The 211,703-nt window shown below is 40.8% G+C and overlaps 5 protein-coding genes across 11 annotated transcripts; 1 reads left to right on the forward strand and 4 right to left on the reverse strand.

The window, feature by feature from the left end:
* Positions 1 to 5,051: 5,051 nt before the first annotated feature.
* LOC115907634 (neuronal acetylcholine receptor subunit alpha-7) lies at positions 5,052 to 43,805 on the reverse strand. Its single transcript, XM_030955630.1, has 10 exons — positions 43,578 to 43,805; positions 42,350 to 42,489; positions 23,809 to 23,853; positions 19,857 to 19,966; positions 15,132 to 15,211; positions 13,819 to 13,986; positions 13,243 to 13,437; positions 11,925 to 12,011; positions 11,159 to 11,268; positions 5,052 to 9,136 (listed from the first exon to the last, which is right to left on the reverse strand). The coding sequence occupies exons 1-10, from the start codon at positions 43,630 to 43,632 to the stop codon at positions 8,618 to 8,620; spliced, it is 1,509 nt and encodes a 502-aa protein (XP_030811490.1). The 5' UTR covers positions 43,633 to 43,805; the 3' UTR covers positions 5,052 to 8,617.
* Positions 43,806 to 59,630: 15,825 nt separating this feature from the next.
* Positions 59,631 to 76,885, reverse strand: FAM81A (family with sequence similarity 81 member A). Its single transcript, XM_030955250.1, has 10 exons — positions 76,515 to 76,885; positions 74,170 to 74,541; positions 72,780 to 72,847; positions 71,127 to 71,400; positions 70,234 to 70,352; positions 65,028 to 65,157; positions 63,792 to 63,898; positions 62,559 to 62,694; positions 61,993 to 62,188; positions 59,631 to 61,594 (listed from the first exon to the last, which is right to left on the reverse strand). The coding sequence occupies exons 3-10, from the start codon at positions 72,824 to 72,826 to the stop codon at positions 61,455 to 61,457; spliced, it is 1,149 nt and encodes a 382-aa protein (XP_030811110.1). The 5' UTR covers positions 72,827 to 72,847; positions 74,170 to 74,541; positions 76,515 to 76,885; the 3' UTR covers positions 59,631 to 61,454.
* A 6,556-nt stretch (positions 76,886 to 83,441) lies between these two features.
* Positions 83,442 to 159,369, forward strand: MYO1E (myosin IE). The gene is made up of 28 exons (XM_030955010.1): positions 83,442 to 83,526; positions 112,540 to 112,683; positions 115,300 to 115,389; positions 116,264 to 116,358; positions 122,774 to 122,861; positions 123,351 to 123,440; positions 124,237 to 124,368; positions 125,614 to 125,748; positions 126,871 to 127,003; positions 130,475 to 130,671; positions 131,562 to 131,642; positions 132,027 to 132,113; positions 133,390 to 133,476; positions 134,555 to 134,722; positions 135,467 to 135,552; positions 136,138 to 136,219; positions 137,004 to 137,110; positions 140,906 to 141,004; positions 144,738 to 144,882; positions 148,076 to 148,190; positions 148,871 to 149,040; positions 149,683 to 149,828; positions 150,279 to 150,425; positions 151,753 to 151,910; positions 152,323 to 152,415; positions 154,732 to 154,936; positions 157,476 to 157,645; positions 158,158 to 159,369. The coding sequence occupies exons 1-28, from the start codon at positions 83,524 to 83,526 to the stop codon at positions 158,232 to 158,234; spliced, it is 3,330 nt and encodes a 1,109-aa protein (XP_030810870.1). The 5' UTR covers positions 83,442 to 83,523; the 3' UTR covers positions 158,235 to 159,369.
* On the reverse strand, positions 159,218 to 165,492 carry CCNB2 (cyclin B2). Of its 2 annotated transcripts, XR_004061033.1 has the most exons (10): positions 165,354 to 165,492; positions 164,366 to 164,494; positions 164,161 to 164,286; positions 163,605 to 163,775; positions 163,370 to 163,528; positions 162,825 to 163,061; positions 161,896 to 162,036; positions 161,230 to 161,340; positions 160,721 to 160,920; positions 159,218 to 159,805 (listed from the first exon to the last, which is right to left on the reverse strand). XR_004061033.1 is itself a non-coding variant. In XM_030955011.1 (9 exons), the coding sequence occupies exons 1-9, from the start codon at positions 165,381 to 165,383 to the stop codon at positions 160,819 to 160,821; spliced, it is 1,206 nt and encodes a 401-aa protein (XP_030810871.1). In that variant the 5' UTR covers positions 165,384 to 165,492; the 3' UTR covers positions 160,656 to 160,818. The 2 variants fall into 2 exon arrangements, 1 of the variants encoding a protein (XP_030810871.1); XM_030955011.1 differs by lacking the exon at positions 159,218 to 159,805 and having other exon boundaries at positions 160,656 to 160,920.
* Positions 165,493 to 166,032: 540 nt separating this feature from the next.
* Positions 166,033 to 209,417, reverse strand: RNF111 (ring finger protein 111). 6 transcript variants are annotated; one of them, XM_030955240.1, is made up of 15 exons: positions 209,170 to 209,240; positions 208,752 to 208,816; positions 198,253 to 199,148; positions 190,119 to 190,245; positions 188,248 to 188,411; positions 185,394 to 185,591; positions 184,215 to 184,534; positions 183,177 to 183,432; positions 181,382 to 181,733; positions 179,644 to 179,769; positions 178,865 to 178,991; positions 171,490 to 171,582; positions 170,469 to 170,564; positions 169,503 to 169,630; positions 166,033 to 168,978 (listed from the first exon to the last, which is right to left on the reverse strand). In XM_030955240.1, the coding sequence occupies exons 3-15, from the start codon at positions 199,127 to 199,129 to the stop codon at positions 168,861 to 168,863; spliced, it is 2,982 nt and encodes a 993-aa protein (XP_030811100.1). In that variant the 5' UTR covers positions 199,130 to 199,148; positions 208,752 to 208,816; positions 209,170 to 209,240; the 3' UTR covers positions 166,033 to 168,860. The 6 variants fall into 6 exon arrangements, with proteins under 6 accessions (XP_030811100.1, XP_030811105.1, XP_030811103.1 ...); XM_030955245.1 differs by lacking the exon at positions 208,752 to 208,816 and having other exon boundaries at positions 209,170 to 209,417; XM_030955243.1 differs by lacking the exon at positions 208,752 to 208,816 and having other exon boundaries at positions 169,503 to 169,606; positions 183,177 to 183,429; positions 209,170 to 209,293.
* Between the last annotated feature and the right edge of the window lie 2,286 nt (positions 209,418 to 211,703).

The following is a 211,703-nucleotide window of genomic DNA, read 5'->3' on the forward strand; positions in this document are numbered from 1 at the left end:
TCAGCTGATGTCCCCAACATTTTCATAAACAAGTAAATTTCTGTTCATGCATACACTAGTTTAGCTTACAGTAATAAATTAGTATCATAAAGTCAGCTATTTATAATGCAGTAGTATCTGGAAGTCAGTCAGTAATTGGTCTCTGCTAAATTTATTATACTATAGCTCTTCTCTGGGAGCAGGAGCACTCCTACTCACTTGCTCTGCCTGTAAACAACGTGCTGAGAGTCAGGAGAGCTTTATATGAAGTCAGACTCCATTCCTTTCTTTTGTGTGATGGTGTAGACACTGTTTTTATCAGTGCACCTACTATACTTTATTAGGATACTCTCATCAGAAATTAAAAGTGTTTCCCCAGAGATAAAGTAGGAGGTTTGATAGCCCAGCAGCTGCCCTTTTAAATATAGATGCCACTGACTCACTGACAGGAAGTATGAGCAGCTAATAAACACCACCAGGAGCCATTTGCAGGTTTTCTATGAATCTGTGTGTAATTGCGAGTCATGTTAGGCCATATTAGTCCATCAATTGCAGTGAAGCCAAAGGAGGAAGAGCAGGTACACCAGGTTGGATGATGAATTACTGTCATCAAAAAGAGCTTGTCTGTGCTCTCTGCAGGACTACAAAGAGGGACAGGATGAATTTCTTCCCCAAACACAAGCACTGAAAAGAACTGTTTACCAAGTGATAGCCAGTGTTTCTCAGGCTTGTAGTGCTCTTAGTCCCTGAGCACTTCCTCCAGGAGTGACATCTTCCTTGCTACTGGCTTGTTACCTCTGCAGAGTCAGAGGCCTGTCAGTTTGCCTTGCAACTTACACAAGTTTTTCAGTAAAATGAAAAGAAATTATTTAATCAGCATTAGACACAGTCATATGGGCAATATTTTAAAGAAATATTGCAAATAAAGTTCTAAAAGACCTCCTGATAGTTCGAGGGATATTTTTCCCCAAAATGTTTTGCTGGTTTTCATAGGGCAAGGCTGTCATCCTACTCACAAGCTCAGTTGTAACTCTTCAGCAATCTGTGATGATCGAGGTTGTTGGCTGAATGTTTTTGCAGATGCACATTTTCAGGAGGTTGCATATCTCTTTCTGAAAGCTAATATTTGGGTCCTTACCATATTCCACTATCTTTCTTCTTTTCTTTTTCCTACTTGGACAAACTTATGGCAAAGTATTGTGATCTAGAAAGTGATTTAAATAAGGTTTATATATGAAAGATGAAAAATACTGGTTTCATGCAAAAAGTTCTGGTATTGTTTATCTTGAAGAAAGCATTTTTCTGTTGCTGTTATTACTCTGTCTGCTTTGCAGAAACATGATGCCACTATTCTTTGGGTCTTGGGAGCTAGGGACAGGTTTTGAACTTGCAGAAGTTTCAAAATGAAGATGTGTTTTGTATATAATACTGGGCTAAATCTCTTGTCATTTACACTGATATAGAATTACTGTTAACATGATAAAGCCAATGTATGGAGACACAAATCTGAGAATTCGCACTGTGCCAGTTTTATTGCTCCAAGTACACGGGATATTTTCTTGTGCATGAGAAAATAAATGGGCACAGATCCAGCCTCTCAGAACTGTGGCTGGACGCTTCAGATGTCTGCAGTGCCATTCATTATGGGTTGGCTTCTGTTAGGTGCAGGGAGCAATCCATTAAAGGATTGCAAAGAATAGTGAGCTTTTTTAAAAGACAGGCTGCAATGTGCTCAGTGAAAGCTGTGCTGGCCGTAGGAGTTTTCACTTATGCCTCATTCGACCCACACAGATTGCTTGGAAATTTCAGCAAGAAGGTTGCTACCCCCATTCCATTGTCAGCTGGCGTAATAAAAGTTCTGGCATATTACTGCAACTGAAACCTACTAGAGAACTAGGAATTTCAATGTATTTTTAGCAACAGAAACCATACTGGTTTTGAGCTAACCGAAGCCTGGCCCTCTGTGACTGCTCTGTCCCCAGTCATTGTGGACCTGTCCCTTCTCAGCCCCCCTGGCACAAACAGCACAGGCTGTGCTCAGCTGCTGGTGGTCAGAGACTCTGCTGCTCTCTGGGCTTTGGGGTGCAGGTGTGGTACTGATGGCATGTCACTTCTCTCTGCTGATGGTAATATCAAACCTGCCTTCACTCATCCTCTGCCAGTCCTTCATGTGCCCTTTTTATCTTTCACAGTTTATTTTAATAGGTACAATACTTTGGCTTCTTGTCCTTGTTTCTAATCTCTTCACTGCAAGATCCTTTCAATTTTAAACAATATTGACAGTGTAAAATGTAAAGTATCATTAAGCAATGTTACCACTTTGCTAACTGCAAACAGGAACATGAATGTTAACCTCGACTGCAGAGAAAGATGCAGCAGACTAACTTCTATACATTTTAAAAGTGTCCAGCAAAGAGAGAACTACAATCACTGTCCTTATTGTTAACCTGGTTTCAGCTTAGTCCAGTTTAAGACAGTTTCTGATGGTCTTAAGGAAAGATCAATTGAGCTGTGTATTGTAACCTGTAATTCCCAAGTATTTTACGTTGTTACCTCATCAAAATAAATAAAATCTTGCTAGCTGATAGGTAAGGGCAGCATATACTCACTGTATCCTTGTAGAGAGCATAGTCTGGAGAACCAGGAGAATTTAACTTTCCATGCCCCATGGAGGGATGGGGAGGCTGCTTTGCCCTGCTGTGCCCAGCACTGCTCTGCTGCCATCTGGGAAGGCCCCCTCGCTGCCCAGGCACTGGCACTGCAGGGCAGGCATGAGCTTCCCATTGAAGCATCTTCCTTCTGGCACAACTTGGCACTATAACATCAGATTTTGTGATGACAAGTCAGAAAACTTAAGTGTTAAACTTACATAGGATTTCTGAGTGTCAGTCCTGTAACATTTCTTCTGATCAAAGTAGTCTGCTGATTGGGTTTCATGTGGCCAGAATTCAGAAGAAGGACAGGGAGCAGTGAATGTGCTCCACTAGCAAAAGCAATCTCAAACCAGAATTCTTTTATAGGAACAAAAGTTATTGAAATATTTCACAGCTGTATGTAATACGTGTACACGGAAAGATAAGATAATATTGTCTCAGGATGTTGTCCATATATCCTGCTCTGGAATGCAGGGGGTTTTTTTAACCTAAAATCACTTTATACAAATATTTAATATTTGGCTTATTCTTATTCTTTCACATACCTACCATGAACCAGACTAATACATAAATGATAACTGTGAGGTTTGTTGGATTGAATGTGGTCTTGGTCCCAGAATTTCAGACTCAGTAGAAAGATTTCTCTGCCTTGCATAGGCACTGAGGCATTGGGTCATATCATTAATTGTTTAGCTAAGAGGAAAGCTTCTATAGATGTTATTCTAATGTACACATTTTCCAGAGTAGCATTATATCATGTTAATTGTTAAATTCCTGCTGGCTTTGGTTTTGGTTGGGGATTTTTAAAGGTAAAAATAATTAGATAGCTCAAATTATTTTGAAGTTTAAGCTGCAATTCCTGTATAGCATCATTACATGGAGAAGTCACTACAGCTCTAAAAGCCCAGTGATTTACTTGTTATATCTTTAGACTGATGCTTCAGACTACTTCAGAATACTTTCATTTTCTGTGAATATTGCAGTTTTGAATGTGTTCACTGGGACATGAGAAATTGTTGTTTATTCTCTGTCTATGCCATCATCTGCAAATTGCTCAAATTGCTTCATAGCATAAATCAATGTTGCATAAATGCTAGGGTTTTCTCTTAAGCAGCAGGAGCAATGTAATAATAATAATAATTTAAAAAAAACAGTAGAAGGCTTTCATTTGTGGTTGTAGTGCTATTGAGATCCTGCTGGATTCCCAGGTTAATGTGGAGATTCTGTTCATAGCCTTTTAAGATTTACTGATTTTTTACGATGAGATTAGGCTAACAAACCAGTATCTTTGAAGTAAAATACACCCTGATGCACTGAGGATTAAAACTGGGTGGCTGCTCCTGTTCATCTCTATGGCCGCAAGACCCAGTGCTGTGTTGGGCATTGCCACCCCGAGGGCAGTGACATTGGCTCTGCTCATGAGAAAGCTCCTAAACCCCAGCAGCTCTGCAGCTGAAGCACCCAGATGCCCAAGAGCAGGAGCACACAATGCTCTGGTTTTAATCCCCACTCAGAGGCTTCTGAGGTGGAGTGTGAGTGATGGGGGGTTCATGGACAGTGCCAGGAGCCTGCCTGCTGTGTGCTAGGCTGAACCTGGTGGCCTCATTGAAGTCTGACCCTGCTGTGTGCTAAGCTGAGCCTGTTGGGCTCATTGAAGTCCGACAGTAAATGTGACCCAGGTTGTCCTGCTCCTGAGCACTGGCAGAGTGAGCAGCATGAGCCTCACTTGAGTATCTGACATTGTGACCCTGGCAGCTCTTCCCCAGGGACAGCCTGGGGTCAGTGACAACTGCAGGTTTGAATGACTTGCGGTGGTGCCCTGGACCAAGCTGGTCTTCTTCAGCTGTTCCTCACTTAGCGAAGCATGAAGAGAAGTCTTAGGTTCAGCAACCCTTGATCTTTCACTTCTGGCACATGCTCAGCAGGGTGTTGTAAAGAAAGGAAGTTGTTTCAGCACATGGGCAGGAGAACTCATCTCTTTGCAAGAAACTACACTGACATATCATTTTGCATCTGAGGGATATTCTGCTGATTAGATATTTTTTCAGTAGTAGCCAACAAACAAACTTTGCAGCTGGCAAAACCAACAATTTATTCAGCTGGTATGGATTTGTTTTTTCTCTCTTCTGTGTTAAACTTCAAAAAATAAATTAGTACTGGCATTGAGGCCAGTCCAAAATTTACATGGTATATCAGTCCTTCTCAGTTAACTTTGATTGCTTACATAAGATTGAAGTAATATATGTTTGGTGTGGGACTGGTTGGCAGGAGGATATGAATTTCTATTTAATTATCAAAGAACACTGTCATCCCAGACTGATATAACCACAGACATCTTTCTTCCTTTTATGGCTATTCATGTTTTCTACCACTTGAGTTTTTTCCATGTTATCAAAATGAAAAAGAATCAAAAGTCTCTTGATCTAAGTCTTTTATTTGTACTGGACTGAAAAGGCATTGAGTTGCTTATATGACAATCAGTACCTGACAGATGTAACATCTTTTTCTAATGCCCTTTATGCAATGTTTCTTAATGTAAAAAATAGGAAAACAAAGGAAAGAAAATCTGGGGCTTTGGTTTACCTTCTTGACTTGTTGGAGAAGGTGAAGAATTGAATTGTCACAGGTGAACTGAGACTACATCCTGCAGCTAGAGAATGTAAAGAGAATTTAAAGAAATCTTTAAAAAAAGTCTTACATAGTATTATCAATTCCTATATAAAATAATTTAATATTTTAAATACTTTTTAAATAATTTATCTGTATTTAAAACTAAGTTTTTAAAATTTTATGTTTGGAACCTTTTTGGCATTAACACCTAAATAATTTTTTTAATATTAAAAAATCTTTGAAATATTCAATATGTTTCCATATAAAAACAGAAAAAATAATATACATTGTTCACACATAGTATTGTACATGACACCTGAGCTCTAGAGTGAGCTTCTGAATTTGTCAGGCAAGTCATAGCTTAGTTGTGGTGAACCACTTCTTATTCTCTATCTGGACTCTTTAAGGTTATAACAGATCTTTACCATCAATATGTAGGCTTAAATATTATATACACATACTCTATACAGTATTTAATTTCCATCTCTATGCCCAGAATTGTAAATAAATATTTTTTTCACAGCATTTAGATCAAAATATTGTTTAGCACATACACAAATATATTTAAGACACACACAAGTTGACAAGAACCATACCAATTTTGCTCAGCTCAGTTACAGGAAAATTTAACTTAGAGGTGCCAAGTAACATAATGGAGGAGTCACTCTTACATTTAAAATGTATAATTAACTTGGTAGCAAATGTTTACAGGTTGTGTCAACAGTCGGAAAATGAGGGTTCCCTTGTCCCCTTGGTGCATTTGCATGGACCCTGCCATTGATAAAGGCAGTGTGGGCAGAATGCTGGTGTCTCACAGCCCCCTCATCAGCACCCCCAGCTCTCTGACAGTTTTACCAACTCACTGGGACAGACTCATGGCAGGACTTCATGTAAGGCCAAACTCTCCAGTTTTTAAGGGTAGGCATGTCTGTCACTGAAAATGAAGTTTACTGTCAAATTGTAGCTTGCTTTCTCCATCCTCCTGTATTTAGAAAGATGATTTCCACAGATACTGTAAAGGGATTTGGGTGGTAAGAGGGGGATTCTCATGCTTCCTATACCACATGCATCAGGTACTATGAGTGCAGTAGTTGTGTTCCATTGTGCAAGGTAATCCTCAAAGGTCTTCATTTGTCTTTGAAAAGCTGTTCTCCAAGAGGACCTCAAAAATTTACAAAGACTAAATGGAACACTCTATATAGCTATTTAGGGATACTTGCAGCAGGAAAAAATACCAATGCAAATCAACATTCTCATCAGGAAGCCTAGCCTAGAAAGACTACCCAGAAGAGGAGCACATGCCACATGATATGTGCAGTTATTCACAAATGAACAAAACTCACATTTCAGAGTTTGCACTCATAGTTTCCCATTCATATGCAATCTATAAACTAGAAACTATTTGCAGGAATTATTACATGGCTTATTCTTAATAGTTGTTCCTGAAAGCATAACTTCTTCACGAGTAATTCTGACACATGGTTTCAGGATCAACTTACAAGAAGGCTTTGAATGTTTTGCTTGTATCTTTAAAGTGTGAGATTTGGAATGCACCTTCAGGAAAACAGAATTCTCAATTTGTATATTTCTCAATTTGTAATTGAAAAATATCCTGCCTGCCTTTCACTCCTCCTGTCCTATCTCAGGCACAAAGGTGCTTGTACAAGGTGTTTGATCAGGTGAAGAGTGGTACCTGGGGTGACTTTGGGCTTGTATTCCATGAAATTTGATTCTCCTGCTTTCAAGGGAGCAGACTCTGAGAAGGAAATTGTTACTTAGGGAGGATAAGCATTACAACTTTATTTTAATCCATCTTAAGAGATAAACTGAGGCCTTGAGTTTATTTCACAGCAAAAACATGGTACAACAACAGGCTTCTGTTTGTGTCTCTGAAGACCTCAGCCAAAAAATTTGTACTCTGTAGGACAGAGGATGCAACCAATGCTAAACTGATCTTCACCGACATCTTTTACCACTTATAGCACTGGTTAGGAATACTGGTGTGCCAGTGAGAGACTAATTCTCAGCTCTTTTGAACACACAAAGTTTCAGCTCCTGGTATTCTCAGCTCAGCCCTTTCCATTAAGACATCAAAGTAACACAAAACTAAGCATATATTGACAAGATAATTTCAAATCCAAAAATAACGAAGTGCTGAACTACTAGTTTTGCTTTTGCAAAAGTCTGTCTAGACTTAGGAAAATTTGTATTTACATTTTTACCTTTCCTTGGATGTATCTTCAGTGTGTGTATATAAATATCTATTTATATAGTTAATTGTTTATATCAGAAGCAAGAAGCTTTATTATTCATTAGTACTCATCTGATGTTAGAGTGAGCAGAAAAGGTGCAGTTTTCTTGTAAAGACAATGTTATGGTGACTCAACAGAAGGAGTTATATAAAAGGCTAAGCATACAACAAATCAAACATCTAATTTTTAAATGAAAACCTTGATCTCGGGATTTAATGGCTTTTTTTGCTTTAGATTCTTCTCCATTTATGCTTAAGCCTGTACAAGAAATTGAGTTACTTTTTCCACACTGGAATCCAGTTAACAGTAAAGAGACAAGCATGGGGATTGGGGTTTTTTTAAAAGTGATGAAGATATCTTTAATCAATCATTTTTCTTTTTGATAGCTAAAATGGTTATTAGTTGAAAGAATGCCTTTCTGGGGAGAAGGAAGAAGTAGTAAACTGCAACAATTACTGTGAAACCTGTTTTAGAATTCAAGCCAAATTTCTAGGTAAAATCCAGAAGATATGAAGGGAAAGTTATGTGGTGTGTCCTCTCAGCTTTCAGGTTTCTGGTGTCTCAGACAAATTCAAAATCCTGAAAGTCAAATATGTTGTATGCAAAGTGCATGGAGGGAGCTACAGGGTGCGAGTGAGGGGCCGAAGAGCTGCATAAGACATTTCTCCCTTTTCTCTGCTTGAGCAGCCACTTGGATTTAATCTTAAACGTGTTTATGATCACTCATTGAAATAGATAAGATGGACTGTGCTATCCTTTATAACAAAGTCTGGAAGAAGTGCCATTTCTGACATTGCCTACCTCTTATTTTGGAACAGCCAGTTTGAACATGTGTAAGAGGTGGTGGTTCAATACCCCATCATTCTGAAGGGACTTGCAGCCACTTGGCATTTTCCACAAAAGAGTGCTCAGAGGAGCTACATAGACACAGCCCAGAGAGAAACTCTTGGCTTCACTTCTGAAATGGTGCCATTCTTCTAAAAGGAACTCGGGACCAGAGGGTGGTGGGGGCAAAAGAAAGCAGACCGTGAGAAGCATTATACTCATTAAAAACAAGCAATCAAAAGACCCCACATTCTTATTTGCTACATACCAATCAGAGAAGCAGGTTCTAGTTAGGAGTTAAGCAAAATCTTTAGACACAGCCTCTACAAAGTTTGGTGCTGACATTAAAATACCAATTGTACAAATGATTGTGAATACTGAGAAGGCCATCAAACAGAGCCGATCCACTACAGAGGCTGCGAATTTCCATTCATTGCAAATGGCTTCCTCTTCATCCTGGTCTCTGAATCTGTTTGCAATGTACCTGACCTCTTCCAAAATCTTAGCCAAGTCTGGGTCACCTTCAGAGGGGTGCCCACTGTGCAGCAGGTTTTCTTCATCTGTCGGTGAGCAGGTCATCCTCCCACAGATGACACCAGAATCAGTGGTGGGTGTGCAGTGAACCCCTTCCAGCCCCCTGAAGCCAATGTACAGCATGTTGCCATTGCTGGACTGCTGGCCACTCACAGTGTTCATCTCCACGCTGGACAGGCTGCAGCGCCGCTGTTTGTGCTGGCAGGCAGGACGCACTTTATCTTCCCCTGGTCTTTTCATCCTCAGAAACCAAGCACACCAGTTCAGAAGGATGATTCTTGTCTGAAAGAAAATTTTTGAGAATAAGCATCTCTTCAGTCAGCCAGTCTCTGGTGCTGCTGGTATCTAGGCAGCTGGGGTGTCTGCTCCCTGGTGTCTGCTAAGCCTGCACTGCATTCTAGAAAATGCTGCTGGAGTTTTCCAGCTGGTTAATTTACCAGTCACTGGGGTTCTTTTCTTATTCTAGCAGCGATATTGACTGCCTCAGGCTGAATATCAGTACTGGGACTTACTTCTTCTCTGGTGGGGGTGTCCAGAGTGTTGATTCTTCCTGACACTTGAACAGTGACATGGCAGCCTTTTCCACCTTTACTAAAAACCATGAGTTAGACAAAACCAAACCAAACTCTTCCTGAATAAGAATTACTTTTTAATAGTCTTAATAACACTGCTTTGGATGGTAGTCAATAAAGTTACAATTCTTTTTCTCTTATTTGTGCTCTAATATTAAGTTCATATCTATTACTGCTTGGGTAATAGATATGAAACAGATCTTGGACTGGACCACCAAGCCTTAAAGTGTTACGGCTCTGTTCTCATATTGTGTTCACAACAGTTGGTTGCAGATTTTAGAAGAGAGATCTGGATATAACATAAAGAAAATATGGAAAAATTACTTTGATTTAAAAAAAAAATACTTTGCAGATTTAATCTGCATGTATCATTTTACTGTTTTCCACATTGCCTTAATCCAAGCCTTACAGAAAATGCAGGGAAGCCAGAGACTGTTCCACTTCAAATGAAAGCTTCTGTAATTTATTTAAATCAGATTTTAAGAGCTCATTCCAGCATTTCTTTTTCAGAGTTCTAATGAAATATTATTGTATCATATAATATGCAAACTTTTTCCTGTAATTAATATTAGATTTGATCCATTTATTCTGACAGTGGATTCTTACTCAGAGTAGATGCATGCAAATATCCCAACCAGAGGCAGATCTTGCCCTATTACTTTTTTAACACCATCAAGCTCTACCAAGAAGGATAATATTCTGTTAAATGAGGGCCTTATCCAAAATTCACCAGTGTCCAAATTTCAGCTTCTCAACAGTACAGCTCACTCCTCAACCTCAAGTACTCTGTTTTCTGAGGATGTTTGGCTCAGTACTAAACATTGTCCCCTTTAGGTCATCAAACACACGTCTAAAGAGATCTACCTTTAATTCTCTTCACTGAAATTTATTTTAAAGTCAACTCCCCAGGACAAGCCAGGGAATACCTCATTATCTCTTGTCCTCAGGGTGCTGCTGTATGCACATTTTTCCAGCTAGTAAGGATAATATCTCACTGTTCTAGAGAGAAAAAAGAAGAAAGGTCTTTGCATCTTCAGAAAGGCCTGATGCTGCCATGAGTTGGCTGAAGTCAAAGGAGGGGACATTTAGCTGATGACAGCAGTGTATAGTAATCTAATATCAGCACAATGTTCTCTGTAAAACCCACCCCTCCTAGAAGGACATTATTTAAAAAGTCTTATGTGCTTAGAAAAAATACTTTAATTCTTTGGACTTTACAGATGTTCTTGAAAAGAGATATAAATATCAGGATTTTCAGAGAAAATTCTACTTTAACAGCCATCTTTAACAGATGCTTTTTAGGCTATGCATGTTTCTGTTTGGGCAGCAGCTAAGGATGGAGTAGCTGCACAGCTGCACCTCAAGAGTAGAGTATTTCATGCATTTCTCATCTCCATCAACACTCTGTTCTTCTACCTGGTTCACTTCTAACCTGGAGGTTAATTGAAGATCACCTTCATTTATATATTTAGATTTTAGCAACATCCTGAGTTGCATGTAGCTGTTTTGAAAGACATGAGAAGTTAGTGGAGGTCTATTCATTCTCTCTTGCACACAAATGTTTTCTAAGAAACCAGCCACATGGAACATATCTGGATACCTCATTTCTGGTGAAACTGCTTTTCCAAACAAAATGTCTGTGAGGGATTTATATGTTTTAACAGTAGGAGGTAATCATGGACCACTGGCTGGACATTTATGCAATGGATAGTAAAGGAAAATCAAACCTTACCCATTTAGGCATTTTTCCTCCATCTGGATCATGATGGTGGTATTGTAGAACAATAACAGTGACAACAACAGAAAGACCAACAATAATCATAGTGCTGGCAAAATACTGAGCTGCAAAATAAAGAAATAATTACAGGAACATACTTTGGCTGTATATAATATCCTTTAATAAGGAGTGTTTATATATGCATTCATAGCGTTTAGTTCTTTTTCCAGTTTAGTTCTGCTCTAGGTACTTTTGAAAGATTTCTCAACAGCAGACATATTGGACATTACTTTGAGAGGATAGCCAGTGTTTAGCTGTTGTTTTTGTGGAACTGAGCACCTGCCTTTTTTAAGAAACCTGGACACAGGCTGCCTTCTAGTTTTAATTCAGCATTATTATATAAACTGACTGGTACTTGTTTTGAATAGTTTCTCTTTTTGTTTGAACAATTACAGTGGGAAGGTTTAATTACATTTAGCTCATGTGTTCCAGTTTCCTAACTGGAATTAGGAATACAGAACACAATCAGGCCAATTGTGTCAAAACTGCAACAAATTCTTCCATGGAAAATTGATTCTCTTATTCTTTCCCCAAATACACATAGATTTGTTTATTTCATTCAGAGCAGAGAGCACCCATCAGAGCTCTTACCAATTGCCAATATTTTTCTAATTCAGTTGCAGTCATCCATTTTACAGCTGGTGATTTGCCTTAAGGCTGGCCTTTGTGCACAGTCACTGTACCTTGTTTGCTAAAAAAATCCAAGTGACTTAAAGCTTACCAATTAAGGGCACAGAGTCAGAGGTTGCTGGCATAATTTCAGCCACAAGCAGCATGAACACAGTGAGAGACAATAAAACTGTTATACCTGAAAGATAAATATGAAGCATGAAATCATATCAGTAGCTTGTAATTACAACAGGGAGAGAAACAAAATGAATCTGAAGGAATGTTCTCTGCAAGATGCAATCCCCCTGTAACCATGATCCAGCACATTCGTGGCACTCCTGTCCTTCCTTGTGCTGCCTCATTTTCAGGGTAGCAGTGCTGCCAAACCCGTACCAATGCTTGCACAGACATGGATATTTTTACATCCTTGTAACGGTTCAACTTTTATCATCATTTGCTAATTAGTTGAGGCAAATCAAAGCAATTCTTGCACTGTATTAGCTTTAGAAACATGGTGTGAATCTGAGTATTTGAACATGTGGCACTTGGTTAATTGTCATGGAAGCTACAGGTGGTGTGATACATAAATTTCCTCAAAAGCAGATTTGCTGCCTTGGACAGACTTTGGTATCCTTTGATATTAGTGTTGGGTTCTGCAGGGGATTATGCCCAAGCAGTCTGGACTGTTGATTTTTGGAGTTTGACTTCTATTGCTCAGTGATGAGTTCCCATCTTTCTGGAAAAAGGTTTAACTCTTGTCTCAGAACTAGACTTAAACAATAACGAGTCATTGTCAGGCAGGAAAGGATTAAGGAACAAAGAATTCATATTAAAATATGGTGAAGGACAACTTAATGAAGGAGGCTATTACCCCTCAAACCATATTCTGGAGAGATGTCAATTTTTCTACATTTAAACAGCAATGTTTACTTAGTAGAAGTCAGTTAATTTGAATTTTGTATGGGACAAAAGGTTTCTTTACATAGTTAAACACCATCTTAAAGATCAAGTACTCAAAATCAGATTTGTTTCACAAACCATTGCTTAAGTTAAAATTCACTATAAAAAGTAAAATAGGAGTAATTAGAATCAATCTTTCTGAGAAGACACCATAGGTTGTTAATGCAATTCAATATTAAAAGAAGAATTCAGTGTTAAAGTGTTCAAATGTGTATATGTAAACTTAAGCTTTACCTAATGAATGTGATGTTCAGCAAATAAATGTAAAAAAAATGAAAGCCTGCTTCTTAAGGAAGGTACTCAGGAATTGTTTATGCCTCTGCTGGTTCAGCATCAAACACTAAAAATAGCTCATGAGCCAGGACACACAAACTACTCCTCCTGCCTAAGACTGTTTAAAAAGAAACTTTAAAAGGACAACCTCTTTTGTCTTAGTCATATTTACAATATCTGTTCTCTTCATACTTTACCTAGTGAGATTTTTTCTCCTGAGTCTGCTGGAAGCAGGAAAACCAGCAAGGCAAGTGCAGATATCAGGACACAAGGAATGAGGAGATTGAGTCCATAATACAGAGTCCTACGTCTCATGGTAACTGTGAAGGTTACATCTGGGTAGGGTTCTTTACAACATTCATAAAAGCTCTCAGTTCTCTTCCCAGGAACTCCTGTGTAGGAGAAAAGAGGGAAAAAAAACCAGATATGAATGTGAATAAACTGTACATTATATACTGTTTATTTTTGAAAAGAATAAATTTAGTTTTCCAAGTTTTGCTACAAGTAAAACTACTTAAGCTTAATTCCCACTTTTTCTCAGCTGATAAAGGAAAATCAGATAAAAGATACTTACAGAACTCAAGCAGCAAATTTATCTTTTTTTTTTAATGTTGATTTGCATCTGAGATCTGTTCTGAAGAGTTTCAAATGCCACTGGCTAGGTCATTTATTAATTTAATTTCTGTTTTCATTTCCCAATTCTTACTCCATCCATTTCAGCAGTGGAGACAAGGCTGCAAGTTCACAGTGTAACTAGGGAATGGAGAGCTTACCTACTAAATCCCATTCTCCATTTGAAATATAGCCAGATATATCTGCTTCTTGCATTTGTAAGTCCAAGGACCAGCCTCCATAAGTCCAGGATCCAAACTTCAGGTTACATTTCTGAACATCAAATGGAAACCAGCGTACATCTATGTAGCATGAGCTCTTAAATATGCCTGGGTGAGATTTGAAACAAAAGCACTACATTTAAATGCTTGTTCCACAGAATTTCATGTACATTTTGTAACCAGAACTTGTTCTACATTGTGCCTTCTGCTTTTTGTTTATGAAGCATCTTTAATCTCAGTGCTGTCTTGACATGTAAAGAGCAAAAGTCAGTCATAGAGAAGGGAAAGAACTGTACCATTAATGTATTGATGTTATTTACTGCTTTTAAAGATACTCTTCCATTTTGGCACATAGTGGAAGAATATTCAGAGAAGAATTCAGATTTCTAGATAAAGTATTTCAGGAAGAAATGAAGCAGAATATGTAATCTGTTTGTTTCTTTTACTGACTTAAGTAAGAAATCCTGAAATATTTATTTGCTGTTTTATTAGATTTATATGATATTGATTTACTGAGGAAAGTGAGCTGCTTCTTTTTCACTTGTTGAGTCAGACCCTGTCCTTCAGCAGCTTTCTGAGCTGAACTGAAAAATCCCCACCAGATATCTTAAGAATATGAATATCTTAAGAATGGAATATCTTAAGAGAGCATCTTAAATCAAGAAGCAAACCCCTGAAACCCTCTGGACATCTTAGGCAGAAAGCCTAATTTGTCTGGAAAGCATTGGCTCTAGTGCTGTAGTTTGCAAAATTCAGATGCTAGGAGGAGTTAATTCTAATGATTATGCTAATTGAGTTGGGGAAGAGAAACAGCTTTCCACTGCTGTACATCCAGACCAAAAATTGTTTTGATGAAGCATTCATTGAATCATTTCAAGTAGAAATACATCCAAGATGTTACTAAGCATCTTACTGCAAAGTTAACATATTAATAAAAAAAACACTAAAACAATGAAATAAAAAATTATTGAGGCATTACTATTACTTTAATAAACAACATCTTTTTATAGTAAAGATTTCCAAACTTCTGAAGATGTGCCTTGACAGAAGAATTTCCATAAAGGTAATAAAGCATCTATCTTGTATGACAGTTTTCATGCAAAGGTGTTAACCATATAACCATAATGCACGTAGGCTTACATCTATCAGATGATGCTAGCTAAACAAATAAAATGTAAGAGAATTTATGGCAAATTTGAAATCACAGCATACACAAATAATCTACCAAAATTTATGACATACAAACAGCCTACCTGGTGGCAGGTATTGGCAATGTCCTGAAGAATTGACTAAAACATTAGTATGAAAAGTAGCATCAAATCTTTCATCAGCACTAGAACAGGAGAAAAACAAAATGGGTTATTTGCTCTTTGACTGGCTGAAGAATGTCTGAAACAAATCTCTTCTTATAAAAGGACTATGTCACCTCCAAAACTTGACAGCTTTTTTCCTGCCATCAGTTTTCTGTGGCCTCAGAGTAACTGGCCTGATCCTTCTGGGTTTGCTCTGATTAAGAGCTGTAAAGCAAGGTCAGCCACCTCATTCTTGCCATTCACCTGCCTGTTAGATTCATTATAGTGCCTTGGCTCTATCGATTTCCTTTTGGAACGTAAGCACTTTTTAAAAACTTCTCAAGCAACTGTACAGGGAAATCTGTTCTCTTGGTGTCTATGTTAACAGCATCTAATGAATACTGAGGAGATGGATACTCCAGTGTCTGTGTCTTCCTACCTCCTTGTGTGGGTGAACATTATTACTACATTTCATACATGAGACCCTTTAATGCAGCTCCAGCCTTCATTGTCTACCTCAGACCCCACAAACTGCATTCAGACAGGAAAAAAAAGCGGCTCTATTCCAGGTGTCAGTGTAGTGGTGTGGCCAGCACTGCCCTCTGTGCTGTCTCTACACAGCAAGTCTCTAGAAAAAGAATCATAATGTCATTTGAAGAGTGCTCCAAATGATGAATTTGCGTCTACTGCCAAGGAATATCTCAGTTCTGTCTGGCAGGAATTTACCAGACATTAACATTTTAAGGACTTCTAAATGGGAAACACAATGAAACACAGGCTACAGTTCTTGTATTGCTGTAGTCTCCAAGCTGTCACCTGCTGGGGGCGGGGGGTTGGCACCTGAGGCTAGTGCAGAGCCAGCTGTGCTGGGCAGGGCAGGGGAGCCACACAAACCTCAGGCTCTGGATGCTTGCAGCAATCTGGACTTTTCAAAACCTGTGCATCTCCAGATTGACTGGAACACTACAAGTCTCTAATGTCTCTTTGCCTATTAGTGGTTTAGTATCTCATCACCTTTTCTAATCACCTTTTAAGATATCATCAGAAAAACAGAGCAAAAATCTGAGATGGTCATAAAGTGAAATATTCATAACTCTAGCAGAAAATAAAGTATATTAAAAGGTGTTTCTTAGCAGGAAAACCCTTATTGAAATACTCTTTTTTTGAAAAGAGGAATTTAATATTTGATCTATTCTGATGCAAATGTTGTGTCTCAGAAGCAAAAATAATGCAACTGTTATTTTAGACTTTTTAAATTTGCATTTTATTTTCCCCTTATGTACTTGAAGACCTTAGATTTTAAAAAATATCTGGGCTGGTTTGTGAAATTTGCAGACAAGAAAAGCTAAATCCAAATAATTACTTGCTCATCTGGAGTTGCACTTTTTTCCTTTGAGCAGAAGGCTCACAAGTGTTGAAAATACTTGCAAGTATTTAATGTGAACTTTGAAGAGAAGCAGAAAGTCTCAGCGTTGAGTATGTTTGATGCCTGATTCTAGCACACTGAGGGGCAAAGGCAGCTCAGTTCTGAGGCCATTGAGCAGTGTAAGCCACCCCTTCAGCTTCATGGCTGCATTCTCCCAGTTTGTGTTGCAGCTCCTCTTCCAGCTGGAGCTTTAATTCTTCTCCTTCCACATCTTGGCTGCCTGTTTTTGTGATATTTGTAAAAAAGTGGTGCTGCAAGAATCTCTACTGATTGCATTGCCAAATTTGGTAGAGGATACTGGGGAGAGGGGCAGCAAGATCACACACGCATTCATCCAGTTGTGCAGGCACACTCGTGCATGGGTCTCATTTCCTTAGAAAACCAGACCTAAAGTCCTCCAACAAGGTTCTGTATTAGACAAATAATTGCTTTGACTTGAAATTAATAAGGGTTAGATGATGGAATTCAAATAAGTAGTCAAATTTAGGATGTAAAATTATCCATGCCACACAAATCACTTGTTAAGTGGGAATTAATGACTCCTGGGCTGGGTTCTGTTCTCTTCCTCTGGAGTGGAGAGTAGTTAAACACCAGGGAGCTGATTCTAAGACCTTGCTGCTGTTTCTGGTAATTGGCAAAAATGGAATTTTCACAAGAACACAAATGATCAAGGAACCTTGATTTCATTGTCACGTGACTTTGCCTTTCATAGGCACATTCTTAAAAGAATATCCAGTGATAGAATCAAATATGAAGTTCTTTTTTTCTGAAAAAGGAGTGTGTGTTTTTCCATGCTGTGCTTCTAATCATTTCTGAAATGCACTGCTTCTATTGGGAATGCAGTAAGTAGCTTGAAGAGACTGGACTGAAATGGAATGTAATGATAGAAAATAATTTCTGTTATGTTTCCTGTTCAGGGTATAACCACTTGTAAGCAGATATTGATTACAGGACATTGAGGTGACAAAGCTGGACCTAGCAGATAGAATCTCACTGGGACCTAACCTCATGTTTATAAAACTGGAAAAATGAAACTCTTAAAATGAGACATACTTCTAGAATTTTTGTAATTCCATGAAATACTGAATAATATATGGCCATTTGGAAAATAATTCCACCAGAAATGAACACTTTTAATAAGTGTAGTTAAAAGTGGAAGATAGTCCACATGACATTAACACAGTCAGTCCTGGAATTTGTACAAAAGCCTAGATTTTCTTTTCTCAGAAAAACTACAGATGAACTGGCCCTGCTCTCCCCACAATAGATTGGATGTAAAATTTAATACAGCTGCCACAGTTTCTCTGTACTAGGCTGTAGCAAGATGTGTAAGAACTCAAGGCATAGTGAAACATGCATTCATTAAAGTGGAAAGTGAATTTATAGTTCATTAATTTCTCTGTAACTGCAGATGCATGTCCCTAGTGAAGCATAGAAATTGAAAGCATCTATCTCAAAATGGCATGTCACTAGAAGGGAACATCATAATATTCCCAATGTAATTTCAAACAGGAATAAGAATTTATTTTAAATAGCTTTGCTCTCTGACTAAACTCTGCATAAGATTTTTGGATTAAATATGTGTTTGTAACAGAGAAACTGCAGAATAATTATTTCATGACTGAGTCATAGTTAACAATCTGAAGAGTTGAAAACGTGTATTAACAGAAAAATTGTGGTTTCAGTTTTCCAGGTTATTGTGACCCTTCTCATTCTATAAACCACCCCAGCTACAGTTAGCATGCATATATTAATATGACTAATTCCTAAACTATTACCCTTTCATTTTGGATATACTTAAATAGTGAAGCCTAAATTATCAGGCACATTGCAAGTCTCTCCCAGGTATGTGATTTATATGAGGAAGAATATTGTCATAACTAATTTTTTTGGAAATCACTAAATTGCTGTTGTAGAGTACCAATTTCATGGTATACACAGCATGTTGTTCATCAGGACAATGGAGAGGAAGGTGTCATTTGTCAGATTTTCCCAAGAACACTGTCAGTTATGGAATCAGGGTAGCTAGAGATCACTCAGTGTTAGCTGTACCTCTGGGACAGCAGTGCCACAATGCAGCCCCTAGAGAAGTACCCAGGGCCTGGCAAAGGCTGCCCCTGGTGCTGTCATTCCGCTATTACACTGCAACAGCACCTGGGACTGCAGCACTGAACATAAAGGTGCTCACCAAAAGGCAAATGGGAGAAAACTGCAGCTGCCATTGGAAACAGCCATTCTCTAGGTCTTGTTGCAACAAAAGCAGCTCCTGTAGTGGGAAGGGGGATGAGAGGTTGATAAACACAGCAGGGTGTGTTCTTAGGAGACACAGGGCAGAGAAACAAAGGAAAGAATGCCATCAGGGAGACAAAAGGTTCATGTCATCTGCACAGGCAGCAAAACAATGTACCCTGGCTACACTGGCAGAGCCAGTGCTCCATGTGCAGAGCAGATGGAAGTTCTTTCCAGTACCTGGGCAACAGCACACAAGCCCACAACAACTTGCTATAGAACAGGCAGCTCTCAGTGTTTTATTTTTTGAACTAAATAAATTTCACAATGGGAACTACCATGGAACAGTACAGCCAAAGAATCTCTCAATGTCAGCCAAAGGTTCTGCAGTGGATTGATGGCAATCTGTCTGTCTCTGAAATATGCCCAACTCTGAACAGTTTGACAAGGAGAGCAGCAAATATCTCAGCTATTTTTGTAGCAGGAGGAAAGAATAACACCAAAACTGGACATGGAAAAATGCAAAGATCTTTCCTGGCAATTACCTCTCCTGTCTATAGTGAAAGCCAAACCAAACAAGCAGGCAAGCATCAGATTTGAATTCCCCAGTAACTATTTAGACCAAAAAATTTCAGTGAAAATTATCATTATCCATACCATTAAACACCATCTCATAAAAGCTACTCAATTAGAATGGTGGTAGGGACAATATTGTTATCACAAAGTGTTTGCAAATATGTCCTTCTCTTCTGTGAACAGGAGACTGGTAATTTTCCAGACTGGTAATATTCCAAACACCTAGAAAGTTTTGGAAAATTATTTTAAAATCTAGGCATTTTGATGGGATGATATTGTCATTTACCTTGCCTTATCATTGTGTTTGAACAGGGTGCTAGAAAACTTCATGTAGACTCCCTTTCCCAGGAAAGGCTGGAGCAGTTGAGCTTTCAAGGAATATTTTGCAATTCTATAATTCTATGATCTTCCCTCCATCCCCATATACACACACACACAAAGAAAATTGTGTCTACCTGTTATAGAGGAGAATATCAGGCTTCCAAATTAGTCCATCAGGAAAACGAACATTCTTCACTCCTGGGTATTCAGACACATTCCACTGGAGATAATGATCTGTCCAGTACTAAGCCATACACACAAAAAGTAAGTTAGGTCATCTCATCCACTGCTTTACTGTAGTTCTCTAGGGACTGGGTGGGCTGAAACAATAGGTGTTCTCTTGTTTAGCTTCAAGGACTGAAATGTTTGGAAAGAGTGAATTAGGCCACCTAGAGCACAATGGAACTCATAAACCCCTCATTTTAAATTCACACTGCAGTGCACATAACAGCCTGGAAGAGATTTGGGGTGCTTGAGGTTTGTTGTTCACATTGTCTCAGGTGAATTTTGGGATTGAGCTGCTTTTATAATTCATACAATAACTTCCATTATCTTTGTCTTCATAGACAACTTTGTTTGCTGTGGTTGGAAATTCTCAGGTTGTAGTACCTTGCTCATAGGCACGGGGTAGAGCAGCCAGCATTCACTGCTGACAGAAGATGACTGTGATGGCACAAGGGTAATGCCAGCAGAAGCTCTTGGCAGCTCCTGGGCCTGGCTTTGCCCAAACTCTGAGGCAGCTGCTCCATGGCCCTGCTCAGTGCCACAAGTTTCCTCCCTGGCTGGCACTTCTGCACTGAGGCAGCTGCCCTGGGGCTGCCTGTGTCCTTCCAGCCCAGGCCTGGCTGCTGGCACAGGCAGGCTGGCACAGTTGCACCAGCAGGGCTTTGATCTGAGCTCAGCACTGCTAAATCCCACACTCTGTCATTGAAACATATGGTGATGCACAGCCATGAACAGGAGCAGAGCCCCAGCCCGCAGCCAGCTGAGCACTGTGGCAGCCCCAGCAAGCCTCCTGCTCTCCAAGAGTATTTTCCTGCTGTGTTTTCCTGAAATTGAGGTTGTACATCACCCCTTCCTGTGCAAATGGCTTGTCATGATACTAGGGTGGTTTCTGTTGAGCACCAAGGGTATAAGGACTAAAGTTCAATTAATTTTACAAAATTCACCAAATTTTCTCTGTCTATGCTTCATTATGTGCTTCTCTGTATCTCCATTATGTTTTTTACGTTAATTTCACTTGGCTGTAGGTGTCATGTAACTTACAGTGAGGGCTTGTCCAGATTTACCAAGCTGTTGCAATGCCAAATGTTAATTTCTTAAATGTAAACTTTTAAATGGGTGAGTAAACATACAACACTTAGCCCTTGTGTCTAGTGGTCCTTGTCAAAATGTTTGATAGACATTAAGGTCAGGAAAAATTGCCAGTGGGTACTGTGGAGGCAAATGTTATTGGTCATTCTCATGGGGTGTTCACATCAAACTGGTCTATGGAATTCCTTGCATTACTGTCACAGGCAAGTTTTGATTTGATACACCAAGTTCCCAGTTAGCCTCATGCTGCAGGTATTCAAATACATTCTTGTACCTTTCCCACAGCAAAAATGACCATTTTGATGCATTCAACACAACTAATAGCATTCACCATGCAGCTTCTGTGAAGTGTTTACTATATTTATTTTTTGCCTGCGCTTCTATATTTATCTCATTCATTTTTCACAATGAGTTTGTAGCAAAACCAGACAAAAGATCTGAGTTGAGTACTGTTTTTTCCTTTAGCTTTACAGATAATAGTTTTTTATGGAAATCTTCAATTACTTGGCTTTGTTCATAGTTCTTGGTTTCACAGTTCTCTAGTTAAGATACATGTGTTGCTCACAGCCATTTATACATGGCTTCTGTAAGCTGATCAACTGCTTCTCATATCTTTTTTCAGAAGTTTTACATGCATTTTCCCAGTAAACTGTTTTACATTAACTTATTGGTTGACAAATGTCACTGTAATTTTTTTACCACTTCATCTCTGTGTAATGTAGAAGTCCTGAGATGCCAGGATACATTGTTTTTTCCAAAGGCCAGCAATGTAAGCAAATCAGCTGTGTGGGTTTAAGGCACTGAAAGCTGTGGCTCTGTGGCTTTGGGTGACTCATCCTCAGGAGCTGCCAGAGCAGGTCACACTCGTGGTGGCAGGGCCAGGTCTGGCAGGATGCACTCACTGCCAGCTGAAGTGGGTATCAACATATCCAATCATTTCCTAGCCCAGCTTACGTTAGGAGTTCCCATGGCCACGGCTCTGTAGCACAGGGTGATGCTGAGTGACGTAAATCCAAGGGCAGCAGAAAACTTAATAGTCAAGGCTGCATTAGAGATCATGTTAAACAGATTTCTGGTTGCTCTGTTAGCAAAGTGCTCTGTCCAAAGTGCTCACCCATCCAGCAGGGCATGATCTGCTTCATTTTGCTTTAACTTTAGAGCTCCCGTTAAGGAGCTGAAGCACCTTTAATTTGGATTAAAATGGCAAAGAGCTCAGTGTGTTTTGGTTAGTACCAATCTGTGTGATTAAGCAAGGCTCCTGCTATAACTTAGATCAAGTTTTAGATTTTTGATGCTGAAAAGTATTGCCATGGAGATAGTGGTCAGATGAAATAATCTGCCTGTATAAATGCTAGATTTATATTCCCCTTTCTCTCTAGTTATTTTTTGTATTTAAGTATTTTGGGGATAATTACATATTTACATACATATTTAAGATAATTACATATTTACATACAATATTTAAGATATATTGCTGATTATACACACATATATATCAAGGAATGCAATGGAGAGGGATTTCAGGGAAAAACTTATTTCAGATCATTTAGAATAATAGAATGACGTGTTTACCTTAAGCTTTTCTTTTGACTCTGTCTAGAACACCATTAATAGACAGTTAATATGCAAACACTTTTATTTTTATGTGTACACAAGCCATGAGGAGTGGCTACATTTTTTGGCAGTAACCAAGTGATCTGTTCATTGCAGTCTTAAGGTGCTTCATATCCAGTATGTGCTAAGGTGAATAAATCAAAAGAAATACAGAATGTATAATATAATAAAAAATTTCCTAAGGGGAAAAAAGAAAACAAACTCAAAAAGGATAAGGATGCTGTGAGATCAAAGAGAAGGAAAATAAATTACAGCCTCTTGAGTATGAAGTGTTGTATCATTTACTGGTAAGAAATCATAGGAACTATGGTCTTTGTAGCTAAAAGCCAAAAACATATTATATTGCCAGTTTTAATCTTGCTGTACAACAGGCCTGTAAAAAAACATGAGTTGAGTGCTTCTTCCATGGAGATTTTCTTTGTGAATATATGGAATAGCCTTGCTATTCTTACAGGTCATCAGAATAGTCTTTCCTTAGTGTCCCAAGGCCTACCCCAGGGCAAGTGAGGTGCTCTATTTAAAATGTTACAATAAAAGAAAAAATAATGCCTTTGAACAGAATGAGTTGGTAAAAGAAACTGAAAGGTATAAAGTTTCTGCAAAAGCCTTGTGATTGTCTGGAATAATAGAAATCTTCTGACTTCCTTTACCTAACCCAAACAGTTTGGTTTCTGTAGTACTGATGGGAATTCAACTAATGGCAAATTCTCATCCATGCTGCTGTGGGTGCAGAAAACTCCACATCACCATCTTTGCAGAGTTTAAGAGAAACTTATGGTGGAAATGTTTGTGGATGCATTAGGACTCCACAGGAGTCAGCATGCTAAGAAGCACCTTGTTAATTCTGAGTCATAATGTAACCTTTCAGAGAAAACAATTTCAAAATACTCTCACAAAGTTCTTGAATTATCTATTATCTCTTCTATTATTAAAAAGTGGGTAAAAATTGACTTCTGCCCAACAATACTGGCCATGAGTTAATAAGGACAAAGTTCTCTGCTGTGGTATCCAGTGGTAGCAAAGAAAATCTGACATGGAATTAGGAGTCAACTCATATTTTCTCTACAGACCTGAAAGTTTTCTAAAATTCAAACCCCTCACCAGATTAAACTCTAAAACTGAAGGGGAAAAACAAACATACTTTGTTTCAAAACTTACCATTTGTAGCCAAATATTTGTTGTTAATACTTGATTCTTTTCATCCTGGAGGGAAGAAGGAGAGGAAGAAGAAAAAAACAAACCACAGTTTAGTATTATTTAGATAAAATAATACCATTAAATACATTTGACTATTATAAAATAACCAGTTGTGCTAAAGTACCTTTCAAAGCAACGGGAATCATTGCCATTCACTCATTGGAATGAAAGTTTTCACAGGAACTTTTGAATTTCAATTTAATATTACCACAATCAGTCAAACTGTCTCCTGGGGGTATCCTTCTGCCAGACTCTTCCCTGGGGCTCCATCTTTAATAAAGAGTCTCCAAAGACAAGGCAGATTACAGCAGGGGCTGCCTGTACCACCTTTCTTAGCAGCAGCCCTCTCACTAATTAACCTTACCCAGCAGACATAGGCAGGCAGTGGAAAAATAAGGAGCAAAGTGTGGCTAAGCTCAGCTGAGGGGTGTTGGGGCCATTCTGAGGAGCTTCTTAACGGGCAAGGGGCACCACTGGGGTCAGTGGAACTGTACAAAAAGTGCTGCACCAGCTTTACCAGAAAACTTGTCAGGGCAGGATATTATTATTATTCTTTGAAGGCCTTTTTTCCCCTGCACTCCTGTGACTGATGTAAGTTCAGGTGACACAGCAGGTGTCTGAATGCTGAAGTTGTAGACTTTAATTCTTCACTGCTCAGACACAGGGAAATATCAGTGACCTTTTTCTGTGGAGATACCATATCAGCATGCACCTGGGTTGTGTGAAGCTAATGGAGTATACGATATATGCAGTCAGTATTCCACATTTTCCACTCTGAGCACACAATCCCTGTCCCAACACCAGTCAAAGCTCCATTTACAGTCTGAGAAAGTGTCATAGGAAATTCAGTCACCTGTACAGCCTCAACTGCAAAAGGTGTTCATATGTCTAGACCTCTGAACTTAAATCTGTCCCTCTTGAACTTAAATGTCATTCCTAAATGCCAAAAAAATGGCCAAAAATGTTAAATCACATTTCATACAATTAAAAAACCCTTTTTAATAATACACTTTACTAAAAGTAAATTTTCCTCTTCTGTTCTTGTTTTGTGAAGTACTAACCAAAAAGAACTCCTGAGAAACCTTTCATTGCAACCATTTTAGATCAGCACATTAGTAGGAAGTTACACAGCATGTAAAATCAAATACCCTGCAAGGGACAATGGCATTTTTAAAGCAAGAGAAACCTTTTGAGGAGCAGCATCAGTAAATGCATGGAAGTGTAACTAGGCTGTGTATGATCACAACTAAATGTACAACATAGAAAGATTTTAAATAAAGATGGCAATGTGCATGAATAAAGTCTGCCATCATGCACACTCCTACCTTGCTTAAAAAAAAAAGTAGCATAGAAAATATAAATAGTCACAGACCACAGCTAGTCATTCAGCACTTTTCCTCTCTATTTTCTGCTTCATCACTTCCATGAACCTTTTTCAAAACTATCTCAAGTGGGCAACTCATTTAAATGGCATCCTGGGGAAACAGGTCTCTAACCATTTGCTTTCAGAAATCCATTATTAAGCTCCACTGAATCGGCATGGTGAAGGCATTGCTGAAGATGTCAGCCAGGCAAAGCAGTAATTAACTTGCACTAGTAGCTGTTATTCTCTAGCCCCACAAACATTAATTTGGAGCCTCTCTCAGCCTGCTTACAGTGTTAGAGCACTACAAAACTAGTTTGTATGGGATCTTTAATTCATGAATGAAGAAACAATCTTTAAGAGATCATTCATCTCACCAAAACTGAAGTCTATTGAATGGGGTTGCCAGCTCAGGGCATGTAAAATCTTCATGTTTCTATTCATCATAGGCAATCTTACATGAGACGGAAATACTGCCAATGATAACCTGTACTCCAAAGTTCAGGAACATTTTCTGAAAGCTCTGTGTGCTGTCCCAGGTGAACATGAGAAGTTCCTATAATGCAATGTCCTGGCTCAGCACCTGAGCAAAGCTGAGAGCACCACTGCTGGGGGGTTTCTCTGCACAGCTATAACTGCCTACTCAGAGGTGCAGAGCAATTCAGAATCCATTATGTTGCAAGAAGCCTGTTTCAGGACTATTAGCTGAATGGCATGGTTAAATCCTGAGTTAAATTCCCAGTGTGATCTCTTTCTACACATGAATGGCCCCAGCTTTAATTTAGTGATGTTTCAAAAAGTCCTTTGCAGCAGCCAGAAAGGGATTGTACTGAAGCTGGGTGCTTGAGCTGATGCTGTGCTGTGGGGATCTGCTGGGAGGGCCTGAGCCCACAGCACAGGCATGGGAACTATTTTAGGAGTGGCAGGAAGGAACTCTACCATCAGTGCACATCACAGAGCCAGGCCAGAGAGCTGCCACTGAGCACTCAAAGCAGCAGAGCTGAGGGGGACAGCAGACTGTCAAAGCAGCTGTGCTGCTGGCAGCATGATTCAGCTGCCTGCCACTGCCAGGCACAGGGCAGAGCCATCACAGGTTGGCATGCAGGACACTCTGCAAGTGTATTCTGAAACCCAGGAGTTATTCTGAAGTGTGATCTTTCACTCAAACCTAGCTCAAAGAGCCTATTCTGAGAGCACTGACTCAAATGTGACTTGTACTGTGAAGACAAGCCCTGAGTGAAGATGAGCCATGCTGTTTTCATGGTATTTCTTTCTGTTATTTGAAGCATTTAGAGCCTGAAAGAGAGTTACATATGACCTAAGTAATTTCCACTTGGATCACTATATTTAAGGTTCCATCAGTGTTTGAATCATAAATCATTGCTCCTCAGATATAAAAAACTTTACTGCCTGCTGAGGCTTGGTTTATAGCAGTGTTTGGAGTTTTTAATACTGTTGGTTGGAGCAAACAATTTCCAATATTCTAGTCATTATTGGATTGACTCATCCATCACTAGAGGTAAGGTTCTGATTTTAGAGGGTTTGTCACTCTCTGTGGCCCCAAGTGAAGCTGGTAAAAGATGGGGCAGGAGACGTCCTGCAGGGTTTCTCTCTGCTTAGGAGAGTTTTTTGGACACTGTTTTAAATGCTTCACAGCAAACTACATTAACACTCTTTTCAACAGAGTCGTGCACTACCTCCCTGTAAAATGATGGGTGGGCTTGAAATGCTTCAAAGAACTTCACCAGTTTTTGTCACTTCATTTTGTAAACGCTTACAGAACACTTCATGTGTTTTGACACAAAAACAAGGAAGCTCCTGTTACAAACACTTTCTGCTATAAAGGAGGAAAGAAAAATGGCTTCAGATGTTGGAGAATCTTCCCAACAGAGAAAGAGATCAGGCACTGTATCAGGTTGTTGGGATTAGTGTGGTTTTTCCTCCATACCAGCTGCTCTAAGTTACTTGCTGTTCAGGCAGTAGCCAAGTAGCCCTGCTAATGGAGGTTTAGGTTTCCTTGGCACAGTGGGAGGTGGGTGGAGGCTGCTTTGGCCATCTCCATCCATAACTGCTGAGAGGACAGATGGTGAATTGCTACTGGACTGCTTGTCATGTTCTTTTGTGGCAGTGCAGTTAATGAAAGTAGCTGACATCAGGAGACTTGACTAGTTCTTGATTCATTTTTGAAGGTAGAGATAATAACTTCTGCAAGTCTTTGAAGGAAATCGCACTGTCTCCATTCTTCCAGTTCCCACTCCTGGTTTTGTCTGTTTTTTCAATTTCTACAATCCATTGGACTGATCACCTTTGGAAACACAGTTACCAGTGTCTCAAATTGTCCTTCCCTTACCCTGTGTTCCTCAGAATATATAAAAGAAGAGAGAAACTCGATAATGCTTTGTGAAAGGTGTTAGCCTGGACATTATAAGTTCTGTAATGATATCTGTAGACTTTCAAATGGATTTCAGCACATGTAGCATCCACACTAGAAAAGCTACATGGCAACTGCAAGGGGAAAAAGAACTAAAATAAAGCTGCATGCCTAGAGAGTGGCATGCAATGACGTGCAGCCCCTAGAAGAAACACACACTTCCCAGGGACTAGCCTAAGGTGATATTCTAACTAAAATCTATGAGCTGTAATTTCTGCACTTCAGATTTAGATTCTTTATTTTTATGTGGTTGAATCTCACCTAAATTATAGAAAAAGTTATGGCTCTTTGAACTGGGCTTCAATTACTTCCAACCTTAATGAAGACTTTGTAAGAACATTTTAAGACATCACTTGTTACACCATAATACTATGTTCCTGATTGGAACCCTCTAGCAAAACTGAAACTAATAACTGTAGTCTGAAGTTAACAACACTCTGACAGCCAGCGACAGACATGCAAGACACTTGCTTTACTTTATGTGATTTTCACTTTTGTGTGCTTGAATGTCATCCTACTGAAACCAGCAGGTTAGGCAGTTCATTAGCTCTTATTGTCTCAGCACTTGATCATTAAACATTCTCAACATCTTCTGATCCACAGTGTCAAATTACCTGTGCCTACTGACATTCCCCCCACCTCATTTAAAATCCTGTTATGTTCAATTTTTGTTTCACGCAGCTTGGGGTTTCCTTCCTGCTCCTTTTTAGGGTCATGCACTGAGCTTACTAAACTGTATCAGCTGAAAAAGCCTGAATTCCTACAGGCTTAGTACTGAGAGGATAGGCTGGAGGGTGAGTTAGGCACTCATAAACTTGCCATGCGACAAAAGATTGGTGCAATGTCCATACTTCAGGCAGCCATAGTGGCAGGATGAATCCAAGATCCTCAGAAGTCATGGAGAGTAGTGAGAGGGCTGCATTCCCATCCCTGCCCTGGTGCTGGTGCACAGCAGCTCCCTGTGTGGCAGGAGAGGCCAGAGCAGGGTCTGCTCCAGCTCAACTCATCTGCAGCCCTGAGAGCAACATGGTAACCTCTCAGTCTTCCCACAGTAAGTTAGTGTGGGGGTCTATTGAAAATATCCTCTCCATGTGCCAAGGTTAAAGCTATATTCTTCTATTAAAGGTGGCTCAGGGCTTCTTAGTCATGCAGACAAAATTGAATTTTGCTATCTCAGGGTGAGGATAAAAATCAGTTACTTTAAAAAGCCATCCTGGTGCTTCTGCAGGGATACTAAAATGAAGACTGCAGCTGCTGGCCAAGGAGTACCCCTAATCACCCATGGGTGTGGGCTGGAGCTGCAGCCAGTGTTGATCTTGAAGAATGTAGTAGAGGGAATTAAGAAGTTTGGGGAGGTTTGTATAGGAGTAAAAAGCCAAACAAAGTTGTTAATGTGAAAAAGTGAAAGTTGTCAAACTGAAAATGGTTGTTCAAGCAAAAGAAAGATGAAGAAAAAGTCAGTGTACATGATTTGTGACATAAAAGACTGGAATTCCTGATGCATCTTTCCCACCCGACTTCCTTTTCACCATGAAAGGAATAGGCCAGTGCAATTACCCTTCGCTTCTCCAGTGGTCAGCAATGGACCTTTTTATACAGCAAAAGGGTTTTTACTCAGCTTACAGCACATATTCCCAATTAAGCAGAAAATGCTGTGTAAACAGTTATTGCCACTGCATAAATAATATTAATAATATTCCATGATCCAGCATGTGAGATTCAAGATGACAGAATGTTTCTGATGTCTTAAAAATAGGTGCAAAAGACAAAAAAAAATATTCAATAACATGTCAGAAGTGGAAAATACAAATTTTCACTGTTGCACCACGTTTTTGAGACCTTTCCAAACTTAAATACACACTTTTATTTGGTGTTTTGTCTTCTGCCATACCAGTGACATTTTTGTATAAAAGCAGAGCTCTGGTGCTTATGACTTAACCTTGTAGAGGTACAGCCTCCTGCTGGGAGAGCCAGGCTCCTCCAAAACTGCAGCAACTTCTGCAAACTGTTGTCCAGCCAGGGTTGAACTGCACAGCCAGGATGCTTTGCCAGTTCTGCATGGCCTGCCCTTGGGGTGTTAATGTAAAATGAGGACCACTCCCTTTACATCAGCTGCTGATTTGCCCTCATTCTGTTGGTGCAGAGAGTCCCCTGGAAACTGGTCTTTGTAATTTTGTACTCAGCCCCTAACTAGTGATGCTGCTGAAAGGTGAAGGTGTTTAGGACATCACCACCTTTCCCACATTCCACTGCAAAGCAAATTTAGCCCAAGGCACCTTCACAGCTAGGATGGTACCTGCCTGACTCTTGCTACCTGCTAACTCAGACTCTGGATCCTTCAGACCTTTAGGGATAATTGCAGCTGTGCTCAGGATTTAGTTAAGTATCTCCTGTAGCATTAAGGTTTTATAGTGAAATCTCCAAAACCCAGCATGAAAATATCTTCATTACTTGGTGTGCTTCTTGATATTTGATTTAATTTTTTCTATATTTTTTTAATCAAAGAATTAAACCATAAAGTCCAATCAAAATGGGAGTAGTTAATTAAAATGAAATTTGAAAACTTCTCTTCCACTGAGCTCTTAGGTTTATTAGATTTGTGATGGATGGCATACAAATGGCTCTTCATGCAGTCTGCATGCTGGAGGTCTTTGAAATAAAGAATGGCTCAGGAGAATTGCTCCTGGCTAGGAAAAGTGGAGTTTTGTTGATAGAGATAGCAGAGACTGGCACAGATTGCTGCCATTATCCTTTTTGATTTTTTAGGAAAGGTGACTTTGGACTATAAATTTAATGAGGAATAAGGCAATAAGTGGCTATTCTGGGGCTGAGATACTTAATTGTTATATATGGGAAACAGGTAGAGTTTCCCTCTGTGAACACCTCCTCCTCCCATTAATTTGTGATACAGTGATTAAAGTTCTTGAAGTGCCCTAATCTTTAGCATTTTCCTGGTTTGGGCTGGTTTCACTTATTCAGTTGTTCTTATTTCAACCCATGTGTTTTACCTTTTCTTTCTGATTCTCCTCCCCACCAGGGGAGGGGCCTGAGTGAGCAACTGCATGGAGTGTTTTAATTTCTGGTTGGGGTTAAACCATGCCAGGCATATTCTGAACTCAGCCTGCTGTCCTGAGCATGTTCCATAACCCTGCAGGGCAGAGTGGCAGTCCAGATGCAGTGACAGCTCCTCTGTTTCCTGTCTGAATCCTGTGAGTGGTGTGGCAGATCTGAACCAGGACCAAGGCTAGAATGTACAGCAGGAAAAGAGAATGCAGTGGAAGACTGTGAAAAAGCTGAAAGCAGTGTTAGGGCTAATGACTGTTGTGTGTAGGCTCAATTTTATAAACAAATTTAAAATATTTGTAGAACAGGGCCATTGTTAATCCAGCAAAGTTTCCTGCATGGGACAGGTGGGATTAAGGTCTGATTCTGCACTCTCATTCTATTTATTTTTTGTTTTGGAACCATGTCCTACATTCAGTAATTCATCTGCCTGGCCATATTTACTAGAACTATTTCTTCTATAAATCAAGGAGTGAGCTCCACTATAAATAATGCTGATAAACCAGACATTCCAGCTCAAGTTACCCCTCCTTAGCAAAGTGCTCTGTTGGTGTTGTTACTTCAATTTTGTGCAGTTTCTCACCTTCAAAATATGTCCTGTCTTCATAAACGTTTCCTTAACTAGCCTGTAATGTTTAAAGTTCAATATATGGAAGCTTTATTTCAAAGCAATGCCTGCTTATACCATTTTCCTTTGAAATGCACTCCTCCAGGCTGGTCTATGTATATACATGAAATGCCATTTTTAAAATTTCTTTATAGAATATGCTGCTTAGTGTTTATTGAGCATTTTCCTATCTTGATAGTTTGTCAACATGTCCCATCCAGAACATGTGAAATTGTTCAGACTATTTATTCCCTTGTGGGCTTTTTGTTAATTAAATTATTAAAAATGTGAATATATGAGTAGAAAATCAATAAATGGATTTTTTAAAAATTGCTCTGTAAATCTTCCCTCTAACCTACAAGCACATTATTTTCAGCAAATTAAACACAAGGAAAATTGGGCCTCTCTAGCAAGAGAAGGGCCAGGCTGGGCAGAGCAGTGTGAGCTCAGTGTGAATGGAAATTGGCCCCTGGTGCTGGTGCAGGGGGTCCTGGGACAGGGGGTGCAGAGGCTGGGCTTGAGCCACAGAGGGCTCCAGGTTCTGTGGGATGGAAATTCTGCAAGTCACTCAGGCACACTCCTGAGGAAAAGCATCCAGCAGCTGGGAGGGAGGGAATGGGAGAGGAGGAAAGGAAAGCTCCAGGTGTGAGTGGTGGACAGGTGCCCTAGTTTACAGTTCTGGTCTGTATTTAACACTTGAGCCAGTGCATATTTAATGCAAGGTTTACTATGAGCTTACACATAGTTACAGTTCAGGCTTTAGTAATTGTAGAGTTTGACCTATGTGGAAGTCTGAAAAAATTGGGGATTTTCAGATATGTTCTGTTTAGGTGTTGAAGCCTGGAGTTCCTCTGTCCTGTGCACTGTTCAGGTGTACATGGAGCAAAACAAAGCAGTGAGGAAGTAAACCTGAATACAGCAAACAAGCATGCTTCTACTTAGAGCTGAAGTTCTTAGAAAGTTGAAAAGTTTCTGAAGTTAAAATGCTAAAATATTACTAGAGCGTTCTGTGCTGCTGGGATAGGAGTAGATGTTCATTTTTGGATTTTTGAATATCTCTTTTTTTTCTTAAAAATTAGAAAATACAGTTGGAATTTTACCTGGGTTAAGGTTGAGTTTGGACTATGAGATAAGGAGTCTGATTACTTTGCTTAACCTAATTCAGGTGAACTCTGAGGGGGGGTGTTTGTTTTGCTTTTTTTTTAAACTTGCACTGTTTGTGTCTGGAAAAGGCCAGCATTTTCTCCACACCAACTTGTCTGACATACTTTTGCAAAAAGCATTTGCTTTCTCCCCAGTTTCTTGATATAGCTTTAAAAGAAAGGCAGTTTGCTCAGACCACACACAGGTCTCCCCAAATAGATGCAAATCCATCACAGCAAAAAGCTGCTGCAGAAAGAGCATAAAAGAGTGACCTTAACTCAGAGTATCTGTGTGAGGAGCCTTCTCAGGATGGAAGAAGGTCTTTGTGTTCTGTGAGGTCTGAGAGCTGGGCTGCCATTGGCTGCACCAGGGCTTTGTCCTGGCAGAGGCTGGAGAAGTGGCTTTCACTGAGTTCCAGGAAAAAGAAGTTGAGAGATTATAAATATGTGTGAGAGGCTCATGATGTACCATTTTTGTTACCATGGGGATGTAATTGTAACAGCAGTCTGTCTTTTTTTTTTTTCAGTACATCATTGTTAGCAAGAGATTGTATTTAGATATGAACGCATTCATCTTTGCAAAGACAAGCAGGGATAAGGCATATGAAATGAGCAGAGTACAGCATGACTAATCACATACATCAGCACATCTTGCATGAAAAAATATATTTTGAAGAGCAAGTTACATTTTTCAAGTTACCTTATGAATTTCTGTGATTAATTGTAGGTGTTTCACTCAGTTCAATTTTTGAATATAGCATAGAGCTTAAAGTACACTTAAATTTCTCACAAACATGCAAAGTAATAACTGTCTTCTGTTGCTTTATTTACGAACAATTCTTGATTCTAGTGTATTTTGTAGCAGACTCCTGTTGAGAGGACTGAACCCTGAATTAGTGTTAAGTACTGGCTCTAGGTGCTGATTACCATTGCCAGTGTAAGAGAGAGAGGCATCCCAGCTCTGAACACATGCTGGAACCTGGGAACTACCAACAGTACCACAAGATAAGATCAAAGAATGGAGCTCCATAGCCCCACTCATTACATGGTGTTAAAACCAGAGGGAATCAAAGCCTTTGAACTTGATTTATCTTCCTAGAGGTTAGCTGCAAAACACTGAAATTGAAAGGTCAGGTTGTTACACTTCAATGTACCAGCAGACTGAAGTGGAAGGAAAGTGTGTGTGTTATTTCATCAAGGAGAGAAAAGAAAGTTATGGGAGAACAGGGAGCTGAACCCAGAGCTGTCTCTCCCTCTCTCCCTGTGTGTGATCAGAACATACAGCTCCAGCACTACTGCTGCTGGTGTTCACCTATCCTATTTTTGTGACTAACAGCATCAAAAATTTCCACACCTGACCAGAGCATATTTTCCATGATTTAGCAGCAGCTGAAACTTTTGAGGAGCCCACAGCCACAGAGGCATGGCTTACACAGCCACAAGGAATGGCTCTGTGCACTACGAATGGACATAGGTAAAGCCAGCTTCAGAGGGTCAGATAGCAAAATGCTATTACTCATCCCAGACAGTGTCCCTAACTATACTACATCCTACCTCCATCTTCAGTGTAGGAAAATTAGGCAAGGAGGAGTTGCTCCAAAATTTCTGTGATATGTAACATTACCCATTAACTTGGATGTCTTGGGCTCTCTGGTCAATCTAGGATACAGCACAGCATCACCATGGCAATTAAAAAACTTCCTGGGGAAGGGCAGAGTACAAAATGCATTGTTTATCCTGTTGAATGTCTCTGTAACTCTTGACACAGAAGTATTGCTAAGACACCTCAATAACTCAAGAAGATGAGTCACATTGCAGAGGTTCCAGTTATTCCTTTCCCATCCTCTGATGGACACATTTGAGAGTCCTCTTAAGGGTCTTCCTTTCCTGCTTTCCATGAAAATCCATACTGTCCCCACTTCTCTGGTATGCCTGTAGAGAATCACTTACAGAGGCACTGAGAACTGAGCTTAGCTGAGAGGAATACTTTGATGGAAATCAGCTGTAGCTCTGTTTCTTCACAAATGCAACAAGCGTCATGACTGAAATGTCAGAACACCTACATGGTCCTTCAGGCTGCTTTTTCCACAGCACAAAAGAGCAAATTCTCCTCTGTGAAAAGATTATTTCTGTCTGTGGGGACAGAGATGGAGTGAGCACTCCAAAATCCATAAAAATGCTCATCTGAATTTCTTGAGCTCTGTCAGCGCTCATTACTTTTTCTGTCCTCATTGTTGCATTTAGTAGTTTTGGAGATGGTGGGTAAGAGGCTTCATTCCTTCCTTCCTGCCTTCCTCTCAAACCCTAAACCAGCACACCTGTGTAGTTACAGAGAGTAATTAAGGGGATGCTGAGCACAGAAATGTGCAAACACTTCTGACTGAACACAGAAAACAAGCCAATAAAAGTGCAAAGTAGCAGTGCTGTGTGATTAAACGTGTGCCTGGGTCCCCCACGTCTGCACAGGGTCATTGATCATCTTCCCTTCAGGGGAGTTTTTTATGAGGACCACACAGGGAATGCGGAGACAGGATTATAAACCATGCAAATGTGGCCTCACATCACTACCAGAAGATTTGGGAGAGATGAACTGGATGAATATCATATTCTTATCTTGCTGCCAATGAGCAGCACATGGCTTCATGCCATGCTCTTAGTGCTTCACAGTTAGCTGTTGTTGAAGCCAGGGTTACTAGCCTTTCCTTTTTACAAATCAAATTCTAGTTGCAGTAACAGGCATAAAAATACAAGCACAAGTGAAGGTTAAATCTGAATAGACATTTACTTCAGGCTACTTCTGGTTATTCTTGGAAAATAAATCTTTTAATTTTGAATAAATTAAAAATAAATTGGTTAACAGATTAAAGTAAATTATTTAAGTAATTAAAATTCTAAGTGTATTTTAAAAGATTTATTTTTCTACATGAGTGCTTGTATAAATAGGTTCCCCGCTGCCTACCCATTGTGAGATCTTTCTTTCTTTCTTCCTTTCTTTCTTTTCCATTTTTGTAACTCACATATATATTTAGATTAGGAACAGTTGGATTGTTTAGTAGTCTATTTAGGCTACTGAATATGGTGAAGAGTTCAGGACAAACTGAAGACTTCACATCTGTATCATCTAAATTTGAAGTAATTAACATTTGAAGTAATTAACATTTGAATGTATTTATGTTAATATGCTGCTCAGAGATACAGAATTGTTTGCTTCCAGTCCATTGACAATACTTTGTTCAACTGCTGTCAGCAATATTAGATTTGTAAATGACTGGAAACTTTTGATAGGGTGTGCTTTGCTGAGAGAAAAGCAGGCACTGTATCTACAGGGCACTGAGAATGCAGCCCTGAGCAGAGACAGGACAGGAACAGAAATACCACATAGCTTTAGCAGCATTTCCTGCCTTCCCTTGCCATCATCCCCAAACTTGCTGCAGCACATTCCTGCCAACTTACAGACCCACACAGATCACACCACAGCAGTGGGGCTGGGGCCATGATGGTTACTTGGGAGTTGCTTTTCCCCACATAATTCACCCAGCCCACAGCATCCTCCCACAGCACTTCCAGAAGCCTTCCCAGAAAAGAAATGTGTTCAGCAGGGGCAGCCACCTGCATTTGAACTCCCTTCTCGTGCATGGTGACACTGCAGTCAGAGGCAAACCAAACCCAGGAGCAACCAAGGCAGCTCCCCTGGTTCTGTGCAGAGCAGAAGGGGCTTTCCCAAGGAGCAGCAGGTTTGTGGAGCAGGTAACTGCTCTGTGGGAGCAGAGACCAAACTGTGCACCCAGGGCTGCTCCTGGGCTGGGACAGCCCGTGGTTCTCCCAGCAAAGCAGCAGCAGGGAAAGCACCCAGCAGCCCCAGGGCTGGGAATGCTCAGCTAGCACTGGTACTGCAGGGAGCCAGATCCTCCACTAGTCAAGGATTAACTAGCACTGGTACTGCAGGGAGCCAGATCCTCCACTAGCCAAGGACAAGAACATTTCTGAAGAAATACGGGTCTTTCTATCTTTCCAAGCAAATTGCCACAGATCATAACAAGCTGATCCATATTGGTGAAAATGAAACATGTGAACTTGTGTATCAAATAGCGACATCCTCTGTCATCTTGTACTTCAACATGACAGTCTTTTTGCAAAAAGGAACAACTTTTTTATTACAAGGGGTATATTAACAACCAATATTACAAGGAGTATATTCATTTCAGTCCCAAACTTCTGTAAATGAAAAGCTTTTTATAAGACCAAGTATTATCCAGATCTGACTCCCAGGAATTGCATCTTGCACTGTAATTTTGTTTCATTAGCTGATTACTGAGGACTACTAATTACAAGATGATGTGACTTTGCAGGTTCTGTTGTTCTAGTAAGAGGCCCTGTGTAAAATGTGAAGGCTTTATGTGGTGGTCCCTGTGCTCTACAGCAGTGTCACAGAGGAATCTGTTTCCTAGCACCTTAGCCATGCTTTTCACAGGAAGGTTACAAGCCCTTTTCATCACAACTGACACATAAGTAGATGTTTAGTCACTTTTTAAGTTAATGGGGCATCCATACCAATGCAGTTAGAAAACAAAATATGAGGTACTGAATTTTTATTATTCAAACTGATTATTTATCTCACAAAGAATAAGAAAAATGTCTGAGAAACTGCTTCACTTTACTCATACTAGAAAGAAAACCCTCACAAACAGAAAAACCCCAGCTGATTTGTATTACAAAAAAGTTCCAAACATCTCTCCTGTGGAACCAGAAAGCAGAATATAAGTTCTACTTTTCACATACAATGGACATCTCTAATGTCCTCAAGTGAACTATTATCAGGAGGGTTTTTAATAGCCTTTAGTCAGTCCTTTTTTCCTTCCTGCAAACTGCCTTTAATTAGTGTACATTCATTGCTTCCCATTCCATCCTACACATCCTCCTGTGTTTAAAATATCTTTCCAGACCTAAACACTGTTTGAGAAGACTAAGTAAAATGCTGACAGAAGAATCCAGGAGATCTTTAAAATCACAGGAAAGATGGACAAATATCACAGAAATAAGGTTGCAGTTTCTCTTAGCATATTAATATATCTCACCACAATAGGGTAAGGAGAGGTGTTGTGTGCTTGTTAAAGTAGAGCAATTATAAGAATATTTTAGACTCTTGTCTGATCTGTTCTTCCGATTTCCAGGAAAAGCAGAATACTTTGTTTTCTGTTATAATCCAGTAACTTTCATGCTATTAAATTAACTAAAAATATCAGAAGGCATATCCCAGCACATTTCCAGTTTTCTAAACTCTCAAGAATAAATTATGGTGGAATGGAAATGGTTGCGAGAGGAAAGTGCAAACAGTTTCTCCCTTTAACATGGTGGGAAAAAAGTTCAAGCAGCATACTGAGAAGAAAATGAAGCTCAGAGAGATATTTTCTAATGAATGCTAAAATTAAAAGAATAATGCAGATCTGATGAGCTTCTGCCACAGCCATTGTTTGCAAAGAGGCTGCTGAGGTCTGATAAACAGTTTAAGAACTTCATTAGCACCATTTTTCAATGAGCCTCTTGATTTGGTTGTTTTTATTAGTTTTCCAGATTTAAATTTCTCTTTTTTCTTCTTTATTTCCCCTTTTTTGGCCGACAAGATGTTTGTTTTATAGTCTGTTTCTTTACAGAAGCTGTTATGCTTCTTTGAATGACAGCATAATTTTCTTTTCAAAATTTAAAGATATTTGACATTACTGTCTTGCCCAGTGGGTCTGGGGTATTGGATTGCAAATACTGAATTGCAGGTCCTTATTCAGAGGCTTTGCAAAGCCTTGTATGTAAGTCATTGTAGTCAGCTGGATCACTTCACTGGGTAACACAAAACAAGGACAAAAGCCCTTGAATATATAAAACTAAGTCATGCAAGTAACCAAGGGCAATGTAGGATAAGCAAACTTTGACTAAGTTCAGATAAATGTAAAAAAGTTTGCATGCTTTCATTTATCCTTTGGTCTGCACAAGTGAGTTGAACAGCCTAAAGGAACAGGATCTCCCTTGAGGTTCTGCTGCTGCTTACTACATACAAACAACTATTCAGTGCTTCTCTTTCCCTTAACTAGAAATTTTTTGAAAAGTGAACAGGAGAAACTGGAAAATAAGCAAAAACTGTTGTGTTGTAAATTATTTCATTAGCCAGCAAGCATCTTCAAGAACCATGAAAGATTCCTAAGTAGTGTTATGCAACATAAGCAAGAATTTGAATATTCATGTAGATAAGTAGCTTAATTCAGCTTTCTTAAATAAATTATTAAATGTTGATTCTAAAAAATAAACTAATTTATGATCAAAGTAGACCAAAATGGTCACACTCATACCCACCAAAATGTTTGTCACCATGAGTCTTGTTGAAGAAGTCACAAGTTAAGGTGGTATTGATCCAGTATTCTCCCAAGTTTTGCAATTTGAATCACAGATAGAGCTCACTTTTGTTTTTTGAAACATATGACATGTTAAGTGAAGAACCACCACAGGCAGTTTTGTGAGCAGTTTAAACTAATCTAAACCCAAAGGTTCTCTACAGGTCATGTAGAGAACTAATCCCTCAAAAAAGGATAAGGTAACTCTCACTCAGAGAGGCAGTGGTGAAAGCCAAAGCTGTGGGAGCATGAGCCCAGAACTCAGATTTCTTCAGCAGCAAAGGCTGAGATCAGCTCAGGACACTGCCAGATTGCTGCCCCAAGTTCCATATGGAAAGCTGGTAAAAATTCTAAATTCCAGCCAGAAAGCTGAAAACCTTATATATTGAGAGTGAACCATTGACAGCCACTCAAAGAAAGAGTTCTGACATGTGGGTTTACCAAGATTTCATTCTCTAGCTTTCTGCTATGTTATTCAGAAATATACACACCTTGCTGCAAATGGTCAAGAAATCTGGGATACTTTACCAAAAGTATCTTTTATTATTATTTTCCTGAAAGAAAGATGTCTAATTTTTTCTAGAATTGTTTTGTACTGTTCCCAAGTTGAAAAATAGGAAGTTATGCTTAGATGTTAGGAAAAATCTACCATGATGGTAGTGGAATACTGACTGCCCAGGAAGGTTGTGGAAACTCCTGGACAGGAGCCAGGAAGGCGGTCAAAGTGGTCAGCATTTGACTGGACACAGTCCTGAGTAACATGATCCATTTAAGACATCTTTGCAGTAGGGAAGTGGACAAGATGACCTCTAGAGGCCCTATCCAAACTAAAATAAGATTGTGATTTTTCTACTCATTTAGATAGCAGTAAAAATTGTGTTTGAACTATCACTCTATACCTCGGTGTATTCCCATTCTTCATGCTTGTGTCTCAGAGCAGTCATTTGCAATATAAATGTGTGACCACTTAATTTCTAAGGTTTCATCTTCAGACTTTTGGGGATGAAATACCCTCTGATACTTTCTCTGAATTGTATTAACTTACAGTTGATATAGATAAATGTAAAATGTCAAAATGCTAGGCTAGGCACAAACCTCACACCCTCATGCTCACTGCATTTGTTTTTCTATGCCATTCACTGTTCTGTATGAGATATAGCAGAGTAGGAAAAGCACTGCTGCTGTGTCTATTCCTAGTGTTCCCTAGGCAGTGGCTGAATGTTCTCCTCTGATACTATTATTGAGATGGATGTTACAAGAGAAAACAACACTATTAGAAGGTATTTACCTCCATACAGTGTTTCAAAATGTGGTGGCTGTAATTTTTTTCTCTGTGGAAATTATATCGTATCAGTATATTTCAATAATCTCTTTTTCAAAACTGTATATGCTGGAAATTTTCCTAAGCCTAAATTAGGTTAAGATTCCATGCCAGCACTGAAAAAAATACCAGACAAACAGAAGCCAAAGACCAGTTTTATGTGCAGATTGAGGGATTTCCATGAGGTGAGAAGCAGAGAAAAATTAATAGCTTATCTACATCCTATTCTTTATTTTTACTGCCATTGTGCTGAAGCTATGACCATCCATTAGCCCCTCTTCCTCTCTTTCCTCTAAGGTATGCTGTAGTCTTTGTCTCTTTAAGATTTTTCCTTTTGAAGTCCACTTTTTCAAACCTCTTACTTTCCATTTTGGATTCCATCCTCTTCCATCTAAATTCCACCTCTCTTCTGAATTCTTTTGCTGTATCTCAGGCCTACCATGTACTCCCACTTCTTCCCTAAACACTCCCTTAGTGTCTTAGTTCTCCTCTTCAGTAATACATCCACAAACTGCATTTTTCTCATGCTGCCCCTGCTTTTCTTCCCCACTTACAAACATTTTGTGTAATTTACTATGCCAGCTTGCATTCTCATTAGACAATTAATTTATTCTATTTTCTAGTGAACTCCACTAAGCTGGGGCAATTGGCACTTACAGATCCCTCATTATGTACTGCTGATACTAACATGCATATTAATGTGCAATACCATCAAAAGAAAAACATATCTAAAACCATGGGGTAGAAAATTTCTATTTTTAATAGGGCAGGTTAAAACTAGAAATACAAGGTAGGAGACATCCATTGTATTTAGAAAATATTTCATACACCATCTCCCTTTTCCTGTCAGCAAAGTCAGAGTGGAATGGAAGAGACTTCACCTAAGGAATAGCAGCAACCAGGATCCAGCCTGGCTCAATCTGTTCTGGCAGGGATTTGATGGATTGGCTCTGGAGAGGTCTAACTCCCAATTACACTCAGTGGCTATCAGCTGAGAAGTCATTAAAGTGAATATATAAACTACAGGAAAGTGTGATGGTGACATGTTTTGTTTCTAGCTTGTTAAACCAGTAATTGTTATTGCAAGTAGCTGTCATTCCCACCAGCATTTGCTTCTTGTTGACAATGAAGAAAACTCATTTGTTTTATAGCATGAAGCTTAATTTACTTCATGGTTGATTTCTTTCTTTGGTTGTCAATCCCAGATCTCAGAGAAAGAAATGCAGTGAGTTTTATGGCAAGCAGAATGAGCTGTAACTAAACAGCCAGTTAAAATACCTAAGGTTTCTGACTGACTGTGAAGGGTGGTTCTTGACAGGCACATAGGGTCAAAAGCTCCCTTTTGAATCATATTAGTCAAGACTGCCAGCCACACTCAGACTGGCTAGTGATCTGTGGATATTTTCATTTTGTATGGGTTTTAATTAAATTTGACAGCTCCAGAAGAAATTAACTCTGTGTCTTGAACTTTAGGCATCTGATGGGAAGATAATGGAATTTTGACGTTAAGTACATTTTAAAGACTTTAACTTCCTTATTAGTTGTCATAGCTAGTTGAATTCAGTAAAGATAAATACTGTAAACCCACTTATATGCTGAGTTGCATCTCTGTGCCACTGTGACAGAGTGAAGCTTAAATTAGTCATATTTGAACTCCTGCAGTGCATTGTACAAGTACAGCACAGGAATACCTATTGATATACCAGTCAAGTGTGGTTGTAAATACAGTAGCTATTTAAGCATATAGAATGTAGCAATCTTGTATAGATACCAAAGGAAATAGCACAACTTGGATTTTGGCTGGGATTTCCTCTCCCCTCCATCTTCCAAAATAGGCAGCTCTTAAGTGACCACCAGAAATCAAGAACTTTGGTTTTGCAAATCCCTCCCAGACTATACTGCTTGTTGGTTCTAAGGACAGTTAAATATTTTAAAGGCAAAGTGTGCATTTTGAGCTCCCCTTGAAATATTTTCTACTGCTAAAAATATTGGGAATTTCTGACAAGAGATCTAAGAAATAGGTAAATTGTACTACTTAGTTTAATTCTTTAAAGATGCAGACAAAATTTTGCATTGTGTCTTGAATTACTTGTGCTTTCCAATTTCTTGTAATCTTCCTTTACTATCTCAAATGTCCCTTCTAGGAAGGGAAAATCCACCCTTTAAAACAGTTTCCTAGAAGGTTACAGACTTACCACGTCCATGATCTGCATGAGGCTGAGAGTGAAATAGACAGTGAGTGGCTGGGAATCATTTGCGACCGGTCGCTCCAATGGATTGTAATTTTTCAGCAGCTCCTTGTAAAGCTTCCTTTGGAACTCTCCTTGCAGAGATTCTTTGGGCACAGGAATAAAAAGATAAATAATAAGGATTTTACATCAGAAAAAAGCTCAGGCATGCTTTTTCACTCCTATCAGATATTATGTATCTAATATTACACCTGCTGCATTTCCAGAAAAAATGCCACTGTGTTTAAAATAGTTCATTAGCTACTACAACAAAATTGTAATCACAAATGTTCATCCCAGCCTATAAGGGGGAATTACCTCTTTCATCATTTCTTGGCTGGCCAGGAGTGATACATTCTAAATGCTCGTGGTGCTTTCTCAATGTATACACCCTTTGGTCCAGCAGCAAGAAGTGATGAAGAGGAAATACAGTAGCTGTGATTTGACACCTGTCCTGGCATAGCTATAACCAGAAAAGCAGAACAGAAATACAGTAGAAGGCATCAGCAAGACAATGGGAGAAAAATGGCCACAGGTTAGACTGAGCACTGCTCTGGGGCTGCTTCAGACAGAGAACTCTTTGGGGCAAGTACACTCTGCTTTGTTGTCTGTTCATGCAATTATAAATGAAGTGGGGTACGGTGTTCCTGGCAGAGATGATAGACAACACATTAATATACATGCTAATATTTGGGGATTTCTGTCCTTTTTACACTTCAAATCCAGGGAGGATGCTTATTCTGCCGTCTTTCTGTGGAGAGAAGGAGCAGGAGTAGACCAGGGACAGAGGCAGTTTTCGAGTGAAAGGGAATGTGCGACAGGGTAGAACAGGTTCTCTGGACGTGAGACCTCCCTGTCCCGCTCCAGACCGCCCTCCTTCTTCTCGATTTTCTCGTCCTCAACTCGCCCCGCAAAAAGCCGCAGCCCCTGCCCTGGGACATGCACCATTTAAGTCCCTTGACAGAGTTCGGTCCCCCATCCCCACCGCCCTTCTCCCGCGTCCCTTCCCGGCAGGTCCCAGCGCTGGTCAGCCCTCAGTGCGGCCCGGGACGGGGACGAGCCCCCGAGGCTGGCAGAGGGCAGAAGGGGCCGGCCGGGGCCGGAGAGCCGCCGTGCCGGGAGCACCTGGGGCTGCCCCGACCCACCCGCCCCGCCGCGGCTCCCGGCACTGCCCGCGGGGCCGGCGCCCACTCACCGCGCACGAGCCCCGCCGCCGCCAGCAGCCACACCGCCAGCTCCTGGAGGCCCATCCCGGGAGAGCCGGCGCTGCGAGCGACCGACACACCGACAGCAGCGGCGGCTTCTCCCGCCGCCGAGCCCCGCCAGCCTCCAGCCGCGGATCCGGGCCGCTGGGAGCCGCCGGCGCCCCGGGCACCTCCGGCAGCTCGGCCCCTTCCTGCGCCCGCACCGGAGCTCGCCCTACGGCGCCGCCGGCCCGGGCGGAGCGGAGGGATGCTGACGGCCCGCCTCCCCGACCTGCCTCTCGCCTGATGGATTTCCCTCCCTTCCCTAATCCTCGAGCGTCTCCGGGCCGGAGGGGAGGGAGCGGAGCCGCTCTCAGGCTGCTGCGGCAGCCGGAGCGATGCGGCGCGGCTGGGCGAGGGGGCCCCGGCATTATAGAGCCGAGAGCGGGGGCGGCCCCCTCCCCTGGCGGGCAGCCGCGCCCGCCCGCGCCCGCTGCCCTCCCCGAGCCCGCAGCGGCACCGCGGGGAGCCACGGCTGCTCGGGGACGGGAGAGCAGGGGAGGGGAGCCGGCCCGACTGCCCCGGGGAGCGCGCACTGCCTGCACTGCCCCAAAAGCCAAAGGCCATCAGCCACTGCCGAGCCCCACACCGCTCCCCGGCCCTCCTCGGCACAGGTCATCCTCCTTCACCATCGGCAGTGGCTGCTGCTGTTCTGGGAGAGGTGAATTAGTTCAAAGGGCAGCAGAGTGCCCTGAGCAGGATAACCCCTGCTGGGGGTGAGGAGGGCAGCGGAAGGAGAAGGCAGCCAGGGCATGGACCAGGGCAGGGCCAGTCCTTGCCGGCCTCAGCAGCTTGGCTTAGGTCACATCTAGGGATGAAGAGCAATGGCCACAATGATGTTGCACACATGGCTGTTAAATCCCCAGCAGAGGTGCAGGGCTGGGGGTTCAGGTGCTGGATGTTTTGTCTAGATATGGGGAAAAAGCCTTGGCCAAGGGACATTGCATTTAGTGCTTGACAAACACATGACAGTAAAATGGTGGCTCAGCTCCTGCCTGATACAGGTATAATGCACCACAGTTGGAAAGAGGCCTAGAAAATTCAGTGCATTTTGTTGATTGTCTGGTTCCCATCTGCAGCTCTAAGTGCGATTTTGACATCAAGGATGGGTTATTTCTTTCAGCCCAAATCCCTGCCCTTCAAATCCAGTTGCTACATTAAATGAATGTCCTAGGCAGCTGCACTTAAAAAAGAATGATATTGAAGAAAGTTGTCATTTGCAAGGGCTAACTAAGTGCTTGGTTTTCAAATGACCATCAAACAGCAGTTTATTTAGCCCATGTTAATTTTCAGCTTTAAAAATCCAGGTTATCTGTTTCAGCTTAAGCACTGACCTAATTTATGTAGCTACTGTTTAAGTATTTTTAAATGTTGAGCACAAAAGCAGATGCGTCTTGGGGCAACCTGAATAGTTCAGCAATCGGCACATCATGTGTTCCAGCTGTCACATACAGCAGGACTGAAACTTCCCCTTTTCAAAGGAGCCAACATGCCAGGCAACTTTACCAAGGGGTAGTAGAAACCAGCAAGTGGTAAAGCTAACTCTCCAAAAGCCAAGTAATAGCTGGTGGTTTCTTGGGTTTTGGTTGGGTTTTTTTTCCATAAGATATTGACTTTTTGGACCAGCCAGCAGACAAGAGCAAGCTGCTAGGGGAGCTCTGTGTCATTCGCAGAAAAAACAAGTGTTATTATTCATTCAGCCTTCCTGTGGCAGTGCTCTTAGTATCTGGATTTTTGCCTTGTCTCATTTTGGAAAGGACTCGTTTTCTTTTCCTCTTCAACTGTTATTCACTGCTGTTTTGGCACAGGTGCCCCAGATATTTTTGGGTGTTCAGTAAACAGCATGAATTGTTCAGGCAAGAAATTTGGAGAGGAAATCTATAGTTCATGGCTGACCTCTACTGTTGGCTCATTTTTTTGCTTTACACTTGGCTTTGTTGACAGCTGCTTCACCTCTCCATGATAAACACAGGGTTAACACCATGCACAGCCCAAGGTCTCAAAAGGTAAAATCTTCAGGGGATGAAGATGCTGAAACCCCAAATTTCTGTAGTATAAGTGAGGAAATAATTTTTAACTACTTCTTTTGTAAATCTTGATTTATATGGTTTGCGGCAGTCTTGTTTTCATCTGATGTTAGCAGATTGAAATTTACAGGCACTTCAGGAATTCTTTTGATATTCTTTAATAGCAATCAGCACCTCAATTCCTTGGTTAAACTCTGTTCAATCAGGTACATTCTTACTAAAGGTTTTACCTTTTAAGTCAGAGATTCTGCTGTGAATGCACACAAATGGCAGGAAAAAGTCTTATCTGCTTTCTGTAGACATCCTGGCTAATAAAAGTTAATTTCACAAACATTTATAGATATAGTGCAGATACTAGCAAAGAAAGGTTTAAAAAAATTTACTGAAGTCCTCTAAAAGCCTTTATTTATGGCACTGATTATCTCTGTAGAATTTGATGCCCAGAACTTAAAAGCAAGCGGTGCAGTCTGTGGCCAGCAGAGGCTTTCTTTGCCTGCGGGGCCCACTGGAGGCAATACCCACTCTTCTCTCAGCTTTGATTCTTTTCTCTCTGCTGGACAGCCAGGTGATTTGGAGACAGCTATTTCCTCTCCCTACACCATAACTTCTTAGACACAATGATGAATGTGAGTTCACTCTACAGTTACAGGCCCTAGAAACCATTGTGGGTCTCCCAGCACACCTTCCCAACACAGCTGGGTGTTTGCCAGAAAATAAACAAGCCCTTAATGTCTGTTTGTTTCTCACCTACATGGGGCATGATTAGAAACAGCCAATTGTGTGTCTGTCTGTTTGTGAATAACCAATTGCTCAAGGACACAACATTATGCACAGATCAGGTCACATATATCAAGGTCAGGCATAGAAAATGTGTGTGCTAATAGTGTGGATCTAGTACCAGTGTGCTGTCTATTGCTTCTTTATCTGATAAGCAAAGAAGGAAATAAGTCAATGTGCAAAAGACTTCATTCAAGTGCTATTTCAGGTCTATTTTGAGTCTGAGAGAGGCACAGAGCTGCTAGAGAAACAGCTAGAGAAATTACCAGATGTTCAGTTGCCCAAGGTTTATAATATCCCAGAACTGAAAAAGAGAAATATCCTTTTTTTCTCTTTGAATAGATTTGCAGATGAACAAAATCGGGCCTCTTCCTGCTGTGGCAGAAGATGATAAAATAGCCCTGAGAAGAGGCTGATAGTGAAGAAGTGACCATCTTGTACTGTATCCATCTACAGTGCCTGCAGCACTTTCTGACTTTGATCTAACTATTGTGCAATTGCAATGACCTGGGGCTCCATATCAGAAAATAATCTTCTTTTCCTTCTTTTTAGAGGAATAGGTAAAGCAGGCTAGGATTTTAAATGGTAGTTTACAGTATATGTTAGATGCCCACATTTTCTTGAATGTTATTTGAATTAAAGTACCTCTTTATTTGTTAGCAGCTTTTTTTTCTTTAAGATAGTCTAGTAATTGCATCCCGTGTTATTAGTTATTCTCTGTTGTTTACTTTGCCCAGTGAGTAGTCTCAGGGATTGAGAATGTACATGTGACGAGCTTGATTTTTTTTTCTGTAAAATGTCCTGAAACATTATATGGTTCTTCCTTGCAGGAGTTAGCAAGTAGTTTTCATGTTGAGTTTTCTATTGAAGGATGAATTACTGATCTGAAATATGGTTAATTTTCTGATTGAACTTTATATTCTCTACATGCTAATTTGAACAGAGGTTCACAAAGGCAATGTCTTTCCCAAATTCTTAGTCCCTACACCTGTATGTGATTTCCAGAAAATGTTCCATTCCCCAAATTGTCATCTGTTGGGAAGGATAAAGAAGAGCACAACTATTCTATTGTTTGAAAACAACAAAGCTGCTGCCCTGCCACTTTGTAAAAAGTAATTACAGAGAGTATTTCTGAACAGTGCTCAGATGTGAGGAATAAATATTTGTCAAATTTGCCTAATGACTGCATAACTCATGAGTAAGACTTGTGGTCATTTCTGTAATGCAAACGTTTTTCAAAATTCATATTTGTCTTTTATTACTGTTATCATACACTCACATTAAAGTGTGAGCATATTAAACAACAGTGGCAGCACCACTGTGCTCCTGTGAATGGAACATCTCAAATGCTGTAACTACAGAGATTTCTCAGCATATCTACCCTACAGGTGCTTTTCTCTGTCCAAAGAAATCCACATTTTCACTGACATCATGCTCAGCACATTTGCATTTTGATTTCTGTATAAGGAATTATTGTTCCTCTCATTTCAGCCTCTGTCAGGTCCTTCTGATGCATTTTCAGGGCTTGGCATTCATTTCTCACTGAAATACAAGTCATATTACAGAGCTGCTTTGCCATCTTTTTGGATCAGTGTGAATAACAGAAAGTTGACAAAACTGCTTTTCTTCACCCCGGTTAGTTTTAAATAACTACATAATTTAGGGTTTACAGAAGCTAATTAAAGTTGATAGGGAATCTGCATTTTAGGCCTACAGCTTTAACAGATCCTCATCTATAAGCATCTGAAGATTTTTCTTGTCCTAAAGCAACACACTAGAAATTTTCCTTTCCCGAAAAAATTACCATCTGCTGCAATTTAAATAACTAACACGAATTCCACAAAAATGGTCACTTGGTCTGTAAAGACCATTCTAATAAGGCTTTTGACCATAAAGCTAAGCTCAAACCTCTCAAAGACAGTGTTGTAGCAAAACTGAGCAAATTCATTTAAACTTTGGACTTATATTTGAGGCAGGGGACATGGGACAGTTAATTCCTCCAAAGCCAAACTTCTACAGCCAAGATTTCTAAAAGGAAAACCAGTCAGGATGCTCTCATCTGCTAGAGAATACTGAATTTTGGTCTTTACAATCCTAATGATTAAGTTTAAGTTCATCAAACACATTTTTAATATGGCTTTGGGGAGAAAGATTTTTTTTTTTTGTCTTTTTGTCTTGTAATGCATGGATTACAAATTTACAAGTGTATTTCTTACCTTGCATAAAACCAGCACTCCCTAATATTCCTTCCTAACTTCTCCTGCAAAGTCTCATATTGCTGCTAAGGACATCAGTCCAGTCCTTGTGTGATTTATTTTAAGCAGTCACTGGTGAAGCTGATGTTTTTCAAGCCTGTGCAGCAGCAAACATCACCTATCATCTTCTGTTTGAAATGAGACCTTGTGCTTTCTCTAATTGCCCCTCTGTACCGGCACAGCACACTGAGAGAAGCAGCAGGACTACAGAGGGCAAATGCCCTGGTGAATCACTGGAGACAGGGAGAAATTCAGAGAGGAATCCAGAGAGGAATTCAGAGTGGAATTCATTGCCCTCAGCACCAGAGAGTGGCAGCCAGTCATGGCTCAGTGCAAAATGCTTCTCCAGCCAGCTGGTGACAGTCCTGCATGGAAACTGTTGCAAATGGGAGCATTCAGAGAATGGAAACAAAAATGAATAATTTTTGTTGTCAGAGCACAGCATATTTGGAGGCTGTGGATCCTTTAGAGACAGGCAGGTTTTCAAAATGAGATTCCTCGTTGGACTCAAAGGAATTCTCAAAGCAGCTACTAGATTGTTCCACTGATGAAAAGCTGTGGACCTCCGGAGGAGGAACTAAAACTACTTTAAATATAGGATTTGATCGAAAATTCACAACAAACGACTCAAAACACTAGAAATTATCCATTTTATCTGAATCCCTTGTAGAAATGCAGACTTCATAGGAGTTCTGGAGCACTGGAGATGGGCTGTGGGTTTGCCATGCTCAGGAATGGAGGCTGTGCTTTTCCACATGGGCAGCACAGCATGGAGCAGCCTGCTCTGATTTCCCAAACACAGCAAATGAGCAGCAGAAAGTGCCTGCTGGCTCCCAGGTTTGCCGGGATGGCCAGGTGTGTGGGAGTAGTGGATCCCTCTTCCAGCTGGGCTTCTGCTGTTATTGTTTGTGACACCATCGGTGGGACTTCTCCCTCTCTTTGCTGGTTTCAAAGCCCAGCTGCTCTCCCCATTACAGCAGCTGCAAAGCCGGTGTGGGTGGGTGTACCGAGTGCCAGGAGCATGGCTCAGGAGCAGGGCTGCCAGGGCAGTGACAAAGCACAGCTCAAGCCCCCAGTGCCAGCACTCCCCTAGCACGAGCCCCTGCTGACCAGCCAGAGAAGGGGCTGCTGCCTTGTGAATGAATGTCCTGTAATCACAGATTCAGGAGCACACAGGAAATACAGCTCTTGGTCATCTGTGACTCCTCTCCTCAGTGCTGGAGAACCTGACAGAGTAAAAACCGAGTCACAGATGTCTAAGGAACCATTCCATGAGCCAGCTGGGGGTGAGCAATCACAACAGACACAGGCACACAGGGAGGACTTTTCCAGTAGTAGACCTGCCTTTGATTTTGGTGATAGTTAGCTCTCAAAATAAAATGTCTCTCTTTCCCAGTAACATCAAAAGAGTTTTTGTTCATCATGAGTGAATCCAAACTGCTTTCAGTGTATTTTTCTTGAACTAAATTTAAAAGATCACAGATAGTTCATACATTTATTATGGACAATTTTTTTCTAAAATGTCTTTTTATTATGACAGGATGAAAAATGGGAGAATTGGGACAGAGAGGGAGGAAGCAACTGTCTGTTTTTTTCAATGCTTTTAATTAGGTAGGAGGATTTTTCAAGCTTGGATAAGCTTTCAGGAATTTGCTTAAGCATTTGTTTTGCAGGAGAAATTTTGGACTACTGATTATTTTAATGGCTAATTAGAAGTTTAAAAATATGAAAAAACCAAAATTAAAATCTGACTTTAAATTTGCATACCAATTAGACCAACATATTTGGAATGTCTTCTTCTGTTCAGAGAGAATTTTGCCTCACATAGCTCTAGGAGTATCTTTTTCTGCACATCTTGCTAGGGCAGATATAAGAAGCGAAATCCTTAATTTTATAACTCTATTGGTCTAGAGTTTGATCTGTTTGCTATGCTATGAGAGCATGAGAAAAATTATCATGGTTACCTGAGCCAGACAAATAAAAAAAGAAGCTTACACCAGCTTTCTGTTTTCTCATTTCAAGTTCGTTTTTAATCAGAGATGTTTGGATACCCAGATGCCTTTTAATGAAACCAAACTTTCAGAGATTTGTCTGGTTTTGCTCTCTGCATAGAGCATCTACCTGAAACTGTGTTTCTGCTTTCACTACTTTGCATAAGTAAACCTTAATTTTTAATTGAAGCTATTACTCCTATTAAATCTTTTGGGATGCCTAAATAAAAATTCCATGGGTCTCTTTAATGGCTGTAATTCAAGGCTATCTTTTTATCATGGTCAAATTGTTCTTCTGGATTCCCAGTTAATTGTGAAGATAATGCAATGTGGCAGGTCAGAGGCAACACTGACATTGCTAATGCCAGCCTGCAAGGATAGCCTCTAAGTAGCTGAGATGGCTCAAATATTTTGAGTAATAATTTAATTTATCTGTTTGTTGATGGATTGTCTGTGGTACTGATTTTTATAATGCAAAAATGTCAATGTTTTCATGATGATGATCATAAGAAAATGTTAGTAATAGTACATTTTTTAAAAGCCTTGCAGTGATTTAGAGCCTATGTCATACCTTCTGAAGAAATTCTGATTGCCTGGCTTCAGTTTGCCTAAGCTTCAGTCTTAGGGGGACCCAATAAATTTGAATGCCTAAAAGTGATTTTTCTATGCAGGTCACTGCATTTTATTCTTTGCAATAAAATAAATAATAAATTGCCAAACTGTATTTGAAAACTTTACCCTACCTTTGGTATTAATTGTTAAAGTTCAAATACTGTGTAACGAACACATTGACGCTGTTGATTTTGAAGTTGTGAACATCCAAGTGCAGAAATGCCCAGCTGGATGTGTCACAAGGACAGTTTCCCCAGCTCACCCTGACAGAGGGAGCCCAGCTGAGCAGGCTGTGTGGAAGCCAGGCCCAGGTGCTGCAGCCTGCTTGGGGCTCTCTGATGGCACAGGCCTGGTCCCTGCCCTGTCAGCAGTGTGACCCTGCCTCACAGCCCTGCAGGGACATGCTGCTGCTGCTCCTGCATCACTGCCCTGCAGCCTGGCAGGGACGTGCTGATCACTGCATCACTGCCCTGCAGCCTGGCAGGGACATGCTGCTGCTCACTGCTCACCTCCTGCTATCTCCTGACCAGCCCAGCAAATCCTTCTGTGCCTCAGACTCATCCTGAGCAGCTCTAGGGTTGCTCCTGCCTGTTTATCCTGGTGTACAGTTTGTGTGGTTGTGCGTTGTATTGCTAGATTCGGCCCCAAATTCCAGTTTCGTTGTAACATTTTCCATTGAAGAGGAAGTGACAGGATTCCTTTGGGAGGAGGAGAAAATAGAGTTGTTCTGTGAAGGTGGAAGTACCCACATGATAAAGGGCAGGATGCTGTCAGGTTTCCCATCTGAGGGTCCTGACTGGGTTTTAGGATTAAGGACAGGAACAGAAGAGATAGAGGTGCTATCTTGAGAGCATTGACTTTATTAGAGTGTTGGCACTCTTTATATATATATTCAACTTCTTTCCCCTTTTTGAGTTGAACTGGTTATCTGCTTAGCTAATATGATTTATCTTTAGTGAAAGGATTTATTGAATTTTGGATTAAACTTTAGTGATGTTTGTTTTGTTAGGAAAGTAAGCAATTGCAGAACTGCTGATTTGGGAGTTCTTTTCTCTTTTTTTGTCTTAATCATATCTGGGAATTCATATAGCATCTTATTGTTGGTGTTAGCACATATTCAGGTTAATAATTTAGGAAATGTTCTCCTGTAATTCATAAACCAGTGAGAATTATTGAGATATTTTCATTGCATCCAATTTCTTCCACAGGGACTGCATAGACCATGAAGAAAATTAGAATCTCCTTGTCAAAAATGGGGCTGAGACACAGAGCAAGTTGGAAGAAGATGACAGCCAGGTAGGATTTGAACTTTCTCTTTGAACATCTTGCTGGAACCACATGATTCTAGAGTCTTCCTTTAGGAAAATTCCATTAAATTGAAGCAAAATAGGATTGAAATGAAGTTTGGTAAAATATTTAGCAGAATTCTGCTTCTCAATCTCCTCTACATTACTTTAATGATCAGGAACTAACAAAAGGAACCCAGATTCATTCCAAGCTGTTGCTCTAACCTGTGAGCTCCCCAGTTTCATTAAGGTGCCTGGTAGGTACATGTGGGAAACTTGGAATAGGCTCTGAGAAGAGCAATACACTGATGGAGAGCTACCCAAGGCAGACTGGTGACTAAATACTGGGAATACTTGTAGGACTTCAGTGTGCTCCTCTCTCTCCATTTGTGCTAAAGGCATCCCTGTCTGTCTGTGCCCTATAGAAATGGATTCAAAATTCACTATGAAAAATGAGTATGATTGTTTCAATTGATGCTTGTATTACTGGAATTGAGTCTTAATAACAAGGCATATTTATGTGTATGGCATAAACTACCACTAGTTAAAGTATATGATCAGGGAATATCCTGAGCTGGAGGGACCCACAAGGATCATCAAGTCCAGCTCCTGGCTCTGCACAGAACTGCCCCAGGAGTCCCCATGGGTCTGAGAGCATTGTCCAAATGCCTCTGGAACTTTGGCAGGCTTGGTGCTGTGAGCACTGCCCTGGGGAGCCTCTTCCAGTGCCCAACCACCCTCTGGGTGAATGATGACATTGCAAAGGCATTGTTGATTCTAACTGCAGGTTATCCTATGTACAATCAATGGATGAATTCTGTAAGGTGAAGCATCTGGGACAGAAGTATTCCCCTTCCTGAATGCTTTTTTAAGACAGACCAAAAAATCTGGTTTTTCTATGAGTAAAAAAATTATTGCTGTCTTTAAAAAACATTCTTTTCTCCTGGGAGAAAGTTTTATCCATCATAAGTTGGTTTTATTTTTTTTCCTTTATAATAGGATGTTATTTATAAAAGTTCTTGAAATGAATCACAGAATTCCCAACTTTGAAATTCTCTGCAAATAGCAATGAAACTTGCCTTAAGTGTAAATGAGCAGTGATTTAAATATTAACTATCAGTTGATATTTCACATTGCTTCCCACATACTCATTTGTAAAACAGTCAAGCTGCAAGCTTTGTATAAATAGCATTTACTTACTGCATGGTTTAATTGAAAGTTTGGTGTTTGAGGATGGTTAATGCTGGTATGCGGGAGCTGGCAGTGACTGTTACACTGAGCTCCACTGTGTAGTCTTGAGACATGACTAAAATTAATGGTGTGCCATTCCTCTAACCTGAGTTGTTATAATCCCTATCCAACAGGGATATTATAAAACTGATAATTGTTTCACCATTTTTTATTATGACAATTGTTTATCAGCAAAATTGTATTGGTTTGCTTACACATAACTAGAGTGCAGCAGGAGCATGTTTACAGAGCTCTTCATCTTCTGGGAATTTGAAACCATCAGATTTCACAGTGGGTGAATTAAAGATAGTGGCTAACCAGACTCCATTAATATACAAATTAAATTGCCTTGAGTAAAGGAAAAAAAATAGTCTGGAACACTATTTTGCAGTATTTTCTTATCAGTAGTATACTGGGCCATTAATATCTCTCATACCTTTTTTTTTTTTTAACCTTGTGCAGAGATAGGGATTTGACTGATAGTTACAAGAAACCTTAGGGGGAATAAAACATGTTCTGGGACTGAGGGTTGCTGGCCAATAGTATAATTAAAACCAGAGTTACAGAAAGGTATCTGACAGCCCAGGTGAGCAAAGCATTTAAAATATGTTCTGTGCTCCTGGAAACCAGGTTCATCATGCACAAAGTGGAAAATTTGTTTAGATGCAAAATATAAGATGTATTTTAGATGCCACATGTAAGTATGTGTAGACATTTCAGTGTTAACCACTATATGCTTCTGTGAGCCAGAATATACATGAGTTGAAGTTGTTAATCATTTGCAATTAGTCACAGTCATACCACATGGCCAGAGACCCTCTGCCAATGTTCCTCCAGGCCTCCCTTGTGCTGCTGCCTGCTCATGAAGCAAAAGGCTCTCAAGTGAGCATTGCTGGGCACTTTACTTATTTATCCTCCTACTTCTGAATGACAATTACAATATCCTCTCACTGCAAATCTTGCTTTTCTGTTCCTAATGCCATAATATTCCCTTGAGCTTTCCAGATGCAGACACAGACCATTATCTCAGTGTGCAGGTGACTCCATTCCTGTCCCTGGTGCTTGAATTGCCTCAAATGCTCAGTTGTTCCTCTGTAGCTCGGTGAAGACTCTCTGGAGCCTGTGATAGGCAGGAGGAGCTTCACAGCCAACATTAAATGTATGAGGCTTTCAGGTCTCTGCCTGGGCTTTGCTCTTGTGTGTCAGACAGATGCCTTATTTGTGGAGTTTCTCCTACTTCAGTGTGCTTTACTGGGAACCAAGCTGCAGTAATGTAAGGGCAGGAGGCCTTTTTGCCCTGCTGTGGTGTTTGCCATGTGGAGTTCCTGCCCATTTGTGTCAGGCAGTGCCAGCCAGTCCCCAGAAGAGCTCAAGGAGACTCACCTTTAACTGAATCTCTGTGTTTGCCCTGGTTAATGGATTTGTCTTAGCAAGTGCTGTCCATAAGGCATACTCTTTTGACTTAGTGAAATAATTTGTATGACTTTCCCTGGGGCTTCCTACCTGCTGAAATCCTTTCCAGAGCTGTCAGTTCTTGCAGACATGCAGCTCGCCTGCCTGCCTTTGCCTGACAAGAACAGTGACCTTAGGTGGCAGTGGGGCCTCAGGGTCAGAATAATACTCAATTCCTTTGTTGCTTTTTACTCTTTTTTTTGTTTTTTTGTTAATTTAACATGGTGTGGAAGTTATTACAGTCTGGGTAGCCTGATAAATGTAAATAATTAATTTACCACTAGGTAGTTTACTGAAAATAAAGGGTGCAGAGCTATAGATAATGGGCCCAAACTAGCCCAAAATCTATCAGGAAATTCAGTATCCCACCACTCTACTCTGTCTCATGATATCAGTATTAGGTTTTCCTCATCTCCCCTCCCTCTGAAAAATGGAGATATGTTACTAAAATAAACTCTGATAATATCATACTGTTCATTTTTGGTCTTGTTAGTCCACAATAACTAGAAACCCAAAATGTTAAGATTTTGCTATTAATGAAAGATCTTTTCCAAACGAAATGATTCTGTAATTCTAAGATATCAGGAGACCTTACTAGAGACCAGCAGTCCCTTTTGTTTTGAAACATAAGACATTATACATGCAACATGGTAAGCAAGCAGTTTACACTGGGAGCTGCCACATTCATTTTAGGAAGATTAATCTCAGAAAGGAAAGCATATGTGGAATTGGGTCACAGCACTTCACATATTCAAGCTTGTGTAAGATACAAAGTGATCAATCCCTGTAAGATCTTTGTAAAGTGAACAAGGTTTATTATTTATAGTAGTAAACAGGCTGGCATTTATCTTTTCAAAGCATGGCAGTGGCATAAAGTATGTTTTAACTTTTGTTGTTTCCAGTTATTTGCATTTTAAAAGCTCTGCTTTGAATCATTATACTTTTCTTGGATTGAATGATTTATATAAGACAAGATACTTGGAATGTACTGAAATTACAATTTTCAAAGCTAGTGAGGAATGAAAGAGCATGGACAACATGGAAATTCCGTGTTATTTATGCAGCTGTATATATTGTCTAATATGCAATTATTGAACCTCTGAGTTATTCTTGGCAGAGATGGCAAGATCAGAAAGGCCCCCTGGCAGGATGGGTGCCTGCCTCGCTGTCCTGATACCATCAGGAAGTGGCAGCACAACGATGAGACAGCACAAGCACTGAAATGTGTCTTCATTGACAGTCTGCTTCAACTTCACTCACATGGAATGGAAGCCTGTTTACTGCACTGGTGTTAGAACATGAACCTTAGCAGAAGCTGAGGGGTCAGGTTGAATGAGAGTAACTCTTCACAGTATGTGCAGCAGTGCATGATGTGTTTTATTGTAACTACTTCTTCTAGAAGCAAATCTTTCTACTCTCTCACCAGCAATTCCTGCTCACCCTCTCATACAGTTCAGGGTTTTTGTATTATGACAATTTCTACTCAGTTTTCTTCTCAAACTTTATCCTGGTTCTCTGTACATCACTGAGCTCAAAGCATTTTTTCACTGCTCTGTATCAGAAAAGTCATGGCTCTCTCACATATTTTGTGATGTTTGAGGCTATTCCACTGTATTATTTGTTGAGATGACCCTTGCATGGATTGAGAGCAGCTCTTTGTGCTCAGAGCTACACCTGGTAGTAAGTGTTGAGGTTGTCCCATGCTCTTTCAGCCCAAGGCAGTCTCAGAGCAGGAGGCAGTGCTGAAGGAGCCTCTTCTGCTCATCTGCAGCATTGTGAAAGGCATGTTGCTCTTTGAGCTGTACATGATTTGAGATCTAGTGCTTTAGAACTATCCCCGATTTTTTTTCTGGGTTTGGGAGTTTGGTTGGGGTTTTTAATGGTTTGTGTTGACCAGAGTTCTGCTGACAGAACAGGCAGCAGAGAGATTTGGTCCCCACTCAGCATTCTTGTCTAAAGGAGCATCACAATCACTCTCAGAATATTTTACTTAATTATCATCTGCCTTTATTGTGATTTTACAGAGTGACGTCTTTAGAATATTCTTTTATTTTCTTTTTGTCAAAGTACACGGTGATACTTCCAGCCCCGTGCCAGTGGGATTGCAGCATCTATGGATCACACAGGTGCACTGAGCCCCGTCCTTCCCTTGCCAAGAGTAACAGTGACACCCTGTGGCAAATTGGGTAGAGATCGTGTGCTCAATTTCCTTGGTTTCTTTCAAATTTGCCTCCGAATTTCTTACACGGCAGGGAGTGTGACAGGAGGAATTCCTCCCCTGCTCATAAAAGGGCTGCATCAGATTGTCATCCGTCTCTTATTAGACGTTTCCATTATTGGAAGACATGTCTAATGAGCACTTTTAATTCTTAGATACAGAGAACACTCTGCCCCAGATGGCCAGATGCTCGTGGAGGTGGAATACAAAACAGAAATTGAGAAAATTTTGCATTTCAGTTTAAATTGATGTTACAGGAATATACTGTTCTTCATTATCATTCATACTGCTTTTCTCTAACATGGCAACAGTCTATTGAGCTATACCAGATTGTAATGACAAAGATATCCACAATATAAAGGTATCCACAACACAAAACTTACTACATAAACAACTGCAGGTGGAAGTTAGGGTCATCCTTTGAACTTCTTAGTTACACCATTCCTTTGGTTTGTTTAATGAGTATAAACAGCACAATTGCTCTGTAATTACTGACATCATTCTGATTCCAGCCAAGGCCTTACTGCACAGTACCATGGTTCTACTGTGTTATCACATGCTAATATAAAAGCCATGTACCCCAGTTAAACATTTTCCAATGAGCTGAACTTATGACACTCAGTAAGTGCTACATGGCTGACTGAACAGTATGGGCTGCACACTGCAAGTGATTTAAGCCTCATGCACATGAAATAGCTGACAAAAGAGATTTAAAACTTCATAAGAGCAAGTGCTCTGCTTTTGGCTGTGTTGGGGGTGTGGTGGTGGTGGTTTCTTTGGGTTAGGTGTTGTTGGTTTGGTTGGTTTTATGTGGATGTAGGAAGGAGAAAAAAAATTAAGAAATATTGGGCAAATATCCCTTTGAAGCTTGATTTGAATCATCTGTTATACATAGATTACCTTAAAAAACTAATGAACATGCAGGAAAGAATGTAATAAATTAGGTTTTGTGTCCTCTGTGCTTGAAATTTAAGGCTATTATGTCTTGTCCTAGTTTAGGTATTTGGGTGGCAAGACAGTCTTCTTTAAGCACTGAAATAGACCACACTAATCAATGTTTTATTCTTAAAATACTCTAATGAGCAGGTTGCAGAAGTGTTTATGGCAAATATTTTAGGTAGAGTTGGATCTATTTCAAAGTGGAGAGGTGGAGCAGATGACTTCCTAAGGCTTCTCCCAGTCCTCCTTTCAGTGAGTTTCTGGTTGTGTCAGTGAACTTTGTGATTTAAATAGTATTTGTGCACATCTACTATACTTTCCCAAGTCTCATTCTGTTGCTCAGGTGCCATCCACACAAACACTGCCTCACTACCTTGTTCCTTTTGTGGGCTTGGCAGGCTTGCACTTGGTGCACAAACCCAGACTCACAGCATGAGCACTTGTGCTGAACAAAGAAAGGACATTATTTCCACTATCACAAGTGGACCTTGGTGTCCCTGAAGGACTGGAACACAGGAATCCCATTGGACATCAGCATGGAAGGGGAAAAAGGGGCAGCTGCGCTTCCAAGCACTGCTCTTTCCTTCTATTTGGCTTTACAGGATCCCTGGAGGTCAGTTTTCAGAATTGGTTTTCATTTGGCAAAACCAGGCTCCCACAGCTCAGTGTGGGTGGCACTGCCCCGTGGCTGCACAGCGGTGTCTGGAGAGGAGTTTGCTCTGACACGTTCAGGTGACCAGAGAACACTCCAATCTCAGAAGCACTCTGAATTCTCCCCTGAAGGACTGGCTTATCACATGTGAGCACTCCCTGGCAGACAGTGCCAACAAGACAGGGTTGACCTGGCCCTCCCTCCACTTGGCACTTCAGAGTTTGAAGACACTGCTTGGCAGTAGGTTGAGTATTATTTTATTTTATTTGGGCTTTTATTTATTTGCTCTAGCTGATATTTAGGAAAAAAAAAACATTTTTAAGGCAGAAAAAAGTAAAATTGGATAGGATTTCCTGTGTTGTTTTATATCTGGATCAATCACACAAGGTTTTTACAAGAGAAACAATTTAATTAAGTCCTATATAAATGTTTCTGATTCCTTGTATGCTCCTCATATCATATCTGATTTTCTCAGGCACAGACTTCCAGTTACAGAAGTAAAAAATTATTCTGGTTTTGGTCTGTCTCTTTTTGTTTCTTTCTTCGTTATTGTCTTTTTTTTTTTTTTTTTAATAAAACACCAGTGATCGCTTTTCTACTGCACATGGTTAAATATTTAATATTTAAGGATAGGAATACATACAGGAAGTAAGATTGAATTTTAAAGACAATTCCTGAGAAATATCTACAAGCATATAATTGTCTCTCTTTAGGGAGCTGGGCTTTCCCCTTAGCTGCCATTGTAAATATATTTCACAGGACATGGATGATAACAAAACCGCTTCTGGTATTCCTGGTTTGTATCAGAGAGCATTGGGAGCCAGAGCTGCAAATGCTTCATGTGCCTTTGAGACCTCAGTGACTTTCAGCTGTAGAGGAAGTGAATATAAACTCAGGTGTTAATCCTCTAAAGATGTATGCATTGACATGGTTTTTACACTCTACACTGACTTACTGAAGTTAATGACTGTAAGTTCTTGAAGCAGTTTTTTAAATTCTTTGTTTTATGTATGGTGACTCTGTGGACCAAAATGTCTTTTATGTAAGTGATATTTGCCACTGATTTTCCAACTAAAAATATATTTTTCCAATACTAGCTGAATGAGAGGTCGATTAAGGGCAGTGTAGAGACATCCTATTAATTTATTTAGATTAACAAAACTGTAAAGTCTGTCAATATTATTTTTGTGTATTAATTACTGTTAATAGTATAAATTAATAGGATGCTAGATGAAGTATTTTATTTTTTCATGAGAGTTTAATCCTGCATGGCTTACAAACATGAGGAACAATATATCATGCCATGAATGAAGAAGTAAAAACAACATATTTTTTTTATTGGCTAGATAATATGCCACGTGTGCTGATTTTCATATGTAATCTCTTCTGGGAATGGAAATTATTATCTGGAAATAATGTGAATGCAATTAGAAATTTGAGTGTGCTGAATTATTAGTCTACTTCAATACGATGAATCAATTTTTTTACTTCCATGAAAATTTCTAAGGAGATCATAAACTGCATTTTATTTTACATTAGTCTCCAGACTAGGTTAGATTATCACCTTCTCTTTAGTTTTCAAGCCATTCTAAGTTTTTATCAATATATTGAAGCAAGTCATAGGAACACATGCCTAGTAAAAATACCCTATATACATCTTTTATCTTGTGTCAACTCCCATTGGTTATTAATTTTAAAAGGTTACAATACTTAAGACCATGTAAGTTGTTTCTTGTGTTGTTTATATGAATCATCTAAGTCTACAACTACATTATATAACACTACCTAGTTTTCACACACAGAATATTTGCAAAACGAAACAAAAATTTTCAGATGTTGTCTTGATTTTGAAGATTGGTCTGTTTAGTGCCAATTCTGTCTTCCCGGGAAGTCAATAGTAGAGAAAGTCACTGTAAAAATGCCCGTTGATTTCAACTAAGTAATTTGTATCAAAGTGGAGAACCTTGCCAAATTCATATGATGCAAATGATAGCAACTTGCCTTTTTTTTCTTTTTTAAGGTGGAGGGGTGCAGGTGCATATAAAAGCATATATAGCTGCCTGATCAAGCCTGCAAAACTGGAATGCCTTTAGCAAACTAGGTGCCAGCTTCACCAGTGTATTACTCCAGTTTTACACAGTGCTAAATTTCCCTACAGCAACTGGAGTAGTGCAGTGGCAAAGCAGCACCTCAGCTCCACAGGCTCATTGCCAGATATCCAAGAACAGCTTGTATTTACTGCTGTGAGCAAGCACCTGTGCAGCAGCAGCAGCAGCAGCAGCAGCATGTTATTTGGTACATGCAGGTAATTGGCATTACAGACTGGAACAACACTAGAGTCTGCCTAGCTAGCCAGGTAAACACTAATCTCTCAGACAAAACCTTGCAGTCATGGTCCAGCTTCTCCCCATCTTAGAACCTCCTGCTTCATTTGGTGGATCTCCTTCTGGAGTTCATCTCTGTCCAGCTTCATTTTTGCTTCTAGAACTTGCCGTAGAGACCCAATGCTCTCGTAGATAGCTGCAAACCCTATTGCAGGTGAGAATGACATTAGTTCATCATGAGGAGAAAATATCACATCACTGCCAGCAGAATGCACTTGCATAATGTTCTGCTTTGCACTAGGAACTCAGCAAAAGTTCTGAAGGAAATGGAGTGTAGCTGTACTGAAGGCAGAAATGCCCTGATGGCAGCCCAGCTATGGCTGTGCCTGCTCTGGGGAGAGCATTTCTAAGCTGGGTGTCACCCCTTATTGCTCTGCTTTTCACACTTAGTGAAAGTCCCTCTTAATGCCACAGGTGGAGCCATTACATCTGCCCCAAAAGTATTTAAGCTACTTTGATACAACAAAGACATTTTGCATATTACTATGAGTGGATCACTGTCACCACAATTCAGAATGAAGAACTGGATAAATATGGTCCTACCAGCATTGACTTCAGCTTTCATTTCTTTTATATCTTCATTTATCTCATTTTGAAGTTTGACAATGCGAATATTTATCTTTTCTTCGGTCTGTTTTGCTTCGTGTGCCTCCATGGTTATCTTCTGCATTTCTTCTATTCTCTCAATTTTCTCTGCCATTTGGTTGAATTTCATCTCAATACCTCTCTCACTCATTTCCTAGAGCCAGGAAACATAATTTTAATTATTTATTCTGCATGTGGAATAACAGTGGCCTTTTAAAAATATGAAATAGATACTGATTTATCATCTTTTATGTGGAATTCAAAATGTAAGGCATTACAGTTTTTCATAAAATCATTTCAAATTACTTGATTAGTGTAGGTTAAAATACTGATCTATTTAGGACAGATCAGATTCATTTAAAGGTTCTCAAGTTGTAGGTTGATGTTAATGAAGAGACTTTGGCATATTCTGAGGCTATCTGAAAATCTCACTCAAGTAATATCTCAGTTATATCATCTGAGTTATTTATAATGCTTTTGAATGCTTCCTGAGAAGTATTACAGGACATTTGAATGAAACTTACAGTGCTTTCCTTAAAAGTCAGTGAGAGTTGGTCGATTTTTTGCACAAGCTCTTTTTCAGTCCTGCCATGTTCCTGTTCCAACCAGCTCCGTGCAGACAAAATCTGATTGCTGAGCTCCTCAACAGCATCTTTTAATCTAGGAGCACAACAGAAATTAGCAGATACAAAGGAGAACTGGTCATTGTACAGTGACTTTTTTATGAATGTGTTCAGAAAAACACAAAATGGCAATTTAATACATTCTTCACACCAGATTAAGGTGAGCCTTTGAATTTTGAGGCTATTAAACTGCATGTGGTAACATTGGTTTCGAAAATAAAGGTAGAAGTTCACGGCAAATTTATATGAAACACGTTACAAAATTTGAATCATAGTAGATGAAAATTCTTTGTGACATTGAAAACAGAATCTGGTTATCAATTCAGATTATAAATTTTATGTCCATATGTATCAAATCTGAGCAAAGATTTGGTAGCCACTTATTCTGGTGACAATACTGGTTCCTGTAGCTCCACTTACATTGCCTATACACACCTCAACTTTACTCCAACCAATTGTGCCAGTGAAACTGTTTCTTTTCTCCAGTGAATACATGAAACCTGTATTGCATGAGGATGGTGATAAGCAGTAAGAAATGGGGATGTGGATGGCTTACACCAGTACTGCTACTGAGTGAAATGCCTGGAGAGGAGTTAACATCTGAACTGAATATAATGACCCCATGAAATGTCTGGTAGTACAGAGTATCTAATCACAAATCATTTAGGTATTTCAGTTATATTCATGTTTGAAGCCAGTTTAAAGCAATAGCACTCTGTGAGTGCTGTGACTTCCTGCTTGCTTCAGTTGAACTTTTTCCTCTGCTCTGGACAGCCATCTCCAGCATTTATTGCTTCAGACAGCTCTTACAGAAGGGCACCAGGCCACTCTGACAAAAACCCTTAGTTGTGTCCTTTAATAGAAGTTCTGCCTGATAACTAGGAACTTAATCAACTTTTTGGAATTGCCTAACCCCATTAGGGGCAGAATTCTTGGTGAAAGCAAGTCCCTCTTGACCTCTTGACAGTCAGCTTTTGTAATATCTGTGGAGCAAACACACATATTCATAGCGGTTCCTGCTTTTATAGGCCTGAAGATTATACCAGTCAGACTGGGAAAACTGAGGCCAGACTGGGAAAACAGAAGCCCTGCTCTCAAGGTGCATGGCAGCAGCAAGGCTTCCCAGGCACTTACTTTGTGTCCAGGACTTGCAGCTGTTGGTTGCTCTCTTTGTAGGCAATCTTCAGCTTTGCTTCTTGTTGCATTATTGATTGCTCTACTCTGCTCAGCAGATGAGAAATCTGAAACAAAATTCAGAATTTTCAACAGCATTTCATCACAGTTTCATTTGGGACATTTTCATAACAGTAGAGGTCTAACAGAGAGCTCACTTTTGCTAACATTTCAAAAATTATTGAATTTGCATATTTTACTTTATCATGAAAATATACTATCTCTCAATATGAAAGTATCAGCATTTTGAAAACTGTAAATTTTTTTTCCTTAAATAATGTGAATAGTTTCTCCTTGAAAATCTCTGCCTGGCCCTGCCTTTATACAGCTGAATTTGCATGATCCGTACATCTCCAAGTTGCCACATAATCAGAATAAACAAGTGCCCAAGCACTCCAGCAATACTGAGGGATGTGCTCCATCACTTTGTCTGTAAGGGCCACTGCAGTGAGAGAAGTGCTGGGTTTAACTGGGGAGAAGTCATAACTACAAGAGAATATTTGTCACCAAAACAACTATCCCACTTTCTCAAAGCATACTGCTCTAGTTCCCTACAAGATGCATGACAACATGCTCCTGGCATGCTAATATGCTGCACTGAGGCTTCTGAGAAAGGCAAAGTGCATTTTAGCCTTTTTTAACCCACCACAAAAGGAAGATGTAAAATATTTTTGTTGACTAAGGCAATTAGAAGGCCTTGAGATGTGATATTAAGGAAAAGGATTCTTCATATCTCCAAGTATCTCTGCTTGTATCTGGTGCTCACTTCTATTCTCAAACCCAATGGAAGAGAAACCTGAGAGACAGATTAATGAATTCACAGAACCCAAAGCCAGTTGTGTTTTGCAGAACTTCAAAAATTGTGTTCAAATACATATAGGATCATCCCGGGAAGGCCAAAACATACAGCAAAAGCCACAGAGGCTTGCATTGTTGTAGTATTGTTGAGCATGCACCTTCACATACTAATCCCTTCTACACAGATGCTGCAGGAAGAAATGAAGGACCTTTTCCAGCTAGAGCAGTACAGTAATGAACCTAGGTACAATGTTCAATGTAATAAGGACTGTGAGCTGATACACCTCTCCATTTGGAAATCTGTGACCTCCCAGGATAATAATTAACAGTCATGGAGTCTGTGTGAATTAGACTAGAACTCTTACCTGTACAGGGATTGCCTTGGTCTAAATACCATACCTGTATTTCTGCCTCTTTGATTTTAGATTCTAAGATCAGCTTGGAGGTGTGTTGGTCTTTGCTTAGGCTCTGAAGTCTTTCATATGTAATTTTATGCTCTGCAGACAGCCTGGCTAACCCAGCATCACACCTGTTTGAATAGATAAAAAAAACCAAAGCACCAGCCAAATAGAATATAAGGTTCCAGGCTTTTAAAATTACCCATTTCATACTGGCCATTTCTGTGGAGTTCCTGGCTGGCTAGGGAAGCAATGTCTTTGGGACTGTAAAAGGGTTATACATCTCCTAGTGTTCAGAGAAGTGCTCCCAAATAGGTCTGAAGGTCAAACAGTCTGATAAACAAATTCCATTGTTCTTGGCACTGACATGATATGGGTGGGCTGTGTTATCACTCAGGGAAATCACACCAGAAATGCAAAGATGCAGAATTTCATTTCCATGTCTTTTTGTAATGCTCCAGAAGATATCTGATAAGGTGTGTGTGTGTCCCCCTACATGATTAGTAGCCTAAATAACTGAGGATTATTTCTTCATTATTGTAGCTTTGCATTTTTATTTGTGAAATAGTAGTACACAGCTAATATGTGTGGTTAACAATATGGGGCAAATTTTATGGTTCTTAGTCTTTATTTAGGTGAATAAATAAATAGTCATTGAAAGCAATGGCAATTTTGTCTCAGAAAAGGCTGTAAAATGAAGTCTTGGAACATAATAATTATTGTTTCCTTTTGTCACATTGGAACACTTCTTGATGTTGTAGCATTTTCAGGATAATTATGCTATTGAACGTGTGTTTTCTACCAGATTTTAAAAATAATTTGATCAGGTGGATTTCATCTACAGTAATGCAGCAAGAGAATTAACTGAGCTGTAAAAATATGAGTACTGTGATTTCAGGAGTAAGACCTCTGTGAAATATGACTCACATATATTTTTTTTTTTTTTGCTAAGAGAAATATGTAATCATCAGTGTTACCAAATTTGATATAGGAAAGTGATGAGGAGCAGACAGCAGTTACAATTTGAGGGAGAAAAAGGCAGTAAAATAGAACAAGCTGAAGCATGTTAAGTCATTATCTAAACCAATGACATACTTTGTCATTTTTTAGTCACATTTCAGTTTGAAAGCTTTCATTTCAACATGCATTTTCATCACCTCAGTTAGAGGAATTGCCATTATCATTAAACATGAAGGGAAAGTCACAGCTAAAATGACAAAAGGAGCATCTGCTTATTATTATGGTACAGTTTCAATATGAAAATAATCAGTAATGTAAAATAGCACATAGGCATTATAAAACTTGAGGAAATTAATTTCTAGTGTATTAGTTCAGCATTGTGAGACCTGTTGGTAATATCTGCAGGAAGCCTGGCTAGGGTTTACATAGCAGTGAAAAGCTTGCAGGGCTCACAATCAGGCAGTTTCTAAAGAAAGACAAAAGAAGCCAAATCTCTCCATGTTGTTACAATCAGAGAGAATCAGACAAATGGAATCATCTTGCATCAAGTCACCAAAAGGTCATGGGCTCTAAAAAATGGTTAGTTTTTTTTCTCTGAGGCATGGCAGAAAATGGCAACAGCCTTGAAACTACTGAAGCAAATTTAATCAGCAAGCACCTGTGAATGTTTTTAAAGTAAATTAGTGGTTTGGGTTTAATCACAGAGCATCTCTCTTCTTCATGGAATTCAGTTATGTGGTCAAAGGGTTCATGTAGTTCCATGGTAACTGAAACATTAATATTCTGACAAGGTGAATTTAATGTCTGCCTGGTATGCACAGATCAGATTATTTTTGGTTTATCTTCTATATCTGTTGTACACACTCATGAACATGATTGGGTTTGACCTGGAAGAAAATATTACCATTCAGCCTCAAAGAAATCAAAAGACAAGGAGTTGCTCCATTCAATATCACTGGGGCATAGAGAAAGTGCCAGTACTCTGCAGCTGCTGCTATATGCAAATGCTGTCATGGTATGGAGAGAGCTTTTCATGTTCCTGGTCTATTATAACAGAGATGTTTCAATTAAAATGCCAGTGTTTCAGTGAAAAACGAGTAGCTGGAGAACAGGGAGTGAAAAGCAAGTTGAAATGCTCAGTGGGGCACTGGGCAAGAGCAGCAGAGCTGGTGGATTGTGCTGGCCTGGGGCAGGGAGCCCAGAGCTGCCCTCATGGTGCCACCTCCCACTCAGCAAGGGCCAGAGAGCAGCACATTTACTGCTCCTGGGGAGATTGTCAGTGAGGTGCAGCCCAGATGCATCAGGCTCAATCTGTGCAGCAGGAAAATCTGCCTACGTGTAATGAGCCCAGGTTGTCTGAAATGAATCAGTTCTATAATGTAGATAAAAAGTCATCTATATATGCAAAGTAGGTTCAATCTGAACACATAGTTGTCATTTCTCTGGATGTTTCAGCTCTCAGGAAGCTTTTATGAAGCTGCTGTTATCATTCCAACCAGGCTGCTGGATTTAGACTTTCCAGACAAATGTTCATTATCCACAAGTAATTCTCTAAATAAATGATAAGGTACCAATGAATTTTATGATCTGTTATCACTAGAAAAAGAATTGGTAAATCTGTATAATATAAAATTGATAACATAAGAGACAAGAGGCTGGAGAATATGATCTACTGGCATCAATCTAGTTTTCTGCTAATGCATTGCTGAATTTTATAGACGTATTTTTTTCTTAAAGTTAATAATAATGTTGATTTTTAGCAATAATTCAGGACTGTGATAACACTTTACAAATTCATCAGTAAACTGTGCTTATTGAGAAAACATCCAGAGACGTGCGCTGTAACGTGTAGTCTGTCACCTTCTGATAGCAATATTGGTTGATTCTGTGATGTGAGCAAGGTATGTTGGAATCTCACTCCTGCAGAGCAGTGGGGAGTGTGGTTTGGGGCTGTGCTCCAGAAGTGCATGTGCATGTAGGGATCCCTTGTTCCCATCATTAACAGCACCAGCCCTCAAGAAATAATGAAACAGTTGTTTGATGATACATTGACATGTTACAGAACAGTTGGTGTTAGGAAATAAACTCCCCTCTCTCCAATATGGAACTTGGATAGGATGTTTAGTATGCATGAAATTACTGGAACTGAAATTTGGCCAGAATCCTAAGATGGACACTAAAGTTATTACATGACAAGGGGCCCATGCTTTGGGATTTACTGTCTAAACAGTAAATTTACTGTTTACTGTCTAAACACTAAATAAACAGTGATTCCCACTGTCCTTCTGCATGCTGCCAGCCTGGAGCAAGCACAGCACTCAGAGCTACTGCAGCCTGAGCCTCTCAATGGACCTTTGCTGTGGCTGAAAGTTGATGCACAGGAAGTTGGTAACCCACAGTAACTTGATCATGTTTCTATTGTTTCACTCTGAACTCATCTGGAAACCAGCAGAACTAGAGTAAAGTGTATTTCATATAAGGAACATTGGCTAAAGTCATCAGAAGGGGTTTATCTCAGGGGAAGTCTCTGTGTTGTGCCAAAGGCACAACAAACCACTGTCTTGGCATAATCTCCAGCTAGTGCTATAATCATTATTCACTGGAACACTAATTTCAAAGTAGAATATATCTGCAAATAAAGGCAAATGGCTTTCTCTCATGGACCACTGCTTTAAATTGCTTCCTCATAAAGCGAAGATTTTTTTTCCCTCATTCAGGGATTTAAAAAAAATTTTTTCAGAGAACATGCTGAATAGAAGCATAGAATGCAGTATGGAAGGTAGCAGTTAAAGGGCAATAAACTGATTATCTTATGGGAACAAATACAAATAACCTGCATTCGTCACACAGTCTGACATAAGGCACATGGGTATAATCTCATTCCATTTGCAGATAAATTGCAACCTGGGCACAGCACAAGTGTGGTGCCCTAAGGAAATAAAGGAAGAAGCCCTGGCACAGCCTGTGCCCATCCCCACCCCCCGACACCAAGGTCACTGTCCTGGCCCTGCAGTGACACCCATGCCAGCACAAATTTCTTCTCTTGACTTCCCTGGCTGAGGGCAGGAGCACCACATTTTGCCCCCCAAGGTGTCAGTAACAGTGCTGCTCCACACAGAACCCCTCTCAGGATGTAGCATGATCTCAAAGTATTTTTATAGAAAGAAGCAGGAAGATCTAAGCATGTACATTTTGGGGGACTTCTCAGCAGGATGAATATGTGCTTGTGTATCTCTCTATAGGTTTTTCCGTCAATTTCCTGATTTGAAAAAAATAAACTAGTTCATTTGTGTTTGCTAAAGGATAGTGCATAACTTACTAACTGTTTAATTCTTTTTGAGACCTCTGAAGTATTTTCTATAAAATGGGTTATGAAAGTTACAGTGGAAGCTTCAGACAATTGAGTAATTTATAAGAAAACCTTAGTTCAATGAAAATCCCTCTCTGATTATTTCTATATGCTGTTGAAGGTTATCACTAAATCAAGTGACATGCAGAAAAGGAAGCAAAATTATCTGCACAATATAGACAACAGGTCAAATTCAGGACAAGTATAACTCCACCAAAGTTATTACCCAAGCAGCTGTAGGCCAGGTTATGTCATTTCCCTGGAGCTGTACACATCCTCTGTCTTTCGTGTTCAACTTTCCAGGCACTAAGCAAATGTTGTTGTGCTGGGGTTTGTAAATTTGTCATTGATGGCACAACTGAAGCTTGTGTGGCCACAGAATTGTAACCAGGAGCTTCAGGCAGCCTGAAAACCTCTGTTACTGTACAGTCTTCTCTTCCTTATGTGTCATGTAGCCCATGTGGGATTTAATATGGCTAACCACTAACTGAATGTGCAGATTTCTACTTCTAAAATATATGCAAAAATGTGCAACTGTTTTGTTCTTCACAAGTGCAGATTGTTCCGTGCTGCCTTTATAATTGTGCTAATTAACGGGTTTCAAAGACACGAGTCTAACCACAGCACTTTTTAAGAGCTGAACCAAATCCAGTTTCCCTGGGAATTTGAAATAATTTATTTAGAACTAATTTCAGGAATTTTAGGAATTAAGGGTGATACTGTCAAATTTAATATGTAATACTGGAATGCAAAGTATTATTATTCATTTTCTTGAAAATGCAGAGCAAAATTATCCTTGGACTTTTGCCAAAGTTGAATTCAACCTATTATCATTAAAACTTCCAGATTAAAACAAGATTAGCTAGCCCCCAAAACACAGTTCCATGGGGACTTTTACCTTGCAACTCTTCCCCGAAGATCTCCTAGGCCAGAAAGCTGCCGCATTTCAAGACTCTTCAGGGTAGAATTTGTTCCATAGCTGAGATTGTCTCTGACACGTATCTGTTCCTGCAGCATCTACAGAACATTCATATGCAAATAAAAACTCAGTATGGCACATTTAATGTACACTTTAAATGTCACTCATTATTTTTCAGTAATTCAGTATCCTCAGGTGCCATTTTATTATTACTTTATTCAAACCTTTGTCTTGTAATGTACTAAACCAGACACCTCTAGGTATTCTATTATTTCTTATTATTAGTGCCCAATCTGCACACAACTACCATAATATATATAAAGTATAATTTGACAGTGAAATGGAGACTTAATTTTTTTTTCTCCTTTCATTTTCCTCACCACACCCCTGTTGTTCACTGCAGCAGAGGTCAGACATGAAGTCATGTGTCTGCCTAGGATTAGGTCATAAAAATGAGCACTTGGGTTTGGTTACTTCGTGTCGTCAGTGAGTCGGAAGGGAAAGAAAGTTTATTATAGAGTGAAGGCATTTCCTACTGTTTATACAGCACAGCCTTTGGACTGAAGTTGAGCTGGGTATTAGTGTCACATTAATTCATTTTTTCAAGATTTTCCAGTGCAGCTTTTGAAAGCAAGCTTATTAGAACCACAAAGGCTCCTGTGTTTATATGCTAATATCCTGTGCTATTTTCATAGGCACCGAAAGAATTATGTAATTTGCAAACACTTTTCAAGTTGTAAAAACAATTTATAAGCTTACAGGGTCTTCAGACCTTGTCTGACCTTCACTTATCCCGTGGTAAACTTGGTTAGGAAATGAGAAGCAGTAAGTAGCTGAGATGGCGTTAGTGCTGCGTAACATTCTTGCCATACCTCGATGTCCCGGTTGAGCTGCCTTACTATCGCAGTAATGTTTCGGATGTGCTCCTCCAGGAGTTGCCTTGCCAACCGGTCACCCCCCCCTTTGTTCTGCATTCTGTGCAGCGTGGAAACAATGTCCTCCTTAATGCGAAAAGCGTGTTCCACAAGAGCTGCTGTTGTTTTCTCATGGCTCAGGATTCTGTCCTCCAGCTGATCCACCAGGCTGGCGGATGCCAGCGGCACCGCTGTCAGCGCCTGGCTGTGCAGCGGGATGTTCCGGACCCGTCTGGGGGAACAATATCCACACCTTGTTAACTTCTCACACAAAACTCGGCAGTGCCTTTGCACTGGAGACAGTGCAACACTGTCTGAGTACTGGCAGTGCTGGGGAGAAGCCCCAAAATACACCCAGAATTCCCACTGCTACAAATAAGTGGGTGTTGTGTTGGCTACCGTGTGTCTTGTGCAAAGGCAGGTCAGGTTTTTTTCATAGTCTTTAAGGAAGCTTACAAAAGTGTGGGGTCTTAAGGAAAGGACATTAGCATAATAAAAGTAGTTACAAATCAGAACTATAATTTGATATCCAAAAGTAGTTACAAATCAGAAGTATAATTTGATTAAGAATCCAAATTCAAACCCTTCTACTGAGTTTCAAAAGTAATGTTATTTGTTTTTATAGTTTTCAGGCGTAATCAAAACTGTAACAGTTGAAGGTAGGTATTGTAAATTAAATGAAACCAGATCAGAATTGAAAAGGAATAGCTTGTGTCAATCCCTTTTCTGTCTCTATAGCTAGCCTGTAATACCATACAGAAGCTTGTTCCCCTGCAAACTGGACAGGAGCATATGTGGGCATAGAAACTGAGGTGAGACCAAATTTATAACAAGCTTCTCCTAGTCTTAGAAGTTAAATTTCCTCCCAAAATAGCTTACATTCAGGCACCTTGAATAATTATTTGAATTTTTGCATTGCATAGCTCCCATGGAAAGCAGTGGAGCTCATGGGTGCTGAAAGTCATAAAATGAAGCTGTTAATGCATGCAACCTTTTCCTGCCACTATGTTCTGTAAAGAGTAACAACATTTTCAGAAGCATAAGTAGACGATACAAGTTCAATCCCACTTTAGAAAAGGAGATATTTTTTCTAGGAACTCTTATTTACTGTGTATTCTCATGTTGTTTCCTGTTAATGAGCCAAATTAGCAGTTCAGTTTGACCATGGTTGTGGAATCCTTTGAACCCTTCAAGGAAATCCCCAGGGCTTTGCCCTGGAAGAATGTACCATAGAGTTTTCTCCACCTAGGCTGAAAGAGAGGACTTATTGATAGAGATATATGAGGATTCCAACAAAGGTCACTTTTGGCTCTGTGTTTCCACAACTCATTCCATGCTATTTGAACACTGGCTAAAGTGTTCTTGGACTTCTAGTCAGTGAGATTTAAGCTATTGAATTTCTTTGGGAAATGGCTAAGTAAAAGCTGAGTAAGGCCTTGTGATTTGGGCTATGATTTGAATGTCTATGATATTTCACTTTGCATTGCACACTAATGCCAAAGTCCCAGGTCACAGCATTACTCTATACAATTTATGATACAGTTTATGATACTATACAGTTTATGATACTTTGCATCATAAAGATTTTTGGTTTTATATTCCAGACTGTACCTTTCAGAAGGGGCAAGAGTTGGGAAGATCGGGCTTCGGTGGGCCATTCTCTGGTCAATAATTTATGTCTGTTGAAAAAGTACAAATTGAATTACTGAATAGCTTATATCTGGTACTGAAATTACTTAAAGCTTTTGCTTTCAGTGCACCTTTAAGTTAAGTGTAATATTATGCTGACACTGGTGATCTTGGCATCCAAATATTGCTAATGCAATAAATGCAAATAAAAATTAATACAAAAGAATGAAGACTAAAAACTGCTAAAAAGCTTTTTACAGTGAAAACTATACTCTTGAAAAGACAAGGTTGACAGCCTTGAAACTGAAATCTGCTGTTGACCCACATAACTGGTTTGGCAGGGCAGAGGTTAACAAAGTCTTGTCCCCAATTTTCTCCTGGTCTCTGACATCATTAATCAATTAATAATAAAATAAGGTCTACAGGATGATCATAAAACTTAAGAAAATATTGACTGGAGAATCAAATGCAAGTGTTTCAATTCAGCAGATTATTAGGGGTAAGATGTTTTTCTCATAAAAGCATTGGCAATCAGAAACCTAAATAAAATGTGTGACATCAGCATAGTTTACCAAAATTGAGTCTTGTATTAATTTGTCTTCAAATCTAAATGACCACGCTTTATGTTGTAAATAAATTCTTCTGTAGTAAGAATATAAATTCTGGTTTTAATATTTAGACACAGCCAAACAGACTGTGACAGACATTGCAGCAGACTAGGTCTATTAAATAGCTTCAGAAAGATATTTTAGTGTCTTACTGTGAGACCAGTACCTGACTCAACAGCTTTGTCCACTGACAGAAATTAATTAAAAATATATTAGCCTCAATCAAATCCAACTAATCTCCCCTCCATAAAACAAAAAAACATTTCTAAGTAAAAAGAGAAGTAGTATGGCCTGAGCCTGATCTCCTTGGGAACCTAAAATCCTCACTGCAAAATAAGGCTGGTATTATATGAAAAGAAGCTTACAACTGCTGATGAAATCCTGTGCAATCTGGGAAAGATGGGGCTATGGAAATACAAAAGTCAAATATCGATAATGAAGGAGCAATAGGGCTACCCTCTGAGATCTCAAAATGCAAAGCATGTTTGTGCTTTAGAAATGTATGAAAGCACTGCCTGAAAGCAGAGAGCAAACATTGTCACAGTGTGTGTGTTCTATTTATAGCGTGGCTTCAGAAACTACAAATTAGAAAAAAAACAGTTTTAAGAGAAGCTGGGTTGCTGAGCAGCAGTGACACCAGACAGGAATTCAGAAGGTCTGAATTGAATTCCTTGCTCAGTCTCTGATCCTGTTGACTCTGGACAAGTTATTCCCATGAGTAATGACTCAGTTTCCCTATATGTAAGAGAGATAACCATACCTACCTCCTTGTTTAGGTTCTTACATGGCTATAAGTAAAAAGCACAGTATAGGAGCTGGGGGTCATTGTAGGGACTTCTGCATTCAAAGTCCTGCACAGCCACTGAATGTCCAGTTCTGCAGTCTGCTCCTCACACTCATCATTTCCCACTTGTTGGATTTTTAAGGAATTCCAGCACAGCACTCTGCGAGGGTCCCTCCTGGTCACAGCACCAGGCACCCAGTTCTCAGTGGGCCTGAGACCTCTGGGCCTTAACACATCTTAACCATCTTGAAGCATTGAAGCTTTTAAGCACAATTTAGCTGTAAACACAGGAATTATCCCACTGATTTGGGAAGAGCTATGTGCACCGCAGCAGCAAAGCACTGGATCCTACCTGGAAAAACAAAGAACAAATATTAAAGTCCATACATCTAGCAGCATCTTAGTGAAATATAGTGAAATATACCTTACAAAAACCAGCCAAACAGGGCTTTAGTCTCACAGCTTTCAGTACCCATTTATTATCAATTAGAAAATAATGTTTGCAGCAAGGTTTGCATGAAGTCTTAACTCTTTCTGCCAGTCTACCATAAGAAATGCAACTTAATGCAAATATCTGGAGTAAATGTGGATATGGAACAAAAGTTACACAAATGAACTTCTCATTCATTTCTCTTTGCTCAGTACAAGGTGAAGCATCTCATCATCAGATATCAGATTTCTTGATCTGGTCAACAGCCAGAAAGGGTCTAAGACTTTGATTGTACAAAACTATGCTGCAGTTTGGAGATATTTGCAATTAACAAATAGGTGTTAGAACTATTGGCAAATTCCTTCTCTATGAGTGTAATACCAACTTACACTAGTAAAAAGAAATCATAAGTTGTTCTATAGGAGGAGTATAATTTCATGAGGCTCTTTCAATGGCAGTAAACTGGGGCCAAGTAAGATACCAGTTGAAATACTGGTTACAGGTACTTAATTAATTTTTTAAATAATGTTGTTTCCTGGTTGATACTGCTATAAGCAATTTAAGTCATGATGTATTAACCCAGTAAATTTGGGTTAACTGATTTAAGTTACTGAGTATTCCAAATATACTTGTCACGTGAAAAAGATACAAGTTTTTTCCTATTTGGAAACGATATGCCTGATTACTAAAAATAACAGTACACTTGATACTTAGGGCAGGTTTTCCATACAAATGTGCAGTGCTTCCTTAGTGTTTCTTTAAATCACTGGCATAAGATATGTAAAAGCTTGAAAAACAAAATCATCCATGGGATATGATGAAGAGATACTTCTAGCAATGTGCAGTTCACTCCTTGCTATTTGTGCTGTGGCATCCCTTCTCCACTTCTCAGACTGCCTCGCATGTTTATTTTCTGTGGGATTTCCATTTCTCCTGCTCTGATGGATAATCATACCTGTAGTGTTCAGTTTCTCATCTTCCATGATAATCTACAACTAATGCTGTAATGTCTGCGCACCTCGGAGTGTTTTTCACGTTCATTCTCACAATATGCCTGTGAGGTAGGAAGCATTATTATCCCTGAAAACACAATTTCCTTCTGTTGCTGGTAGGGAAGTGAAGCACGGGGCGGGCTATGTGACTTGCCACAAGTCACACGGGAATCAATGCAGACTGAAATACCTGCCTCGGCAAACACTTTAATCACTCTTTCCTTCTCAAAATAGAAACCCTTTGGTTGCTGCACAGGGAGCGTGTGACGGCACCACCCCGGCAGCCGCCAGATGCTTCCCAGTGTTACTCTCGAGTGCGTTGGGGCAACGCTTCGGAGTAAGCGGAAAAGTCCCCGTGCTGCAGCTCGGCAAAGGGATGGGTCAGAGCCAGGGAGAGCCAGACCCGTGCCGAGCCCTGGGCGCGCCTGTGGCACTCGGGAACACGCGCTGTGTGTGCGACGGGAGCCGGAGCGGCTTCCCCGGCAGCGCGGGGACCGAGCCCGGGGCTCCGAGCCGGGCCGGGGGGTTCCGAGCCGGGCCGGGGGGTTCCGAGCCGGACCGGGGGGCTCCGAGCCGGACCGGGGGGCTCCGACCCGGGCCGGGGCCCCTCTGGAGAAATAGGTGCGATCAGCCCCGGTGCTGGCCCGTGCCGAGCCGCCGTAAGCGGGGGAATCGCGGCGGAGCGACCTGCCCTGCCCTGCCCTGCCCTGCCCTGCCCTGCCCTGCCCGCGGTTCGGCCCCGCCGGGGGTCCAGGCCCCGCGGTGCGGGGGGCACCGGTGGGCGCGGCGAAGGTTGCGGGGACACAGGTGTACGACAGCCGACAGGACACCGCGGGCCAGACACCACTCTATGGCCATGCAACACGGGGGGACAGAGCCGGGACAGCCTCTGCGCTCACTCACCGGTGCTGGCTCAGGACAGGGCAGGGCTGCCCGCCGCTCCCGCGCATCCCCGCCGCCAGCCGAGCCCCGCTCCGCTCCGGGCGCGCTGCCGCCGCGGGAGCGGCCGTTCCCGAGCGCCGTGACCGCCGGTGCGCGGCCGGGGCTCCGTCCGCCCGCCCTCCCGGCCGGCTACGCGGAGCGGATGGGATGGGATGGGATGGGAGCGGCTGGGAGCGGGGCGGCCGCCGCAGGCCGGGCTGCGGGAGCGGGAGCGGTTGCCAGGACGCCGTCACCATGGGAACGCTGCCGCCCTGGCGGGGGGAGCCCTTCGCATCGCCCCCTCCTCGCAGCGATTGCACGGCAGTGCCCGATCCTGGCGAAGCGGGGAGGGACGGGCAGGGCCCGCGAACAGCGGCGCTCCCTGCGGCACGGGGGGCGAGCGGCGGGGACCGAGCGGGGGCCGTGCCCGCGCCTCCCGCGCCAGCAAATGCCGGCCTCCAGACAAAGTTCTGTGGTGACGAACAGCCGTGACTCTGAGTTTCTGGTGGTGCAGAGGAGCCGAGAGTATGACTGAAAGCATGGGTTTTGCCAGAGCATATATCAAATCCTGTCAGAACACATTTTTAAAATCAATGACAAATATTATTCTTGTTTATAAAGTTTCCATTTTACATTTTCAAACAAGAACTAACATGCAGCTTCAGTAAAACTTCATATATCACAGCAAATAAGATCCATCTGCTTGCACAGCAGAGGCGTGTCAGCTCAGAGAAAGTATTACTGGAAAAACAAAGTCCACAGAGGGTGTGTCTGCCTTCACTTTTGTTTCCTGCTTGTGTCATTCCTTGGACTTTGATACGACCACCTTGGGTAAACAAAGTGTAAGTGCAATCTGAGAAGAACTTACTGCACCAGCTCACTCTGAAATGGCAGATTGTGTCTGATTTTAGCTAAAATCTATGCAACATCCCATACTGTTGTATAGGAAAACCATTGCAGGACTAAGGATTTAGTAGCTGTGAAGGATAAAAGGATTACACCATGCACACTCTATTGTAAAAAGCAAGGTGAGGTCTGAATCCACACTCTGATTTATTTTAAAGTAGTTCCCACATCAAAGGATCAGGCCAGAGAGAAAACATGCCATAGGTGCTTTGAAAACTATGAACTGGGAGTCAAAAGACTTAGAATGAACCTCAGGAGAATCCTTGTCCAACCTTCTGCTCCAACTGAGGTGATTGATGGGGCCAAATGCAGTTGTTCAGGGTTTTACCCAGCCTACTCTTGAAAACCTCCAAGGATGGAGAGTGTCCAGCTTTGGTGGATAGCCTGTTGTCATGTTTGTTGGCTGCTGAGGAAAGAACATTTTCTTTATACCTACTCTGAACCTCTCCTATTTACATTAATATCGTTGTCTTCCCATCATGTGCCACTGTGAAGAGTCTGATTTTGCCATCTTGATGACTTCATCACAGATACTGGAGGGTCCTGCCAGGTCCCCCAAAATCTGCTCTCATCAGGCTGAGCAAGCCCTGCATCCTCAGGGATCCAGCTCCCAACCATCTCACTGGCCTCTGCTGACCTTGCTCTAGTTTCCTGATGTACACAGCTGTAGTCCCTGACCTGGCAAATATTTAGACTAACTTTATGTCCCTGTGCAGTTTTTGTGCACCTGTCTAGAGGTTTTTCCTTGCTAAAGGACTGCCCAGTGTTTTCTTGAGTATGTATGTCTGCAGAATAGGGCTTGAAAGCAAATTGTTAGTTAAAGCAAATCAATTGTAGTTATTTTAAGTTAAAAACATAACATTTGTCCCTCCTACTGCAATCTTGAAAATAACATTAAAATGTAGCTCATGCCTGCTTTCTCCCTCTGGCCATTCTCTGGCAACAGTGGAGGCCAAGAGATAGGGACAGGGCATGTAAATTCTTGTCTGTTCTTACACTCTTTCCAAGGCATCCACACCACCAGGATTTGAGGTGAATGGGCTTTGGTCTGACCCATGCTGATGCTGTTTTCATCTTGTGTTATCAGAGACAAAGATTTTTTGTACTTGTATCACTTTCTTATGTTTCTAACTAAAGCAGTACTAAACTATTGTATTTTATATCATTACATCTTCAGTGTAATTCATACAGAACATAGAGATTTATTTTCTTAAAGGAAAGTTCGTATCACAATCTTTTTATCAAGGCACAACATCAAGAATATTAATTTATTCTGGAGTCTTCAACTGTCTCACTCATTAATTGACCCCCACTTATCCAATCACAGAAGTACAGAACAGAGCAATTTAGGCTGGAAGGGATCTCAGAGGGAATGTGGTCCAACTCCCTGCTCAGAGCAAGGCTGATTTTGATGCTGGATCAGGTTGCCCATCATAGCATAAAGTTTTCATCTTAAAAGCTTGTGTAATATTTCAAAAAATCTCCCTCTAAGGGAAAAAAAATCCTTATAATTTTGTTGTTGTGAAGGTACATGGCTCAGCTGCATTCAGTGGCAGGAACACAGGAGGCAGAACTCCTCGGTTCCCACGTCTTTGTGGATTTCTTCCAGGTTTATACCAGCCCTGCAAATAACAGCATTATTCATACGTTTTGGTTTGCAGTCGGAGAAAAATTCAACTCCCTGAATTCTAAGCATCTCTTACATCTGAGGCTTCTCTTAATCAGATCCAGAGTGAAAGAGCCACGTGCTGTTTTTCCTCAAAAAGCCTCAAACCAAGCAGTGGATGTAAAAGGGCTGCTGACTTTGCTGCTGTGCTTTTTATTCCAGTGGTACTTCAGATGGACACGTTGAACACATTAAGGGCATGTTTTCTGAACAGGAATGCTGCTCTCATTTGAGACCAACAACACAGAGGAAAGAAGAAATTTTATGAGGCACAGAGAGTTAAAGAAAGCTACAATGATTATACTGTTTTCCAACCTGTCCTAATCACTGATTTCATCACATTTTAAGTCATAAAATTCTGCCTTTGTTTTATACATGCTATTTTGTTTCTCCCTCCCTATATTTCACAAGAAGAAATTGCTGAATCCATTTTTTATTTCCTGTAAGTAGAATTCTACATGCTCCAAGTGTAACTGAAGGCAGAGTGTAACCATGTACATTTTAGAAGAAAATGTTGCAATTCAGAAGTGTCTTTATTCTTTGGAAGGCAAATTCATGATAAAAGACTACACTAAATTTTCAAAGTTTTCTTAATCTAATATAATTTGTTTTTCTATTACACAAATCCTTCATCTTTGTAAGGAATACCAGATTATGTGGTTTTCTAACCAAAAGAACGATGTGTTGCTAAGGGTATTAAGCCTTGTTTTAATAGCTTTCAAGTATTAATTAAATTATCAATTAAATTGTTGTGGTCAACAGAAGACAAATATGTGACTTACAAAACTAATTTCAAATATAGTCTGTAAGTAAGAGAAAAGCACTGATGCCTTTTTTTCCCCTTTGCTGTCATTTTTAGCCAGTTAGAAGGCAGTGAGAGCAGTGCTTATTTCATTACAATTTCTAATCTTTTCCAGATTCACTGACTTGTCATAAGAGTTATTTCTTTCTGAAGCCACAATAATGTTTTTAGAATAGAGAGCAAGGGAAAGCTTTATTCTGTGGCTTTTCCAGAGAAAGACCTTGCTCTTTTTTCAGTCAGTTTAGTCTCTGCACAGTTTAGCACCAGGCTGATCCCTGTTTGGTGCTGGCATGCAGTGTTGCTCAGGCAGTGGGTAGGTGGAAAGGCACGTGTGAGTTCCCAGCTGCACCATGTAGTCACTTCAGTGAGTGCTGAGCCCGGACCAACCCCTGCAAGTCCCAAATGCTAAGCTGATAAACCTCCTAAGACACTGAAGTGAAGCTTGTCTTTAAATATTTCCCCAAAGCTTAGCACTAGTGATCAATATCAGGAGAATCAAGCAGTACAACTGTTTGCAGCTAGAAAATATCCTCAAAATAATTCTTGATGTTAGCACTTCTGTGCATGAGCTGTAGGTGTTACTAACCAGACAGACTGTCAGACAATACACGCACTGAAAAAACTGATGGGGCTTCTTGATACAGGGAATTTTTCTTAATCTTTTCAAGTTAGGTCTTTGAAAGGTATCCTATCCATACTAATGTTTTGATAGAAATGTCACCACTTCTAAGTTTTGTCTATCATTTAAAAGTACAGGGGTTCCTCTGTAGGTGCACAGTTTGTGGTCATTGGGAATGGGGCTGCAGCTCATCCCCACTGGGCAGAGCTGTGTAGGTCGGGTGAGCAGCACTGACAGCAATGAGCAGTGGAGTGCCCAGGGGCACTGACCAACACCAAAGGGAACAGAGGGCACACAGGTGCAGTGCATGAACAATAAGGGTATAAAAGGTTGGGCTAAAGAACAAGAGGAGTAGATATTTGCAGCCTCCTGAAGTGGTGTCACTCTGTATGGGCAGAGGCTGAAGCCTTCTGATGTGGTATGGTGTTACTGTGTATGGGTGAATGCTTTAAGCCTGCTGAAATTGCATGGGGATGCTCTCTGTATTGTGGCTATCTCAACTGTGGCATGTGCTGTGACATTCCTCTTTACTCTGCTAGAACTCCTCAATATGAAAATGTGGGTTCTGCCTTTCTCAGGGGTGAATTGTACATTCTGGGCTGGAGGAGCCCAGGCATGCAGACCATTCAGGCACACCACCACTGACATTCAAGGGGAAATGCTTTCCCCTGCTTCTGAGCAAGGATGTTGAATAAGTATCATTCAGTTAATACAGGCAGCTTGGGAATTTGATGTTTATCATTAAAATAAGCAGAATGTTTAAAAGCATGAAAAGAGTTTATTGTGAATTAGACTGTGCTTGGTCCACCCAGTGCTTAGCAAAGGATCATGCAGATGCACAGCACTGGTTCTTTCAGCTCCAGAAATTTTGTTTAAAGTCATCTTGTAGTCCATGTAAAGTAGATGGACCCAGTAGCACACATTAATTTCAGTGAACCCAGGACCAGTTTCTTGGTTAGCTGGACAGTGTGGATGCACTTTTTAATTATTCTTCCACAACCTTGGTTCTTATTATTCATGACTTGTTATAAAGATGTTTCTATGTATGTAAACACACAGAAATATAAATATACATGTCTTGAGAAAATTGGCCTGTACATTAAACAGACCCACATCCAAAGCAAATAGAAAAACCTACAAAACCCGTATTGATTTTCTATCTTCTGTTGGCCCAATATACATAGCCTCTCTGGACTCTTGTAGGACTGTTTTAACTGCTTTTTATCAGCCTCAATTTTATGTAACATTTCTATGTTCAAATGAAATACTAGGCAAATTATTTTTGTTCTATTTCCATAAAACTGCTGTACTCACCTTCTGTAGATAATCAAAGTGTGAAACCTATCCCCTGTGAAGTTCTATTAGGACTACCAGATATATTTTTGCTTTAATAGCTGTTGCAGGTCATATTTGCCATCCAGCTATTTTCTCAATGAAAATATTACCTACCTCTCCTATCAATGTCAGCCAACATCCAAGCAATCCACTATGGAAATCCTAAGCTTCACGTGGTCAGTAATTATACAGTACAAGCTCAGCTGAGCTGAGAAATGTTTTGTTTATTCTTCAAAACCAAGGATGAAACATGCCCAAAGGACTGTTGTGTTTCATCCAAACCACCAAAGACCGTGGGACATGAGAGGGGACAGGTAGTTGAAGTTTTTGTCCCATTTCTGTGTTGTGCACATCAGGGTGGTTTGAGTTTGTAACACTTGATCCGCCATGTGTTTCATGTCGGCACCCCGTCACACCTGTCCTGCAGGCACATCTGTGAGGCTGAAGTCACCTGCTGAACAGCACTGTCCTTCCCCTGCACTGGCAGATCTGGCTGCACAACCAACACCTGGCTCCGAGCAGCCAGAGCAATGTTCTCCTCCAGAAAACCAGAAGTGAATCTGCTCATGCCTAATCTCTAAATTAGTGTGGACATGAGTCTTTCTCTTGTTCATAAAAACAATGAAAATCGAATATGTATATTGTGTATAAACTACTCCCTATTTTTTCCAATAATTGCCCTTCTTTTTAATCAGAAATAAACTAAATCCCAGTGCAATCTGTTGATGAAACCCAGGATCTTTACCCATTATGAGTGGTTTTCAAAGTGGTTTGGAAGCAGTATCAACATCTGACTTGGGGTCTGGCTGTTGTTATGATTGTTACATTATGTTGTTTCTATTTTATTTATATTCTGGCTTAGAAGTGGCATTAGAAACCCATTAAAGCAAACAGCAGGGCTTCAAGCCTGAGGTGAAACGTTTGTTAACAGGACTACAGTAGCCAGCTTCGGGCTGGTTTATTGGTTTGATCACTTAGAAAGCGCAGCCCCTGAAGTTGTCCTGGCTGTGTTCTGGTCAGAACGAGCTGAGTGAGCATCGTGCAGCAGATGCCGGCTGCCTGCAGGCGCCTGGGCTGTTTAGCGTCTGTGAGATGCCTGTAGGAATGCTTTCAGCATCCCCCCGGTGACAAGATGCATCGTGCTTCACAGTGTTTCCAGGGACGAGCAGCACCTTAGCTCTGTGGGTACACGGGAGGAGGGCAGCGCACGCAGCACGCTTGCGGGGGTCCGGCCGCCCCCGGCGGCTGAAGGCGTGTCAGGGCTCTGAGGGGGAGCTTCTCCCGGTGCTCATCCCGGGGCGCTCCAGGAGCAGCGGCCGTCCGGGCCCTGGGCCGGAGCGCGCGAGCCCCGCGCGCCGGGATTCCCTCAGGGAATGACGTCCCGGCGCGCGGCCATTGGCTACGCCGCGGCGAGTTCTCCATTTATGGACACATCGGCGGCGCGGGGCAGCCCCGGTGCCGGCCCCTCGCCCCCTCCGGCCCTCGCACCGCGCCGCTCGCCCGGCCCCAGCCCCGCGCCGCTGCCCGCCCCGGCCCCGCCCCGCCGGGAGCTGCGCGCGCGGGGAGGGCGGAGCCGCTGCCCCTCTCCTCCGCCCGTCCCTCCGTCCCGGGGCGCCGGCGTGTCTGGGCAGAGCGGCGGGCAGCGCAGCGCCGAGGAGCAGCGATGGTGAGCGGAGAGCTCGGCAGGGGGCCGAGCGGGGCGGGGGCAGCTGTGGCGGGGCCGGGGCCCGCGGGGCAGGGGCGGCGGGAGGGCGGCTGTCGCGTCCCCCTGCGTCCCCCTGCGTCCCCTCACGTCCCCTCGCGCGGTGCCGGGAAGGGGCCGCGGCAGCGCTCCGTGTCCCGCTCCTGGCCGGGGAGAGGTTGTGTAACAGCGCCGGCCTGTGGGAAGCCGGGCCATGCCAGGCACTTGGCGAGGGCCGGCGGCTGCCGGCCCTGCGGACCCGGGTCCGTGCCTTCAGTCTCGGACCGAGCCCGCCCGTCCCATCGCGGGGCGCGGGCAGGGCCGGCACCGCCTGTGGAGCGCGAGCCGCGGGTGCCGCCCTCTGCCGCCGCTTGGGTTCTGAAGGTTTTGGATGTTGGTGTTCTCGGTAGGAGCAATCCCCTGGCAGGGGGACGGGAGTAGTATAACAACAGGTGACGCCTCTGGTTCAGAGGCCGCTTGTCGAGGGCTCTCGGCGGGCAGAGCCGCAGCCCGGCCCCGCGGTGCCCGCGCTGCCGCCGTGCCAGGGTCGCTCCGGTGCCCGGCCCGGCGGCGGGAGCGCTCGCTGAGGTGTGCTGCACAGGCGGCTCCCGAGCCCCGGAGCCGGGGTATCGCCGCTGCTGGGCTGTGCGCTGCTGGGTGTCGTGAGGGGACGCGATGTCAGGAAAACATCTTCAGTGCTGGACTGAAGGAAAATTGGGGTTCGCAGGTGAACCTGCTTCGTCTCTAGTAATTGCCTCCTGATGATTGATAATAGCTTTCATCCTGGGGTAACCCAAATAAAGATTATGTCTACCTGTTACACAAGAACTAAGTAGCGAAGAATCCTATGTGGTAATAAACTAGGCTAAAATCCATAACTTTTAAACAAGTAGTTTACTTTAAATTTACTCTGTTCTAAAGCAGAGTACTAAAGATCTGAGTGTTAAGATACTTGAAAAACTTTTGCACTATTTTTGCTAAAGCTTAACTGAGGTTGAGATTTAAAGACTGATCAGCCTGGTTCTTGTGTATTCAGAGCTTCACTCCCAATACCTTTTCAAGGATGCCTTTCTTACTGCCATTGCCTCTGCTTTGACTTCCTGAGGCAAGTGAAGTTGTACCTGGTTACATCTGTGTGGAGCAAGATCTTTGCTTTAAATAAAACATTGCAGAAGTTAGGAAGCTAAAACCTCTCTTGAAATCAGGGATAATGATACCAACTATCTCTTATAAACCTGGTTTTGGTAAGGAGCTTTGAATAAGATAGGTGCTTGTGTTCCCTGGGGGTTGATTGTTTTGCCAGGTGATTCAGATCAGCTCGTTAGCCTTAATCTTTGCTCCTCAAGTACCTGCTGTGTCACAGACACCTGTGGCACATATGGGCTCTTTGGCAGAGGCTGGGTCATTGCTTACCCTGCTGACATGTTAAATGGGGTTGGAAGTCTTTGTTGCAGGTGCTTCAGGTATGTCTGCCTGTTGCCAGTAATACTTTGAGATCAGTCTGTTAGTTGATCTGCTGTGGAGTCCATTAATTCCTTTTTTATGAAAGGTTTTAATCAAAGTAGTTTCTGTAAATACACATAACTAACTGGCACAATACTCTTTGAGATTTACTTTATCAAAATAAGATAATTGCTTTCTTCCACAAGATGTATTCAGACAGTTATTCCCCAGCTTTTAATTTAATACTCGAAGTAGTTTTTCACTGTGATATCTCAAAATTATATGAATTGCATATTTAGATTATTGGTTAGTAATTATTACCACAAACCTAGAAAATAATGTTTTTGAAAGTGCTGCTTTTCCAAATAATTTTGCCCAAACCATTGTTTAGTAGTCATTAGAAGGTAGTATTTTGTAGCTTAGTTGGCAGAAGGATTGCCTGGCAGGACTTAGAATGACTGCTGATGAACATGAATCATGCTACTAATATCCTGAAACTTTATACCCATTCTCTCTGCTGTATAAAAACCTCATTGTTCCGCTTATTTTTGCCTTAACAGTTTTGATGTCTGGAGGGTGAAAGAAGCTGAATGTTGCAGGTGTTTTGTGTGTTCTAAATCGAGTCTTTTCTGCCATATTTTTTTCACTGTGGACCTCAGAGTGACCCTTTCCTGTTTGACAGGGTCCCCAGTGCAGGGTGCTGAGTTGCCACTGACCCAGGTGCTCTTGGTGCCTGTGGGGCCATCGGACCGAGCAAAGCAGATCCCGGTGTCACTGCTCTGTCACTGTTACCACTGGGGCCTTGGCCAGTCCCTGCCGTGGTGGACTGCCCCACCCAGCTCAGCTGGCACCCTGCAAAGCTCTCTGCACTTAGCAACATGTCTGCTCCTTTGGGCTGGTTTATTTTTAATCCGGATCGATATCTGTGTCAGTGAACAGGGTGGTTTTGGGAGGAGATCTGCCAGCATGGAATGGGTGAGCTGTTCCGTGGCTGTACATGGCAGTTACAAGGTGGGAATGAGCGACAGGGGCAAAGCTGTAGTAAAACTGACAAGACTAAGGAACGTCTGGCAGCTTGAAATTTTTCTCTTGAAATGCATCCATTTTGTTGAGTTTGTGTTTGTGTTTTAAATTCATATTAAAAAAACCTAAAAGCCTCTAACAGCTTAGCTGAAGCTTTTAAGTCTTCAAAAACTGGGCATTATGTCAGTGCCAAGTAGTCCCACTCCAGTGAAGGACTCTATCCATAATATTCAGGAAGCCTCATGGTGAAACTAAGCTGGAACTTGCTCGAAAGGGAAGCATATGGTCAGCTGAACTTTATGCTATGTTATGTTATACTGTGAGTTAGAACCTTCATGTCATGGGGTAGTTAATGGAGATGCATTGGAGGATCTGGAATTGGATAGAGAATCTGTACCACATTACAAAAATTATCTTGGACCTTTCATTTAAAGTAGCTCTTTAGTCTTCAGGGAAAGATTGTTCCCCTGAGTACTGTCAGCTGGCTTTGACTCTTCTAAAGATAAAACTTTGAATGTCAATCAGCAAGTATGTTCTAAGACATAAACTGCTACTATATTTAGAAAATAAGCCGACCACAAAAATCAAATAAATGCTCCACCCCAACAACAACCCATCAGTGATCAACTTTGCCTGCTTTTGCATAATCTCTGTTCCAGAGAACTTCTGCTGAGGTTTTGTACCAATTTGTTGGGCAGAGAAGGAAAAGCTCCCAAGAGAAAGCAGGATCAGCAGCGTCTGGATTAGCTCACAAGTTGTTGAGCAAGCCAGGGTTGTCTAATATACTTATGTTAAAAAACCCTATGTGTTCCTATGTTACCTTTAACCAGTATTTCAGTGCTTAGCAATTTTCTGTAACACTGCAGTCAGTATGTGCATTTTATCTGGGTGTACTTGGTGTCTTCTTGGTTCCATCTCTTCAGCAAGGACGGAAGGCTGATTTTTAAAAAGAAACATTTTTATAGCCCCACATTCCTGACATCAGAAGAGGGCAGATGTTTATAGCCCAGTCCACCAAGAAGCTGAGGATGTCTTGACTCCATGTAGTGCCTATGAAAGTCTGCAGAAATGCCTGACTGGATTAGCCTGAGGGGACTTACTGGCCTTTAGGATTCAGTCCTGAAATAGTGAATGTGTGATGGGAACTGCGACCTTATACTCCCTTAAAGTCTTTTTTTTTTTCTGCAGGGAAGTCAGAGGCAAGACAGTGATGCTTCTGTATGTGAAGGGTGCTTTTCTGTCTGGTGCTGCAGACAGTAGCCTCAGCTCAAACCTTGCTTTCTGCCAAGTGTGGAATACTAGGGAGGGTAACAGCATGTGCTTTGTGATATGTCTAGAGGTGCATTAATGGAAAATCTTCCAGCTAGATGATGTTTCTTTCTGGCTTATATATAAAATATACTAAAACACAGTAGTACTTGATATGTTTTGTTTAGGCTTGCATTGTGTGCATGCCTGTTTTTGTTTCTAGTTTAGACCTCTAGAATGATTATGGATATACTGTGTAGGTTAGAGCATTTTTCAGAAGACACTAATGTATGCAGAATGTTACTCAAATACAACTTTTGCAGCTGGAAACTGAACCTGTGATTGTGTATGTATGTAGATCTTAAGTAATTTTCTCATCAACTCTTTTGCCTTCCAGGTATGTTTTTTTTCTGTTCTACATACATAACTAATTGTGAAGGAAATGGGGTGGCAATGCTATTAGTAGTTTAAACAAATTATTTGCAGCCACTTTTTCTTAACTTAAAGGAATAACAGTCACCAGTGTCACTGCCTTGTTCTTAAGGCATTGCTGCACATGTGGCATGGGTGAAGTTAAAACGAGTTTTGTCATGGTTAGCCCATGGAATGTTAAACTTCGATGAGTTTTCAGTAAAATCTTAGTAATGTTCCCATCTTAACATGGAGAGTATGCTTGCTACATTGCTCAAAACAGTAAAAAGTTGTACATCTCTTTACAGAACTGTTATTATCACCTTTTATAATAATTTAATTTGACTTCATAAATACCAGTACATTCTCTTCTCAGTTTGTAGGAGTTAGTCTAAAAGTGTCATTGATCTAAATGGTCATGCATTGCTCTATCCAAGCTATATTACAAAGAATAAAGGTTTTGGTATTCCTAATTTCAGCGTCAGCAATATGAAATTCCCGCATGTTTGGATTTGTATTCTAATAAAGTATGCACGTATACATTAACGATACTAATGTATAGAACATGCAAATAAACATCTTCAGAGTCCCAGAAGAATCCTTTGTATTAATAAAGCCTAACTTAGTTGCTGCATGTTGTGATGAGGAAGGGAGCAAAAAGATAGGTGTTTTTTTCCTCTTGGGCTCCTAGCTCTTACTTTGCCAGGCTAACCCTGGCAGTGAGTTTGCTGTAGTTACCTGGAGACCAGCCTGGGACTGGCCTGCAAGTTGTCAGGCTTTTGCTTACCCTTTGGTTCTGGTTATTGCCACAATAAAAGGCTTATAAATGACAAATTCATCTGCTTTCCTTTTCAGTTTTGTAAAGCACTCTTGTAATGCAATCCTTCAGTCTGCTTGTTTTAGGAAGCTGCATTCCAGATCTAGGTGGTGTGTGGCTACTGAAAGGCATTAAGGACTGTGTTAGAAGGGGATTTTGCACCTAATTAACAAGGGTTTTGTTCTGGGAGTTAACCGTGCTAGACTAGAAGCAGTAAAATTGAAGCAGTTTTTGGAACTGGGAGGAGTGTGTATATGTGTGTGCTACAAAAATAAGGATTTGGAAAATATTTCAGTTCCTCTGCAAGCACAGAAATCCAGGCATAGGCTTTGGTAAGAAGGGGTTGGCTTGCATGACTGGTAGCTCTTTGAATTAAGCCACTTTGCACTATCTGAACTCTCACCATGAATATGAGCAGGAAAGTTAACCTCAGCACAAAAGGCTAAAACTTTGTGGGAAAATCATATAAAGGTTCTCTCACACATTTTCTTGTCTGTTGGAGGCCATTCACTTTATGCTGGTCACTAGCAATGGACCAGCATTGTTTTCAGCTCTGATTGAAGTGGATTTTTGTCCTGCCTTTGTATGGGGAAGTATTCCAGGTGTACGGGGTGCCTGCTGACTTTTGGAACTGCTGTAGTTAGAGGACTCTCGATAGCTGTAGTGTGTTGTTTGGCTTTTATCGTTTCTACTATGGCTGTAAAAGTATTTGTAAACATCAGAGAAATATGGCAGGAAGTAAACAGGAATTTTCTCTCTTCAGATGAGAACTGAGAGCTGTCTCTGAGGACTTGCTCAGGCGTTCACCTCAGCCTCCCGTGGTACTCCTGAGGCAGCTTGGGTGTGAGAAACTGTAATTTACTCAGACCTTCCTGGGCTCGATTCAGTCTTTCCCATCTCCTACTCCCTTCCCCACATTCCTGAGATGCCGGTACTGTCCTGCCCAGGAAGTACGGTTGTCACTCCTCCTGACTCATCCTCATCTTCTAGCTTTCCTATCCTCCACCTACTGCTTTCCTCCCTCGCTTCTCCAGAACTGTGACTGCCCTTGGGGACGCCAGGTGTGCAGTCAAGTCCTGGCAGTGCATGGGATCCGTTCTCTCTGCTTGACTGAGTCATTGCTGTGATCAGAAAAGGTGTCTTGGTCTACAGCTTTTCCCACACACTGAACCTCTGAACCTCACAGGTGTTTTCTGCCCCTTTGTTAAATATGCTTTGTATAAACGTGTAAATGGCTTTGGGGTTTCATGGTGTCCTCTACACAAGCAAGTACGTCTAAACCCAAGATTCTGTAATGTAAACAGCCTAGGAAGAAGAGTGATCAAGATCTTTTTCCAAAGACACAGCAGCATTTAATTTATACTAAAACCATTCATGGATTGGGTTCATAAATTATAAAGTGTAATTTTTCCAAAATTCTGAATTTAATTTTTTTTTGCTGAAACTGAAAATACTTTAAACAAAACAAATGTGAGAGCTGACAAGGAAAGCAGTGTTGGCAATCGGAGCATGAGTCAGAGCTATCAGAAGTGATGCCTATTGGGAAGCCTACTTACAAGGTGCTTTTAAAGTACAAAGGCTTATCTATTAACATAACTTACTAAATGTGAACTTGAAAGTTAAAAGCCAGATATTAGCAGATCTTGAGTATACTTCTGATCAACAGTGTCCTGGAAGTGTCAGAAGGATTATAAAATAGGTCTGGTGCTCTGCTCTGCTGTCATCTGTGTGATTTTTCAGCTGCCAGAAGTGTCTGGTGAAAGCCACTTCTGGCTTTCAGGGGATCAGTGCAATGGCTTTGGGACGGAGTGATGATAGATGTTTTTCTTTAGACTCCTTCAAAAAAAGGGGACATAAATAGTTTATGCAAAAACATGTGCTTCTAGAAGCTATTTTCATGCTTTTTTCAGCAATCTGAAGTCTAAATGAGAGGTTTTTGTTGGCATCCTTCAAAGAGCATTAGCAGTCTCGTAGTGACTTGCTGCACTTGTCCTTGTACAGGAAGTGTGGGGCTTTTTTTCTGTGCCAGCTCAGAACCACTCACTGAATCACTGTCATCAGCTGAGCCTGAGTCTGTAACCACTTCTTGGTCAGCCTTGTCTAATTTAAGTGTTGAAGTCATACTCAAGTCTGAACAATGAAGCCTGATACCCTCTAAAGCCAGCAAAATGTTTTCAACAGCTTTAAAGTCTTTCCTGCTTGTGTCTTATAAAATATGCTGCCTGGTGTTTGATCTTGCACCCTAGGACAGTCTTCTGTTTTCAGTCTGACATTCCACAACATTTGTGAGGCTTTAATTCTAGGCAGTTTACCAATGCACACTGTTATCTTTTGCCGTGATTGATGTCTTTTCCTGTGCTTTGAGTTGGATATTGCTAATAGCAGAAATACAGAAAGATGGAAATTGGAACCTCTTGTTAGTAATGTATTTGCAGTGCCAAGCGGTAGTCAAGAACTTGTCTCATCTTGTTTTGTTTTGGTTTTTTTTCCTGCCTTGAAGGATACAAGTCTGCACAAATGCCTAAGTGCTTCCAAATTTGCTTTTGCAATAACTTCCAACCCTGTGTTATTCGCAGCTTTGTGAAGAAGTGTGCAGATGCAAAGTGTGCTTAAAGCTGCCAGCGCACTTGGAGTCCCTGGCGCTGTGAGCCCTGGGCTCTTTGGTAGCTCATTTGGTGTGGAAGTGCTGCTGCTCTGAGGGGTAGCAGGAACATTCAGAGGGCAAAAGTTTACCTGGATATTGTAAACATCTTTGAGCTGTTGTGCTGCTTCTGGCACACGCTGTTCGCCCCCTGATCGCTTGGGTTTTGGACTTACTGCAGGTGTTTTGATGTATGAACCAGAAAACACTTATTTTGCTACTGTGAGGCATATTGAAGGAGAACTTTTGTTAAACCTAATCTTAAAGGCTATTTCATGGACTCAAACCTAGTGCATACTTTTAAGTATTTGTTTATTCTTACAGTATTTGAGGAGCATTTGATTTGTCTGTTTATTAATTCTGATAGAATTTGTTTTCCTGTACTGATACCCGCCTGTATCTGTATTCAGTACATACCTAAAGAAAATGTGCAAAAGTATATGTAACAGTAACTGAAAATAGTCATACTACAGGTAAATTAAATGGGGAATTAAAAATGTGGTTACATTCATTCCAGAAAGGATATAAAGCTACAAGCCCACCCATTCTTGCTTTCAGAGCACAGAGGTATAAGCTGTCTACATAGTCTGAAGTAGTAGATAAATCTATGGTATCTTCTGATAAGGCAAAAGAAACATGGATTTTGTGTAATTATTTCTACTGTCTAGCTAAATATAGATTGTTTTTGAAGGAATCAATGATAGGATGCAATCATCTAGGAAAAAATAATGAGTCATGGGAATCCATATTCCATGGATATCCATAACCCTTTTATCATACTTCTGTATTTTTTGTTGACTCTTGATAGTGCAGTTTTTATGAGAGCAGGTTAAATTAATACACTACTCCTGTCAGGAAACTTCTGATATCTTTCCTACCATAATTTGAATTAAAAATTTGGCTACAGTGAAAGCTGATATATTACTAAGCGTGATTTTGTTACATGTAGCTTCTGTACCATGAAATATTCCACTTCACTTGTAAACTTGATTTGTTCTTGAATTCTGAATTGGCTGAATCCAAGAAAACAAATATTTGACTTGGCCAATTAAAATATAGTACATCCACTAAGAACAAAATTACTTCAGGTGGATTTATTTTCTCCACTTAAAAACCGTGCCTTACTTGCAGTCATGTTTCCAGGACTTGATGCTGTGTTGTTGGTAGTCTCCAAAGCCTTTTTCAGTGCTTCCCCTCAAGTATACACTGGGAACTGCTATATTGGTTAGTAATTGCTAGGTTCAGCAAACCAAAGTTTCCTACAAAAACATTCTGATCTTTGCAGTGGAGAAGCAAAAATAGCTTCTCAGAGTAGGGCAATTTGTGTGTTCAGTTTTTGAGGGGATCCTGCCTGGTTTTTGTGTATCCTGCAGGACTTGAGTAGACTGAAGTAAGGTGCCTTTTTGGAATTGATTGGCCCTGGTGGAGAGGGAAGCATGAGCCTCCTGCTGTGGAGAAGCAGTGTAAACCTGCTGAAAAATCTATTGCAGAAGAGCTAAAAATGCCTAATTCTATCCTGAGCTGTACCCAGACTGTTGGCCATTATTTGCTGTGCTGTGGCTCTTGGCTTTGCAAGCATCTCTTCCTGCTTTTTCCTGGGGTAGCTGGGAGTTCCTAATCCCAGCTGCCTGCAGGCACCTTTGCTGGTGCACTGGTGGCACTGGCACACAGTGCTGCTGTGAGGAGGGATGTTCTCCTCCCAGCTGAGCTGGGACTCAGCCCCACTTGGGCATTTAGTGGCCAGAACTTGCCAATGGCTGAGGGCAAGGTCCTGGCAGGAACAGTGGTCAGAGCCCTGCCAGGACCCAGGGACTGTGTTGGTGATCCTCATTATAGGGAGAGACTGCCAGCAAATAGAGGTTGGAGTAACTTCTACAGACTGTGCTATTTGGTATGGTTTTTAAAGAAGGATTAGACTTGACCCAGGGAAAAAAGTGAACTGGGATGTTTTGTAACAAATCCTGTTATGAGATCCTGTTATGGCTCTATGTATGTCTGTGGAGGTCTGAGCTGAGGTCTGGTCTTTAATGAGCAAAATCTTGAGCTCCATTTGAAGCAGAGTTGGGAGTGGGCAGAATGACTTCATTGTAGGAGAGGCCACTGCTTTTGCTGTTTTGCTGTGCTGTAGTTGTTTTTTGTCTCAGCATTGAGTTGCAACCACAGAGTTCAAAGCATGAACAGTTTTCAGATGAGAAGGAAGGCAGGGATAGGCCTTCAGCAGAGCGAGTCAGAGGTGTACCTACAAGTGAAAGAGGACTTGGCAGTACCTGAGTATCCAGTGTCTGAAACTTGAGATAATGTTGAGTACTTGCTTCTAACAACTGAGCCTGGTTTCTTAAACAGCTTAGATATTTGTCTATAACTGTCATTCTTGTCTCTCAATATCCTGTAATATATATCTGCATAGCAGTAAAGGACTAGATTCAGTGTACTGGAGAAAATAAGAATTTGCCCAATTTGATACTTGCTTTAAATAACAAATCAGCATATATTCTGATATGTGGTCAGCAAAAGTTAGATTTGATAAAACTGAAATGGCTTCTGTTGTGATTTTAAGAAGTATATACAATAAAGGAGATCTGATCTAGCTTGAAGCTGTCTTTAAGCACACAGAATATGTGTCTCTATAACCTCCAGTGACTTTGACCTCAGTCTCAGGAATATATAATGAAGTGTGAGGCTACAAAGAGGTTGAACTTCAGCAGCACAGAGAGAATGGATTAATTATTTCACTATTGGTAACTGGGAGTTCTGATGTTGAAAGCAGTACTTGGTTTGCCAGTACCAGTGTCAGTAACCCAGCTGACTGCTACAGGAGTCTTAACTGCTGTTCCCATGAGTACTGTTTGTTAAAGCTTTTCTAGTGGTAATAGGAATTCTGGTTCCAGAGTTCTTAATGCCTGAAATACCAGCACACCCAGTCCACAGAGACCTGATCTCAATATGCAGAGTAAGTTCATGACCAGCAGTGGTTTCTTCCTGTCGTTTGTGGTTTTATTCTTGGTACATTCTAGGAGCACTTGAGAGGAAGTGGGGCAGTGGCTGCTTATTCCCATATTTGGTATTCTAGACAGAATGGACATCCTAAATGAGAGAGGTGATCCAGTGTCCCTGGACATCTAACCTGCCTCCAGCCATGGCTTAATCCTGGCAGAGTCACAGGGGTCCATTTCCTCTGTGGCTGTGCATGGTGCAGTTTCTGCCTGGAGTTACAGTTATGGTCAGTGGCACTGGTGGGGGTCCCTTAACAGAGATGGGCCTGACTCTTCACAGTACTAGAGGCTTGTATTTACATGGTAGCAAATCCTTGTTCTCCAGTGGAGCATCCATTGGTCTGCACATTAGTAGTGAGTGTGTTTTGTGTTGTAGAGAGTTGGAATTAGTGAGCATTACAGAATACTTTAGTGAAATGAACACTTAAGTATTTAACTGTGGAAAAGGAAACAATATTTAGAACGTCAACTTACTTGCATCTCCTAACTTTCTCCTTGGTGTTTTTCCTCCGACTTTTACTGGAAAGGGCTCATGTCTTCTGTACAGATTTAGGGGTGAGGAGGGAACCCCAAGCTCTAAATCTGCTTTCTTAAATAGTCACTATTAAAGCTATATTGGGAAAGAAGCAAATATTATATATTTCACAAAAGCATTTTAATCACTGACAGTGTAGGCACTACTTCGTGCTGGAATAGCTGGCTACCTTATCTGCTTCCATGCAATTCACCAGTAAAGAGTCAAACTAAGGATTACAGAAATTAATCTTTATTTCATTAGTCCTGAGATTGATTTTTTCTTGTTCTTAATTACAGCAATCTATACTTGAACTGAGACTAAATATGTTCAGCTGCATGTGTCAGAATGGCTAAAATTAATCCTTTATGGACACAGTCTTGACAGAACTGAAAACCTCCAGTTCTGAATAAGAAAGGAATGTCTGAAAATGATCCAGAAGACTAGAATGTAATACAGAGTTTTAAATCCCTGTTTCAGTGCCACAGGATAAGTTTATAGACTTGAGCAACTGGTTTTTTCCCAGAGCTGAGCACTTCTTTTGGGGAGAGGAATTTAAGAGCTCTTTATTCTGAAAAGAGGCTTAACGGTGTGAAAGCTGACAAGTGCTGAAGCAAGTCTGTTTGGGCTGTACTGGCAGTACAGGCTGTACCCTTAGAGTATGGGCAGGTACTTCATAAACCACTGAGGATGCTGTGATGGATGTTCCCAAGGTGGTAGTTTGTAATGCAGGAGTGTGTTGTTACCACAGTTAATGAATTAGTCATGAAGAGCTATTTAGTCTGACACACCTCGAGAGTGTTCACCTACTGAAATCAGGTTTTCTTTTGTTCAGGTCATTTCTTAATGCTGCAGCAGGCTGAGGTGTTTCTACACCTGAGGCCATTAGGTTTCTTTTTCACTGGACTTGTTGCATTTGTGGGTCTATTCTGAGACCAGAATGCATTTAAAATGCAGCAGTCAACAAACTTTACCCTGCAGCTCTCTGGGGGGGCTTATCTGAGTGTGGCTGGAGTCCAGTCTGGGACTGGGAGGGACAAAGCAAGCAAAACTGGTCCTGTCAGTTTGACTGTGACCTGCCGGTTGTGGTTTGTGCTGGGTCTCTGATACTCAAAAATGGTTAAATAGCTCTTAACGGGGGAAGACTTCAACCAAAACCCAAAAATACCAGTATTAACTTCTACTGTTCTAGAAGCACTTAAGACACTGGGGAGTTCTTCCTAGTGTGCCCTTCAAAATATGTAGGTGGAGAGTCAGTAATTGTGATGTTAACTACCTGTGGTGAGGTGGCTACGGTCATTCATTTTACATCTGAAGCAGACAGTATATAGGGAGAATACACATTTTTATTTCAAGGTTATTTTGGCTGGTAACTACACTGACATCTTAAAGTTAGAAGTCAAGGTTTTTATGGTGTTTGTTTTGGATTGCTTTTTTTTTCCTGCAAGCCTTTGAAAATATTTTATCCTCTTGGTCTTTACAGGTGTGGAGTAGTTGGTTAACTTTAAAATACTAATCCTGTTACTGTTTGCTCATTGATAGTGCAGGTGTACAAACAGGAAAAGAAAAAAACAAAGGGGAAATTAATATCATCTGATTGCTAAAACAAAGCAGCTCAAATTTAGTAGCTAAAATTATACTCAGGCTGGTGACAGGATACAGTGAACAATGAAACTACATTCTGTAGCTAATTGTGTCCTTTTAGGGCTTGTTTTGGAATTGTACTTGGCCAATTGAAACTCTTCAGGGGAGTAGAAGTCAGCCTCACTTAAATGAACCCACCCGCCTACATATTTTGCATCACACCTCAATGAGATGCCTAGGCTCTCATTTTTCTTTATTTGTATTTTTGAAGACTTTGGAATATATTCAAGAAATAAAACTAATAAATAAAACTAGTTTTTGGGTTTTTTTAAGGTGGTGTTTTAAGTCAGGGCAGGTCAGGACACTAAGTATGAGAACAGGCAGGTGGAGGGAGTACTTTTCTGTTGTTCTATCCATTCACTACTACAGCTGTAGTAAAACATACAGTTTTGCCTCCTTATTCCTGTTCTGCCTTCCAATGTCTAGTGTGACAATGTGGGAGAACCTCCCCAAGTCCCAAAGCTGTGCAGAGCCTTTGTGATCACTCTGTAGGTGTTGTTTTGTTCTGGTGTCATTTTAATAAGGATGGAGTGGGGAATATATCTGAGGCATGTCCCCATCTGCTGCCATGGACTGGTGTGGAGCTCTTCTAGGAGCCTGAATTATCTATAGGGTGAGAGAGGGCTGGAATGCTCTGCTGGTTTTGGCAGATGATACATGCAAACTATGTTGTGCCCCCTGTGAGGGAAATGGGACTTGGTCCACAGTAGGCTGAGTGACAGAACTTTCTCAAACAGGACAGAGAATAAGGGAAATAAGTCTTAGGGGGAATGGTGGGAGCCTAGTCTGGTCCAGGCAAGTTGGGTATTGCCTGCAGCCCACAGACCACAAGTGTGTGTTAGAAGATATGGGAAAGCCTTTCTGTCATGCAGGCTGTCACTGAATGATTTAAAATGTAGAGCACTTTTGAACCTGCTGTCAACATGATCTAGAAGCAATACAGCTGCCTTACAACTGGACTCAACTTATACTTGCAAAATGTGGCACCATTTTTCACCAAAAATAACCAAAACCTCTGACACTCTATTTGCAAGGTTTTGTCCTTTTTGATAGCCCTTCTGCTAAACTGGCAATTACTGATTTATCCATGATTAAATTACTACTGTTGTTCTCTAGAAATCTGGGCTTTACCTGATGCTCTTCCATGCAAGTGGTATGTAAATCAACCCTTGCTAAACATTGAGATTTGACAGGAGCAAATTGCAAAGCAAGATAGCTGCAGGCTGCCTCCTGTTCCTCTTGCTGTGTTTTAGCAGGAAAAAAATTATTCTGGCAGCCAGACATTGCACAAGGAGTATGCAGAAGCACATCTGCTTATCTAACAGTCTGATTCTTTAATCTACAGATTTTAAGAGATGCTTTCATTAACTGGATGAGACATGCTTAGCTGCATAACATAGTTGTTCAAATTAATGTTTTGTAGGGAAAAGAAAAAGGCACAGGCAGATGGCTGGGATGGTTGAAGATCATCACACACATGCCCGATGTGTGATGTATTTTTTCACTATATGATGCATAGAGCTGTGTGTGTTTTGTAGAAAACAAGCTTTTCTCACTGATATGCTCGGGTTTATTTGAAGCATGGTGATTACCCCGGATGTATGTACAGACTGGAGAGAGGCTGGAGATGAGCACCATGGAAAAAGGGAGCTGGGGTCCCTCCCTGATGGTGAGTTGAACATGAGGGCAGCCAGGAGGGCCAGGCGTGTCCTGGGGGCATCAGGCCCAGCATCACCAGCTGGACAAGGCGGGGGAGTTGTCCTGCTCTGCTCTGCTCTGCATTGGGGCAGCCTCACCCCCAGTGCTGGGGGCAGTTCTGGGCACCACAATATTGACTCGTTTGAGTGTCCACAGCAGGGCATGAAGGAGCAGCTGAGGGACTGGGTCTGTTCAGGCTGGAGGAGACCGGAGGGGAGAGCTCACTGCAGGTACAGCCTCCTCGGGAGGGGAAGAGGAGGGGCAGGCACTGATCTCTTTGCTCTTGTGACCAGTGACAGAGCCTGAGGGAATGGCCTGGAGTCAGGTATGGTTTAGTTTGGACATTAGGGAAAGGTTCTTCACCCAGAGGTTAGCTGGGCGCTGGAACAGGCTCCCCAGGGCACTTGTCATGGCACGAACCTGACAGAGTTCCAGGAGAGTTTTGTCAACACTCTCAGGCACATGGTGGGATTCTTGAGAATGTGCTATACATGGAGCTGGACTTTTGTGTACCCCTTCTAACTCAGGATATTCTATGATTCTATGGCTTTAGCAGAGGTTTTGAGAATGGGAATTAGACTCCCAAACCTCTGTTGCTAAATGACCAACCTCAGAGCTTCAAATCCCACCTGATTTACCAAAAGGGCTAAAGCATTCCTTGTACCTTTACTCCCTTTTCCAGCATGTGCCTTAAGTCCTACAGGGCATGGTGCCCTTGGTGGGCCCCACTGACCAACAGTGCTGCTGCCCTGGCACGATGGAAGCAGTAGGAGGTGATGTGGCTGAGAACTGTGAGCTTTTGCCTGACTTCACTCCTGGTTTGCAGCTGCCTCTGAATGCTTCACTGATGTGTGAAAATGTGAGAAATGCAATCCAAAACCAAACAGACTTCCAGTAAGTTGAACTGAAATGAAATCAATAGACATTTGAAGTATTAGAATAAGGTGTTACAGTACTGCATATAGAAACGTAATAGGAAACTGTGAAGTGGGGTTATTCATCTGCCTATTAAAAAGCCAGACTAGATGAGGCATTGCAGTGCACGAAGGCTTTGGGTTACGTTTCTGCATTTAAATGCAACAGGACCTGCAGTAGGGGCTATTTTGTATTGCTTGTAAACAGTTTACAAATTTAAAAAAGAACAGTTCCTGCCACTGTGGTTTTTTTTTTTTTGAAAAATGTAAAAAGAAAACCCTGAGGTTTTCTTTAACATAGGTGAATCTGATAGCTTTCATTAATTGGGTTATTAACAAGGAGTAAGTTTGAAATACTAAAAATTGTATTCTCAATGGCAGCATAGCAAAGACTCACAGATTGGTTTAGCTGCTGGCAGCCTTCATACCTTGCTTGTTTAAAAAAAAATCTGGGTAAGGAGTTCCTCCAGTATTGTTGGATTTGGACTTATTGGACTTAGTTTTGTTGATACTGTCTTGTCCGTGTTTGTGTAAGGTTATCTTGGAAGATATTTGAAGATCCAGCTCTATAAGGGGTGGAACAAATTGCCCTTCATTTCAGTGGGACAGATTAGATGGAATCTGTAACATAGGGTTTCAGTTAGTATCTGAAATGTGCAGACAGGGAGGAAAACAAGATGTGTAGATTGTGTCCTTTTTTTTTTTTAAGTACACTATCCTTAAAAATACATAGACTGCCTCAAAATTGTTGTTCCTTGCAGTCCTGCAACTGATAGTTGGCCTAAATACTTTTTGCAGAAGCAAATAGTTTTCTTCTCAACAAAACCTTACTAGGCATAAATAAAACCGGCAAGTTATTACAGATACCTGGATATTTCAGGATTCTTTGTTCTTTTTTAATTGTGTGTTCATAATTAGAAGAATTTTGGTTTTGAAAGCCTCAATGAGTTTTAGTATTTTAGGTGTTGAATAATTCATGATTAACTTTGTTTACTCACTGTTTATGTCCCAAAGAACCTCAAGCAACTTATTAAAAAAAGACTTTACCACATTCCTTTATTCAGAATTATCCTCTGGTTAATTACACTTGGCAGAATCTGTGTTTGTGTAGAGACTGATATTTTGCTGAGCCTCACTGAGGGATGCCTGAATCCAAGTCAGGACTGGGAGCTGCCTGTTCTGGATCATGCTAGGGAAGCCCTGAGCCCTGCATACCCACTGCTGCAGAAGCCAAAGGCCAGCTGAGTTAGGAATGAATAGTGCTCACAGGTAAAAGGGACAAACCCAGGCAGCTGGGTAGCAGCAGAATAAGAGATTGATCTTGGGCAACTTGAAAATGGAACAAAACTCTTGGTCCCTTCCAGCAACTACAGTAAAAGCCCTGGAAATGTGTCTGCAGGTTTAGGATGATCCACATGCTAATACAGCATGTTCAGCCCTTAGTCAGCATAGGGGAAGCCTGCAGAAAGTGTCAATGTTTTTTAAGAAGTTGGTTTTGGCATTGCTCCTGGAATGCTCCCAGCATTTCTTGTTTTCCTTGTGATTCTCATTCTAACTTAGGGGTGCCTTAGTGTTTCTAGGTCAGGTGTGGGGAAGGCAAAGGAACAAGTGTGGAAGAAAACTCTATTGGAATGATTTGTCAAAGCTCATGAGAATTCTGCACAGAGGAGTTAGAAAGAAGGTGAAGTTGAATTGCAGTGGTAGCTGTTCATGGAGTCTGTGTGTCCCCCTGTGAGCCTGGCTCCCAGCCCTGCTGCTCAGTCAGGGCTGTGTGGCAGCACTGCACCCTTATCAGCTACTGGCATTGCATTTGGGTTGCTCTAGTACTTAAAATTGTAATTCTGTTATGCAAGATGCAGTCAAAGGCAGCATTTATAGCATGGTTGAAAGACTTTGAGCTGCTCCCCTAGTCCTGACAGGGTCATAAGGAGTAGGTTGTTTATCAAGCTGTCATGTAAGCTTAGAAAAAAGCTATTCAAGTTCAAGTTATTTTGTAAGCCAGAACTTTGTTTTTAAAGAAACACAAATTTTGCATGTAACATGAAATGTAGAAAAAGGTAAAGTTACTTTATGGGCCTCACCAGTGTAATGAATTGCAGCAGGCAAATTTGAAGGATTTTGATAATCTGAGCATCCGTTCATGTCCAGGTTGTTTGGGATGGAGGGAATGAGACACTATTCACTGAACAGTTCTCCTATCTGAATCAGAATATTATGCTTAAATGAAAAAGTAATTCAGTTGCCTTTAGTTTATATTTTAATTCAATATTATTTCAGTTCATGTGGGTTTGAGTCAGAGGTCTTAAATTGAATGAGTCCAGAAGTTAAAAGCAAGGTACATCACAAGCATTGAAGTTTATTGTGGGTTTCTGTAAAAGTGCTGCAGGCCAAAGTCTTCAGCCACAGTTCAGCATTTGAGGCTTAAATAGTTTTTCTCCATTACCCCAATTTTGAAGCCTTGTGATTTAGCTTGAATTGCACCTGTTCTGGGTTTTCATGATGAAGTTTAGCATTTTGCTAAACACATAGAAATGGGAGATTAAGGGGAAAAGAAAATGCAGCATCACACTGCACCACTACAGAGGTTCTTTTAAATAAAACCAGGGTATTGATCTGCAATGGTCTGCAGCAGTTTATCCTCAAAGCTGACACTTGGCTTTTTACTTGGTTTCCCCTTTAAATCATTGGAATCTTATGTATATTTATGATGCTGATGCTGAATTGCAAGGTCTAAAAGACATTTAAATTTGGTTTTTTGCATAATACTGCCAAGTCAGTGATAAAGTTATAGGTTTTGTGAAACAGCTTCTTGGCTGGCATCTGTGCTCAGAGTATAAGGATGCCAATACAAGGTCTATGAGACTGAATCTAATGCATGTCCTGATAGCATCAGTTTCTCCTAGCAAATGGAGGAAGAAAGATAGTTGGTAAATAATGTGTTTGTTCTCATCTCTGGTAAAAGCCTAGAGTTGCAAAGATAGCTAGATGTCCTAATTAATTTTTGTTAGCTTTCTTGGTTCGGGAATAAATTGAATGCTAGATATTAACATTAAACAGTCTCACATATTTAAAATAAGACTGAGAGGAAATGATTGTTTCTGTGCTAAAATCTCTTTCATAGACCAGTAGGAACTATCACTTTAGCTATTTAGTGAACCTCTGCCCAGAGTTAATAAAAGAGGAATCCTGGGGAGGCAGAGATCATACACATGTTGGTAATACCCAGCCCAGATAATAACCACAAAGGCCAGGTCTCCTAGCTGTGGATGGTTGTCTTAAAAAATGTTGGGCCAGACACTTTTTGTATATTTCTATTAATAACTGTGGTGGTCGCTAGAGTGGAATGAGGGGTTCCTGTTTGCAGTGTGTTTTGATGCTTACACCTTTCTGGGATATCAGCTTCACTGACAGAGTGCAGTGAGCTAGAGGAGATCAAGTATATTGATTTTTAGTTTAATTTTCTTGGGTGACTTGTGTATTATTATGGTAATATGAAAGTCTACAGAGCCAGGATATAAGCCTAATACAAATTAGAGTAAAGAATTTGAAGCATAGGATTTTAGAGGAAGAAGTTTAGGCAACTGTATGAAATCTTAAGCTAGCTAGGTTAATAAAGAAAATGTTCAGAGAACAGCATTCTTGTCATACAGATTTGAAAGTTACTGTAAAAAAAGCAAGTGAAGTAAACTCATATTGATTAAATTACAATAAGCCAGTTATTCTATACAACTGGAGTGTTACATGCTGGTTTTTAAATGTATTTCTTCTCAAAGCTGCCCTGGACTGAATAGTCAAAGCTGCTTTAGAAAATTATTGAAATGACATATATTAGCTTTATGAATAATGTGCATGTGGAAGATGATCTGTCTGTTACGGACATTGGACACTCAACGGGACCTGCTTGCCCTGGCATAATGTAATTATTAGTTAAAGTAAAAACCAAGCCCTGACAAAGGATGAATGAAGCTGTGCATGGGTTGCCTCCTGACAGAGGTGACTGTACAGCTGAGAAAGTGCATTAGTATCTGCTTGAGAATTCTGCTCAGTGTGTGAGGTTTGTTGGGTCTGATGTTTACTTCTTCTCCCAAGATTTTTGCCTCCTGTTGGTTTTTGATTAACTTTTTGGCAGTTGAAGTGAACTTGTAAATTTGGTCCATTGGCAAGATGTAACGTATTCCTGAGGTGGAATGCTCAAACAAATTCTTGTTTGTATTTATGTAATAATTAACCAAGGAAACGTTTGTATCTGAATACACTGAAATAAATATTAAGGTTGGATTATTTTGAAGTTAAATTAAAGGTGTAGTCAGCATATCAAATAGTCTTATTTCCCACAGTGTCTGAAGTAAAATCTGATTTTTGCACGAGTATCAAAACATGACAACTCATAAAAGGGACTCGTGTTGGGCCACATGCATGTTACCACCCAGGTACGGGCTCTGCTGTAGGTGAGTGAGCACCACTCCCTGAGCCTTTCCCTGCTGCTCCCAGTTTGTGCTTCCAGAGGTAAACAGGAAGCTGCTGCACTCCTGGAGTTTTTACTCCCTTTACTCAGCGCTCTGTAAAATTAAAATAAACATAGAAAGCAATTTTTGCATCAAAACCTCCCCCAGTGCAGAGTTCCTCCTGACCTCCCAAACGCGCTCCTGCAGCCGCTGTCCAGGTGAGAGGAGCTGCCAGCTCCTGAGCCCTGGGGTTATTGCTTTGAAAAACGCCAGTCACTTGTTTTTAACATTTTAAAAGTTTAATAGTAATAAAATGGTTATAAAAATAGTAATACAATTAGAGTAATAATAATTTGGACAATTTCAATTAGGACAATATGAGACGATAGAAACAAAGAGTTACGGAAGTTCTTTTTCTGAGCAGCACGAGCCCGAAAGAGCCCGAAAAAGGACACACGTTAACAGAGGATTAACCCTTAAAAACAACAGCCTGTTGCATATTCATACACCTCATACATGATGCCTCAGTTCCATTCAAATACAGGATTCTGTCTGGTCATAGTCAGCTTCTTCCTCTGAACCTTAACAGCACCTTCGAGGCAGGAAGAAGTTCGTTTTTTCTGATAAGAGGGCAATAAATTTTTTTTCTCTGAAAGATTCAGGTCTCCTGTGGCTGTTATCTCTCTGCAAGTCCTTTCTTTAAAAAAGTAACCCACATAGCATAGTTTCTATTTTAACATTTTTTTATAACCTAAAACTATATTTAACGCACTACTTAAGAGAATTAATACAGCATTACTTTCTAACAGAACACATGTAATATTAATTTTAATATTTGTGAAAAGCCAGTCATAAAATCCGCATTTTTCACATTGCTGTGCGGGGTTATTGCTGTGCGGGGAGCGGTCCTGGGTGAGCAGGGAACCTTCCAGGTGCTCCCTGCACATCCCACCTCCTGGTGCCACAGCTGGCCAGTGTCCCTGCTTCTGGAGCTCTCCTTGTGCAGGCAGCCCCTGTACAGTGACCTGTTCAGAAAAACACTGCCCTGAGCCCCGCATCTGAGCTCAGCCCAAGAGCAGAGTTCCCAGCTCTACCAAACATGAAATAGACGTTCTTGAAGCCAGCGACTTGGGAAAATCCTGTGTAAACCTAAGAGAATGCATTGAAGTTCCACAAGCAGGTCTGCGGCAGATAAGCTCTTTATCACAGGCTCCACCCTGGTACACAGAGCAGTGATTGTCTTGTCCTGCCCCACTCACCCCCCTTGAAACTATGCATACGGGAGGGAAGATCAAAGCAAATACCTCAAAAATAGGTGAACTTGAAACCCATGACCACGCTAAAGCTCAGGTTAAGAATTAAGCAGTTGACTGCATATCTTACTTGTGGTATCAGAACAGTTAAATGTTACAACTCTGAGCAGTGCACAGCAAAAATCAAGTTTGGTGATGTCAGCACAAAGGTGCTTTTTGGTGCACGCTGTTGAAAAAAGTCTTGGCCACAGTTTTCTGCTGTGTTGCAGCTTTTGCAGTTTCATCATGCCTGTTGCAATAAAGAGTGTTTTTCTTTAGCCTGAACTGCCGCAGGCATGTGACTACATGACAGTCTCCACTTAGAAAAAAAATCTATATTCCCTCTTTGTAAATAAGTTCAGAAAATGGCTTTTTTTAAAAGGAAAAAAAATTTTAAAAAACCCCGAAAGAGACTCAGTTGTAGTTTTTCCAAATTATTTTAAATTTAGTTGTTATTCAGGAGGATGATTTAGCTAATGCTTATTTTAGAAATTAGTCTTTCAATTTTTGTGGAATTGCTACATACTGTTACTCAACTAAATCAAACTGTTGGCATAAAAATATCTTTTTTGATATTCTTGGTTAAAAGTGGTAAAAAAATGAGGTCTGTAATCTGCCCAACATGTTATGTTCTTAAAATCCAATAGTAATTGCTGAGGACAAATATACCCAACAAAATGTAGATGTTCAATAATTACAATAATTTAATAATTGCAAAAATGTATTTATCCTTTCATCTTAAATGTATTTATCTTTTTGTCCTTTCATCCTTCAGTGTTGCCTTGTTATCAATTTAAACGCTAAGTAATTCAGAAGTATTGCAATGCTCTTAATTTGCATTCTGCATAAATTAAAAAAAGCAAAACCTGCAGCTAAAGAATAAGGCTAAAACAGTTATTTTTATTTTCTTCATATTGCACTGCCCCACTCTGTTTTCTGGAAGGAGCATTGTGCTACTGGGAAGGGATAGAGGGCAGTCTGGGCTGAGCAGCCCCTGAGCTGCAGTGGCAGGTCCCTCGGTGAGCTGCAGAATCCATGGCTTTCAGCATGGCTGGGAACAGCCATCCCAGAACTGTCCCTGGGGACTCGGGGGTAACCAGGAGTTCCCAGTAAAACCCTGTCACGGGATCGTCAGCTGGGGATGCTGCCGGGGGCAGACCTTGGCCTCAGGCTCTCAGCATAGTGTCCTGCCATATCGGTGTGGTGAGGAAACAAATATCTTCATTTTCCGTGCACAAAAGGGTCGGGAGAAGGGAGCAAGAACGGCTGCGGCCCCACAAAGAGGGCAGTGACTGAGCGGGGAGGAATTCACTGTGGTCATTGGGGCCTGATGGTCTTGGTGCTAAAGCTTGAGATTCCAAAAGCTGCCATGGGGCAGGGGAGTGAGTGTTGACATCATCTAGAATAGGACAAGGCTGGGGTGGTATCTTTGTAATGTAAAAATCTGGGGTTTTACCTGGTTGGAAATTTTCCCTTGCCACCAGCACAGTGCAGGAAACCCAGCATCCAGTGCTCCCCACTGCAGTGCTTGCTGAGGTGCTGGTCCCACGCGTGGAGCCTCTGAGTCACATTGCTCTGACATTCCTCCCTCTGGAGAGCATGTGGGAAACTCCCAGTGGACTTCAGTTTATTAGTTAGTTTCAGGATGATCCACGAAAAATATTTTCAGTCTTCTGCTCTAGCAGAGGCAGTGGCGTGTTGTCTGAATCTTCTGATGGACTTTCTAAACTACATTTTTCAATTAAAGACCATAATAATTTTACGTGTAAGGTGTATGATTGCTTAAACTCCTTTGAAACCTGTCTTTAGTGGAGAAGAGCAAAACACATAAAATCTTTATTATACTTCAAGGATTGACATAGCCAAGATAAAAATATTTATTGTAATCTATCTCTTACATTTCTTAAATTGTATGATAGGTATATACAAATGTAAACTGCATGTACAATTCACAGATCAAGAGTTAGTGTGTGTGAATGCTGCTCAGTGCAGTGACTGCAGTACAGGGGGATTGTGGTGCTGTGTATGCACACACGAACGTGGAATAAAAGCTGCTGTTGCATGGCAGCCAGGGCCTCTACTGGTCCACCAGTCCCAGGAAAGCTTGCTGCTCGTGCCACAAGGAACAAGTCAGACTTCAAACAGCTCCAGAAACTGTTCAATAAGTGAAGTAAGACAATAACGTTGAAGAGCCAGTCAGCCAGTTAGCAGTGTTGCATTTCCTTAGGAAAGGTATTTCTTGGAACATCAGGACAAAGCCACCCAACAAGCTGTAGGATAAGCAAATAGGAGTTCACAGTTCATTAACTACTTCCCAGTATCTGCCTGCAGTCTCTGTAACTTGTTTCAAAAATCTTAGGCACGTTTGCACCATCTGCTTTTGAGCTCTTTCCTCTCCTTATTTTTGTCTGTCATGTAGCTGTGCCTTATTAAAAACAATATTTCAGAACTTACAGTGAAAGTTAATACTGATGCAACAGATGAGCCTTGTGGTTAAATACTGAAGTAACTTCTATTCTGGTAATGTCCTCTTCTGACTCCTGAAAATGGGCACGATGTGTAAATCCTGTAGACTCCCATGTTCTCATAAGTCCCGTTGTGTTAGAGTGTGCATTTGCTGTCCAGGTGAGCAGGCTCTGGCTGCTGCCACATCTCCTCCTCCCAGCCCTGGCTGCAGGGAGGTAGAGCCTGGCTGTTCCCTGGCTCCAGAGCCCGGAGCAGGAGGGGATGCTGGGGAGCTGCCCTAGGGCCAGGCCCTGCTGGGGCAGCAGCACCTGTACAGGAGCTGATGGGAGCAGGTGTTTGGGCCACTGGGATCTCCTGCAGCCTGGAACCAGCTCTGGGGTCAGTCCTTCAGGTCCTGTTGGGCTGAATCCAACCCTGTCTCAGAGCAAACAGTGAGAGCACTTGACTTTTCCCCCCAGAAATTTTTTTCTCAGTATTACATTTCCCTAGCTGAGCTTTTTTGGATATTAACCTGCTAGTAGTTTCCATTCCTTAATACATTTTTGGTATTTTTAGTTCTCTGTTTAAGATGTCTATCCTACTGCTTAGATGCTCAGTATTTTTGCTTTGCTATTTCCTTAAATCTTTAAGCACTGCTTTTCATCTCCCTTAATATTTTCCTCATGTTAAATTTAAATAAATGGCCTTTTATCTTTGTCCATCTTGCTGCTTCTGCTGTCTTCCTTTAATTTCCTTTCAGAAATTTGGTCACATCATTGCAGCCAATAAGTATTTTTTCTAACATAAGATATACAAGAGCTATTTTGGAGCCCATTTGTTCACTATAGCTTCTCTGTTTTGATTATCCCAGTCAAGGACCAAAATTAACATTAAGTATTTTTGCAATATTCTCTGGGAACGGCAGACCCTTTCATTTTTTAGAAATATGTGAAAGATTCCTCTAAGTGGATTAGAAGAGTTTGCTAATTTTGACAGATGATATCATTGCTGAAAGCCGTGGGTTTATTTTCTTGTTAGCTGGGAAAACTGATACAAATGATGTATGTATGGGACTGGTGATGGGCCTCTTCTGGTAGAAGCATTGATGTCAGGTCTAAAGTAAATGGTGTGCAGCCTTGTCAGTTTTGTGACATCTTTGGCTGATGTGTGTGTCTCATTTGCTGTTGTGTTTGCATACTGAGCTGAGGAGGCAGGCACATGCTCCAGAACCACAGGGATTTTGTGCAGTAGTACTGTGTCAATTGAAAAGGGGAAGAAAAGGTCATGCTTGTGATCACTTGACACTCCTACTCCCTCGTGGAGGATGAATCCCTTCTGCACTGTGATGGGACATTGGTGTTTGCTACTGAAAAAACCTGTCAGACATTCAGAGTGGCAGTTTTTCCCTTTGTGGGAATGAAGAATGATTATTGATGGCATGTAGGTGGTTGTAGTTTAGTGAGAGTTCTGATGGACAGAGTAAGAAGGTTCTCAGGCACTGAATATACAGTCTCTTCTGATCTCTTGTTTTTAGTGCTTTATTTTTAGATGTTCTATTTTTAAACACCTTGAAATACAAAAATATTTGGTTTTCTCCAGTTAAAAGAAAACCCATGTTGTGACACAGTATGGCTCTATCTTTTAATAGCTACATCAAATACGTGTTGCTTAGGATAATGCAAGAATATACAAACAATAATAAAGGCAAAAATGAGAAACCAGCAGTTGATACTGTAACACAAGGTGGAGGCCAGCAAAAATAAATTCTGTAAATAAATGTCTTCTCAATACTTACTCATTCTGTACAAAACAATGATCTGCTTTAACCACATTGTACTGCCAGTACCAAAAGCAGTGCAGGAAGCATAGACAGTATCTAGTACATAGAATATATTTTGCATCCCTTTCTTGGTATTCATGTAGCAGTTGTGTTGATCTGTGAATGAGTGGGTGTTCAGGAGCACACAGGGTGGGAGCAGAGGGATTTTGCAGGCTCCTGGTGTCCAGAGGGGGCAGGGTGTGGGGCAGCCCTGCCCCTCCTCAGGCTGCAGCTCGGGAGCAGCAGGCCCTGAGCTCACGGGGTCAGCTCGTGACTTGTAAATATTATTCTTGTCAGAGCAGAGCAGATCTGATTTGGAGCCTAAAACAGCAACCAAATGAATAATAACAGCTGACAGCAGTGTGGTACACGCCTTTAATTGCAGCCTTGCCAGTCCAGCCTCCACTCCCTGTGCAACGTCAGATGCTGGGGTTGGAAGCCCGGGAAGAGCCTGGGGGAGGCCTGGCAGCCAGGTTGTTCTACACTGGTGTTTCCACTTCTGTGGCTTTTTGCAGCCTGTTGAGATGTGTTTTTGTTTTAGGGTTGGTTTTTTGGTTTGTTTTGTATTTTTCTTCATCTGCCAAGCTCATCTTTTTCCAGCTGCTTGGGCTTTGTTAGTGCTGACACAGACTTATATTTGCTTACTTATTGTACAGTTAGATCACACCTTTCTCTGAGAAAACCTAAGAGAAGCCAAGTACCCATCTGCTGCCATCTGACCCGCCTGGCTTGGCCCAGGGCAGGACCTTGGGCTCTTTGGCCAGCTCTGACCATGTCCCAGGGGGGCTCTGTGGGAGTTGCCAGGACAGAAGGACTCAACAGGCCAGGAGACCTGGCCTTGTGTCTGGGTGATTGGTCTGGAGAGGGGTGGAGGGAGAATGTGCTGTGTGCTGGACAGCAGAGGGCAATTAGCAGCTGAGAGAATTAGCCTGAGTGCACCCTGCAAAGCAGGTTCCAGTGGGCACCAGGTAACAAGCTCAGGTGTCAATTGTCTCCACATTAGAGTGCTGCATTTTTATCTGGATGGTGGAAAGCTCTGGCTAAAAAAAAACTTAAATTCTCAAAACTGAAAAAAACAGTTGTTAGCTGGACAAGGTTATAGTATTAGTTGGAAGTGACTGAAGTTGCTAAATTCAGGTTAGACTCTATAATAGCCATTGCTCATGCTTGGAAGGGCAAGAACTTGGGAGTGGGTGGTGTCCTCTAGACAAAACACTCCAAATTTTGTTGCCCAAGAAAGAGGTGGTAGCCACTGCACCTAGCCATGCCATTGGTATTACCTTCCTGGAGGAGGAAGGGTGAAAGCAAAGCTTAAGCACGGCTGTTCAGGCTTGGGCTTATTTCTAGATCCCAGGGAAAAGTCTGACAATAATCTAGTGGTGATTTGCTTCTTCTCTGCACATTTGAATGTAAGGCCATAGTTTGAAAGGAAAGGGGCAATTCCAAACTACTAGGAAACAGCCATTTAAATTGAGTTACAGTTTTAATGTGAACTACTTAGTGCCATGACTCTCAGCTGTCTTCTGTGCCACTGCTTTACTGGGTGTTTAGGCTGATTCCCTTTTTGTTGAACCTCTCTCTCTCTGCACAGTTTGCAGTGTCTGTGCTCATGTGGCTCTCAGCTTTGATGGCTGCTGTGATTAGAGCTGGCCAGGAGTGCAGGGCAGGGCTGCTCTCAGGGCTGCCCTGGCACTGCCCTCCTGCTTCCCTGCTGGCTCCCAGAGCTTTTGGGGAAGAACCCTTTGGCCTTAATCACAGTCAGCAACAGTCAGTGACTTGCATAAAGCTGCTGTTTTGCAGACTGTGTGCACATTTCCATGTATCCTGTGGCTTTGCAAGCTTTGTGCTCATTGAGCTCACTGGGTCTGATGCCATGGCTTCCAAAGGGAAGCTTGATTGTTTTCCCAGTCTCATTTCTTACACGTTTTCTGTGGCTTACTCCATTATCTGATACTAAACCACATTCTGTATAGCTTTGTGAACAATCTAATTATCCATATTTATTTTGATACTGTAACTTTTTGTCCATCCTGCCAGTTCCTTTTTCCAAGTGTAATATCACAAATAAGCTGATGAATACGCTGAAGGAACATTCAGGCAAATTGCTGAGATTGTGTTTTCAGATATATTTACTTCTGCTGTGCTATATTTGAAAGCATTCTTTTGATTTAAGTTTGCAACTGTTCTTCTCTGGTGTTGGCGGTAATGGATCTGCATCAGAGTAGCAGGGGCTGGAGGCTTAAGAGAAAACACCCATAAAGGCTACAGTTTCTGTGCTGTCTGCAGTAGCAGGGTTTAGTGGGGGTTAATTTAACTTGGAGTTAAAAATCCAGTTGGTTTTTATGTCACTTGACATGAAGCCAAGCTATAGGCCTGGTGTAGCACTTGGTGCTAGTAAAGTTGTGTGGGTCATTTTACTCCTGCAGAAATGTGTACACACAAAAGTCACCCCTCTGTAAGTTGCTGATGTCCCATTTCAAAATACCAATGCAGCTGAAGTGTTCAGAGCACCTTACCTAAATTTTCTTCTTTAATCTGTAAAATTTTTGCAGAAAAAAGTAATGCATATAGTTTGTAATAATAAATTGCTTATATCCTGGTGAATGTGACTTGATCCTGGATAAAGTACACCCGAGCAGTGTAGTTAAATCACATTGTTACAAATTGTAGCATCAAAGAATAAGGGGAATTTACAGAATTGGCATTTTGTTGGCCACATCTTCCTTGACAGCATACTTGATCACTTCTCGGTATTAAATGTAGTAATTCCAGCATCACTAATTTCAGTATTGTGTAAGCAAACATTAAGTAGAAAGAGGAAATAGATCAGAACTCCATTAGCATTGTCTGCCAGGATACAGAAAATAGGTTTGGGTTTGGAGAGCAGATTTATAGCTGAATTAATAGCCTTGATGTCGACTGGATTTAAATCTGTTTGTGGGTGTATCCATGGAACCAAACTACTGTTCAGATCAGCTGGAAGAAAAACAGATTTTGATTTCAAGTGGTACAGCATGAAATGTCACATGTTTTAGTAGCATCCTGAAATAGTAGTCTCTGAATGTGGGGAGAGGGTATCTATTTAGATGTCATTAAGCATGGTGACTAACAGATCAAAAGGGACTGTGAAGGCATGCAGCCGATGAGCTGGGGTACATCATTTGCAGAGCATCCCTGAATACTCAACTGCAGCAGGCTCACAGCTTCCCTCCAAGTAACAGCTTCTGTGCAGCTTTGACTTAAAAGACTGTAAAGGATGAGGAATTCATTGTGGTGATGGTAATTATCCTCACTGCTAATAGTTACAATGTAGGAGTGTAATTTTTGCATCCTTAGCTTCCAATAGCTGCATCTCAGTTGGAATAATTGGGGTTTTTTTTACTAGGTTTAAAAATGTCTGCCATCTGAAATTCATTCTGTGTGTAGGTGGTCACAAAACCCCCTGGAATTACCTTCTAGTTCTGGAGGGCAGTGCAGAGGCAAGTCAGCTGACACCACTTACAGATGCTTTCATAGAATGCCTGGATCAAGGAATAGAATTCAATGAAAGGAAAACATTTGGGAAGTCGGAATTCAAATAATGGTTTGCAGTTACTTAGTGCTGATGAGAAATGTAGTAACCTTTGTGATGTTCATTGTTCTTTCCTGCAGGGCAGCAAAGGACACTACAGATACCACTGGCAGAGCCACAATGTCAAGCACAGCGGAGTGGATGACATGGTCCTGCTTTCCAAAATCACTGAGGATGCCATAGTGGAGAACCTAAAGAAACGATACATGGATGATTATATTTTTGTATCCTTTGCTGGTTTTGTGGAGCCCCGTGGCCTTGCTGAGCCAATGTGACATTAATTATATGAACATATTCTCTTTAAGCAGATTACTCAAGGATGCTGAACATTTTATGTGACACTTCACCTGAGATAACAGAAAAGGCTTTGAAAACTCAGCTAATTTTAAGGGTTGAAAATAAAATAGCAAAAATTTTTTTAAGGTACTCTGTAATGTTTTGAAGATTGTACCTCCCTATATTTACACATTCACATGACCCCTGAAGCAGCCTGAGGTAATGCTACTTCTAAGAGCAAGATTTAATAGGTTTTAAGTGTGTGTACATTTATTGATGTGTTGTCTTCTATACCTCCAAAATTATAATGCTTTCAAAATTGCATTTCTTCTGTCACATAGGCCTCTTTGCAACTTATTCTGGATTTGTTAATACTGTGAATCATGGGATGATGGAAACAGGTGAATATGTCAACATCTGTAAATCTTCAGTGTTCTCACTTAATTTTTTTTCTATGATTGATGAAAATGTGAAAATTTAAATACTGGAACATGCAACCTAACAGGAAGAAAAGACTTTAGTACCCAAGGCTTGCTTTTTAAAAAAAATTCACATGAAAGCAATTCCTTAAGATAAGAATAGTCACTATTTAATTTTCAGCTTTTGCAATGTAACATGAGCTGCAGTAATGAATTTGGTAAATTCTAGTCAGTGATGATGTACTAGGAGGTTATGCTGTTCCTTCTGCTTTAGCCAGGTTTTCATACTTCCTAGTTGAATCTAGAGAATAGTTTCCTTGAAGAGCTTAACATATTTTAGCAGAAAGGGGAGGAAATATAAGATCTGGCTGTTTCCATATATTCTTGACAGATGGTCAAGAGCTGTGCAGCAGCTCAATTTAGCAAGGACTGACAGAGGGAAGTTCATATTGCAGTTGTTTCCATCACGAACTGCAGAGGTTTCTAATCCATGTGTGAACATGGGTGTGGACCCTCTGTTGACTGAAGTACCACACTATTACTAAAATGGCTTTATTAGGAGCAGGATGAAGTTGCACAGTATTTGCCAGACTGTAGTACAGGGACAGGCTGTAGAATCCTTCCTGGTAGCAGCACGAGTGCTTTTGGTCTGTGGAGTGCTGCATGTTCCTTGCCGTGTGTGCAGAGACTTCAGTGCCCTGTGCAGAAGAAAGATTTTTGCTTTTTCTTTCTTTATGAAAATAGTGAGATTAACATGGAGATGATCTTTCTACTGAAAACAGAATAAGAGTGTTTTCCAAGGGGACTGGTGGTCACATTGAGGGATCAGTCTTCCCTTATGCAGGGAGAAAGACTCCTTTTGCAGTTCTGTGAAGGCTTTTCATTCAAAGTTGAAGATCATCTCTTGAATATTTGAATTGTTTGTGTGTCCACCCATGAATGAACATTTCTCAGTGCTACATTGTACAGAGATGACAGAATCATCCCAGAAAATGCTGGTATTGTTTACCAACAGAAAACTGTCACTTCAAGTGTTTATACTGACACAATGAGTAATTGATCTGTTTTATCCAAGACCCAGATGTTGTCACTCATTTTGAATTAAATTAAAAATGTATGAAGAAAGCATTGCAAATGAATATTACAGAAATGATGTCCATTGAGTTATAGTTCTTCTCTAACATGTTACCTTTATGCCTTGGCACCACAGTAGGAAATCCCTACATAGGACAACCCAGCAGGATAGATTTGTTAACTTTCCTACTTTGTACAGAAAGCTTAGATAGCAAGTTTGCCTGTGAACAATTCCAGATTGTTAATGAAACCTGCAGTACAACATTTTGGACCCATAGGTGTGGGCTCATTGGTAACTCCCAGCTCAGTGAAAAGTGATAGTGATACTGTGAATTACTATCAGGTGCTTCCTATGTGTACACTGCAGCTGTAGTTCCAAAGGTTTATGAAGTATTTGAAATGCAGAGCATGTGCTGCTGAATGCAGAATGATGAAATACTGTATTAAAAATGTTGCAAAAAAATCTAATAGTGGCTTGAAATTGAGTGTCATGGTACAGGGCAGCCTGCAGGAGAGGACTCTGAGGGACTGTTAATAGTTTCACTCATAAAATAACAGCACAGACTGAATTACCCAATCTCCCCAGCACCCCCAGTGCATGCAGCTGAGTAATTGTCTCATTTAGCTCAGCAGTGGCCATTTCCATCCAGCTCTGCTTGCTCAGCACTGTCCTGTGAGATCAGAATGTGTCACTGCACTGTATTCTGCAAAGGTCAAACCAATATTTTCTAATACTGACAATATGACCTCTTCAGTTACAAAGGACTAAAACCAGTTCAAATGTGCCATTTCCTTTCTTTATTTTTATTCAAGGTGTGTCGTGTTATGGCCTTTAATACAGGGTTCTGTACTTAGCTTATTCTAAAATAAGATAATACAAAAATATTCCAATTGAATGGTATGTTTATATTCTTGTAAGCCTGCTAATTTAATTTTTATTAACAATTGTTGTAAGCTGTGGTGGTTTTTACTATTATTTGAAGTATTATGTAATGGGGAAAAGTTCTTTGTTGTTAGTAGTAAGATGGTACCTTATGAAACTGTTGTTACCTTAACTTCTTTTGAATGCAGACATACATTGGCTCTGTACTAATCTCTGTGAATCCTTTCAAGCAAATGCCATATTTTGGGGAAAAGGAAATTGAAATGTACCAAGGAGCAGTAAGTAAAGCAGTCTAAAATATTGTGCAGTATTCAGGGGCTTGGAAATATTATTCTGCACAGTTTAACCCTGGGAAGCATTTGTTTCTGGGTTTGCTAGCATTGGGCTGGCCTGGGAGAATTTGGCAGATGGTCATTGCCTTAGACTGAGTATTCAGATTGAACTCCCTGCCATGCAAGATCAGTATTTCAAGAAAATGCTTGCATTGATTAGCTCTAATCCATATTAGATATCACTCCTTGACATGTTCCTGCTCCTGCAAAGGCAGTTTTTCAGCTGTCATATGCACAAAATGGCCATTAGTGGATTTGGAGACTGTGATTTCAGAACTCTCTAACTGGACAAGAACAATAAAAAAAGTGCGGTGCCAAAATTAGATGCCACTTTTGAAAATACAGCTTGAAGAGTGAGTTAGCACAGACACATTAGGGACTTAAAATACAATTTCCTGCTTGAGTTACGTGTGGCCACTCAGGGCAGCTGTTGGGTTTGGATGGCCCAGTGGATGAGACTGGGACCTGAGGCACCAGGCTCTGGGTGCTGCTGGGAGAGAGCATTGTTAGCTGGTGGGAGAGGCCTAAATTGTGTGTTTCCTTTGGACAAGTAATACATTTCCAGCAGAAGCCATTTTTAGAACAGGGTATTTCTAGGAGAAAATTATAGATTGGAGAAATTTCACTAGCAAAGTCTAGAGACATTAGTTTGTTTTTATTAAATGCACCAAAGAATTCTTGGGAAAAATTCACTGTAAAGTGCTATTTGGAATTATTTTTTCCAGAGAAATAACTCTTCCAGTTTAAATACAAATTTATTTTGCTGTTTCTGCATTTTTTAATGCTGTCTTGACAAATTATTCTTTATTTCCCCTCCTAGGCACAGTATGAAAACCCACCACATATTTATGCTCTTGCAGACAGCATGTACAGAAACATGATTATTGACAGAGAAAATCAGTGTGTCATTATTAGGTAAGAAAAAGATGGGTAAAAAGAATTTAGTCTTCTGCTGGTGTTTTGATTTGATGAAGTAGAAAAGTTTATTATATCATGAAAAACCTTCTGTTCACATCCACATTTTGGGATATTCTGGGGTAGCCAGAATTTTCTGACCCTCCTTTTTGTTTTCCAGTAAAGTCCTGATGGCAACTTCACCACAAGAAATCTCTTACTCACACAGCCAGCTTCTTGTCCAATGCCAAAATTACAACAGCTAGAATGACTGCATGAGGGGGCTGGATTAACAGCTGTACAACCAGATATTGTTAAATCCAGCAATCCCACATGGACTGCATTTATCATGGTCTTTTGTTCCTTTTGGAATTCTACTTGCATTCACTCAGAGACAAAAGGCGAGAGATACTGGGAAATTAATTTTGTCTTTGCTATTAATCTATTCTAATAATTAAGCAATGGAATTCACTGTAGAATTATTACTAAACTTTTTTTAATGACAGACATTATTTAAGTGACAGGCAGAGTGAATTTTGGGGGCAGAGTTCTGCTTTGTTCTCATCTGTGGGTTTTCTAGGTGGTGTGTGACAAAAGAAACCGTGTGGGGAGCAAGAACTGCAGGATCCTGGAGCTGGGACCCCCTGCCCCTCCTGGCAGGGCTGCTGGGGGTGCAGGGCAGAGCACCTGGAGCTGCCCTTTGCCCATCCCCAGAGCAGGGTGGGGCCTCCCAGGGCTGTGCCAGGATTTTACTCCTGGGAAGGCCAAGCAGGTGCTGACAGTTTGCTGGGTCCAAGGAGGGCCTCCCTGCTCCTGGGCCCCTGAGATAAAGGAAACAAAAAGCCCAGAGCTCTGCTGCCTTCACTGGGATGGCTGAATTGTTCTCTGAGCTCAGTCTTCCTCTTTGGAGAACTGATACTTACTGCTGTGCTGAAGTTTATTAGACACATCGGTTAAATTGAGACCTGTTAGGAATGGGTAAAATTGGGATTTTGCTTTTGGCATAAAGTAACATCCCAGAGAGTGGGATGTTTCACATGAAGCTAAATTTATAGTGAAAATCTTGGAGCTGTTGTGGATTGTGAATAAAAACCCTATTTTTTGATCCTGTGCTACGCCCCACTGTGCAATGCATGCAGAGTCACATTGAGAGAGTTCTGAGATGCAGATCTGAGATACAAACTTAGAGCTTTAATTTTACATGAGAGTTCTTGTACTTGAACGCTGGGTGATGATGTACTTGAATGCTCTTAGGAATGTACATTTTGTATGTGCAGAGTGAAACTTCTCTGTTTGTGCACAGCCTATTCAAAGTCTGCGGGTGTTAATTGAAATCTGGTGCAAAACTGAAACGAGAAGGATCATGTTTACAAGAGACATTTCAGAGGCTTTTTTTCTGCATATGCATTTATTTTTCCTTTCATATTTTTATTACAAGCACTGTAGAAACTGTAGACTAGACTTACAAGTAGTTTTCATTACGGTTTTTGATTTTTAGGACACTTTAAAATTCTTTTTATAAATAATAAATCAAGTAACTCAGCTGCTCACTAAATTCATATTGTTTGGTTGCTATTTTAATCTTTTGGACCACATTTGATTTAAACTGTTTAGATACTGCTTGTATTTTCTGATTTAATGTCATCACTATTTCCAAGAACCAGGGCTGGCTTTGGGAGGAAGTTTCTTGAAGTTTGGAGTTTGCTTGCTTTATGTTTTATTGTGTGGACCAGAAGGCACTGAAACTGCTTCCAGGATGCTGCAGCTCTTGACTGAAATGAATGTTCTGCCTAACTTAGAGTCTGCTTCCACTCCATCAGTTTCACATAATAGCAGCCAGGGGCTTTACCATTTCTGCCCCTTAACTGGTGATTCTCAAAACACTGAGACACAGCTGTCTGTTGTCATTGCCACAGAAGCTGCTGAGCATAAGCAGTTCCAAATGAACCTTTCTGTTCAGTGAAACATAGTTTTTCTGTGAAAAAATTGTCGGGTGGAAGATGAGTGATGATAATATGGTTATACTATAGTGAGGTGCTTTTTGCATCTCTGCTTCATAACTAGTCTGAATTTGGAGTGACTCCACTGAAAATCCCTGGTAGAACAGAAGGAACAGAACCAGGTTTTTCTGTGTCAAAGTAGGAGATTTTCCCACAAAGACAGAAGGTAAGAAATAAGGTGTAGACTGGCCCTGTTCACAGCCAGATCACAAAGGCTCAGTCTGGCTGCTGTTGCATTTGGAGGCAGAAGGGTGGTGGGGAAGGGGCAGGTGCACACTGCTGTGCCCTCCCACCATGTGCTTTGGGCACCTGTGGCATCTGCCTGCAAACCTGGGAGGGGGATATGCATCCCACAGACTGGATCTGTGTTTCCAGGCAGGTGAGGGAGGGTCCCTAATGTAGGCAGAGCCCCTTTTACCTGGACATTAATTCCAAACGCATTTAGATACTGATAGAAAAACTCATCCTCTTGAAAAACTCAAAAGTCAGTGAATGAACTGGGAAAGCAGATCCAAAAGAAAATGCAATTTTCTGAAATGGTGAATAGATGGCAACCAAAAATAACCTCTTTTCATATGATAATACTAATTTAAAAAGAAAAACTGTTACCAAACAACCTTTCCAAGGCCAGGGAAGGCTTTTTCATTAGCTGAGTAATTCCAGCATATTTGCATACGTGTGCCCATGTCTAATCCCAGCTGAGCTGCTTTGCATGGCTGCTGCAGAGTAAATCAACAATGAGATGATTCACGGGCTGCCTCTGGGCTGGGCTGAGTCCAGGAGCAGGGTGTGCTTAGGTGGGAAGAGGGAGCAGTGGCCCCAGGTCTTCCCTGGCTCTGTGTGCACGAGCAGGAGTGCAGAGAAGTTCACTCACAGGGGTAACACAGCTACACTTGGCTTTATTTCTCATTCAGTTTATGTTTTACTGAGGCATGATAATTTAATTTAGACCTTTCTTGAACTAAGCTCATCCATGGCAGTTAAAAGACATTGTTGGCATTTCTGCCTTATGTGGCATGGCAGCCCTTGCAACTGTCAACAGGGAGTTGTCCACTCAAGATTTTAATTATGAAGAATTGTCTCTTGTGCCTTTAATTCCTTTTGGGCTATCACTGTCCTTTAATTGAGAGAGTGGAGGTTATGATTGGTATTTTTCTATTATGTTGCAATAAATGCATTTCTTCAGAATGTTCAGGTTTTACCCTTCTGTAAAGCTGAGGACTTTATTTTCATTTTGGTTCTGTGATCCCTGCCAGGAGATGTTGCCATTGCTTTAAAGCAGATTTCCTTGTTTGTAGTTTTAGTTTGCATTTGCCATTTGTGTGGTAACATTTGAGTCCAGGAAAGCAGTATATAATGACTTCATATCTGAAAAGACAGTACATCTTATGTACTACAAATAGGAGTTAATGAAAAGATCATTTACCACCTGAACTGCTTTTAGTGAACAGCTTGTGTCTGTCTTAAATCTGTTAAGTTCAAAATTCAGTATGAGATTTCTAGTCAGCTTCTATATCTCAGCTTTCCAGAAGAGTCAAATGACTGATCATTCTGGAGAGAACCTGACTGGAAATGCGGCTGAATTTTAATGAGGAAGTAGTAGAAACATAAGTCTAACACTGTAAGAAAAGTTAGGTTAAAGCTCTGATTCAGAAGGGAGAAATATTTCACTGAAATCATGCTACTGAGGTTTCTCTGAACACAATTGCAGAGAGTAAATTTTCTGTGTAAACAAACTAAAAAACTTATCCAAACACATCAGAGTATTTTACATATACAGTGTTCTTTACTGGCAGATCCAAGAGTTCTTTATAAATATTTGGTATTAAAATTTCTGCATTGTCCTGGCAATGTAGATAAGCATCACTTGTATTGTTCTACAGCCATGGACACCATGTTAAATGTCACTTAGCAAATTAATTTTAGAGAGAAGGATGATGCTGTGTATTGGATCTTGCTTCTCTAATTACTGATTATTTCCTCTGGGAAGGAAGCAAGGAGCAAAAAAATATTTCCTTCTCTGTCTGTAGTCTTATTATGATTTTAGCTAAGTATTAATTGACTTTGTGGAAGAAAATGTTATATTTCTGATGTGGCAAATAGTGCTAGAAGAAACAATGTATCTTTCAAAGCATTATAATTTTTGTTAGTGATTGAGATTATGTGCTAGTTTTATTTTTAGCAAGAAAAGTCTCTGAGGAAATTGTCACATGCACAGGCCACTTTAAGCCAATTTAAGAATTTTTTTCAAGCTCTAAAAAGCTCCATACTTCCAACATACTTCAAACTACCAAGTTAGATGATTCTTACATCTTCTTAAAATAGTGTTAATAGTAGCAGAGCAATAAGATTTATATGAAGCAGCTGCATGAGAAGCATTTGGCAGGAATGGCACAATTTCCCTGTTCCATTTGAATACCTGAGCTTTATTGGGGGCAGGATACCATCCCATCAGATAAAGCTACTTAGGTTCATAAATAATGCATCTTCTTGTTTTATTCTAGTTTAATTGGAGCAATTTGCTGGTCTTTGATCAATAAAAACCTAAAACTGAAAAGCAGTGTATGCATATATAAATCTAAAGAAACTCTGGAAGGCAGTCTTTTGGCCAAATTAATTTACTAGAAAGGACCACTTTACAATACCACTAACAATAAAACAGAGCTTTATTGCTCCAGGCCAGTTCTGTGGCAGACGCTGTGGAATAAGAAATACAACCCACACTTAATTTGAGCAAGGAGGAGAAGGATAATGGATGCATTGGAGAAAAGCTTACAGAAATGTGTTATATTTTTACTGTGTGATAAATAATACCTGATCAGATATATTCAGTGTTTGGCCTTGGATTCTCCCCTGTACTCATCTGAAAACTGCAATTTGTAAGCTTAGAGTATGATTCAGGTTGAGTTGGTTTGTCTGGTTTTACAACAGGAAGAACAAATTTACTGCCAGCAGATTTTGAAGAAATGTTATTTTAATTATTGAACTATTCATGATTTGAACTTTTAAAAGCAGTTTGCCATTCATCAAAGTCTGTCCCTGTGAATGTAGTAGATATGCATAATACAGACTGTCTTGGTTGTTAGGAAAAGGTGACTCAGAAGAATAATAATAATCGTGGTCTGTGCTCCACAGATGGATGCTCAGTAAGTACTTTTTCACCCTTTTAAGTTTTCAGTTTGATCTATAAAACTGTAGTCAAGAAAAGACAAAAGCATGAAAACATTTCTGTGAAAATAATTTAAATGAGCCTTTCAGTATTTCTGTATTGTTTGGAAGTTTTAAAGATGTAAAATCACATTTGCAGCTTGGCAGTTTGGGGAGTTTTTCCAGAATGAAACCTTTAAAATGTGTCTATTAGTCACGCTGATAAAGAGGTCTGAGTTGTTCTCAGTGAGTCCCTTTCCTGTACAGGACATGCTGATGTTTCTTTGGCAGATGTAGTCAAAGTTTGTACAGGAAAAGATGTGCATTTGATCCATATCCAGGAACAAGTGGGCGCAGGATAGAAGAGTCAACGACATTCACTGAAATTACTCAGGAGTTTAAAGATAGCACAGATTTTCACCAAAGAGAAAACTATTTTAGCTCTTCTTGTGGTGTTGACCCAACATCTGTGTGTTGTTCTTTTTGCTTTGGTGTAGTTGTCCTGCTCATGGGAAATGCATTAAGGTCAGAGCTGACTTGCACCAAGGCTTACAAAGTCTGGAGGAATTTTGTTGAAATGAAGGGAAGAAGCCTTCAGGGATGAAGTGAAGGAGGTTGGATTGCCTGCCATGCCAGTCTTCTTTCCCTCTTGAGAAACTTACTGATTGTAAGAAGGCAAAGCTGCTGCTAGTGTAAACACCATTCACCATTGAAGTAAAATATTATACAGGAAGGAAGGAAGGAATTGTGAGAGCTAGTATGGGATAGTAAGACTTCTTGTACCCTGTGTCAAGAGGCATAGGAGCAGGAAGGCAGTTCTTCCGTCATTCAGGATGTGATTAATAATGCCTCATTATTTTATTCAGGAACCACCTAAAACAAAAAACTGCTAAAATGAAGTAGGTATCTGGCATGGCATGCACAGCTCAGATTTTCAAATTAGCTTTTGTGTCAAGACCTGAAATGCCCCTAAATGTAGATGAGAATTGAGTCTTTAACTCTCTTTTGAGCATCTTGGTTTAAGTAGATGTTTCTCAGTGTGTGTACTTTTCTGACCTTGGAGTCTCACAGAGGCTCTGGTGTTCATGCAGGATGGTGTGTTCAGAGTTCTGTACTCACAAACATATCCCAGTACCATGCTACCACACTGCATCACAGTCTGTACTACCAGGTTACTCAGTCTGAATGTGCTGCATTTAATTAAGGTTGGACAAGATGAACTTCAAATCACCCCGCTGCAGAGTTACTTAAAAACTAATGTGTACATTTTTGTGTTTCTTCTTCTGTAGTGGGGAAAGTGGTGCTGGAAAGACTGTAGCTGCCAAATATATCATGAGTTATATCTCCAAAATTTCAGGAGGTGGTCCTAAAGTACAGGTGAGTTGATACACAGTAATACTGAAGCATAAGTGACCAGTATCATGATCAGTGATCCCAAAACAGATCGCTGAAGCACTGGCAGATTCCTAAATTTCATGCTGCTCTGACTTCATCGATTGTGGTTCCAGACCCCCCCAAAAAATTAAATGCTCATGTGTAAGTGTGGTTTAAAATGAGGATGATGGAAAAAACAGTTTATCAGCTGTGTTGATTGGCAGAACAATGCACAGAAGAACCAGGTTTTAGCCTCAGGCATTTTGTTTAATTCTGTAAGATTTTCCTCAAAAATAGGAACTAAAAGCTCTGGAAGAAAAATTGTTGTATTCTATTCCTTATATGATCGAGAGAATTTTTTACAGATGCAAGATTTCTTGCCTTTTTAATATATCATTTATATCTCATGGGGGGTGTTTTTTAGAAAATCTGTGAGAACTTTAAAAATGCCTATTTCTGAATTTGCATTTCTTTCATTTCCTAAAATTTTAGCATGTTAAAGATATTATTCTACAATCCAACCCTTTACTGGAGGCCTTTGGGAACGCAAAAACTGTACGGAACAACAACTCCAGCAGATTTGTAAGTCCCTCTACCTTTGAGATGACTTTACTCTTGTGTGCTGTTACAGAGACAGTGTTCAGGGGTATACTATCAATTTACTACAGGTGAGGTAAATCTGAATAAGATATGAAGATAGAAAAAGGTATAAAGTGTGTTTTAAACCATGGTGGATATCAGAGGCTTCTATATAGGTTTTTTTTCTGCATTTCTTTCTCTATATGTACTGGGTACAGTTTTTGAAGTACCAAGGCTGCAGCCTTTACTAATATTATACAGGCAGTAGGCAGGAATTACCTTCAGTCTGTCATTCCAGAGGGGTCAAGATAATCTCATGAAGTGACTGTTCACTAAATTGCACACCAGAAGTTCTATTTGAAAAAGTTATACATAGGCTTTAACAATTTGAGAATTTAAGATGTTTTCCTTGGCTAACATTAGTGTTAGTGCAGCTGATGTCTCCCTGAAAGCAAGAGAACTTTGCTTCCAGGCAGAACCGTTTGCTGTTGGTTGTAAATCTCTTGAGCTCACCTGCTGTTTAGGTGAGCCTCATGGTTTCCTTTACTCTGATCAAGAGTCTCAGCAGTGAAGAGTAGCCACTGATTTTCTCTCTACATTTGCATTAACATGGGATGTGTTAATGTTGAGCTGTATAAATGCAGAAAAGATGTGGTGGTTCAAGAGTGTAAGCTTAGGTTGTACCTTGAGGTATCCATGAGATGAAATACCCTTATAACCTTGCATGGAATACAGTACAAGTGCACAATTTTGAATTTGCATTTACTAATCATTTAACAGCTTGAATTATTTATTACAGGGGAAATACTTCGAAATACAGTTTAGCCCAGGTGGAGAACCAGATGGAGGGAAAATCTCCAACTTCCTACTGGAAAAATCTCGAGTTGTAATGAGGAATCCTGGAGAGAGAAGTTTTCACATTTTTTACCAGGTCAGAAGTGTCTAAGTCATTTTTGAGTTATGTAAAGTATCTAGGACTCATTTCACCTTTTGATTGAATAGTTGTTGTCAAAGCAGTGAGACCTGAGTGCACGCTGCAGAGGTAACCTGGTCTCTGCTGGGAAGCTCAGCAGCATGTTGAGACACCATCTGCCATAGGCCTGCCTGGCTGCCTTTCAGAACAGAATATTGCAGTATTTCAAAGCCTTGCTTGGAAACTCATTGTGAGTTCCCATCTGGAAAAGTCTAGGAGAATATAATAGAAAATGAGAACTTTTCAGCAGTTTTCTATTTAAATTGGCCTATATATATAGAGAGAGAGGCCAGTTTATATATATCTGTATTGGCCTATAGTTCCTGTGTCAGAGAAATCTGATTGTCAGATTATTTTTCTGAGACACTTATGATAATACTTTGTTGAATTGTCCAAGTATCCCCAGTTTTTGTGTTTGAAAAACATTTTGCTGGCCTTCAGTGGTCTTTGATGTGCATGGTCCTCACCTGCTGGAGTGCTGCTGATCAAGCTCTACAAAACTAGGGCCAAGCCAGAGCTTTGTAAGTGAGCTTGTAAGTTGTAAGTTGGAGTGCCATTTCCAGGAGGGAAAGCTGAGTTGGTGCTGGAATTGCTCCAGGAGCTGTGTGTTCTCCCTTTCTGAGGTATATGTACAATTTGTCCTGCCCTGCTGCTTGTCCTGTGGCCTGGAGAGGTTGTTTGACACAAGGGTTAAGAGACTGGGGTTTTAACAGCTCTCTTTTGAGGTTTGTTCCTCCCATGTCTGTGTATGGCTGCAGGGCCTTTGCACAGGTCTGAGGAGTGTGGAGGGTGCTTGTCTTCACAGAGAGCCACAGGTGATGCTCTCTGAATGTGCTGTCAGCTGTACCTGCCTTGCAGCAGGTGTGGAAAACTCATCCCTGCTAAGGACTTAGGGAACACATTCTGGATGGAAAACCCCTTTTGCCTTTTTTTAATGAGCTAAAGATAATGGAGGGCATTCAAGGCAGTCACATTTTTAGCTATTTATTAGTTGTGAAGTTAGAACTAAACCATTTGTGGGCATGGAATTGAGAGCCTGGTCCTTTGGGTTAAGCAATTACCTGAAGGTAGGAAGAATCCATCCCTGGCGCAGCACCAGCCATATCTCTCCCAGTAATTCCAGGCTCAGTCCCTGTTTCTGACCTGCTCATCTCTGCTGGAGATTATTGGGTGATCCCTAATTTGGGGGTTTTTATTCTGCAGCTAATTGAAGGGGCCTCCTCAGAACAAAAAAGCAGCCTTGGCATTACCAGTATGGACTACTATTACTATCTGAGTCTCTCTGGCTCCTACAAAGTGGATGACATCAATGACAAATCAGATTTCCAAGAAACACTGGTGAGTTCTTTACTGTATGATTTGCATAGGGGTGGATGTATGTTCATTTCACTGTTCATTTTTAGCAAAGATGCTGATCTACTAATGTGGGAATGAGAAATTAATGTAGCTACAACTGATTCTAGTTGTATTTTGCCTTGAGGAGGAGGTATGTTAACCCTGAAGATGGGTTTTGTAGAAAGCTGTTGTGATTTTCAGTTTGTTCTGTTTCAGAAGGGTGCAAATTTAATGAATTTTAACTTGTACAGATAATCTGGAGTATGAAAAAGGTGAAAATGCAAACACAACGAGGAACTTGCATTAGAAGACAATTATAAAAGAGTGCTCTGTTTTAGCTGAATTACCAGTGCTGGCTGACCTTCCATGCTTATTTAAAACAGTACAACTGAAAAGCTGGAGAAAGGGAGTGTGAAAACACAGATCAGGGATCTTTATCCAGAGCTGCTGCCAGTTCATTGTGTGACCTGCCAACTGCTGGTGTCCTGTTCTTAGGAATTTACTATTTAAAGTAGGTGTATTAACACATCTATGTATGTAGCACATTTACAGGCCTAAAAAAATTGTTACTGTTTTATTGGAGCTTATTTGATATTTTAGAAAAACAGTTTGTTGAGAAGACATTCTGTAAGTTGTCGCGTACTTGAAACTCCAAAACCCAGGGGTGCTGGGGATTTTCTGGTAAGTGGCTGAAATTCACAGCCTAAGCCAGACACTGGGCTATGTTTTAGAGTAGTTTAGTACAGCTTCACAGTTCTTAGTCTTGGTGGGTAAACTAAATGTGTAGAAGGAATAAAATAATTGTCTCTTAGGTTCCTTGTTTCCCAGTTTGCAATGAAACTGTTTATTTTTAGTTGACACTTTAAAGCAGGTGTTTATTTTTTCTGGAACTTATTTTGTTAACTCATGTTTTAAAAGTGTAGATGCTTCTGTATTCAATTTAAAAATACAGAAATGCTGAAGTAGAACATCTGGTACCCTTTGAAACTTCAGCTTTAATGAAATTTGATTGTGTTAGGAATCTGAATTGCTTTGAATAACTCTACTTTTTAACACCAACATTTTAAAAGGATTTCTAAGACAAGAGTCTTCGACTGATGCAAATTTGTTTGTTTTTCTTCCCAGCATGCAATGAGCGTGATTGGGATCTTTGCAGAGGAGCAGGCATTGGTACTGCAGATAGTGGCAGGAATATTGCATTTGGGAAACATCAGCTTCAAAGAAGTTGGCAACTATGCAGGAGTGGAGAGCGAGGAGTGTAAGTACCTCTGGAAACTGTTACAGCAGCAGCAGTGGGCTGCAGCCCAGATGGCAGAAGGTGAACTGCAATTTAGAGCTGCTTATCCAAACAGAGCACAGATTCTTAGAATGTCAGGCTGCCAGTTGAGAGTCTCTGCCAAAACCAGGTGCTGAGGGGCCCTCTTTTGTCTTGTAAAAGGCCACTGACTTAAACAGAGTGTGATTTTGAATTTGAGAAATCCTGTTCCAGCCTTTGAGTGTGAAATAATAGACACTGTAAACAGAGTGTGATTTTGAATTTGAGAAATCCTGTTCCAGCCTTTGAGTGTGAAATAATAGACACTGTAAACAGAGTGTGATTTTGAATTTGAGAAATCCTGTTCCAGCCTTTGAGTGTGAAATAATAGACACTGTAAGAAGGGCTTGAACTCTGCTTCTTTCAATGCATCAGCACACATTCATAAACCTCTGTTTATTATGTGATTTCTGTGGCTCCTGTGCTGTGAAAGCAGCTCCCAGCTGTGGGTGTCCCTGGGCCCAGGCACCATACAGGTGTGTGCATGTGTCCTGTACACAGAGCTTCAGAAATGCAGGCTTTACATTCTGCACTTGTGTTCCCTGTCTCACATTCCTCAGCTGACACCTCATTGTTACTACAGCTACTGAGTAAGTGTTTCTTTACAGTTCCCTTTCTCACAGTGCCCTATCCTTGTGCTCTGTCCTGCTGGGCTCACAGCAGCAAGGTGTTGGAATGTTCATGGACTGGGAGTTTTAAATGTTTTTGTTGTGATTTACACCTTACATCTAATGTGGATTTATGCTACTTGGGTAGTTTAAGGACAGAGTGGATAAGTACAACCCACATAACAGTACCTTACACATTACCTGTGTGTTCTCTTAATTCTTGGTTCATAATGGGTCTTATGTTTAGGAAAATTCCATTTGTTTACTTTTAGATACTTTATTTATAATTAATTTATCTTGTGCAGTCAGCTTCACACTCAATTGTATTAGCATTCTCCTGCTATTTGTTTTATGAAACTGGGAAATAAAAATTACTAATTTTTAACCTTCCTAGTCTCTCAAATTAAGAAATTAACCCAAAGAAAAACATTTTGTGGCATTATGTTTATATGCCTTTTGGTTCCAAATGTGCTACTGTGCTTCAATTTAAATCACAGTGTTAAATCTTTCAATCAGATCAAGATATTTGAAAGCCATACAAGATGGATACAGAGTGAGTTGCATCAAAATAACAAATGGCAAAGACATTAATTGAAAATAAATCATTAGAAGTGAATGTATTTCTGTGATGAGCCATGCCCACCATGTTTCTCCTGCTCCCTGGGATACAAATACATAAATTGTCTATGAATAATACAAGGGAAGAAATTAGAAAGTAGAATGAATATCAAACATTAATGTCCTGATTTTAGAGAAGCCAGGGAAGAAATAGCCACATCCAGCACATCATTTCTGCATTATGAAGATGAAAGTTGGTCTCATTTCTCTTCTCCATTAGTCCTCCCCCCAGTTTACTGTTCCTCCTAACCGACTAAATAGTAAAGCATTCATAGCCTGCATAAGCATGAAAGATAAATTACAAGGAACCACCACTGGTCAGTCCTGCTTTGTGTAAGCCTGAAATAATAAAAAGTTTAAGAATTTGGTCAGTAGTATTCTGATTGTTATACAGCCAACTGCAGAAAAACACACAAAGCCATTCTTTGGGACACCAAAAACTGAGTCAGAATCAAATCTGTACAGACCACTCTTGACAGACCTTTAGACAAATACATTTTTAAAACTGCCAGTGATTGCTATCTGCTGTAGTTTTTGATTATATTAATAGATGAAAAAGTTCTTATTTGCTGGATATCTTCCATGCTACAAATCATGGCAAATAATAGTACTTCTCTCCTGGAAGGAGAAAAGAATTTGTACTCTCCCTCTTTACACTTGCATTGTATTGAATGGGTTGTTTTTCACTTCCTGGAAGTCCAGGAGGTGAGCCCAGTCTTTTCAGCTTTCCTTCACAGAGTGCATTTAAAACTATTCCACTGAATGCTACTGATGACTCTTTGAGGATCATTTTTTCAATTACATGCATATCCTGCTTTATAATAATTTCCAGACTGTAACTTTATGGTCCCTAACTAGGGAAAACAATCAGGCATCTTAGGAATGTGAAGTTGTATCAAGTGCTGGCCAGCTCCTCTTCCCTTACAGTAAATCATTAGCACTGGGAAGGGAGAGTTCTGGGCTCTGCATGGTGCTCCTTGCCATTAGACTGTGTTCATAAATTCTTACCAGTAGTATTGGTTCAGCATTTTTCCTGGCATTTTAGCAGTATATGTGAGCATATCTGGTGGTCTGTAATTGCCTGCATTCTTTCCCAAGGTAAAGCATACAATGATTGACCTTTTCATGTGCTCTTCATCCTGAGTTCTCTGAATTACCAGACATGTTGCCAGTTACTCAACTTTGTGTGGTTCCTGGTACCCCAGAGTAAATTTAATCAGTTTGCTGATGGTATAAATAATATTTTAGAAAGCTGGTGGTTATTTCCAATTTTAAAAATGCTCTTGGAAATAATGTACTAAAGGATTTAGTGAAGTCATGCAGTGACATTATAGGTGCATAAAGTGCAAGTGGCTGCCACCTTAGTGATTATTTTTCATCCTCCTCACACCAGTAAAGTAGATCTGAAACCGATGGAACATGGAGGAAACACTGTTAGAGGATCATGTGGTTTAGTGGAGGTGCAATACCAACTCCAAGGGTTTTCCTCAGGAGCTGTTTCCATTTGCTTTCAAGGCACTTCTGTTTTTCCACTCCTTAAAGTGTGTGACACATGCAGTAACATCTGCACCATGTGCTGAGAGTGAGAGAATACCAGACCCTGGGCTGCTTATGGCACAGATGTATTTTTGTGCTTTACTTTTAAACAAAGGGAAACAGAATTGGCAAAGTACTTACAGAATAAGGAATTGAAAAATAAAAGGCAAGGTAATTGAAAACTTTTTGCAATGTCCTAACTTATAAGAAGAAAGAGAAAGGATATTAGGAAACAGCCTACTTTTTATTACATTTTAAACATTTCATGTTTTACAAAGAATTTTCAATAGTGTCAATTTTATTTCATGTGTGAGCTCTAAATTTTGTTTCCATCTCCTCCAAGAGATTTGTTTGAACCACACAGTTCAAAACCATGTCCTGTGGCAGCTTACATGTTTGAAGGACCAAAGGTACAGAAATAGCTGACTATTTTACTTCAAGGTCGTTTAGCTTAATTGAAATCCATGTAAGTAAAGAGTTGAAAATGTCCTTGGGGAGGATAGAGAAATTTTGAAGACATAAATTGCTCCTCTTTTCCTTTTTAAGCTGCACACTCCATGAGTTTTACTGTTATATAAGATAAAGTTAATTTTTTTTTTGTTCTGTGTTTGGTCTGTAAGTCATAATCCAGCAAGCCTGATCTTTCTTGCAGTTTTAGCTTTCCCTGCTTTTCTCCTGGGAATTAACCAGGACCGCCTGAAGGAAAAACTGACCAGCAGACAGATGGACAGCAAGTGGGGAGGCAAATCTGAGTCCATTAATGTCACACTAAATGTGGAACAAGCCTGCTACACCAGGGATGCCCTGGCCAAGGCCCTTCATTCCCGTGTTTTTGATTACTTGGTGGATGTAAGTTGGATTTGCTTGATTCTGCTGAAGTATTGAAACAAGTTCAAGGGCACCACGAATGTCCCTTGCAGGCCTTTTCTTGCCTGCCTTGTGCAGTGGGAGTGTGGCCATGGATACCAAACACAGGGCACTGCCTCTGACACCAGCTGTGCTTGCAGGTTCCTGCTGTGACTGTCCCATGTGGGATCCTGCTCCCCCTCCTGTCAGAATCCCTGCTTCTGAGTGTGATTCCTCCTTCTCAGCAGGGCAGAATGAGCTGGTTGTGCTCCCCTGCTCTCTGATCCCACTTCCCTGCAAAGAGCCCCTTCAGCAGAAGGATTTGGCAGTGGAGCCAGGGCCCAAATTCCATTCTCCATGCTAAAATGCTCTCTTGTTCAGAGTCAGACCCTGGGCTGGCTGGAGGCTGGGAGCCCTGGATGCTCCTGGTGCAGTAGGGATCTGATCCCTGGGGGTCTGCAGTGACCCAGAGCTCCCTCCTCACAACAGCCCTGTCACCCATCCCACTGTGCCTGTGCCAGCACTGACCTGCACAGGAGGGGACACACAGTGAGGAGAAGAGATGAAGTGTACCCTCAGCAAAATTCATCAAAGAGCAGACTTAAAGCTGTTCTTTTTCTGTTGGTTCCTTTTATTTAACTGAGCTAATTACAGTGAAAAGGAAAGATTTTTGTAGATAGTAGATCCAAAGGCTCACTGACCTGGAAAACAGCATAACATACTGTTCATTTCCTAACTGTAACACTTTATTAAAAAGTGAAAGCAAAAGAACATTTTCTGTATATTTGCATTCAATTCAAATGTTTTTAAAGAATTTTATTGTAAGTATTTAAGAATATTGATGTATTTTAATTGTATAAACGACACTTTCTGTTTTGTTTCTGTTTTTTTAGTCTATTAATAAGGCTATGGAGAAGGACCATGAAGAATATAACATTGGTGTCCTTGATATTTATGGCTTTGAAATATTTCAGGTATGACAATGGAATGCTTGGGGTTTGAGCAGGTCTGACCTAGGAGAGCTTTTTTTGTAATTTAGAGAGGAAAAAATTGAAACCAGTAAAAGAATCACAGGTCCTATGGCCAGAATAAAAGCAAAAAAATTCCAACCCATCTTCCTGGACATTGTGATCTCACTGGTAATGTCTCACTTAATAAATATGAGGTATTGAAGAAACTTCAAAGAAATGAAGTCATTGATCTTAAAAGGAAGATCTGAAATTCCACAAAATGTCTATAAAGTCAGCAACCCATCTGTCACTGACAGTGTTGCTTTGAAGCTTATTGCCAGAGTGACAACTAAAAATTATTGTATATAAGGCAGGAGACTAATTTTTACATTGCTTCCTTTTCTACAGAAAAATGGTTTTGAACAGTTCTGCATCAACTTTGTAAATGAAAAACTGCAGCAGATTTTTATTGAACTGACACTGAAGGCAGAGCAGGTAAACAGCCTTTTTTTTTATTATTTTGGAATTCACAAATGAGCTGTTCCTTTTTCAGCTGGTGGCAGAATCGAGGTGTCATCATCTGCAACAGTAGATCTACCTTGTTAAGCAAGACAAAGGGAAAGAAAACAACCTTTGTTGTTGGCTGACCCTAAAACTGTAAAGCACGTCAGCTGCAGGCATTTGTTCTCCGCTGGGGTGGTGCAAAGCCAGTCCACCCCACAGTGTGCTGCTGCAGTCTCATGACTGTGCCCAGGCTGCTGCAGTCTGACTCATGGGCAGGGATGGAAAGCTGCAGCCTGGCTCCATCCCTGGGCTTCCCTTGAGCATGACACACATTTCACTGGCGACACTTTCCTTCATTTCCTCCACACCTTTTCTATTTTTTAAATTCATATTTATATATATTTATATATTTATATGTGTATATGTAAGAATGAAATAGATCAGAGAAATACAAAAATACTTGTGAAAGTATTTGCAGTTCTCTGCTCACAGTCTTACTGCCAAATCTCACTTTTTTGTTTCTGCATGGGAGGGCAGACAGGATGCAGCTGAGACAGGAGCCCTGTGTGCAGTGTGAGCTCAGGGCTGGCACCAGCTTTGGGACAGTTTTCAGGAATGCCCAGACACAATTGCCTTTGTGGGGGAGTAACCAGTCATGGCACTGGGTGCACAAGTGACCTGCAGAGTGTCTGCTTTGCCCTTGTATGTGCAACTGACTGGGTCAATTTAATCGAATTTTAATATGGATTTTCCCCCAGTCTTTCTTTAGGTGTCTCTTTAGATACAGCAGTTGCATACAAAAATAAAAGCTGCATCTTCATTTCGTGTACATTTCTAAATGTGTTGTCTGGGGGATCTGATCCTCCATGTGCCTGTCATCATCTGAATTTTTAAAATAGATCAGGATGTGGATACTTAGGTGCACTGTCAAGATATTGTAGAAGTCATTTTGTTACTATTTGCAAAGTACTTTGACAATAAATGCAGTTGAAATCTTCCTGCTGTTGTCAGTAACCACGGAAGGGCTGTGGGTGACAAAGGAATGTGTGGGGAGAACTGAGTAGGATTCCAATTCATCTTTTAGGCAGCAGAGAGCTGGATTTAACTATCAGTAGGGTCATTTCTCCCACCTCCATCCAGTCATACATTTGGCAAGTCTTCCTGAACATGAGTAGTGCAGAGTTTGTGTCTGTGGAGTGTGTTGTAAATCTAGTGCTACATCTACAGTGCAAAAGAATGTTTGCATCTGTTTCTTTTTACTTAACAGGAAGAATATGTACAAGAAGGAATTAGATGGACACCAATAGAATACTTCAACAACAAAATAGTGTGTGACCTTATAGAGAACAAAGTGGTAAGTGTTTAGAACAAACAGGTGGAGAAAACAACAAGATTTTTTTTCTCTTTAATATTTGGGCAGCTGCTTTTTCTGTAAAGAAGGTTCATAGGAAAATGCAAATACTGTTGTTCAGTTACTGAGTCATACTAAGTCTATATATAAATCTTACATAAGATGTCTTATAGGAGCCCTAAGATATGTCATGTAAGATATACCATCCAAAAAGAGGGCTATACCATAGCATGATTGACATGTGACTAAAAAAACAAAATAATGGGGAAAAAATTATATCCACTGAAATATATCATGACCTTACTGACATACTGTACATCAGCTAATGCCCTTTGTGTCCCTGAGAGATGGAATTCAGTTTGGCGACGCTACAGCACCACCTTTCCTTCCAGGTGCTGTTGCAAATCAAGCAGAAACAAGTGAAGAGACAGTATTGTAGATAAAGGAAATTCTGTGGTTTTGCTCCACGGACTGTTCTGTAGTCTCAAGTCTTTATGTTCTGTTTTGGGATGGCAACAAATGTTGACTTGTGCTTTAGGTCAGGAGTAGGGCGTTTCTCAGATAGTTCTTTATCCTCATGTAGGCCAGAACAGTTTTGAAAGACTGGAGTGGCTTGTGCTTAAATGCACATCAGATTTTGGCCATTTTCTGTCTGTATGAGGATAATTATCAAGAGAATAAAATTTTTCTCCCAGTCTCAGATATTTAACTCTAAGTCTGTCAAACTACAGCATGTTCACTTAAATACCTTCCTCAGGCATGAGTTTACTTTTTGGTGGAGTGAGGAAAGAAACTTTAAACAGATGTTGAGTCTTCTGATGTTTTTGTTAATGTGGTTTTTTTTCAACAGTAATCACTGTTTCCTCCATCATTTCCTACTGTCATCCCATGAAGTATCATCTCTCCTTAAACTATTTGTATATTGGTGTAAAAGTTAATCTCGGTGGATTGGAGGGAAATCCTTCCTGAATGTGCTTTAGTGTTTTTGTAGCAAAGACAATTTTCTGTTTGGAGGAAACAATTGGCATCATAATTTTTTCCCCCTCCCTTGAGCTGCTGTTGTTGTTCCCCACCACACTAGAACCCCCCAGGGATTATGAGCATTTTGGATGATGTGTGTGCCACAATGCATGCCGTGGGAGAAGGGGCTGACCAGACCCTGCTGCAGAAACTGCAGATGCAGATTGGCACTCATGAACATTTCAACAGCTGGAACCAGGGCTTCATCATCCATCATTATGCTGGAAAGGTAACCTGAAAATCCTCACTGAACTCTCTGTGATGTGTTTATAGGAAGGAGAACAGTAATGAGAGGAAGGGGGAAGCCCTGCAGGGGGCTGGCTTGGTTTTACACAGCCAGATTCTCCCAGGAGTCAGTGTCCCTTCACAGTGCAGGGAGTTTAGGACAGAAATGCCTTCACAAATGGCCCTTGCTGGAGAGGGGAGTCTGAGCCTTGCTGCTCTCAGAAACAGAACTTCAATGGAATCAATGAGTGGCCCATGACTTTCATTAATTGTAATCCCATTTGTTTATTACAGTAGCAGTAAATTTAAAGAATTCAGATATAAAAGTGATGTTTAGGTGATGATATGCCAGTAAAACTGGGAATATAATGTGCAGTTTTATCTTGTTTGGATTTATTTCTCAGAGTATTCATTGTTTTCTGCAGTTAATAACAGTGAATCCTTACTACACAAAAACTTTTTGTAGTAAGATTCAGTATTAAATTTGCTTGTCATGTTCCATTCACTAGTTCCATAAGTGTTTTTAAATTTGACTTTAAATGGAATTTATGTTTAAAGATGAAGCTCCTTTGTTTGTTGTGAAAAAGTTTAATAATACATGCTAGAATTTAGTGCTCAGTGTAGTATATAAGTTTTACCAGACTAACCAAAAAGTACAGAACAGCAACTGATGAGGACAGAATTTAAATTTTCTTTAATTATTGGGTTCTCAACTTACCACAAACAATCAATTTCCACCTTGGCCCAGGTATCTTATGATATGGATGGATTCTGCGAGAGAAATCGGGATGTTCTTTTCATGGACTTGATTGAACTCATGCAGAGCAGTGATTTGTACGTAAGCAAACCTTGCTTGGAGAAGGAATGCCGTGGTGGTTTGGAGGGCACAGAGGGCCACACTTCTCTGCTTTGCACCTGCTGACCTCCTGTGTGTAACAGGGCCCATAGCCAGTGCTGCAGGACAGCAGCAGCACTGCATTACCCTGACCTTCATTCTGCAGGTTGGACCAAGGGAGACACTGTCAGAATCAAATGCTGTAATGGCAGCCTTTGTTTTGGCCTCAAGCAAGGCCATCAGTGCTCTGGCTCCTCTCAGAACAGGCACTGTTTTGACAAAGTAACTTTTTTGGTGATGTATTTTAATTAATTGCTGCTTATTTTTTAAGAAGTGTGCATTTCTTCAAGTCTTCTAGATATCTGGTGTCATGGCTTTCAATGCTCACCAAAATAGCGAAGGGTCTCTGTGAGGAATGAGGCTCATGGAAAGTACTAATCTTAAAATAGATTTGATATAACTCAAGAGTAATAGAAATAGCTATTTATATTCTGCTCAACTATCAACTTTTACAGCATATTCCTTGACATGCCTGCATTGAATCGTCTTTCTATGCCAACCCTGTTTTATAAATTCTCTCCTAGGCCTTTTATAAAGGCTCTGTTTCCTGAAAACCTTCAAGTGGACAAGAAGGGCCGTCCTACCACTGCAGGCAGCAAAATCAAAGTATGTCTCCTTTTGCAATGTTGGTGTGTGTATATTTGGTTGTGGTTTTGTGTATAAATAGCTAAATGAATTTTTAAAAGTATTTTATTTTTTTACTGTCCTGATATTTTAAAGATAGATATTAGGAGTATCTTCATGGCAAAGTGATGCATTGTTTCAGCATTGTTAGAATTGTTCTGCCCAACATAAGTGTTCATTAAATGTTGTATTCAGCTGCATCCTATAGCAGTGAATTTTCCAAAGGATCAATTGATGGTTCTTGCATGTGCATAATGAGTGAGCCACCTCACTCAGCCTCTCATGTCCTACATTAACTGCACATAACTGGTCTCTGCAGTGCAGAAATGCCTGACCCAGCACCCACCCAGTCAGCAGCAATCTCTACTGACCACAGAGTGCCTGGCCCAAGGCAGCAAGTACTGCAAGGCCAGGCTCTGTTTGGAGACTGATTGTAGGATACACACTTAGATTACACATGACTTGCAAATCAATATTTTACCAACCTCTCTTCTCACATTTCACCCTGACAGGTTCACTTGATGATTTGCTCCATATTTTTATATAGAAGTTTTAATGTATTACGTTGCTGAAGGTAATGGTGCTTTCTACTTACTGATAAGTTTATTATGAGGTGCAAATTATCCCAAGACACTTTGGTTGCTGGAGAAAGACCAAAGGCACCTGTATCTAGCCAGTGGAGTCATCAGCAGATGGTTGATAATTGCAGGATTCCCTCAGGATTTACCCTTTCAGCTCAGATCCTGTTGTTTTGCTGTGTTTACAGAAACAAGCCAATGACCTTGTTGGCACCCTGATGAAGTGCACACCCCACTACATCCGCTGCATCAAACCCAATGAGACAAAGAAGTCTCGGGACTGGGAGGAGAGCAGGTATGGAGCACAGAGTGTGAGGAGAGGCAGTGCTAGTGGTTAAAAGAAGCCACAAAAATTCATCATTTGTAATTGTACAGCCTACAAACAAGCTACGTTCTCTAAACCATCAGAAGTGAAATCTGGCATGACCTCTCCTAAACTGAAGATAAGTGCTGGTCACTTGGTCTAAATCAGTACTTGGTGTGTGCAGCTCTTGGCTTTTGTCCTGCCACTTATGAAAAACAAGCATTTGCATGAGTAACACAACCAGTATATTAAAGACTCAGTTTTCCATGTAGAACGTGGACACCAAATGTATTATGATCACTTCTAACTTTGGCTTTATGCTTTGAAAATAGCTTCTATTAAGAAGCCAGAAAGCCAGTAGGAAATCTATATCTGCTTTTATGTATCAAACTTGCCAAAAAGTGTCTATAACCAACAGTGGAGAAGGTTCTTGTTTTACTTACATTTAATTAGCCAGCTGTTTAAAAAGAATTGACTGGAATGTCATATCAGGTGATTATGTAGACATTAAATAAATGTCTAAATGATCTGTTTGGTTTATCACATCTGTTTTAAGGCATCTTTAACTACATGGTGCTTGTAGCACCTTCCTCTTCTGTGGAAAAGATGCTGCTCTTTTTACACTGGGGTAGGTGCTCAGTGGGATGTGTAAGCTGTGTGGGGCTCTAGTGTAGGTAGCATTCATTACTATATACCAAGTACTTCTGGAAATGGTAAAATTGCTGATAAAGCAAGTGGTTATTTTTATCATGGTGAAACAGCTTGCAAAGTCTGATAAAAAGCATTCTTGGACAACCCCAGCAGAATTCCCTTCCAGCCTTTCCAGCAGACCAGCACAGTCACATGCAGATGGAGAGCACTTAACAGAAGCTGTTGGGCCTGCACTCCAGAGGCTCACTGAGGGCTTGGCAGTAAATGTAGACCCTCTTTAGCTTTTCCCCCTGAAAATCCTACTGTGCAGCACTTCATTTTCTGCTCTCATTGGGGACCAAAGGAGGAGACTAAGTGATCCTGGGAAAAGTATTTATAAAACTTATAGTTAAAAATTGAGGGGCTTTTAAAATCAATCATTTGCATATTGGGAAACAGGCCTGTTATTGTGGAAGGTGTTGCTAGGAAACCAGTGAAACAAATACAGTCCTAGTCCTGAGAAAAGGACAGCTTTCAGGAAACCCCTTCAGGAGCAAAAATGGGCAAGATTTCTTCTTGTTTTCCTATAGTGAGGATGGTGTCTTACCAGTAGCTGCTGTATTTCCCAAGTGAAATACAAAGGATTGTATACTGTCAAGCTCAGACAGAAATGGAAAATGCTGCTTACAATGGTAACCCTTCATCCCTGTTTAAGCATTCCAACAGTCTTCATTTCCAATCTGTGACTGCCCACCTATTGTACTAGGACTTCTCTGGGGCACTTGGTGACAGGTCTGGGGAAGAGAAATTTTTATGCATGTGACAATTCAAAATTAAGCTTAGTATTGTTTTTTCTCAAATTTACTGCGAAAAAGATTTGAGGGAAATAAAAAACATCATTGGGTTTTTGTAATACTTTGCTGATTGGTAGATTAAATTCTTTTTTGTTTTATTTTCTTGCGTGGTCACATAAGTGCTGCATCATACACAGGCTGCCTTAGTCAGTGCAATGGGAGTAGCAATTTGCTTATTAGTAGCAGGTTTACTAGACCGTGAAAATGTAACTGAAAAAGGAAAAACCCTTTCACAAAGCTGCTCTTACTTCATGCTCACAGAAGCCATGGAACTCCACCTTTCTGCTGCTGTTGAATAACTGCAGAATATTTAGCACTGAAACATAGGCCTTGTGTAGTATCTAAAGCTTGTATAATACCTTAGTTAGTCCAGAAATTGGGGTGTTCTTGAAATGTGTTTTTGTTCAGGTCCTGGCACAGCCACTTGGACTTGTATTCAAAACTGCTGCATTAGCTGAATTCCCAGACCCTGACCTGCTTGAGGTTGCTGCCTGAAGGGAGATTTTCAGTGTGTCTTTTCTCAGAAAGGAAAGGAAAAAACCAGAAAAATGTCTCAAATTCTCTGGTGCTGGACACTGATACTGGCAAGACAGTAAGAAAATGGGAGTAGTACTGTTGCTCCAGTGCATTATTCCAGATGTGAACAGGAGGGAAAGCTATAAACAGGAAAATGTATTTTTGTCCACCAACTTTGTACTGTACCAGAATTCTTGGAGTGGGTACAAAATATACTTGATTTCTTGAACACAGCAAGATTAAAATGTGTAGTAGTCTTTATTTTAAGCTAAAAGAGCAATATCACTCATCATTTAGTAAAATACCTCTCAAAAGTGATCTTCAAAAAGAAGAACTAACTGAAGGGATTTTGTCATTTGTAGCAAGGGATTTCAAAAGATTTTTCCCTTCCTACTATGAGTCATTTGAAAAAAAAAGTCTCAACAAAAAAAAAAAATGGGCAGTACATTTTATATTCAAATTTAACTTTGCAAAATAGCTAGAGAAGTAACATTGAATTAACTGAGAGTGTTTCAGGATTTGAAAAACCTTTTGTAAAATCAGCGAAATAGTAAGCAAAACAAAATTAAATGGCTTATTACCAGCTCACTTTTAAAAAATTGTTTGTAAACAGACAGTCTTTTATATACTGTTTGTTAAATTTGCAGGACTAAAATCTTAAAAAACGTTATAGTTCAGACTGAAAGCTAAAGCTTTTATACTTTGCTCTATAGAAGAACAGCAGCAGAGTGAAAAACTGACCTTGCTTCTTTCAGCATATGACTTAGATGAGAAAATTAAGAAAATGCAAAGGAAATCAGCAACTGAAATTCTTCAAATCAAATTACCAAACATTAAGCAGTAGACTATGTAAGGATATGTAGACTAAGCAGGATATGTAAGAAGAAACATAAAATCATAAATGTGTCACAGGTCTAGAAGGAGGAAAAAGTGCAAAAGCTTCTTTTGTTTTGCTATTTTTCTGCTTAGCATTTCACGGGCACGTACTTGTTCCCTGATTAGAACCTGGCTGGAAGTGCTTGGTGTGAGGCAGCTCTGCTGGTGTTGGGATAATGATGCTTCAGTTCCCATGCGCAGCAGAGTTTCTCCACAGCCAGTAACACTTTCTGTGGGACTGGTACCAGCTCAGCTTTTGTTTGTAATTTAAAATGTGCCATGGATGAGTCATCCATTACTGGCTGTAGCCAGTTTTGTGCCTATCCTGGAATCCTTCCTTTGCAGCATGGTAAAATGAGAAGGAATTCTGGCTTTTCATCAGTATGCTGACCTGGCTTTCTGATTCTTTGTGTAGTGAAGGTTTGGCATCAGGGGCTTTTTCCAGCCATCACATTTGGTCTTCTCTCCATAACAACGAGGAAAAAATGTTACTGTGTTGCTGTTTGAGCTATGTAAAGCATAGGAAAAACCTTAAGAAGAGAGCACAAAACAATTTCCCAATCCCTTGGATACCAGCTGTGTAATTGTATCAGTAATAGTTACTTGGCCTTTTATGGATTTTATTGTTACCTAAGAAATTTATACACAAATTATTTTGGAGATGGGAAGTTAAACTAGGAAAAAATGATAAAATTAATTTGCTACAGATATGTCAGTGCTGTGATCTACCTGCCTGGAATATCTTCCCTTCCATGCAGTGTGCAGGGTAATGTGAAAATTAAATTCATTTACCTGTGCATGAATTTTAGCAATCAACAGTTAAACATGATTCAGATGTTTAAGAATGCCTCAATCCACAAGTATGTTGAAATTAAATGGATTTTAAGCCTTGCATTGTTTTTGTCCCCAGGGTAAAACATCAAGTGGAATACTTGGGTCTGAAAGAAAATATTCGAGTCAGAAGAGCTGGCTACGCCTACAGACGGGTTTTCAAGAAGTTTCTGCAGAGGTAGGTAGCACTGTTTAGAAGAACTGCTATAAACAACAGCAGGGTTGTTTACATGATGAGGAGACAACCAAAAGGTTGCCAGTTTTGAATCCTTCCCGTTTCCCATGTAGCCATTTCTCCACATGTGCCTTGCTCAGTGATCTCCGTTACACGGAGATTTCAAAGTGCTTCAAAGCCTGGCTTTGTTATTACTGAAAGTGCTTAATCTTTTCTGTAAACTTGCCTTAAGGCCTCAGTATTTGTAGTGCTATGAGAGGGCTCCTCAAAGTTACAGAGAGTTCAAGGAACTGATGCAGTGCCTGAAATCTGAGTGTCCAGCTGCAAGCCTTTTTCTAAAATGTTACTGCTCCACTCTCCCCAGACAGAAGACAGGTAAAGAAGTCCACACCTGCCATTTAACCATTGCAATGTAAAGAGAAACCTCAGCTTACAGAGCTTGTTATCCTTCCACTGGTGTTCTGACAGCTGGGAATGGGCACAGCTCAAACCTCTGCAGCTGCTCTCAGAATGAATGAAAGCAAGTCAGAGCTCTGGAAGATCCGTCCTGTTCTCGGTGTCTTAGCACCAGCTGTTACCATGATTAACTACCTCCACTAGCTAATGAAATCCTCTTAAATAGGAACAGTTTCAAGATTTATACAACATTCAGCTTCTGTTCTTCAGAAACTGGAGACATGCAGCTAATAAGTGCCCAAACAGGCTTTATGTGATAAATCAGCTTTTGCTGGAAGTCATTGCATTGAATTTGAGAGTGTCAAACAAAAACTCAATCAGTTTTTGCAAGGAGTGGAGTATAGTTAATCAGACAGCACAGGACAAAGCCATTAGTAATCCTTCATGATAGTACCAAGAATATTCTAATAATGCAGTAACAGCCAGACCTAAAATCTCTGAAAGTATGGACTTCATTTTCACTGAACAATTACAAATTCCTTTTTCTTTATGACTTTCAAGCCTAGATGTATAAACATGAACATGCTACAGGCTATGTTACTGAGCACAGACTGTGGCTGAGACAAATAACAGATTTATACTGTGTGTTAAATCTAGCCTGAACACAGACTGTGAGAGCTGGGCAGGCTCTGAGAGTTCTGCAGAGAGGAAAAGCTACATGGTACTTCTGGATCCACAGGCAACTGAAACTCCTCTTATGGAATTTGGAATTCATCCTTTTGTTTCAGATTAATTAGCTTTGTTAAATGTAACATTTTGTTATGAGTAAAACTCTTCCTGCACCCTTTCCATTCACAGTTCCTAGCATCCAGAACAAGCTCTGTTCTGACCCCCAGAGTCAGTGTGAGTAAAATGGGGCTGAGGCATGGGATGGACAGGAAATGCATGCTTGTACACTTGTTTTCATTGGGCGTGCCTTGGCAGCTCCATGCAAGTGGAGATTGCTGGGCTGAATAGACTTTTATGTACAAAATTTACATTTGCATGCAAAAAGCCACAGTCACTGAAAAGGCCTGTGTGTTCCCAAGCATAACCAATCTGAAAGCTGAGCTCCCACTCCCTGCTCAGCCATCAGACCTAACTGCTGACTGGGAGATTGTAATACCTATCTGGGGGCAGTCATGATTTGAAATTGTTTCAGAAGCATGTTAAGAACACATTTAGTACTTGTGCTGAAATCATCTGCAAGATCATATTACACAAGCTTAACAAACCTGGATTCATGGATAGTGACATGACTGGTTTCATGGGGAGCATGCACGAGGACACTGAAGTGCCATTGCTGAACAGCAGTGAGCAGTCAGAGCTGTCACATTATCAACCTGCGAAATGCTTAAATAGTGCATGTTCTGGAATTACCTGTTTGTTCTGCCCTCTAGACTTGTCACACCAGTAAAATGTATGAAGTTAATTTGATGAAAAAGGAGAATTTTAAATCTGTTCTTACTTTGTACCCAAGAGCTCTACACATATTAAAAGGTCTTGAATCCCTGTGCCCTCCTTTACAGCTCAGGAGATGTAGGAGAGAATTTGTAGCATGGTTAAATGTCATGTCGCAGTCTCTTGTGTTGGTAGCAGTTTCAAACACCTTTTTTCACCTCAGCTCCTTTACCTTCAGACTTGGTCATACCCACCTATATCACTGCGCTGTTGGCAGTACATGATGAGCCTGCAAAAGGGGCTGGTAAATAAATGAGCTGGGAGTTACTTTAAGTTACAACTCCTTGCTGGGTTGCATCTATTTATCCCATAATACTGATAAATCACATAAATATGTAAGTGCACACATTGTCTAAACACAGACTGTGTATAATACACTGCCATATTTAAGGTGGTGTAAGAGCTACTTCATTACACTGTCCAGCAGAGTACCCTGAGCATTTGTTAACTGAAAGATTTGAACATGAGAACATCAGTGGTTTGAATCCTACTGAATTATTCAGAAGTTACTTTCTTTTCATCACATTCTATTCAGAGGTGTTTGGGTTTTGTGATACAGTTCTTCTTAACTGTTTGCTATTTCTGTTTGTGTGGTATTGTTACTTAAATTGCATGATACTGATCCTGCTTCTTAGCTGGGTAACATTTTAGATATGATGATAACTGGTAATCAACATTCCTTTAATGTATTTTCCAACAATTCCTTGTCTGATTTTTGAGAGCATTTTATTAGGAGGTGCCTAAATCATCTTAAGAACTTGGGAATTACAACAACCCAACCTCCAGACTTGATCACTTTTTTCATGCGTTGAATAGTTTTACTAATAAGCATGATTTAGTTTACATCACTTAAGTATGCCTGAGGCATTGAAAGGAAGCTGTCAAGAGTAAAGAATATAAGATTTTGGGGAGAAATTTGTCTCAATATATTTAGCTGTTCTCCAGTCTTGTCAAAGGAGCCCAGACAGCTGCTGCCAGAGAAGTTCCTTCTCCACAGACACGCTGGGGCAGCTAAAGCCCAGCAGTGCTCCTTTGGTGGCCAGTGGAACAAGGCAGCTTTGCAGCTCCAACCTGGCAGTTCCAAAAGCCCAAGTGAAGCCTGGAGAAGTGGGCAGTTTAAAAGGGGCTGCAGCCTGGCATTACTTGATTCTCAAGGCTTACAGAGGTCACCATGAGAGAGAAGGCTTCATGCTTCTTTCTGTCAAAGTTAGAGCACTTTCCTGCTCCTTTGGGGCCCTCTGTGGGGTCAGTTCCCAGAGTGCCCTCAGGGTAGCACCGACATCTCTGTGGCTTCCTTCTTGCACCGGCGGCCAAGCCAGAGGCTTCCTGGGGTAGAGCCAGCACTGGCTCCTTGCTAAATGCAGCCCAGCTGTTGAACAGGTGGGTTAGGAGCACAAGCTGGTCACTTGCTCAGAAACAGAAAAGACCTTTGTAAGAATAAGAGTGAGAAGGCTTGAGTGAGGAATTGGACATGTGCTTGGGAACCAGTGTAGAGTACCAAGGGTGTAGCTACTCAAACCTGGACCATAGGTCATTGTTGGTAAATAACCTCACCCTGGACTTAAGCAGATTCCAGCAGAACTTTATGCAATGAGCTGCTGAAGCTACCAGACAGAGCTTAGCATCTGGAGGTGGGAGACTCCAGGGCACTGTTGTTCTTCTCAGTTGTTTGGTCTCACTAAACAAGAAACATCTTAATACTGTTCATCTGCACGCACACCAAGCTCTGAGCCTGCTGCAATTGTCACCCTCCCCCAGGGTAGTGCTGGCCAAGAGTCAGTGGTGTTCTGCTGCTGCTGTTTGACCCCAGGTTTTAATCTCTTCTCGTTGGTGGTTTAAGGTATGCCATTCTCACCAAAGCAACCTGGCCCTCGTGGAAAGGAGAAGAGAAACAAGGAGTGCTCCACCTGCTCCAGTCAGTCAACATGGATCCTGACCAGTACCAGCTCGGGAAGTCCAAAGTCTTCATCAAAGCTCCAGAGTCTGTAAGTGTGCCAGAACACAATTCTTTAATTATGCAGCTGTTTGCTGAAATTAAACTCCTGCCAGCTCAAGTTGAGCATGATACCTGCTGAGGTGTGGGAAGTGTAAAACTCTGAGACAAGCTGAGCCTGTCTGTCACAGAGCCTCTGTAAAGGGCACACTACATAAAGACACTGCAGGGTTTTGGCACTTAATAGAAAGAGAATTAAATACATCAAGAAGAAAAATAGGTTATGAAGATGCTTTGGTATCAAGAACATTGGTCCTCTTCTCATAACAAGAACTGCTGATGAAGGTAGAATAATCCCAAGGGATGGTAAGGACAGTAAATCAGTGTTCCAGAAGGACTGCAACTTGAAATCCCAAAGAGATATTAGGGAGCCATCACAAGGCTGGTTTTATCCTGTGCCTACTAAGTTGTACAAAATGTGTTGGAAAAAAGTTTTCTTACTTTGCTGTTCAGGAAAGTTGTTAAGGAAAATCTGTGCTCTACTCGCCCTCCTGTATTCCTGGTGGATCAGAAGCAATGGGCCTTAGTTTGTGTAGCATATCTTGCAGCTGAGCATTGATTTCTTGGTGCTTTCTCTGAAGTTGCATGCTAAAACAAAAGCTGAACACTTCTATAGCTACCATTTGCTGTTCCAGGAACATATATTTTTCTAATAATTCTAATAATCCAGGCAATGACACTGCTGTGTCCAGTCACATGGGAAGGTATTTGTTAAAGGCAAAAAAAGAATGTTTCTCCAAGGCATAATAGAAGTTTTGTTGGTTCTACCATAAAAAGGGTAAGATACTGTTCAGGAATAATGGGATTTACATTCCTGCCTGCATCTGAGAGACATGTTTATACACCACAGCATGTAGTGCTTGAGGTGCTGGTTATTACAGTACTTCAGGTGGCATATTGGCAGAGCAGGAAACTATTATGGGATTGGTCCTACTTGGTCATGGCAACAACAGCCAGCCAGTTCTGAGGGAGTGTGAGCTTTACCTGCTTCCTGTGGAGCACAGCTGTGATTTCTTTCTGGAGATTATTGGGAGTTCTGTTGTACAACGTTGGTGTGGTTTCCTGGTGTCTGTCCTGTTCAGTAGCCAGGTGGCAATGCTGCCATGGGATTGATGGATCCAGTTCCCCTTCAGTCATAAAGGATCTGTAACCCAGCCTGAGTGCTGCTGGCTCCTTTGAGAGGAGGACATTGCTGCCCAGTGGAAGCATCTTGCCATCCCCAGTGCTTTTTTGTGATGCAAAGTCCTGCTTGCATGGATATTCATTTAATTATGTATCTGTGAGTTTTACTGAGGGGCTACTCTGCAGGTTAGGACAGCATGAAGTTGACTGGAAATTTTTTGGGGGTTGTGTTTCAATTTTAATTTTAATTAATACTTTTAATGACTATATATGTTTTTTTTGGTTTTTTTAATGCCATGAAATCTCTTTGTAAGTAAGTACCAAATTGAATCTGGGCTTTTTTATTTTATGTTGAAAATATTTTTACAAACTGAATATTTTAAAGAGTGATTTATCTTTTATTAAGAAAGACAATCATCTTTCATCTTATATTACTAAAATATTGGCTGGGATCGAATTGCTTCTGAGAAAAATCTTTTAGATGGTAAATGAAATTTTTTCTTTCTTCTATCAAAAAGAGCACCTGTTGTGGTTAAAGATGGAAAATACTTGATTTGCATGAGAGTGTAAGAGGAGGCTTCATAATACATATTTTATGAAAGGGTTTATGCAGTATCTTTATTTCTATAGGTTAAGAACTGTATTTTAGCTCAGTGATGAAATTGAACTTAATGGTTGACCTTCAGCTGCAGATGATAGATTATTTTGCACTGAGATTTTGCAATTAACATTATTGTTAGAGAAATAACTCATGAGAGACAGCATCAATATTGTCACTGTAGCCTGAATTGCACGAGGTTGGTCATGCCCCTGCTGCAGCTGAGGATGTTTTTGCATCAGGAGCTCTCGTCCCTGTGCTGAAATCCCAACCAGTGCTTGTGTTCAGGAAGAGATTTTAAACATTTTTTAAACAAGTTTGCTGTAGATGGAGAATTGCCAACTGTGAAATAAGGTTTTATGGGTGGCAGAAAGGCTTCATTATTTACATTTCCATCACACACCTGAATAAATATCTCTGTACAGGAGCAAGTGAGGTACTGTGGAAATGATTTGCACCAGATCAAGTTTCCTTTTTCAGATCAATATGAACAACTGTTTTTCTAGGTTTGCATGGTTTAGAGCAACAAAGTAAAAGTAAAAAAAAAATAATAATCCTAAAGCCAGGTTTGCTTCTTATATACCTGTTTTTGCTAATTACTCCTGTGAATGTTTAACATACAGTGCTGGGAAATAATAAGCAACAGTCATGTCAGTGGACTGGTTAAATGCTGCAATTTAGCCAAATGCTTGTGCTCCTGACAAGATAAAAATCCCATTTCACTGAAGTATGTAAAAGGCTGTAGTGAATGTGCTGTATCCTGCAATAATTATAAAGTTGTTCTAAATGCATTAAATTTACGTGTCTTTTAATAGGACCTGGGAAATTCTCAAAAAAAGGGGATCCACCTTCCATTCCTGTTTTAATAAAATAGTATTTTCTCTTGATTTCTGATATTTTAGATGTAAAAATCTTACTATGTCATTCTTGTGAATTATAAGGTCATAGTTACAAGTCCTGCAGCCAGCTGACAACCTTCAGTGGTGAGAAAGAATGGAGCCAGTGGACAGCAGGGTCTGAAATTCAGCCAGGGAAGAAAGCTGCTTGTGAACACTTGTGTTACACATGGCACAGATCCCCACAGGCATGGTAACATGAGAAGTAGGAGTTTCTGACAAGAGAAGAAGGAATTTTGGACAATGTGTGGATGGAGACTGAAGAAATGGCCAGTGGAGAGCCTTGCATTGCACCAGTAGAATATTTTAGGGAGAATCCATATTCCTCTTCCTTCGTCATGGGGTATGGAACTTAATGGGTAGACTGGTAAGAGCCACAGCCTCTCAAGCAGCAGAGATCTCTTCCAGAAAGGCTGCCTTAACATTCCAGTCTCAGATCCCACACTTGTGGAAGAGGAACCAGCTTGGATCTAGAGTGAAATGTACTGGAGAGTTGTCAAAAGTAGAATACAGCTTTTTCTTGAACTTTGCATGTAAAATGTCTTTCCCACCTCACTGTTTCTGTACAGCTGTTCCTGTTGGAAGAGATGAGAGAGAGGAAGTATGATGGGTATGCCAGGGCCATCCAGAAGGCCTGGAGGAAATATGCAGCCAGGAAAAAATACGTGCAGATGAGAGAAGAAGGTAGGTCAGAACTTCTGGTGGCAGGGACTGCACACACACATTTCCAGGAACAGAAGGAGGGGCACAAAGGGGGGGAAATCCCTCTCTGTAGGCAAAAGTTGCATTGCAGGTAACTGTCTCATAATGATTGCACTTTGTTGGAGCCCTGCAGTACCACTGATGAGGTTGACTGCTCTGCATGCTTGGACTGCCCAGTGTTTTGCTCTGAAATCAGAGCCAGACTGAGTAGGACAGACAGCAGAGATGCTGCAGGGGAGACAAAACAAGAAAACTTCCCACAGTTACACAGGATCTGAATAATCTGTAGGCAATAAGATCAATCCATGGACTCTCCTGGGACTTAGCTGTGTGTGACCTGGGCTGTGTGAATGAACATGCTGGGTTTGGAAGGGTTAATCTTTAATTTATAGCACTGGGATAAATTTCTTAGTTCCAGAAGTGCTCCTAATTAACCAGAACTACTGAGCTTGCCATCAGTGTATTTCTTTAGGAATGGGTTTAATGATCACATACATCCTTACCTAAAGGATTAGTACCAGTGCTTTACTGTTCTTCCATATTAGAAACAATGTAGTTCTCACTTCCCAAGAAATTCTGTGTGAAACAGTCGGCTCTTGGAGAGCATGAGTTTAGGAAACCTGGTAGATGCTATTAATCAATGTTTATGTTTTGGATTTAAGCATCAGATCTGTTGCTGAGCAAGAAGGAGAGAAGGCGGAACAGCATTAACAGGAATTTTGTGGGAGATTACATCGGCATGGAGGAGCACCCTGAGCTGCGCCAGTTCGTGGGCAAGAGAGAGAAGATCGATTTTGCAGACACTGTAACTAAATATGACAGAAGGTTTAAGGTGGGTGGAACAGCAACATCCCCTAAAGACCAGTTGTGCTGTGAGTCAGAGTTGTGTTCACCATCTCGTGCCAGGAACTGCCCAGCTCAGGGTCACACCAGGCAGGACTTTTTACTCCACACAGCTGTGTGTTTCCAGTGCCCAGCTCACAGCTGTGTGTTTCCAGTGCCCAGGACACAGCTGTGTGTTTCCAGTGCCCAGGACACAGCTGTGTGTTTCCAGTGCCCAGCTCACAGCTGTGTGTTTCCAGTGCCCAGGACACAGCTGTGTGTTTCCAGTGCCCAGGACACAGCTGTGTGGTTCCAGTGCCCAGCTCACAGCTGTGTGTTTCCAGTGCCCAGGACACAGCTGTGTGTTTCCAGTGCCCAGGACACAGCTGTGTGTTTCCAGTGCCCAGGCCACAGCTGTGTGGTTCAAGTGACCCTCACAGCTGTGTGTTTCCAGTGCCCAGCTCACAGCTGTGTGTTTTCCACCTCACAGCTGTGTATTCTGCCAGGACACAGCTGTGTATTTCCAGTGCCCAGCTCACAGCTGTGTATTTCCAGTGCCCAGCTCACAGCTGTGTGTTTCCAATGCCCAGGACACAGCTGTGTATTTCCAGTGCCCAGCTCACAGCTGTGTGGTTCCAATGTTGTGTTTCAGAGTGTGAAGCGAGATCTCGTCCTCACTCCCAAGTGCATTTACCTGATTGGGCGGGAGAAGATAAAGCAGGGCCCAGAGAAGGGCCAGGTGAAGGAGGTCTTGAAGCGAAGGATGGAAGTGGAGAGAATTCTTTCTGTTTCTTTAAGGTCAGTACCTGCAATGTATTTTTTTCCATTAATAGAGCAATTTGATTGATGAAGTGGGAATTGTAAGCTTACTTTTTGAATTTGCTTGCTTTGGGTTTCAGACTTGCTTCAGTAATCTTCATATTTCCAATTTAACTCTAGTCAAAAAATCTGCCATTATTGAAGAGAAGGATTTTAACTGTAATTTAATAGCACATGTTTTTTTTGCTCACAGTAATTACTGTAAAATTACTAAGTAGTATTCCTGTCTCTCAAAAGGGATTGTTTCAGCTATTCCATTATCAACTCCTGAAAATAATCAAACCTGTTCTCAGAAAGCAAGGCTCTGTAATTAATGCTGCTCGGCCTTTGTTATGTTTTTTAAAAATTAAAAATGCAAATATCATAATGCTGGCTGTATTTGCTGATGACATTTTAAACTGGATGGTGTATGCTCTGATTTCCTTGCAGCACCATGCAGGATGACATTTTCATTCTACATGAACAGGAATATGACAGTTTGCTCGAATCAGTCTTCAAAACAGAGTTTTTGAGCCTCTTATCTAAACGCTACGAAGAGAAAACACAACAAAAACTACCTCTGAAATTTAGCAATACGTGAGTTCTGGCTTTTTTCAATGGGTATTTAGGGATAAATGGTTTGTTCTTGCTGCCAAGGCAAATGATTGAGTGTGAGTTGTACTTCATTTACAATACTAGGCAGTAGCACAGTGTAAAACCCTGCATGTGCAAGGACACCAGACTTTGTGCTTGCCTTGTCAGAGTAACAGGTTAGGATTCACCAGGGCCACTTGACACTCCCACTGTGTGTGTGCATGGAGAGCTGCCTTTGTTCTCCTGACAGGGCAGGGCCTCTGCACAGCTGCTGCTGGCTCCTGGCAGGAGCAGGGAGCATCCTCTTCCTGTTCCTTCACCTAGGAGTGCAGACATCTCAGTGAAGAGTTTGAAAGAATTCTGGGCACATAATATAGCAGTCTGAAATACTGAAGTTTTTTGTGAGTGCTGGGGACTGCAGGGTGAAAGAATAATTCTAAGGAGGGCTCACTTAAGTAAATGATATTGGGAATATTGTTTAGAAACAAGTGTGAAAACCTAGAGCATGTCTGATGTGCATTTTGGCTGTGAGGACATCCTGGAAACAGTCCCAGCAAACATGTGCTTTTGTTAATACTTCCACCCTTTAAGGAGATCAGCAACAGCAGGCCTTGGATTTGTATGTTTATTTTATTGCCTTCACAAAGGTGGAGGAATTACAGAAAGCAACAGGAGCTCACTAATTTTGTTTGGAAAGGGCGTAGAAGGAGAATTGAAGTGAGGAACATAACTATAGCATAAAATCCTGTGCACTGAGAATGCAAAGTCAGTACCAAGAATATTGCATTTATTGTCATGTATTGCATTTCTGGGATCTTGCCCAAAGCCCTGTCTGAGTACAGTTCAGAGCAGATGGGTAGTGTGGAAATGCTGGGAAGGAATGTGCTTTTGTGTGTGTGTGTGTGCCTTTATGGGAAATAATGTGAAGTGAAGGGGCTGAGGTGTGTGTGTGCAGAGCTGTCCCCTGCAGGGCATGGTCACAAACAGCAGAGGCAGCACAGAGGCACTGCTGGCTCAGGGCTGACACATCGCCTACTTGGACCTTTGCACATTTTTGTTCAAAACTCACTGTCCTCTCCAGGGCATCTTAAACTTCCTTTGAGAAGCTGTACCAGGAAAGTGAAAACATCAATTAAGAACATTTTTTTAAAAAGCATGCAAAAAATATTTAATTAGGTGGTTATGTCAGCTGAGTCATTAATGGAATGCAGATTCTCAGTCTAAGCTTTTAATTTTATATTTCTAAGTTATCTGCTGCCAAGCAAAACTGCCTTGATTTGATGTAGCCATTCTGGTTTTTTTGATTTGTGTGTTCACATGTTTCTGTCAGACTTGAAGTGAAGCTGAAGAAGGAGAGCTGGGGGCCCTGGAGCAGTGCTGGTTCCCGACAGGTGCAGTTTATGCAGGGCCAAGGAGATGTGGCCATTCTCAAACCAAGCAATAAAGTGCTGCAGATCAGCATTGGACCAGGGCTACCAAAGAATTCCCGTAAGTAGGAATTTCCTCTGGAAATCAGGGGTTTATAAAATCAGAGAATGGTTGACTTTTTCTATCTGTGCTTGGCTCTAGCCCCATCATGTTCTGTATTAATTTCTTTGTAATACACAGAGATCCTAAGGATTACAGCAGAGTTCCTTGCTGCTCTACAGCTGTCAGTGGTCTGGACCTTGTTTACTGTAGTTGCAAGAAGGCTTTGCTTTATATCCTGAGGCTGAACTGGATCACTAAAGGGAGAATATCCCAAAGTTACCCTTTCTGCACCTAATGCTTTGTAACAGCCTGGCCAACCCTGCAGAAGTCAAATTCCCTATTCCTGAAGATCAGCTCTTTCTGATCCCAGAACAGGAAGCTCATTAATGTTACTGTGAAGGGGTTACAGAACATTGCTGGTTTTTTCTAGGTCCCACGAGACGGAACCTTAGCCAAGGCAGAGGTTACTCCAGTAGGTCACAAAATCAGACTTATCCTATGAGAGCTGCACCACCTCCTCCAGGTAAGTCCTCTTAGCTTGGGCAAAACAGAATTCCAGGTAAAGGCTCTTGGTTTTCTCCTGTCATCTGGCAATTTTTACCCATTAAAAAAAATTTATGGTAACAGTTTAAATTTTTCTTTAAAAGACTCTGCCTGGAAAGCATCTGTTTGTAGGCATTTTATGAAGTGTCTTGCTGGATATTACCCCAGAGCTGTCCTGCTTGGCATGGATGGTGACTTGTTCAGACACTTGGTGTACGCCACTGAATCTAAACCTGACCCTGTAGCCTTCTGCAGTGTGAAGGGTACAGGCTCTGTGCTTATCAAGCCATGGACAATGCTTTGCAGGGAAATTGCTTTCAGGGCCAGCAGAGCACAGAATGCAGTTTGTGTCTCATTGTCCTGCCTGTCAGACACGTTACAGCTCCTGTGTGCTGGGACACAGCAGCTGTGCCAGTGAGCAGCATGGCTCTTTCTGCAGGGCACTGATGTCATCAGGGTGTTCCACTTCTGCCCTGGGCAGATAGGATTCATTTTGCTTGTGAACTCACAGGGGAGAACAATATTCCATTGACCCAACATTTCCCAAGAGTTTTTCTTTTTACTTACACTCCCAGAGTGCTTTCTTTTTTACAAAGAGTCCTCTTTCAGTCAGCTGCTGTTTATTGAGAAGCACAATGCTAATGGTGGAAGTTAGGGGTGTGACCAGTCTTGGTCTCCAAATTAAATAGACAATTCCAAATCCTCACAGCTCTATGAGTCAAGCTAACAACTGTGTGATCTGCCAGATCAGTAGTGAGCTGGGAAATTACTCTAAGAGGTGACCTGTCAGCAGACAGAGGTAGGGAATATTTGTACAGCATCAGTTAAAGCAAGGACAGTCTAGTTTATATTTTCAAAAACTGTTTCAGCAGTTTTATAGCTAGGAGGATTGTTACTGCTGAAGTTAAGTGCTGTGGTGACCCTCAGGCATTGGGCTATCACATTTAGAAGGTGAGTAGAAGGCTTTCCTACAAACCTCTCTGTAGGATACAGTAACACGGCTGTGGTTGTTTTTTGAATGTTAAACTCTCTTAGAAAGTAGCCACACATAGCTGGAAAAACAAAATTGCAGACAGTGTTACAAAAGAGTTCCAGTTAAAATGTTCAGACTTTCAGGGAGTTTAAAGCCATGTCATGATTTGGGCAAATTCCTCCTTGAAAGTCCCAAACAATTATCTGGGTTCTGCTATTTTCACATCTTGTTTTGAAATCAGTGGTGCAGTAGCTGAACAGAGGGTTCTGTACAGGTTCAGAATAACCCAAATCTTTATTAAGATCACCATAATGTCTGTGTCATCCTGGCTTGGATTGACAGCGGGGTTTATGCAGGACTTTCTGACCCTTCAGTTCTGCCACAGTACCCAGAGAACATCAGAAGTGAGGAGCAGCTGTTAGAGGCAGTAGGGTTTTCCCTGTAAAGGTGCTGTGATTGTGAATTCCTCTCTAAGAATTAGCTGTTCTTTCTGCTAATGTTTAGCAGGCATAATCACAATGGCAGAGCAGAGGCTCACCCATGGAAGTGAGAAATCTGATTTTTAATAGAAGCATAGCTCCCCTTTTGTTCCATAGGAGTTTTAGGAATGTAAAGCATCCAGACTTGGGCTCTTTAGGCCCTGATACTGCAACTAGCTCAGACATGGGTGGGTTTGCTTTAAATTGAAGTTAGAGGCATAATTATGTATTTAAAGGCATAGACTCATGTCAGTCCTAGAAAATTTAAACTCCTTTTCAAGTACCAAAATAGCATCAAGGCATTTTTTTAAAAACAAAACAACAAAAAAGCCCAAACACCCCCCACCCGCATGCTTGTTAAAATAGACAAGTATTTATAGCAACTTAATAAAAACAGTCCAATTCCTTGAGTATGTGGTGGACTGACTTTGAACTTCAGAAGAAGGAGAAGAAATTTGGATATGGATTAGCTATGGATATGATTAATTACTATGGATTAGCCCTTATCTGGATAAAATATTGTGCAGTGCTTTAGAAAGGAGTTTGTGGTGCCATGTTAGCTGCACTGGATCTCAGCTGAGAGGTAACCTTTGTGCTTGCTCGGAACACCCAGGGCACAAGTCTTAAACCTGAGCATGAGTCCATGAAGTTGGCAACCCAAAAGAGATTGTCAGCAGACCAGAAGCTGGGTATAAATCAGCATTTCAACATGATTTTGTGTTTGGGTTCCTTGATAGTGTGGCTCTCTGACAGCTGAGTCTGACAGCTAAGCCACCAAAGGTTCCTGTTACTGAGCTGGAGTTTGGGCTGCATGCACTCACTCAGTCACTTGATTTACTTCCAGGTCAGCAGCAGAATGGAGTAATAAATCCCCCCCAGTGTGCAGCCCATCCCCAGATCCCAGGAAATCAGTGGGCCAATCAGAGGAACCTGTACACAAATATGACACGACCGGCTTTACCACGGCAAACGTCAGGAGGATCAGGCAAGATTTCACAGCAACCACAAAGCTTGGATTTCTTGAAAGTACCTGACCAAGGAGCAGCTGGGTAAGATTTTACATTGAATCTGATAAGAAGATGTCCATTTTTGCAGATAGTTTCACACACTCAGACTGTTCATGACTGATACACTCTGTGCATCAATCACCACGTTATACTCTTGAGCTGTACTCAAAGGTTATCATCCATTCCATCAGATTCCAAACCATACTCCATCCTAGACCCACAGGAATCAAGGCGAAGCACTTCTGGTTTCATATCCTAAATTTGAATGTTGAAGGCCTTAAAAAATGTTAAGATTTTCAGGGACCCCACAGTTTCTACTTTAACTCAGCCCTTACTCCACTCTCTTGTAGACCATTAGTGGAACTTTACTGTAGTGGAAATCTTAAGTGTTACTTAATTGTCAAATTCAGCAGTTCTAGGAACAAAAGAATTTAGTTTAGAAGAAGCAGTTTGCTGATGACTCCCATGATCTGCATGAATGGGGTTTCTTTGAGCCAGCAAAAGTGCATTTATTTCTAACCATATCAAGAGCAACTTTTTGTGTGAGCAGCCCTGCCTCAGCTGTCAGTCAGCAGACAAGCTCCTGGGCAGGAGCAGTGTTTAGCGTTTATTTATTCTGCCCTAAATTACCCTGTTGGCCTAAGCATTCTTCTGCTGTGCTATCCACTAAGGCTAATTATTAAGTAGATTGGTTACAATTTAAGTGAGCATTACAGGCCTCACAGTTATCAAACAGTAACATAAATGTGCACAGCTGATAGATTTTGAGAACCAGAAGTGCACTCAAGGGGTTCCCAAGGAGGAACTTTCCAGTTCCTAAACACAGAGCCCTCAACAGGGCTCATGTACAGAGGTCTTTGCAGTTGTTGTACTAAATTCAGTCATTTTATCCCACTGTGCCAAGTGTCAGCCATAAGATATTTCAGGCATATTTAGAGCATTTTTTTTGTTAAAGATTAATCTTCAAATAAGAAAGAAATGAGAAAGAAGTAGCCACTGCTACTTATTTTACCACTTTCAAACTTATCAGCGCATGCTAACAGGTACATCTCCATCTTGTAGTAACTTCTATGGCTTTTAGTGGTGAAATGTTCTTGTCACATGTCAGCTTCTTCCTAAACTCTTTTACTAATATTAGACTTTACTTGGTCTTGTGACTACAGTTCATGAAACAACAAAAACACATCAGCCATAGGATAAAACCCAAACCAAACATGCCAGCTGTTCTGCAGCAGTGTGACATTCCCAAGGCTGTCTTCCTTTATTAATACACTGAAAAGAAACAACATAACTCTATTCAGTAGTGGATTTCAGTCATATTTCTGTGCCTGCTCCTTCACAAAAGGAGGCTGTGAGCTAGAAGAGGTGTGACTTTAGTATTTCAAAACCATAGCGATACATTAGTAGATAAAATTTTTAAGGAGTAGAATTTGGTTTATTTTTAGCAAAGCTGCAAAGAAGGATACAGTGATACTAACAATCCAGTTCAAGATTAAAATCAACAGCCTCCCCCCAGCAGCTAAATATCTCATTTACGATACTGTAGTTCTACCACAGCTGCACAAAAACTGAGCTGTTTTCCATGACTTGTGCTGAATTCTTTAATTTCCATACGTAGGTCTAGGTTTCACAGTGTTTCCTATCCTGAGCAAAGGAAGTAAGTAGATGCTGAAGAAGAGGAGAAAAAAATCTCTGCCCTCATAGATACATTGAGAACTGAAGTGCTGTTATAATCCATACTTCTAATAGTATTTTCTGGTGCAGTACACTACAAAGTTAGAATCAGAGGTTTATTGACAAAATTAAGCCTAGGACTTCACGTAAGTAACTGTAACCCTGTCCTGCAAGTGTCATGTTACATTATCATGGCATTACATGACTGATCACAGTTTTATTCTCCTCCACATCATTCCACTTTTATTCATTCAGCACATATATTATTAATTTTAAACTGACATACTGAGTCTAATACCTGTTCTCTCTTCCAGCCTTTATTAGCTGATGAGCTGGCAAAAGGCATTTTTTCCCTCTTTCCTTTTCCTAATCTTTGGAGTGCTTACAGCTGTGACAGTTTGTGCAGCATCTCCCCTGCTGCTTCAGAGTTGGCTATAACCGAACAAGTCCATAGATGGCCCTGGAAGCTGAGGGAACTTAAAAGAGATGCGAGTCTCTGTTACAGCTTAGTCACAAGAATGGTAAAGTAGCAAGCCTGTGAGCTAGAACTTTGTTTTTGATACTGAAAAGTGAATCACTGGGGCAAGGGGATAGACACAGCCTGAGCTGTGTAGATACCAAGATATGCATGAACTGCATGTACACATTTGCTTCCATTTCAGCCTGGGCACTAAATGTCTTCTAAACATTGGATCTGCTGTTGGGAAGTACTTACTCCTCCATTTCCATAGGAAAGAAATGGCAACTTTGTCCCTTCCACAGGGAAGTCTCACACCGCTGTTTTTAATTGTAGTGACATTCAAGAAATGTGGTTTCCCTTTGTGTGTGCCATTGTTAGCCATAAATCCATTAAGAGAGGGGTTGCTGGAGCTGAGGTTTGAGTCTCACAGCCCTTGCTGTGTGGCAGTGTCCGCAGGCAGACGTCGAGCCGCCCGCCGCCCGCCGGGGGCCGGCCCAAGCCGCAGCCCAAGCCCAAGCCGCAGGTGCCGCAGTGCCGCGCGCTCTACGCCTACGACGCGCAGGACACGGACGAGCTCAGCTTCAACGCCAACGACGTCATCGACATCCTCAAGGAAGGTACAGACACACCCGGCTGGCACTAACACACTGCTCTTTGAGCTCCATGGGCACAGGGAGTTAGGACAGGGCTTCCTGAGCCACCCCTCGTCATCTTCTCTTGTCAGGCTTGCAAATTTCCATAATGGCCCAGGGGAGCAGGGAAGCCTCCACCCCAAGTCCAACCTCTCCACTCAAGAGGGTGTCAGAGCCAGACCAAGGAGCTGTCACTGGGTACTGCAGAGCTGTACGCTTAGTGAGACACTAATTCTGGCTCTAGAGGAAAATTAGCCTAAGTCACAGCTGTAGCACAAGAAGCAAAATGTAATTAAGCAGTTCCAGCTCTGGGTCTCCAAAGCACCCTCCTCAAGGCAAAATGATGTGGCCAAAAGATGAACACACTCCAAAAATCCTGTCCCCCTTACTCCTTCCCAGAAAGGCTCTCACTGAGTGGGCACAGCTTTGCAAGTTTGCCCCAAGTACACAGAAATGCTTCCACAGCCTCACTCCTTACCTTGCTGTCCTTGTTACAGATCCTTCTGGCTGGTGGACAGGAAGACTACGAGGGAAACAAGGTCTGTTTCCCAACAATTATGTCACCAAGATTTAAAAGACTGTCAGAGAAAAACTGGCATGAAGGTACCAGTGGTTGGAGATGTTTTCCCTGCCTTCAAGACACTGTTCTTCCAAGGTCTGCCTTCTCAGCAGTATTTTCACCAGTAAATTGTGTATGAGCAGGAAGAGTTTCCCACAGTACAGACTTTGATTTTTGTCTCAGCACCATACAGCAATGAACTGACCAATTATTTATTATATTTAAAACCTGGTTTAAACACCTGGTAAGTGAAGAATGCTCAAACCTACCATCTTCCTGAAACAGGTGCTTTACAGTCTGGAACCAGGGACTTTGAAAGGGGTGTATTTATTAAGTGCCTTCAGCTCAATATCAGTAACCTTTTTAATTATCTACTGAAGATAATGTTGAATGCACATTTCCTCTAATGCAGATTATTCTGGGAAACATGTTAATAAGTATGCTGCTACATGTCAAAAGATTTAGGCTCATTTGGGATATTACCATCTGAAAAACTACTGTGATGGTCTATTTAATTCTGTACAGAGATGTAATGGAACTGGTTTGTGTTTGCAGGTGTGTTAGGGACTCCAACAGGCACTGTAAGACTTTAAAACAGAAAACCACATAGTACTGTATGCTAAACAATGTTGCCTTCTTCAAGATTTATATTATAATATGGCTGGCCCATGTTGGATTTATGTTTAATACTCTACCTGTTATAGGAAGTGTCTTTATGAAGAGCTGTACATTTATAGAAATAGTTATATACTGTATATAGAAACTGGTTATGATAGAAACGTATAAATGTATAATGCAGTAGTCCACTGTTCTTACGAGGTAGTACTGCTAGAATTTTTATGCCAGGTACTTACAGATATGCACTACTCCTTCTCCTTTTAAATAGCAAAAGCACAGGTCTTACTGCCCAAGTCTGCCTCCCCCAGAATGGCTGCTGCTTGCCCTGCAGTTCTGACAATTCCTGCTTTGCCTTTTGAACCTCCATAAAATAAAACACAGGATGATCAACAGGTTTGTTCTCTGTGAAGTTTGTTCTCACATACACAAACAGATCCCTTGACTACAATGGCTTCAGGATTTTACTGCACTGACTTCTAAAGAAAGAATCCCTTTCTTCACTCCAAACCAAATTACTTTTCCTATGCCCAGCTGCAGTGCCATGCATTTCATTCTCTCATTTAAGAGCAGTTAAAAAGCCCTGCAGATGCTGGTATTAAAAGTTGCATAAGCTTTAAGATACAGCTAAAAATCTTGAATCCTTCCCTCCCAAACCATTGCCTAAATCTAACTTAGGTACACAAACTCCATCTTCTACAGCAGCTGTATCTGGAAGCCAGAAATGAGGACCTTACTCCAAGGGAGGAATAACATCCACACAGGGAATGAGGCAGCATGTTTCAGAAGACAGTTTGCAGCAAGTGCTAGGCTTACTTATCCCAGTGGAGAGAAAAATTTCCTGCTTGAGGAAAGAAAACCCAGTAGCTTCAACATCCTTCCCACAGGGGAGCAGTGAGAGGTCTAGGGCAGTTCTGTAGTGCTGGGTTCTTGCCTTCTACATCAGAGCCAGGCACACTCATGAAGAGATGCTGGAAGGGAGGTACTGAGTTCAGTATAACCTGGGGACTATCAAAAGGTCTATTTTAACATTACTTACACAAGATTAATTTAACAAATACACATACATGAGGTATTGGGGCAGAAAAGTTGCATGACTTACATGCTTGTATTCCCTGGGCATACAGATGCTGACACTTAGATTAGAAACACAGACAAAGCAAGCAAAGTGCCAAGGAAGTGACAAGAATTGCCTTATGCTGGGTTTGACTCTATGATCCCAGATACAGATGTTTATTGGAGAAGCAGAGGGGGAAAAGATGTGGGCAAGCAAACAGATTATGAAAAACCTAAGGGGGTTCTTTTCAGGAAGTGGAGGAGGTTTCAAGGGTGAGCTGCTTTCAAAAGGTTTCATGCCCACAGTTCCACATCCGTATTCCCTGCACAGCTGTTAGCATTACAGGAGACTTCCAATTCTTCTACCTTAGCTCCCTTTTGTTAAGCACACAGAGAAACACAAATATTTACAAGGTTAATACCTGTTAAAGATAGCCTACATCTTTCCCCACACTTGAAGATGGCTAACTCCAAAAAAGAAATAAATTCCGGTATACTTTCTTGAAACAAGGCACTGAAAAAAGTACATGTTTAGTGTTCTTTAAGGTACAACAAAAAAACCTGTCTGCCTCCTCTATCTTAAGAGTGAAATAATAAATATAGTGCAATATATAAAGCTTGGAGATTCTCTCTGGAAACAACCACAGAGAATAATCAAGCCCATTTAACTGCAAGTTGTAACAATCACCTATTTAGTCAAATGTCCCACTTGGACACTAGATTGCAAATATGTAGGTTGTACCTTAAAGAGTCACACTCTCAATATTTAAAAGAAAGGAGTTTTATTTTTAGATAGAAAGCTGTATTACAAAGCAAATTTAAAATGTCACCTTCAGTGTGAGTCGGATCTGTCTGTGGGAGCTGGAATGCTATGTACAAAAGCAGGAGACAAAGTGCACACCCCATCAGGCCTTGGCTGCCCAGGGCTTCACAGCAGTGATGCAGCCAGATCCTTGATGATCTCACTGTTCAGCTGAGGGATGGTGCTGATGGTCAGTAGTTTGCTGCTTGCATACTTGTTCTTGATAGCCTGCAGAGAACAGAGATAAAAAAGTTTCATGCATACACCATTGACAGGCAGGTAATTTTGGGACAGTCTGCCTGCCTGCTTGAAAAACAAGCAACAAACAAGGCTGGCACTGAACCAGTCTGCAAAGTAACAAGAGCACAATTTGTCTAAAAGGTTTTGATGTTAACATTAATGCAACAGCCTCTTAAAGCATATGCTGCTCTGACAAGCCTGAAAGATAACATACAGAGTATTTACCTAAGGAGCTACAATACGCAGCAAAGATAATTTTGAAAACATTAGAGAAAGGATTTAAATAGTTATACTTACAGTGTATTTTGTTAACTTCTCATTCACTTTGACTACATTCTTGGCCATATGTTTCATGGTCATCACAAGGCCGTCTTCTGCATAACCCGTGTAGTACTGCTGCTTTGTACCCTGCAGCAGAATGGTAACAAACTTGAGATTTGTGAGGGAGGAATTGCTGCTTGAGGCACAATCAGTTCAGGCAGCAAACACCCCAAGCTCAAGGCTGAGCCTCAAATGCTGGAAACTGTAGCTGTCAGTTGAAATGACAGATCCAGAGTAACCTGATGTGCAGAAGTCTGGACACATCAATTTCAAAGACCATGCTTTTAGACTGAACAGAGGATAACGAAGCAACTACCAGCTGAATTGCAACTCACTACTCATGGTCCACAACTTCATTGTGCTACATGTACTGCAAGAATTATGAAAATCTACTTTTACTTACAGTGCAGCCTTCAATAACTCAATGCTTTCATGAGAAAATCCTTTTGTAATCCAGTATTCACAGAAAAAAGAATTGTGACTTTTTACTGGTACATTCTTTATTCTACCTGCCACTATGCATCAGGCTGCCCAACCATCATTCCAGCACCAGCACTGTCACCAACTAAACACGATTTTTAAAATACTTTTTTATTAGTTCGATTCCACTGAGTGAAGAACAAGTTTGATTAAAGTGCTCACCCATTTGGTATGTCCCAGAATCCTCTGAGACAGGCACAGAGCAGCAGCTGCAATCTCTGAGGGCCGGTGGTGCACCATGTCATAGTCTATCAGGGTCAGCTCCATCAGATATTTTGCCAGAGTGTGTTGCTTGGCATCGGCCTAGCAGATTGAGAGCTTGTTAATCCACAGTTTCACTTCACTTTAGCATTATCACTCAGAATTGCTTATTGTGTTCAAAGAGCAAAACAAAAATAGCAAAATCTTTACTACAGTTTAGGGACCATCGTTTCTAATAGATGTTGTTCTCAAACTCAAGACCAGCAGCCATATGGTATTTAGACACAAAGTCAAGTTAGGGCTTTTAACAGAAATCTGCATTTTCAGGTACAGCTGTGCCCAACTAGGGACACTAATGCTCCCTCTGTAAAGCAAACTAGGGAGGGGAGGTGTAAAATAACTTAGGGAGAAACTTATTTGAGTTACCCAGTGGTCTACTGAGGTAACTGAAGCCCACCTCAAGTGTAGACAAGTCACTTGAATATAATTACTGAGGTGGAGAAAGAAAGGGTTGGGTCAAAGAGAAAGCTTATCTTTTGATTCTTAAATAACACAATATTTACAACCAGAAGTTACAAAGAACTGTAACACTGCTAGATAAGTACCCTGATCACCAGGATTAAAGACTAAAAGCACGGCTTCTTAGTTTAACAGTAAAATTACTGCCACTAAGGCTGAACACGGGCATCAGTAAATAGAAATGTGAAATACTACTGGCTGCCATTGTGACATTGCTGTGTTAGGCCACACGGTGGAGTTTCAGAGCTGAGCATTGCTTCATCCAGCATTTAAGCTGGAGGAGGTAAGGTCACATGATAAAAACACCAGAAGCAATCCTTATAGGCGTTACCAATACAGGGAAGTGCTAGATAATGAGGACAAGTACCCACCTCCCCAGCTTTTGATGCTCTCCTTAAGAAATGAATTGGAAGAGGTCGCCCCAGGTCGAAGTTTAATTCTTTAAGAATAATCATTTCCATTTCTCTAATTTCATTACTGGTGTAGGCATTGTCAGTAATGTAAACAAAGTCTGCTACATCAGGAGACAAGATCTCTTCATATTTTGAAGCTACAAGCAGCGCTGTTACGCCCACCAGCTGAAGCTTCTTGCGAGGTACTGGATGATTCTGCAACACAGACATTTAAAATGCAGGTCCTGAAGTGTCAAACTCTAGATATGTCAAACTCTAGATAATCAGATTCATATTTATCAGTTTAGAATGATAAATGAGGTTTGCACTCTAGGCAAAGGTCCGTATAGTATCAGGCTCACAGAGGGCAGCAGCCTCAGAGTTAAGATGCCGCACTGTCGCAGTTCTTACACACAGAGCAGGTCTTGTCAATCATTCGATTTCTAAAGAAAAGTTAAATCCTGAACCCCTTTACAACCACAGCAACTGAGTAACGACCGAGCACAGCCTGGGGGAGATCTCACCTGCAGGAAGCGATCCATGATGGCCACACACATGTAGAGGGTCTCCTGCAGGAGGCGGAACCTCGAGTGCACCTGCACGAGCCAGTCCACCAGGATGGCGCGCATGCGCCCGTTGATCGTCCTCCCGTCCAGGTAGTGCGGACGGACAGACTGCTGCAGCTGCAGGGACAGACAGGGGGTGAGCAGCCAGGCAACCCCCCCTGAGACACACCAGGGCAGCCCTGGGGCACCCTACCTCGAGCTCCCTCAGGTACAGGTAGATGTCTTTCACGTAGTCACTACACAGCTGGGGGTTCTCCCAGTCCTCTGCATCGATGTCTTCGACGTTGTTGAGCAGCACATCAGAGAAGGCCTGGCACAAATCCTCCTCCTGCATGGATACATCCATAGGGACAGGAGACAGAACCTAAGGAACAGATCATAGCTGTTAACACAGATCTACTGTGTAAGTTTCACTGTTCTGTGTTTCCATGTTTCACCCATCACTAATGCAACTTCTTTAGGTGGAAGCTTGGGCTCCAGTACAGCAAGTTTCTACAAACATAGAAACCCAACATCTTCCAGTAATTGCCAGCTAAAGCAGAAACCATCCGGTACTTTAGCAGCTCATTCTGCCCCTTGAACATCATGCATTATGCTTTAGGTACAACATGTATTAAACCAAAACCTCAGTACAGAGACTTTGTTTCTTCAGCAGAGGAATGAGTTACAGCCACAGATAAACTATTGTGAAGGTAGAGCTCAAAGTTGCAAACCAAATTAAAAATCAGAACAGCATAATCAGTTCCTACCTTTGGAACATCAGTTTCTTTGTTTGCTTGATTTACAGCAGCTGGAGCTTTAGGCAGTACAATTCCATTTGTCACCTTGCTTGGTCCTTTCACAGGCTTTGTAGATGCTTTGGGGCATTCTGTTTTCTGTAGTGAAAACATTTATTATTAGTACAGAGCAGCAATCCAACTTCTCCCTATATAGAGATTTCCAATGTTCCTTTACCTTAGATATGTGTGTTCCTCTTGTTGCAACTTTATTTCCTATTTCTTCCAAAGCAGCCCTTTTGCCAGTCACGTGAGTTTTTGCTTTACTTCTAAGGTCAGACACAGCATTCTCCATCCCTCTAGTGATCTAAAATGATAAAATTGCAAAAGTTTAAGACTCAGAGACCAACAACTTTCCAATGCCTGACTCCATTACAGACTTACCACCACTGTACCTACTATGCATTTCTCAACCAGCTTTTACTTCCTAGCCAGTCACATATATTCAGAGGAAGAAGTCTCCTCCCTAGGTTCAGAGCACTGTACTTCTGAACGGTGTTGTAAAAGTAGGCAATGCACCCTATCTCATACATTTTAAGGACAAAGTGCTCACCTGCTGTGTAAAGCTCTCATAATTACACTTTGCAACTCTAGCAGCGCCCCCCAGAGGAAGCATAGAGCAAATGCCTGGTTAAACACATGCCATATGAATTAAAAAGCTGTGCTGCACACGCAAAAACGAATGTTCTTTGTTATGCACAGCAATTCAGCCACCAGGCTTCAGTTTTTTCGTGGAGTTCAGTTTAAACCATTAGACAATCACCACAGAAGAGAGGCTCCTGCAGTCCCTGCCTACACCTCCCACAAGGGCAGCTTTAGTTTTCCCACTCCCACGTTCCCCGCAGTTCCGCGGGGGAGGCGCGGGCGGCCAAGGCCAGGCCGAGGCAGCGGCCGCGCTGCAGGAACGGGGCCCCCTCCCAGCGCTGGGCCACAGCTCGGCCCGGCCGCCACCCCACCCGCCGAGGTAGGGGGGGGCCCGGCCGGCCTGAGAGCCGCCCCCCGACCCCCACCGGCCAGGCCGCGGCCCCCGCGCCGCCTGAGGGCAAACACCGGCGGGGCCCTCGGCCGCCGGCGGCCCCTCTCTCGCCCGCGCCCCCTCCACTCCCCGCCTCGGCTGCTCCTCAACCGCCCCCCGGCCCGCCCGCCGCCCTCACAGGGGTACTCACAGGGGCACGGCGAGTCACCGGCAGCGCCATGGGCACGGACACGAGGGGGCCGCTGCCACCGCTCAGCACAGAACCGCTCCGCACTCCAGCCAAACCGGCGGCCGCTGCCTCACGCTGCCGCGGCTCCCTTTAAACCCTGTCCTGCTCTACTATTGGACAACTTCGTACGATGCACGCAGCCGATTCGTCCGTCTGCATAAGCCCCGCCCTAGCAGGAAACGGCTGCAGCGGCTTCCGGTGCGAGGGGCGCAGCGGCTGCCTCAGGGCGGGGCCGGGCCCGAGCTCCCTCAGGCCCCGGTTGAGTTTAACCCGAACCGCAGCGGCGCCGCGCCCGCCGCCCCCAAACGCCTCCCCGCTCGGGACAGGCAGCCGAAGGTTCAATAACGAGTCCCGAGATTCAGGAACTTCAACGCTACCGCAGTTGCCTAAACCGACAGAAAGGTTTACTTGCAATTCTTCTCCAGAATTGCACTCTTAAAATGAGCACTGAATTCCAAGGTCCCCGCTAACTCCATTTAGCGGGATAATTAACTTCAGCTGAACGCTGATCCTTCACTAACAGTTTTTCCTCAGGCAGTACCTGCAGTAGTAACACATGTAAACGAAAATGTTTACGGATCAAGACTTCAAGAGCAAGACAGTGGAAGGGGGAAAAAATTGCAAAAGAAACAGATTTTGAATGATACCAGTCTACCATTTTATTTATTGCATACAAAAGGATTTCTTTTGACAATGGAATTTTATACGAAAAGTAATTTGATGCATACTGTTGAGAATCTTATCTTTAAAGATGCTGCAGAAAACTTAAGGCAATGCATCTAAGCATATAAAGCACAGTAAGTGGTGGAAATTTTCAAAATGAAAAGCCTATTCCTTTTCCTTCCCTTAAACTATGGTTAAATCACAACCTTCTGGAACAGAAGTAAGCTGCAGCTTTTTAGCCCCTGCAATAGCATTAAGATCAGAACACTGTGATTCCTGACAAATACCTAAGTGTTCAGCATCACATTACAACGTTATGCATACATTTAAAAGCAAGACAGTATCAGTAGCTATTATATAACAAATCAATTCATGGATCACTAAAATACCTCTAGTACCAGGCACTCAAATTAGACCCATAAAATATTTCCTTAAAAAGAAAAAAAATCCCCCCAAACCTGTGCTTCTCTGTCCTGTAATGAAGCCAAAATAGATTCTATCACGTACCCAGGGTCTCAGTAACTTCAGAGGCCCTGGGGTTTTTCCCATATCTCTCAAGTACCTTCTTGGAAACTTTCAGAAATGAGTATCATCAGTCTTCAAGCATTAGTGGTCAATTAACTTCTTTTCAACAGTCACTGGAAAACACAACATGTCTGTTCAGTCCTTCCAGTTACTTTTATTCATTCTTAGCAGTGAACAGATTAATGCAGCTTCAACTTTGCAGTCAGTCACTTTCAGTTTCCTACAGCCAGAATGTTCAAGAAGCTTTAGCATAAACCCAAGTCAGGTTTTGAAGCAGTCCAATCTGTTGCCTCTCTCCCATATCCCCCATCACACAAGCGCAAAGTGGTTTTAAGTTCAGTCTCAGCAATGCCATTAAGCTTGAAAAGGTTCATTTATCACACATGCTGGAATAAAATTTCTCTGTTTAAAGCCTCAGTGCCAGAGGTGTGAAGTTTGTTGCCAGCAATAGACACTGTACTTGCAAATGCTACTACTAACAGGTAAAAAAAAAACAAATAAAAGGGAAGCAGCTTTAACCATACAGAAACAGGCATCAAATTTGATAAGGTAATATTCATAAATGGATTTTTTAAGTGTAAACATAAGAGTTTATCTTCTAGGTTTACTGTAAACCGTTTTACACGTAATCTGATCATGAAAGACAAAGACAAGCAACTGAAGGTATTTATTATTCAATCCACTTACAAAGCAGGTGGCTTAATGCAAGCTAATTGGCATGTTCATATATGATCCCCAAGGAACATCTTTTCCAAAGTGACAGTAATGCTGTCTCAATGTTTTTGCACATTTGCACTTTGCAATGTTGAGCACATTTAAATAAATTATAATCTATTAGACGTCAAAGAATGTTGATGAGCAACTGGAATCCTGATATGGACTAAAACCTCCATCAAAGGCAAAATGTTAGTACATTATAACTTAATTCTATATACTATATTATGCAGCAAATCTTAACTATAGAAAACATTTCAATCAGTGATGGACTGTTGGTAATTTAAAAAGAGGGAATCTATGATCAAGGCAAAAACTAGGGAACCACATAATTTGTGTCTCAGTTTCTACAGGAATTTACAGGCTTTCAACTTACTAATGAAAAATAAAAACAAGAGACAAGTGGATTTAGCTAACTTTATTAACTTTAAATCTAATAAAAATCCCAAGACAAGCCTGGAATCCTTAGAAATTCTATGAATTCACGTATATAAACCCAAACAAAAACCCTGCAGCTTTAAGTCCTTATTGAATGGTTTTATATTTAAAAAAAACACAAACCAACAAAACCCAAACAAATAAACAAAAAACATAGCCAAAAAAAAAATTCCAAAAAAACCAACCCTCAATGTGCGCAGATACTTCAACTTAAGTTAGCAGAAGACCAAACAGATTCTAAGCTCTTTTTCCATGTCCCTAATAATTCTTTCAGTCTGCAAGTATCTACAATCCAGCTAACTGAAATCAACATTTAGTGTTCACTAAGAGCTGTTTCACAGCAGCATATATTTAAGTTAGGGATTCAAATTTCTAGACATAGAAGAAAATGATAAATACAATCTGAACAGCAGTCTAAATGTTTAATATTGACATTCAAATATATCTGCATTGTGCTGAAATTTTTAAAACAAACACAAAAATCTGATCAGACAAAAACTCTGGTGATGAGTATGCTATATGTATCAGTCAAACTGAATATAATTCATATTCTGTTCCCAGTATTAAGGATGTTATTTGACTCATAACTGATCTTGTAAATATACAGCAGCCATTTTTTCCTAATTAAGGAATGTCTCAATACATAATATTATCCTTTTCTAGATGATCTTTATACATTTCAACTAAAATATATATGATCGATTAAATTAAGGAATTCAAGGTTAGTAATGAGTGAAATCATACTTTCAAAGCTTGATACTACATAAAACAAACCAAAAAAGAGACCACACAATTCTACTTACTAAAGCAGCTAATCTTGCCTGCAAGTTTGGGGTCACAAAGCCCATAATATGTGCAAACAAATGCAATACAAGGAACCATGCAAAAATACAGTAATGAATTTAAAGAAAAAAATGTAAAACAAAACAAATTTATAAATACACTGAAACTCAACTGTCTTCTACATAAACTGTAGGTCTAGCATTAGTTGTACCATATAGCAGAGCCAGCACTCTGGGTTCAATGCTTCCAAATCTGCGCAGGTAAGTCATGCCATCTTTGGTTGACTGCAGTACCAGCAAGGATGAGAGGGAGTGACAGGGAGGACAAGAGTTCTGGAAAGCAGTGTCAACTTTCACTAGGCAGCTGAGCCTCAATGTCCACTCTGCAAATGGGGCACTTCTTGTTAGTAATCAACCACTGATCTACACATACTTGGTGGAAAAGGTGCATACATGGAAGGCGCCTGTCATCAGAACACAAAAACATCAGGGTTAATAAAGCATTTCCATATCAACAACCCCATTGGAAAAAAACCACAGTGTGGGCTTTGCTACTGAGGTCTGTTCTTTCTGTTTTCCCAGGTTTCATAGCCTTTCCAGTTGCACATGCATTCTGTCTAGTTCCAAAGAAATGGATATGGGCAATGAAGTCAAGCACCAACTGGCTTCTGCTGTATTAGACTGATTACGCCTGCTGGAGTTTAAGTAGCATTACTCCAGAAACACTGACAGTCCTGATTAGTTCAGGGCATCATGAGCATGAGCTTGGGCTCATGCTCTAACACAGACAGTCAAACTATAGAATAACCCACTCTCTACCTAATGACAATACAGCTGAACAATGTGCATTTTCAACTGCAACTTGTTTTATTGTTCAATGACAGTTGTTAACTGTAACTGTTAACATAAGCAGTACTGCAAAGCAGGGCACCAGATTCAAGTATGGTGCCAAAGCCAGAACATTGACCTTATATTCAGCGTTATTTACCTGACATCTTCACCTTCCTCCAATATAGACAAACAGATGGTGCACTTTTCCTCTGTGTCTTCTTCTGTTCCTTCCTCCCCATCTTGTTTGCAGTGCAGTTTCCTCTGTGAGAACCAATCAGTTGTTACCTTGTTAGTAGAGATGACATTATTGACAAACTGAGTAAAATCTGTTTTTGATACATATTCAACACATATTTCTTTGAAAACATTTTGTAATACTTATTAAAATGTACTTGAATCAAAATGAACCAGCACTTGGAACAAAACCCAGGACATTTCAGGTTTAACTACTGTTAATTGCAAAAGTCTACTGGAACCAGTCCTGCAACCAGTCCTTTTACTTATTCTCTATGTTTAAATATCTTAAGTTCATTCATGTAGAGGCAAACAAAAATCCTTTCAACCTAGTGTCTTGTCACTATTTATCAAGTATGAAAAAACAGTGTCATGTGGATAGGATTGTATCGTCATAGGCTGAACTCCAACTGAGAGACAAGCTCAGTTATCAAAACTCTGTACCCCAGTTCAAAACCTCCTGGTGTGTTCCAGTCTTCCCCATGTGTTCAAAGTAAAGGTTAAATTAATATATACCAAGCAGGTAAGCACTGTGAAGTGTTTATTGCAAAGATAAAGCTTTAGTTTGTGAGCTATCACTGAAGTCTGTTATTTGCTATTACCAACAGTTATTGCACTACCCACAAGGCTACTCATAACTACTGAACAAGGTAATCATATCAAAGCACTCCTGTTTATCACATCACAGTAGCTCTTTATCTAAGGAACTAATTTTAAATTTTCCTTGTGAAACAAGTGGCACTGTAAGCTTTGTTTACAATCCTTGAAATTTCAAGATACAGAAAACATGCCCTCTTTGAAGCTGATATTTCTGCAGACTTTAACCGTTCATATTATTACAAGTTCAAAAAAATATTACAGACAGGCCACAGATTTGAGAAATCCTCACCTTTTTGTATTTATGTGGATATGTGCATCTTTCTATAGTTCCCTGTGTTGCTCCACGATTAACATTGCCTAGTCGTTCCTCCAAGTGAATCAGCTCCTAAAAATCATGAAGGAATAAACAGTTTAAAAACTATTCTTTCAACTACATTGAGGAAGTATTAATTTTATTCTAACCCATTTTCATTTTTAGAATGACAAACTCTTATTTCCCAACTTAATTAAATATAGGCAAAGCCAAAAAGAGTATGTTGTGTGGGAAAAGTGATAGGCTTCTGTAGAAAAACCCACACAACACAGTCTGGTATTTTAAGTTCTAGGGTAATACTATTTTATGACAAAAAATGAGATTGTTTGTCAGATAGGAATTGCTATCAGTATGTTCACACATACTTCTGTGTCTAATGAGGAAAAGGCAATTAAAACATGCCATGTAAATATTTGCTTTCTAACAGTCATTAAGGCTTTGAAAAGGAAAAAAAAGTTGCTTAAGTTGAAATGCAATGACTGATTTATTCTTCTCCAGCAATGAGTTTATTAGAACCATGAGATGTCACTGTAGAGGTTTTCAGTGGACTAGGTCATTAACTCTCTGCATCTGATACCTTTTATGTTCTCCTGGCTTTTTTCCTTCACTCCATTTCAATTCCTGCACTATTCAACAGGACAGCACTGTTAGCATGGCCAAGTTTCAGCCTCACTTGGAGGATCCTGGCACAGTTACTCAGAGACAGCCCTGCCTTCACCCAGAATGTCCTACTCAGCCCTACTGATGGCTGGTGGGCAGAGCAAGATGTACTGTCAGGTCATTGCCACCTAACCTGCATTGTCCAGGGTACCTTTTCCTGACCAACTTTTCAATTTGCTTTTGTCCCACTCCACAATGGTAAGGGCATTCTGTAAGTAACGGATATTTTCTTTATGATTCTTTTCTATCTATGTATAGAACTAGCTCTATCACACACCCTCCCCATATTCCCTCATGACACATTTTGACATATATCTAATTTTATTCTATTACAAACCTCAAAATTGCCCCTGAAAGGGCCTCTGAATGATGTTCCATCCAATCCCGATGAAATGTAACGGATGTGAGGGTAGCCCGCCATGTCTGGTACCTATTCAAACAGCAGATGTTAAGTTAAACCTATTCAGAACAGTTTCACTATTTTACTGTTCACTTTGTAAAGTTTAAGTTCCTTTTGCTTTCATTGAATCACTTTTTACACTCCTCAGCCTGAGCATACAATTCCAGCTGACAGCACAACACAAACACCACTCTGACACAGCTAAACAGAACCAGAAGCAGAACAGAAGTGAGGCTAGATACTCTCCTGGAATCTCTCCACATCCACATTACAATTCCCAAGTCTCAAAAGCTCAACCTACCTTATATAAATCACCAGAAATATCTACCTATTTTGTAAACAGAGCACCTAACAGCTACACATGAAGTTATGAAAAGGACTCACTACAGATACTCAAATATAAGCTTTTGGTACCACAGAAGAAACAAGGCTAAAAAACTCAGTCTGGGAAAAAGCAGCAGATACTCTTATCTGACTTAAAAGAACTGAACATCTTCAAACACAGTTTAAATTTAGAGGCCTATAAAAACTAACACTCACAACTCACATCTAAAGTCAGTTAACTCTACATACACTCTACACTCAAGCATCCACTAAACTCCTTGCACAGGAAGAGATAGAAGCAGTGAACAAAAGCCCAGTGCTGTATCCCACAGGCCCTTCAAGCACCAGCACTTTTCATAGAGCAAAGCTGAAGGATAATTTATATAGCAGGGACCATCTCCACTGCAGGGCTGCTGCATTCCTTTTTACCCCAGCAAGATGAGTGAATAATGGTATTGACTTTTTGTCAGGAACATTCCAATAGCAATCAGGTGAAAAAACCCCAAAATTATCAGCAGATGAGGTTTATTTAATCCCACAGCACACCAACAGGAAGACTGTAAGCAGCAATTCACTTGGAAATACTTGAGTACCATCTTCCTTTCTGTGCTATCAGCTGATAATGCCTCTGCTGCTGTATGTGACAGCTCAACATGCATCTCATGAGGCTGTCCACAAAACTGAATCCCAGATACTATTCATGAAGTCACATATTCACATGTTGCTCTTCTTCTTTCCATCAGACACTTGCAAGTTTAACATATATAAAGGTGTAAAATTCAATGAATGCATTGTGGAAAAGTACAGACCTAGACAAAGCTACCCACATCCAACAAGAGACCAATAAGCTGCCTTTCTACAGTTTTCAAATCCAGTCTTGTAAGTAAAAGCTGACAGGGATAGGCAAGATTCCTCTACCCTAAATAATTTTTTTCCAGAAAAGAAAGGCAGAATCTTATTCTTTTAAAGCAGTTTACATGGTGCTTGCTAAATGACAATGTAGTGCCAACATCTGCCACAAATACAGCCACAATACTGGTCTTAAATTTTAACAAACCAGAGTAATAGAAACTGAAGATGCATATCAAAACATTTCATGTAAGTACTATCTGTTGGCATCATAGGTCTTACTGTTTGACAATATAAACTGCAGCTGTAACTAAGGGATTTTGGGGGAGTAGATTAAAAACATGCTGATTTGTGAGAAATCTGTCTCAGATAATCACTGATTTATGATTCATTCTGTATTTAAGCGTGTAATTCTACTTCAGCTTCCAATTACAGAAGAGGCATTTAAAGAACTAGGTCACTCACTCACACTATGAACATACTTATTGTGCCAGGTTTTCACTAGGCACAGACTTGTCTGGCATCATTTGGGAAATTTTATTGCCTAATATAACCACTGGCAATCAATGGCCACCACTCAGAGGAAGGGAACTCCTAACAAAAACTAAGCTAAGTCTCAGAAGTTATATTCAATGCGTGGTTTTTATTGACCAGGACTTGAAATCAGTGTTTTGGAAAACAATGCATCTGCTAGTGCAGATATTGCATCATTCCAAGAGGGGCAAAGTCACAGATGTATTGCTGTAATTCCATAATTACAGTTCCATTGCCTCAGCAGTCAGTTTACCAACTGCAGTGACATGCACCTGGATAGCTCTTCCATATGGAACAAATTCTGCTACTGGAGACTAAGAAACCTATTAAAATTTATTTTAACAGTACAAAACCAAAAATTGTTCAGAGTACCTACCACAACAAACTATTGAACTCAAGACAACAGAAATGTTGTGTGGGACAATATATTTTCATGCTAATAAATGGGCCTTCATATTATCCTGACAGGGCTGGCATAACACCTCTGCAAATTACCTGAACATACATTATGTACAGGCACTTTTATAAAATACCCTGAGAGCACAGCTCACATTTCTGGTCAGGTAAAATGCTACTCTGAAAAAACACCGCTAAGAACAAAAAAAAACCAAAACAAAAAAAACCCAGTTCTTTTACACCTGCAGAATAAGCAGTCTGCTAACACAGCAAGATTTTAACTAAGTACATTTGTCACTACAAGATAGAGAAAAGATTTGCAAGAGAGAACTATCAATAATACCTAAGAACAGTCTTACTAAAATCCCTTTGACAGTTACCACCAAGCTTCAAATGCAGAAAGATTTCAGCTCTCTTGAAGAGCTTCACACACAAGCAGAAGTGAGTTTCACTAAGCTTTCATACAGAATGTAAGAAAAAAGGAAAATGTTAAAGCTAATGAAGAATGTAAGCAGTTAAAGGCAATGCCAGTCTGCACTAAATGTTTGTATAGATTCTTTTGGATACAGTAAAATTAAAATATATACTTTAAAGCAATATATTCTGGACTTGCAAATTCCAGCACAAGTCTGCCAGGAACTGTAGAAATATAATTTGTTTCTTGTTTTGCACTTTCTATTGATACTTTCCATGACCACAAAAATCTGCAGCAACTACAGTAATTCAAGGCTAAGTCTGAACCATTCACAACACAAACATTCTCAACAGTTTGAAACATCTGACCTGCAGGGAAGGCTTTCTTTTTTGCTCCTTTCTCCTTTAAATACCCTCTATCTTTGCAGGATCTTCCTGCTTTTCAGTTGCCAGTCATTGGAGAGATTCCTGCCCTGCATGGTACTACTAATCTTGTCCAGCCCAGCCTCCATGGTTCACATAAATACAATTTCATATGTATTAGAACTAATCCCCAGTGTGAGCCTTTTCAGTTAACTAACTGCTCAGCTACTGTCCATACACAAAAAGAAGTAAAGCTCATCATTTACTGTCTTAAGCCAAATATAGACAGGGAAAAGCTGCAATTTTCATTTAAAGTCATTGGGTGAAGGAACCCAATGAAGTACCATCTGCTGCACCGATAAAACCCAGTGGTACCTGTGTCTTAGGGGAACATAAAATGAGTGCTCTTCAATAGCATTTAATCTACAAAAAACCAAAGAACAGTAGTTCATGTTTATATTATGAAAAAACCCCAAAAGCTTTTTCTTAAAAATGCAATTCTACTTGATGCAGCTAATCAAGGCTATTTCAAACCTGAAGTCCATCTTGAACTACTCTTACTACATCAAGTTACAGCCTTCACTGTTCAGGTATTACACAGAAACTTGTTGACTTTTGGGGTACAGAACAGCTGCATCTCTGAGAGCTGCAATACCTGTATGACTACACTCTGAGCAATATTATTCTGACCAGCACACAACTACCATAATGTGCTGGGACCTACTGGCTTACACCTCCAAATCCCTAAGGATTTTCACAACTAAGTGTAAAGACAGCCTCAAACACTCTGAATCAACCCACAGGTAAAGGAACAAAACAGTAAGGCTCTGCAATAGAAGAAAAAGGGGGCACAGCATATTGAAAGCTAGATGTGAAACACCTGAGGGAGATTAAGGTACCATAAGAAACTTTAGGTTTGCCTGGGGTTTGTTTGGGGGTTTTGTTGTTGTTTTGAGGTTGTTTTTTTTTTGTAAAAATATGATCCAAAGATCTCCATCAGACCGAGAAGCTGCAGGTTCCCAGATAAATTAAGGAGTCTTTTCAAGGCTTGCATCTACTCCAGGTATTTATTATACCATACCTAGCAAACTACAAAGTCCAAATAATTCCCCCACCACTCCTCACCCCTAAAATTCACATTCAAAAGGGCAGAAGAAGCTGGAGTCAAGAGTCTGGTACACCATACCCCATAATAAATTACAGGAATTGCCATCCTGCCCACTCTGATGTGGCAAACAGTGCTAGGGGCCCAAGTCAAAAAGCCTTTCATTAGCAGTGCCAAAGGAGCAGCCAAAGGAACCCAGAGTAAACAGAAGTGGCATCTAACAACACTGGTATCAAAGAAGAACAGGAATAGATGAAAAGCCTTTGTGTCCTGCATCCTTCTTTTCTAATGTTCCATTAGTTATGCCATGCACTGACCTTGAGTCTCCCTAAAAATTATCAGTTAGCAGAATGAGTACCTGTCCAAAATGGATTTAATTCAACAGCTCTTTCCTCAGCACATACATGGCCTTAAAACAGTAACAAAGTCTAAGCCATGGTCACAAAGTAATGATGTTAAATCTAGAAGGGAAGCAGCCTGACCTTTGGATAGATAGATATGAAGAAAGCTCTTCCTAACTGCTTTTAATCTAGGACTCCTCCTGAAAGAACACTTAAACAGGTAGAAGTCTCTTCAACCAAACTAGCAGAAAAGGAGATTTTGTTTCCCCAGCCCTCTATTTGGACTGTCAAAGCTGCTGAACACTGATTATCTTCCCCCACATATCTTTATCATTTTGTCTCCCTGAGGATTAAAACTGCAGTCTACATTCCAGCACTGAGTAGATGAAGATTTGGTTATCTGCATCTAATTAAAGTCAGAAACTGATACAGAGTTAACATAATATCACTGAAGCCCAAACAATCCATTATGTCCTTTACAGTCTGGAAGGGGTTTTAGTACTCCACTCCCAATTGTGCTGCAAGCCATTTCACAAAGTGGATTCAATACTAATGAAATTCTTAGTTGAGTGACTGGATCAGTTACTTTAAAAGACAACTCTCTCAAAAAAAAAAAACAGTTTATGATATCTGCATCAAAAAATATGACTCATGAAATCTCTGTTTAGTACCCTCTGTACTTGAAGAAGAAAGCACTCCTTAGAACATCAACAACTTTGCAGAGGGACTGTAATCACAGCTCAGCCTCTCCTCCTCCACCCCACTCCTAAAGTTACAGAGAAAAAAAACAGGTGGCAGGTGCAAATAATCTGTTGCCTAAACCAGCACTTTTGTTTAAAATCCAGTCAAGTTTGTTGATGAAAAACTTCACTGACTACTTGCTCTCTATTCAAAATAAGTTTTGCTGACAGATCTGCTGTACTCACACACACACAAGAACAAAACCTGTGACTTTCTTTATTGCTATAGAAGGGGCAGAATCATCAAAAGGCATTTGTAATGCTTTGAACTCATTGTATATATAACTTCTAGCAGAGCTCTAACCTACCTTCATGTTCTCCTAGTGTGTGAATACATTTTAAATTAGTCAAAGACTCTACACAACTTCAAAGCCACAGTGCTGGGTCTGATCACAGCAAGGCTCAAACCAGATCCCAAGCATTGGAGGAATTCCTGTGCTGCTCAGAGCAGCCTGTTCATGATCAAACATGCTGGCAGTGCACTGTGTGCAAGGCCTCAAAACACAAACTTCAGTTTCACTCAGCCCCTCATTAATTGCTGTTATAAAGCTCAAATATCCCTACACAAACACTTGCACAAATTTCTGTGGATTTAAAGACCCTCATTTCATCTGCCACTCTTACCAATTAGAAACTGCAGCTGCCAAGCAGAGGGGCATAAATCCCTAAAATATTTTATCACACACTCAGGAAATACTTCTGAACATTCTCTACCATAGCTTTCTTCTCCTCTACTGCTAAAAAGATGAAGTGTGGGATCCCAACTATTTGCTTACATAACATTTTACCTGTAGGAATACCTCAATTAAAATTAAAATACAATTAAAAGTTTCTCATCACATTGTAATATAAGGATCATCTAAACTCCTAAATTTCTAGGAACTTCACTGTGATAATCGAAGTAAATCCCACAGATTATTTATTAGCCCTGATAAAAAATGAGCTAAAACAGGCACAGATTTAACTGGCTGCCTCCTAGCACAACTACAGTTCCCTGAACTATTACGGGGGAATCTAAAGCATCTGATGCTGTCTGTTATAGTACAACACATTAAATAAATATAAGAGTGTAAAGCATCTTTTATGCACTTGAAAAAGCAGACACCTAACTGAAGAATGCAGAAAAACTTAATTTGAAGAGATGATGCACAGGAGAAGGTTATGCTTTAAAAATCTCACTGGCTACAAGAAAATACCAAATTCTACAGACTGCTTTAGAAAGTCTGTGCTAAGGATGTCAGCAGCACCCACGAATGACCAACCCTCATTTATCAGGGGGGTACTTAAGGATCATCATATCTGGTAGTTAAAGAGTGAGGAACAAGCAATGCAAGACCAGACTGGAGACAGTTACTACAGTCTGGTTGTAAATCTACAGTTCAAGCCCCAAATGTCAATTCAGGCTACTAACAGAGGAATTTTGAAAGGATGTAACTTGCAGGATTTTTTTCACTATGATTTTAGCATTCATGTACAGATGAACTCACAATTTTGATTAGATTAACTAGCTTTGAGAGGATTAAACATTCTTTCTTGACCACACAGAAACACTAAATATACTCAAACTAAATCTGTTTCTCTGTGAATTTTCATTAAACAAAATTAAGAAAAAATTTAACTATACCTATAAGCATTCTTTCAAAAATAATATTCTCTAGCAAGAGTAAAAATATGCTGGTTTGTTTTGGTTTTCCACTGCAGATTAAAAAAAATTATATGTAACAGGGTGTGTGACCTTACTGCCACACTTCCTGCAGAGTATAACACTTCATGCTACAGAATTATATACTTGATCACACAGAATTAGGTGATGAATAATAAATATTATTTGAAAACAATCAAATCTCTAGATGGAATTCTAGCTGTGTGTATACACACCTTAAAAAGAAAGAATCAGTGCTAATTCTCATGCATTGGGTGGAAAGCTGGTACTTTTAACAATCCAAAACTGAATAATCTAAACTTTAAAAATCAGATGCAGAGGGTCAATGCATTGCAATGCAAGTGACAATTTAATTCAAGTATATTTCATTTTACAAGAGCTGAAGTTAGAAATATAGATGTCCCTATACTGCCTCCTCTTACTACACAATGGGTCTATTCAAGCACCCTCACTGGGAGCAACACATGGACAGACAGTGAAATATTTTCAGATCAGCAATTTGCAGCAATGTATACACATCCATTTTCCTTACAAACAAAATCAAAAATCAATGATTATAACTTTCCATAAGCTATCTCCTTACCATTAGAGGAAGAGCTCCTATTTGCAAGTGATGCAGTCGAGGAGGTGCATGGTAGTGGGCCAAGTGAGGATGCAAGGGCCCTGGAGGGTAGGTAGCTGCAGTCACACCAGCTTCAATTCCTAGTTCCCTGTCACATGAACAAAAGTGGCATTACAGTAAAGGAACAGCTTGCCTGCTAGGTACAATCCCTCTGCTTTGGAGAGCCTACAAAATAGTACAGCTACAACAACAGTTTCACATACAATTTTTTTTTTAGCCATATTTAAACTTTGCTGGAGAATCTTCCTATCATAACTAAAAGCTATATTTAAAACAGCTATGAAGATTTAGTATGAAAAAAATCTAGAAAACTCCACATTTACTGAGCCCAGTAATATTATCCATGTGGAGTCTTCCCTGCAGCACATGCTGTGGGAACAGCAGTTGTCATGCATGCACCTCTTCACTAATGGCCAAAAGTATATTTTTTAATAATAAATATATTGTGGAATGCAAGTGCATGCTCATAAGTGGGCCTGATGCAATTGTAAATAAGTTCAAACAAAGAGGGGAGAGAATATATTAGTCTGTACTACAAAACCTTAAAAACCACTAGAAATATATTTAAGATATTGAGTACTCCAAGTAATATTTCAAAGTCATATCAACATCTACAAACTTTAAACTACAGGTGCATGCAGCAGCTTTTAAAAGCACAGCCAGCATTGTCAGCACTGTGATCAGCACATTCAGGTCTCTTGCCCAGAGTCCCAAGGCTCAAGTAGTGTCTGATTGCTCACCAGGCAGATCTCTCTGGAGCCTGTCGAGGATGGGAAGACATAGTCTGAGGCACATGGATGTGATGCCCATGACCATAATTAGGATGCATTCTGTGAGGATGTGGAGGAGGCCGCTCATGAGCACGTCTATAATGACAAAGAACAGCCACAATTAATTTCACATACTTTTTAGTATGAAGAAACCAGCGCCCATAACCAAAATGTTACAGACCAAGTGCCTTTAGAATAAGAAACTCACAATGCAGTATTTTAATTTCTACTTTAGATATAAATTACAAGTTAATGTAAACCCAGATTTCATATTCAGAACCAAACCAGCTTCAGCTACAGTGACCTGCCCTTCACTTGGCAGTCATGACTACAGAGACTGAGAAAGTGTTTAATCCTAACCTCAAAGGGCAGGTAGGAAAGGAAGGGCCACATGACAGTCATGCTCAGATTCAGTGTCATTCACAGCTCTGCTGCAGACTATTTCTAGTAAAACTATATCAGCAAAAGCAATTAGGGGAAACTTAATACACTAATCAGAGGACATTTTCCTTGAAACACGTTTGCATCATAGCTCAGGTAAACTGGGCACACAGTTTTTATCCATGTCAGCTGGTACAGAACAACTATGGATTTGCAAAAAACACTTAACTCCTGCTGACTGATTTCTGTTACTTTCCCACTTTACCACAATATTACCATCAACATTTGCCTACAATTTCCTATAAGTATTCATATTTCTATACAAATCACTAAGCTGCAGAATTGCCAATATTCACAACTCCAATCCCTAAACTACTGGAAAATGCCCAGCTCTGATAAGATTGATAGCACAATTATTTCTTTCCCAAAATGCTGCCTTGCTGTCTCACAGCCACTGGTTTCTCTGTCACATGCCATTTGTGGGCAGTTACTGCCTATAGATACTTAACCTGAAAACTGCCTCAAAAGCTGCAGTTAAAGCAGAATTCTCTTTAAGCATTAACTTCTAAACGAGCTTCAAGTTAGTTACCAGTCAAATCTGTATAACAAAGTCAGGAGCAAAAATTAGAGAGCTCATTCCTGAAATTCTCTTAGATATCTAAACACATTACCTGCAGAATTAAAACAAGCTCAGCTACTCTGTGAATACGAAGCTACTAGTGACCTGATACTACTAATATCAACTAGTATCTGATGATACTAGTATCAACAATCTAGTTAAGCAACAATAGTAGCATGTTTTAGTAGCTACATTGCAACATTGATGACATTCTCAGTCTCCTCCTTTTCTAAAGCAAAAGGCATAGTAAAGATATATAAGTATCTAATCTGAATAAAACCCAGTATATGGTCCGGTATGATAATTGGTCCATTTTATTTTAAAGTATTGGTTATATAAAAAGAATCTTAACTGCATCAACAAGGCAAAACATGCTGTCAAGAGACATTTGACCAGAGTTTATTATGCACTCTCCAGACTGTGGAGCTTGAAAAGGAATTCCTGCTTATTATCCAGAATAATGGGCAAGAGAAACAAGCTCCCCTTATCCTGCATGCCCCTTTGTGCCTTACCTGGAGATGCTACTGAGAGGTCAGTCCTAATGCTCATGTGCCTGTGACCATTTGTAAAGACACCTCTTACCATGGTTCAACACTAACAGTCCCTAACCACGCAACATACAGCTTGAGAGTCACATGCAACACTTTACAAACCTGAGGGAAATGCATTATATGTTTAGCTATTGTTCTGAGTAGATTTGTGACATACGTTGGGTGTTGCATCATCCTTCTTCTCTGGACCTCCATCCTCTGGATCACTTCATGGGGATGTAGCCTCTGTGCTGGAGGTGCTGTTGTAGGGATGTGATGGGATATGGGCTGGTGTGTTGCAGGGAGATGCTGTGGTATTGGAGCAGCTGCATTGGCTAAGGGATGAGTTGGTGGTGGAGGTGGAACAGGATGAGAAGATGCATGAGAGGAGATCGAAGGATGAAAGGGATGCACTGGATGAGGGATAACATAATCCACTTGAGGTGGAGGTTGTGGCTGTGGAGGAGGATTTCCATGAGAGTGAGGACATGCAGAAGCTTGATGGTGAAGAGGTCTGGTCAAGGAAGCATCTGCAATGAAAACATAAGGTGCTTTTAATTTGGTCAATTTTGGTCAAATTTATTTTAAGAAGTATCTTCACACAGGCGTTTCAGTATTATTACATCAGTTTAAACAGTAGCAACATGGGAATATGTGTTTATGCAACTTTTAAATAAAGTGATTCTACAAATATACCCTACAAGAAATCTGCATTTTCTGCAGCCCAAAAGCATTCCGTTTTCCAATACTGGCAAAAAGAAGAAAAAAAAAATCTGTGTGATACCAACTGGAACAGGTACATAGAAAGGCCTGGGTTGGAAGGGACTTCAAAAATCACCTTGTTCCAAGCCCCTGCCATGGACAGGGACACCTTCAACTAGACAAGACTGCTCCAAGCCGTGTCCAGCCTACCCCTGAACACTTCCAGGGAAAGGGCAAACACAGCTTCTCTGGGCAAGTTGTGCCAGAGCCGCACCAGCCTCACAGGAAGGAATTTCTTCCTTAAACCCGACCTAAATCTACTCTTCCAGTTTAAAGCCATTCCCCTGGTCCTATCACCACATGCCCTTGTCAAAGGTCTCCCTTCAGCTCTCCTGGAGCCCCTTTAGGCACTGGGAGGTGCTTCAAGGTCTCCCCAGAGCCTTGTCTTTGCCAGGTTGAACAATTCCAACTCTCTTAGCCCTGTCCTTGGAGCACAGATGTTCCAGCCCTCTGAGAACCTTCGTGGTCCTCCACAGACTCACTCCAACAGGCTTGTCCTCCTTGTGCTGAGGAGCCCAGACCTGAAGCACTATTCCAGGTGGGGTCTCATGAGGGAGGAGTAGGAGGACAGAACCTCCCGCCAATATTACTTTACATTTGTTGTTTAATTTTTAAAAGTTTAACCCCCATCTTTCTGGGTTCACTATTCTATAGAGACAATCAAATATAAAAAAAAAGAAATCACAATCAAACAAATTATTCTGCTAAAGCAGATCTCACTGGAGGGATGGGACAAGGGATCAACCAAGGAAAATGAAATAAAAAGCCAGTGCTAGAATACAAACAAGATGAAAAATATTTTCATTGTAAATACAGTTTTGAAGTCTCAGTGTTATTATGGTCACTCATAATAAAATATTTTAACTTTACCTTGGTCCTATTCAAACCCCCTAACTGTTTAAAATATTTCTCAATCTGTGTTTTGCTAGGCCAACTCTAGGATCAATGCAAGCAGGTGGAGTGCTCCCCTGCTGCCAGGGCAGTGTGTCAGGGAGAGTCATGCAGTGGTGCCAGCAGTACTCACAGGGAGAATGCATGCAGTGGCATCAGTACTCACAGGGACAGTGCATGCAGTGCCAATACTCACAGGCAGAGTGCATACAGTGCCAATACTCACAGGGACAGTGCATGCAGTGCCAATACTCACAGGGAGAGTGCACGCATGCAGTGTCAGCACTCACAGGGACAGTGCATGTAATGTCAGTACTCACAAGGAGAGTGCATGTAGTGGCGGCAGGACGAGAGCGAGGCCTGGGGCGGGGGCTGTGGCTGTGGCTGTGCCACGATGCCCGAGCTGTAGCCGTCGATGGGCAGGGCCTGGCTGGGCCCGGCGCCCGCCTGGTGCCCGTAGAGCGCCGTGCGCGACGAGGAGCCGGGGCAGCACGGGTCAAACGCTGACGTGCCGTGGAAAGCGCCGCTGCCATGGCTCCTGATACCACTGCTGCTCAAGTCTACTGGCAATGCCTGCTGCAGAAACAAACCATCTTTTTTCAAGCCACTCTTTAGACACTGAAAGCAAAGTCATATTCAAATATCAGATTTAAAAAAATAAAAACAAGCAACTGGGATCCAAATTTTGACGTTTTACAGTTTGACTCTGGAACATTTTTTATTCTTATTCCTAAATTCATCAATCTGCTGAGAGACTAACTTCCTTACAGCAGATTCTGTAAAAACCAACCAACCAAAGCCCCCAGAAACCCCCAGCACCCCCAACCAAACTAAAAACCTCAACAAAAATCTCTACAATAGATAAATAAGATTGATTGTTCTGCATACTGTAACTTAGCACAGTACTGTTCTTTCCTATGACTGTACTGTTTTACAGCTGTGATTTAATTGCTAAAAAACAATGCTTTCAGAGGAGCAACTCTTTTATGCTTCTTATATACAGAACATTAGACTTGATATTTTTCTTCTCCCAAAGCAACTAAATGATATGCATTGCAAAGTTGCTATGATGGGCAGAATATTTCAAGGTAATTATGTTAGGTTTGCTATGCAGTCACCCAGGAAGAGGTCAGCTATCAATAATTACTTGAAGTGTTATGTCTTTCCATAAAATTTCAGGGGTTTGTGTTCATATACATCACAGCTCAATTTTTCCTTTAAGTTCCCTTCCATAATGCCTGATGCAGAGCAAGCGAGTAATTTATAATTCAGCATCCTTATCCTATTCCCTCCTATCTGGAACAACTTGAAATCCCAAGTCACAAGGTGTGATTGTGAGTCACAAGGATTAAACATGCCTGCTCGTGGTAAGTGGTGCCAGAACTGCTGCTTGCTCCACACGGGGCAGGCACAGGAGGAGGCCTTTCCACAGGGCAGCTGGAGTCACTGAACGAAGGAGACAGCGGCACAGCTGGGTGAGGGTTGTGGTGGTGATGGTGGTGATGCTGGAAGTGGTGGCCATGCTGCTGGAAGCAGCTGGTATGTGGGTGTCCCAATGCATGATGAGTCTGTGAAGGCCCTCCACAAGGAGAATGCTGGGGGCAGCACGATGGCAGCCTTGGCATGGCCGGAGGGCCAGTTTCCAGTGTCGAATTAGATGCAGCTCTTCTTATTTCATCTTGAAGACAACATTAATATTGCAGTGAAAGAAATTAGTAAAGCTGATCACTGTAAAGCAGTGTTTTAAATAGAAACAAAACACCCCGTACCTCACAATTAAGTATTTAACCAATTGAAAACCAGAGTTAGACTATAACAAAACAAACTAGTTACAAAAAGTAGTAATTAGCTATACCTGCCAAATGCACCTAAACTGAATGGTTCAGGTGGAAGTACTCATGGCAACCACTGGAGGACAGGAACTGACACTTGCCTTATTCTACAAATTTAAGGCACGTCATCAGCAGGGAAAGGAGGAAAAATTGTTCCTGTGGTCAGTGTGCAGAGACCTCAAACTCCTGTGCAACTGTGGTTCACCCAGGTTAATTGTCCCTCACCACACTTGCAGACAGGGCAGCTTTGTTTCAGTGATGTCATGAGTGCTCTCTGTATATACAGCTCTATGCAGGTCTGTATAAATGTGCTCCCAGAGAGTTATCCACAGCAGGAGATATACTCAAGCAATCCAGACACATCCTTCACTTTCTTGCAACACACATTGAAATAACAACTCTGTACACACTGAAATGAGAGGCTTAATTCCCAGTGAATTACATTCCACCTCCTCAAAAAGCAAGGATGTGGCTTGTTCTGTGTAACCAAATCATTCCAAGAGGCACAAACAGAAGGCTCCAGCAAATTTCCTGTAACTTTATGGAGAAATCGATGGTCTTTTTCAGATTCCTGTCCTCTCAGCTTAGTACTGTTAGGTTCAGTACTAGAAGCTCACATGGCACTTAATTTAGAGAATGCTGATTAACTTCCTCTACCTCTTTTGTACTCAGAGGCAACACAACAACTCAGAGTTTATTCTGTACCTCCAGTTGAAGTGCCAGCAGCACTGCCACTGGGGAGACTGGGAGTGGTCTCTGGTGCTGCAGAGGGCTGGCTGCTGGAGACATTGGGAGCTGCATCAGAGGCCTGCTCTGAGGTAGAGGTACTGGAGCTGGTAGTGGAAGCAGAACTCACGGCCTGCGGCTCCACTCGAGCTGATGTGGTTGGCACAACTGTCGGCTCTGGTGAAATAAAAAAGCTTTCATGTTCTTTAAGCTTTAAAAGTGCTGAGGTTTTTTTATTGTTGTTCCTGCTTTTGAACCATTTTACAAGACATTCTCAATTCTGGCCTTGCCAGAAGCTAAGAAAGTCAGAACATAAAAACCCGACAGGCTTGTGTGTGGAAAGAAAATTATCTTTTTTTTCTCTCTCGCTTTTTTAATCTACTCAAGTTTTAATAATTAACATAAAATCAATTCTCAAGCAAATCTGACATTTAAGTTTTATTTACTGGATTAAAAAAACCCTACTATAAAAGAGCTTAAATTACTTCAGTACTTTATGATAAAAACGCTTGCTGCTATCCTCCATTAATCCACAGGCAAACTACTCTATGATTAAGTATTATCCTTACAACTTTCTATTGCCTATGAAGAACAGAAAAACTTTTAGACCACTCACCAAGAACAGCAAACATCTAAGCTAGCAGTACTACTTTACAAACTTCAATCATTCCAGATGCATAGTACTAAAGCTTTTAGCAAGATAAGCTTGGTTTCTAGTCTCAACACATGCTAAAAGCAGATTATCAATACTTGAGACTTCTCTTAAAGGTACATACCTGTTCATATTACATATTGCAAAGCTAACAGTGAGAATGTATCCTGGAAATCCAAAGCACTTGATGAGTCTTGTTCTTTACTAGATAATTGTAAGCAAGTTAAAATTTAAAACTATACTTGGTGGCATAATTAGAATTTAGTTTTGAAAAATACTTTGACTATAAGTTTGAAATTTTTCTTAAGTAATGAAAGGCAATGACATGACTAAGAGTATAAGATACCATAAAAAGGAAGATTATCAGAAACGGCTGAGGTTTTTTTAGTAAAAACGTTTGCATGGATATCAGGAATAAAAAAAAGCATAAAAAACTTCAAATACTTCCTTTACACAGAGTCTCAAAATAAAATATGAGTCGTTTTCAAGACTTCTCTCTATATCTAGCAGGAATATCAGCAACTCAGTGAGCAAAGGAATAAATGTATCTTCTCTCTCACAAGTCTTCCAACTCATCACATTAAAAAACATGACCAGATATCTACATTTAGATTCCTCTTACTTTTAATGTGGCCTTCCAATATACTAATTCTATTTATTTTAAGGACAATGTTTGGGGTGAAATATATTAATGTTTAAATTCAGAAAACAAGAGCAACTTTATAGAACATGTATAGCCTACAATGAGAAGTGATCAGGCAGTGCTCAGGCCAGTGGCCACCCTGAGTTCCCTCAGGCTCAGGTTCCCCACCAGCCCTTACAGACACTTCTGATTCTCTCCTGCCCAAACCAGTGAAAAACAGGGAGCTTGGTCCATTGTGAACTACTAGCTAAGAGAAACTGGGTTTCTCAACTCACTGCCCAGATATTGGCCCAGGAAAACTAAAAGGAGATAGGATCTTTATGCTCAAGGAAGCAGCCAGCCAAGTTTTAAGACCAGTATCTTTGATGAAATAGGTAAAGTTGGGCTAAACTGCATAGCTGCCTTTTACAGTGTTAATTCAGAAGTCCAATCATTTAACACTAATTCATGTGTGAAATTTGATGCCTAAACCCAAAAATAGTATTCCTTAAATCCTGGAAGATTCATCTTAGGCATTTCCTCTAGAAGGCAGGAGAAACAGCCAGTCTTTAACACACACATTACAGAAGTGTATTTTAAAAATAACTTGGTTTCTGAATCCAAGACTAAATTCTATAATATGAATTTTAAGAGTAAAGTAAAGCAATAGAAACCTACACTGCACCCCTTCAACAATAGAGTTGTTGGGATATTTCACAGTAAATACCTAAAATAAAGAATCTGTACATCAACTCATCCTCTACCTTAAAAGTCATTAACCAACCAAAATTATTCTCAAGCCTTTCTGACTCTCCATCCCACCACAAAAACCACAACTTGAAGAATTAGATATTGCATGATACTAAGCTTGCAATGTACTCAAGGACAGAACCTCAACAGGACAAAGCTTCTGTTCACATTACAAATAACATGCACCAAAGAAATGCCCAAAACCACCACCATCTGCAAATGCAAATGTGCAAAAACGTACATGAGCTTCAGTTTTTCCTTCTCCTAGTTTTATGATAATTGGTAAGTTTCTCTTACAATCTTCAGCAGGAATAGACTTATTAAGTGTCAGCAGGTTTTAATGTTAGGAACCAATGAAAGGTTACAGCTTCAGAAACCTAACACACTTTACTAGTTTAGGGTTGGGCTTTTCTTTTTTTAAAAGTTATTTTTACTTCAAGGCCTGAAAGAACAGTCACTATTCCAAAGCATAGGCAATGATAGACTTTCCTTTTATAGTGTTGCATTGAAGTAAGTGCATATTTTTCAAGAAGTAGTTCCAACCTGTTCTGTAATTTCTGCCTGGTGAGTCAGCCCTCAGACACACACCCAAGGCAGCTTTGGAAGAAAAACTGTATCTTTAGATCTAAAAGACCCATTGAAAACAGCTAAACTTTAAATTTTGAAAGGAAGGGCACAAAAGGATTTTCTTGGAAACAGACATTAGAAATCAGACTTAGAAGAGTACCTTCTATCTGATCCAATTAACTCCAGTGCTCTTACACTGGCCACCCTGCTCCTGTAGAGATTTCTCTGACAGTGCAACTCACCATCCTCATCCACGGTGAGGTCCACGACTTCGGCGGCGTTCTGCCGCAGGGGCTGGATGACGGTGGAGACCCTGCTGCGGGAGCGCTGCTCTGGCGGCCGCGCCGCGTGCGAGCTGGAGCCCGCGGCCCAGTGCGAGCGCGCGTGGCCGAGCGCCGAGCGGGACCTGCACACAGGGAACACCTTAGTGCTGGCCTCCATCTGGCCACCATTGCTTTCTTCTCCTCCTGTCTGAGGAGCTACTCGGAGATTTTTTATTATTAGAAAAGCATTTTATGACATTGAGATACCCCGTGACTCCACTTCTCACCAAACACACTCACAAATCCTATTGCAGCCTTTACCAGAGAACATAACAGTAAATGCCCAGCATGGAGAGTTTAAAGGTCTTCAAGCCATGTTCCATGTACATGAAGCTATCTTAAAAAAAAAATTCACTGTGAAACCCTACAGCCATGGCCAGGCAACCATTATAGCTGAAGTTGTTTTGGGTTTGTAAATAGTAATTGAAGAGTCTCCAAATCCTGTACTACTTCTGTGCAGTCTGAAACAGCTATAAATGGTCTATAAATGATCTGTAGGTCGATAAATGACGACAGACCTATGAAGACACTAAACATTCATAAACATTAAACACTTTTGCATGTTAACCTGTGACAGAGTACTTTCAGAGGATAATTTTTATACTCCAAATTTACAAAATGTCAAAAATGTGCAAAATCTCTGCACCTTTCCCTTTAATATGATTTTGCTCCTTCTCTTCGGAGAACAAACACAGCTTTTTGTGATACTTAAACTCAAATGCAATGTGGCTTAAGGACATCTTAAGCCTGTAACCATACCTAAGGAAAGGGATAGGTTTATCTCTGTTTTATAACACACAGCACTCATTCTGTTCAGTTTAGCCATGCAAACCCCAACACTCAAGACAATGATCTTTGGAGTGTGTATCTTCTTTGAAGCATACAGTCTTTAATTAAGGGAACAGTATTTTTACAGTCTTGTATTTACCATTGCACTCCCAAAAATTTTTAACTCTCCAGTATTTACATCAATCAGATGGCTCTTATTTTCCAATTTGGAAAAACAATGTACTCAGACTTCAGAAATTCAGACGAGGAAAATGTGAAGGGAATGACTTCACTAAAAACAAACAAAACCCACTGCACAAATCACCATGGAGCTACTGCTGTTTTGGCTGGAGCACTGCAGAAGGTGAGGGAAGAAAGAATTAATTTTTTCAAGTCTTAAGACTATTACAGAAAACACATTTTATTGATGCTAGGAATATATAAAGCTGTTTATTTTTTACAAGCATCTAGCTTTAGATAGGTTTGAATTTGAAGTTTTCTTCAAGAAACTCCACTTTAACAGATTCTGTAAAATCTGAAAATATGGAACAAAACTTCCAGAGATTCTTGGAAGAACAGGAAAGCACATACAGCAGCAGCAGCTTCAAAAAAGTAGGCTGCTTTCCTGAGAAATGCTCAGCTAATCCCTAGATAGTCAACTCAGCCTACACAGGCTCTCTCTAGGATCTCACTGTGCAGCTTTGCTTCCCCCAAATCCTGCATGCCAATCACACTAATACAGCCACCTCAACTACTCCAGATTAGTTCAATTCTCAAGCTTTGGCAAAGCTGTGCTTTGGGTTTTCTGTCCTTACTTTGTTTGGGGTTTAGAATGGGTTTTTTTTTGTTATTGATTGGGTTTTGTTTGGTTTGGTTTTTTTAATCAAAAATTCACACTGTGCATTCTGGTTAGAATTCTCCAGTGACATTACCTTATTGGCTTTTAATGACAGAAAGCATTGTGACAAACCTGGAGACAAGCAAAACTTTATTCATACAAAGAGATGCAAATCTCATCTCACCTGTAGTTTTCACCAACTGTGACAATCTCCACTTCACTGTCTGTTGAGGTAACATTTATTTCTTCGTTAGCAGTGACTTGGGGAGTGGAGGATGCTTCAATCACCACAACATCTTCATCCATGCTTCCTTATGAGGAAAAAGGAAGAAGAAAGTTTCCATACTTCATTTATACTTCATTCACCAGCTGTTATTATAAGAGATTATTTTTTCACAGATTTAAAATATATGTAGGCAGAGAATTCCAAGGTATATGTCAAAACCTGAGGTGCAACTGTCAAATACATGACCTAATTACTAAAGGGAGTAATTCTGCTGTAAATACTGAAACAAAAAGAAGGAGACAGAAGACTGAGTGTGGGGTAGGTATGCAAGCCTGCATTACAAGCATTGAAAGCAACTGCAGTGAATTTTATTATCTGTAACAACAACAAAATTCAGTCATTTAATATAAAGACAGAACAAACTTACAAGATAGCAAAGCAGTAGTGGTTTGTTAGCATGAATAGCTTTTTAAAAAATAGCTGTTTTTAAAAAAATGTTTTTCTAGGTATCAGTCTCAAGGCTAAATATTGACAACAGAAGAAAAATGCTCCACCAAGTAGTTCATACTTTTAAAAAAATTAATCCCTTGGTGTTTATAAACACCTTTGTATCTAGACTTTTTGTGGCATTCACAATCTGTACAAGACAGAGGAAAATAAAATTAAACTAAGAATGATAACAAACAGCAACCAAAACCCCACAAAAGAGATAAGTTTTCTTAGGAAACAACTTCCACTTCAGGAATAATGGTTACAGCTCCAGCCTAACAAGCAGACACATGAAATACTTCTGTAGAGCTGCAACACTGGCAGTGACAAGTCTGAGCCATCTACAAGACTTAAATGGAGCTATGGATTATTCACTGAGCACAAAAGAACTAAAAAAATGAGCTGTATAGCTCAGAAATCACTAACTATCATTTTGGTTTCTGCAAATTGCCTCAAGGAAGTGCTTGAAGAATTTGGTCTCATTCAAGTCAATACTTCCATCTTGTATGCACTGACTGTTCTCAGCTGCTTTACCCAATGAGAAAGATTATTCATTTTTATTTTATCAGTTTTTCTGCTTCAAAAACAACCCAAACTGCATTAGCTATTTTCCAAAGGCCTTTGTTTCTGACCATACTTATCTCAGAAAGATTGCTGGCTGAAGTTGCAAAGAGTGATGCTTCCAAATACTGATACTAACAAAACTCTAGCAACTGGAAGTAGTGGGCAACAAAATTAGTTCTCAGAACTTGTGTGAAAACAGTTCAGAGACATGCAATTTCCTACTGTTTGTGCTTCTAAAAACATCTGCCTAAGTTAAAAGCTCAACTGATGTTTTCATCCCATGAAGTACTTTCCTATACAAGGAACCAATACCTTCTTCAAAATTAAGCAGGAAAACTTCTCTAAACTATCTAAATATGTAGTTGTTTTATACAGTCCACCATGATACAGTATAATTCACTTTTTTTTTTAGCACATACCAATCACCGGCCAGTCATCTGTCTGTAAAGAACTTCAAGCAAAATTTAAAGCATGAATAGCTTACACATCAATGCATCCCCTGACTGACTGAAGCTGTAAGAAGGCAGTTAAATCTGGATAATTACAGAGTCAACTACACTATTCCTGCAGCTCCTGAGGGTTATCTCGCTTCAAGGGAGAGTCACTGGACTGCTGACAGCAACACAGCTACACAGATGGAAGAGATGTATTGTGTACTACTTTCAGAATAATACCTATGGCTACAAAACAAACAGAAAATCATCCTCCTGCAGGCACACATTATTTCTCTGTCATCTTCTGAATCACAGAACACATCAAGAAAATTATACTCTAGTTATTTGTGAGTAAATTAACCTTTGGGCCACCACTGAAAGACTCAGTATGCATTTCAAGTGAGCTTCTTAAAAACAAAACTTCTCTTGAAAATCAAAGCAAGGATTTTAATAGTTTCCACAGAATCTGAGGTGTTTTTTTCCTTCTCACATCTACAAATAGTATTTTATAGTGCACACAAGACACCAAATTTCAGTTTGCAAGTTTTGCATTTCCCTTTCAGACCTTTCAATAGCCATTAGTAATTAAGGTCTGCACGTGACTATTAATCAGAAATAATCGGCAACTTCTTCACAAAAGTTTTTTCCCCTCTGTTAAAAACCTTTTCTATGATGGAAACCTAATGCTCAGCTGGCCTAGGGGAAGGGATAAACTGCACAAGCTTGAATCCAAATCTGAATATAGGTAAAACTATAACCCTCCCTTAAAAATAAAACCACACTCTCATCCAGGCCTTACCTCACAAAACCAGTAAATCTGTCATAATAAAGTGCCTTTGTAAGCAGAATATGACTTTTATAATAAAATAAATATAATATTGGACTCTAAAGTTCAATACTTAGGCCAGTAAATGACATATTTTCCCTAGAAAGTTGTAAGATTACTTCACAACAGAAATTGCTATGTGCCAGTGATAGACCAACTTTCTGCTTTAGAATCAAATACTTTAATAATCCAGAAGTTGTAAGCAAGAGACTAAGCTTTGCACAGTATAACATGTATAATATATATAATTATGCTACTATTTAAAAGACTATGGCATAACTCCAAGATTAATTAATCATCATCCCAAGTACCCCACCAAGGGCATAAATAACACTGGTGTAATACTCAAATTTATGTTTGGCTGACTGTCGTCATTCTCAGAGGGTATTTTCACATCTGTTTTGCAATTAACATGGAGTTTAACCAGTCTGAATATTACATGTAAGATAACAGAAGCATTTTTCAATACACAATTTCAAATGAGGCAGTCTGATCAACTCTTAAGTGAAACCAGAAGAGATTTTAAATCAGCAGTCAAGTTCCAGTGAGAGAGGTGCCTTATCCTGAGTTCCAGGCTTGCACTGGATCAGACCAAGAGCCCACTCAGGCACATGTTCTCTCTGCCAGCTGCAGCAGGCAAAACCACTGTGCAGTCAGAGCAGGAAATTCAGGCTACAAATGTGAACTAAAAGCTCTCACACCACCCAGCATCCACAAAAATGTCTCGGATGTCAGAGCACACTTTCTTGTCCCGTCATTGCTCAGCTGTCAATAAGTGTGTTGAATGTGGGACTATGTGCCTCTACAGTCATTTATGCTTGTGAATTAAAGATAATGACTTGGACAGTAATTCAGCTTGAAATGGATAAAATAATACGCTGCCAGTATGAGTGAGTACTGTCTCCTTTACCTCTCCAATGTCTTGGACTAGGTATGGCTGGCAGCCCTGCCCTGAGCCTGACAGAGCAGAACAACATCCCTGTATGAGCAGCCATCCTCTGCGTCACGGATTTGTGGCTTTGCTCTCGTTCTCAGGCCCTGAAAGTCATGTGAACCAAGTAGACAGACCAAACACATTTGTCCTTTCCCTCCCTAGATGTCTGAAGATTCCTGGGTGCCAGGACAGTCACTCCCTTCCCCTGGTGGCCTTGAAGGTCCTGCAGGAGGCCAAGCAGGGGCTGTTGATGAGCGTGCCACAGTGCAGGGGAGCTGACAGCACCCAGAGCACTGGCCAGAAAATCCAGCAGCTCCAAGCCCCAAGTGGGAACCTGGACCAGAAATGCAACCCCCTCCTGTCACTGGGGCAAGGGACACCTCTGTCATCATCTGCTTCCTCTGAGGACTGAGTGAGTGACTCATGTTCTTTTAAATGGTTTTTGAATCTAGATTATGATTGTCAGGTTGATAAAGCAAACCACATGTTAAGATTTGATCTGCAGAAGGTCCAGGTGATTAGAAATTTTAACTTAGTGGTAGTACAAATTTTGTATTATGCTACTTACAGATTGCATTACATTGATTCTACTTATAGAAATCCAGAGCCATTCTACTCATAAAATCCTGCTAAGAAAAGAAAGGCTTAATTGTAACTAAGATTTAGTGCTGTCAACATTCTGGCAAGAACCTGCCTATTACCTTAGGGTTGTGTGATGACAGTTTTTTTGTACCTGAGACTTACTTGGAATATACCTTCAATAGCTGTGCATGATGGGAAAAAATTTCCAAAGCACACAAACTGCTTGGGAGTCTGCACCCTGGTGGAAAAGACAGTCAACCACAGTTTAGGGGATTTTGTCTAACTATGAGCCTTGCTAATTCAAACTTGTACTAACTGTTTTTAAGCCTGCACTAAAACTAGTCCTATAGGCAATGCCACAACAAGCCAAACCTACAAACAGCATCTTTTCAGCACAGAAAGCTGCAGCAGGGCTGAAGTGAATGCCACACTAACTTCTATTACGGTAGCTATTTAAAGCCCCAATCCACAGCAGATGGATATAGCAACACTGATTAATGTCCACTGCTCACAAAGCCAGGTGCTCCTTTCCTCACCACTTCTCAGTTCTTCTCCAGTAAGCAGCATGGTAAACAGGATACTTATACCCTTCCTTATCCACTAATGCTATTGAGATAAAAGGTTGGAATTATCTGCTGCATCAGTTGGTGCGAGAAAAGGACTGCATGCTGTAGTTTGTAGGAGGGATTAAGTAACTGAAAAATAATCAACTTTAACAACAGGCAGCTCACTTCCACTTAATACCTGTTTATCTTAAACCTGTTAAAATAATCTGAGCATGAAGCAGTATTTGCTTAACGTTTTCACCAGCCTCTGGCTTGTAAAATATTTAATGTCTATATTCAATGTTTTTTTGGGAGACAGACAACAAATGTTAGAGAATTAAGATGACAGTAGTGAATAAACACTGTCTTATTCTAAGCAGCTTTGGAAATTTGGAGCAGCTTCTCATCAGCATTAGATTTAAAGAAAAGAAAAACCTGTCTAGCATTAGTTGTTCAAAAACATAAAATAACACATCAGACCCCAAAGGAATGGTAAGTTATTAGGTGAACAATTTATGACAATGCAAAACTCCACAGAGCTTGTTTTTTCTAGCAACACTTTGCCCTTTTCCAGAGTTCTGCTTTATTGACAAATCGGAGTATGTAAGGTTAAAAAATTGTTCGATTTGAGCTTTCGCTAGATTTCCCTCCACAGACTGCCTCCAAAGGGCAGCTCCAATCCTTTAGATCCAAGATGAAAATCAAATTCTTGCAGAAGCAAAACATTTGCATTACAACATAGGAGATCCAACAACAGCAAAAGTTGAATTTTGCCACCTTTCATAGGCAAAGGTGGATGAGGATTATTTCTGATGGTGTGTACAGGGTTAGAGAAAAGGTTCTGCACTACCTAAACAAAACACAGAATCAAAATTCATGTCTCCCAGCAAAAATCCTGCCTTCTGTCATTTTAATTGCAATTGAAACCAAGTGATCAACACTGCAATTAGAACATACACCCTGTAAGCACCTGCACCTCCAGCTGCAAGGATCATTAAACTGCACCCAGCTGGTTCCATGCTGGCCTTGTGCCCCCAGCTCCTGTCTCCCATGAACGAGCTTCAGCTGCCCATCCCAGATGCAAGGAGAACAATTCCTTCTATGGCACACAGCTGGTACAACAATATCATCCAGTCCCAGGTGTCAGGATGTACTGTGCACACTCTCACACACCAGGTTCACAGAACAGGAGGAAAAACCCAATATAATGCTATTTGTTTTCTTGGTAAAGGTTTTGTTAAACAAACAACCACCCCTTCACATCTCCATTAACATGATTTTTCCAAAATTAGCCAAGTTAATTTTATTAATGATAAGAACTTACTAAATACTTCTTCGGTTAAAAAGGTCTGTTACTTTAATTTCTTGCAACCATCAGAAAAATTGTTATCAGAACAGTCCAAACTAATTTAACTTGCTAGCTCTTTAAATGCACTGTATCTCTAGCTAACATCAACATTCAAAGCAAAGAAATATTTTCTGCAATATCCTTAATACAAATTGCTATTATGTAGGCTACAAGACTAATCACATCACTTTGAAACCTGCTTTTTAAAAAAATGAGGTTTTGCTACATCTTTTTAAACTGTGTTTTCTTTTCCAATTATTATTCTCCTCCTTTCCTAAGTCTGTCCTCTAGCACCTTTACATATATGCTCCAGGCCTCATATTCTTAGCAGAAGATATTTGTCCTTCAGCACACTGTAAATTCAACAGATATATAGAGCAAAAAAATTCTCCCTAACATTAACAAGCTCATGTACATTACTATCAATACAAGCCTTTCCTCATACAGAAACCCCATCATGCTTGCTCACTACACAGACAAGTTGCATAGCTGTTTTCCAGCTGCCCCCATTTCTGTCCTAATTAACTCAATAACCAGAAATGCCTTATATAACAGCACAAAGCTACCAAAAATGTTAATCACATTTTCATCTTGCTAAAAATAGGACACTTTCACAGAGGGTGTCTGCTCAACTTCCCATTATATCTGCAATGTAAACAAAATGCTCAAATTCCTTTCCATCAATATATATTTCCACTGGAAAAACCCCCACAGTATTCACACACACTAAGCCAGAATCACTTTTCAGCTCCCTGCAAGTGTTGGTCCTGGAGTACAGGAATGAACAGGACACAATCTTTACAGCAGACCTTCTTTCAGCTACAACTCATGTCAGTATTCTCATCTAAAATTACTGGTGCAGAACTAATCGGTTTTCTTCATTCATGACATGAAATAGACACTTTCATTAATTAACAGTGCTTTTTATGTGGTATAAAAATTGATCCATTGGACTTTTCCACATCTGTGTGGAAGGAGAGCTGTTACTGATCCTACATCATTTTAGTTACATAAAACTCCACCCTCTCTGAAAATGGTAAGAAACCACTAACTTGGAAACAAATGTGTTAATACAGTGGTTTCTCAAACTGGCTTTTCATATAAATGTATGCATATCCCCATTATTTATTATTTACAAATCCTATTCTTCTATATGGTTACACATGCATGTCAAATGTAACTTTTTAGGCCTAATCAATTTCTATTCCCACAAAGATGCATTAAGATAATTAAGGCTATGCAATAATTCTTCTGTTTCAGTTATATATGCCCAGCCCTAGCACTGCAGAAGTAAAACTTTAGCATTACAGATTTTACTTCTTGTATTTAAACATCACAGACATTATTTCCTACTGCAATGAGTAACAAGCAATAATCTAGACTTTAGTACTCTGGTTCTGTTCAAGCATGAATCCTGCCCTGAATGAATGAACATTCACACTTTTTTTTAACCTGTTCTTGTATTTTCAGCCACATTTTCTTAGAGGAATGATCAGCACAGCCCGAGATATGGTTTCACTTATTAAAACATATTTGTCACTAGATAAAACACATGGTTGCCCAGATTAACACCATGCTGTGTTCTTTTTCCCCATGCTCTCTAAAAAGCCGAACTAAACCAGAATGCACAACTACTTTCACTTGGCAAATTTAACACAAAAGGAAGTCCAAAAAAATCTGCCAATTAAAAAAAAAACCACAACAAACAAACAAACCAGGAAAAACACCCAAAACAAACCAAACTAAACAAAAACATCCCCCAAAAAGTCTTCCTCCAAGCACTCAAGGATTCAGATACTGTGACAAGGCATATTAGAAAACTAACTGTGTAAACCACCTGCCTTGCATTGAGTTTATCTTGGTAAAACATTTGGTATATATACAATACTTTTCTCTCATTGTCACAGTACTAAAGCTACCTTCAATTGACTCATATTTCAGCTCGTATAAGAATGGACTTTTTTCTTCATATTTTTCTAAATTTTCAAGAACAGTAAAATATTAGCCGATATTTCTACATTCTGAAAATAGAATTATTACCACAATCAGTTCAAAGCTAGATTTTTAACACAATTCAACCGCTAAAACAATAAAAATGGTTCAACTCAGCAGCATGTGACTAATCAGACTGAGCAACTTCCATTATGTGCTGTAGAAGCCATTAACTTTTACATTCAAGATTTTAGATTTGAATGTACTAAGATCTAAATTACTTATCCCATCAAGAATTTATGTTGCAGTGCTCACAGTACTTGCAGTAAGTCAATCTGTAATATTAACCTCAAAAACTGCTGTAAAGGACTTCTACAGAAGTCTATTATACACAATGAAAGGTAACTAATACAAAATACCTCAGGAATTTAGTTTTACCTGAAGGAACAGCTGTGCTATTCTGGTGGTTTTCACCAGGTGACACAAACAAGTCCTCCTCCCCTTCAGTAGATGAACTGGAAGAAGATTCAGTACTGAGATCATTCTCACTGGAGCTGCTGGAACTGGGGAGTAAAGCATACTTTCTTCGAGCCAACACTTCCCGCTTTTTCCTCTGCATTAAAATTCGTTCTTTTTGGTTCTGTGTCCGCTGTGATGAACTTGTTTTCACAGCTCTCTTCCTATATGGAAGTCTTCTTAAAGAACTGTTGTGAAAACAGGGCCTTTTCATCAATAACCCAGGTACAGAGTCTGCCTCAGTCCGAGGCCACTTTTGTGACCTTGCACTGTGAGTTCTACTTGGAGTATTCAGCACTGCCTGAGGGTGTCTCACAGGAGCATCCTTTTCTTCATCAGATGTTACTGTGTCAGAGTCTCCAAAATGCAAGCTAGATGAAGGCGATGAGATACAGTCACTAAAAGAAGAATCATTGTCTTCACTCTGTGTTTCTAGATGCTGTCTCAATCCTAAGATTCCTTTATTTTCTTTATCAGGACAGTTTTGAGTGTATGAAGGACCAGCCTGCTGGCTCTTGCGTTTTTTTCGCACCACAATACCTTTCTCTTGGTCTGTATGGTTGCCATTCATGTCCTTTTGCTTTTGAGAATCACCACACAAGTGAGAGAACTCATTCCCTACTTTACTGGCAATCATCTCAACTTCTGCAGTGAAGCTTTTGGCCTCCCCAATAGGCTCAGGGTTCAAGAGGATCCCCTTCAGACTCTCCTGTCTCTTTGGTGCATCAGAAGGAACTTCACTCTTCATATCCGCTTTTAGAGTATAAACTATATTACATTCAGGAGTCCATTTAGACATGGAAAGATTTAAGAAAGGCCTAGAAAACAAAACAGATAAGCATCAAGAAAAGAAGCATTAGATTTTTTCAAAAGCAAAGCTAAAATAAGAGAAAACCCATTTACTGCTAGGACTAATCCCCCAGTGGGAATGGTAAAACAACAGTAACCAAAATACAACTGTTTCAAAGTATTAAAAATACTCCTTGACAATGTAATTTTTCATTAAGACAGAGTTCTTTAAGTTCTTATGGTCAGTGAAAACATTATCACTCTCACAGAGCAAATACTGGTGTATGTCACCTGCAAAACCAATGATGTCTGCCTTACTGATACTTAAGCGTGGCAGTTACAGGCTACTGCTTATAGAAGTTACTTGAATTTTGGCTAAATAGCTCCCATAGCCATCAGCTAAAATGCCTGCTTATTAAATAAGGCCTGTATCTTCCCCTGCAGCAGAACACATGGACAGTAAATAGCTCAACACAATACATGGGGTTGTATGGTGTCAGCTGAGCTACAAAAGTCAGTTACTTGGAACTCATCGTTCTTTTCTGACATGAAAAGGAATGAAACATGAGAGATTTCGAACTGTTATTATTTTGGGGCAAAGTATATAAAAATCCATTTATTACCTTGAGTCTCCTTTAAAAACCACCACACATTAGCAGTACAGTGTAAAAGCTATTTTCAGTCCATGCACTTTTGACTCTTACCCTACGACAGAAACTGAGTACATCACAGCATATGTTCCCTTAGCAGTCGCTATTGGGCAGCTTCCCCTCCCTGCAAAAATATAAAGCTGCCAATGTATAACATGAGCCTCAAAGAAGCACTTTTGTACTGGAAGACACAGACAACAGTAACCTCAGTAACAGATCCATGTTCACTCTGCTGCATCTGCCATCTCTGCCTTTGGTTTCAATTCCCAAAAGGGAATGATGAAACAATTTGGTTCCCACTGTGATAACTACTGGAACTCTTTTCTGTAACTAATATCAGAGGTTTTTAATGCCTCAGCTGAATAAGGCTATAGTAGATATCTGACAGCTTACAGCAAGTTGTGCTGAGCTACCAAAAGGCTGCTGAAGAAAATCTGCAACAATGTCCAAAGTGGAATAAGGCTGCCTAAGCAGCACAGCTGGGAATATGCATGAAGCCACAAAAAACACCTGAGCTATTCTAGAAACAGCAGCAACAGCCACCCAGAGGTACCCTGACAGGCTGGTCTGCATGAACCTCACAAAGTTCCACAAAGCCAAGCACAAGTCCTGCACCTGGGCTGGGGCAATCCCAAGCACAAATACAGGCTGGGCAGAGAGAGGAGTGAGAGCAGCTCTGGGAAGAACTTCAGAGGGTGTTACTGGATGAGAAGCTTTACATGACCTGACACTGTGCTTGTAGCACAGAATGTCAATCATATCCTGGACTGGCTCAAAAAAAAGTGCAGCCAGCAGGTCAAGGGAGGGGACTGTCCCTCTATTCCACCTGGACTAACATGTCCTGCTCTGCAGCTCCCAGCATAACGACATGGAGCTGCTGGAGCAAGACCACAGAGGGCCATAGAGATGCTCCCAGGGGTGGAGCTTCTGTCCTATGAAGACAGACTGAGAGAACTGGGGTTGCTCAGCCTGGAGAAGAAAAGGCTCCAAGGAGACACTACAGCATCTTCCAGTACCTAAAGTGGTTCCAAGAGAGCTTGAGAGGGTGACAAAGTCATGTAAAGACAAGACAAGGGGAATGGCTTCAAGCCAAAAGAGGGCAGGTTTAGATTAGATACGAGGAAGAAATTCTTCCTGTGACAGTGGCGAGACACTGGAACAGGCTGCCCAGAGAAGCTGTGGATGCCTCCTGGAAGAGCTCATGGAAAAGTTGGGCTTTAAGCAATGTGGTCTTGTGGATGGTGTCCTTGTCCATGGCAGGGAATTTGGCAGTAGATGACTTTCAAGGCTCCTTCCAACCCACACCAGTCTATGATGGTTCTGTGATCTGAGGCAAGTTAAGCAGCCCTGCCTACTCAGGTCCATAATCCTCTGCCTGAATCTCCAAACGCTGCAAAATGCTAATGCATCCTTACATGCAGTTCTAATATTTAACACTCATTTATTTCCTCACAGAACATATCAATACAAGACTGAGACTACAGAAGGGATTTAAATAACAATTTTTTAGACCGTTTCACAAACTGATGCTTTCAGGAGTAGCTGTAAGCTAGCTGCTCCTAACAGACCCTAAAGAATTACTTATTTCAGTTTGCAATGGGTATAAACTGATGCATCATCCCAGGCAACCCGTGTCCTCTTCCTAGCCATAAACAACTACTACACTCCATATGATGTAATCTGAGATAAAAACTTGGCAAAAGGCATCAATGCTGCACAGCTAACACCTACAGAAGCTGTAAGTTGACAGGATCTTTCTGGAGATCAAGAACCTTTTGGATCCTAGAACCCCAGCTGAAAAGCCCCATTTGAATGTTCTCACTGGAAAGCCTATAAACATTTATACAACTACTGTTAAATATGAGGCCTATATCCTCTGATAAGAAAGTGTTGTTGTTCTCTGTATTACAGCAGATAGGCTTGTCTCACATGCAAGCCAAAAGCTAGATTCATGCAAGTTGGAATAAACCTCCTCTTGCCAGTATAGACAAGGGGTTCTTACTGCTGTAAAAAAAAAGTAGTGCTTTGATGAAGTAAGTTTTAGTGGAATGTACTATATAAGGCTACCTTTTTCTTTAGGGCTGAAAAAAAAGAAGTAGCAGAATTGGAAAAAATTAGGAGTACAAAAAGTCTACCTAGAAAACAAAGCCTACCAAAGCTGTGGAGTTCTGCTGTCTATCCCTCTCAGCTCCAGCTCTTAAACAGTCCTCACCATACTCATCCATACCCTCACATGCACCATCTTTCTTTGGAAAGATAAGGACCAAGACTTCCATTTTATCCAGTTTCTAGAAAGGACAGGAATGCAGCATTCAGACCTTCCACAAGCACACAGAACGAGCAGTACATAGTCCTTCTTCTCATCCTCCCAAGGTCACCTTTTAGTTCTGTTATTTATGCACCACTGTTTTATGTAGCAGTCTAGTCAGTCTTCACCCCAATCCAAAAACAACCCAGACCCTCCCACAACAACCCTGTATTTCAGCACAAGTTTTTTTTAGAAAATCCACAAAATATTTCAATTTGGGGGGATTTTTTAATTTATTTAGAAAGCTTGTCTTTGAACACAGTCATAACTTGCCAACATATACTACATGTCCAGCCTGTACATAACTGTTTCCTGTCCTTTTAACATGATAACTTCAGAATCAAAGAGAATTGACCCCTCAAATTTTTATAAGAAATTAAAATCAGAACATTTTCTCATTATGTGAGCACAACCAAGGGCTGATCTACAAAGGATTCTGTTCTATTCACTGGAGTGCTACCCCCCTTTTTATTTTTAAACTAAAGTGGAGGAATCTCCATCAGTATGAAAATTCTGCATGCTGAATGTGATTAACCTTGCATAAGCTCTGTTTACTTTAGTGCAGAAGCCACTGTGCTGAAATACAGATATAGCTATTTAAGTTACAACAAAAAATTAGTTCAATGACATTTACACTTTGAAAAACCTCTGTAAGATGATGAAAAACTACTGTAAGATGATGAAAACCTGAAATTATCACAGTGAAAATGAGTGCATCTGAAACATTATTTACTGGATTTGTTTTATTCCAACAGGGAGCCTACGTACACTAGCCAGTTATCATAGATTCAAACATTTTGTATATTTTTACTCTTACAACCATGGAAATTCAACCAAGTAATCAGGAGCTCTCTATTTTTGCCAATCAGTAGAGAGGCTGAAGGACTCACAGGAGAGCTGCTGCCTTCAACTACAAACTTACACAACAGCTTAAACAGGAGTGGGTTTGAAGTGAACAACAGCAATCAACAATGACAAATAATCCATTCCTTCACTATTTAGAAATGCTATTAAAAACTTTCAAACAAAAAAATTGACCAAAAAAAGACAAAAGATGGACTAGATTTCAGTCCATTTAAAGTATCTTCAGCGGTTAGACATAAATGTCCATTTTTCTTCTGCACAGAAGAAAAAATCTAAGAGGGACTACAAAAATAATATACAAATAATTAAGTCATTAGAACGAGATCATCTGCTGTTAAAACATTTAGAAGTTCCTACAATATCTATTTCTAATTAAAAGTAGTCCTCAGAAGCTTTTTCAAAAAGCAGCAGATGAAGTAAGTTCAATCAGCATTAGTGTTCCCCCTTCCTAATCAAAACATCTGCCTATTGACTTAGTCCCCCATGCTTCCTCTCAAAGTTTTGATTTACTATCCTCTTGTAAGCCACTATGACTCGATGAAGAGCTGTTAAGACAGCTACCTGAAAACTATAAATAGTTATTCTAAGCTCCCCTCTCAGGTGCATGACTGTTTAGAATTACGAAGTGCACATGACTTTTATCCATTCTTTTCACCACTTAAAACCATTGATATTAATCATTCCAAGACATACAGCCATGCAAGGAAATTCATGCAAACTGGGAAGTCCCTGGAAATAGCTAAGTCAAAAAAAAAGGTTAAAGAGGTCTTTACAGCAAGTTTATGATCACATATCAAAGCAAAACATATTTCAGTTATAAGATGGAGCAAAGAATTTGGTCATTAATAATTAATTTCTATATAAGCAATCAAAAAGCACATAGCATTACAACACTATAAAACAGTAAAATGCTTCATTACACAACATATAACTCAGTTTTTTGGTATAAACTTTGTTGATGAATACATGTGATGTAATAGATCATTACCCTGAAAATGTATTTTCAGCCACATTCTGAATATAGTCAACCCCCTTCACCACCTAGAAAAAAAAAATCTCCTTGCATTTGTTGTCCCTTTATTCAGTTCTAACTTGTTTTCTTTGCATATGGTCACTGAACTCCCAACTAACTTTCAAAATGAATTCCCTTCTCGGATATGCAGCTTGTATCAGATTTTACTTTTAACATTATTTTTACTCTGACAAGCTAATACTCGTACTGTTAAATTCATGAGAAAACCTTTCTTTCCTCTCATTAAAAAGATGTATTCTTATTCTTTCAGCAAAGCTTTTCCATTATATATATATCAAGAAACAGGAAAATGAAAAAGGTTATAAAATTCATACAAGGCCTTCAGCAAAGTGAGAAAACTTAAGCACTGTTACTTTCCAATCTCAGGCAGGCAGCCAAGCAAGGCTGATTCCTGCACAGCCCTGACACACTGGGAGCTGACAAAAGGCTCAGGAGCCACTTCAGGAGTTGGACCCCCAACTCAATCCCATGGAGATTGAACCTCAGCACTATCATGCCCTGCTGCTCCAACAAAATAAGGAACTCACTGAGCAGATCACAAAAAAAACTACCACTCATTTTCCTAAAAGAAGCAGTTCTGTCTTATTCATTGCATTTCTATCAAGGAGAGACAACCTGTATGCCTCTCCAATGCAGAGTAAGTGACAAGGAGCAAAACATCTAATATTCCCTTCCACAGGAAAACAAGTACAATCAGATTTCAAATTTTTATTGCATTCTTCTTCACTTTTTATCACCTTATTAGAAAAACAGTGCTCTTCCAGAGCTTGTTTTAACTGCTAAATTTTAGCATCCTACATATTGGTCTTCTAATCTTTGACAGAAAATAAAGCAACAGATAAGTTAAAGATCTATGCATTTTATAAAACAGCAACAATCAGAAAGGAATCTGAAATTCCATAGTGTTTGCATTGATACTATGTATCTTTATTCACAGGACAATATGAAATACTATTGCAAACCACACTCAATTTCCTTTCTGCGCTTTAATGCAGACATAGTGATGACTCAATTTTTAAATGACAAAATTACTGGAGAATTCTCTGAGCAGAATACTTATGTTCTGCCTTACAGAAAGGTACAGTAATTCAGAACAACATACATGGTATGAGTTACTAACTGCATGTTCTGGAAACAAGTTCTTGCTTACAGGCTCCCAAAGCCAGCCCACTACACCCAGCCCAGACAGAAGGGTTTGCCTGTGCTTTGCTACAGCTACATGAGCCACAGCAATGCAGGGAGGCTTATCCACCTCTTGCAGGCAATTCTAGGAACCATCAATGCCTTGGAAAGTCTACTCTTGAAGTGAAACAATGTTATTCCAGGTACAGTACTACCCTTACTAACCTTCACAAAGCCACGTCAAAGTCAGATCCCAGTAACTGTGCCATCAAGTACTGCAATAAACAGTATCCAACCTCTGGACCAGCAAAGTCTCCTTAATTTTATCCCCCAAAAAATTCATCTGGGACCTTCAAGGTTTGCTTCCTGATGCCTAAGTCAATTCAGCTCATTATGCAATTACTTTGTAACAGAAACATCAGGCCACCTATGGGACAGCTACAGAATGCCTCTGTGGTGCCATGCTGCCATTCACCTCTGAGACTCAACAGCACTGTACTCCTAGGGGAGACTGCTGAAATGTCTGCCTCACCTCTTCCAACAGAACCCAGCACACAACAGCTACAAACAGAGGAGCTCTTCAGGACAGGATCCACGGCCTGCCTCCAGCTGGAACAGACAAAATCCACAGGGCATGTGCAGCTGGACGCACCTCCTGTTAACAGCTGAGAGTAATGCTGCAGAGAGCCCCCCCTGAGCACAGGGGAGCTGGGCTGCACAGAGCCCCCCCTGAGCACACTGAGTCAGTCCAAGGCCATAAAGGCACCCAAAGAAATCCCAGCCTGAATCAAGCATCACCATGCACACACTCAACTGGACAAGGAATCTGCCTGCCTTTGCGGATGGATTTGACAGAAATGTATTTGATATTGCAGGTGTATATGACAAAAATGGTGCTCACAAGCACATTTTTCAGTCTAGACATTTCTTTGCTATGTCCTAGGCTTAAATCAGTTAGCTACATTAACACTATATAAATCATGGGTTTAAGATAGAAGCATTATGATTTGGCAATCAGGAATGTTTCAGCTTCAGTGAACTCCAAGACAAACACAACAGCATTGAACTTCAGAACAAAAAGTTGTAGCTTTATAAAGTGATGACAAAATGCAATTCTTTATTGAACTTAAGATCTTAACTAGAAATGTTGCCTCCCAAGACAGCTAGGAAAGTTCTGAGATACACAGCCATCAAAAATTATTTTAAAAATTGTTTCTTAGTCCCCCTGGCATTTCTGACCTTTGAGGTATGTGTAATTCTTCTTGATGTAGTGACATTTTGCAAACACTTCTCAATAAAGCTTTGAGGACAAAAGTTAAACATGATCTTTGCCACAGCTGCTACTAAGAGCCTTTCAAGTGAGACTTGTGAAATTAACCATCAGGACAGTTTTATGCTGCTCTTCAGGAAACCTATGAGAAGTAGGGGATTTTACAGATACTAAACTGAGCAGATCCGCCAGTTTCAGGGGAAAGGACACTGCAGCTGAATTCTCCACTCTGCACCCAGCAGAGACAAAAGTAAACATTTTACCTAACAGCAGTCAAATATTAGGACTAAACCGTATTGGGAAAAAAAAATGACAGAAGCAAATAGCTCTTACTGGCCTCTTGCTACTAAAGCCATGAACCAGCCTTCTCAGATTTCACTTGGTGAACACTCAGTAAGGAAGACATCATTTTAATTTAGGGCAATTCCTTTTCCAAATAGCATAAATGACATAAAACAACAAAAAAAATCCTATTTTATCACCAGATCTGTAGTGGTTTGGCTGTCTGCAAGTCAGTAAGGTTGAAAAGAGATTTATAAACATGCATATTGAGTAACATCGTATGGGATACATGTACAAGGTAAGGATAGGATAATTACTCAAAGTTGTAGTCTCCTAAGTTTTGTCAGTGTAGCTGCTTCCAAAGTTTACAGTGCTCTTGTAAGAAACACAAAATGTATCCTCAGCTGAAGTCTTCAACCAGTGAACTTCCTCCAAAGTTAAGTACAGATTGGTGGGGATTTTTGGTGGCTCAGGCCTAGCAGAGAACCCTAATGGGGCAGAAGGAAAGGAAGAAAAGAAAATGTTTCTTTCACCAACCCAAACTTTTGCTGACAACTCACTTAAAGGAGACTGCACATCAGGAAAGCCATGAGGAACCCCTTATACAACATCTGCCTATGGCAAATCCATGTCTCTGTCCTATCCCCATTGTTTACCTGTGAATTAAATCATCCTGTTCCCCATCCCATCATCACTCCCCCCGCAATTTTTCCCTATTTATTCAACTGCTTGACATGCAAGCCTCTATAATCCATCAGGCATGGAGGAGAGAACTATCACTTCTACCTCAAAAGAATGTCCTCACCATTAGAGGAAATAGAAACAACTGAAATGAAAGATTGTACATCTTGGAAAAAGAAAGCAGCAACTGCTAAATGTTACTGCAACACAGCTACCTCCAGTTAAAATCAACTGCTGTAACTGATCTGGTTATGTAGGTCAACAAAGTTACTAATTCAAATATAAACTGGAGTCACCGTCCTGTTAAGATACACTCTTAATACACTTTAACAAAAGCTATTGCTTCATAAAAGATATATTTCTGAGAGGTCAGAACGTTCTCATCCATATTTTGAAAGGACATGCAAAATATGCATGAGTGCTGTGAGCTGGTGTTCACTCTCCAGCTCCCAATATCAGACAAAATCTCATCTGTAGTTGCCAGGGCTTCAGCCATCAATAAAAACCACCAGATTTTTAAATATGCAAGACTTCAAGAGTTTTAAAACAGAAAGCTTGGTGCCTTCTACACTATTATTTAATTAAAGTGAACCATAAAATGTTCCTACAGCCTTTCCCACCTTATGAGTTCCATGGGTGATTCTATATCGTGGATGAGTGCACAGACAGGTGACCAGATGTTCACTCTATCAAATAAACCAAGATCACTTCTTTCCCTGTCAATCCTTGCACATCAGCAAGGATCATCCTGTCTAACAAGGTTTGCTTCTGTTCCCTTTCTGTCCCAAGACAGCCCCTTATCCAAAAAAGTAAGTACAAAAACACTTAAATTGCTCAGTTCTGACAGCAAGAACTATGGATGTGTGAACAACAAGATGTAATTTCCAATTTTAACATTGGCAAAGCATTGTAACTATTTAAATATTAGTTTTCCTGGAAAAGCTTTCTACTAAGTATCCAGCATTCATATACCTTTGGAATTTTCTAAAAGTTACAACAAAGACAAGGAAAGACCTTATACTGAAAACATAGCTTCCCTTTCATAGTTTGTAATACAGATACCATGACAAACCCAGATCTACATAATGAGCAGTCAATTACTATCTTTTTGTTCAAACCTTTTGTTTCTGAAATAACTGCATTAGAATCAAATTATTCTAATGACAGCAAACTCTTACCTCCTGCATTATGTCCTCTTCTGGAGAAGTACTTGGGTATCAAGAATTAAGGGTCATTTAATCAGCTAAAGCAACCAGACCTTGCTTATGATTTAATAAAATCATTTTAAGCCATGGAAGAACTCATTCAAACAACATAAAAATTCCACGAATGCATGCTCAGCCCTTATCACAGAAACACAGACACTTAATAAAGCACATACCCTTAGCACCTGCCCATTGCAACAGTGACAAGCCTACGTACCTCTGAGGATCCTGGCCTACATTTCTGAATGAACGTTACTTCCTTGTTCATCAGGCAAAAAACACCTGAAAACGGTGATTTTTTTTTTAAACATAGGTTAAGAGAACACTAACTTCGCAAACAAAACAAATGACGTCATAACAAACGCTATTACGCACAGAAATAGAAACTCATTTCCCTAAGGGGAAAATTTGTGACAAATTTGTGACAAAACCCCAGAGAGTGCTGCGGCTGCCCGCAGTGAAGACACTGCTTTGTGCGTCAACGAGGCGCTGAATAAAAAAGGAAAAATACATTTCTGCGTGAAGTTCCCACCCGCCGCACAGCCCCGCGGCTCAGCGCTGCCGTCAGGGCGCGGGGCGGGGGAGCCCCCGGCCGGCCCCGGCCCCACCCGCGGGGTCCCCGCCGCCCCCCGTACCTGAGACAGCGAGGCCGCGGGGGAAGGGGCGGGTGCCGCCGGCGCCCTGCGCAGGGCCGAGGGGTAGAAGCGGCCCCGGTGGGCGCCGCAGTGACCCCGCGGCGCTTCCCGGTGCGCCTCGAGAGGCCGCAGCGTCCTGGCTGTGCCGGTGTGGCCGCTGCCCCCGGTCCGGTCCCGGTGCGGCCGCTGCGCCGGGCGGGCCCCGCTCTGTTGTGGCGCAGCCCCCGCCGCTCCCTGCCCAGCGCAGCGCGACACTCGGCGCTGCTTTACAGCCGCCCGCAAAGCGCAGCCGCGCCGGCGCGCGCCCCGCCTCCCGCCGCGCCCCTGCCGGGCGGCGGCGCCGCCACAGCGCGGGCTGCGGAGGGGGCGGGCCGGGGGCAGGGCGGGCTCCTGAGGGCAGCGGGCTGCTCGGGATGGGCTGCTCGGAATGGGCTCCTGAGGGCACCGGGCTGCCCGGGATGGGCTCCTGAGGCACCGGGCTGCTCGGGATGGACTCGCGGGCACGGCCCTAGCTGCCTTCGCTGCTGCTGCATTTAGGCGGTTGTGTGTAAATCCGTAAAGCGGTGGTGTCAGAGTATGGATCGGGCTCTGCTCGGTGGTGCTGGGGAAGGGGACACAAGGCAATGGGCAGAAACATGCACGGAAAGTTCCACCCGACCTGAGAAAGAACTTCACTGTGCAGCGAGCGAGCGCTGGATGAGGCTGCCCAGGTACCCCACAGCTGGACGCAATCCTGTGCCGTGGCCTCTGGGATGACCCTGGCTTGAGCAGGGAGAGGTCGGACCAGCGGGGGACCCACGGGGGTCGCCTCCAACCTGACCCTTTCTGTGATGTCCCTTCTAGGGCTTGTCTAAAAGCCTTTCCTTTTCTGCCCAGCGCTGTGTCTGCCCTTGACACCGCAGTATCTATTTCACGGCTGCCTGTCCTGCAGCCAGTGACAGATGTGAAGTACATGCCAACAAATCCCAACTCTCCATCCCAGCTCTTTAGAAACAGGAATTTATTTGCCTTTACTGCACATTGCAGTCAGTGACTCGGGCTGATGTGAGCCTTCCCCCTCTCCATTACTGGTGTGCACACAAAGGGTGAGGAGCCCGTGGGTCACAGGACAGCAAAGCTTTGGGAAGGCTCTCAGACAGCAGCAAACCTCAGTGTTTGCTGACTTTGCAACTGCCAGAGGCCAGGATATCTCTGCCAGAGATGACCTTTCATCGATGTCAGGGTACACATTGCAGCTCCAGACTGAAGCACTGGGTAGACAAGGGTCTTATACTGTCAGTGACCAACAGCTGCATAAACCCGAGGCTTTGGAGCAGAAGGGTATAGTCTGGTCTACAAATAGTTAAAGATCTTACTCAGAACGCACTGCACCAGAGAGTCATCAGCACACAGCCGTTCCTACGTGTTTTGGAGGAACTAAACAACCTGCATGCATCATTACAAAAGGAATGGTCACTGGGGAAAAATGTGTGTTCACACTATTAACTGCATGAGTTTCTGAACAGAATTTCCTTAAAGCAAAAGTGGATAAAACAACATGGAAATTAGACTCATAAGTGTACAAAATGCAAAAAGTGCTATAGCACATAAATTATATGAAAATAAAGACTTTTTCAGCTTAATGTGTGAAATGAGAACACAGGAAGAAGTGAGACCCACATAGAATGAAGGTGGAAAAAAGGATCACAGGTTATTTCATGTGGTTCCATGAGCAAAGCAATAATTAATTTCAGTTTGCAATAAAGACAATACCACAGGTTTTCCAGCACTGTCTACCTTTCTCTACATATTTCTTGTAGTGTTGGGTATAGTTTTCTTTTTTTTAAGTCATGTCACATCCAGCTAAACAAAGACCATGAGCCACAGATTAAATAACCAATGAAACTGGGGAGAATGTGAAGACAGCAACAGACAGTGGGAGGAAGGTCACATCATTCCATGGAGGTCACCAGTGGCTTGACTGTGTAAGCAATTTTAATATTTTCCATTAAGCATTAGACCCAAAGCTGAAATAATTTACTAAAAATCAGATGGGGAAAAAACAATCAAGACAATATATGGGAAGAAGTGAATCACCCTGAGGGCTAATAGAAGCAAAGGGGAAAAAACATCAAATACAAAGAAGGTGCACTTGAATGTTAATGACTAAAAGTTTTGGGTATTTGTCAGGTAAAAGGCAGTTGGATGTGAACTTCAATTACCAATGTAATTAAGTAAATGACCATCAGTCAACAACATCTTGTAGACATGAAAAAGCAAATATTCTGTATAATAATTTAGCCTAAATAATTCTCAGAGAGAGAAGTTTCAGTGCTATTGCAAAAATTATTCCTGATCTAGTCTTGCAACTACTTTATGCAGCTTTTTTTAAATATGTATCCAAGGAAGATGAACTCTAATCTTAGTGGGACACTCAAGAAAACACAGTATAGATAATATGAGAGGAAGCTGATAAAATTTGGCTAGATTAGTTTAAGAAATGAGACAGAGGAGCACTGTGAATAAGCTCATCAGAGACAAATACCAATAAAAAA

Source organism: Camarhynchus parvulus, chromosome 10 (genome assembly GCF_901933205.1).
Source record: "Camarhynchus parvulus chromosome 10, STF_HiC, whole genome shotgun sequence".
Classification (NCBI taxonomy): Eukaryota; Metazoa; Chordata; class Aves; order Passeriformes; family Thraupidae; genus Camarhynchus; species Camarhynchus parvulus.

Bases quoted from the DNA above. Each gene is read 5' to 3' on its own strand.
- LOC115907634 (XM_030955630.1), bottom strand. From the start codon at position 43,632: ATGGGCCTCCAGGAGCTGGCGGTGTGGCTGCTGGCGGCGGCGGGGCTC. The intron at 19,967-23,808 runs GTAAGTTTTGAA...TGTATGGCTTAG, and splicing joins CAAATATTTGGCTACAAATG to TACTGGACAGATCATTATCT. The intron at 12,012-13,242 runs GTAAAGTATGAA...TTTATCTTTCAG, and splicing joins AGGAGAAAAAATCTCACTAG to GTATAACAGTTTTATTGTCT.
- FAM81A (XM_030955250.1), bottom strand. From the start codon at position 72,826: ATGGCCCACCGAAGCCCGATCTTCCCAACTCTTGCCCCTTCTGAAAG. The intron at 71,401-72,779 runs GTACAGTCTGGA...TTGTTCCCCCAG, and splicing joins ACTCTTGCCCCTTCTGAAAG to ACGGGTCCGGAACATCCCGC. The intron at 62,189-62,558 runs GTAAGTTTCATT...TCCTGGCTCTAG, and splicing joins TGACTTTTAAGGAAAGCACT to GAAATGAGTGAGAGAGGTAT.
- MYO1E (XM_030955010.1), top strand. The intron at 150,426-151,752 runs GTGAGTTCTGGC...TGTTTCTGTCAG, and splicing joins CCTCTGAAATTTAGCAATAC to ACTTGAAGTGAAGCTGAAGA. The intron at 151,911-152,322 runs GTAAGTAGGAAT...GGTTTTTTCTAG, and splicing joins AGGGCTACCAAAGAATTCCC to GTCCCACGAGACGGAACCTT.
- CCNB2 (XM_030955011.1), bottom strand. From the start codon at position 165,383: ATGGCGCTGCCGGTGACTCGCCGTGCCCCT. The intron at 164,287-164,365 runs GTAAAGGAACAT...TTTTCACTACAG, and splicing joins GAGGAACACACATATCTAAG to AAAACAGAATGCCCCAAAGC. The intron at 160,921-161,229 runs GTAAGTATAACT...TGTTCTCTGCAG, and splicing joins AGAAGTTAACAAAATACACT to GCTATCAAGAACAAGTATGC.
- RNF111 (XM_030955245.1), bottom strand. From the start codon at position 199,129: ATGTCTAAATGGACTCCTGAATGTAATATAGTTTATACTCTAAAAGCG. The intron at 185,592-188,247 runs GTGAGTTGCACT...TTATTTCACCAG, and splicing joins CCTCACCGTGGATGAGGATG to AGCCGACAGTTGTGCCAACC. The intron at 170,565-171,489 runs GTTTGTAATAGA...CATGATTTTTAG, and splicing joins CTTTCAGGGGCAATTTTGAG to GAGCTGATTCACTTGGAGGA.